Source organism: Chelonia mydas, chromosome 10 (genome assembly GCF_015237465.2).
Source record: "Chelonia mydas isolate rCheMyd1 chromosome 10, rCheMyd1.pri.v2, whole genome shotgun sequence".
Taxonomy (NCBI): Eukaryota; Metazoa; Chordata; order Testudines; family Cheloniidae; genus Chelonia; species Chelonia mydas.
In genome coordinates this window covers 77,057,880-77,276,496 of record NC_051250.2, presented here as the reverse complement: position 1 = coordinate 77,276,496, position 218,617 = coordinate 77,057,880, and the positions used below count along the sequence as shown (strand labels likewise).

The 218,617-nt window shown below is 46.2% G+C and overlaps 1 protein-coding gene across 1 annotated transcript; it reads left to right on the top strand.

Annotated features, from left to right (window-relative positions):
• Positions 1 to 10,921: 10,921 nt before the first annotated feature.
• Positions 10,922 to 195,721, top strand: IGDCC3 (immunoglobulin superfamily DCC subclass member 3). The gene is made up of 14 exons (XM_007053528.4): positions 10,922 to 12,423; positions 29,179 to 29,484; positions 110,725 to 110,869; positions 116,101 to 116,231; positions 125,241 to 125,378; positions 134,126 to 134,284; positions 146,796 to 146,961; positions 170,004 to 170,251; positions 170,702 to 170,866; positions 185,273 to 185,461; positions 185,805 to 185,909; positions 190,339 to 190,477; positions 191,319 to 191,526; positions 192,071 to 195,721. The coding sequence occupies exons 1-14, from the start codon at positions 12,357 to 12,359 to the stop codon at positions 192,260 to 192,262; spliced, it is 2,358 nt and encodes a 785-aa protein (XP_007053590.3). The 5' UTR covers positions 10,922 to 12,356; the 3' UTR covers positions 192,263 to 195,721.
• Positions 195,722 to 218,617: the final 22,896 nt, after the last annotated feature.

The window sequence follows — 218,617 nt, the reverse complement described above, 5'->3', positions numbered from 1 at the left end:
TCGCCGTATCAGACCCCTGGGGTGAATGGGGATTGGGCCTGAGCCAAAGCCCTCTGAAGACAATATGGAAAATTTTTCTAAAGCACTGAAGTGACTTAGGGGCCTAAGTCTCATTGCAAGTCCATGGGATTTAGTCTCCTAAATGCCCAAGTCACTTTTTGAAAATGGGGCTTGGACTCCTAAATCACTTAGGCCCAGATCCTCTAAGGGAAATACATGAGAATTACACACCTAAATACCTTTGACAATCTGGGCATTAGGCACTTTTGAAACTTTTACCCTGATACTAGTTCCATTGACTTCAACAAACTTTGAAATTAGGCCCTGTAACCAGAGCTGACCATGGGCTTTTGGGGACCATTCTGATATATCGTCACTGTTTACTTACAGCAATAAAAAATAGAAAAATCCCACCCAGCCAAGCTATTTTGATCTCAGTCAGATCAGGTTGGTCGGTCTCCATGCACTTGCATGGTGGGGTTGGTGTAACTGCCTCTGATGACCATCGGCATTAAAGCATCATCTCTTTTCACTGAGAAGCTAATGCAAGGGAGCGAAGAGGGGACTACAATGTAGAGGCCAGAAGGATATTTCTTTGGATTGCCTAGTTCATCTCATTTGCATGGGATGTACAGTCATGCTCCTCTATTTTCTCTAAGGCATCATTAGTGCTGACGCCACACACTCATTTTCACTGAGAGCAAAACGGCCGGGTCATTGGCACAGTTGTTTTCAATTAATTGAGGATATATCGCTCCGCCTCAGCTCAGCAACCTAACTGCCATGTGGAATCACCCGGCTTATGCACAGCAAGGCACAATGGCACCAGCCACCATTCATTTATGTCTGTAATGAAATGGCATAGGCTGGTCCTTAACAGCCACTATTAGGGCCGTAAACAAAGGATTTCTATTAGAGAAAGCGATTTCCAGTGAAGAGCCCCACCGGGCCCTCCCTGTGCCTCAGAGACCTCAGGAGCAGTCATCTGACTGCATTGCCATGCAGGAGTGTCTTTGAGCTCCATTCCTGAATATGGGCTCCATAAAGTTTTAGGGCTAGTGTCTTCTAATCCTCTGGGGGCCTTTGTGCCTGTAATTCCTGTGGTAACGAGGGCAGTTGTCAAGACAAAGGGAAACAAGGAACGGGAAGGGCTGTGGTTGTAGTCCCCCTCTGGAATCTGTTCCATTTCCCCTGGCTGAGCTAGTGCAGGGCTTGGGAGACCCCTGGCCACCACTGATTTAAGGACATATTCCTCAGGCAGGACAGAACAGCTGACAACCCACCTCCATCGTTGTGCTCGAAGTGCCTCTTCCTGTCAGATGTGCAATTCGCTCATCGCACACTGCACTGACTGAAAGGAAACCCTCTGCCGCACAAGGGAAAGCAAGTGAGTGGGCTAGATCCCCAGTGTCTATAGACTTGGCTCTTTGACTGGGAGAGAGCAAGGCCCATTGGCACCAGCAGGGGAGCTAACTAAGGTCCTGCTCTTCAGAAAGATTCTGGAGATGGAAGCTAATCCCTTTGGCAGAGATGCCATTAAATGGCCGGGTTAAATGTTCTAGCACTGAGTCCGGGGGAGGTGACAGAGAGCTGCAGCCTGAGGGAAGACGCAGACTCCCCCTCATAGCTCTGTCAAGGGGGGGGATGTCCTCCTTAGAACAAGTCATGTTTCTGTTCCCAGACTTCCTTACCTCAGTCCCTGCTGGCCTCCTCTGTCCACAGCTGACTTGAGGATCCTCCCTGAGACAGGGGTCCTCTCTGCTGAGGGGGATCTGTGGGAAGAAGCAATGCAGCATCTGGCAGCATTACTCTTCTGCCTCACCCCCCCATGCAGTCCTGGGGCAGGAGGATTTCCCCCAACCCAGTAACACAGCTCCTTTGCCCACATACCTACTGCCATTCAGGGATCCCCAGACCTGTGGAGAGCCCTTGGCAGGCGTGGGAGCATGCTGCCGTGGAGGTACAGCAGACAAATATTACTCCCTTTTAAACAAAAATACCTAGCACTGTTCATCCACAGATCTCAAAGGGCTTTACAAAGTAGGTCCAGAATCATTATCCCAGAGGGGAAAACTGAGGCACGGGAAGAGAAGTGACTTGTCCAAGGTGACCCAGAAAAAGCAGTAGCAGAGTCAGGACCAGACCTCAGGTTGCGTGTGTCCCGGCCTGCTGCTCTGTCCACTCCAGCAGCAATAGAAATCTTTTGCTGAAATCCTGCAACCAGCGAAGATTACCAGCTATTCTCTGGTATTCCAGCCCGTGCTGATTCCAGGCAGAACGAAGGGGATAGCAAATTGTGCTGCCTTTTTCCAGAAAGGGGAGGGTGTCAGGTCAATTCTCATCTCTCAGAACTGGGGCTCTTAAACTTAGTTAAAATCCTGACCAATAAAATGAGACTCTCTTTGAGACGTTCCATAAAATGGCAAACCCACTCCAGGCTGAAAGCCCAGAAAACTCCAGCTGATTTACACCGGTCTTGATGAGTGCAGAATATGGCTCCATGATCATAAAATGGCTGGTGCAAAAACAATGTACATGTATATACCTAGCTGCTCAGGAGATGCTGATGTTTAGGTAGCCCTGTAACTTTGCATAGCACTTGACAAAGAGAAGAAGAACAAGTCCTTGCCCTGAACTTTTTTATTATGTCAACTGTGGCCCAGATCATCCCCCAGAACAGTAGAAACTGAGTTTCAGGGGCTGATTCTCAACTCACTAGTGTAAATCAGGAGTAACTCCGTTCAATGGAGCTACTGTGGTATAAAACCAGTGTATGTGAAGGAGACTCATGCCCTCAAAGTCTCTGTTCTCATAGTCCATTGTGACAAAGTTCCTCCTCTGCCTCGGTGGGTCCTGTACTTATTGGCGGATTTGCTCGCCTCAGAGATTCACAGCAGCCCTCAGTTTGGCCACTCTTGCTAGTGGCTCAAACCTGCTGTCCATTCAGCTAACCTCATCACTGGCCAGCATGGGGGAAACAGAGAACAATCCCCGCAGTCTCAGTGTCACACCTAGTGGGTCGGGGATAGGGCAGATTCTTTTCCAATTTAGACCTTCCCTTCTGGTGTTTCTCACAGACCTGGTCAACTCCTCCTGTGTCCAGTCAGGAGTTGGGGGGGGGGGGGGGAGAGAACCTGGGCCCACCCTCTACACCGGCGTCCAGCCCAGGGCCCTGTGGATAGCAGCTGTCCACAATGTTCCCTGTATCAGCTGCGTGATGGCTACAACTTCGTGGGCTACTTTCTCATGGCCTTTCCCCAGCACCTTCTTTATCCTCACTGCAGGATCTTCCTCCTGAAGCCTGATCACGCTTAACCACTTCACCCCATCAGCAGCATACCTTCTCACTCCTGGCACGCCCCCCTGCTAACCGATGGGAAGTCCTTTTTAAACCAGGTGTCCTGATTTGCCTGCCTGCCATAATTGAATCTAGAAAGTTCTTAATTGGCTCCAGGTGTCTTGATTAGCTTGCTTGTCTTAATTGCTTCTGGCAGGTTCCTAATTGCTCTAGGGCAGCCCCTTCTCTGGTCACTCAGGGAACAGGAAGCTGTTCATTCAGTGGCCAATATATTTGCCTTCTACCAGACTCCTGTATCCTACTTGTCTGGGTCTGTCACGCCGTGGAAGATCTGGTTGGTGGGAGGCATGGGGGATCTCTACCCCTAAAATACTCAGGGGCAATGGACTTGAGCAGGGCTGGCTCTAAGGGCTGGAGAACAAGGTGATTGCTCTAGGCACCAAATTCCACTCAGCAACACCACTCAGCTCTTTTGGTTTATTCTCTTCTCCCAAGTCCTGGTCCACTGGGGGTGGGGTAGGGAGGCCTGAGAGCTGAAAAAGATTTTCCCCCTAGTCAGCAAAATGGCTAGGGCCACTCCTGGACTTGATGCATCTTGTAGAAAGAGGAAGTGTTGCCAGCTCCCAAGATTTCATCATGGCTCTTGTGCTATCTGGTGTTTGCCTGAAAGCTCCAGCTCCCAGGGTCATGTGAGTATGTGCCACTCTCTGCTTCTGTTTTTGAAAAGTAAGTGTGTAGCCCTTGTGGTTGCAGAAAAAAGCTTGAAAAAGTGAATTGTAAAGGCTCAGAAACCAGAAGGCGAATAAAGAGCCCAACATTTATTAAGTCTTAAAATTAGGGCTGTTGAGGGATTAAAAAAATTAATTGTGCTGTTAAAGAATAATAGAATAGCATTCATTTAAATATTTTTGAATGTTTTCTACATTTTCAAATATATCAACTTCAATTACAACACAGACTACAAAGTGTACAGTCCTCACTTTATATTTATTGATTACAAATATTTTCACTGTAAAAAATGAGATAGTATTTTTCAATTCACCCAATACAAGTACTGTAGTGCAGGCTCTTTATCATGAAAGTTGAACTTACAAATGTAGAATTATGTACAAAAATAACTGCATTCAAAAATACAACAATGTAAAACTTTAGAGCCTACAAGCCCAATCAGTCCTACTTCTTGTTCTGCAAATGTGAACAAACTTGTTTGTCTGAGCAATTGGCAGAAGATAATGCTGCCTGCTTCTTATTTACAATGTCACCTGAAAGTGAGACGAGGCGTTTGCATGGCACTGTTGTAGCCAGCGTTGCAAGGTATTTACATGACTGATGTGCTAAGGATTCATATGTCCCTTGATGCTTCAACCACCATTCCATAAGACATGTGCCCATGCTGATGACGGGTTCTACTCGATAACAATCCAAAGCAGTGTGGACCGACGCATGTTCATTTTCATCATCTGAGTCAGATGTCACCAGAAGAAGGTTGATTTTCTTTTTTTGGTGGTTTGGGTTCTGTAGTTTCCACATCGGAGCGTTGCTCTTTTTTTAAGACTTCTGAAAGCATGCTCCACACCTCATCCCTCTCAGATTTTGGAAGGCACTTCAGATTCTTAAACCTTCGGTCGAGTGCTGTAGCTATCTTTAGAAATTTCACACTGGCACCGTCTTTGCATTTTGTCAAATTTGCAGTGAAAGTGTTCTTAAAATGAACATGCTGGGTCATCATCTGAGACTGCTATAATATGAAATATATGGCAGAATGCGGGTAAAACAGAGCAGAGGACATACAATTCTCCCCCAAGGAGTTCAGTCACAAATTTAATTATGCATTTTTTTTTTTTTAAGGAGTGTCATCAGCATGGAAACATGTCCTCCGGAATGGTGGCCGAAGCATGAAGAGGGATATGAATCTTTAGCGCATCTGGCACGTAAATGTCTTGTGACACCAGCTACAACAGTGCCATACGAATGCCTGTTTTCACTTTCAGGTGACTTTGTAATTAAGAAGTGGGCAGCATTATCTCACGTAAATGTAAACTAACTTGTTTCTCTTAGCAATTGGCTGAACAAGAAGTAGGACTGATTGGACTTGTAGGCGCTAAAGTTTTACACTGTTTTGTTTTTGAGTGCAGTTATGTAACAAACCCCTACATTTGTAAGATGCACTTTCATGATAAGAGATTGCACTACAGTAGTTGTATGAGGTGAACTGAAAAATACTATTCATTTTTACAGTGCAAATATTTATAATAAAAATAATATAAAGTGAGCACTGTGCACTTTGTATTCTGTGTTGTAATTGAAATCGCTATATTTGAAAATGTAGAAAAACATCCAAAAATATTTAATTTGGTATTCTATTGTTTAACAGTGCGATTAATCGCAATTCCTTTTTTTACATTTGTTTACATTTACATACAAAATTAATCATGATTCATTTTTTTAAATCGTGATTAAATTTTTTGAGTTAATCGCATGAATTAACTGCAATTAATTGACAGCCCTACTTAAAATCTCATGATTTGTAAGCCAATCTCATGATTTGGGGCAGAAGGGGCTGACTCAGGATTTCTGAATGAGTGGAGTTTGCAAAACCAGACAGGTGATTAGTGTCAGTTTATGAAATCCTAGCTGAAATCAGTGAGACAGACCTTTGACTCCAGATCTAGGGCTCCTAGCCTGGATCTGTCAAGGACCCACAACGTTTAGCTGAGTCTCATTCTCTGTCCTTTCCAATTCTGGGTCCTGGGAACCGGGCCCAGGACCACCACGCCAAGCCCAGTTGAGAAGGGATTTAGAATAGGTGAATATGCATGAGCAGTGATTTAAGAAAAGCTCTTTAGAAAGTTCCAAGTTTGATTTACTTTTTTTTTTTTTTTTAAACCCAGCCTGTAGTTTAATGTTTCTGAAGCCTGGTCTTCTGCCCTGGGAAATTCTGAGAGTCCAGAATAGCTGTTAGCATTACGGGAATGCTTGCTATGGGCCCTGGCCTCATTAAGAAGAGCAAGCGAGAGGCCTAAGAATGAGCAGCTAAGAATTTGGGCTGAAAGGTCAGGGACCGCTCAGAAATAACTGAGAGGTAGGCAGGGTCTGTTCAGTCAAGAGAAAATAACCTCCTCTGCAATATCCACACGGGATCTCGGTATTTCTCTTACAACTCAATCCTCTGCTAAGTTCACCTGAAAACAAATCTCGAACACACAGCTGGTGGGCAAAGTAGTAATGTCGTCTCTGCTTCCTAGCAGACTGGAATGTATGTGTACAGTTATGTAACATCCAGGCAGTAATGGGTTGGCTGTTTATTAAAAAGTATTTTAACTGGAAAGCCCACTGAGCAGATCAGGTTACTAAATCCACCTCCTCCTTTCTGTATCGGTCTGGTTTTACAAGATGACTGCCCATCGCAGTGTCTTCTGCACCAGGGATCCAGTGGTTGATTTGCAAAAGGCACAGAGGGTACGAGTGGGAATCAAAGCTGTGTGGGGGAGAAGGCTGTCAGGATAACTGCTCCCTCCCCCACACCCCAAAATGGTGTTTCTAGTACCAGTGTAGTTCGGTGCATTCCAAAGGGGAAAAGTGTGCTCTTCGGGTCTCTCTCTCCCAATGGTAAGCCACCCCTAGAAGGGACAGGCTAGCAGGCTGCAGTGGTGGTGGGGAACATCATCTGGATGCGGGAGGGGGGATTTTTCTCCCCTCACTCTTCTTCCATCCATTCAAACTTCCTCCACCCCCATTTTTCAGCTGCTGTGGAGATGGGGGCCGGAGCAGTGGCCAAGCAAAGTACTTCTGTATGTACCATCCATGGGTGGATCTCAAAGCACTTTACAACCATTAATACAACTAACTTGATATGTTTTTAATGAGATTACAAGTTTGGTTGATATAGGTAATAGTGTTGATGTAATAGGCAGACTTTTGTAAGGTGTTTGACTTGATACCGGAGGACACTTTGATTAAACAACAAGAATGATAGAAAAGTAACATAGCACACATGAACTGGATTAAAAGCTGACTAACTGATAGGTTCCACAGTGTCACTGTAAATGGGGAATCGTCACTGAATTAGGTGGGCGTCTGTTCTTGGCCCTACACTACTTACCATTTTTATTAGTAACCTGAAAGAAAACAAAATCATCGCTGATCAAATTTGCAGATAACCCAAAAATTGGGGGAGTGGTAAATAATGAGACCAGGCCACTAATACAGAGCCATCTTGATTGCTTGGTAAACAAGGTGCAAGCAAACAATATGCTTTAATACAGCTAAATATAGAGGTATACGTCTAGGAATAACGAATGTCGGCCATATTTACGGGATGGGGGCTCTCTCCTGGGAAGCAGTGACTCTCAGAAAGATTAGGGGGTCATGGCGGATAATCAGCTAAACATGAACTCCCAGTGTGACACTCTGGCCCAAAGCGCTAATGTTATCCTGGGATGCATAAAGAGGGGAATCTCAAGAAGGAGTAGAGAGGTTATTTGACCTCTGTGTTGGGCAGTGGGGTGACTGCTGCTGGAATACTGTGTCCAGTTCTAGTGCCCACAATTCAAGAAGGAAGTTGAAAAAATTGGAGAGGAATTGGAGAAGAGAAGATTAAAGGGTAACTAAAACTCTGTGATAGTGATAGACTCAAAGAGCTCAATCTATTTAACTTAACAAAGAGAAGGGAAATGGGTGACTTGATTACAGTCTGCAAATACCTAGGTGGGGAACAAGTATTTAATAATGGGCTTTTCACTCTAGCAGAGAAAGGTACAAAATGATCCAGTGGCTGAAAGCTGAAGCTAGACAAAATCAGACTGGAAATAATGTGCACATTTTTTAACAGTGAGAGTAATTAACCACTGGAACAATTTACCGAGGTCATGGTAGAGTCTCCATCACTGACATTTTTCAGATCAAGCTTAGATGTTTCTCTAAAAGCTCTGTGCTAGGAATTATTTTGGGAAGTTCTATGGCCTGTGTTATGTAGGAGGCCAGAAGAGATGATCAACAATGGTCCCTTCTGGCTTTGGCTCCATGAATGAATTCGGACTTGCACCTGGAGAGTAGGGAAATATTCTCATCCCCACTTCACACACGGGGAAAATGAGGCTCTGGGCACATTAACACGACTTGTACAAGACCACAGAATGAGTCTGTGGTATAATTTGGGAATAGGACCCAGCATTCCTCCTTTAGGCACCTTGTTCTGCACTGGGTTTTAAACTGAATTAGGGAACTATGGTTAACCATGGGCCAGCTAGACTTATGCATAATATAGTTTGACCTGCCAGTATGGCTGGATTAATCACCTGAGGACCATATTTCAGAGGATGTACACCCACACTGGTCAGCCAAACTGTGTTCGAAGTCAGTGGATTTGGATTCATGTTTGAAGTGAGCTCACCACTGCCCCCTAACGCAGGTAAAGGCCGGGGTAAACAGGGCCTAGACCATGCAAACTTTTGCATTCATTTGACCGGGGTTTTTTTTGTTGACATTCACGTACCGTTATCTGTCTTTACCATCATCTGTTACAAAAGACGTACTGTGCTGTATTTAGTCTGCAATCTGCATGCACCTCTGTCAAAAACATGGGCTACTTACTGCCTGACCAAAGAATTCACTTTGGTCTCAAAACAAAGTCTGCAAACGGAGTCCCTAATAGTACTGCTTGGAAAAACAAAGTGAACATTTCATCAACTTTTTTTTTTTTAATGTCAAAAAATCTCTGGTTCTCTGCAAGGTGAGAATGAGCTCATTGTACTGCAAGATCCAGCTTATTGCCCTCCCAGTTACTCAGCAATCACTGTCGAACCCCCAAAACTGAGCTCAGAAACCAGAGCCCCAAGAAATGGCCTTATACCATCACAGACATGGAAGACTGGAAGGGACTGAAATAGGTCTTCTAGTCCAGTCCCCTGCACTTACTTTTACTCCGGCAGGACGAAGTAATAACTCGACCAGTCCTAGTTATGTTCAGCCTTGAGGGGTTAGACAATTATCTCAAGGCCAGGGGCCACAGTCAATACTTTAACCGCTTCCCTTGCCCCAGGCACACAGGTGTTGGAAGTAGGGGTGCTGCTGCACCTCCTGGCTTGAAGTAGCAATCACAACCCAAATACGTGGCTTCTGCCTCCAGCACCCCCACGGTAAAAATTGTTCCAGCACCAGTGCTCAGGCAGAGCCGGTCGAACACCTCTCCTGCTGTCCCCAGGGCTCCCAGCTCCTAATAGGGAAGAAGGAACGGAGCAGCAGCTTCTCCTCCCTCCCCTGCGAAGCAGCAGGTGCCAGCTGGGGAGCAGTTGTGAAACTGCAGCAGGGGAGGGCCAGAAAAGCTACTCCTAGAAGGCTGTTTTTAGCTTACTAGTGCTAAGGGTGATGTGGGAAGAAGCCAGACCACCATACGGGACCATTTCGTAAATTCATCCCTGGTATAATTCCATGGAAATCAATGGACACTGGGCTAAACAATAATTGCTTTTGTCCTGTTATTACACATGCTTGGTCTCAGTCTTAATGGCAGCCTGGTTTCTAGTAGGCATTCTTCACTCTCGAGAGACCATGGATGCGCCCCTGAGAAGTAAAGAATTTACTCAGTTGGTTTTTATGGCAGCCGGGACTGTGGCTGAAGACACCCACTCGAGAGACCATCGCTGCAGCAATAGATGGGGTGTTGCGCTGGGAGTCAGGAGCCCTGGGTTTTATTCCTGCCCCTGTTGCTGACCTGCTGGGTGAGCTTGTACAAGGTGACGTCACTTCAGTGCCCTGGTTTCCCCAACTGTAAAATGAGGATCATGATACCGACCTCCTTTGTTACGTGCTTTTTGAGACCCATGGATGAAGAGCACTGTGCAAGAGCTACGTGTTATAATGATTGGTTTCCCCTCTAACCCTTCAACTCTCTTGAAGTATAAGCTGTTTGGGGGCAGGGAGTGTCTCCCACTATGTTTGTAAAACACCTAGCACCATGATCTTAGTTGGGGCCTATAAGAGCTGTACTCTAATACAAATAGATAGAAATACAGTTTGTGTATAAGCCTCCCGCTCTCTCTGCTCCTGTGTGTGCACTGAGAAAAGTTAGTCGTGCGCGCGCGCTCTCTCTCTCTCTCTTTTTTTTTTTTGGTTAGAATTTCATTGCTGTGGATTTAAGCTACCTTAATACTTCCTAACTTCAGCTGGAAATGTTTCACTGATACTTTTGGAACTTCCCTTTGTACATCTTGTACAAAAGGGACCAACATTACTCCTTTTCTAGTCCTGACCATGTTGTCTGTGCACGTTCCTGATTGTTGGCACAATGAATTAAATTCAGGCGAACAAGATTCAAGATGTTCCCATATTTAAAACACCCCCCCCCCCAAGACAACAAGTCAGTTAAAAAAAAAAAAAAGCCATTTCCTTCAAAACCTGACCACAAAGGATTATTAAGTAGAATAACTTTGCCCTGAAGAGTTATGTTTAACTCTGCAAGACAAATGGTCCCTTTCTTAAAGTGTAAAATAATTTGTTAGCTCTTAATTTGATCTTCTAGAATTAGCATGTAAAGCAATTTTCTCTTTTCTGTCAGTGCAATAAATCAATCCTTTATAGACAGAAATGTTGTTTATATCCTCTAAAGGGGGGGGGAAGGGGAGGGACAGCACATGGAAGTTAGAGTTCTTCTCTATGGCTTTGTTTTAGACAGTAGAAATCTATCTTCAGCATCTTGCATACTGTTGCTCTTTCTCTTACATGCAGTGGGTAAATGCATAACATACTTCCTTTGTAATTCCTCTCTCTTTGAATTGCCTGATTTAGGGAGCAGAGCTCTATTTTAACACCCATTTGCTTACATGGTAGAACTTTGCTTTAATTAATTTCCAGGGGACTAAACTCATCCCTGTTCTATCAATGCACTGACTCCAGTCACGATACACTAGGAATAAATTTAGTCCAATATATCTTGTTTTTATGGGGGGGAGGGGTATTTGAATTTCTTTAACTTCTAACTGTCCAAATCCCCTTCATCTGACCCAACGGTAGATAAGTTTTACCATATTAAATGGGAGAACTTTTCTTGCTCTTTGCATCAGAGTGGGCCAAATTCCTCCTTCTGAGTCACACCAGCATCAATCCGGAGCAATTCAACTATGCAAGGAAACCCAGTGCAACTCTACTTTGCAGAACCGCTGTTCTATCAAAGCTGCCTCCCTGGGATGCTTTTGCAGAGTGAAATAAATGAAGCACATGCTTTGCATTTGCACAAGCCCCAAACAATTGGTGGAGGGTGCCCTTTCATTGAGCTAATCCAGAGTAAAAATAAAAACGGGCAGCGGTATTTGTAGCTGGGCCAAAGGAAAAGGTTCCCATACAACTTTCTTTCTTTCTTTTTTTTTTTTGGGTGCCCTTTAATTTTATTTTTTTTGGTAACTACAGTGCGAACATGACCATCACATTTTCTTGAGACTCCCTTTGCTGCCTTTTCCTTTATGCTTTGCAAAATGAGCCCGGCTCCCCTGAATCTCAGGAAAGAAAGCAGCTATTCGCCGGTTTATAAAAGAAAGTGCATGAGCCTTTTGATGTTCTCCTGGAATATCCAGGCTCCAGTTCAAAGCCTGGTGGGGCAAGGGGGGGATCCGTTTGCTTTGCCTTGAAATGTCCAGTCGCATAAAGCGCCAGTTGGATCTTTTGTTCCCCAGAAGGGGCCTCCAGGAGAGAGAGGAGTGAGTGTGCACGGGGGGAAGAGAGGGATCGCTGGCCCCGGTGCAGGGGAGGCAGTAATGTTCATGCCTGTGTGTTTGCAAAGAGCAAAGGGAGATGCTGACAGATCCCTGATAGATGTGCAAGATGGCGCAAGCCCATTCCAGCCTCTCCAGCCACCAATTGTCTTAGGCAGCGCTCGCACCATGAGGATCTAGGTTGGCTTCCAACCACCCCCCCTTTTTTTCCATTTCGGTGCTTTGGAGATATTTTGGGGGGCCCTGAAACCCGCTTTTGAGGGGGCTGATTCTCCCCCCCCACACCCCTCCAGCTGGATTTCCCCCCCGGATCGCAGAGGAGGAGAGACACCAGCCACACCAAAAGTGGATCCATGGCTTCCCCCGGCTCTCCTCTGCCGGCCGGCGTGTTCGGGTTCCTGCTGCTCGCCTTCGCGGGAGGTAAGCGGGGATCCCTCTCCTGCCTGCCCGGGGGGTGGGGTGGGGTGGGGGGAGAGACCCTCGCTGGGGGGTGACCCCCCGCACCCCATTCCATCTCCCCCGGCTTCGACCTGTCTCCGCCGGCTCGGAGCGTGTTGCTGAGCCGCTTTCCAGAAGGGGCAGGAGCCCCTCTGTGGCTGGGGCATTTATTTGCACCCGGACACTGGGTGCCTGAATTTCTACCTGGCTCTAAAGGGGGGGATGTCGGGAGGGGTGGGGGGCACCAGCGCTGATCCAGCCACACGCTCCCCGCCTGTGTTTTGATTTTCCTGGCTGCTTTGCTGGGAGCACATGGGTCTGTCAACAAGCTCCTTTCCCAGCAGGGAAATTTGCCAAGCAGCCGTGAATACTACAGTATCGCTGCAAACGGGTCGCGCTCTCTCTGCACCCCCCCACCCTCTCTCTGTGGCCAGGCAGCACTTGCTGGCTCGGTTGCTATTTTTTCTCCACTTTGGCAGTTCATTATTAGAGGCAGACTCGCTCTTTTCGGGGCTCCAGCCAGCAGCTCGAGAGTCACAGCAGTTGCATGGGGAGCTGAATTCCTGAAGCTCAGTGAGGCTCATCCTTGCACTGAAATGCCCTTCTGATTTCATTTGGGTCTGAGTCATCCTGAAACCGGGCCAGAGGTCTGTAAGCGATATTCTGAAGCACCGAGTAAACTTTTTTTCAACACACACACACGCACGCACAGAGGCAATTTATATTCTGCATGAGCATCCCCATGTTTGCAAAATTCGACAGGATTTCCCCTACCAAGCGGGCTCTTATGGGGGGGTATGCTGGAAAACTGCAAGCTAAGCCATTTAAAATGTTCTCTGGCCAGGTTTTTGAAGTTTAAATCTTGATTGGTGTCAGTGGGGAAGATTGTGTGTAGCTGTGTAGATTGGAAAGAAGGGGGGGGGTATACAATTAAATAATGGGGGATTCCCCCTCCCCCACAGATGTTCCTATAGAATTTTCTGATGGCCTGTCAAATTATAAACCCGCTTAATTGGAAATGTTCCAACTATTTCAGAAATGCTTTATGTTTAATTGGAAGAAAGAAAAGAACCCCCCTGCATATAGATTCAGAATAGACCCCATGGCATTCGTCATCACTGATAGGAATTAACGTTGGTGTTACTGAGTGATGTGTGATTGCAGTGGTGTTTGCACCATTACTATTTAGAATTCACACCTGGAAGAATATACACACACTGGGGTGTGTGTGTGTGGGATGAATCCTACCATAAAATGCACAATCCTTGTCAGTGCAAATGATAGCTAACAGGGTAGAAGTTATAGTGAAAGTTACAAGAGAAACAGCAAACTATTTTAAACCTACAAGTGTTATGCTTTCATGTAATGCTTGGCTTCGGTTCACACAAATGCCAACACAACCCGTAACACCCCCATAGGTGTAAGGCTGAACTACAAAACCATCAAAGGGATTTTCCCCTGGACCTATCACAAACCCTGCTGATAAATTGTAACATTTTCTCCCCTAGTCTGGGTGCCCTTAAAATACAAAATCAATGTAAAAACAGAACCAAGAAAGGCAAGTGATCTTCTTTGGCAAAGGTGGAAAAATTCATGTGGGAAAAGGATTTTCTCTCTTTCCCCCTCCCCGGTTCGTGGAGGAACCTGAACGAAATACGGTACAAGTTGTTTGAGAAACAGCTTAGCCTTCTCAGAACAGGAGAATAGTGTTACACTTAATCTGGGTGTATGAAAAATGATTAGGAAACCAGGGTGCTGGGTTATTACAGTAATAAACCTGCTGTACGGTTCTTAGCAGCCCGTGGTGGAAGAAGTGTGTGTAGCTCTTGAAAAATATAAAAACAGTGATGAATTGAACAGTAATGAGACAGGTCTCCTTATTACAATCAGCCTGGTATGATTTCTGGATAGATAATAGTGCAATTAAGGTGATTGAAATAATGCTTGGGGTGTTTTTACCTCTTTTTTTTTTCCTTGCAAGTTATTGAAAATTTAACCTTCAAAAATCAAGCTCATTATTAGTTTATTGTCTACTGATCTCTTAGATTGCATCATGTTTTCGTTTGTATTGCAGTGTGTAGTTGTTTTGGTGACTTTGTGGTATGCTTTCCTGGTCCTTCTTAGGAACATTTGGCTGCGGTTTAAAAGGTGGTTGTTGTTTTTTCCTTCTTATTCTAGGATTTTTTTCTCCCTCAATAGGCTTAACACTGTAGAAACAGTGAGTGTAAGTTTCTGTGGCCCGCTGAATTTAATAAAACGTTCTATGTGTATGTCAATCAGTAACTCAATAGAAACCTTTTCCACTGTGAGGGAGACTGTGACTCATCGGTTCTGCATAGAGGAGGTAGTGTGTCATGTTGGGCTTTCTTTTTCTCAGGATGCTCTCTCTTTTCATTACATAATGCTTGAGTTCCATCCTCCGTGTTTTTCAAACTTTCCAAAATTAGTGCAGGCTGCCTCTTAAATAAACCAAGTGAAAGCTGAACCGGCTGGGGGCTCAGTTCATGGGATCTGGGTTCAGCTTCAAGACAGTATTTCCTCTTTTTTTTAATTTCCTGGAGTTCTTTGTTCTGGGTGATGGACAGCTTTTGTCTGTCATTGCTGAGCCCTACATTCAAAGAAAGGCACAGGATATGAGATGCACCCAGGTTCTGCTTAGTAACAGCCTTGGAATTAAATGTTGTCATTTATATTTAAGTAGGCTTAACTTTTAAATTATTGAAGCTATAAGCTTTCGCTAATTCCTATTCTACATGGCTTTTGGGTTTTTTTTAATGTGAAAAGGGATTGCTTTCTCCTAAATTGGCATAAGACCCTGTCTTTTCTCTTAAAATACATACAGGGTATCTGGTATCATTTCCCTAATAAAACTCAAAGACAATATATGAAATTCAAACCTGCATTCAGTCTTTGTTTCGTTCAGGGAGTTCAGCTTGAGAATGTGTTTAAGTACTAAGAGCTGATCAGTTTTCATTTACAATCAAAATCTCATGGTTAATAAAATGACAGCAAGGGTTGTCTAGCAATAACAAAGTTACATGTAAAACCCGAGAGTGCTGAAAAGAGAGTGTAGAGTATGCCTGCATCTCCATATTGTGTAACTATACAATAATTGTTATTGTAATAACATCATGGCTGAGATCCCATGGTATCAGGGTGCCTATTATTATTTAATATTTATATTTCAATGGCACCTAATGGCTAATGCAGATAGTGCCCCGTTGTATTAGGTGCTGTACAAACATATAGTCAGTCCCCGACCCAAGTAGCTAGATGAGGCTCTGCATAATGGTAATACAGATAGAAATTTTATACATCTGTCTAATCTTTTCTTCCTGGTCTTTATTACATATCAGCCTGGCGTCCTCCTACACCCAAAACTCCCTGTGAAGTCCATTGGGAGTTCAGAGCATGTAAAGAATACAGATTTGGGCCCAGGGTCTATATTACAATCCTGACTCCTCGCCCGCCCCCCCTCCATTTCTACACCAGTGTGACTCCACTGGTGTCATTTACATGGCATATGTGAGAGCAGAATCGGGCTCCCAGCAGTAACTTCTGTCAAACGGTAGAGAAGGCGTTTTTATGGTATACATACGAATGAGGAACTGTCTTTTTTCCTTTGCACTGACTTTACTTTTCTGATTTCCTTCTTTGTGCCTGGAATTTCTCTCTCTCTTCTCTTCCTCTTGGAGCATGCTGAGTGCAGAGCACGGACCCCATGCAGCACCAGCCCCTTCACAGCTATGCTCCGCAGATACTTTAGAAGCAGTTCCATCGAGTGTGTGCTCCTTTATCCCACCCCCCCCCGTGCGTTCGCTTCCCCACTGCCTAAAAGTAACTCCTTTGTCTGAAGAGTTGAGATCAAGAGAGCCTGGCTTTATCACCATGGTGCAGCATTGACATTCAGAGGCTGGCTCCTACTCCCATTGAAGTCAATGGGAACTTTCTTATTGACTTCAACGGGAGCAGGATCGGGCCCGAGCCGTGCGGTTTCTGTGTGAGGAGCAGCGTGTCAGTATAGCTCCATGCTGAGCTTCTGGCTTTTTCCTGTTGAAAGCAGAGAGCTAATTCTGCATTGATTAGAGAGCATGCCATGCATTTCATTTTGCAGATTGTAACAGCCTCAGAACATGAGCGGCTTTCTGGTTTTTTGACCCATAATATCACCCTTTTATTTGATCTAACCGGACAAGCCAGGCAAACCTTTTTCAGATTAAGAATTTTAATTTAAATTCGCCTATATCCAAATGCGGTGGGAGGGGAAATAGTCAATTCAGAATTACTTTGGAATCACCAACTTATTTGAACTTTACTGGAGCTTGTCGTTTTACAGAGTTTGGAAACTAATAAATTACAGAGCAGAGCTCATGAAAACCTACCCAGTCACTTTATCCAAAAGAATATGAACATTTTGGTTTTTCAAGGAAATAAAAATAATTGTTGACACATGTTTAGGAGTCACTGGCAAGCGTATAAACCCAATGTTTAAGGGGCAGACATGTCAATAATTGCACTTTAAAAGAAGAGCGAGGCAAGCAGGCTGACATATTGGGAAAAGCACATAGCTACTAATCTGGTGTTGCTATTATATCAGATGTCACTGTCCCACCGCAGCCTGCACTTGAGTGGAGCCTAGACACTTAACAGTCCAGACCTGCTGCTGCTGCTTTAGTAATTTAAAACCGGAGTTTCATAGCCGAGGAAAGGATTCGTTTCATTTTTGCTCCTTGTTTTGATGAAGCTAATCGTAAAACAAAAGTTGGGATTTTTTTTTTTCTTTCTTGGGCAGAAGCTGGGATTGGACGATAAGGGATGGATCGCTGGATAATTGCCCTGTTCTGCTCTTTTCCTCTGAAGCATCTGGCACTGGGCACTGTCGGAAGACAGGATACTGGGTTAGATGGACCATTGGTCTGACCCAGTATGGCAGCTCTTTTGTAAACCGATGCTTTTGCCGAAAGAATCTTTGCAGCTCAGACCCATGCAATGAGTATGAAGGGGAAGAGGTGCTGATATTTCATTTGAAAACAGCTTTGATGTGCGGCCCATGCAACTGATACCCCCTGGAGGTGGAGCCAGTACTGATCAGCTAGCCTTTGGTACTTCGTTATATCTCCATCAGATTGATGGCCATGTTTGCCTCTGTTCATTTTCAGTAGGGTGTGGAATGAGAAGTGATAAGGCAAAGGGAATTGAAGGGGATGGAAAGAGCTAGTGCGGTATCTCTCTTCTTTAAATCCCCTGGGAATTAATAAAACACCCCAAAGATTAAATTAAGGATACGTTGGGGATATTTTTCCCCAAAGGAACCTGCTATGTCTGTCGTAGGGTCATCTTCCAGTCCAGGACTGTCAAGTCCTCATGGCTTGGGGAGACTCTGAGTGTGGGCTGTAGACCTGTGATGCTAGAGAGAGAACTGCAGGGTCTCCAGGTGTCCTGCAGTCTCAAGACAGAATCCCCTTCACTGCTCTCTTTCTTATCATCCACATGAGGTGCATGGCATTGCTGCCATCAATTCGGAGCGAGAGCTCTCAAGGACGGTTTCCCTGCCATCATTCTCCTTGTGAAGCACCAGGCACCCTGGGATGCCAGATAGGGATGGTGTGGCTAGTCCTCCCTTGGAAGTCTTGCAGGGTCCACGTTGTGAAGGATCCAGAAGGAAATGGGGAGCTCTTTGGATCCCAGTGCTGTCTCCGGGCATTAGTTTTGATACCTACAGGTGGCAGTTCTCCCCACAGACAACAGGGCTTGAACCAGCGCCCCTGGAAGTCAGTGAGGAAGGTTCCCATTCACTTTCTGAAAGGTCAGTGGGGCCCAGACACAGGGTTACAATGAGTGTCATATTTGGGGGCAGGAAAGAGTTCCTGACCTGTCACATGGGGCTATCGACATAGTCGTATTTGGAGGGTGAGGAGCAATTGCACTTTGCTCCCCGAGGGACAGAGGAGAGGACCAAGGTGGGGTTGCAGGAGAGAAAGAATGATAAAGAGGGAAAATGCCAGATGTTAAAAAAATGAGGGAGAAGGTCAAGTTAGAGAAGAAAACGGTCTTGAAGGAAGAGTGGGGACCAGGGGCAGAAGAAAAAAAAATGATAAAAAGAACAGACCTTATGCTCTATGAAATATTTTGGATTGATTGGTTCCGTGGTGGTGGTTGTTTCTAGCTGTAGCGAAGAGAGATAGGGAAATATCCCTTTAAATAGTTTGCGGGCCCTCTAATGTCACTACTCACTGTGCTCGGTGGTTTAGAAGCTGCCAGAGCATCAGTGTGCATGTAGCTAGGCCTGATGTGTTTGGGTGTATTTAGAACAGGTGATTGTCTGGGACCCCGCTGTGCCTGGGTGGCTTCTTCATATAACTTGTTGTATGAAGAGCAAAAGACACAGCCATTGGTGACAAGGCTTGGGTCACAACAGCGTCTGTGCTTTCTGCTGGAGCTGCATGAAACAGAGCATGTTCCCACCTTTGGAAGAGGATGGGTGATAATCTCTACCCCTGCCCACTCTGCTTTGGATGCTACAAGTAACCCATGTTTTCCGAGAGGTTGATTGGCATGGGCATGTTGACAAGGACGTTGGGTGTTTTTGCCCTGCTTTGATACACATAAAGTGAATCAGCCGTTGGGAAGTGGTACGTGTATCCCATGTGGTTGACTTCCCATAACTGCAGTGGGATCTTGATGATCTGTGTCTGAAATAGTTACACAAAGGTTATATAGATCAAAGTTTTGTGGGCAAGATCCTTGCATGTGGCCAAATTGCACAGAGCACAAGTCAGGGTGTGTATATGCTCCCTTAATCCTGCTGCTGCTCTGTGCCTGGCTCTTCCTCCTGTACTGGTAGAGCAGAACAAAGGCTGCTCTAACTTGCTCCAAGCCGCAATAACATGCAGAAGGGGGCCCACTAACTTACCATGTGACCTTGAGCAATCATTTCATCTCTCTGTGCCGTCTTGTCTATTATAGTTCTTTGTGGCAGGGACTGTATCTTACTATGTGTGTACAGCACCCAGCGAAATGGAGCTGTGGTCTCATTTGAGGTCTCTAAGATCGACTGTAATCTAAATAATAGTAATGCATCCTATACTCCTGGGTGACTGTCTACTCTATGAACACCTTATTGCTGACTAATTCCACTCAATAGCTCAATCTGGAAGAGGTCTTTCCCCTTTCCGGGTATTCCCAAATAGACTGGGAATTGAATTTGGGCCTCCTGAGTCTTAGACTGGTGCCCCACCCTGGACCATCCTTCCAGCCGAGAGGCCCGCTGGCTACAGCTTTGTTTAAAGATGGTCACAACCAACATGTTTTGGGTCTCACTCTGGAGCAGGCCATAGAGTTTGGAATTTTTCTCACCCTTGTTGTCACTGTCTTCAGAGTTCTAACCCCTGGGAATTGTCTGCTCTGGTTTATAACATCGGGGGGCATTTTGCTGAATGGGAGACTGGTTCTTCACTTCATACTTGCTCCTTACTCAGGCAAAGTGTTCATCAGCTGATGGGAGGAGAGGCAATTGTGCTGGGGCCCCAAAGCATCTGCAGCTGGGGTGAAGTGGGAGCCAGTCGGTGAACATGATGTAGTGGGCCCAAAAGTCCTCTCTGTGCCTGCAATCCCTGGGTGAAGAGGGCTGGGCTGGGCCCTAGGTCAGATGTCCCAGAGGTGCTGCGTTATCCTTGGCTAAGTCCTTGTGCTCTCCCACGAATGATGGACGTGTTTTATGTGCGCTGATGGAAAATTGCTTTATATAACCTCCCATCGAAATGGAAAGGGGATAAAAAATTCGGTGCTAGTAAACTTTACTAGGGACCATTATAGTCTGTTCTCTTCTTTAAATGTAAATTTTCTGAATGCCCTAAAGAGCCAGTTTGCACTATACTACAGAGTAGGGCTCTACTAGTCAGTGACTTGGTCATCTTCAGGAAGATTTAAAGGGACACTGTCCAGATTTTTAGGTTCCCAATTTCGTCAGCCTTGAAACAGTTGTCATCTGCTAGAGAACCTCCTTCAGATCCTAACTCTCTAATAAGACTATAAGAATGGCCATACTGGGTCAGACCAATAGTCCATGTAATGCAGTACCCCGTCTCCCGAAAGTGGCCAATGCCAGATGCTTGAGAGGTAGTGAACAGAACAGAGGAATTTATTGAGTGATCCTTCCCCTGTCGTCTGTCCCAGCATCTGGTAGGCAGAGGCTCAGGGATACCCAGAGCATGGGGTTGAATCTTTGCCCATCGTGGCTAATAGCCACTGATGGACCTATCCCCCATGAACTTATCTAATTCCTTTTTGAACCCAGTTATAGTTTTGGCTGTCACAACATCGCCTGGCAATGAGCACCATAGGTTGACGTATTTCCTTTTGTTAGTTTTAAACCTTCTGCCTATTAAATTCATTGGGTGACCCCTGGTTCTTGTGTTATGTGAAGGGGTAAATAACACTTCCTTATTCACTTTCTCCACACCAGTCATGATTTTATAGACCTCGATCATATCCCCCCTTAGTCATCTTTTTTCCAAGATGAACAGTCCCAGTCTCTTTACTCTCTCCTCGTATGGAAGCTGTTCCGTACCTTTAATTATTTTTGTTGCCCTTCTCTGTATCTTGTGCAATATTAATATAGCTTTTTTGAGATGGGGTGACCAGAACTGCATGCCGTATTCAAAGTTTGGGCCTACCATCGCTTTATGTAGTGGCATTATGATACTTTCTGTCTTATTAGCTATCCCTTCTTTATGGTTCCTAACATTCTGTTCGCTTTCTTGACTGCCGCTGCACATTGAGTGGATGTTTTCAGAGATTTACTACAGTGACCCCAAGATCTCTTTCTTAGAATGGTAACCGCTGATTTTGACTCATCATTTTGTATGTCTAGTTGGGATTACGTTTTCCAGCGTTCATTACTTTGCATTTATCAACACTGAATTTCATCTGCCATTTTGTTGCCCAGTCACCCGGTTTTGTGAGATTCCCCTTGTAACTCTTTGCAGTCTGCTTTGAACTTAACTATCTTGAGTAATTTTGTATCATCTGCAAACTTTGCAATGTCATTGTTTACCCCTTTTTCCAGATCATTTATGAATATGTTGAACCGCACTGGGCCCAGTACAGACCCCTGGGGGACCCTGCTATTTACCACTCTCCACTGTGAAAACTAACCATTTATTCCTGCCCTGTCTTTTAACCAGTTACTGATCCATGAGAGGACCTACCGTCTTATCCCATGACTTCTTAGTTTGCTTAAGAGCCTTTGGTGAGGGACTTTCTCAAAGGCTTTTTGAAAATCCAAGTACACTGTATCCAATGGGTCATCCTTGTCTACGTGTTTCTTTGACACCCCCATTTTATTAAAACATAGCCCCGTGATACTGAGAAATTTAGAAAGCAAAACAGTAGCCACTTTTTATAGGACCTGACCAAAAAACAGTTGGTTTGTGCTCCTCTTTCTGCTGGCTCTGCAGTTAACTATCAGAAGCTCTGATCCTGCTCCCACACGTCCATAGGCATTTACCTTTACTAACCACGATAGTTCTGTGGGTAAGGCACCTTGGGCCGAACTCTTCATTGCATTTCTCCAGGTTTATGCTCATGTGGCCCCATTGACAGTGGAATAATGCAGAGGACAGTCAGGCCCCTTTTATTCAATAGGCTACACGAGGCTGGATTTGGTAGTCTGACAAGTTCATGTTGTGTCACTGACATTGAATTTAAACCGTCCAGAGAATTGGACGGGAAATTCTCCCTGTGAAGGGGCATCTCCATTAGCCTAAAGCTGGCAAAGACTGCATAGCCATGTCATATACCAGCTGCTGCTCCTCCCCCAACATATGGAGACAAAGGGCTGGGTGAGGACAGGAGTGGGCATGGTGGAACTGAACTGGACTGGGACCCATTTTAATTCCTAGCTCCTTCACTGACTTCCTGTGTGACTTTAGTAAGTCATTTAATTTCTCAGTGCCTTGATTCCTTCACCTGTGGATTGGAAATAATCATAGTACTAGTTTTGTCTGCTTAAACTGTAGGCTCTTTGAGGCAGGGATGATCTCTCTTTCCGTGTGTTTGTACAGCGCCTAGCACAACGGGGCCCTGATCTGAGTTGGGGCCTCTACAAGTTACACTATTACAGATCATAACAATAATTACTCTTGTAAAATAAGACTTTTTAATTTCACCTTTTTTGAAAGCACGGGGGGGGGGGGGAGGGGAAACGGTTCCCAAATGGAAAAGGACAGAATCAGGGGAAGAAAAATTTCTTTTCAAGCTTCTAAAGGGAATCACAATGAATGCTGAGTTTTAAAAAAATTAAAATTATAAAAACAAACAAACTTGGAAGTGTCTTTTAAGCTTTTAATTCATTCAAAGTTCCTTCTCACTCAGCACTAGGTAAATCTCATAGTTCCAAAGTGCTAATTGGCTTCTCTGTGTGATCAATATGAGGAGATATTTTGCGTTCAGTAACCCTATACGTTGACACGTATATTGTTCGGAAAGATGTTAAATATTTCTTAAAGGGGGAGTTGTAGGATGAGGCCTCCAGTCATTTTCTTTTTCCTTTTGTGTCAGTGCTAATAATACTCACCCTCCCTCCCTTTAAGAGAAGGTACAGCAATTTCCCCTCACAAATTCCAAAGCATAGGCAGCTGGAGTTAAGACAATCATTTGTTTAATTGGCTGAACAATGCCCGGTTACTCTGTGTCATCAGTCAAGCTGGCTGCTGAGTAGAGTTTTAGAAACAGTTTGCATCTTTTCAGGCAGCGAATATAACACACACTGACTCAGAGTCTATTTTCATAAATCCCTCCTTCCAGGGACTTTGCATGGGATGATGTTAGGTTTGATATACAGCCAAGATGTGGACAGGCATATCAGGGAATTAGACTTTTCTAATGAATGCACATGGCCTGAGTAATTACCCCCCACCCCAATTAATTACAAAGTTGAATGGTTTACATTTGATTAGAAAATGGAGTTTATTTCCACTTTGCTTCAAACTGGTGGCTTCCTGATAAATTTACTCTGCTATTTATGAGACAAGAGTTTACATTTGTTTGGTCCTTATCCATCTAATCTATCTATCTAATCTATCCATCCTCTCCTACATCTAGGTTGACCTCTAAAGTAAACATTCCTTTGTCTAAAAGGAGGCTGCTTGTCCCACAGGGGGAATTCTTGTGCTAACGTCATCATTCCTTTTACTGTAATCTTGACTGTCATGGAGAAAGCCTGGGCTCAGAGTTTGGAATCTGCCTTTTAAGATCCGGAATCTGATAAGGAAAATCTTTGCTTCACTTGAATTTCCCAATATGTGTAAAGTCAAATGGACTTTGAAAATCTCCCACAGGGTCCAAAGGCATGGTGCCCAACTCCTTTTGAAAATCAACTCCCATTGGAGCCTTTGAAAAATCTTACCCAAAGAGAGCATTTCTGGGCCAAAAGGATTTTAGCTCAGGCAGTTCCTGGATCTGATAGTGCCACCCTTTCCCATGTTGAGTAAGGATGGGACAGCTTGGAGAGTAAAGTAATACTGAGGGTGAGTATGGGAAGCACAACCTGGCCCTGTGTGAGCAGAGGAAGTGATACAGGATCTCAGGCCTTCGGTTTAATTCAGTCCTTAGCGAGGCAAAACTTCCAGGATGAATGCCCTGTCCTATACCCCTGTCTCACCTGATTGGCTCTTTCTCACGTGGAGAATCCCATTGATTTCATGAACAAGGATGTGCAGAACTGGGCCTCATTCAGTGGGAGTTTTGTCTGGGTAAAACCTGTGGCCAGATTCTGCCACATTTGATTCAGTAGTACCTTGCTCCATGGATACTCAGTGTCTTACTTCCTAAGTGGTGCTTTCGAACGGTGCACTGGGTGTCCCTTCAGGGACAAATGGGGTGGAGACGCCTTCCTCCTGACATTCCTGAATATGGGCACACAGGAATCTGGCTGTATATCTTAGTTACTTATATGGCCCCATTACTTGGTTTCTGAGCACCTCCTAAACGTCTTAATATATTTATCACCCCTGGGAGGCAGGGCAGGGCTGTTATCCCCATTTCGCAGAGGGGAACTGGGGCCCAGATTTTTAAAGGTGTTTAGGTCCCTAAAAACACACACAGTGGGATTTTCTGAAGTGTCTAAGCACTTAAGAGCTTCTGAATATTCCACTGGTCACCCCTCTGCATCTTTAGGCACCTCACCTCAATACCTGGCCCTAAGTGACTTGTCCAGGGTCACGCTGCTGGAAGTCTGTGGCAGAGCAAGGAATTGAACCTAATTTTCCTAAGTCCTTAGGCTAGGGCCCTAACCACAACACCAGCCTTCCTGTAAGCAGAGAGGTGTGTGCCCGGTACTCCACATGCCCACAGAATAAGCTGGTGGGAAATGGGCAAGGCCAGCCCCAAGGTGCCAGCAAGCATAGCTAAGCCAGAAGAGGGCTGGGAAGGGGTGATTTGCTGCTGATCTAGGCTAGGAGGAAGCTAGCCCTCTGGAGGAAGAGGGAATCGGGGTAGGATTCCAGCCCCAGAGAGGGGTCTGTGAGTTGCAATGCAAGTCCCCCAAAAGGCACAATCCAGCTCCTCACTTCAAAAAAAACCCACCCCCAGGTTCGGCGATCGCTGAGTATCTTTCAAGCCTTCCACGAACCAGCACGGGCCTGAGAGCAACAGATTTTTTAAAATGATGAGCTACAGCCCTTTCCCCGTTCAAGCCGCACGCACAGTCAGGATCAAGGCAGAATGTTTACCGAGGTAAACATGATTATCCCCAATCAGAGGCCCTAATGATGGTTATTATAATGACAGCAATTGTGGGGAAAGGGTGTGTAATTACGTTGATTCTTCTCTTTATTGTACATATAATAATAAGCAATTTCATGCAACAGACGAGGGGGAAGATGGGGCATTTATTTCATTAGGCTCTTCAATGATTGGGTGTTGGGCCAAATCCTGAAGTCTTTACTCAGTCTTTACTCAGGCAAAATTCCCACTGAACTCAGTGGGAGTTGAATGAGTAAGAATCTTGTTCCTATTACAGAAGGGTCCAGAGGCCTCAGCAGAGAATGGGGCCCTGTTGTGTTAGATGCTATTTAGACTCTGGCCCATGCTGCAGAAAAATGCTGAGTGTTCGTCTAATTCCTTAATTTGGGGGGAAATGTAACTGACGGATTCTGCCGGCTGCACTTTGAGCCGCTGAGAGAGCCACAGGGCTGTCTCTTAAAAAGGAGCTGGAGGGTCTGGTTGATCACCGAGGTGTGTGAGGCTATCCTGACATTCTAAGACATGTAACAAAGGGTTCGTAACCTGGTGGGAGAGCATGTTTATTTTAGGGGGCTGCTGCTAAATGGAGGCTGTCCATTTCGTGTGCACATGCCTACCTCTCCAGCAGCACCTTTGACATGCCATGCGTTACCCTGCCTCCTTTGCTGGCTCTGTCCCTGTGCCTCTTCTCAGGTTACACTCAGTATCTACCCCCAGTAATCCAATTTAAGCGGCTGTATATAAGTAACTGATAGGAACTAAAGGAAAAAAAAATAGAGGAAAAGTACCCTAGCTCACAAAGCAGAAGAGAAGGTAATTTTGTTTAAAAATAACCTTGTATCACTTTCCCATATTTATTTTTAGCTAGCACGAAAGATATGCATAAAAAGCCCCTCAACACATTTGATGTCATCTGTGTCTACAGCACCTAGCAGAATAGGATCTGGTTCTTGGATGAGGTCCTGTAGGCCCTACTGTCATATAAATGATAAATGATGATAAGTTGTGGCTCGGGGTCACCAGGTAAAACGTCTCTATAAAGGTCCCAATTCTGCAAACCTGTGCGCAGAATTCATCCCACTGGAGCCAGTGGGAGAGAGGCAGAACTACTTAGATAAGAGCTCCCAGGGCCAAACCCACAAAGCCCCGTGGGTCAGAATGGATTCTCTAGCACTAGTAGATTCCACCTGGTGGAACTCTGTCTGGACACATGCACATGCCAGGATTCCATTAACTTCACTAACCCATTCCAAGGCAAAATTTTAATTTACGACACCAACAGCGCTTTGGGACAAGGAACTTGTTGATCTCTCAACCACATCGGCAATTTTAGAATCGTCTGATGCCACAGTGTCAAACTTCCTTCTGACCCAGGGAATGATCCCTATTCCAACAGTTTCCTCTGGTGTAGCTGACGTATCGCTTGCTGGAGTGTTCAAAGTTGGTTTGGCTAATTGCCTGTTTAGTCCCCTGGGGTTTGTTTATGAAGTGTGGTAGGTTCTATAGTAATCGTTAGAGAAGGAGAAGACATAAGGTAACTGGAAAGTTACCAAGGTAGTTGCCCAGATTGCCACTATGGTATCTATGAGCATGGCAGTAGGATCTTGTCTGCATCCAGGGAATTTGCAGCAGTGTAACTATTATCAGCAGAGTCCCTGGAGACTAAACACCGCTCTCCACCCTACAAGTGGACTTTCCAGGGCAGGGTTGAAACATATTGGCAGGAGAACATGAAAGGAACTTTAACCGCTACTACCCTAGCCCCTTTTTCTCCTCCTCCCTTCAAATCAGTGGGAGAGTTTTGCTGTTGATTTCAGTGGATGCAGGATTGAGCCCATTGTGTGCTTGGCTGACTCTTCCTGTTGAGGAGGTTGCTGATTAAATGATGGCTACCCCATTAAATTAAACTGGAACTTTCATGTGCTCCTAGGACGTAAAGAGGTGAAGAGATACGGATACGTACTATGGAGAATGGCATCATTACTGCGGTTTTACTTGGTTACACTAGTTCTTACAACATGGTCTCTTCTTCCCTTTTGCTAGAGAACTGCAAGAAGAGCTGAAGGGAGTGACGTACCAAAGAAACGTTAGCTAGATTTGGTCTAATTTTCAGTGTATTTTGTCATCTTATATGTAGTGTGAGACTGAATGGAAATATCCTCCAGACAGGACCATTTAAAACCATGACAAGCCCCCTGTCGACATCAGAGGGAGTAAGATGAGACTCAAGGTGCATAGAAAGTAAATTTGGTACTGTTGTTTCTGGAATATGTAGCAGAGAACTTTTCCACTGAGTATCAGCATGATCTGGCACTCATACCCATTCCGCAAATTGGTGGGTTCCAGGTACATTGCACATGCAGCCTGCAGCAAGTAGCATTTTTTTCAGAGAACTGTAGAAATTGCAGATGGAAGAGGCATGTTTGACGATCTGATCCCTTCCTGGAACTGCAGGATTGTGTTCAACTGCATTTCTATTTGATTTAGTTGGGGTACGTCCTGCAGCAGGGGGTTGGTCTAGATGCCTCCTGTGGTCTCTTCCAACCCTAATCTTCTATTATTCTCTGATCTCCTCATGTTTGAAAGCAGCATCTGATGAATGCCCCACATGATGAGGCTTCCAACACAACCCTTGGGAGACTTGTAAAACACAATTGTTGGGAAGACTTTCCTGTTGTTCAGCTTAATTTTCCTTTTCTCAGTGTCCTGACAGTACCTCTAATGATCCTTCCTCTTAACCACCCTAGTAAAGTCTCCATCCATGGTGTTTACACCCTTCAAATATTTATATTAGGACAGCTGTCCTTTGGTCCCCTTTTACATTTCAGGTGTGCATGTAAACACTTACTCTGAACTATTCTTAAAAGTGCTGGCCTATTTTCACCTTTCCTTCAAGTCTGTAATCACGACTGCGTTGCAAATTATAGTCTAAAAAGGTGTGCTGGACTAAATGAAGCACAAAATACAAAGGACATAGTGTTTAGACATTCTGTTGGGAAAAGGAGAAAATTAGTATGTATCTTTGTGGTGTGAAGCGTGGATTTGCTTAGTGTTAGAAATTCTACGTTAACCCATGTTCTAAAGACGTCAGTTAGTGTAATGGGCTTGCAGGAGATGTTTTGTGTTTCTGCTCCATAAGATTGTGAGTTAATATTACTGTGCCAACTTTACTGTTCATTAAGAATGTAATAATGGCATCATGTGACTGCTACTACATAAGATGTGCTAGGTGGTAAAAGTAAAGAGCCGCCCAGCTCTGCCGATTAAGGGGCTTCCCTCAGAAGGCACCACTAGCTTCCTGGAAACAATAAGTTGCAAGGAAAGTGCAACTCGAGGGTCGTGACTCCCGAGGGGGTGTCATAAGTCAGGGGGCCGTGGCCACCATCCCTTTCTGTTTGCTTAGAGGAGTGGCTTAAGCTTTTTTTCCTGTTGTCACCTAGGGTCATGAGGTGGAGAATGGCTGTTCTAAAGTAACAGATGCGCATTGTTTGAGCGAATCCTTCTTTTATAGACATTGCCCCACCAGTCAGGGCTAAGGTAATAGTCTCGAAGTGGGTATAATATGGCTGAGATTTCCTAAGCCACCTCAAGGGTTTGGATGCCCAGTTCCCATTCATTTCAGTCCCTTAAGGCATCTCTGAACAGCACTGCCTGCAGCTGCTCCTTATTGTATTTCCCTAGCCAGCTCCAGGAGGATTCAAAATGAAACACAGACTCTGAGCTGCTTGTTGGAATGTGCGTGCTCTTCCCAGGTGCTCCTCAGGGCACCAGGAGGAACTAACTATTCCTTGCTGGAGCGGTCCCTTTCCAGTCTTCTTGACCAAGCAGCTTCTGCCCGTTTCTTGGGAAAGGTCCTTACGGCCCAGACACAGCAACCTGTTGTTTCTGGACGGGTTTCGTAAATCCCTGGTCTTAGTCAGAGCCTTAACTCTGGATGCTTCTTGTGGATTAAGTAACTGACTTGGTTTGTTCCCTTTTCCCCCCATCTTCTAGATTTTGGTCATTCCACCGAGCTGGCCTTCGCCGTGGAGCCCAGTGATGACATAGCCGTGCAGGAGCGGCCGCTGGTGCTGTACTGCCAGGTGGAGGGAATCCCGCCCATCACCATTACGTGGCGGAAGAACGGGGCGATGGTCATGGACAATGAGAACACCTTCGTGCTGGCCAATGGATCGCTGTACGTCTCCCGCTTCCAGAAAGTCAGGGGGGATGGGTCGTCTGATGAAGGCGAATACGACTGCATGGCTCAAAACCGCTTTGGGCTGGTGGTCAGCCGCAAGGCGAAGATTCAAGCAGCTAGTAAGTACTCGCCCTATCCAGGCCTCCAAATGCCAGCCAAGGGTGGTCTTGTTCTGGAAGTAGAAATGTTCATTCCCTGGTAGCGTTAAAGGATGCATTGTAGTTGCATTGGCTGGCTGGAGGTAGAGCAGTAAGTCTACAAGGATCTAAATGATCTGAACGCCAAGGGGGCATCACAACTTGGCTGTAGATCTGAGATGCACAGGTACATGCGCTCCCATTCTGTCCCAGAGCTAATGGGTTTTTGGGAGCCCAGCTGCCACTTACGTTTTCTGCCTGCCTGCCCTCCCTGTATCTGGTGCACAGAGATGCGGCTTGGGCGTGCTTTCAGAACGGGTGCAGGAGCGTCCGTGCTCCTCTTTCTATAGATCTGACACGCAGGGCTGGAAGGGTGAAAGTTCATATATGGACGGGATTGCTAAACAGTAAGAACCAAGCCATTGGCAGGCTTCTGTCTGGAAACCTGAATGCGGGGTGGAGGAGAGGATTAAAAGAATGAGAGAAAAAGACGAGTGGGGAGCAGATGTGGGCTATCGCTGTGATCTAATCTTTGGAATAATTGTACTCCTGTAAAAGGAGAGCTAATCAGCCCTTGCTTAAGGAGGAGAAAAATAAAGAGACCTCATGGTAGTAAATCCCCTGTCCCAAAGGAGTGTGTTGCAGTCAGTCACACAGCGAATACTCCATCACTCATGTCTCTTCTGTTCTGTGTTTTGAATTCTCTTTGCCTCTCCCCGCTGCTAGGTACCATTCAAAAGGCATCACTTTTCCAACAGTAGGCAAAGACCTTTTGAAGGTCACCATTTCTTTGTTATTTAAGGCAGGCAGTATGGAGGCAGCAAGGCTTATTTACTCCGTGGCATTGCGTTGCCTTCGGGGGCGAGGCTAACAGCACAAGACAGATTGTCTGTTGTAGGAGCCTGTAGGGGGGAAAAAAATGAAAATGTCAAAGAGTGAATGAAATTTAAAAAAAAGAAAGAAAGGGAACAAAATACTGAGTGGAACACGATTGTGATTCCGTGGCCTGCCTGTGACTGCAGTCTGCTGCTCTCTTATTTATCCCATTGTATTTGGAAATGCTGTTCCTGAAGTTAATTCTTTCTTGAGTGGCATATGCTCTGCTGGTGTTTTCCTAAATGCAGCCCGCTTGGGTTTTTGATTGCTGGTTTGGTCATGAGTCTGAGGGTTGTCCAGATAGCAGCAGCAGCTAACGACCCCCTGAGTGGTGGTTTCTGTCTATGTGCCTTCCACAGAGGGTCTGTCCTTTTGCCAGTAGGCTATCTGCAGGCTGCCTGAGGTCCAATAGGGTGTCCTTTCTGCATTCAACCAGATCTGGTGGTTATATCTAGGCGTGTACTTTATGTACAGTTCGAGTAAGGAGATACCCCATTCCCACCTTGGCTATCACCAGGCTGAGGTCCTTCATGTAAAAATTCTGGGCCAACATTATGAAAAGACCCCAACTCCTTTAAGAGAACATGATTTGCTCGCTCTAGGAGTGGTCCCATAAAAACGCTTCCATTGCCTTTGTAATTTATTTTGAGACCATCTGATGGAAGGGGCAAAAAAGCCCAGGCAATATCCTCCGTCAGGGTGTGGAACTTCCCTGGTTATACTTATTGCCACTGAAACCACTTAAAATCCTTCCCTTCCTGCTGTGGGGCTTTGGATCGCTGACTGTCCTTAAAGGGAACGTCCTGCCATCAACCGTTCCTGAGTGTATGGAGAGGCCATCAGCCAACCTCGCCGTTTAGTGGTGTGAGTAATGACAGTATCGAGGAGGCAAAGGGTCTGGATCTGTGCCAGGCAAGTAGCCAGATCTGTAACATGTCAGTCTCCTGAGGACAAGCCTCAGAGCGTTTTTGGTGACCAGTTTTGTCACTTCTGAGCTGGGAGATGGCTGACACAGGAGTATAATTTCCGACTTCCTGGCCCTGTAAGTGGGAGATGTAAGAGCCAGAGGAGTTACCTTTGGGATAGCTGATGGTCAATAAACAGTGCTCTCTAGGCTACGGTGTCAATATATATGTGAAGAGCTGTGTGTTCCTCAATAGCATTTCCTTTGGTAACTAGATTTTAGCTTAAATCACAATGAAAGAGAATCACGCTGAAAATATTCTGGACCATATTCTGGCTTCGGGCTTGGAGCTATCATAATTTCTTCCCATGCTCCATTAACCCTGTACAGAGTATACTGTCTTCTCCCCACCCCGTGCAGTGAGATCCCACCAGGAATGGGAGTCATCTGCAGGGCATCGTGGTGCATGGAGCTGAGCACGTGTACTTGGGCCAGTGTAACCCACTGTTCAGCGTGTGTTGCCGATCCATAGAAAATATGAATCCGCCGCAAGTGCCAGCTAGAAACTTAATTCAGTGGCTTATTCGTTAGGTCCCAGATTCAGTCTCCTCTGACGCTCAAGATGACGGCTGTCCTCCCTGGCCCCAAAGCTTCACCACCCATCTTGCTTCTTCATTAGAATGCAGAATGGCACCTCAGTCGACTGGGTATCAAAAAAGAACAGTTTCTATTTTTTTCAGCATTTTTATTAGGGTTTTCTTTTTTTTATTGGACCGAAACCGGTGAAATTGGCATGAATTCATGAAACAGTCCGGTGTCCCCGAATCTGCCTCTTTTGCTGAAAAAAGGTTTAGGTTGGAAATTTTGTTCCCCAGCTGTATTTAGAAGCAATGTTCCAAACAGGTGGAAATTGGTTTGTCGTCTCTTGCACTGGACTTCCACGCTGCCAGGGCCACCGGTTATTTATTCTTTGTCCCATGGTAGCACCTACCGGTCCCAGTCATGGATCAGGGCTCCATTGTGCTTGGCGCTGTACAAACACATACCAAAAAGATGGTCCTTGCCTTGAGGCGCCCACCTTGTGCATTAAGCACAGAAATTCCAGTTGCATTAACTGGTAACGAGCGCTTATAATCTTGGGTGCATTTTGCTTTAAGGAAGAAAATATGAAAGAGTTAAAAATGTCTGTGGGCTAAATCCTGGTCCCCCTGCAGATACGCCCTTCGTTCTGTACTGGCAGCTGGGCAGAAAAGTGAAGGAAAAATAAAAAAAAAAAATCATGAAAGTTTATCAAGGCTGCGCTACTGAGAAGTAAAAGGAATCTGACAAAGCAGAGCCCACAGAGAGCTCTGCTATACATTTCACTCTGTTCAAAGGGATGACGGTTGTCTCATATCATCATGACAGACTCTGGCTTTGTATTGTCGCTTGGCTTATAGTCTTCTTGGCTCTGTGGCGCTTCCATGTTTGCATTCAGGAAGTGTTGTTGGATATCGCCTTTTTTTTATGTTTCAAGTTTACTTCAACACATTGATATTGGGTAAAATTTAACTGGAAAACCAGGCTGATCACAGATGTACATATAATACAGGGTCCTCATGGTATGAATGCTCAGATTCGAACTCCTCATAGATTATTGGCATTGAAATGAAAGGTTATGCCATATATCTCAGGGAAGGTAAATTGCCTGAGCTTTTCAATAAAGTCTTGGATTTGGCAGTATTTAGACATCTCAGTGATGCAATGATTTGGGAAATTTTAATATAGAGAAACATGGTCTGAGCATAGAAATGGAGGCCAGACATTCCTGAGTCAACCAAGACTCCAAATCCCGGCACTGATTTTTCCTGCAGCCTTGGGCAAGTCATGTCATTTCTCTGTCTCAGTTTCCCCATCTGTAAAATGGGGCTAAACTGCACTTTTTGACCTCCTAGGGGCAGGGTTATCAAATTTAATTAGTTAAATGCTATATAATTGCTATGTATTCTCATGAATAAAACCTAGGCTTCATAAGGGTACCTCTGTTGCTATACAGTAGTATTGCAGGGATGGAAATTGGCTTGTTCTGTTATGTGGATTTTCAGAACATGTGCTAATAGTATTTTCATACAGTAATTAATCGTACAGTAGTAATTAAACCGAACAAAGACCTTTGATATTTGTTCCTGCATCTAGCAGACTTCTTTGCCTGTCCTTGATCAGAACTTTCCAGTTGTTTGTTGTTTGTTTGTCCAACCCCAGTGTGTGGGTTTGAAAGGTCGCAGCATACGGCATGCTCTTTTATAATCTGATTATGTTATTGAATACAGCTATTTTTTTCAAAAGATAACAGAACAGTTTCATAATTTATCTTCTCATAACTCTTAGCTTTCTTACTTAAAATCAGTTTCATGTATCCACGTTCTCCTAAGGGAAGGATCAGGGAGGATGTGTGAATGTATCTGTGTAGGTCTGGCTCTGGCTTGCAGAGATTCATGGGCAGGGAGGAAAAAGAGGGATCCTTTTTTAGCAGGACAGCATTAAAGATCTTTAGTTTGCCCCCGGAAAAGCTGATTAGAGGCACTTTGATCAGGCATTTTATTGCTCATTTCACACTAGCTCTCTTTTTCTCTCCAGGCCTGCAGATGTTGTGTTTAACTATAATAGCATCATTCAGTGGGCAGGCCACAGGTCTGGGCATCAGGAGACTCAGAGATCAGTTCCTGGTTCTGATGCTGAACTCCTGGGTAATTTTGAGCAAGTCACTTCCCTTCTCTGTGCCTCGGTTTCCCCATCTGTAAAATGGGGATGATAATTCTGACCTCCTTGGTAAAGCTTTTTGAGCTCTATGGATGGAAATGCTATATAATCACTAGGTATTAATAATGAAAAGGTGTAATGCTTTGTTTTGTTTTTGTTTTACATTCTCCTTTTGCTGGATAAAACAGATGCAAAGGGCTTGATTGTGTCTGTAGGCACAGCCCTGAGCAAGACCATAAACTGTAGCATATCAACACTACCCTCTCAGAGGCACAAATTCCTCCCTGCTTCCTTCTCCTTCCAGTGGAATAGCACTTTCTGTTGGCTTCTACCACTGGCATGCAGGCATAGGGATTGGTGGAGCTCAGGCTCCGTCCACTCTCTGTCTACTCCCACCTACCTGCTCAAGTGAGGGAAGATAAATGGATCTAAGATCTGGAACGGATGAAGGAATGGGTTAGGAGCCCGTACGGTCTTGTAATTCAGGTCTCACAGCCTAGTCCCAAATAAACACAGGATGAGTTTAACATGGAAGAACTGAGTGATATTTCCATTCCATGGGGACTATGCCATGCACGCTGGTGTTATACCACTCTCCAGGCCTCCTTCAGGAGAAGAGAACTACAGAATGTAAAGCAGCTAGGCTCCTTACCATCACCGCCTTTTGTTTATCTAGGGCTTATCTGGAAGCCATGTGTCGTCTTGCAGAATTTGCAGCCTTTCCACCTGCACTATAATTTGATGGAGCTGCCTTGCATCATCATAAATCACAGCCTGGCCCATGGAATAGGACCCATTGATTATATCACTCAATAACAAGCAATTATCGCTAATTGGAAACCACTGTCCTAGTGGATGCTGGGTCAGCTGCTGCACACATCTGGCCTGATGCTGGCAAGTTGCATGGTTTGATCTGATTGTATTAAAAAAGTCAGTCTCATTGCTTGATGCCAAATGGGTTTCCTGAAGCCAGGCGAGATGTTTTGGCCTGATGCTTTGATGTAGGTTGGCACCCCACAATGGCTCTGCAGAGGGCTGTACCTGCCAGGCAAGAGTTCCCCGATCACCTCTTGTCCAGAGAGACCTCAGTTACCAGCACGGTAGGCCTCCAGCTCATTTACCTTATTTCAACAGATCCCCAGCCACTTGCTTCCGTCCCACTGTGCCTGTGTGTACTTAGCACTTCCCCTGTTGGCAGGAGGGGAGTGCTGATATTCCCTGCAAAGCAGATGTGACTTCTGTCCTCTGCATCGATCCTTTGGAGACGGACATTACAGACAACAGCACCAACTTCTCTAGTGAACCCCGAGGCCAACACCCCTTCCCCGCTAACCGCTAGCCTCCGTGACCTAAAGGGTGAGGGTCTCAAGGTCACTTGCAAAAAACCCTACTGTTCCCACATGCCTTGGAGTCCTTTTGCCTTTTAAGCTATTTGCCTGGCAAAGAAGGTTGTGTGCTTTTTTTTTTTTCTTTAAAAGCAGCAAAGATCTTCCCATCATTTCAACTCCTCTGTATAGAAGACATTCAGTATGTTTAAACTGCAGCCTCCTTTGAGCTGTGGGATGGTAGGAAGAGCAGGCTGAGCCTAAATAATGGGAGAATTGATAGGAGGGAAGAGGCAAGAAGGAAGTCTAAAAGGATTAAGCAGAGACAAAGAGGGCTGATTATTTTATGGGTCACAATACAAGGCATTAGAGTGAGATCACAAAGGGATGTAATTACAAAAGAAGGCCATATTGGAAGGATCAGACCAGGATTATAGTGGGAAATACATTTACACCGTTTTGTTCCACTCATTATGAAGTTAGCATTTTAAATTAAGGTTGAAATAAGGTGGCCCCAGTGTTGTCACAAATATATTTCCTGGGCAGTGCCACCGTTTGGATTTGGATGCAGATTGCAAACCACCCTTCAGAACTTCATAATCAAACCTTAGACCCACCTACCTGGTTTGTTTTTCTCTCTTGTCGAGAAGACGGAGAGCCCTTTGGGTGGAAAGTTGAGATCGGGTCACCACATTTCCAAAATTAAAAACTTGGGGTTCTTTTGTGGTGACACTTTTTAGGGTCATGAAATATTTGCACAAGACAAAAATGCACTTAAATATATATACGCCGGTGTTGCTACAGCCAACATCTGGCTCAAGAGTGACATGGGCAGATTACTTCTGGTGGAGGTCTTTTTCCATAGTAGGTAGGCCTCCAGCTTCCAATGACTTCAGTGGGCGTTAGGTACCTAATATCTTTGTGGGTCTGGGTCTGAATGAGCTTTGATCGGAGACGTTGAATAGTATCACTCTGAGCAAAAGAACTGCTTTGGTAATGTCTGTGTGCTCCTCCGACTATTCTCCTCAGTCCAAATATTGTGCAGCATGCTGAACCCTCATTCAGCTGGACTGGATTGTTCTTGGTAAACCCTGAGCGGATTCTACTTGCTGGAGCAATATGTCTTGGGGGCGGGGGGAAACAACAAACAACATTTTAGTTATAAAATCAACCAAATGGTTTGATTGGCTGAAATGAAAAAACAAGGACACTTCAGGGGTCCTGTAAAGTTCTTGTGAACCAGCAAAACCACATGAAAGAAACACAATTGTCCAAGGAAAACTGGGACAGGTGGCTTGGATTTTTAGTAGATTTGCAGATTTAAGAGTTAGCCACCCGTTTCCCATTGAATTTCAGAGTCTGCCTAAGTTGCCTTTGAAAGCTTGAAATTTGGTGCTTGTTTCACCTTTCTTGTAAAGGATGCTGGTTTGTAGCAGCGTGAGGTTCATTTAAATGTAATCTCACTCTTCTCTGTAATGGTTGTAATGTAGCCAGGACAAGCTGTAACTGCAGCAATGGTTTCTCGCTTCTAGGAGCATTTGCTCTTCGGGCAGTAATGGCACTTAGTCGTTTGAAAGAAGGCTCCAGGGAAATATATCAGAGGAGTTTCATTAATGGTCGGACTGTTGAGTTATTTGTCTCATTTAACCTTTGTAGCAAAGCTGAGGAAGTTTGGACATCTCTAAGGTCAGCAGGACCTAGATAACTGATTTTTAGACATAACCAGAGCAATTTGAAGGTGGCTTTAAAAAAAAAAAAAAAAGGTCTACATCCACAACCGGTGTAAACTGGGGTCTCCACGGAAGTCAGTGGAGCAATGCCGATTTACATCAGCTGCTGATCAAGCTCTTGGTGTTTCGGTTTTGTTTACTTGTGCTTTAAAAATCTCTGTTCTGTCCCTGCGTTATTTGGTAGTTTGTTTGCCAAGATGATAGCCACTGTACTTGGCAAGAGTGGGACACTGAAGTTCTTTCCGATGACTGCAGGGATTCTATTGTCGGAGCCAGTAAATTTTCATTTTCATCTACTGGGACGGTGGTTCTCAACCTTTCCAGGCTACTGTACCCCTTTCCGGTGTCTGATTTGTCTTGCGTACCCCAAGTTTCACCTCACTTGCAAACTGCTTGCTTACAAAATCAGACCTAAAAATACAAATGTGTCACAGCTCACTGTTATTGAAAAATTGGTGATGGTCTCATTTTTACCATATAATTATAAAATAAATCGATTGGAATATAAATATTGTGCTTACTTTTCAGTGTGATACTTCAACCTGTTTTTCACTTGAGCCTTGTCTGAAGCCTGGGCCCTAGGCAGCGGGGCTGAAGCATGTAACTTAGCTTCGCAGGGCTCCCTGTGGCATGGGTCCCTGGGCAATTGCCCTGCTTGCCAGCCCTGCACTTGCAATATCCCTAAACCCCTTCTGTGACCCCTGCCACCCCCGGGGGGCTGCAACCCTTCGGTTGAGAAACAATCTAGATCTAGATGAGTTGAGTACCCCCCAGTAGACCTCTACGCCCCTTGAGGAGTATGCATACCACTGAACTGGGAGACTGGATGCCATTTTCTAAGACATCAAGTTGCCTGAAACTGTTTAATAGCAGATCAAGTCATCAGTAGTGACTAGAGAAGGGTTCAAAACCAAAATGTCTGAACTGCAAGGATGTTTAGACCCATGACAGACCCCCTCAGTCAGTCATGGTCCTGGATCTGAACTGGGTCTGGGAAAGCTCTGATTCCACTCTGTGTCCATCTCTAGGCTTTATGCCTTGGGCCCATCTCTAGGAATAAGGGAGTATGACTGAGTTCCACGTGCTTGGCCTGGTATAAATCCAGTAAGAAAAAGAAAAGTTTAAATGGGGACAGAAGACCAGATCCCCTCAATACAAAGCTCTTTTAATAGGGGAAAGGCACCCAGGGAAGCCGTAGTGTAGACTTCTCCATCATCCTGGGGACTGGGATTTCTGGATGCAGCCTTGGAGCGCAGGTTGATTGCCTGAGTTGCAGACGTTTGTTATGTCTTATTTTGACAGCTTGAAATCTTCACTACTGAAGTGGCAGGAAACACAGTGAATGCAGGCTGCTTTATCTTGAGCCAACATGGGGAACACAAGTAGCTGTGACCTAATGTCCAGGAATCCAAACAATGCCTCTAACTTCTATCCTAATTTGGAACCTTAGAGTTTGGAATCAACATTTATTGCCAGGAATCTCCCAGATTGCAAACCTCAAGTGCTCTGAGAACCTGTACAGAAGGTGTTACAAAAGAGCAAAGAATTAGGTCACATGATTCACTGGGAATTTATTTTGGCTTGGATCTAGAGGTGCCCTTAAATCTTAGGCTTTGCAAGCCTATCAGCATGCAAATAGTATCCAAAGCCAAAGAAGAGAGGTGGCTACAATGACCAGGTGAGAGAGATGCTTCGGTTTTTTCTGCCACCATTTATTGGAAAGACAGTGAGTAGGAATTGACTTTCTGGAGCCATTCGGCCCAGGAAATCCATACTGTTGGTCTGATGGGTAACTAGTGATTCTTTGTAACTTAAAAGATTCCTGTGCCTGGCTTGATACGTTGTATTTTGCTAATCCTGGGTTTGACCCTGTGGTTACTGATAATGGCCAGGAAAAGGAAACGAAATAAAAGATGTCTGAAAAGATGTTTAATCTCTGAAATCCAGCAGGGTGGTGGATTCTGCACTTTAACCTGCTGTCTGCAGTTACAGCTCCCTCCCGGGGCGTGACAGCCCTGGGATAGGGTTTTAAACCCTTTTCTGTTATGTGCAAAATATGTCAACAGCTCCTAAGTGACTTAGGCACCCATGAGACTTCGGCTGCTAAGTCTCTTAGGTGCTTCGGAAAAATGGACCCATAATGATACTACTTTGCACTCTGAAATCAGTGGCAGTCGTTCCACTGATTGCAGTGAGAATTGGCTAAAGGGTTTAGAGTTCCACAGTACTTTAATCTTCATGTGCCCCTGTGAGAGGAGCAAGCCCTATGCTCCCTGTTTTTCAGGTGGGCAAGCTCGGGCACAGAGAGGTTAAAACAGCTTTCCGAGGGATAGCAGGGGGCTGGGAATAGAACCCAGGACCACTGGCCCCTCTGTGCTCCAGGGCAAGAGAATGCAGAAAGGCTGCAGAATGATACAGTGAGCGAGGAGGCAGAGAACTCACATGCTGGCTGAAGATAAGCAACGGGTTTCATTAGGAGAGAGTGTGCTGCCAGATTGGTGAGACGTGCGGTGAGCACAGGTGCTAGCCTGCGCTGGAATGGGGATGTGGCCTTAAAGGTCAACACGGGGAAGGGACTGTTGCATGATCCCTTTTCTTCCATTGTATACCGACATCTCCAGGTCGGTCCCCTTTCTGAGCATGGGATGTGCTCACGCTCCCTCCAGGTATGGCACATGGTTTTCCAGCAGGTTCCTGCTTTAAACCCAATTTTACAGTTGGGTTGACTGAGGCAAAAGGAGGTCAAACGATTCGCCGGAGGTCACTCCATAAGTGGCTCGGATTAAATCTGAACCCAGGACTCTCCCGGTTCCCAGCCTTGGCTGTGACTGCCAGACCAGATGGCCTCCTGAATGCAATTTAAAGATCCTCAGCCTTTTCTCTCCCTCATTGTTCTCTATTGTGGGTTTTTGAATGCCGGACGTTGAAAGTGAGAGTCGGTTGGGATTTGCTGAGTCTGAGTGACTGTTTAATGACGTGGGCTCTCAGGAGAGGGTTTAAAGCTGCCTTGCTGTGTGTTTCAGTCTGTAAAAAGGTTTGAAATCTCTTTGCTCTCCATCACTTTGAGCAGTTTTCTAAGCATAAAGCTGCCTTTCTCTCTCCAAACCAGCAGCAGGTGAAAATGGATCTCTCGTACATTTCATCTGCGCTGCTGTTGTTCCCTGCATCAGCCCTCTGCCAAGCTGGGATGGGTGGAGAGGTAAAGACAGGGCTGAAGTCTACGTGAAGGAAACTTTTTGGCCCAAATCCTATGGATGGCCTGGCTGGGTGATGTTTGCCCCTGCCCTCTCCCATCTCTGGTGGTGCAGTGAATGGACATGTCATGCTCCTATGGCTTTCACACCCTGGTTGCTTGTGTGGGGTTTCAGTGCAGAAAGCTGCTGAATGAACCCGTGACTTGCTCTGGAAGTGAAGCCCATTTCTCCTGGGAACACAATGCACAGAGTGGCTGGCTCCTTCCCCCAAGCCACCCTCCAATGCACGTGGAAGGGATGCTGGTAGCTACTTGGTGTGGGACGGTCTCTTCAGTCCACATGACCCCATGGTGTCCCATTTCTGTGATGTTTTGTGTGTCTTCCTTGATCCCCTGTGTACCATGCAGTGGCTGGGGGTGTTGATGGCGTAGGGGCCATGGAAACAGAAAGGGGAACTGATGCATACATTTAAACACACAAGGGAGAATGAGGAGTTTGATGACTGTGAACTCTTACGATATTGCCACCTCCCCATGTCCTGGCTTCATCTCCCCTGACCCTCTTTTCACATCAGATCCACAGATGCAAAATCTGCATGGGCTGGAGCTCCGCAAGTTACTTGCTGGGTGAGCTTGGAAAAGTCACGTGACCGTTCTGTGCCTCAGTTTCCCCACCTATAAAATAGTCAGCGGGGAGGGGGGAAACTAACACGTTGACCATTTCTGTAAATCATTTTGAGATGCTTAGGGGAAAGGTACCGTATACGGGCAAAGTCTAGAGGGGACAGTTACCTCAGCCACTCTGTGCTCCAGGAATAAGCAATATTTGGCTATAATTTCCATCCCCGTCACTTGGACAACATGGAAGAGGACATGTCTGTACACAGGTGCTCGTGTTCCTTGGAGAGCCAGGGAAATTCCTTTCCTAGGGCTGGACAGCTCCTCTCTGCAAGCCACCCTCTCCTCCTCCTCCTGTCGCTTTCTGCACCTTAGGAACAGCAGTGGCTCACATGCCTGAATAAGCTGGCACCTCTGGAGCATTCCTTGATTAATGGCGTTTCTTTGTCCATCCTAAGAGGCCCCCATTATGTCCCTTTGATGCTGCATTTTGCACTTACCACTGTCACCAAGCTCAATGACTAATTTTCACAGGTCACGGCAGAGGGACAATGGATCAGGCAAAGTTGGGAAGAAACAAATGAAATTTTGCAGCAACTGAGAGCACTAATTAAGAGCAGGGATCAATTTTGGCACACAAAGGAGATAGTTTTAGGCGGATGGTGTGTAAATGAGTAGCAGTGCTTGCAATAAAAAAGACGTGTGTGTGTGTGTGTGTGTGTGTGTGTGTGTTGTGTGTGTGTGTGCGTATGGGCTTCACCTGCAGTCTTGTTCTCAGTTGCATTTGATCATGGCCCATGCTTCTGTGCTTATTCATTGTGGAAGAACAAAATGTTTTCCTACCTAGCGTGTCTTCGAAGGTCAGGCATTAATGCTGAGAAAAGACTTATTAGATCTACTCCATTACCAGGTCAGTGCAGCATTGTACCCTGTGAGATATATTGTCCTGTTTAGCATTAAAAATGTCAAGCCACCAGGCTCATATTCCACATGATCATTGATTATGGTTCATGTAAAAACATTTCCACAGCACGGTAAACTTACACGGTGCTTTGCAAACACAGAATCAGGTACAGTCCCTGCCCCAAAGACCTTGCAACCTAAGAGGCCAGTCTCTGATGCCCTTCCTGAGTGTGAGTATTGCCTCTTTCCACCAGTAGTCTCATTGATTGCAGTGAGACCATTCGCAGAGCAGAGTAGTACTCCAAGGGAGTGAGGATGGCAAAATCTGGCCCTAAGGCAGACGAAAACAACAACAGACCATAACAGTGCTGGGAAGCACCAGTGAGCAGAGGTGAGTGAAGGGAAAGGGGAAAGGGAGGGTTTCTGGAGGGTTTGGTAGGAGGGAGATCTTGCCAGATGTTGCAGGCACAACAGGATAGAAGGCAAGAAGCCAGGAATGTGTAAAAGTTAGGAAGGAAGCAGTAAGGAGAGAGGATTGGGGTTCACACGAGTCCTTCTCTGCAGGTGAAATAACCCATTCACAGAAAGATCCTACTTCTATTCAGGTTTCAGAGTAACAGCCGTGTTAGTCTGTATTCGTAAAAAGAAAAGGAGTACTTGTGGCACCTTAGAGACTAACCAGTTTATTTGAGCATGAGCTTTCGTGAGCTACAGCTCACGAAAGCTCATGCTCAAATAAACTGGTTAGTCTCTAAGTGTAGCTCACGAAAGCTCATGCTCAAATAAACTGGTTAGTCTCTAAGGTGCCACAAGTACTCCTTTTCTTTTTACTTCTATTCAGTGGGAGTTGGGTCAGGTCCTAAATATGGATCGGAGGCTTTGTTTAAACACCCAAGTCAGAATGGTCTAAATAAAATCTGTTTAAAAACCATACTGTGTAAGGGGACTGGTCTTGAGGACTGGGACTGTTTCACTGTGTTTGTCAGCTCCTAGCTCCATGGGATCCAAGTCTCCGTTGGGGTCCCTAGGCACCACCATCATACAAATAATTATCATTAATGACGAGATACTAGAATGTGAAGGTGAAAGCTTTTCTTCAAACGTAATCTGCACTCACAGCAACAGAAAACTATTGCCCCAGTAAGATATATTGGGCCAGATCCTAACCTGGCTTGGACTGCACCGAAAACAAAAGAAGGCCAATATTTTCAAAAGCGGTCTCTGATTTTGGACTGCCTTGATTCTCTGGCGCCAACCGAAGACCACAGCTCCTCTTGGCTTCAGGTGGGGTCCTGCGTGCTCCGCTCTCCTGAACACAGGTTGCACAGGGGCTCAGTGCAGGCACCCGCAAGGAGAGAGGCCCCCAAATCGGGGCCCACTTTTGAAAATGTTGACCTCCAGCTACAATTCCCTGACAGTAAAGGAGCTGCGTGGGAGGCCGGTCAGAGCCCAACTTGCCTGCTTAGGCATTCTTATGAAGGTTTCTCTTGAATGCCTGGCCATCGGCTGAAGTTTAGGTTTCAGGATCGATGCTAGCTCCTAGCTCCACTCGTTTATTTCGTTTTCCACCGCCTTCCCTTGCCCTGTTAGCGTCAATCGAGACGGCGGCGCTGGTGTTGAGCTCTCCTCAGTTTCGCTGTCCCATGATGCTCAGCTCTGAAGGAAAGTCCTGTCCCTTTGTTCCCTCCCGTTTGGCGGTTCCCTCCTAAACGAGAATGCTTGCTGAGGCGTTTTGTTTGGCCAGAGCAGCGGAGTCCATCCAACTCACCATGGTTTCCCATGGAAATGTATGAAGGGGGTGGGAGGGAAAGACCTGATTGTGTCTTTCATTTACGATCCTAATGCACTGAGAGAGGGGGAGGGGAGAAGGGAAGGGCCCCCAAAGGGGTCAAATCTGTCTCTTGATCAAAAAAAAAAAAAAGAGAATTTCTTTTAAGTGAGCCTGGTTTGAAGCTAATGAGAGTTGGGGAAGTTTAATGAGTGTTGGGAAGAATCTCTCTAGCTTCTAGTGCTGGGTTAGACAGGCTCTCGCAGGTTTGGGGGATTCTGAGTGTTAATATGAGGAGGGAATGCTTGGATTTGGGGGTGCGGGGGGGGCTTTTTCTCTTCCTTTCTCCTGCTAGGGTTGTACAGTTCCACTTTGGCTGTACTCTTGACTTCCCCAGGGAATCTTCTGCAGCCAGTTTTCCCTTCACGTTTTGTAGTCCAGTGTGTTTGCACATTTTCCTTGTGGTGAGCTAAGCAAAACAGTGGTCAGGGGCTTCTTATGCCATAGGCCCCAGTCGTGAGGTGAGCTCCCTGCGGGCCAAGCCCTGAACTCGTGAGTAGCTCCAGGCCGGTGCAGGGAACTTGCTGCAGGATCGGGGCCATCATCTGCAAAGGCGAAAATGTTTGAAAGCTGAAAATCAAATGGAGGCTGCAGCTCTCTCATGAAATAAAACCCAAAGGCTCATTCCTGCCTGTGAGGAGAGGGGGCGGATTGTGAGGTGATATCACACATAAAGGACACAGCAGGGAGCAAAGAAATTCATGGAACTCCTGAGGTTGTGCCCAGGATTATGGGCCAAAGCAACACATCACAGCCTTTTCGATGCATGAACAAGGTCAAATTTGAACTAGAATTATCTCCTGGGGAGGAAACAATTGCCCTCTCTGTGCTAACAAACTATAGCTGGAAGTGGCACTGCCGGAATTCCCAAACAGCGGGATTTGCAGGTGCACAAGCACCTGGTAAAATCAGGCTACTCTTCGTTCGTGTCCTAAGTCCTCGGTGGACTTTGGAACCTGCTTTTAAGGATTCAGCTCTGAAAATTTTGGCTGGGCTTTTCCTTGAGGCCTCAGGCACTCAGGAGCCCCGGGTTTAATTCCTGGCTGTGCCACAGATTGTCTGTGTTGTCTTGAGCCAATTGCTTCATCTCCTTGTGTTTCAGTGCCCTAGCTGGACAATGAGAATAACAGTGCTCTTTTCTCCCAGCCTTTGTTTGGTCTATTGGAATGCAATTTTTGCAGGGCAGGCCCTTTCTCTTCCTATGTGTCTGTACAGTGCCTAGCACCGTGGTCTTGGTGGGGACCTCTAGGCATTATTGTAGTGTGTGTGTGTGTGTGTATTTATAGATATGTTGAGTCACAACTGTAGAGAATATGCACAGGCCATTCATGTTGTAAAATATCTGGTTAGCGTAGGTGTGGAGCAACTCAATGATTCATGGAGCTGTGGGCTGTAGGGGGAACGTGGTATCTTTCCTTTGTTTCATAGCTTCCATTCCCAGAGAAGCCTGCTTAAATTTTCTTTCATTAACTAAATTCACCCAAGACTGAGGGTACCTTCTTCTTCCAAAGAGCCTTTCCTATGTGTGAGGATGTTTGGGTGACTCACCAGTTTTAATTAGCTCTCCTGACCGAAGCATGGGTCCCCTCTTCGTTTGCATGGCGACTAGAATTACAATGAAGATTATCCAAACTGTATGGGTAACATCCAACTGGTGAGTGACAGACATCCATCCATACTAATTTTTCCATTTCAGCAGGAGCCATTTGGGAAGGAAGCTGGCTCATTATTTGGAAATTTTTTGCTGACACACACATTCAAACATTGGTTTGGAGTTTCACAGAGGCACTGAAATTCGGCCGTTCTATGAGGAGTGAGCACAGACTATTATTATTTTTTTTTTTCTAATTTCAGTTCTGGATTTCCTCATGTTAAAATCTATAGTGATCTAGAATTTAGACACATTCTAAACCTTTTGTGGGCAGAGAGGTGATTAATTGGTGAATGGATGGAAGATGCCACGTCTCTTAGCTATCCTGTTCAGAGAAGGAAGGGAGCATCGGGAGTCATTAAATTGAGAGCGAGGGTAAAATTGTCCTGGGGTTTGCATTCCAAACACTATTCACAGCAGGATATTGGGTTTTTAATGTCCTAGGAGGTAAACTTTTTTTGCTGTGATTTTTCCTCTACTTTAAAATATGCTGGTCTGAAGTTTATGGAACTCTTGCCACAAAACATTTGCAATCCTTTTGGATTATTCAAGGTACAAAACTAAGTATATAATCTATGATCAATAAACTCTATGGCTGAATTTGGGAGAGGAAATAAAGAGAGGGCAATATTCTGCATTCCAGAGATGAAAAAGTTATAGAATCTCTCCACAAAAAGGAGCAGAGGAGCCTTTAGGTTCTGAGACTGTGTTTTCCTGCACAATGATTCCGATCGCCCTGCATCTGTCACAATTAGTTAGTCATTGTTTGAAAATTCAGAACGAAGCAAATGAAAGGAACTCCCGTGGCTTGAAGAAAGCGTATTCTCTTCTGATGGCCCCGGTGAATGTTTGCGCCAATTCTACCTCTAGGTTTTGTTGTCCTGCTGCTGACACTGCTAGGGAAGGAAAATGATGCCGATTGCTCTTGCTCGTCCTTTGTGGCAGCTCCACTCATGTGGCAAGAGATTTGGAGGGACGGGGGTTAAGTTTTGTTTTTTTCCCCCTTGGTTGCCTAAAAGTCAGATTTAAAATGGAGGAAGAGAAACTGTTTGTTCTAAGGTAAAAGTTTAGGCCATGATCCAGCAAAGAGTTACTATCCCACATCCTATAGTGCCATGTAGGAGTAAAGAGACCCTTGTGTGTGCATGCCCATAATAAATGCGGATATGAACCAGCTCCTGTTCTACAGCCAAGGAGCACACAGCTCCAGGGAAGAGGGAAGAGACTTGCATGGTTGTTGTAAAGCTCACCTTGGCTCCACCTAGATCCTGACGTCATGGCATGTAGGGCCAGTCCCCTGGCACTAGGTGAGAGCTGCTGTAATTTATGGTAGCTGCTAATGAGGCCCCATGGGGATGAATTGGTAACTGGGGATCAGTTCAGTAGAACAGGTCTCCCTGCCATGACACCTTTCCTTCAGCCACATCCCCTGCCCCAGTGATAGGGCAGATTGGGGGGTGGTTTAGGAACCTCAGTGCTGGCTCTCTGCTATTGGAGGGCCCAGGGTCCACAGGTCGCGCAGTGCAAAGTGGCCCACAATATACGGCTATAGAAATTAGGATGCATTTATTAGCATTATTCTTCCTCTCCTCTTCCCTCTGGGCTAAAACAAGGCATTTGCATGGGTTTCACAGTGGCAGGGCTGTAACCACTCTTTTGTTCTTGAATAAAGGCTCAGCCAGCAGAAGGTCTTTTGTCACTGGAGTGAGGCTGTTTTGTTGTCCAGAACTATTTGAGTGAGACGTGGAGTTTCTAGCAGAGTGAGCACAGGAGCTGAGCTCTGTAGTGTGAGTGTCTTGGGTTATGGCCTGCTGCTGCTGCAGTCGGCCTTTGCACGGTGTTTTTTGTAAATCATAAGTAATTGGCAACATTCTAACACATCCGATAGCTGAATGGGATACTGGATGTGCGTAAGGAACCAAATGATATAATTTGGTGTCTCGTGCTAGGTTGTGTAGAGGGTGAATCATTTATAGCAAAATTCATGAATTATTTCTGTGGGGTGCGTCCCTAACTTCTTCCACGCTAAACAGAAACCAAAACATTTCATCTTGTAACTGGATGATGGACCCATTGGTGCAACTTCATTTTGGTGAAAGAGAAATGGCCGAGGAGCTGCTCTGGACAAGCAGACAGAGCTCTGTGCTGTTGTTCACCCCAGTTGAAGCTTCACGGTGCATACTTGAACTCCCACCATAGCAACAAGTTCATCTGTAGGCCAGTATAATGGTCAAGTACAACATGGGGCTATAGCATAACAATGTACCCAGGAGACCGTCCAGACTGTGACTTCCCAGGGAAGAAAGGTCACTTTCTCCAGGAAGGCATGAGGGAGGGGTTCTGAATGACAACGAGAGACTTAGAAGAAAGAGTATGGCTCACCGGAGAAAGGGCCTGGCTATGTGATGTATGGAAATTCACCGTGGCATGAACGCGACAGGCTTCTGGAATTGTGTGGCACTTTAAGACCAGTCTCCATAATCAGCAGAGGGGAACTCTGCAGGAATAACAAAATGTACCGAGGGAGAGTGCGGGCTCTGCATTTCACACCCACAGAATGCACCACTGGCTGCAGAATTCTAAGCGCTCTGGTTTCCCACACGCACAAGGCCAGGGAGTCACTTGCTGGCTAGTAAATGTAACCCTTTCAGTGCACTTAATTGTGCAGCGTCAGTGTGGTGAATATGGACGGCTACTGCTGTCTAGTAGAGATAGTAGCTAGAACAGGAGACTGGGAGCGAGGACCTCCTGGGTTTTTATTCCTAGCTTCATCCCTTGCTTATTAGGAGGCCTTTTGGGTGTGCCCCTCATCATGTCTCTGATCCATCTGTAAAATTCAACTATTGTGAGGTGTAGGAAAGGTGCTATTTAAATGCAAGGTCATAATAACTATTACTGTTGTCACTTAAAAACACCAGTCAGAGAAGCCGTCACTGCACCAAAACAATTTTGTGGTGAAAAATACAGATTCAGTGACCCGGAAACAGTTTGTGCATTTGTGTCAATTTTGCCGAATGGTTTCCATTTGAAATTATTTTTTTTAAAAAAAATCTAAACATTGTTTTGATGTTTTTGAAATAAAATATTGAGTTTTTTTATTTGAAACAACTTTCACTTTGGAATTTCTTTTAGCTTTATTTTTTATTTTTTTTTTAAAATGCTCAAGAATGAGACAATTTGTTGTACCTGAAATTAATTTTTCTTTACTTTTTTGATAAACTGAAAGTTTGGAAAAATTTCCATTTTTTGGTTCAACCTGCAGTGAATTTAAAATTTTTTTTTTGAATTGTTGAGAAACTGAAAAAATCTGTTATAGGCCCTCTACTGAGGATGTTGGGATTTTATACCAAAGGTCCGTTTATACTGCGTGCCAGCGTCAGGCATCAGTGCTCCAAGTGTGGCTAAACCAGTCACATGCCACTGGCAGAAGGATGCAATTGGTGCCGATCAAAGTGAGCAGATGATAAGCGTTGGAAAACAGAAGAACGGGGATTGTAGTTCTCTTCACCTCTCTCCACTTTAAGATTTCAAATTTCTATGGTGAGAGACACATGAGGTGGAATATTTCTATAGAGCCACTTTCTGTCCTCTAGAGGATGAGGAGTAGGGCAAATGGAAGTAGGAATAAATTGTATTGCCAATTTTGTGTTAAAAAATCCCACTAAATTCCTGAAATTGGTTTAAAATTCAATTTAAAAGATTAAAAAAAAATATGGTTCTGTTTGTTTCTGTGCCTTTAAGATATACTCAGTTCTTGCTTTCAAGCTTTTCTCCATGATCATGTGGGCTAGAAACTTACTACTTTTAATATAATGAAAGCTGAGATTATGTGATCGCAGGACTCCAGGAGCTGGGGCTTTCGGAAAAACACCACATAACATAATAAAATCACGAAAGCTGTCAAAATAGAATAAGATGATCAGCTTCTTGTGATGCAAATAGACACCAATTTGGGTTTGTCAGTGTCGTATGGTAAAAACTGGTTTATGTTTTAGGAACCTTTAAATAAATACAAATCTACTTGGAGATGCTTTGATTGTGGTGAGCTTCTCATTATCTCTCTGATACTATGCAAAAAAGGAAACTGCTGTGTCTTTTGTATTTTTCTATTTAATGCCATATAAATATAATTGCTTCAATGAACTGTCTTTACCCTCTTGAGGGAAGTTGTAGTCTAGGAAGAAGCCCTTAGACGTGAATGGATGACTTTGTAATTGCCATAGTTTCTGAAACACATAAGGGGGAACTACTGCTAATCACTTATGGCATGTTATGGAAGCAGCATAATAGAAGTCCCATTCAAGATTCAGAAGAGCTAATATTATTGTGTATCTTGCAGGGTGAAACTCTAGCAAAGCATCTCCAGGGCTGGAGGTTTCCTTACTAATTAGATCTTGGGTTTGTGGTGGGGTTTTTTCCCCCCCGTCCGCTGATGATACTTTAATTCTGTACAATTCTCTTCGAAATTATCATTTGGTTAAAGAGCTTAACAAGTAGCATCCAATAGGAACATAGGAATTAGATAAGAAATAAAATCCCACTTGTCTGGTCTTTTGTCTCTGACAGCTCCAGATGCTTCAGAGGAAGGTACAGGATCACTGCAGTGGGCAGTTCTCAGATAGCCTGTCCCTTGGGAAAGTTTCCTCCTGACTCCCAATAATTAGAGGTTCACCGATGTCCTGAAGCATGGGAGTTTCTACCCCTTCCATAACTTTTAGTTTATTTCTGACTATTATAACTCTGGATATTCCTGTTAGCCCAGTATTGACAGCCCCAAGCATCCAAAATCATTAGATTGGCATAAATATAATGAAATTTTAAAATTAATGTGGGGTTCTTTTTAGTTATCTTCAGGATTTTGAGACTTTAGGGTCACGTTTTCAAATTGCCCTCCACAACCATGAGGGCTGGGAACTTAATTTTTTTAGTGAAAGCTGAGATTTTCATTTAATCCCAGGAGCTTGGGCTTTAAGAAAAATACCAGATACTGCAAGGGTCACAATTAAATCATGAGATTAAGCAACACAGGAATATCCGTATAAATAGCCAATCCCTTTTGAACCCTCTTCAGCTCTTGGCCGCAGTGATACTTTGTGGTAATGAGCTCCATAGGCTCCAAATGCCACAACTTACTGTAAAATGGTTGCTGGGTTGTGGACTCTTACTGGAGAATGCTGTTGTGGATTTTGCAGCATTGCAAGGTGATGTTACATTCACTGCCTTGTCAGAACCACAAGAGACAATGGCGATCTGCTTGTAATCTAAATTCCAAGCCAAATTCCCTTTGTAATAGAGTGATCGTGATAGGGTTAACTGGGTATTCAGCTATGCTCCATCCCTCCCTTCTTGTTTAGTCAGTGAAAGTCCCGTTCTCCTAATTGTGATGCAGTTAAATAAAGCAGCAAGTTCCCAGCCTGCAGTCCTGTTAGTAGACTTAACGTTGGTTGCACTGAGCAGTCCCTTTACAAATTCTTCCTACAGGAGCTCCTTCATTTTTTAAAGCGAGGGGTCCAAAGTGAATGCCTCTGCTGCTTGCCACTGCAGCTGTCTGACACAGGCAGAGAGACCTGTTGCATCCGATGAAGTCGGCTGTAACTCACGGAAGCTTATGCTCAAATAAATTGGTTAGTCTCTAAGGTGCCACAAGTCCTCCTTTTCTTTTTGCGAATACAGACTAACACGGCTGCTACTCTGAAACCTGTTCACCCAATAGGTTCCGAGGCCAAATATGTTAATAGCTGTTACAAAAAGGACGGTGATCAGTGGTTCACCATGTCCGTAGAAGATAGGACTAGAAGCAATGGGCTTAATCTGCAGCAAGGGAGATTTAGGTTAGATATTGGGAAAAACTTTGGAACTCTAGGGATAGTTAAACACTGGAACAGGCTTCCAAGGGAGGTTGTGGAATCCCCATCACTGGATGTTTTAAAGAACAGGTTGGACAAACACCTGTCGGGGTGATCTAGGTGCTCTTGGTCCTGTCTCAGCACAGAGGGTTGGACATGATTTCTTGAGGCCACTTCCAGCCCCATCTGAGGATCTGGCCCTGAATGTTTCTACCTGCACTCCAACCAATAATGATCATTTCCCTGTATCTACGTGAGACTTTATTGTCTCCATCTGTCGTAATTCACCTTGTTTGCACAATCTACTGCGTGCATCACCTTGCTTCTGGAAAGTCTCTGCTTTTCATTAACAACTCGGAATACACAGAATTGTCCATGTTCTGAGCTGCCTGTCTCTATTTCTGGGCTTCGCTGTCGCTGATTTTTGTTTTGTAGTGGTGTCAGTTTACCCTCTTGTGGTTTGCAGGAGACTTTGTTGCTCGATGCTGCACTGCACTTGCAGGCTAATCGTAAATGCGCACACAGCATCATAAAGGTAGAACCATAAACTGGATTAATGTTCATTGATCTTTTTGAGGGATTGAGGAGAAGGAGGGAGAGGTTTGAAGTCCAGCTAGAGTTAAGTCCCTGAATGTTTCCAGGTTGTCTCAGCAGCGGGTTAGCACTTACCTTACAACTCCTCCCTGCAGCCTAATTGTTCTTTAAACAAATTGTCCGCCTTCCATATCAGGGATGAAGGAAAAACATACAAGGAGAAAGAAAGTCAATTAGCCCTTCATTGCCCATTGAACTCGCCCACAGATTTCTCCCCAGGGTGCGCCTAGGCACTAATACTTTGGGCCGGATTCTTCATTGCGCCTCTGTGCTACTCCAGCAGCAGGAGATCTTTCCCGGAAGAACTTCCCTGACATAGAGGGGCTTCCCAGCCCGTGTTGCTGGTTGGAATGGTTCCATGCTGGCTCACCATGCAGCCCGTGGCTTAGCAGGTGTGTCGGTGAGGGAGTGGGCTGGGCTGGAGTGCTGATGCACTCTGGCTGTCCTTGGAGGTTCAAGGCTCCAGGGGGAGCAGGAGTGTCCTCAGCACTATTTAGAGAAGCCCTGAGGCTGGGTTTGGAATAGGGGAGGCTTCCCACCACTCCGACATTACGTGCATTTCCGCCAGAACCGAGAGTTGTGCCCTTTCTCCTTGTTCCATTCCATCTGCCCCCATGTACTACTTACATCAGATCGGATTGGTGGGCACCTCTGATGGCGGGCAGTTCGTTTTCATGCCCTCAAGCTGAGCGCACTGAGCCGGATCCCCTTCATTTTCTTCCTTCCCAGCTGCCTCTGAGAGCTCCCCTGATAACATCCAGGTCCTTTCGTCCACAACAATACCCAGAGTACTTGGCTCTCTTCACGCTGAGAAGTTAGGAACCTCTTGCAGCTCACCTGTGTCACGAACAACTGCCGTCCTCTTCCAGCTGCTGGCACGCTTCTCTCGTCGCTGCACACACACTTCCGTTTTGTCTTCTTGACAGACAGTCACTCCTTTCACACGCTTGCTCCCTGCACGTTCTCCCCCCCCCCCCCCCTTTGACTTTAGCATTATGTCTGGTCTTGGGATAGTGGCGGTGTCTCGTTCTATTGATAAAATATTACCAGCGCTCTCTTCAAATGACGTCTGCTTCTCACTTCATTGCTTTTGGGAGAACCCCCATAGAGTTGGCGCTGATGTTTTTAATCCCCATCTCTGATAAACCCAACAAAGATTAGCTACCATTAAATCCCATGAAGGCTGCCAGTACCCGTCCTTTTCAGAACCTCATTTCACATGGTAGCTGGGTTTCTGCAGAGTAGATGTTTTGGATATTGCCATATTTTGTACTGCTATTGTTAAGTGTCCTAGAGAATCAGATATTCTACTTTACTATCGTGGTATAAAGAGGCCTTACAAGGAGGGGATTAGACTGAGTTTAATGTTGGTGGGCTGGAAGAGTTGAAGTTATCCCTTACCTGTGTGCTAGGTAAGTAACCTCTCCATTTTGCAGATGGAGAGGTTGAAGAACAGAGAGATTAAGGGCTGGGGTAAACCAGAGGGATTCCACTAGGTAAAAACATTTTAAGGGTCTATGTCCCACTGACTTTGAGTGGGATTTAGGGTTCTGAATCACTGGTCTGCTTTTGGAAACTTTACCCATTGATTTCAGTGGAGCTATGTCCATTTATGCCAGCACATGGTCTAGACCTAAGTGACTGTGGCCAAGATAGTACAGCAAGTCTGTGGCCAAGCCAGGAATAGAAGTCAAATTTCCTGCCATCCAGTCCTCTGCTTTTCCCATTAGCAGATTCTGCCTCCGTGTTAGTGTCGCCTGACCATTCTTCAAGGAAAGCCTTGTCCGCGAGGTTTTCCTGATACCACTTTCCAGTTCTCTCTGATTGTCCTTGGGTGTTTGCTCGTGATCTGTGAGCGTATCAGAGCAGCTCTTCTACTGAGTGCCTGCTGGGTTTTCCTGCTTAGCCTGGTGCTTCAACTTAATGCCACCGACAAATGGGTGTGCTACCTTTCTCGCTGTAGACGAGGCTAGACCATTTTCACCTCTGCCAGGAAAGGCAGCTCTGAGGACTAGGGCACTAGGCTGTTGCTTGGGACATTGGGGTCCATTCCTGGCTCCGCCAAAGGCTTCTTGTGTGAACTTGGGCAAGTCAACGATGCTGTGCCTTATAGCCCATCTGTACAATGGGATAATAGGTCCCTTTCCCCACCCATTTTTTGTCTGTTTAGTGTGTAAGCTTTTCAGAACATGGATTGTCTTTTACCATGTGTATGGATAGCACCTAGCCCGATGGAGCCTTGATCTCAGCTGGGGCATCTGGGTTCCACGAGAGCACAAATCACAATCATGTGCGGAACATTGGGTTCTTGCTGCTGTGGCTTCATCTGACATGGTTAGGTGCAGGGGGTAAATCTTGGTCTTAGTTTGGAATTTATTTTCGCTGATTAGCTTTCATTGTCTCCGGAAGTTTGATTATATTTTTTTTATCCAAGAAGGTTTTGCATTAAAAAAAGAAAAAGAAAAAAGAAAGCCAAGAGCGTCATACAAACCCTGACAAATGACGTATTGTCCCCAACTAATAATGTGTAATTTTTCACAAGGGAATGTAATCTCTACCCATTGTAATTTCTTCTCCTAGCCTGGCTTACTGTTAATAGGATGAATAGTTACATGAAAACTCCATGTATGGCCAACTCCGGCTTTTGTAACAAATTGCTCCCAAAAAAACTGGGGAATGAAGAGTAAGGAGTGGATGAAAATCCTGACATAAAGTGACTTTTTCTGTACTGGGAATGGTTGGCTGGCAGCCAATGACAATAATGGCCCGGCGTGCCAGAATTAACAGACAAATAACACTTTCCCACTCCAGCGTAATTATGAGACGCTCTCTTAGCAGCACTCCTTCCTGTCACTCATTCTCCTGTGTCCAAAGGAGCTGTCAAGGGGGGAAATGTCTGAGTGTTGTGATGGGGCACTATGAAAACATGAGTGACAGGCGGGCATTTTGACAGCTTGACTTCAGGTACTTACCGCAAATGTAAATACATTCATTTGAATCCAATTGAGACAAAAACAGGCCTTTTAATAGAAAATAAATGGAGGACAGCTTAATGGTGACATTTTTGGGGTTTTTTTTTTATGGGTTTTGCCCAGACTCGCAGAGTATTGTGGAGGGTGAAGTGGTTCCCAGTCCTCAGCTGCTTGAAGCACATATTTTTCCATCAAATTGCTTCCTGCTCCCCCCAGTTCTAATGCTAATCCTTCTCTGAATGGCGAAACAAGGAGTTCATTCAATGCACATTAAAGCAGCTGATAAAACCCATCCCTAGCGATATCAAGCAGCCAAGAGTCTTTAAGCAGCCAGGAGTCTTTAAGCAGCCAAGAGTCTATCTTACCCAGTTCCTTTTGCCCTTTGGAGAGGTGCGACTCTGCAGGAGCAAAGGTGATAGAATCAGGCCCTTTCTAATTAATATATCTCACAAGGTCTTAATATGCGCGGGGTATTATTCCTGTTGTTATCATGTAGAAAGACTATACCCAGACTTAAACCAACCGGGTTATAAAATGCAAACATAGAGCGCAGTGCACGCTTTTCAGGGATATAAAACTATACATCACATAAGGTGATTGTCAAAAGGGTGAGGCCATTCTCCACCCTCCACAGAGCAGACAGAGGCCATATCTACACTAGCACTTATGTTGGGAAAACTTTTGTTGCTCAGGGGGTGAAAAAACATCCCTCTAAATGACATAAGTTTTGCCAGCATAAGCGCTCATATGCACGGGGTTGGGGGGGGGGGAATGCTCTCCTGCTGATATAGCTACCACCGCTTGTGTCACGGAGTCACCGGGCTTTGCTGTGGAACTAGTCCATGTGAAGACAGCCAGGACTCTGGGGGAGCCTCCTCTCTCTGAGCAGACTGTCTCCAGGGCAAGAAGCTCACACAGCTTTGACCTTCCTGGGTCTGACCTTGGCGCATTCAGCATCCCCTTCTGACACCTTGTGCTTCCCACAGCGAGTCCGCACAGGACTTGGCTCTTGGGGAAGCCAGTGGGCCTGCACCCCAATGCTGCAGTCAGACGTGACTCTCAGCCAGCCAGTAAAACAGAAGGTTTATTAGATGACAGGAACATGGTCTAAAACAGAGTTTGTAGGTACAGAGAACAGGACCCCTCAGTCAGGTCCATCGTGGGGGGCAGGGAGGCCAGAGCCCCATCTGGGCCTCCCTCCATTTCCCCAGCCAGCTCCAAACTGAAACTCTCCTGCCCCTCCTCTGGCCTTTGTCTCTCTCCCGGACCAGGAGGCCACCTGATCTCTTTGTTCTCCAACACCTTCAACTCGCACCTTGCAGGGGAGGGGCCCAGGCTATCCGTTGCCAGGAGACAGAGTGTCGGCCATTCTCTGTGCAGACACCGTCACACTGGCCCTCTAGGGCTCTGTGACAATCACACATCCTTATCCCATCACCTAGATACTTAAGAAATGCCTTGGGGGAAACTGAGGCACCCACACAGTGTTCAGAGAAAACATTAAGAACATTCCCACTTTGTCACAGCTTGTTGAGCTGGTTTTATTATGTCAACGGCAGAGCTCTCGCCTGTCAACATAGAGCGGCTGCACACACGCCAAATCACTACAGCTGTGCTGCTGTAAGCTTGTAAGTGTAGACATTCTGTGAGTCTGCGCCAGTGTCTTAGCTCACCCCCTGCTGGGGTTTGGCTGGAGGGGTAACTTGAACAGCTTTTTCTGCTGATTCGTTGTTCCTAGGGTGTCTCTCTGTGATCTCCTCTGTCTTAGTTCTCTGTAGCTCAAAGAGCTGCTTTTTAAATCCTGCTTTGAGGTAACTGGACCCACGTCTTGGTAGGACTCGGCAGTACCTAGCCTAGGGTGGCTTGACAAAAGACAACGCCTGGATTACTTTCCTCCAGATACTCTTCTGTGCTGTGTAGGTTCTTGTACCATGCTCATCGTCGTAGTCTGAGCACCTTCCGGTTTTGCGTTAGGTTTTGTTCTCTCATGGGGGAGAAGTGTATGCAGCTGAACGCATGGGCAGCGGGTATCGCAGGCCAGGGGGAGGCTGAGCCTCCCCAAACAGCTCAGGCATGGCCCTGCCCCCAGTCCACCCTGAAGCCCCCTCCTGTTTCCCTCTCTTCCCCTGTGGCCCGGGCTGGGTGGGGAGGTCTGGAGTCTGGGACTTGGGGCGGCTGGGTCTGGTACTCGGGCCGCCTGGCACTGGGGTCATGCTGCCTGGTGCTCTGGAGCTGGGGGCACCCGCCCAGCACTGTGGGGCTGGGGGCACCCACCCGGCGCTCCAGGGCTGGGAGCACTGTGGCTGGGCATGCCCACCCAGCACTCTGGCACTCGGGGTGCTCGGGCTGCCCGGGGTTAGGCAGCAGCTGCGGTGGGGAGCTCCGGGCACCAGCAGGGGAGGGGAGGTGGCGAGAGGGGCAGGGATGAGGTGGGGCTGGGATCTAGCCTCCCCCAGTGGGCGGTTAATGCGCTGCCCATGACTGAATGTCTTGTTTTGGTAGAGTTGTAAATATTGCTCTGTATTCGTTAGGGAAGGCAGGTCACAGAAATGCGCCTTGTGTTGGAGCGGAAGATGGTGGAGAGGTTTGAGATGCTCCTTAATTCCTGGGGGAGACCATTCCCCAGTCTTGGACCAGCCCTCCCCAAGAACATTCTATCTCCCACCCAGAATGGGCTTTACCCTTATTGCAGAGAGTTCCATGGTGCCGGAGGTGTGATGCTATCGACCCCGGTGAGCCTTTCCCTCTGCAATAGGTACGGTATGGGCGATCTTCAAGTAGTACGTCACCCAACTGTAATTCAGCACAGGTAAGTAGGGTAGGCTGGGAATATTCATTTTCTTTACGGGCTTGGCTCAGCACCCACTGAAGTAAAAATGGCAGCCCTTCCATTGACTTCCGTGGGTGCTGAATCAGGCCGCAATGGTGTCAGAGTCCTGGGAACACCATTGAGTGCAAATGGATTGCAGCCATGTTGGCTTGTGGCTTGTCATCTGCCACCTACCATACTGAGACGCATGGCACAGAAAGTCATGGCCCTAGTGTCAAAATGCTGCACTGCCCCTTGATTGTAAGTCTGAGTCTCATTAACCTGAAATCCGCTTTACACTGGCCTCGTAGTGCAAGAGACCCTGAAGACGGATGTAAGTAGCTGAATGGCACCTCACAGTGAGCGTATAGGGGTGTTAGGGTATGGGGGATTTAGGCCAAAGATCTCGATAGACACGAAGGCTTGCTGTTCCACCTCTCCTCCTGCAAGGGGCTTCCTGCTCTGCAGGGTGACCTCCATTGCATAACGCTGAATTCCTGCAAGACGTGTGGGGTATTGAGGCTCCACGACTGTAGCTCCGATGACCTACATGCAGTTTATGATGGCAACACTCATGAACCGGAGATGAGACATGGGGGGCTTATTTCACTTCTTCCTTAGACCTCACCACTGAGCTGTGGGGAATCTGCTGTTTCAGCAACAGATCTTGTATCTGCCATGCATAGGTGATCTCCATTATTATGTCTGGTGAAGAAATGGGTGGATTGGACAGATAGGGCTCATTAGGTTTCTGTTGTGCAAGGCATTGTACAAATATGTAACAAAATGGTCCCTGACTCAGGGAGCTTGGTATCTGAATTCCTCAGCGTTCTGGAGTGTGTGGCTCTGGGAGTTCGAATTGGACCTGATTCTGCTGTACATAGAGGCTCCTAGATGAGCATAGGTTGAACACTGACCGTATCTGGCAGGAGAACAGACAGGTAAAGCTCACTCAAAGCCAGATCCTCCCTAAAACTGCATGGCAGAGCAGGACATGAGCTCCAGTAGTTCTTGGTGCAGGCACATGCAAATCAGTTAGCAGGACTGGTCCTTAATTTGCAAGCTCGCTGGCAAATCAGTTAGCAGGACTGGTCCTTAATTTGCAAGCTCACTGGAGCAGGGAACTATTTTCTGGGAAGCACCCAAGCATGCGGGGGAGTGCTACAACGTATGACATAACGGCAGTGTCCCAGAATGATGTAGGGCACGCAAAGGTCTGAACGAAGTTTAGCTGGAAGACATTTTCTGTGCGGTCACTTCCCCAGGCCTAGTTAGATGGGACTCAGACCCATCGTGTAAATAGATGCTGTTTCACCCCACTTTTATTCTAGTTTAGCTGTTCTACTCAGTGTTAAAGGGGAAACAGGGAAGCTCAGTTTAATGGGGCAGCTCTTTCAAATACAGCCTAATGTAGTGATGCCGAATAATAACAGAAACTTTACTGTAACAGTGTAAAAATCTGTTCTGAATTGAGTTTGATGGGCTGCGTCAGATCCACCCGGAGGTTGCCACTCCCTGATAATCATGTTAAGCCCTGATTATTTTTTAAAATTTGTAAGCAGATTTGGATAAACCGTTTCCTCTGCCCCCCCTCCCTCCCCCCCGCCAAACTTGAAGTATCTTTCCTGCTTTCATACAAGCCTCTTCAAAACCTTTCTCTACTCCTTGATTAGTATGGTATGCAATGCATGTCAGGAAAATCCCTGGCAATAACAAACAGAGCACCCTATTCAAATAAACCAGCTGGGATATCTCATTTACCCTCCAGCTTCATCCGAGATCCTCTAGCTAATGGGAGCGTGTCCATGTTTAACAGAGTAAGGAGTACAACTAGACTTTACAGTATTCCATTGCCAGGGGGCTTTGCCCATAACTAGAGCAAATGGGAGACTCCTTGTTTGAAGTTAGTGAATCTCAAAGGGTTTCAGTTGATTGAATACACAATAAGGCATATAGGGTCTGATTCTGCTTTCATGTGCGCTGGTGCAAATTAGGAGTCACTCCGTAGACTTCAGTGGAGAGACCTACAATTTGTATTGGTGCAAGTGAATGGAGAATCAAGCCCCTGATTCCTGTTGAGGAATTAGGTTGCTTCCTTATTACATTGGAGGTCCATGAACTACCTTTGGGTACATAGAGGAAGGCAACAGTTAAGCAGCCATTTATCTGTTATTTTTACAGTGGGAGAAGTAGGAAAGATACTGTAGGAGTTGGACCTCCCCTGAGTGAGAGGGGATGGGAAGATAATTGGGATGGATAAGACGCACGTGAGGGCTTTTTCAACATATTTGATGCATGTCAGGGAGACGAGCACATTTAGGAGACACAAGCTTTTCAGATCACTGAAGTTTGGTTATATGCGGTTTAGCTACACGTTCTCTTAAAGTCACTATCATAGAGTCATAGAATTTAAGGCAAGAAGAGATCAGTAGATCATTTCCCTTGCCTGTCTCACGCGGGAGGTCATCCAGCATCCTCATGCCGTCACTAACGTATCAACGCCAGGACTGGCTCTAGGCACCAGCAAAGCAAGCTGGTGATGAGCTTATGTGGCCATAAGTGCTTGAGGTGGCATTCCGGCCACCTTTTTTTTTTTTTTTTCGCTTGGGCAGTTGCACTCTTGGCGCTTGGGGTGGCAAAAAACCTAGCGCTGGCCCTGATCAACCATAGAATTTTTAGACCACACTCACAAGACTGTAGTGCCTGCGGATATGTCTGACTAGCCAAATGCTTGTGATAGGGCAAATGATTTTGATAATGAGGCATTTGGGTGGCATCACTGCAGGAGCAGGTGGCCAACCTTTTGCTGGCGGAGAGGAGAGGCACTGGGCAGTTGTGTCTTTGGCACGGCTCGGTGAGCTTTGTTGCATATCTGTTTTTGAGCCATCCAGCGGTGGTAAAACTGAGGGTCACTTTGGGACAACAGTCAAGACCTTGAGCCAAGTGTACTTATCAGATGCACCTTTAAAATATTGATTCTGTCTACACTCCGGGCTCTCACCTTGCACTTAATCAGTTCCCTGGTTTCTTCAACGTAATGCTGGGCTGTCTCCAGTGTAGTCTTCCTGTACATAGATCGTGCAACCCACCAGGTAGCCAATGCCATATCAACTTTAACAAAAGTAAAGCTGCATCTGTTTGCTCATCTGTGGTGTCATGCTATGTGCACAAGCCCGTTTTTCAACCCTTTCTCCTGCCTATTGAATGCAGAGAATAATACCAAACTGGCATAGCTCTAGCTGAGTCACTGGCAAAGCCCTGTGCAGTGATTAGCTAGGCAATCCTCACAACATCTCTGGGAGGCAGGTAAATATCACCCCCATTTTATAGATGGGGACGCTGCGATGCAGAGTTTAAGTAACTTACCCAAGGTGACATGGTTAAACAGGGACAGAGCCAAGATTAGCATCTCAGAGTTCTTGGCTTGTAGTACCTTGTTCCGGTTCCCTGTTTCTTGTCTCTGCGTAAGAATTCCTACCCTCTTTCTAGGTCTGATTCATTGTTGCCCTGCCCCTTATGGATTCACATCAGAAGCAAGTACAAAATATTCTGGTCTGGTTGCATTTTACACCCACTGTGTAGGGTGCAAATCAATGGAGAATTAGGCCACTGGTACGTAAGGGCCATAAGTATCTTGCTGAAGACGAAAAACTTAGCGTTCATAAGTGTCTTTGTCCGAAGGCGATGACTTTGCTGGCTGTATAAGTGCTGTGTTTGGCAAAGGAGGGGCCGGGTGCAGGGTTTTCACCTTGTTTAGATTGTATCGCACCATTACTGTGGGGGTGCTGTTTGGGAGCCAAGCGCTACAGACATAAGGGGCAAATCCATGCTTGGTGTCAACTCTAGGCATGAATCTGACCCCAAACGTCTCTCACATGGCGTTGGTGCTGTGTTGTTGCTAACCCCCTGTAAGTACTGTGCACTTCTACTCACTCTGGTTAAGGAGGCAGAATCAGGCCTTTTGTAAGAGGCAAACGGTGCTGTAAATATTTCATGCTGTCAGAAGTTGAAGTATTATGGAGACAAATAGCCCATAAGGTCAGCTGTAAATAAACCTCTCTTTGCTTTTACTTGGGTTGCACTTGGTTAAGTTCATGTTGTCCTGTGGCTGTAAGTAATTCCCTCTTCCCTTGCCAGTGAGGTGACTGGCTGGTTCCCCCCCGAACAAGCAGAATACGGTGGGGTTAGAATAAAAATCTTCAACCAGGCCGTCCCAAACTCTTCCCTCTCCACCTGGATTTTGACACCGATTCTGGACTCTGGCTCAGCTAAATGAAAGGCTTGGAACTGTTGCCAAGTGAGGGGACAAATTAACTCCAGATGGGGCTTGGTGGGGGCAGCTATTTGCTGAACTGCTCTTTCAGGAAATAGCGAGTGGGGCAGCTAAGAGCCAGGCAATTATTTTTCATCCAGCCGGGCGTTGTCACTGTGCATGCAGAGAGATTTTTTTCCCTTTTTTATTACAAAGCGTGAGACGTCATTGTTCCCACCACCTGAGGCATGCAAAATCCGCTTTGCTCTTCTGGATGAAGGGTGCAATTGTCGCCAGGGCTGCTTGGTAAGACCTGAGCAAAAGACCAGGCGAAAATGCTTTTGGCCTGTCGGGCAGAGGGAGAAATCGTCCTCTCTTTGGCTTAGATGCTCCCCTCTGCCTCTTGGCACAGAGAAATGGGGCCAAGGACTGCGTGGCCGACAACTGAGGAATATGTGACATCTGTGGTGCAGGCTCCTCCCCTTTCCTCTCCCGGCCGCAGACTGCGTATGAGAACCATGTACATTTGGGGCAGGGCCGTAAGGAGGTGTAGGGGTAAAGCCAGCCCATTATCTGTGTCTCATTGATATTCTGGGGGACTAATGCACGTTCACAGTAAGTTTCTTCCTCTTCGGTTGTGTCTGTGGAAGGGCACGATTTGGTCCTGTCTCCTGGGCCTCTGCCACCATTTCAAACATACCGCTCCTAGCACTTGCTGCAATCAAACTTCCTATTAGTGGGTTGACACAGGCCACCGTAAACATAACCCCCCTGAGATCTCTCACTCACGCTTCGGAGAGAAACACCCAACCGCTAGATCAAATTTACCTCCACGCTTGAGCCTTTGTGACATGTGATGAAAGCTTGGGCATCGAGTTTGAAGGAAGAGACTAGAGCCTGGGAGGATTCTGTAGGTGGAAACTCTGCGCATTGCTAATATTATCAGGGCATGTTCTCTCTGAGTCTACAGCTCTCACCCACCCCGCCCCTTTACAGTCTGTCTTTTTGACTTTCTCACACACAAGCGCATCTCTCCATCCTCAAACTAGCTCTCCGGCCATGCATTTCTAGTGCCCCCAGGATTACAGATTTGCAAACCCCACAGCCATTGTTATCTCTGTCTTCCCCTCCTCCCCCTCCCTTTTCAAAGCTCCAATTTGCTGCAAAGGCATTTTTGAAGCAGATGTCCGACATGAGCCTTTCCCAAGTTCTCACCCCACTAGAGACATTCTCAAGAGGAACATGCTTCAGTTCTAGAATGTAGGTGAGCCTTTCCCGGTCGTCAGCCCCAAAGCCAAGCTGGGAATTCGAAGGCTTGAGCGAAGCAACTGCACGAAGCTGATTACATTCCCATCTCATTGTACAAGGCGGGCATTTGCAATTTTAAGCAGAGAGGGGAAGAGAATAATAATACACCCCCCCCCCCCCCGAAGAACCAAGCAAATGAATTCCGTTTCGGTCCGGATGTTTCCAGACCACCCTGCCCTGCACAAACAAATGAGTTAGATGGTCCGAAATTCCATCCCTGCCTTTCAGGGCTTGTCGGGGGAATTCCTGAGTAATGGAGGTTGTACTAGGTCATGGGGGCAGCGGGAGTGAATCCTCAAAGTTTTGCTCTGGCGCTAAGTCTCCTTTTTAGGCATGTAGGAGAGGGTTTTTTTTACATCTCCCCCTCCCCAAAACCTGGGAACAATACCTTGGTGTCGGGGGCCCAGGCTGGTTCTGTGCAAAGCCCTGCAGCGTTATCTGGAAGGGGAAAGAACTGACGGGAAAAAACCATGCTTCTTCTTGTGGACACTTAGTGGAATCAATGTGCATTCAATTAACCCCGTAAACCATGCAGGCTCTTTAGAAGGTCCAGGAAAAGAGGCTTTCAGGCATTGTGCGGAGAAAGTTTTTTTTTTTTTTTTAAAAAGCCATCGTAATGATTCCTGTTTGAATAAAGCCCTCTGGGTGCTGAGCCGCACGACGGGGAATGGAGGGGAACTTTTCTGAAAGCTGAGTTCAGGTGAAATCTAACGGGCCTGATCCCGAACTCCTTACAGTCACTGCAACTGTATGGTGCAGCGGAAAATTAAAATCAAAGTCACACTGGGCCTGAGCCTGAAATCCTGACTGTGTTTGTACTCAGGCCAAGCTCCCCTAGGCATCTCTGAATAAAAACTCTGAATAAAATAAGGACCCAGGGATGCTGAAACAATTTGTATAGCGAGGTGCTGAGAGCCACTGAACCAAACTGGAAGCCCTCTATCTGATGGATACCACTTCAAGCCAGGGGGTGCGACAGCATCCCCAGCACCTCTAGTTCCAGCACCCTTCTAAGGATCTTCTTGAAAGTGAAGGGAATTTTGCCTGCTTAAGGAGTTCAGGTTCGGGCCCTAGATTATAGTAGCGAAGATGGGGTGGGACTGCAACTGTACGGTGCAGCGGAAAATTAAAGTCAAAGTCACTGCATCAGAAGGACCTGCAGAGAAGCTAACGAGGGGGGCTTGCAAACTGAGTTGCCGTCTCACCCTTAGAGATGGTGCCTCCAGGTCTGGTGAGTGAGACAATTTTGTGACAGGTGTGAATGTTTGCAGTGCATAGGACACTGGGAGTCGAGAGGCTGTGTTCTCTTCCTTGTGTTTTTGGGGTCTGTGCCTCAGTTTTCCCATCTGTAAAATGGAGGTAATGACACTTTTTGAGATCTGTGGATAAAAAGTGCTAAGTGCTGACGGTTCTGTGGACAAACAGAGGACCTAATTCCCCAGGTCTGTCTGGCAACATTCATGAACACTAAATTCATGCAAAAAGAAAAGGAGTACTTATGCTTATGCTCAGAAAAATTTGTTAGCCTCTAAGGTGCCACAAGTACTCCTTTTCTTTTTGCGAATACAGACTAACACGGCTGCTACTCTGAAACCATAAATTCATGCAGCAGTTTTAAAAATAAAATTATTCCAAGCGCTTTGTGTGTGTTCCGCCGATCCTTGCAGAACTGTTCAGGCGGATATGAAAACAGGTGTGGAGGGGTTTGGTTAGGAAGCTAGAAAATATCGATTACTGGCAAAAATAAAAACCACCATCAATGCAACTCAGCCCTAAGTAGCCCCAGTAGAATCTCTGCAATACAGTTGAACAAAGACTTTAAAACAGCCAAATCCCTTTCATTGCATGCAGATGATGTTCACCTGGAGAAATCCAGCCATTTGTGGATATTAAACTAGACACTGTAATAAGTTCAATATGTATTTCAATTTACTTTGCTGCAAATAGATTTAATTTACCAACTGCAGGGTTTTAGATGGAATCGCCTGTACTTCTGTCATTTTATGCTATTTGCCAAATGCATTATACATAAAGTTGTAAATGAACAGACCAGTGTGTGATTTGTTGTACAGATGACATGGATGTGCAAGTAAATTAACGATGAAGTCTTAGCAGCACATAGTTTAATTATATTTGCAGATGAATTAAGCAGTGCCCTCTTCCTTTCTTACTGTGATATATGGTTAAAAGTATATTTTCACCCAGGGCGTTGGAAGTAATCTGCACCATTCTCTATGGAAGGTTCATTACGCTTGGTGAATGGCTGCAATTTGAGTTCATGACACAGATGCTGCCTAGACACCCATACGTCTTTATTATTGTATTATTAATAATAATTGTAATTTATTATTTTATGTTATTGCCTATTTGCGCTGTGCTAGCGTCTGAGGGCCCCAACCAAAGATCAGGCTCCTCTTGTGCAAGATGCTGTGCAAACAAGTCGTGAAAACCAGCCCCTGTGTCAGAGAGCTTACAACCTAGGGCCCCAATCCTGCAATTGGCAGAGCCCAGGCAGGCTGTGGAATCCATGCAGAGCCGGAGGGATTCATGTAGTCTCGGGTGTATACCCACACGCTGCCTAGGTTGATGACAGGAAGTGAGAGGTGACTGGCACGGAAAAATGGGCAGGAGGTGGGGAGAAGGAGAAGAGGTGGTTGGGAGGATGTGGGGTGATCCTGTTAACTCACAAGTTTAGCCGGCTGAGGCCAGTCCGTGGTTGCATGGGAGACCCACCCCCACCGAAGAGAAAATGAGGGCTGGCTGCTCCAGGAAGTGGTGCTGGTGATTCTATTCTGAGGCTCTGGAAGGCATCGCTACTCAGGACCGCATGCAAGCACGTGCTTAACTCCCACTGAGGACAAGCTAAGCATGTTGCAGAAGAGGACTAGAGTTAAGGAAGTGCTTAAGTGCTTTCTGAGTCAGGGTCCAAATCCGTGCAGAAGCAATGACCCAGTGTAGAGGGCAGTGTCATAACAATCATTATTGCTGTCTTATTTCACTCTTTTTTGTGTCCTAAGTTCTCCACCATAACCATAAAATCTTCTCTGCCAGTGTGCGTTAACTACAATGTGTCTGATTAAACACAGCAAAGCGTTAGCAAAGGAAACACTGATGTTGTTGTGACTGCTAACAACGTTTTGCTACGCTGATACTGTGAGGGGCTCTGTCGTCTTCCCTGGGCTCCGGTAATAGCGCCTTTAAAGCTGCCACTTCTCGCGAGGCGCTGGTGGGATTCACGAGCACGGCTTTGTCCCTGGTGGGCGTGTGCAGATGTAAAAGGATCGGGATGCTTTGGTGGGAAAAGGAAGTGCTGGTGTGAGACCGAGTTCCAACCCTGGAAATCGACATGTCCGCCAATAAAATACCCCTTTGCCAGCTCAGAGAGCAGGCAGGTCTCACCAGCTGGGAGGCCACATTGCATGAGTCTGAGAGTGCATGAGATTAGACTTTGTGGGGCTTTTCTGGGGGCTGGATTGGGTCCTAGGTTGAAAAATGTCAGTGTGCTAGTATCTCCACCTTTGTGCCCAGCGCTAGCCTCTGCCAGCGGGCCAGCCCCTGCCCTGCTCAGTGCCAAGGGGACAGCGGGGGTGCTTGCTCCACATTCTCCATAGCATTGTGGGGGGTGGCTCACCCCAGAGCCTACTCCGCTGCTCCTTTGAGCAGGCTGCTGCACCCGCTTGGGAGCCAGGATGCACCAGCCAGCGAGAGGGTCTGTACTTAGACGTAGTGATTAGCCTTGGATAGTATGTTGCAGGCTTCATAGCTTCTAAGCTTTAAAAGTAGCTCCTAAGTCAATTTCAGTGTTGTTTGCTTTCTGGGAGTATGAACTTCATTCATGTGTAATAGACCTGCTTGTCCATATAAGTTAAAAGTTATCACATTTGAAGTAAATCATGGACCAAATCCTCAGCTGGTATTAATTGGCATAGTCCCTTTCAGTGGCACTGTGCTGATTTACACCAGCTGCGAAATTGTCAAAATATAAGTAAATTGGGTGAAATTCTGGCTCCATTCAAGTCCAATGGGAGTTTTGCCATTGGCTTCAATAGAGGTAGTATTTCACCCACTGTGATGTGGAAAATAGGAGTTAGAGCTAGAGAAAGGTGCAAGCTACACCAGATCCAAAGACTGCAGCTGTGGATCTGGATTTGAATCCAAATTTGTGCCCATTAGAGAAAAAGAAGTCGGGGTGAAATCTAGCTCTGATAAGTTTTTCTAAGGGGAAAATGATCTATTTCCCCTGATAATACTTGCCTAAACACTGCTTGGTTGCTGGTAGCTTCCCATCAGTCTTTGGTTTTTCTTTTTGAATAAACGTTAGTTTCTTTAGGCCAGTGGCTTTAATGGTTTCCTTTGAGTCCATACACACATTCGAACAACGCTGTTTCTCCTTGACATTTGATGTGGAAGTGGGAATGTGTATATCAGCATTGCTACTTCACAGTACCCTTCAGGCACGGAAACTGGGAGCTTGGATAAACTGGAGATTAAAATGAAGCAGAATTACACAATAAAAATCCACATTTTTCAGGTGTGCCAGGAACAAATTGGAGAGGCCATTCCTGCTAATGGGAAATTCAGTGTGTTATCTGAAGAGCCATTTAATTAACGAACAAGAAACCTGTTTACTATGAAAACAAGTCGCAGCTTCACTAATGGGCCTTTCAGTTTCTTATGCTGAGTGTATGTCTCTTAAAGGATAAAAGCACCAGCAACTCGGAATCCAATCTTAACCCACCAGCCAGATTGGGGAGGCAAAGAAGTCAAGAGCCATTTATCTTTTATTAAGAATATGAAACCAGCCTTTCTTTTATTTAAACAGCCAGTTTATTTTCTCTCTTAGAGGTTAACAGTGCTAAATGACCTTATTCACAAATTACAGTGTGAACAGAACAATTAGCTCGCCCTAGTCAATCCACCTACCATTACCGAAACTGCAAACAAACACACCACATATATGAGTAGAATCAATCTTAGTTGCAAGCATATGCAACTCCCAGGCACTTAACAACATATTTTTTAAAAGCCTCTTGCTTTCTCCTCACTCTCCTTCTTGCTCTCACTTCCAACGTACTGTGTATATCTCCATAGTGGGTTCCCCTACTGCTCATCCCAGTTGCTGATTAGTTATAATTCTAATCGATGGATTGTTTTAGCAGGTGTGGTTTTGATGGGTGTCTCCCCCCGCCCCGCCATAACAATCAGAACTTTTTTAGCCAGTTCAGTTTTTCATCGCAGCTATTTTGTGTGTGTTTAAACAAGAAAAGTGTAATCCGTTGTAAGCTGAAAATGGGCGACGCTGTTCCTTTAACTGTGCAGAGGGCATAGCTGTTTTTACTTAAAGCTCTTGGAGCAAATTGTCTCACCACATCAGGGCCTCATTTTCATCATGTCTATCTCCCCCTCCCCCCTTGAGTCCTAAAAGTCAAAGGCCAGTGGGGGGAGGGGGGAGGAGAGACAGAAGGCAATGACCTCTGAATAAGTAGTGGAGCAGATGGCCACGCCCCTTCCTCTGAGCTTTTCTCTCATTGCCCCGGGGCACAGATCCGTGACCTTCGCTTTAACTGAATGCCTGGACTGTGGGACTAGGACTTTGGCGTGCTCTTTAATAGGCATCCATTATCCCTCTTTTGCCAAAAGCAAGGAAAACTAGGTTTGTTTAGATTTGAATTTTAAGTAAAACTGTTTGGATTGGTCACCCTCTCCCCTAGGTGCCCTAAGTTAAATTGTTGCTCTCAGTGGAAGATGCACTCATGGACAGGTTTGAAGGCTTTTAGTTTTATTTAAATGCCTGCTGCTATGCAAAAATCTGCACACACACACACACACACACACACACACGTGCGCACATGGGCACACACACACACAGACACACACAGAGAGCACGTGAAGCTCTGGTGCTCCAAGTCAGAAACTCCCAGTGCGCTGGGTGCACAAGCCACATTTCCTTTTGCTGATATCTGTTTTGTACAGAGTCGGGATGAAAACTCAGGAGTTCATTTGATGGCACTGCCTTTCCCATCACACAGCTAAAGGAGAATCTCTGTCCATTAACACTGGGAGCACTAGGGTTCAGAATCTCTTCAAAGGTTCCAGACAGTAGAGCAGGGGTTCGCAACCTTTTTCTTTCTGAGGCCCCCCCACCATGCTATAAAAATTCCACGGCCCACTTGTGCCACAGCTGGTTTCCTGCCTATCCAGTAGATTAAAAGCCAGGGCTGGTGCTAGGGGGTACCAAGCAGGGCAATTGCCCAGGGCCCCACGCCACAGGGGGCCCTGAGAAGCTAAGTTGCTCGGGCTTTGGCTTTCAACCCTGCTGGTTTATTTTGGCGGACCCCCTGAAACCTGCTCATGGCCCCCCCAGGGGCCCCGGACCCCTAGCTGAGAACCGCTGCACTAGAGGGTGACATAATCACTAATATTTCAGCAATTCTGATTCCAGACAACAGGGGTCAGTGGTGACATCAGCTCATCGGCTAAGCTAGGACATTGTAATGTAGTAGAACTAAATGATACCAAGCAGAGGGCCAGATCCCATTCTAATTGAATTAAATGGAAAATCTCCCAGGAGCAGGGGTGGGCCAAACATATATTTGTAAGTGGGTCTTTTAATCAGCTGTTCTGATACCATTGTCAGATATTGTTACTGCTGCACTTCTCCACACTATTTCTCTTTTATTTCCTTTGCTACTTTAAGTTTGAGTTATTGGAGCAGAGGGACATTATGTGGAGTTTATGGTTGAAGAGACTAGTTTCCTCACCAACATTGGTGCAAGAAGGATGTAATAATAAACAACAATAATGGCTGAAGTGTCTTGTAAAATAAGAGAGATCCCTTTGTGGAGCAGATATATGCTTCTGCGCAAATTAGAAGGAACTGCTTTTCTCATTAGTATTTCCAGGAAGTTCCTCTGATATTTCTGCGGATGTCATTGAAACCCCAGTTGTTGTTGTTGTTAGGGGAGCCCAAGTTCATGTGAAAGCAATTTGCTTGATAGCTGCAGCCTTCCTCATGAATTTCCTTAAGGGAGGCTAGAAATATGCAGAAGAAGAATGCAGCAGAGAACATGGAATTTGATTTTTGCATGAATGATCAGTGACGAGCTTAACCCTTTGAACATGGATAGTTTCCAGGGTCTGTCAGCCAAATGGATACTTAGATACATTAATGCTTGCAGTCTCCAAAGGGTTAAGCACCTGAAAGTTATTCCAATAACTTCCCTTTACTACAAACTAGGCTTATATAAGGACGTAGGTAGGTTAGCGGGCAAAGGGACAAATTCAGCACTGATGTAAGTGAGTACAACTTCATGGGACGTCAATGAGAGTTGCATGCCCTTATGCTCGGGCTAAATTTAATCCAAAGACTTTAGAATGTTGATTTTTTTAAATTATGTTTTTTAGACACAGAACCCTGTTTTGTGACATCTGCCATGGTTTACAATTGCACCTACGATAGAAGGCTAAAAAACCACTGAAGAGAGGGCAGTGGATGCTAGTGCGATGGTACCCTAGGTTTTGATTGCTCATAGCTCATGTTCCTGTTTTCAATTAAATTAGAAAGTATTTGTGGATGAAGTGACCCATTAGTTGGGTAATAACACTGCCTTATCATGCCTGCTTATCAGTATTAGTTATGCACTATAAAACCCATACCAAAACCCTTGGGGGAATCAATTAAATTGAAACGGGCCGCTTTGTGTATGTGTGTGATAGAACCATTGTTACACGTGAATCACACTTTGTACACCACACTGTTCCTGATAACTATTCGAGTCTTCCTAGCTGTGTGCCAATCCTGCCTTTAAGCATTCTGCATCACAGATTTCCCTTGCCTCTGCCATGTTCCACACAGAACAGAAAGAAGCAGGCCATAAATTTGCTGATTATGTGCATTTAGGCAGACTAACTCCCTTAATGGCCTTTATGATGGTTGTGGCAGCCAGTGATGGAGTTTTGCATCCACCGCGCCTAACAGGAAAAGCTTGCTTGTTCATGCTATACATTGCATTAAATAAATTGGAGCCTACTGTGACTGATTGCGGATATTAAGCTTCAGTGGGATAGATTAGGAAGGCCCTCTCTTGCCACTCTGACTTCATGGGAGGGTGAGTGTTGGATTTAAGGGGTTTATACTTTTTTAGGGAGGGGATGTATAAGAACGAAAAAAAGCTAGAAAAAGTCGCATCTAAGTTCCTGTCCCAAACTAGAACAGTGTAGTGTGTAAGTTGCTAGGGCTTGATTCTGTAAGGCCCTGAGGCCCATGGTCCTCAAAGGTGTAGTGAGGTGCCTAACTCCCACTGAAGTCAGTGGGAGTTAGGTGCATAAATACCTTTGAGGATCGGGGCCTCAGTGCCTCATGCACTGGCTTCAGTTGGAAGAAGCAACTTGTAGCGCAAGACCCTTATTTCTAGCCAGGTATTACTTGCTAACTGTATTCCCATTTCTGTTGTTCATCTCCGGAGTGATCTGTGGCGTAAATAAATGAAGAGAACAAACCCCATTTTTATTTTTGACTTTCTAAAAGCCACCTTCTGCTCCCAATGAAGTCAAGGGCAGTTTTGTTATCGAGTTTAATGTCCGGTATAAAAAAGGAGACACAGAGATTGACCTACCAAATGTATCAAATAGAGAACTACACATTAAATGAGACAGATTGTTGAAATTCACTGTCCATTTGAACCAGTAATGAAACCTGATAACGTATTTAGACTCCCCTTCTTCAGAGAGATCTAATGGCTGATCAGCTGGAAAGAACTGGATTTCTGGAGAACATCCTGCCACCCCCGTCAGTTTCAGTTAGTCTGTTACGGTTGTATTTGGCATGAAGCAGGAGCATGAATATCTCTTTCCTTGATCTCCTAGGACCAGACTGAAAAAGGAAGTGGTGACTTGCAACAAAAAAACTATAATCAGCAAATCTCGGGCCACAAAGTGACAGATCACACTTCAGTGTTGCGGTGAGGAGAGGGTGAAAGAGAAAACACACCCCCAGTGAGATGAAGGGGGAATAAGAACAATGTAATTCAAACAAATCCGCTCTTTAGAAGGCCACAACTCTGCTATTTTTGAAGGGATGCCTTGGAGTCACATCACATTTCCAAGAGGTTGCATTTTCCTCTTGAAGAAAACCTCACAGCAATGGTTTGGATCTTAAATTCTGAGTGCTCTGCTTTGAATTTGAGAAGCTGCAACACCTTAAGGTCAGGCCAGGGGGCCCCTGCTAGTTGGCAAAGGGGGAATATGGGTGGAGGGAGCAGGATGTCATTTTGTCATTAGTTGGGCTTCAAAGCAATTCAGGCATTAGGATGGAAGCGGAGTCGGGGGTTGATTGAAGGCTGTGACCCAATTAGAACAGACTCTACATATACACACCGCTGGATTTATTCACCTGGCACATAGCTGCTGTTTCAAGGAAAAAGCAAAATAAAAGCAGAGAGAGAGAGAGAGAGAGAGGCAGGCCATGGTGCAGAAAACTACATGGGCTGATTTATTTCTTCCAGCAGCCTGTTTAACTGTCCTGAATGGAATGCAATGCATAGACCAAAAATGATACCAACACTCACTTTTAGTACTTGAGAGTAGTACAACACAGTGAATGGGCGGGGGCGAGGGGCTAGAACACTGCCCATTAGGAAGGAGGTGCTGTTTAAAGTGCAGGTCCCCTCCCAGGAGTGACAGCCTCTCAGTGACTTCACAGCAAATCGGCATTGCAGTGATACACAGCTCTGCCGGCCCTGGGAGCTTAGCTGGGAGCTGAGCTGGGCATGCTGTAGCTCATGCACTACAGAATGGCCAACCTCAAGCCTTCAAAAATCATGCGTCAGGCCCCCCCAAAGTCATGAGACTGGCTGAAAAACCTACGAAGTTTTCAAAAACACAGTGAGTTGTTTGGGTTCTCTTGATTTTGCTGTCTGGTTTCTGAGCCTTTAGGGGGCGCTGGGGCTGTGGTTCCAAGCTTGCCACTGCTGGGCTTGAGACGTAGGGAGGTTGAGATACTCGTGCAGTCTCTTGGTTCTAGCAGCTGGGGTGTTAAGAAAACACCCCATATAGAGAGATTATAGAGTTGGCAACAACCTTGCCTCCCGATCCAGAGTTGGTCCCGGCCCAGCCGGGAGTAGGATTGCCAGTGTTGGTTGGACGTATTCTGGAGGTTTCAGCACAACATACTCTTTCATTAAAGATTACTCTTTAATTCCTGGATACTCCAGGACCATCCTGGAGAATTGGCAACCCTAGCCAGGAGGCTTCTGTGTTAGCTGCTCTCAGAGGTGCTCCTGCCTAAGATCCTGAAGCCCCTGGTTGGTACAGCTGAGGAGACCTTCTAGGCTGTTTTTCCATGGGGTTTCTATGGTGAGGTGATTGGAGGATTCCAACTATAGACTTACAGCATAGGCCAGTCATAGTCTCCCAATCCATCCATGACCACAGACTTGGGGCCGTGGCTAGAACCACACTGGTCTACCCCATCAACACTGCTCTAGCCTTCACCCCCGGGCCACCGGGGCCTGGGAGCAGCAGTAGAATCAGGGCCAGAGCCACCCAGCCAGGGAGCAAGGGAAAGGAGTAGTCGGAGCTAGGCACCCAGCTATGGGCTGCCAGAGCATCCTTCACCTGATTGCAGTAAGCAGCCAGATCTCCCAGGGCAACCAGGACAGAGCTTCAAGGAGCCACCAGAGATATCTGGACACCAGCCCAGGTAAAATGTCAGAGCCAGCCAGGAGCATAGTGATTCCTATGTTTCTAAAGCTTATTCCATGCTACAGCCTCGTCAGGCTCTGGTAATTAGGATGTTCATTTATGTAGATAAGATAATACATATTAGTCAAATATGTAAATTAGGACATTAAGTCATTTTCATGCAACCTCATGATTTCTGAACCTTCAGCCACAACTCACAGATTCTGCAGCAGACACTTAGTTAATCATTCTGTTGATGCACAAGGCAGACTAGAATCCAGATTGCTCTCCCATAGCTGGTTCGGCTCTGCTGCGTGAACGGCAGCAAAAAGGAGCAGGAATTTGTTTTGGTTAGTACAGGTAAGGCGGTCTGACACTGAATATACCCATGGCAGATTGTGGGGATAAGACAACGCCATTATTACACAGACACTCTTCTGACCCTAACCACATGTTAAGTCATGTGATAAACCGTGTATCTGCCTTTCCTCAGAATTGCATCCATTACATGCAGGGCAAGTAGCACACATGTATCGGATGGCGAACAATAACTCAGATAAACGAGAGGCCCTGCCTCAGAGAGCTGACTCTGTAAGTGTCTGCTTGTGTACAATGCATTGCAGAGCAACAAGAGAATGGAAGCACAGAGTCGCGAGCCTAGCGATCCTGAGATGAGTAGGCCTTGGTCAGAGGGACTGCTTGTAGGAGTGAGTGTCTTATCTGGCCATAAGCACCAGGGTGTGACTTCATCTGAAGCTCATATGGGGTCACTCGCTGATGGCTGACACATTGGAAGGCAGAACGACTCTAGGGTTGTCAACCCTCCAGGATGGTCCTGGAGTTTCCAGGAAGCAAAGCTGAATCTTTAATTAGAGATTATGTCACGTGATGATAACCTCCAGGAATATGTCCAACCAAAACTGGCAACCCTACCGTGGAGTGAAACCCTGCCTCTCCCAGCACAGCTGCACAGGAGTGAATGCAGTGCCGTGTGACAGTGTGGGGTGATCGGGAGGGTAAAGGGCACCACCAAGAGTACTTGTGGGAAGACTCCACAGGGCAGTGTGGTGCCGCAGCTCTCTGCATCGGTGTGGAAGGGCGAGGCTGGGAGCAAGGTGAGGGCTGGACAGGGGAAAGGCAAAGGCATTGCGAGTGCATCTGTGAATATTAGAGCTGGGTGGACACTTCGTGCGTGGGCTTTGCTAGTGGCTATAGAGCATCAGCTGTGGGAAGAATGGGGAAGAAATCCCCGCTGCAGGGACTTCTTTGGCCAGCTGTGATGCCTATGGCTTGGTACAGATGGCCAGGAATGATCCCAGTGACTTCAAAGGGGGCTTGTGCGTGATCCAAGACTACAGGGCTAGCTAGCTAGTACAGAGGCAATGCTGTATCCCTACAGGAGGTCTGCAGTAAAGGGGGCAGAACCATCCTCAGGAAAAGCCAGGGGAGTGCCTGCAGACATGCTAATGATGGTAGAGGACCCAGGTAACTGGCCAACAAATGGTCTTTTTCCTTTGGATTCATTCAGGGTTGTGGGCGTCCAAGTGCTAGCCCCCACCGTGGCTGCAGCTTCCGGGACATCAGTTACTACCAAAAGGAAAATGCATAAAGATCTGTAACCCTTTGCCTGCAAGTAGCTTAACAATACCTCTGAGCATTACCCCAAATGTATATAATAAGTCTGGACTAATAAAGTAACGAATTTATGAGCTTTTTAAAGATTTTACTAGATAAATAGAGGCGCTAATAACATGATTCTATTTCTTAATATAAGCAATGTATTTACTGGGACCTCTTAAAAACCGTGTCCTAATGTTAAAGCTGGAATTGTAGCCTATGATTTGTATTTCTGCTGCTGGAAGCTCTGGCTTTCATGATCTGTGTAAGCTGCAAATCCAATTATATAATAGATGCGAGAGAAGGGATGTAATGTTTCATATCTAATTGTTCTAACATGCAAATTCTTTCTAAAGCTGGCACATATTAAGATAAAAGGAAGTGGTGGATGCATTCGGTGTCCGTGCACTGTGTAAGTGGAGCCGCGCACATTGCACAGCCTTGGGTACATCAGCCTATCATTTTGACGGGGTTTATTGCACGGCAAGATGCTTGAAAGAACCTCCCGGAACCCCAAATCCCAAACTGAGGCTGCGGCTACACTACAGCTTATGCTGGCATAATTTATGTCGCTCAGGGGTGTGAATAAGCCACCCCCTGAGCGACGTAAGTTACACTGACCCAAGCGCTGGTGTGGACAGCGCTGTTGCTGGGCAAGCTTCTCCTGCCGACAGAGCTCCCGCCACTCACTGGGGGTGGATTAATTAAGCTGACGGGAGAGCTCTCTCCCATCGGTTTAGAGCGTCTGCATTAGCAACGCTACAGTGGTGCAGCTACATTGATGCAGCTGCATGGCTGTAAGCTCTGCAGTGTAGCCAGAGCCTGAGAAATCTAGTTGCTGAATGAATTGAGTGCCGGTGAAAAGTGCCAGATCGACTGCTCTGGAGGGCCAAGCCTTTCTACTGACATAGCAGAATATGCCACAGATCCAAACTTCCCAGCTCACCCCTATCTCTATAATGGATTGAGCCCAAAGCCAGGATCTGAACATCCCAGAAGTTTGGATACAGACGTGAATGGTTTCAGAGTAGCAGCCGTGTTAGTCTGTATTCGCAAAAAGAAAAGGAGTACTTGTGGCACCTTAGAGACTAATCAAGCTTGGGCCCATCTCTGGCAAAAAATATCTAAACTCAAACCAAGTGATCTCACAAAACTGGCTGATAGTGCAACAAAATGGCAGACGAAATTCAATGTTGATAAATGCAAAGTAATGCACATTGGAAAACATAATCCCAACTTTACATATAAAATGATGGGATCTAAATTAGCTGTTACCACTCAAGAAAGAGATTTTGGAGTCATTGTGGATAGTTCTCTGAAATCATCCACTCAATGTGCAGCAGCAATCAAAAAAGCTAACAGAGGCTGAGAATCATTAAAAAAGGAATAGATAATAAGACAGAAAATATCATATTGCCTCTATATAAATCCATGATACGTCCACATCTTGAATACTACGTGCAGATGTGGTCGCCCCATCTCAAAAAAGATATATAGGAATTGGAAAAGGTTCAGAAAAGGGCAACAAAAATGATCAGGAGTATGGAACAGCTTCCCTATGAAGAGAGATTAATAAGTTTGAGAATTTTCAGTTTGGAAAAGAGATGACTAAGAGGGGATATGATAGAGGTCTATAAAATCATGACTGTTGTGGAGAAAGTAAATAAGGAAGCATTATTTACTCCTCATAACAGAAGAACTAGGGGTCACCATATGAAATTAATAGGCAGCAGGCTTAAAATGAAGAAAAGGAAGTATTTCTTCAGACAGCGCACAGTCAACCTGTGGAACTCTTTGCCAGAGGATGTTGTGAAGGCCAAGATTATAACAGGGTTCAAAAAAGAACTAGATAAATTTGTGGCGGATAGGTCCATCAAATGGCTGTTAGCCATGATGGGCAAGGAGGTGTCCCTAGCCTCTGTTTGTCAGAAGTTTGGAATGAGCAACAGGGAATGGATCACTTGATGATTACCTGTTCTGTTCATTCCCTCTGGGGCACCTGGCATTGGCCACTGTTGGAAGGCAGGATACTGGGCTAAATGGGCCTTTGGTCTGACCTAGAGTGGCCGTTCTTATGTTCTTAAGTGAAATGAGTGTATGTGCTGAATTCTTAATATGCACAGTTTAAATGTCACATAGGTCAGACCTTCCAGAAATTATATCACTGTACAGTTTTGTATCCTAGTTTCCCGTGTCCTACTGTTGATCAGACATTGAGAAAACAGGCCATAATGTTATGAATTTCTTGCATCTATCACTTTAATATCTATGAATCTATGAATTGCCAAGTTGCAGCTCGACTGCTCTATTATATTATTTACCTCCATCCTTCTAAGCACTTAGAAAGAATATCGTGGCACAGTGGGGCAGGGCCTGCACCTTCTTGTCCATCTGGAAAGTGCCTAGCACTGGTTAGCTGAGAGATTCCCCTGCTCTCCCCTCACCACAGCTGTGATCAGCTGAGGCCCTCAAGCAAACAGTTGCTGGGTTTAAACAGGAAGGGCTGGTAGCAGGACATTGCCAATCATCTCGGGAACTTGTCTCTCTCTTGATCTTACGTAACCCAAGTAAGCTGATCTTTGCTGTAAGGACTGTCTGTTTCCCCTGGCATTGGGAAGGGGGATATATGTGGATTTAGGTTTGTGGTTGTTGATGGTCCTGTTATAGATAGTACCAGTAACGTAGGGGAAGGAAGAGTTCATAATCATGTATTTGTTTATTTTGCCATGTATGTAACTAGTATACACTCCTAGAGGAGCTGATTAGGTACATTTAAAGTGATCAAGATAAGCAGAGGGACAATCTAATCCTGGCTAAGCATGTCCAGCTCCATTGAAGTCCATGTTCAGCCAGCGTTGAATCTGGCCTATAAGTGTGATTTGCAGGGGAACGCTGGACACATTTAAAAGATCAAAGAATTCCATAGCTTCTGCCTACCCCAACAGCCATTCACTCGCTGCTCCTCCTCTTGCTCTGTGTGTTGATCTCTGTCCCTTTATTTTACTGCTGTGGCATCAATGGCACCAGCCAGTGAATGGTTCTGATTTCAGCATTGGGTTCTTTTGATGAAGATTCCCACTAGTTATCTCGAAGCTAATGGGCTCTGTGATCTGGATGTGAATGGGTCCCATTCAGCTTTGTTTTATTCATCATCAGCAAAGCATGAAATTACAGTGGAAATGCTAATAGATTTCCTAACAACTTCATATCTACTTGTGTGAAATGGTTATCTGCTGACTAATTAGTAACTTAATTGTTTAATATTTTATTGAGGTCAGGTTTTTTTTTTGCATTTCTAAACAAGACTCCATTTTAACGACTGAACTGCAGGACTTCTTTTTGTTGGGCTGATAGAAAGAGGAAGAGAAGCCAGGAAGAGCAGTGGCATCTCCAGAAGAAATGATCCCAACCAGGCTTGTGTGAGCCAAGTGCCACACCAAGATCTCAGGGGTATGAGTGGTCAAGGCCAGCTGAAAAATGTGTTTACAATCGCGTGCTTAATTTGCACTGGCATTTACAGTGCTGGTGTATGCAAATCAGGTCTTTAGGTCTGTCGACAAATCGAGCGCACACATTGAAGCATATAATTGGCTGTTTGCGTATGCAAATCGTAGCAACTGAGTGTGTAAATTAAGCATTCGACTATGCACTTCTGAGCATTGGACGATGAGGCCTGTAAGCCTGTTATGTGTATTAATCTAATACCAGGGTGATACTGGATCTTTAAGAGGGAAGAGACCCAGTCTACCAATGATTGGTCAGTTGATCCCCCCAGTTAGACTTAAAAGAGGGCATCTGGGCTGGCTAAAGGTCCCTGCATGAAGATGGGAAGGGGCAGGTCAGAGCTGCCTGGGAACGGAAGTGAGACAGAAGGAGCAGCAGAGTTTCCCAAGGGAAAGAGCTACAGAAAACAGCAGCTCTGAGCGGCTGGTGATGAGGTCTGACCATTGAAAGGCTGGCTCAAGCTGGGGAGCCCTGGCCAACTGCAGGAAGACTTGTGCAGAGGCCTCTAGGAATGAGGGGAAGAACCAGCATGGTCAGTGGCCCAGAAGCAAGTGATTGATTCTGAAGGGTGGAGGACATTAGCCAAGATGGTCAGGGACGCAGCCTGGTGCTCTGGGTGTCCCTAAACTTCTGACTGCCAGAAGCTGGGACTGGATGACGGGATGGATTACTCAATAATTGCCTTGTTCTGTTCACTCCCTCTCAAGCATCTGGCACTAGCCATTGTCAGAAGACAGGGTACTGGGCTAGATGGACCATTGGTCTGATGCAGTATGGCCGTTCTAATGTTCTCGAGGAGTAGGGGGAGGTTTCACAGCTGGGGAAGCTGCGGAGCATAACGCGGAAGACCTTCGTGGGGGGCTGTGGGAGGAGCACAGGAACAAGGGATTGGTCCTGGAGGGACGTTCCCCTGAGCGGGGGTGAGACTGACCGGTGAGGAGGCCTGGGAGAGTAAAATGCTTCAGGGAGGCTGGAGAGTGGGGCCCTGGAACAGGGGCTAAAGGAACCGGGACAGAGTGGTCAGTAACTCTCGCTTGCCTTGTTTTGCTTTGGGGATTTCAGAGGAGCTGTTTCTGCTGCGAGGGATCCATGGACTGTGACACTGTACATTCATAAAAGCATTTGAATTTGCCGTTCAGAGAGAGACAATGTTCATTTGTACAGCTGGAAGAAAGGGGACACTGAGGCAGGCACGCCTGCCTTAGAAGGTGCTGTGGGTGGGGCTGCCCTCTGACACTTTTCATTAATATTAAGCAACATAGGCAATGATTGAAGATGGAGGGAACTGGGCTGGGCTGGCTAAAGGGCTACAGCTGGAGACTGTTCTACTTTGAGCCAGCTGGCAAAATCTCTGAGGGGCCATTACTGTAGCTGAGGATCTCTGGTGCACATGGACACCTCATGCACACTCCATTTCCCTACTTCTGTCCCTTACTCTGGCCTCAGGTAGGGACTGGTTCTCCCAGGGCTGGCTACGATGGAAGCCCGAGGGGGGATAATCTAACCCCTGTTGTCAGGTTCACCGGCTGATTTGAAAGATGCAATTTGAACTGAAACGGGCCCAGGCAGTAATGTTCCAATCCAGATCTAGCGGTCCAGGAGTGTTTTGGAACTGGAGTTGCACTCCAGGCCTGTCCCTAGCTGTCAGGCCGAGCGCTGGTGGTGTGTTGGGATTTATTTATTTATTTTTGTGACCGTTAAATGGCTAGTTTTCTCATCTCGACAGAACTGCTTACAAACTGCAGCCGTGCTAATTAAAACCATTCCTGACATAAAAAGCATCCTGCCGAAAGAAAGGAAAGACCTCTCCTTCCTGGAATTTATGATTGAACATGCGCTTAACTCTGCCTTCCTTTGCTGTGGCATGAAACTCTTTTCCCCTGCATTGATTTATGTGATTTGGGGCGGGGAGGGGTGCGGGGGGGCACGGGGTTGGTTTTGAATGGACTGCAGTTGCAACCCATTTCCTGCCCTCCTTTTTGCTTGCTTGCTTCCTCCTAGTTTGGTTGGTTGGTTCAGCTTCTCCAGTGGTGCCCTGGCAATATTTGTTTGGCTCTTCATTCTCTCTTGCCTGTTTCCCCAAAGCATCTGTGTCTTTGTTCCCCTTAATGTTGCTTCCCTGGGAATCAGCTGTCTTAGATGTTGTCATACCCTGTTCTTTCTCTGTTAGTATCCCTTAAAAGCAACAGACATGTCATGGTGTCAGCATTGTAGTGACACTTTTATAAGCCACTGGTCTTGCTCGTTCATGGAACACGAGTGTAACTCCATTGAGTTACTCCCAGTTTGCACTGATGTATGTGAGAGGATAGCGAGGCCTAGAGAGTTTGGCCGTTGTGTAGAAGACTGCCGTGTGTTTTAGAAAGGAGGCAATGTTGAACACGACTGCAGACAGTTTTGTTCTTCCCTTGGCTTTCCAGAAATACAGTTTGGGACCAGATTTACATTGCTGTTGTCTGTCTGGCTGATCTGTTGCACTGAAAACCACTGTTTTGGGTTCATTACCTTTGATCTAACTAATCAGTATTTCTAAAGCAAACATCACCTTACTATTTAAGCACTGGCATATAAGCCTTTGTCTACACTTGCAAATTTTGGTATGGCTACGCTAGCAAATCCTTCCTGGTGGAGACGCAGTTATACTGGCAGAAAAGTGCTTTTGCTGGCATTGCTTATTTTGGTTCAGCAAGAGAAATAACCTATACCAGGAGAAGCATTTTTATGCCACTATGCTAGGGATTTTGCTGGCATAGATATATCATAAAAAATCACTCCCCTAACTGACACAGTAAAACTTTTAATTGCAAACCCAGCCTTACTCTCTGTGATACCTGTGTCTAACATCTGGGCATGCAGTGTCTTTACAGAGGATGGTATAGCTAGACCATTTACTACCCACAGGCTCAGTCTTTAGTACTTAGGCAGACAGCACTCCCATGGGTTGAAATTAATCACAGAGACTGCAGGATGGGGCAGAGGACCCCATGCTGTCATGTATTACAGACTGTTTCAAAACGGAAGCTACAGAGCAAACCAGTGATCACATAAAAAACATTTTAGAAAAATAATGGACAAAATGCCTTTTGGATCTTGTCAATGATACTTTTGACTCACCCCATGTCAGATGAAACCTTTTAAAGTTTGCATTTGATTGGCGGTAACCATCTCTCTGCATCGGACTAAATGCGAGAGTAAAAAAGCAAGCGGTTGCAAAGTATGTTTTCAACCTGCAGCTGAGCATGACTCGGACATTTCAGGATAGTGCTGCCTGATTTGCCCTGCCCGTGGACACACATGGATTCATTTTCTTCCTGTTTATCCCAGGATTCTTGTTAGGCTAAGTCCTGCAGCTGGGGGATCCTCTAGGAAGGGGCTGTAAAAGTTTTATTAGTGAAACGGAAAAATGTTTGTAGTCCTATTGTTCCTTGTGAAATAAAAGCAGAAAGGGTAGATAATGGCATGCCTCTTTACTGGACTGAGCAATCAGCCATAAAGCCGGCGTGCATTTGAAGCTGGACCACGGTGCCGCTCGCTAAAGTGGAGTCAGCAGTACCCCGCTGTTTGATTGGAGCCTATGGGTCTAACTAAGGATTAAAGGGAGACTCTCCAGGACTGTCCATGGACTCTTGTTTCAGCTGGTTAGAGATGGGAAGGCACCAAGGGAACAACCTACCACTCAGTGATCCCAGAGCTGGTTCCACATTGGCCCCAGACTCCAGGTATATTCCAGCAACCTGGGAGCTTTTCTAAACTCATCTGGATGGCAGTGCCCCCCCCCCCCCCAAGGTGCTGTCTGAAAGCTGGGAGTTGCTGGAGCGCAGTGCACTTTGGCTATGCCCGTTTCCCAGCATGCCCCCTACACCAGGTGTTGCTATAGGTGTGGCCCAGAAGCTGGCTCTATGCCTGCTAGGGAATCTGTGGGTAAGGAGATTTGACCTGTCTGCAGCCTTGCCAGAGCAACGCGAAGGGGCCAGAGTGGGCCAGAGAATCTCTCCCTCTGTTTCTGTTATCTATCCTGTGCGCTCTCCAGTCACCTCCTCCTCTAGCAGTTCCTTGCATCAAGGCTCTAGAGAATTTAATTATTAAAACATAAACCTTTCTTAGTTGAACGAATATTAATGCAGTGTGCGACCTGCCTGCCAGGTGTACGTGAAGCTGTCCATTTCTCGGAATTACTGGGTTGAAACCAATGACTGTGAATGACCTATAACAATCCCTTTAAAAATATAGAGTCCACAGTGAAGATATTTCATTTTAAAGTGTTTGCTCACGTCAGACATTAGTGCTGCTTTACTTCCATCTGGCAGCTACAGCCGGCGGTGAAGTTTTATCAGACGTTAAAGACGTTTGAATTTTCTCCTGGGCTAGACTGTTAAATCAACCCATTTTCCACCATTTTTTTGTGTGTGTCTTGTGCTGTTTTTTTCCTGGCAGCTGTGGGTTTGATTCCATTTCTCTGTTAAGTTTTCTGTCAGCCCTATCTGTAACCATCTCGTGTTTTATTGCGCATGAATGAACGGTGATGGCTTTCAGATGACAGATATTGTCATCTGAAGAAGCTTGTTTAATACAAATTTCTGCTTAGCTTCTGTCCCTGCAGTGTTTTACAGGTAGCACGAGATTATTTCAACTAGCCTGAATCTGTAGCCAAACTTATCCTCTAGGAACAACCACCCTTTTTCCCCTTCAGGGGCAGTTTGTAGCGTCTGTGGGTATCCTTTCAAAGACTGCTCGTCATCTGTGAGAATTGTGGAAGCCCTATTCAATGGAGTTACACCACTCTCACTGGGCCTGAGTGTAGCCTCTAGTTTACACATGACAGTACACTCCCAAGGGTGTGCACCATGGGCATTTCACCCTCTTCCACCGCTGATAGCAGCGCGATCTCGATGTGTGAGGTAATAATGCCACCCGCTTGGTTTGTGGATCTCTGTGCACTAGGCGTCATGCACATGCATTTTGAAATGAAACATTTCATCTGTGGCATTAATTTTGTTATTGCCTCATGGTATTTGCTCCTGGTATTTCTCCACTCTGGAAAGTAGAGCGTATGTCATACTTTTCAGGAATGCACTATGTGATATTATAATAACGTAACATTTAAATTCGGGGTCAAAATCTGGTCTCAGTGTCAATCTGGATTAATGACGCTGAAAGTCAGTGCAGATCGCTACGGCCCAGATTGGTGTTGGGTTCTCCCCAGTACATGCACAGAGGGATCTGGAAAAAAGAAAAGGAGGACTTGTAGCACCTTAGAGACTAACAAATTTATTTGAGCAAAAGCTTTTGTGAGCTACGTTTCACTTCATCGGATGCATTTAGTGGAATCAGAGGGATCTGGGGTAGTTCTGGGGTTCATGCAGAGGGAGAGGGTGGATTCGGGGGGGGCGGGGCGGGGAAAGAAGTAGGCAGGCAACAGGTGGGGCTGGAGTGGGTGCATGTTGTTCCCTGATGACCCTGGATGGAATCCCTGGGAAAGATAACACAGCCTAGGACTGTATTTCTTTCTCATGCAGCCCAAATCTGGAGTTCTAGAGCAGCTCCATCCAGGGGCGGCCCTGGTAGCAGCATTGCCAGGAAGCCAGTGGCTACAGTGTGAAGGCACAGGGTTTTTGTGCAGATGGCCCTGGCTTCTCATGGACCTTTGCGGATCCACCAGGTTTGGGGACATGGCCCATGGCCGATTCCATGGGCCGGGGAAGGAGGGGGTGAAGCAAACTTCACCTCCCATGAAACAGTATGGAAGCTGCTCCATGGGAGTGGGTAATCTGGCCCTGAAGGTGTAGATTTGGAGTAACCTCATTGAAGTTACTGGTCTGGAGTTGTCGTTGTGTCACTGAGATGAGAATTTCACCCATGGTCTCATCAACAGAGTGTGCAAGCACGAGCGTAGCAATCAAACACAGATCATTCCATGCCTTACGTAGCTGATTCTGTTAGTGAATGACTGGAGACCCGCCTCGTTCCAGACGGCGTCGCTGCGTGTGTCGCTGCTCAGTGTGAAGACAGAGAGAGAGCGCCAGCAGAGAGCTTGCTGAAATGCCGCCTAAGTGAAAAAAAAAGATGTTCGCAAGGCCCAAGGTTTGTCATCTCTGTTTGCCAGGATCTCCTGAATTTCTCTAACAAGGTGATTATGCTGGTTCATGGCTCTTACCAACAGTTATCCATGTGGTTATCCTTCTGCATTTGCGATAAATCCGTGCTCAGTTGTAACAGTGACAGGCAGGCATGAGAAACACAAGCTGGCTCGATAGGGGGCCTGCTGCTGTGGGAGCGGAGCAGGAGTAAAGGCAGCCAGAATGTACGTAGCGGTGGCTGGAGGGAGACTTCTGAATGCAGGTAGTATGGGGCTAACTTTTCTCCATGCGTGGCATGTCCTTTAATTAACTGGCAGCAGGTGAGAGCCATGTGGCCAGCACGCCCTGCTTTTTGTAGTTGTGAAGCTCCTTTGATCCTTCTCCTGTGCACCTCTTGGCCTGCCTCTCTGGATTAACCCCACTGCCTCTGATCCTTTCTGCTAGTGTGGCATGTATGTGGGCTTTTTACAGCTTTCTGAAGCTGGTTAGGGCATAAAAATCCGACCCTAATGATGGCTCACGTTGCGCCCTCCGGTGGAAGAGGCAAACTCTGAGACCTCCCCCATGCAGAGCTGAATTCCTCCCTCGTGGTGAGGTCTGACCCCCGACTAGAAGAAACAGCCAACATCCCTTCAAAATACATAGATCTCCAAGATCTCTGGGGATTACTTTGAGACACGGGACCGTGGGCAAGGAGGCCACGGGTCTCTGCATTGGCTCCGGAGCCCACTGATACGTCCCTGATAGCTCTGAGTTGTGCTGATTGGGCTTCTCCTGGCTGCAGCAGGGCCTGCTCCCCCTGCCTCCAAATGATAGGAGTTAATACAGCTGCGGGCTCTGCCTCTCTCTCACACCCGCCCATCTGGCATCAGGCAGCAGAGTGGAGATTGCACACCAGCAAGTTACCATGGTTCACACGCCTTCCCCCCAGCCTCTCTCCTTCCTCCTATGTCACAGGAGGATCTGGGGAGAGTTTTCCCCTTAGATAGAATAGCCATAAGCCATGAATGTCTCTCATGAATTGAAACCCAAACTGAAGCAGCCTTATTCTCTAACACCTGGCCAGAGAGACTGACTGATTAGAGCAGGTCCCAAGTGAATGTTGTCTTCAGCTGCAGGACTCCCTTCCCTGGCAGCGCCTTCTCTCTGACACCTGTTCCCCCCTGCGCTTCTGGGTGTTGCCCCACCAACCAGGCAGGATCCTCTCTTCTACGGAGGACCTAACCCTAAGCCACTAACGCTCAGTTCCAAGGCCCTTAACCTGTTGGCTCCAGCATGGTCCTGGGCTGCCTCACTCCTGCTGGGCTTGATTCACTTCTCACATCGCTTATACCAGCTTAACGCCATTGGCTGGACTGCGGTTACTACCTTGGTGAGTTCAGAATCAGGCCCAATGTCTTCCATGAGAGCGGAGGGGCGCCCAGCACCTTCTGGGAGGTGCTGATACCAGGCAGGATCAAGTGTTACCCCAAGACCTCTTGTTATGACTTCGTTGTTTGCTAAGGGCCAGATGCTGTCACCTCTGTTCACAGTGAGTAGTACATTGCCCCATGAGGAAATCAGTGGGATTGCTCCCATGAGTCCTTAGCGTGGGTAAGGGGGCCACAGTGCAGCCCACTGAAATCAGTGGGACTGCTTGCAGAGTAAGGGCTACAGAATCTGGGCCTGAGATACTAATATTGGAATCTGTGCCCCGTATATAGTCATTTCCTAGCAGAGCCATTGTAATTCAGCATTCGAGAAGCATTATTTAATGGGTCTGGTTTCTAAGCACAGTGTATGAGCACAGCAGTATTAATCTGGGTTGTCCCTGCTGCGGCGGCAGAATTTGCATGTGGGCATCTTGAAGCAGACAGTATCGTATGTCTTTCAGTGTCACACTGACCATTTGTTGAAAGGCGGTGCATTTCCAGAGCCCCTGGAGTACCATACATCATGCAAATGTGCAACGGAGACTTTCTCTTGCCTTTTAATAGATTGCCCGGCTATGACTCTGGGCTGAAATGCAGCTAGTGCTGTTCTGCAAATATCACACTCCTCTCCCGTCTTCTTCCTGTTGGTCAGACCCACTGGTCAAGCCGTATGCCAGCAATTGTCTCCCAAGCAGCCACGCATCTGCATTAATTTATACGGTTTAATGTGGCCAGCTCGTCTTAGCTTGATTTCCCCAGCGGTTCTCTGAGTCAGCTGGATGGCTGGGGCCTCAGTTTAGCGGTCCAGCCCCATGCCAGATGGTGGGTTATGGTTTGTGAAGGCCACCAAACTGACAAGCCCATTGTGCTTTATTACAAAAGAGAGGCTGGCTGTTTTTTCTTCTGCCTTCATTTTCATTCAGCGCTGTCACTATAATGGATAGTTCTTGGGGCTTTACCTATTTTTTTATTTTTTTAGTTAATTGTTAGCAGGGTGTAAATTTTTGCCTTACATTTTTGACGTGGATGCCTGTGTCATTTTCTACCTAAATACCCTGTAGGCTCTGTTTCCCCTGTCTTTTCTACAAAGCACGAACACCCAGAAGAGCACACACACACAAGCAGTCTTGCCCACAGACACGCATACGCAAGAATTCTATTTGCAGTCAATTTAGTCACATAAAAAAGTTATTAAGGTATCCTAGTTGGTCTCCTAGGGAGCCATTATGTGCAACAAGGTTTCCTTAAGATAGACTTAATCAGCATGCTGGATATTTTGGGTGTCCAGATGGTTTTGCAGGGTACTAATAGCCAGTGTTTTCATTACATGTCGATTGCTGACTTTGCATCGCCTTTGTTCGAACCATCGTTAGGCCCGTAGTGGGGGCTGAGTGTTTGTTTCCATAAAGATGTGACTCTCTGAAGAGAAGACCAACTCCGCAAGTATAATGTAACGAGGGCCGAGCTATTAGCTTCTGAGATTCCCTGAAGATCAGGCATGAAGGAAGCTGATGATGACAAGCTCCGATTGACAAATCTGGCAGCAGAAACGGTGACACAGATCAAATTCAGAGCTCTCAGTCATTTCAAAAAAAGAAATGTTTTGCAATCGGCCAGTCTGGAGAAATGTGAATTCCTTTGGGGTGTTGGTCATACTTTAATGATTGCTCTCTCTCTCTTTCGTAACCCCCGCCCTGAGCAGCGTTTCTGCTGGTGCAAAGGGCGCCTGGACAAGGCAGATAGATGGGAGTGTACCACTTTGGGACTGTTTTGGCATTCCTGCTCTTAAGTGCTTGGAAAGTGCTGGTTACAGTTTGAACAAAACTATGGCTCATCTCAGCCTTACTGTACCAAGTGAAGATCTTAATTTATTTGACGCGTCTTCAGGTGGGATCCCTGGGCTATAGTGAGCCGGTGGTGGAGAGATATGCTGTCCCCGGAGCAAGTCAGGGGAGGAATTGTCAATAAATCTCAATTATTTCCTTTCCTGATTCCCCCTTTGGTCCTATGGGGAGGAATCTGCAAGTATTCCCCTCCTCTCTGTCCCCCTCCCCCGCCCCCCCCCCCCCCCGCCAAGTTCAACCAAGCTGGCTGGTCCATTGTGGCTGCAGAGTTCCAGCTTCTCTCCCCTCTGCAGGGGTGGGGTGTGTATGCTGCATGGAGCCTTTGTTGTCAACCTCCTGCCTGTGCAGATATGTAGGGGGACCCCTCAGTGGTGTGGGGAGCATTTACTTTCCTTTATGGCCTCATGAAGCTGTGTCAGGTGGGTCTGCAGTGTGGCCCAAAGTTTTTAACTGATTATTCTGGTCATGATGTTGTTGTGACCTGAGGAAGAGCTCTGTGTAAGCTCGAAAGCTTGTCTCTCTCACCAACAGAAGTTGGGCCAATAAAAGATGTTACTTCGCCCACCTTGTCTCTCTGGTATTCTGGTAACAGTCAGTTTCTAATGACAGTGAAGGTCATATTTAGTGCTTCTCTGGGACTTTTCACCTTGAGAGCGCTTGGCCAACGTCAATTAAAATGAATCCTCCCGACAACGTTGTGAGGCTAGTTAGGTAAATATTATTAATCCTGTTTCCTAGATGGGGAAAATTGGAGGTCACAGAGTGACTGAGTCAGGATTCAAGCTCAGGACTCCAGATTCCTAGGCCACTAGACTTCTCTCCTATGAGTTCTCACGGCAAAAAAACCTTGGGAGGCTTTCGGAGTCAGTAGACAACATGGACACGCATGTAGCTGCTTCATCTGAATCTTAGCTGGGTAACTGCAGGTTCTGTTTGGCTCCCCCGTCACTAAAACCCACCTTTGAAGTCCCCGAGTGATTTTGAATTCGGTTTGTATGAGTGCTCTTGCAATGTCAAAAATGTGCTTGTGCTCTGTTCCCCAGCTACCATTCTGTTGTTTTTTTTAATATGTTTAATTCTCTAAGGGTTTGATCCTGAGAGCCTGCAGTTCCCTTTACTTCAATGGGAGCTGCAGGTGCTGAGTGCCTCTCAGAATTAAGCCCTAAGGGGCTTTGATCATTTTCCAAGATACACTCCTGTCTCTTGTTAACCATGATATCTGCATTTGATCCACTATGCAGGGTGTTTACAGGTGTGTGTAAGGCGTGGTAAAGAGAGCGTGTGGTAGGCACGTAAATGTTTTTAGTTAAATAGCAGCTGCCGTGATCAGCTTCTGTGCTTCACTGCTGGCATGCAGAAGGGCTTCTTGCAGAAAAGATGCTACTGGCCTATGTGACTTTTCAACTATATGGTGCAACTGATTGCGGATGGATGACAGCATTCTGGCCAGCTCTCTGTATTTTTGCTTGTTGAAATTTTGTGATAAAATGTTGGCAAATTACACAGCCGCAAAAATGCTGACACCCTCTCCTGTCACTGGGGAATCGAGAGAATGCCTCTTTTTTTGATCAGGGGCTGTGCCCTTACCATTGAATGCTTTGGAAGTTAGCCTCTGCTTCTTAAGGCTCAGCTGCCCTTCCCTCATTACTGGGGCCTTCTATGATATCATGTGCCCAGTTCTTCAAACAGTGCCGCAGGTCTTCAGGAAAAGAGAGAAGACACGGTCTTCGGTTACTGGTGCTCCTCATCTTAAAAGAGAGAGAGAGAGAGCAAAAGAAGGCTTTAAAAATGTTGTGAGACGTCCTTTAAATATCCCGGAGGAGCCGCTGCTAAGGGCGCACGTGACGTATATTTGTTTTGGTTTTCAGTTCCCCTTTAACATCCCCGGTAAATCCCTAATTCTGACAAGCAACAGACACATTTTCAAAGCACCTTGTTTGACTGTGACAGAGAGCGGAAACCAGTGAAAACACACTTGAGACCCATGTACATTCTAGATATAGATTAGGTGTCAGCTGATCACCAATACTGATAATGTTGTCTTTGTGTTGCATATGAGCCCTGTTGTTTAGGTTGTATGCTGCTGTTGTAAACCTTATTGCATATCTAAAACACATATGGAACCACTCTGTAGGTGGCAGTGATAAATTGCAGAAGCATGTGATAGAAAGGTGCCCGATAAATTCATTTAACTAATCTTTCTGATCTCATCTCTCCCACTTTACATGATAGTCTTGTATATTTCGGTATCTATACAGACCTCTGAAGTAGCATTCTCTTTATGGCCGTATGTACAAACTGCCTGCCATGGCAGTTAAGCACATTCAAGTAAAAAGTGGAAGACTCAGATGTAGTGCACATAAGGAGTAGAAATACTGCCACCGTGAGCTGCAGCCATTCCTCTTCCACCTCTTATTTTCAGACAAGCCTTTATTTTTTCTCCCTTCAAAGGAAGCAGGTGCAATTTGGTAGACTGATGGTTGGGCTTGGGGCTGCCTGTTTGGATCTGTCCCACTGGTGTGTGACACCATTGTGAGTTTGATAGGCAAAGCTTTCCCTGTTCCTAGTAACCAGAAGCCAGTTCTTCTCTGGGCAGTTCTGGCTTCTGGAAAGCATTCACCTTCCTTCTGTGATGTTAGTGATAAGGAGGCAGATAAGGGCCTATGTTATAAACCCTCTCAAAAAAACCCCTCCTCTTCCTCCATATTAGTAGCCTCCACATTTTCTCTATCTTTAACAGTTGTCCTGGGTCCTAACTTGTGTTTTTCTTATTTAGTTTGGAGGCTTCCAGGGTCGGGTCTAACTCTTGCTTTTAAAGTACTGTGTAGTTTATGGTGCGTTATTAATAATTTCTGCACTGCATGTATATTGTGAGCGGAGAAAGAGCAGAAGAGCTCCATTGAAGCATGAAAATTATGGAACTTAGGACCAATTCCAGAAATAAGAACTCAGGTAAAACGCTCGTTATATGCAATGGCTACTTCATTCCTGGTGCTAGGCCTTTCCATATGTTACTGTTGTTACAGTAGAATCTCAGAGTTACGAACCCCTCGGGAATGGAGGTTGTTCCTAACTCTGAAATGTTCGTAACTCTGAACAAAACATTATGGTGGTTCTTCCAAAAGTTTACAAGTGAGCATTGACTTAATACAACTTTGAAACTTTACTATGCAGAAGAAAAATGCTTTTAACCCTCTTAATTTAAATGAAACAAGCACAGTTTCCTTACTTTGTCAATCTTTTTTTTTAAACTTTCCCTTTTTTTTTTTTTTAGTAGTTTACGTTCAACACAGCACTGTACTGTATTTGGTTGGGTTTTTTTGGTCTCTGCTGCTGCTTGATTGCCAGCTTCCAGTTCCAAATGAGGTGTGTGGTTGACTGGTCCATTCGTAACTCTGGTGTTTGTAACTCTGAGATTCTACTGTATTTAGTATTTGTATTACTGCTAGTCATGGCGCAGGACCCCATTGTGCTAGGCGCTGTACAAACATAGGACAAAAAGACGGTCCCTGCCCCAAGGAACTTGCAATCTAAGTATGAGACAAGAGACCACAGATGGCTACAGACAGATGGGGAAGTGCAAGTAAACAATAAGACGGCATCGGTCAGCATGACAGGTAGTGATCTCTGCACACGACCAGCCGAACCATTGTCAAGTTTTTTGCAGGCACGACGGCAGTGGAGAGTTTTGAGCGGGGATTTGAAAGCAGATAACGACATTGCTTTGCAGCTGTTTCTGGGGGACGCCTCCCAGGCAAGTGGGAGAAAGCACCCAGGTGTGCGTGCGAAAATGTAATGAGTGGGCAGTGGAGGCTGGCATCAGGGCTGAGCGGAGGTCAGCCTCAACAGCTCGATAGTGAATGAGAGGCGACAGGTGGGGTGAAGATTACCGTGAAGGGCCTTGAAAGCGAGTACAAGCAGCTTCTGTTTGGTGCAACAGAGACCTATGGTGAAATGGAAGTCACTGCCTCGGGGCTTTAACGAGCATCAGCCCTATGTTGTCGAATGGTTACTTACCAAGGAGTTTGGTGAGGGAGTGGATGGTGAGATGCCTGTGTTCACTGGCCAAACCCCTAATCCAGCAATGCTAGCAGAAGGGCAAGGAAGGGGTTAACACCAGAAGACACCGCCGCAGAAACCCAATCCACCTCTCCTGGTGCTTTACAGGGAGAAATCCAGGAAAACATCAAACCACACAGACTGCACAGCAGAGATGATATGCTTGAGCGGTGAACTTTCTCTTTGAGGCGGCAAGAGCTTGGCTAGCAGCCAGCAGCAGCAGAATAAGCGGAAAGGGGAACTTCCACAGATAAGCTATTTTCAGCCAACAGGGCTTCTCTCTGCGAAGAAACAGAATAAAGTGTGAGGCCTACGTATGTGTCATGTGTCCCACTTCTGTGGAGTTTGGCCTGTGTTCTGAAGAATGGCCGTAATTCAACTTGAATTCCGCTGGATCTGTGCCAGCAAAATAGGAAGCCGTTTCTAGTGCCAGAGGAGTGAAGGAGAATGTGTGTGTGTGTGTAACATAGCCTCGTAGAAGAAATGACAGCTAAGGGCTTCACTGTGTCTAGGGGGAAAATGAAACCTGGGGGTTGGGGGTGAGGAGTTGCTGCGCTTATTCAGTGTCGCAGTGGTTCATCCCAGCCTTCCCTTCCCTAGCATGATATTTTCACCTCAGATCTGAGTTAATTAGCCTCAGCACATGGTGGTGCAGATCACTCCAGGTGCTGTGAGCACCTAGGAGTTGAGAGCGCTTGGCATCTGGTAGAATCAGACCCAGAATGGACATGTGAGAGGTGTTCAATGGTACAGTAAACAAGGAGTGTTAGACCAGTGAGTTCTTATCCCCATTCTGCCACTGACTTGCTCTGTGACCGTGGTCAAGTTCTTTAGTTTCTCTGCCTCACTTTCCCCTTGTGTGCAATGGACATAATACTTCCGTACCTCACGGGTTGTGTGAGGAGGTCCACATGGCTGGTGTGATGTGAGTATGGCACAGATTTATTAATATTTATTTATATTCATTTATGTCTTTTGCTAAAGTATAAATGATTGTCACCTTTCTTTCATTATTTAATAACAAAAGCTACAACTAAAATCACAGGGCAACTAAAGAGGTGCTGAGCATCTGATGAGCAACTGCAAATCCCAAGACAATCAAGATATCTGCAAGCTGTAGAAAGAGGGAGTGGCAGATCATGTAGCAATCCCAGCCAGACGTTACCAATGGAAACCTGGAGTTTCTCTCTAGCTGAGTTTGAAAGAGACAGGTACTTGGGTACCATGTAATGGGCCTGGCATAAGAACCTGATCTGAGTGGAGTCAGTAGAAATTGCCTGATCTCTTCTGGCTCCCAGTGTAGAATTATCCTCACCAGGTCCCTTCCCAGTTCTTTTCATCATAGAAATGCTTCACTACTGGATCCCTATCCAGTGGTTTGTTGCCTTGCTCCTCTTTGTTCGAATCTGTGAAACAGAGAAGTAAGCAAATGTCTCACCTGTTTCTAAAAGTCCAGCAGCTCAAGGATTTTGAAAGAGTGGGTCAGCAAAGCAAAACCGCATTAGCACAGCGAGAGAAAGATGGTGTGGCATTCAAAGTCTCCTTGGCCAGGATTTGGAACTGGTTGTGTTGCTGAAGGACGAAGTTTAGACTGACATGAAAGAGCAAACGGAGTAATGGACTGGCCTCTCTCACCAGTGACCCTACAGGAAAGGAAGGAGTGACAAGACATTCAATGTGTACACCATAGACTTATCTGTGGGCCAAAATGTATTCTTCTCAGGACAGGACAAGTAGGCCACCGCTTAAATTGTCCAGAGGCCCCTGGAATCAAGTCTTGTAGGTGAAGCTGTTTCCTTTGGAAAGATGGGAGTTCTCCCTTCTTCTGACCTCTAACTGGATTACATGCATTAATGAGGTTTTCCCAAGCATGGCACAGCTGCCTCTTGTTCTTTCCCCTCTCTGTGATATCACTGCAAGGCCTGTAATTCTATAGCATAGCAGAAAATGCACGTCATGGAGACATTGAGTATTGCAGCTGGGAGTCTATCTACCCTGCAATCTCTCTTCTCCAACCTGGACAATGCAAAGGGACGGTCTCGAGGTACGAGAGAGTAAATATTTCCCAGTGATGTTGTGTCTCACTGATACCCATGTAAGTAAGGCCTGAAAATGTATCCTTGTGCCTGGTTCTTGCCAGGGTCTCTTGAGAGCCTCACTCAGCTGTATGTGCTGCCATATCTTGGATCGACAGTTTAATGAAAAGATAAAGGGCCTGACCTTGGAAGCTCTTATTTGTGTGAACATTCCTTCACGACTGAGGATAGTGTTGCACCAGTGACTTCAATGAAACTGCTTGCATGAGTCAGGGTTACTGGATTGGGCTCCAACTTTATTAGTTCTAAACCAGATCTTGAATTCGTTAGTCCTTACTCAGGCGAAACTCCCACCGAGTAAAGACTTGGGCTGCGATTGTCAGGTATTGTAATAGAAAGGGAAATGAAAGAGTGAATTAACTGCATTGATGCGGTAGCCCTGATAAAAGTGGCATGCTGCCCCAGTGTTCTATAAATCACAGGTTCCATTCGGAAAGGAGTTTTCTGAGATAATTAATGAGCCAGTATAAAGATATTAAATGTAGAATGTGCTGTGATAGAATGGCTTGTCATTCACTGAGCCATCTTCCCTCATGTGAATAACCACAAGGGAACAAAGGCCAGCCTCCGTATAGACTAAAGTGCACTATCTCTGATAGCTGGGAATGAAGTAATTCTCTGAAAATAACAAAGGCACAGTGAAATACATTAGTAAGCTAATTACAAGAGAGCTGTTGAAAACAGAAAATTTCAAGCTATTATTGAAATGATTGCTAGCGGAGAAACGGGTATCGACAACAACAAAAATTAAAAAATGCATCTCATTTAAAATTCATTAGCCTTTGTAAATCAGGAGAGTTCCCTCCTCTCAAAGTGGGCCTGATGGCATTTCAGTGGGCATTGCTAATGAATGGCTTCCTTTTCCTTTGCCTTTCCTTTCATTTGCTTCCCTTCAGAATTCTGTAATAGCATGTCACCTTCCCAGAGGCCAAAACTAAACAGGTACATAGTCCAAATCTTCCAAACAAAAAGGCAAACAAATGCATCAAATTGTATTCAAAAGGAAAATCGTTACGCTTCCTGCAACATACGGTGAGCCAGCTCCCACTGAAATCTCTGCGAGTGTTCCCATTGACTTCAGTGGGGGCAGGATGGAGCTCTGTGTTCTTTTGTTAGTGCTGGTTGGTGCTAAGATAGTTCACCCCACCTGGAAATGGTCAACATACAATCTTACTGGTCCTACAGCTTCGATATCAGGATAGATTGGACCCAACAAGTGGTGGCTAAGTGCAGAAAATGGATGTTAGGGTACTTCCCATGATACCATCAGTCAGCATTTGACGGTGGAGGTGATATCATCTTTATTGAACAACAAATCAAAACAGTAACTCAGTAATTTGTTTTAATTGCCTGTGTCAGGGGTAGGGAAAAAAATCTAAATAAGGAGAACGGTCTGCTGGCAACATGCTGGATTGTTTGGTTTGCACCTTACGATCCACCAATTTCTGGAGGTTTATCAGACATCTTCTTCTTTGTTTTTTCATTATCACCGGGATCTGTCGGAATTACTTGCACGTGATGATTCACGATCTCTGTCTGCACCTGCAGCACGAGGTCAGGTGCTGTACATTGGAGGGATGTTCTCCCGTCAGGGTAGGTGTCTGGTTCAAACCAAATTGCACTCTTTCAGAGCTTGGCGACACGCTCTGCTCCGGGGGGATGCAATGTCATCGAACGCATGATGGATTTAAATTGTGTGAGTAGACCTGTAAATCATCACCTGTCTGCTCAGGCACATCACAGGAAGCAGCCCACCCGCCCATGCACTAAAGTATCAGGCAGGGAACAGTATCTGGGCCTGATCCTGAGAAGCTGCTGAGTGCCTGAAATTCCCTTGGGGACACCTCCTGTGATCCTTCATCCCTGCTGCTATTGAGGGCGACGATAGTTTGCCTGAGTAAGGGCCTCAGGATCTTGCCCACTGCCTTGTGGTGCTCAACACCTCTCAGGATTGGGTCCTGCGGGCGCGTGCCTTCAGATGAACTGACCATGGGGATGGGGAAGGCTAGAAGGAGCCACTTGGTACAACAACGAGCTGCAGCGGCAGGGAGCAGAGGTTCCTTGCTGCCACGAGGCTGCGCTGCCGGTGTGACGGGTGTTGTGGTTCGCTGTTCACGTCTCCGGAGTCCATGGGAGATAAAAGCCAGCTCTGGCTCCGTCGTCCACAAGTCCCAGGCTTAATCCTTCGGGAGCGGGGGGAGTCCTTTTGCCAAGCACAACCGCCCGGCATGGGCGTCGCTTCCACTGTGATAGCCTCCTTCAAACTCGCGCCTCCGGAATGGCTCTCTGCAGGACTGCCGGAGCGTCCCCCCGCGAACCAGCGCCGCCTAGCCAGGGCCGTCGCTTTGTAATGATGACAAATAACCTCCGAGTGAACTCCGTAAGCCACATGTGCAGCCCTCCCAGGCAAATTAAGAGTTGTTTATGACATTTAATACTCCCTTTTCCCCCGCAGCGGCAGGGCGGGGGGAGCCCGGCTTTTGTTTCACAAATGGTTGCCTCAGGATACACTAAAAGCTGTCTCCGAGTCAGAGAACCATTTCTTCCTGAAAAATGACTGCAAGCCAGCGTGCTGATAAAGGCCTCTCCCCGCGATGCCGCCTTTCTGACAGAAACCTCTGCTCTCCCCTTAACCAGTAGGAGAGTGCTAAAAGGGCGGTTTGTGAGTAGATTTCACGGGAACATGTGTTGCATGGAAGAGTGCGCCGGAAAACTAAAGTTCCACTGTCCTCTGTTTTGCAGCTCCGCCTAGCAGGTGACTGGCCAGAAAGTGCTGCATGCTACGTGCCGGTGCTATAAAAAGGATGGGAGTGGCCAAAAGAGTTACCCGGTGCTCCATTAATTGGTACCATGTATCTTTAGAAGCTAGTTAAAACATGCAAAGCAGCGTGACCTAGAGGATAGAGCCATGGACTGTGACTCGGGGGATGCAAATTCTATTCCCAGCTTTGCCTTTAGCCTGGGTGACCCTGAGTGAGTCACTTCTCTCTCTCTGCCCAGTTTCCCTTATCTGTAAAATGGGGCTTATGATACTGACCTCGCTTTTAAAGTGCTTGGAGATCTCTGGCTGGAAAAACTCCTTGTCAGAGCTAGGGATTATATCTGGCAGCCTTCTCACTTTTTTATTAATTCTCTGCCTAGAAGTTGGGTTGAATTTACAGGGAAAAAGCATCCGTAAGATCACAAGAAACGAGTATCTGAGGGGAATCATGGGATTATTGCGTTCTGGCCTTTAACAGTTGTAGGGTGTATTTCGGTGTGAACCAGCCCCTTTTGATGTTCAATCACTGTCCCTTTCCATGCATGGCTCACAGATCGTTTCTGTCCCAGCGAAGATCTCAGATTCACAGGAGAGTGTTCCTGCATCAAAAATTAATGGTGTGGTAGTTATTTTCCAATAAGTGAACTATAATCAATGCCATAAATCTACTTGGTATTCTTTAAGACTGTCAGAATGGCTTGGATATGTGTGTTTGTGAGAGAGAGACAGACCATGCATGTGTGTATTGAAAAGAAGCCCATCAACATCTGAATTGTTGAGCTGTAGGAGATGATGCATGTACCTGTAAGTCACTTTCATGACTCAATACACTGAGCTAAATTCTGCCCTAGACAGCTCCATGGTAGTGCCTTGAAGCTGGTTGGAAGGAGAGCAGTCCCTTTACAGGGCCACAGAGTGCCTTTAAGCCCATGGAGGACCAAGCAGCGTAAGGCGGAACTGAGCCGCAGCAGGAGGACGTGAAGGCCTTCTAGTTGCCTCAGCACCAGTTCCTCCAGGGACTCCCATGGAATGTGTGCTGGTGAGGGGGTCCCACCACTAGGTGCTTCCCCTCCCGGTGTCAGCTCTGCTCCACTGGCCCATGCAGGGGTTGGGGAAGCCAGCGTGTCATCTTCACTCCTAGTCACGACCTTCTGGGCTGGCTTGTGTTGGTGGGCGCAACACACCGGCACAGGACTGGCATTCCCCACTGCCATTGTGGTTGCCCTCTTGCACCATCTGCCTTTCGCCTCGTTCACCTGCTTGGGACCATCCACCATCTGGCTTGGATGGACCTTGCTGGGACTCTGCGGTTTTATTGCACATCCTTCCTTTGCAACATGTGTGTGGCAGAGTCATGTTAGTGGGTACCCACTGTGGTAAATTGCCAGCACTACTTCGATGGGTCTCGCGCTTTCTCTTCTTGGGGAGGGTTCAGGCACCGTTTCTTGACCCTAAGCTTGGGTATTAACTGCCCAACTAGTGTTCTAGAGGAGGGGAGTGGAGAGGGAGGGACCCGGGCCCGCCCTCTACTCTGGGTCCCAGTCCAGGGGCCCTAGGGATAGCGGTAAACCGCTTGAACCATCGGTTCCTTCCCCTGGGCTACTTCCCTCTCCTGCTCTTCAGCTTGGGGGGCTTCCTGCCCTCCCTCTGCACAAACCAGGTGTCCCTTTACCTCGGGTCTTGGTCTTCTTAGCCCACCGCAGCACTTCTCCAAACTCTCCTCTGCTTCCCTCCAAACTGCTCTCTGCTCCAACACCAATCCACTCTGCTTCAGCTCCTTCCCTTGTCTGATTGAAGCAGGAGGGTTTTATCAGGTGACTGGCTTCAGGTGCTCTAACTGGCTTCAGGTGCTTTAATTAATCTATAGCAAACTTTCTTCCCTCTCCAAGGAATAAGGCTCCCTTCTAACACTCTGCTGCTGCTGCCCTCTGGCCATGCTGTATCACACTACCTATTGGGGATATTTAGCACCGATGCACAGAAATTATCCCCCTTATGGTTCGGCATCTTTCCACCCTTTTGGTGAAGCAACAAAACAAACAGTAACTAATTTCTGTGCTTTAAGAAGATGTTACCAGGCTGTAGATCTTAGTCTGGCCTTAGGAGAGCAGCAGGATTGCCAGTTTTCCCAGGAAAACGAAAGCAGGAAAGGGGGAGAGAGGAATGTTTAGTCCCGGGGCCCGATCCTACCTGCCTTACTCAGGAAACATTCCCATCAGAGTCCGGTCCAGAGGGGACTCGCTTTTCTTTGACCTGACAACGCAGCTTTACGTGGCTGAATTGTGCTGTGTCTGGTTTGGCGTTTTTGTCTATGTGAAGATCTGAGATTGGATCCCACATCACAGCTTTTAAAACCTGGATTTATAAAAGACTTACCTGCCGTCTTAGATCTTTTAAATCCCACCTGTCCTCCGGGGGAATGCCACTCAATAATGCCAAGTGCCTGTGAGCCAGGGAGCATCGGTCTGCAGGGCAGGGCATTATCGAAGTTTTCAGGACCGTTTTTTAAAACAAAAGATGTTGTGTGCTTTACAGTCCAGACACTAGGCAATATTGTATCCCTTGGAAAGAGCAACCAAAGTTGTCTGATGCCATTGCGGGGATGCCAGTTCTATGGCAGGTTCCTCTGCTGGAGACCTACGGGATCAGGCCTGTTACGCTCCTCAATACCCCCTGGATTTTCCATTGAGACACTGACTAATGTCTCTTCTCAGGGTTGGAGAGCCCCGGGGCAGCATGGGGGCCAGGCCAGAGAACAGGAGCTCCACTGAAGCTGGATCTGTGGGTGTTCCTCCATCTGGCTGTTCTGTGTTGGGAGGGGAACTCTGCACCCCCCAAGGAAGGACAAGTAGGAAACATCAAGTTGAGTGTCCTGTGCCCTGCATGGGAAAAACCCACCTAGCGCAGAACAGGGCCCCCCAAGGGTGCCCTGTGAGGACCTTTCAGGTGCTCTCACTCCCTGTGAGAGCACCATGTCCCGCTTTGGAGCCAGCTTAGCTTAGCTTTAACTATCAGTTGTGATGATCCCAGGCCAGGAGGCAGAAAAGTCTGGCATTGTTCCTGTCTCCTGATCTGCCTGGTGCTGGGCTGTCTGCTCAACAACTCAGAGAGCACTGGGTCAGCTGAATGAAGATGGAGAACCTTTCTCCCCCCAGCTTGTGCAGGGACAAGCCACAACCCAGGTAGGCAATGTGCTAGCCAGAGGGTAAGACCATGACTATGGCTCCTCCCCTGTGTAACAGCCTCCGACACTGGGTCGGTGCAGGGCGAGTGTGGTGCACACCCCCTGGGAAAGTGGAAGGGCCTTGTGCTAATGTGTGTTTCCCTGGAGCCCTTAGAAGAATTCTAGCTGAAGTCCCTAAAATTTCCAAGGCCTCCCCCACTACATGTCCCTCCTCCCCCACGCCAATGCAGCCCCTACCTTCCAACCAGTCTGGACTGAAAGGGGGAAGCGTGCAGATTGCCTGTTTTTTGGCACATGGCCATGTAAATTGTAATGTAAAAAGCCAATAACGCTTGACACAAATGAAGTGATTTCATCTTGCTGTGAGTATGGGATGCTGGGGTTTTTTTTAGTATCTGCTGCTTATTTTCTCCTGTAGACAGCTGCTCCGTCACGAGATGGGTTATTAGAATGCGATGCAGTGCACCAGCGCTATTCAAACTCAATCAGCAGCTCCTATCTTCAGGCGGTTTAGAACTGAGCAGCAAGAATAAATAAATAAATTAATGGAATAAAAATCCCCAGCCCGCTCCAGGTGGAAACTTGGCATGTTGGCCTGAGAACTGCTTTTGATCTGACTTTTATTCGGAACCGTATTTGGATGAAATCATCTCACCCAACTTTGGTCAGAAAGAATCAGTTCTGATGATTTTTAAAGTTGCGGGAGAGTGAAGAAATGAGAGGGAGAAATCTTGTGCTCTGGGAGACTTTGGCAACACAAAAAAACCCTCCAGAGAGCCTGATTCTGCCATTCCTCCTCCTACTGCCTTGCTCTGGGAGTAGTTCCATTTGTTCCACTATGGAGCTGAAAAATGGTTTGGATGACAGCAGAAAACGTGTGGCTAATTGGAGTCTTTATTTGGTTCAAGGTGTGGACAATAGACACAGAACTGTTGAAAATCCGCATAGCAAGTTACAAGCTTTGGGCCTGATCCTGTGTGTGTTTTACTCGATTAGTCCTGTTGAACTCAACAGGACTGCTCTGAGGAATGAAGATGGCTAATGTGAGTGTAGGATGGAGTCCCATGCCCTTTCAGAAACCCCCACTATGGTTGGGAAGTGCGGTACATAGCAAAAATGTTTTTTTTCCCTATCTTCTGGTGGCTGCTTGTTTGCATTGCGTTCATCCAAAATGTCTTCCTCCATTCTAACGCTGTTGAGTCTCACGGTCCATTTGGTTTTCAGATCTGAGACCCAACGTGCACAATGGAGATTTGGGATTTTAAACCCTCTTATTAGAGGGAAGAGCTGAAGGGGATTTTCTTCTGTGGCGAGTGAGGCACTGCTGCTCTCTAATAGGTCCCTCCCTCTTTAAAGCTGGGAGAGAGGTGATTTTTCATTTCCCTCAGCTGTGAGTGACGGCCCCCACTTCTGATACTCCTGGAGAATTAAATAGATAAATGGGCGGCGCTGTTGTTCACGCTTCACTATGCACAAAGCCACATGCATTCAAAACAGGGCTCCGTAGCCGTTCAGCCACGGCCTCACACAATAGCATCATTAGACACGGAGAGTGAGCTTCCAGTCAGGGTGAGGTTGCTGTGCAGCTGTGAATAGCCACTGGGCTCTTGTGTGAGGTGTTTTTTTTTTTTTATGCATCTTTTTAAAAAGAATGTAAAAAGAAGATACAGTGTCTTTTCTTAAAGACTCGTAAAACCGTTCTGTTCTGAAAGCAGGCGTCATTGAGAGGAGAGGAGAAACCCAATGGAATTTGCTTATTCTCTCTCCACAACCCCTTTTAATGTCCAGGCTCCTTTCAGACAGGCCGATTCTCAGTTCCCAGAGTGTGAAGGGTAGCAAATAAAATGACCTTGTCCAAGATAAGAATTTCTCTTTGCAGATAAGGCAGACTCCGTATTTATTAAGCCTTAACCTGCCAGCTCCTTTGAAAATATTCAGCTAGTTTGCTAGGTTAATGGTGCCAGGTCTCTTAAAGCGGCAGGGAATGAAGAGGGACATAATTCTTGTGTTTGCTATGGGAACTTGGCTATTGGGGGGAGTTTGGAGATGGGTGAGGGGTGATGCGGACTGCCAGCATTTAACGAGCCTAATGGACCCCGAAGATTGTTTCTCTCGTGCCTTTCAGCATGAGGTTGTAACACTTCAGATACACATTTAATTGGCACATTGTTTAATTACTCCATGGAAAAGGTCCCTTTGACTTCTGTTGGCTGGATTCCTTCAAGGGCGGCCAGTGATCAGGCTCTGATCTTTCTGCTGCCTTAGTATTACAGAGGCTTCCCTATGCCCTTATATATGGGAAGCAGAATGGAAGGTGATTAATATATGCTTCCACCCAGAAATGTGATTCTCACCATGTTCATTGTGTCTCAGGCATTTCCAAGATTTGCTCAGCGTGCAAATAAAAAGATGTTTGTTCCAACTGCTGTCCTCATGGACTTACCCAGGACTTAGGGGTCTCTCCCTGTTACATGTCATCCCCAGTTATACAGGTTCTGCGGGCCACAGCTATGCCTGGGCAATCCCATTAGCCTTTAGAGAGGAGTAATCAGAAGGCAGTGGGTTGTATTGGTGTCTGTGAGGGCCTGCTTTGGCCAGCAGAGCTTCTGTTACTGGTGATGATGTACAAGATGGAAATAACACAGCTTGGCTCTCAGGGCTCAGGCTGGGTTTGTGGGGACGAGCTGTTAGGGAAAAGGCCTTTTTAGTAGTAAACTAGCAGCAGTGAGAAAATCAGAGACACATGATAAAGGCCATTCCCCTCACACAGTGACATTTTTACAACATTACCTTTCAGGGAAGAACCACTCTTTAAGGGAACCAGTTCTGCCACTGCTTTGCTTTGTGACTTGGGGCAAATCACTTTCCCCTGTGCCTTAGTCTTCTCATCTGTAAAATGGGGTTAGTGGTATACACACTCCTTTATAAAGGACTTTGAGGGCTTTGGATGAAAAGCTGCATATAAAAACTAAGTATCACGACTCTTCCTCCTTTTACACTCTCATTTTCACCTGTGATTTGCAATTTCTAGAGGGTCTGAGGTGTTAGTGGGTAGAAACATGGAGCACTACTATCCAAGTGACTGCCCTTTTCGCGTGTCATTTTGCACACGGTTGAACTTCCATGGCTTTTGAGGGTGCTTAGCACCTTGCAGGACGTGTTCTTAAGGCTGCGTTGGATCACTGCATTGTATCGCAAGCAACTTGGGTGTGTTGTTTTCTGGAGTAATTTAAAAAATGGAAAAGCAACTTGATTACAAAAGTAGCAGGGCTTCCCGCTCTCCAAACACCATGCTTTGTATTGAACCTTCAGAGTTCTTTTCCCCTGTGCCTGCAGTTGATAATAATGTTTGCGTTTTAATGATTCTAACAGGCATGGGATTTGCTTTGACATCCCGAGTTAATGTTTTCTTTTTCTACATCAGATCTAGGTCAATCTCTTGCTTAGCACTAATGCTCTACTGAACAAAAAAGGATTGGCCACTAATGGTTTCAATTTAGTTTTTCATAAGTAAAGAAAATTTCATTCAATACCTATTTTCATTTTTATTACATCAGACTTTCTGTGGCATCTGTTAGTCTGGAGAGTGTATTTGCTCTTCGATTATGGAAGACCCAGCAAACTTGTTTGCCGTAATAAATCCTCCGTGAATATGGATGAGGTCAAGATCTGCTTCTTACCTGTGAGATGCTGCAGGTTTAGTGCAGTGTCTTGAGGACTTTTCCTCCGGGAATCTCATAGCAATGGAATTCTGAATTTGGAAGCTCCTTAGTGTGCTGTACAGTGATACCTCACCCACCGTGTGCCAGCCGCTGGAGTGGAATGTGGCAGTCAATGCATTCAAGCAACACTGCACGACAGTTTTAGGAAGAAGCGAAGGATAATTTCTCCGGTTGAAAGTACGGTTAGGCATAATGTAAATATCCACACTGGGACGTGTCCAGGACCCAGGAACTAGAATACTTCTCCTGTTATGAAAAATCCCATAGGCTCTACAATAACAAAAAATGGCTAGAGTCTTGGATTTCTAGCTCATTCAAAAGATGGGGGTCTCCTGCAGCAGGTCCCCCCGGCATTACCATTGGCTCAATACTGAATTAGAAGGAACAGTATCACCTAACAGAATCACCAGCCCTGAGTCTCGCAGCTTCTGGGGCACAGGTGCTGACTTTTGTTTTTGCTGGTGGGTGTTCCTCTCCGCCCGCTCCCTCCCTGTGCGAGCGGTGGGGCGGGCCTTGGGGGAAGAGGCTGGGTGGGGTTGGGGCCTCGGGCGGAGCATGGGTGGGGCCACAGGGCGGAGTGGGGGTGGGGCCTTGGAGGGAAGAGGCTGAATGGGGCCTTGAGATGGAGCGGCAGGTGGGGAAGAGGCCGAGCAGGGGATGGGGCCCACAAAAGATTAATTTGGCCCTGCGGGTGCTGAGCACCCCCTGTTCTTTTCGGTGGGTGCTTGAGCCCTGGAGCACCCATGGAGTTGGCACCTATGGTCTGGGGCTTCTTCTGGAGTTCCCACATCCAACCAAACACTTTATAACTTACGAGATCAGCCCAGCTACTGCCTGAAGTCTGTGAGTGCTGCTCATGCAGCCCCCAGCCCATGGGTGCAGCACCTCCTCTGCTTGGCTGTCTGTGCTCTGCCAAAGGGCGGGAGTGCCAGTTCAAGATAGCACTGGGCCCAGTCGAACGGGAGCAGCTCTGAGACTTTTCACGCCGTAGTCATGTTCTGGAGATAACAATACCACCAGCATCACTCTTGGCTCTCTACGCCTGTGGTGGTCTTATGACAGGGGTGGGCAAACTTTTTGGCCCGAGGGCCACATTGGGGTTGCAAAACTGCAGGGAGGGCCGGGTAGGGAAGGCTGTGCCTCCCCAAACAGCCTGGCCCCGCCCCCTATCCGCCCCCCTCCAACTTCCCACCCCCTGACTGCCCCCCATCTGAATTCCCTGTCCATCCAGCCCCCCCCTGCTCCTTGTCCCCTGACTGCCCGCTCTCGGGATCCCCTGCCCCTATCCAACCCCCTCTGCTCCCTGTCCCCTGACTTCCCCGACCCATATCCACACCTCCGCCCCCTGACAGGCCTCCCGGGACTCCCATGCCTTTCCAACCCCCCCCGTTCCCCATCCCCTGACGGCCCCCCCCACAACCTCCGCCCCATCCAACCACCCCCTGACAGGGCCCCCGGGACTCCCACACCTACCCAACCACCCCCTGCTCCCTGTCCCATGACTGCCCCCCAGCATCCCTTGCCCTGGCCCCCTTACCATGCTGCTCAGAGTGGCATGTCTGGCAGCCGTGCCACCCAGCCAGAGCCAGACACGCTGCCACGCTGCCCTGTGGGGGCGCGCAGCCCCACTGCCCAGAGCGTTGCCCAGAGTGCTGCCCGCTCAGTGGTGTGGCTGCAGGGAGAGGGGACAGTGCGGGAGGGGCCAGGGGCTAGCGTGCCTGGCAGGGAGCTCAAGGGCCGGGCAGGATGGTCCCGTGGGCCAGATGTGGCCCGCGGGCTGTAGTTTGCCCACCTCTGTGTTATGAAATACTTCCCTTGGAGGGGAGGATACCACATTTGCCTGTACGCAGGCTCAGAATAATGTTCACTCTAGCCAAGGCCCCAGCAGCTGCGGGCATTTTTAACCATCACATCGTCCGTAATTGCATTTAGCAGAGTTAGGTGACACAATGGTCAACATGTTGGCGCCTTGCCTACTCCCATTGTTCCTACCACAGACGGAACTGAACCAGCAGAAAGTTTTAAGGGGGGAAAGATCAGTTCAGATCCCCTCTAACAGCAGGTCAACAGAACCAGCCAGCAATTTCCACTCACCCACTACTACTCAGCTGCTGCAGTGGTGGTTTCATTGGGGACAACTGGATGGATTAAGTTAAATGACCAAGATAGATGGATTAGATAGTGCCTCCCTATCCAGGAGACTGAGAGTGCAAATGAATATTATAGTGCCATGCAATTATTTTAAAAAAAAATTATGTAAATGTGCATGCAAATTAGATGCAGCCGTCAGGCTCTTGGCAAGTGGCCGATGCCAACCGGCAAGGTGTGGTTAGCACTGTTCCCAACGTATGTTTAGACAATTAAGTGTCCCTGATAACAGGAATCCTAGTGTTTCCTGGTGAAAGGCAGGAGAGTCAGAGAAGCAAGCGCTCAGCGGTGTGGGTTTGTTGTGCAGTCAGGTGAGAAGTATGTAGGATTGTATGGTACAGATTTATCTCCCTGGAATGGTGCCCCATAAAGCCGTCCATTTCCCACCCCTTTCTCCTTTACACACCGATGTGATTTATTTCCAGGTTGGGAACCACATCCAGGTGCTCACTTGCTGTTAACTTTGTGGCAGTTTATATGAGCTCCAGCAAAGCCTTTGTCTTTGTAACTGTAAAGAAAGTTTCAAACCTGCTTTAAAAAATAGCATTTTGTAGGTCAGTGCATTAATTTTTAATGCAGATTGTGAAAACCAGCTGCCTTGGCAGGGGTCGTGGTGTTTCCTAGGCATTTAACATAAACCTGTGCTTCAAAGCCACATTACAGGGTCACTGAAGAGTAATATTTTACTTACCGTCCTCATAACTGAATTATTTATAACCTCACATGTTTTATTCATGATAAATATTAATACCAGTGTCTTTAAGAGGAGAGGTTATCACTGCAATTTTACCTGTACGAAATGCGATTGAAATAAAGGAATGGAAATGCGTTCTTTACCGAGGGCTATTTTCATTCATACTCCCCTCCTCAAATTAACCCCTTCAGCGGCTGTTAAGTTTCAATATTGTTTATTGCTAGAGAACACCGTGTTCGTTTTTCCAGCCTGTAGTTTCTGCATCCTTACAGCGAGTCATAATGCAGGGCATCTGCGTTGCTGGCGTTTTTGTTTTCTTGTTTAACTTTGTGCAGTTCAGTGAGTTCATGGACCCCGGGTGATTAGCCAGCTGATACCAATTATAGCGTGATCATCCAGTCAGTCACTGTGCCTGGTTATCAGTTATTGGGCGCCTCTATACTATTGACAGGTGGTGACTTACCAAGACTGTACCCCCTTTTGGGGATGGGAACTCTCTTTTCACTATGTTTGTACAGCACATAAAAAAATGGATGCCTAATCCTTGATTAGGGGCTACCATAATACAAGTACTTCTAATACATCATCATTAGTTTATTGGGCATGCCACATTCTTTCTCCTAGTGCAGGATTTCCTTCCATCGCATTATATTCGATGAGAGCTTTATTCATGGCAATAAGAATCAGTTTAACAGTATGAAAATAAATAAGGCATTAACTTTACAAGGCAAAAATGGGGCATGCTCCAGCTCCCACTGACGTGGATCAAGCCCTTCATGCGGTGAATATGTTGGGACAAACCCAGAGAATCCATAGAGGATTGAATAGTAATTTGCACTGGATGGACACAATAACGTACCTCATCCTGGCCCTGAGCCCAAACCCATTGAAATGGAAAGTGTCCCAGTGATTTCAGTGGACGTTGGACCAGGTCTCCTTCTGGAACTCTTCCCTCTGCTGGTGAGCACTGACTGACATCAATGGTCCCATTTGAAGTCAATGGGATAGCTCATGCAGTGCTTGCCAGTGTAACTCAGGGGCCCACAATCAGGCATGTTGCCCTTTTGAGAAAAAGGGATAAGGGATCATTCTTCACCTTCAAAAGTTAAATCAGAAATAGGTTTGGTCAGTTTTATTGAAGGCATCAGGACACTCCCTAGAAATGCTCCCTGTAGGGAAAACACAAGATGTTTCTGTATGCCTGTGTGTGCAGTTTCCAGGTTAGTATGTTTCCCATTAGATTTCCCATTGACTAGGCGGGATTTGATCCGGTCGTGCAATATGTCTAGTGTGCTGAGGGTGCATGGCAGGTTGGGTGTTACTGCTGTCTACACAAGACCATATGGCAAGGGGAATTCACAAGCACTTGAAACAAAATGGATATTAATGAAATACTTAGAACCAAAGAGCAGGGTCCAGGGGAAACGTTCCCAATCCTCCAACCACCCTGTGCTGGGGCTTTCTACCAAGCGCTATTCAATCAGCTTAACAAATCCGTATTTAGCATGTTGAACTTGAGACTGATGATTTGGGGAGCAGAGGGGTTTAAAGCAGCACATATTTAATGTATTGCTAATAGCCGTCTCCCATCTGCCCAAGCCCAACTGGAATCAGCAGGTGAGCGACCCTGACACATACGTAGCTTGTTCCTTAGCAGATGCACATTGATTACCCTTGACACATGTAAAAGGAGGTGGGCTTTTCTGTGCAGGAGAGGGGTATTTTTAGGGATGGGAAAGCAGAGCTAGGGGATACGTGATTTTCTTGGAGTTTATATTATATGGTAACTTGAGGGATCCTCCTGTGTATATGGTACTAAAAATGAATCATGAGCTAAATAGAGGCTCTGAGGTGTTTATTAGCCCAGGTTATATTTATTACGCAGTCAAAAGTTAGCACCTTCCAATTAATTAATAGTAATAATTATTGCATTCTGGTGATCATGATTTATGTAATGCTAACGGCATGCCAGACACTTTACCCACAAATGATTATTACTCTTATTGTACTGCAAAGGCTGGTCTTTCTTCTTCTTCCCTGATGCTTTGAGAGTTATCCTTTGCTGACAGCTGGTTGACATGAGAAGCCCAGGCGACCCCAAGTGTCGTGGGCATGCAGGGCCCAATCCTACAAAGTCCTGAGCACTTTGTGGGACTCACTACAGGCCCACTGGTTGAGGAGGATGCTTGTTGCAGATGCTCATCACCTCCCAGGCTCAGGGCCTGTAGTAACTAAGTTTAACAGTAGAGGAATGTGCATGTTATGTGGTTGTGCAGAACTGAGGTAGAGGTGTGAGTCAGTAGTTTATACCCATGCTTTTCTCCTTAATGTAACGGAGGGCAACCTATATCCTAATGAGAGTCGTGACCAGGAAATAACAATCCATGGGCTGTTGTCTTAAAGTTGTCTTCTGTTGAAGGATATCCCCAATCCTATCATGGTTGTGTGCGACTCCTTGATAAGCATGGCCATCTTTAAGCAGTTCCTGGCCTTTCCTATTCTCCTCCAGAGTGTGATGCCACATTAGCACAGGGGGGAATCTGTTTTTTTCCCAAATTACTGCAAAACCCCACTGCATCATGCTAACAGTTTGGGAGAGCTAAAATAAGGACTGATCTGAACATTTGCCAAAAGGATCCCTCAGGACAATGTTCCCTTTCTATTGTTTTTCTTTGACTGGAATGAATGACGGACAAAGCTCAGACTTGTGTCGTGGTGGCTATCATGCCGGAGGCTGATCACCAGTGCAGCTCCATCAATGGTTCCAGTGGTGGGAACACTAATGTAGATCATAATAGAAAGCCCTAGACCCTTCCTCTCCAGATTCCCAGCCAGGACTTCCCTCCTTGGTTTTATAGTGAGCCCAGTGCATGCTGGATCAGGGGTTTAGGGGATGCTGTGTGAATTCTTGTGTGAATGATAGCACTCCTAGTTCTGTACTTAACTAGTGAGTTCCAGTGTCTTGCTCTGGGCAGCTTAGAATTTGACCTGTTGTCTCTTTGTATTCACTAAGTCACCAATTCTCCTTTCTGAATAGGTTGTTGCCTGTACAATACTGAACTGGTCCCTCTGCTGCTATTAGGGTGATGGAGAAAATATGCACTAAAATTGGCACCGGCATCATCTGTGATGCTGGACGGTGTTTGCCAACCTCTGTTGCTATCAGTTCCGATCCTGTCATTCTAACAGCTCTGACTTTATAGGGGTTGTTCCCTTTCCTTTTGTGATGCTGGAAGGCAGAACCTTGAAATGATAGGAGGCCACCTGGAGTATGTGCCAAGCAAAAAAATCGGCTGCCATAAAATGGTTGCCAGCCTGTTCCTTGCACTCTTTCAGTAGAGAAATGAAAATAAAGTTAATGGGGAAGTTAAGTCAAACACACAGACAGGACGTTTGTGGTGGACATGGTAGAAGGGCACTGACAGCACTGGAATGAAAAGCGCAGAGACAAGACCTTTTCTGCTCTGCAGCCGAATCCAACGCCTACTAAAGGTGATGACAAAGACAGCCAATGAGTGACACTGCAGTGTTGGAGCATCCTACTGGCCCCTGCTGTGATGGTGGTCACTTCTACACATGATTGCAGCGCACGTAAATCGTGTAATTGCAAGCCTCCCATCCCGCTTTCTTTGCCCAGGTGCAGGGTTAGCATGTGCAAATGCCTGGTGTGCAAACATCATTTCTGCACACCAAGGCACGGGTCCAGATTCAGATATGACCCTACAAGCCACTTTTGTTTCCTGTTTCTTGGCAGGTGAAGTGGTGGATATTTCTGCCAGGCTGGGTCATTGTGACCTCTGCTGACAGTGCGCCCTCTCAGCGCTGAGCTGTTGTGATCTCATTTCATGTCTTTGTTTCTCCTCTTCCCTCCTCCAGCTATGTCGGACTTCCATGTTCACCCTCAGAACGCAGTCGTGGAAGAAGGAGGTGTCGCAAGATTCCAGTGCCAGATCCATGGTTTACCAGAGCCCGTAATCTTGTGGCAAAAGAATCAAGTCCCCATCAACACGGACAATGATAGGTAAGAGACATAGAGGTAACTTATTACTGACCCATACCCACATGTTGGAAATAGCAGGCCAGAGGCTCTCTTGCAGGTAGAGGGAGATGCAAATGCACTATCTGGGCCCACTGAACATCAGAGCAGGGTTCATGTGAGGGAAAGCTCTTCTTTTGTGTTTCTGCCTTGGAAAGGCATTTAAATCTATGCCATGAGTTCCATCCTCCCGGCCCGGGGTGCTGGAACAATTTGTATAGTGGGGGTGCTGAGAGCCACTGAACTAAACTGTGCACCCTGTGTATGGTGGAAAGCACTTCAAGCCAGGAGGTGCGGCACCTCTAGTTCCAGCACCTATGCTTCTGGCTAGGGGATGTGCCAAAATAATGCTTCCTAAGGCTATCCCGGGGGCTGGGAACATACTGTCCTGGCCACCCAGTATAGCCATAATCACTTTCTGTAGGGCCTCCTCCTGAGCCAGTGTGGCAGTGACTGTCCTTTTTTTGTCTCAGACTGGAGAGGCTTTTTAATCAGATTGCCATGTACAATATCTATCTCTGCACTTTGCTCCCACTGCAGGTTGATTCTCCTGAGCTAGGAGCCCTCCACAGGGGACAGCTCACAGAAGGTAGCGCTCACCAGCATGACAAAGCGATGTACAATATGATCCTTTTATGTTCTGAAGGTTTAAAATACAATCTAATCACTAGCCTTACCTTCCCAAGTGAGCTACATTGTAATACCCCGGCCTCGGCAACGAGACCAAAAGAAGGGTGCCAGCAGAAGATCTTTTTAGCTTTTTCCCATTCAGTCCTCCTTAAAAAAAACAAAATCACTTTCCCCTTCTTGCCCCCCCCCCCCGAAAACTTGAATGGCATGTCCTTGCTTCCTTTGTTTGACAGCCTTCCCCCTTTGTTTAGGAAGCCCCGCTAAGCCTGGTTTGATCTTCTGAGTGTGGGCGTGGAATGAAGGGACAGGTGGCAGGCCACCCTAGTCTTTGGGAAGAGTTTCAGCACGTAACAGGAAATGCTTGATGTGCTGGCTCCAGTCTGTGATAGTCACAGCTGCAGCCAAAGCACCACAAAGCAAGTCTTCCCGGAGCCAATCCATCACGGCACACCTTGATCGTGACTTGATGTCTGCACACTGGGGAGAGATGAAACCAGGAAGCTGTAAATATTTTTCTGAAAGTCCCCTGTTTTTAAACGTCAGCTCAGCATCAGAATGTGGCTTGGTTCCTTTGGAGCTAAAACAAAACACACGCGAACCAGAACAATACTTGACCTTTTCAGCTGTACTGTGAATTTATAGAAGCACCCAAGAGACCGACCACAGAGTTTAAAATTGCAACGGTCTGATTTTCCTGGTATTTTCCATCTACCCTTTTGTAGCCTACTAGCATTATATCTACACTGCAATAAAAGACCCTGGGCATGGCTGGGTCAGCTGACTTGGGCTCGCAGGGTTTGAGCTTCAGGGCTATAAATCTGCAGTGTAGACGTTTGGACACGGGATGGAGGGGGAGCCTGGGGCTTGAGCCGGTGTCTGAATGTCTATACTGCTATTTTTACCCCACAACCCAATCCTGAGTCAGCTGACCTGGGCTCTGAGACTTTGAGCCGCAGGGTTTTTGTGGCAGTATAGACATACCCTAGGCTTTATTCTTCTACCTAACGCACTTTGAATAGTCCTTACTCATTTGAGTAGCTCCATAAGAGTGCTTGCTAGCAGGACGCATGACACAGTGGGACTGTTTAAGGTAAGTACTACTCAATGTGAGTAAGGGCCGCAGAATTGGGCCTTAACATTTTTTGTGCTCATTAAAATGAGACTGTTAGAACTGGCTAGAGTAGGCCATGCCATGGGCAGATTTGTGAGCAAGTTCCTCTTGTATCTGTTGCAGAGATGCACAGGGTTGGAACTGCAGTGTCAGAATAGACTACCAGATACGTCCACATCACCAGACTGCTAACACTGGCCATGCATCTGGTAGTGATTTGAGTGAGATCACCACACCTCACTTCAGCTGAGGCTCAAAAGGAACAGCCACAGAATCCAGGGCTCTGATAACCAAACCCGTTTGCCCGACCTGCCCTCTACTTTTCCTTGGGTGAAGGAGGAATATTCAGATGCTTACAAAGGAGCTAGTTTAGGCTCTTTCTACCTGTGCTGGACATCCTGATTTTGAACGGATTCTGCTTCTTTTAGGATGAAGGTTGCTGTCATAAATATAAAGGGAAGGCTAACCACCTTTAAATCCCTCCTGGCCAGAGGAAAAAACCCTTTAACCTGTAAAGGGTTAAGAAGCTAAAGATAACCTCGCTGGCACCTGACCAAAATGACCAATGAGGTGACAAGATACTTTCAAAGCTGGAGAGGGGAGGAAAACAAAGGGTTCTCTCTGTCTGTGTGTTGCTTTTGCCGGGACCAGAGCAGGAATGCAGGTCAGAACTCCTGTAAAGGGCTAATAAGCAATCTAGTTAGATGTGCGTTAGATTCTATTTTGTTTAAATGGCTGATAAAATAAGTTGTGCTGAATGGAATGTATATTCCTGTTTTTGTGTCTTTTTGTAACTTAAGGTTTTGCCTAGAGGGATTCTTTGTGTTTTGAATCTGATTACCCTGTAAGGTATTTACCATCCTGATTTTACAGAGGTGATACTTTTACTTTTTCTTCAATTAAAATTCTTCTTTTAAGAACCTGATTGCTTTTTCATTATTCTTAAGATCCGAGGGTTTGGGTCTGTGTTCACCTATGCAAATTGGTGAGGATTTTTATCAAGCCTTCCCCAGGAAAGGGGGTGTAGGGCTTGGGGGGATTTTGGGGGGAAAGACGTTTCCACGCGGGCTCTTTCCCTGTTATATATTTGTTAGATGCTTGGTGGTGGCAGCAATAAAGTCCAAGGGCAAAAGGTAAAATAGTTTGTACCTTGGGGAAGTTTTAACCTAAGCTGGTAAAAATAAGCTTAGGGGTTTTTTCATGCAGGTCCCCACATCTGTAGCCTAGAGTTCAGAGTGGGGAAGGAACCTTGACAGTTGCCAAGAAGGTTTTTAACATTAGTTCAGTCCATAAATCGTGACATTTGTAATCTCTGACACCAATGGGATTTGGTGAAGAGAGTTGCTTCCTTTGTAGCTGAGTTGAAATTCTACATTAATCATGGTTGGTACAATTCTGTGTATAAATTGCATATAAATTTGTATGCTGAGTGTTACACTTCGAGGCTTTGAAGACGGAATAATAGCTTTGGAATTGAATCTTCTAATGTGGTAGGCAGATTGTTAACAAAAATGAAGGCTTCTGGTGGTATAATTCATCCAAAATAAAGGACATTTGAAAGTCCCAGAGAGATTGCAATCAACTGCAGTACGTCCAAAACTGATTGCTGTCATGCTGTCTCAGAGATTCAGCCGAGCTTTTGGAACCCACAGTGAGAGCCGGTTAGAGACACTTAACCATATGCTGATCTAGAAAAGATAGTCTCAATCTTCCAGACAGAAATAATCATTAACTCATCAAAATGTAATGACCTACTACCAGCTAATTTAATGACATAGTTGTTTAAAAAAATGCCAGACAACTTATAATAAATATATATCTTTGAAACCCACAAACACACTCATTTAAGGTAATACAGAACTGACTCGCAAAGGCCAGAAAATTCAGACTTCCTAAAACTTACAAACTCTGTGTGTACCTCAGCCCATTGCCATCATAGATAGCATTACGGCATGCAAGGAAGCATGTTATTTAGAGACTTCTGCAACATCAAGTTTCATCCTTTGGGTTAAGGAGAGAAAAGTATTTTAGCCTTAACTTTGAATTCCCTGGCTTTTATTGGTTTGTCAGATCACTAATGCTTTTCAGTCTAGGTTGTTTTAGTTGTTTTTTTTTAATTGTTCTATTGACATGTGGTATGAGAAGGTCCGAGGTTCATTCACACCCATATCATGAGGATCCACAAGACAGAGATTGTTTTATTGGCAGCTTCCATAGTAACAGACACATGGCAGAAGTTCTGGTGTTTTTGGCCAATGAATGTGGTCAACCGCCCAACACGTTCTAGATCATGAGACCAGGGGAGGGGGTGGACAAAAATCACCATTCGTGTAACCTGGTCCAGCTCCAGGAGGCCAAACTGAGCCATCTTGCATCACGTGGAACGATGCTAGTGGGAAATTAGCGCTGAGGTCTGGTGGCGGTATTCTTTTGTCTTTTAACCAGTGAAATCTGAATAATCACGTTTTTGTCTGTGATGAGGCAGGGCTTCTCCCCAGCTTCCAAATGACTCTCTGCCATGCCCAAAGTTTCTTTGAAGCAGTTTTATTCCCAAACTGAAACCAACAAATAAAACTAGTTTCATAACTCACGTTTTGCATCTCAGGCTTTCACTGCCTCCCCTCCCGGGGGGTGTCTGGCAGTCCTGCTTCCTGCAGCTTCCTGCCTCTCTCTCACCTGCTGACTCTCAGCCAGTTCCTTCTCACAGCCAGCCCTTCACTGGAACTTCCTTTAGAGCCCCAGGGGCAGCCCACCCCCTTAATTGGCCCAGCTGGGAGCACCTGTTCTGGCACAGGCAAGCTGGACTTACTTCAGTTACAGGGGCCAGCTGCCCTAGGACCTGGTCCAATTTTGGTAACATGAAAACTACTGTTAACAAAGTCAAGAAAACGATGCAGTGCTCAGTGGGGACGATTTCTCAAAATCGTTCACATCTCGCTAGTTCCCTCTATGCAAACATTCTGCTTTGCTGGTGACTCTTATATCTCGTATAGCAAGATGATGGTACCTGTCCCGGGTACCAGGGACGCCACCTTTGACGTGGAGCGTTCCAGTGGAACATGAGAGGAAAGCTCCTGCTAACGGGACGGTGTCAAGATTAAAAAAATCAGACCAGCCTCAACCTATTCAGTGTTTTATACACCTTCCTTACGAGAGTTACTACTGTTAAACACGTAGGAAGGGAGAATGTCTCTTCAAAGTGGAGGATAAATTCCGTGCATTATGAGACCGGAGATTAACACTGAAAGGTTTTTTTAAAATATAGGCCCCGATCCTTAGGTCTGGTTGAGCTTGCTTGGTGCTGTACCGGGTTGTGCAGCACCCGTATGTACCCCTAAACATTGGGGCTAGTGGATGCCAGCATGGTGCCGACTGGCCTAGGTTAGTGCAGCCTCACCTGGGACGTGCAGTTCTGCTCCTCAATCATGTTGCATTCTGCAATTGTTTTTTCGTTTGTTCTTTTCGTGTCCTCTAGGTACACGCTGCTTCCCAAAGGAGTTTTGCAGATTACCGGACTCAGAGCCGAAGACAGTGGGATTTTTCACTGTGTGGCTACCAACATTGCTAATGTGAAATTCAGCCGGGAGGCCAGACTCACTGTGTCAGGTTAGTAACAGTAAACGTGGTCTTTCACTCTTTCGCCTTCTATCTGTTGTTCTGAACCAGCTCAGTGTAACAGAACTTTTGTGATAACAGTATTGAAAAGCTTTCTTCTGTCCACAAACAGTACATTCATCGTTCCTGCTTGTTGTTAGTTTCTGCCAGATTGGTCCATTTGATAGCAAATAAACCTGTCTCTTTGCCTTTTAATTAGTGCCAACTGTTGGGAAGGCGGAGGAGGGAGGAAGAGGAAAACATGAGTTGTAGAAGGAAGGAAGGGAGAATACATTCTTTCTGAAATGTGAAAGATTCCCCATTTCCTTACAAACTTGGTCTACTCTGGAAGTAACTGCAACACGCGGCGTGATCAGTTATTTATCCAACAGGGAAATACATTCTAGTGTTACATTACATCCTGAGGAGTACTGACATTTCCAAAAAAGAGAGAAAAAAAAAAAAAAGAAAGCAAACAATTCTCAGAGCATTAAGGTGAGGTTTTATTTGGTTTTACCTGACAGAGGTGAAATCTGGCCCTACTGAAATCACTGGGACCAGGTTTTCACTCCTGATAGTACGGAAAACTTTAAGGGGAAATATAATGGCATATGAACTGTTTTCCAGAAAGTGAGTGTTATTTGCCCATACAGTTTTGGCACACTGCCACCTGTGCAAACAAACGATACCATAAGAAACACACAACTGCTTTCCTGCACAAATGGAGTATGCATGAGCTTTGCATGTGCAAATTCCTTCATTTTGTGATAGTGCACAAAAATGAAGCGTGCAGGTGATGTCCACGCACGCAGTGGAGGATGGATTGAATTACCTTTGAAAATATGGCCCACAATGTTTCCATAACTTCATTAGAGTCCAGCTTGTCTTGTCTGTCGTGTTTTGTGGGCCATCCTTTATTAGACTACCCTTCTAGCACACAAGTAACAATCTAGAAGCCTCTATGAACAGTTGGCTCATCAACAATTTCTGCCAGGCCAGTCAACCTAACATCAGTAGTGTAGCCTTCTCCTTAACATTTGATCCGATGTTGTTTGGCCACTCCTTTAATTTTAAGCAGTGTTAGTCTACAAAATCTACTTCAGTGTTTCAATCACCCTCCCTAGTGTGATGAAAAGAAAATATGAAGTCAAATCATGCACCCATAACCCAGCAAGCAGCCAACAGTAGATGACAACTTAGAACTTTGTGCAGGAGAAGGCACTTTCTGTCCTCAGCTTCCTTTTAGAAAACATAGGTGGTTTGCTTCTTGGTGGTTTCAAAGTGTCAGAGGTTCTTAGTTTCTGTTGGTTTCATTCTTCCTGAATGGCCACTTCTGGGCAAATAACCCAGCAGTCTGGATTTCTTCTTGGAGATATAGAAACCTAATTTACATGTAAATTTCAGATAAGGAATTATACTGCAGAATGGGAGCCGATTTTCAAAAAATGCATATGTGAAATTGTGCATGGAAAATAGGTGTTCCAAAGAGAAAATCATGCATGCAGATGGTCAGTCAGACACACGACTCCAGCTGGAATTTAATTAACCATTTTTTGAAGATACACAAGCAGGAATAGAATCCAGCTTCCTCTGCTGTACCTGTACAGGTCTGTAGAGCTGACAGGTGAAATAAGGCATAAAACATATAATGGTCAGTTGAGCAAGCCAATCTGACCCCGATTATACCCAAGGAGCAGATCCATTGAGCAAGAATTTGGACATAGTCACTTTTGAGTGTAGAAAAGCACTCTGAACAAACCAATCCTGGAATTTTTGGAGCTTCATATGTCGCTTAATGTGATACAGCGGGGCAGGACTTTAGCCTTTGTAGACAAGCACCACATCTCATTACCAGGAGTCATGATCCTGTTGTCTCATACAGCTATGCCCACTGAGGCCCAGGACCTGCTGTCACCAAGCCTGCTGTAATCCTCGGACATGGCTCTGTGGCCAGTGACGTCATAGAGCTTGGGCTGTTCCTTTCCTGAATGCAAGATTAGTCTCTTGGCAGCATGTAAGAAAACAGCCTTTGGGAAATGGGGAGAGGCTGGGGCAGAGAGATGTTGCACATCAAATCTGATGGGAGAAGAAAACGGCTTAACTGCTTCTGAAAGACCTGGTAGCATTCGAGGCCTGTTACAGATCTGCTTGCTTGATGTATGTGAACAGTAGCTGCAAGGAGGGGAAAACGAACAATAAATTATCAGCGGGCTGAAGTTCTGTTTAACAATTTACTGCTCTGAGTTATTATTTCACTCAGGGAGTAAAGTGCTAGCTGCTTTCATCTGACCATCTCTCACTCTGAATGGATGTTCCCCTGGTTTCCTTTATGTGCAGCGTTTGTGGTGTTTGTTTTCCTTAAAGAAACAAGTCCCATGATGAATAAGTCAACACTGTGCAGACTACACTGATAGTGCTCTTTCACTAGTGGAAGTTACACCATTATCATCAGCGTGAGCACTACATAGATAGCATTTCAACATGGTTTCACCAGTAGAGGCCTTGCATCAGCATAAGCGCATGGGAGTTGCACTGCCGTAATAGAACTCAAAATCACCTCGCAAACCTTTGCATCTTCTTGCCCTTGGATGTGATGGTGGCAGGGGATAAGAATTACACCGATTCGTGTTCTGCCCATCACCTCCATAGTTGGAGCTGTGAATCTGTCATTTGTCCACCTGCAAAGAAACGGACCCAAGCCAGTTTTTTATTGGAGCCTTGGAACTTGGTTTCAGAACGAAGACTTTGCTAGTGGACCAGAGGAGATACGAGATGAAGATGGTTTCTGACTGCAGCACCAGAACAGGATGGACTGTCAGTGTTTCGCACGGAGATGTTGGTAAAAGAGAGACACCTGATGAGCAGGTTGCTGGTTCAAGAAGATTCATTCTTTGCTGATGTTTCCCTGTTTCCTGGGAGCGTGGTGGTACCTCTCTGATAGAACTGCTTGCAGGATGCTTTCTGATCAGTTTTGTTGTCCTTGCAAATGCTTGCACATGAGACGGTTGTACAATAGGATGGACAACCTGCCTGCACCCCAACCAACCAGTTGGCACTGCTCGCCTCACTCTTAGACAGGATTGCGGTGATGGAACTGGAAGAACTGGAGGATAGAACCACTGGGGTTGTGGACTCTAAAGCACGCTGTCAGTCTCGTAGCTGTCTTCCCTCTCCTCTTCTGCAGCCCTGGGGGTGGCCCCATGGCAGCACGATGCATAGATGTTTCTTCCATCCAATTGATTGGTTATTTTCAAGTGCCTTCTTAGAGCAGACGTTCCCATGTGGCTTCCCTGCCTCTCTTTACTGACACCTTTCCTACGCAAGCGCACAACGATGGCATTTCTTTCTCTAACAGAGTGCTTGTCCTTACTGATGGTGCCTGGGACCTTTTACCAGCCTGAACATCCTTCTCTTCGATGCTGCTGCCGCTGGGACTGAGTTCAGAGGTGGGGACTTTGTGCCTCAACCTCAGCCAGTTTCGTTTAGGAATTGCAGCTTTTCCCTTTCACTCCCCTGCGGTGTTTTGAAATGCATTAGGCTCTGCTGCTAGCTCACTCGCCTGGAGCTCTCGACCAAGAATCGCTCCTTCATTCCTGCCCCCTGGATCAAACGAATTTCCTGTGTGGTGCGGAGAACCTCCTGACGGATCGTTTGCCGAGATCAGCCACTCTGCATGGAAGGCTGGTGTTTTACGGTTCCAGCCACAGTCAACATAGGCCCTGCTCTGCGGCCCCCTGCTCTCTGCTTGCCCCTGTGCCAGCCCCATGGGAGGTAGTGCTGGTACACTGCGCTCCGGTTACTTCTGAATTGGAGGCGATGAAACCGTAAGTGGCTCCCATCTGGCTTTGGCAGCCAAAGGAGCACGGTGCAGAGCACGCGGGCTGTGTTGTTACGTGATGTTAAGGGGCATTCTGCCCACATACCACAGGCCCCGTCAGGGTGCAGAGTGGAGTGGTGGCAGTAATATGTAGCGTGCCCGCTGTTGTACCTGTACGCTAATGGATATGCAGGCCAGCCCCCAGCCTGCCTGGCCAGGTCCCCGCTGGGGCTCTGATGTAGCGCTGGAGATGCTAGCATGTTGCCACTTGTGAACAGAGAACAGCATGCTTCCTGGCCCCCGTGTCAGAGGCATGGGGAAGAAAATAGGCTTATTTGCATTTTGTATTTCCTGAGGCATGACAAGGCAAATGAGGTGGACTTCATCCCGTGTTCCAGCAACACAGAGGAATGAGGTTGCACTGCCCTTATTTTATTATGTCACATATAGTGGTCCGTGTCCCGTGTGCACCCCCCCCTGCTCCCAGCTCTGCTTTATTTACTCCAAGTTTCCGCCAAGAAAACATCCCTGGATCTTACACCTTACTGGGCTGTTCATTCCTATTCTCATGGTGAAGACAGACACCCCTGTCATTCGATGGACATTTACATCCAGACTGGATAAAGCAGGAGGGAAGACACCATCAGGAACAATCCTGCCTATGAAGAGGGAGGGATAAGATGATGTATGAGGAAAACCACTTTGCATTGGGATAGAGGGGCTGGTGCAGATAAGAACTGACACACACCAGGGCTCATCACTTAAGCTGAGCCCCAAATGGATCCTTCTGGGGTTCAAAAGAGTTTGGACAGCTTTTAAAACAGTTCTGTTTCATTTTGGCTGCTGACCCTGCCCTTCCATTTCTGGTTCTGGACAGTACTGTAGGAATCTTGGGAAAGTGCTTTATTTCAGCCTTGGCCAGAAGCGAGAAGTACCAGGAATCTTGGGAGGGAACCTGTTCTTGTGAGATGTCTGACCCAGTGCTGCAAATCCAGGAGGGTGCATGATTTGCATAAGGTACAGTGAAGTATTTGAGTTGGTCTTGGGGTTAAAATATGGCATGGGGGGCCAGGAGAACTGTGTTCCTAGCCCAGATTGGACCAAGATTTTAAAAAATGGGAACTGGAAGTTAGGTTCTCAAGGTAATATTTAGGCATTTTAATAAGTGGTGAGCATCCATGGACTTCAGTGAGAGATGCTGCATGTTTTTAGTGCTTTTGAAAACCAGGACTTTTTATTTAGGGAGCCTAAGTAAGAACTGAGGGGTGCAGTTTTCAAAAGCATGTTCATCCTACCTAGCTCTTAGACAGAGCTTTGCATCAATAGATCTTAAAGTGCTTTACAAAGAAGATCAGTATCCTTATCCCTATTTGACAAGTGGGGAAACTGAGGCACGGGGAGGAAAATGACTTGCCCGAGGTCACCCAGCAAAGTGGCAGCAGAGCTGGGAATAGAACCATGGTCTCCTGAATCCCACTTCAGAGCACTAGGTCACACTGCCTTCTCTCTTCCTATGGAAGTCGACAATAAAGCTTCCATTGACTTCAGTGGGAGCTGAGTGAGGCCAGTGCTGAGTGCTTTGGATTAGGAGCCGAGCCTGGTGTTGTGATGCTGCGGAGATAGTTGGAAAGGTGTTGATATCCCTCGATAGAAAGTCTCGTTTTTCAAATCTGCTAAAGTTCGCCAGTTGTTAAATGTAATTAAGTGCTCTGATTCTCTTCAGAGATCGGTATTGCACAGGGTAGGGTGAACTGTACTTAGCAAGAAGCCAACTTTTAAGCCACACAAACACAAAGCGATTTGGATCTTACCTCTTTAAAAACAACCCATCCTGCAGCTTTATCACCCCCTGTACAGCAGCCATATACATGCTTAACAAATGAGCCATTCATTTGTGGTTGCTTCAGTACCATTGTAATATCCCCTGACTTCAGCCCCCGCTGCAGTGTGAAGCTAAAAAGTGCAAGAGGAAATGAAATCTAGGAGGAAAGCTTTTGCAAAGAATTTCCAATGCAGCATTTCTGTTTGAATGATCTTTGCAGTCAGAAGAAGCTCCATGTACGAGAGCCAGTAGTGGAGAGATCTGAAAGCAGAATACTCAATATTAGTCACAAATCAGACCCAAATGAGCCTGGGCTGACTTAATTATACCCTTCACCTCTTCCTACCCCCACTGCTGCCCTCCAACTCCTAAGGATCGAAATTGATGGACATATTTGTCCATGCAGGTGTACAGAATATTCTTGCCACTGGCAATGGATTGTTGAAATTCCTTAAACACTGCTTGACCCCAGTGTTTGTGGAGTATAACCTAAGCCCATGGAAGTGGGACTGCACCAGATATGGACTTTGGTCACTCTAAAAAGCAATCGTCGAGCGATAACACTAAGCCTGTGGGTTGTCATGGCTTTGGGCTGATTTTGCCTTTCTGGAATTGGGCCCAGTTTTTAGTAATGGCAAACTTTTATTGTATGTAAGAAAGGATTGTATCGTATTGATTCCCACTGGGGTGCAATTTGTCTGACAGGTTGTGGGTTTAGTGCACACGGTATTATTTTGCTGTATCGCATTATGGGTCGTGCCCAGAGGCTTCAGCCAAGATCAGGGCCACATTGTACTGTATGCTGCATGGCCACATACCCAGCAACAGCGCTTGCCTTGAAGAGCTTGCAGTCCAACAAAGGAAGTATTGTTATTTCCATTTTACAGAGGAGGAACTGAGACACAGAGAGGTTAAATGATTTACCCAACTACACACAGGGAGCAAAACCAGGAGTTGAGCTCAGCTCCTTACATCCACACACGGATTGGCTGATATGTTACTTCAAACCCCCTGTGCAGACCAGACAGTCTCCTGGGGTGAGACGGCTCTCGCAGATGTTCAGCTTGCACTCTGTGTGGCTCTGTGGAAAGCTGCAGTGTGGGGAGTGCTGAGAAGCAGAAGTTTTGGGTTGGAAGGCATCACTATTTTTGTTGCCTCTTCATGCATTCTTAGCTTCAAAGAATGGTACTGGGCATTCAGCAGCGTTGCCACTCTCCAGCATTTCCAGGGTGACAGCAGAGACGCCTCGGTTTCTGACGCCTTAAGTGTACATCAGCTCTGCCTTATCTCCCGACCTCCTGGAAGATGATGAAAGGCGCAGAAATCAGTCAAATAACAGTGCAGAGGAACACACCTCCTCCAAATCATATTTCAAATCTGTAGGAAGCATGAAAGGAAGGGTTGGTCTTATGAATACGGCACTGGGCTCTCACAAGATTTGGATTCAGGTCCCCGCTCCGCAATGTGCTTCTTATGCAAGTCACCCAATGTCTGTGGGCCCCCGTTGCCTATCTGTAAAATGGAAATAATACTTCCTCTATTTGTCTTGTCAGCTTAGACGATGAGTTCTTCGTCCGAGGAGTACGTGCATCATCTAGCACAGAGGTCTCAAAGTCCTGGCCCGCAGGCCATCTGTGGCCCGAGAACCTCCCCACTGCGGCACGCCGAAACGTTAAAAAAAGGAAAGGAGTACTTGTGGCACCTTAGAGACTAACCAATTTATTTGAGCATAAGCTTTCGTGAGCTACAGCTCACTTCATCGGATGAAGTGAGCTGTAGCTCACGAAAGCTTATGCTCAAATAAATTGGTTAGTCTCTAAGGTGCCACAAGTACTCCTTTTCTTTTTGCGAATACAGACTAACACGGCTGTTACGCTGAAACCTTTGAAAAAAGGTTATTTCATCCGGCCCTCATGGCTACCGGCTGAGGGAGGGGGATGGGAGGGGAGCGGGCAGGAGAGATTCACATGCCCCTCTCCCCAGAGGAGAGACCCGTGCAGCCACGCTGCTGGCTCTGTCTGCTGCAGGCACCGCCCCCCCCCCCCCAGCTCCCATTGGTTGGGTCGCCGGGCAGAGTCAGCCGGGGTGGCACACGGCCAAGGGAGCGAGGTGACATTATTGGCCCTCTGGGAGGATTTGAGGACTGGCACTGGCCCTAAGGTAAATTGAGTTTGAGATCCCTGACCTAGCACAATCAAGTGCCAGTCTAGGTGCAAGTGTGATCAAGTGAATAATAATGGTACTGTAGCGCTGCCCAGGAGATCTGTAACCTGTCATACAAAAAGCATCAGCGTGAATCAATATGGTCCACCCCTTTACTGCAAACCAGAAAGGTTTTCCGATAAATGTTAGCTGTTTGGCCTGAAGTCAGAGGTGACGTCAATTGTTGTGGAAGGAGCACCGCGTGGAACCCCCTGTAGTATTTCCTTGGGGAAATGTCCCTTTAAAAAGATCCCCAGAAGGAGAGATTTAGAAGCAGCCCCTGTGAGCAACACCAGGGGTCAGAGGCAGCAGCCTAGTTGAGTTTGAGGCCAAAGCACATGGCCATAGCAGCAATAAGAGATGGCTCCTTTACAGGCAGATATCAGCTGTTCTGGATGCTGTGAGCTACGTCATGAAGTGGGGGAGGGCCTAGCACGTTATGGGCTCCCACAGTCTAAAGTCCGTGGGTGTAACTTACACACCAAGGGGGCAGTGAGAGGTGAAGCAGGAAAAATAATTTATGTGAGGGCATACGAAGGTGAATAGTAAAGCAGCCCCTTCCCTATTGGGTCTCACATCTCCTTACACTTTCCTCATAGCTGCTATCCTTCCTCTAAGCCACTTCCCCTTTCCACCCACGTCACATACATACATCAGTTTACACCCACCTATTGGTGTGTACTTTCACCAGCGTTTTTGTCACCTCTAAATCTGGTCTGTTCCTTTTAATGCTGCTTTTCAACAGAGATGGCATTCAGTCCATGCCATTACAGATGACTTGGGCACCGTGTGCATTTCAGTTAAAAACTTGGCCGATCCATTGCCAGTCAATGCTGTTTTCTTATACTTTGCATATGTGTACAGTATGTGAATTGGATTGACAGAATGTGCTTGTGGATTGGTCATTGCTGTCAAGAGTGTTATCATGGAAACGTCAATATGCATATTTGAGGCACACTTCAACATACACCTGTTATATAGGCAACGTCCTTGTTTGGTGTGACTAGTTAGTGAATGCATATAATGAAATCATTCATTCTGGGTTACATGGGTCACATTCTGTTCCATCATGTAGATGAACTGAGCCCTCCTGGGTTATCATTGTACTCTATAGTGTTATATCTTGCAGTTAAGCACGAGGCCTAGTAGGTCTCAGTTAACAGTGAGTATTTCTTTGCAGGCTCCCATTCTACAGTTTACAAGGATCCCATGATTCTTGTCGGCCCAGAAAACCTCACCCTGACTGTGCACCAGACAGCTATCCTGGAATGCATTGCAACTGGAAATCCCAGGCCCATTGTGTCCTGGAGTCGACTAGGTAAGCAATTGAGTGGCAGGAATTTAGCTTGGCACTGTTGATTGTCCTCACACAGGAAATAATTACGTGCCATTGATTATTTATTGCACAGGACAATTCAGCCTTCTCTTTACTGTTCAGGTTAATTGTAGACTCAGAACCCCTTTTATCTTTCTGTCTATGGTTTGTACTGCCTTCCGAGTTCCTATTTCAACTTGTTATTGAGGTGGGTTGGTTAAAGCTGTAGACGTTTTATGAAAGGTGATAATTTTATCTTTCCAAAAAGTGACAGCGTTTTCTTTAGTTGCATCAAAAGCATCAACATTGGCTCCAGAGAAGTGACTTCATTCGCAAACATGTCTTCCATGTAAAACAGACTTGAGAGAAACTGTCTGTCTATTGAGTGATTTAAAATAAAACCAGGGAATGGGAGTGGTTAATAGTTGCACACATGAAGCTCTGAAGAATAGATACTCAGTGGTGAAGTCAAGAGTATTTGTTAATCAGCATGAAAAACTGAGCCACTGTCAAGTTCGATCGCACGAGTGGAGTAGTGCGGTGTTGTTTGCAATCAAAAAAAGAATTTTATGTTAAGCTCTGCCTGCTTGACGTTAGCCCAGAGAAATGCATACAGTGGAAGGGTGCTTTCACATTTAACTGCCAAGCAGAAATCTTTCCCGAATAAATAGCTGATGGCCTTTGTGTTGCACTCTGGTACCTGAAAATACATGTGTATGTGAACCGAACCAAGTGAATGTTTCCAGACCTTTGAGCTGTTCCTCCTCGGAGAAGCACATTGCAACCATTTCATTCTCACAAGATCTTTCCACCAGGATATTATATGTTCCCCAAAGTGGCTATGCAGGGTAATGGGCTACGTTTTTGGGAATGAAACACACTCTGGGTAGCTATGCTCACCCTAGACTTCAGCCGCGCTCCTTGCTTTTTATTCATGAATCTCTGGTTCTCAGAATTTGATTAATGGTTGTTAGCTTCCCAGTCTAGAGCCTTCAGGGAAACAGCAAGAATACATTTATGTAGTGGTAATCCAGAAAGATTTTTTTCACACTGCCTTTTCCATTCAGATTCTATGGACTGTTAATACCACCTACCCAAGACTGTCGCTAACTGACCTTTTCCCCCTGAGCAATAATCATCATACTGATGCTGTTTTAAAAACCTGCTGGATATGCTATGCCACGGTGTTGCAATGTTCTTTTGGGCACAAAGCCGCTCTACCCTGACTCTCAACTATAATAAACTACTTTATAATTGCCCTAATTATATCAGCTCATTGGCTTGTTCAAAACACTTGTCTCCATAGAATGGGGCAGTAATGAAGATATAATAGCATCAAGCCATATTACCCCATATAGATTCAGTCCAACACTACTATCTATCAAAAAAGACCCCAACTTCTCTGTCGTGGCATTTGATGTAGAGCTACCGAGTCAAAAGAAAACCTCGCTATTTTTATTTCCACGTTAGTGTGAACGCTTTCCTCCCAAAGAAACACATTCTTTTGTCTATTTCTACAATGATGTGAAAGGTTGCTTATGAGTTAATGGATCTAGGGATCCTTTAGGCTCTTTTTTGAATTATTTCAATAATGTGAAAGTATCAGACATAGTCTTTGGTGTTCTTGTGTCCTCACAATCAGAAGGAGGGGAAAGGAGACAACACAACTTTGAAAGGACTCCCAAGTAGGACAAAACCAGTTGAGGGAAGCCGTGGGGGTTGACATCAAAGGAGAGGTATTTTCATGCCTGATTGAGTTTATACATGTGTAGCTTCCTCATGTATGAAGTTTACCTGTCTGAGGCACCTCCTACAATGCTAGTTCATGAAGAGTAATTGCAGGGGGGCTCCTCTTAAATAACTGTTGAAGCAATACAGCTTGGAGAAAAAAACTTTCCACACGGAACCATAAACTATAAAATATATGGCAGTGGAGTCTTAAAGGTAGGCGGCCAACTTAGATTAGGCTCAGTTTCAGTTTTATTTAAATAAAAACGAATATAAATGAATAAATTGTGCACCATTTTTTTAAAAATCAGAAAAAGTCCCCATTGAAGTAGTTCACCTTTGCAGGATTTTGCCATTTCATGGGGGTCCTTTGTACCCCTCAGTTTTTATTTTGCTTGCCATTTCAATGAAATGGCAATTGTTTTATTCAGAAATGAGCGCAAATGTGAATTTTTGCATTGTTTTGTGTGTAAAAGCTGTCTTCTCTTAAACAAATGGACCCACTTTTTGCTCTGACTTTGCCAAAAACCTGGCTGATTTTCAGTGGGAAATGGACCCAGTTTTGTTTGGGGGAAAAAAATCATTCAAATCATGGGTCAATTTTTGAATGATATGCAATAAACATTTACTTTTATTTCCTTGTGAATATTTTGTATCCCTCTACCACAAAGTTCTTGTGTCTCCCACTGCATGAAATGCTTTGCAAAGTGAAATGTTCATTAGAGGATTTGTTCCAAGAGAAGTGTAAAATCGTTAAGGTTTTGGTTTGTTCAAGAAAGATAAGATTTGTCCTTTCACAACTACACACTCGAACCTGATCCCATAGGCTTACAAAAATGAATCTCCAGGGAACTTATTGCAAAGCCAGCAGAATGAATAATGATTTTTAATGTATTACATATCAGCTTATCCTTTAACTGACAAGCTGCTGATCTGGCCTCCATCAAAGGTACTGAGACAAAATAACACGCTATTTAGAGAGATCTACAAAAGTGAGACAAGGAAGAAAGGGCAGTGATTATCTGATAGCGTTATACAGAACTTGTCAGAAAGGGTTACACAATGGGAAGGAAATTACTAAAGAGGGAGCCATTCAACACATAAACCATACAACAGTTGTAGGAGCCAATTAATTGGTAACTTATTGGACACAGAAGCTTGCAATAGATGGCTGACTGGTTGACAGGAGCACCATTCCCTGAAGTGTTTAGAAATAATAGAGTAAATTTCACCACTTCACACACTGAATAGTCAACTGTTGCAATGTATTCTAAATATGCTAATACATGGTGCCCAATGTCTGATGGAGTAGAAGACCCATGTGTCTAAAACGTAGAAGGCTGCTATGCCAGGATACAAAGAATTCACAAAAGACCTAAATGGTCAACATTAGAAAGTTGTTACTTTCTTTCTACTTGCTACTTATAAAAGAAAGGCATCCGCGTTGTTGCATATTCATATCGCCTGGCACGTTTTAACGAATTTCTGTAATTGGTGCTGATGTGCCAGTCATTTGCTTAGTAGACAGAACAATGGAATCCATTACAGTAAAAAAGCATCCCAGATACCTTTGAAAATTAAATAACTTCTACCCCAAATTGAAGGGATCTTTCCTCCAGATTTCACTCTAATGGGAAATTTTAAAACTTTATTTGTGCACTGAAGGAGGTTCTTTGAGGGTGTCTCCTATTTGGAGTATAGCCAGCTTCAGTGTGAGCAGTGTTTATTAATTAGTAATCCAGCTGCTCTTCACTACCAGCCGAAACCCCCACCTTAAAAACAACATGCGTTTTAAGGCCCTATCAGTATTCCACCCTGCTGTTTGCTAGTTGGTTCATAGTGTTGTTTTGTCACAATCGCATCAGTATAAAGTGAAATGGAAATGACCTAATTCTGAAGTCTCCAAGTAGGCACACAGACTTAGGGCTCAGTTCCTCCTGTAGCCCCCGGGGAAGCCATGTGACACTGGGACTCATAATGGGGTTTCATCTCCTGCTCAATCAGACAGCCTACTGGATGTCAAACGATGATCCATGAACCACCTGTTCTAGTGGTTCATTGGTAGTTCTTTGATTCACTAGTCAGCATTTCTGAGAGACTGTAGTCTAGCAGACAGTGAATGTCACAGGGTAGGAAGATGTAGGAGGTCCACAAGATGGTTTTTGTCTCACAAAGTCTTCCATAGAATTAAAACATTTGAAAGCCGCTGGCATGGCTGCTTTCAGAGGATGCAAAATGTCCTGCTTATTGTTGGGGTCGACTTTCTGGAAGGGACTGCTGCATGTAAATTTACTGGGCTCCTTGGGCCCCCATGAAAAGGAATGCTATTTCCAAACGCTGATCCTGAAAGGGTAAGGGAGGTGCTCGGTACCTTGCAGAAGGCACACAGTACCCTGTAGATTCGCATCCTGTCCCGGGCAGGCAGTCTGGGGATCTGAGCCCCTGTCTCCATTTGAGTTTGGCTGATTGATTCCAAACTTCTGTAGTGTGTGTGGTGTGGTAAGTTACTGATGTTTGAGCCATTCCACCATCCGAGAAGAAACTGCAGTCTAGTCACAGAGTTCGGGTGAGAGCAGGGGGCTGCCTGCATGAGGAATACCACCTTCTCCTCCCTGTGCTCTGGGAAAGGGTGTCTCAACTCTTCTGAGCTGGCATTGCAATGGGAAGCTATTACAGCACAACCATCGGTCTGCATGGTTGGGGAGTTCTCACTCTCGTTTTGATGCATTGCGTCTTGTCCTGTGCCAAGAGTGTGAGCTCTTCAGGGCATCTTTTCATTACCTGTTTGTATAGTGCCAGTGGGGCCCTAGTCCATAGATAGGCTTCCTAGGCATTATCACAAGCCAAGTAATGGTACGTTTGTGTTCTGTTTGGGTTCGGGTTTGCCAGACTGGTTAGACTTGCAAGGCTGACTTCTTTGGAGATTGTCTAGTCCCCATTGTTTTAAAGGGTGGATAGCTCTGCAGCAAGCTTCGGCAAACAGGATACAGTGAACAAGCCTGTCCGGATTGGCTCTCTGCTGCTCGCTGATTCAAAATAAGTTAAAGGTCACATCAAACATTTCACTCCTGTGAGCCCCTGTAGGTTAGAGAGCCAAGCAGCAGCGTTTAGAGCAAGTTAGCTGGGGCAGGATGTCTTTCCTCTTTGTGATATAGCCTAATGCAGGGGTTTTCAACTTTTTTTTCATTTGCAGACCCCTCAAAATTTCAAATGGAGGAGGGGACCGCTTTGGAAATTGTAGACATAGTCTGCAGACTCCCCGAGGTCCATGGACCCCCCAGTTGAAAACCACTGCTCTACTGAAAGAGGGGGGCTGGGTGATTAAATTCAGGGACGCAGGTTTCCTGGGTTCTGTTCCTAGCCCTGTCACTAACTCGCTGAGACTGTAGGCAAACCTCTGTGTGGGGTTTCCCTGTCTGCACAATGGGTTTGAGAATATGTGTCAACCACGCCAGGGGGTTGCGAGGTGCAGTTCATGTGTGTGGAGCCCCCTGTGCTCCTCAGGGGAAAGGAGCCGTACTTGTGCCAAGGGTTATCTTTGTGCTCTCTCTGTGACTGTGAGATGGGGCTTGATGATAACACTGAGGGCTAGATCCGCGAGCGCCTAACTCCAGGAGAGGGTTCATGGCTGTGAATCCTGAGTTGGGGGAAGCACCACACTCTGGCCCAGCTGGGGACCTAAGTCCCTTGGAGGGGTGGGGCTTGGGCCACACCCCACCCCTTGACATTTCTTACACTACATCACTCAGGGCTGTGAAAAATTTTATACCGTAATTAGGTCGACCTAACCCCCACTGTAGATGCAGCTAAGTCTCCTTCCATCGACTTAGCTACTCCCTCTTGAGGGGATGGGTTTACTACAGAGATCATAGAATCATAGAATATCAGAATTGGAAGGGACCTCAGGAGGTCATCTAGTCCAACCCCCTGCTCAAACCAGGACCAATCCCCAACTAAATCAGGAACCCTTCCATTTCTGTAGTGTCTACACTACAGAGTGTCGCCGTAGACAGACCCTGAGAGAGTAAGTGTGAATTGAGCCAGCAAATGCAACCTTTTATGATTATTAGAGTTGGCAAAACTTGCCTGACTTGAATGGTGGATGCAGTGTAGTTGTAGCCGTGTCAGTACCTGGATACTAGAGGGACAAGGTGGGTGAGGTAGTATCTGTTATTGGATCAACTTCTGTTGGTGAGAGAGAGAGAGCGAGAGAAGCTTTTGAGCCACACAGAGCTCTTCAGTACCTTTCCCAGAGCTGAAGAAGAGCTCTGTGTGGCTCGAAAGCAGGTCTCTCTCACCAGCAGAAGTTGGTCCCATAACAGGTATACCTCACCCACCTTATCTCTTGAATGGTGAATACGAGCTGGGAGAACTTTATTTTATTTTTTTTGTTTAGAAAAGAGATAAATTTAGCTGGCAGGAGAAATTTCCTCAAACTCTGACACCTCTAATTAATCGATGGCCTCTGTAGAGACAAATGGAAACATATAGACACTGATATTTCGACTGCGCGGCATATCTGACGCAGCCTGGGTCTTTTATGTAGCACATGGTAAATAGCGTAATAACCCAGGCTGGCATTCAAATCATATTTCTGTGTTATTTCTTAACTCGTGTATACAATCATACAGCCTACCTGCCAGGTACAGCCTGCTCACATATTTCACCTGTCCTACTTCCTCAGGAGAGAGATTTGATTTTTACACCTATTGTAAATATGGGCTTCAAAAAGGTCTAATTTAAAGAGGAAATCAAGTTCAATTTGAATTTAATTCAGACCTTCTTTACAGTTTGGTTTACATGATGTTATTCAAAAGGAACCGACCCTTCTTATTGCTCATTAAACACTGGACAGGTCATGCTTTACTGTCCTTTTTTATGGCTGAGCAATTTCCTGCTGCGGCACATCGGCCAGCTATACAATTATTTAATGACATTGTTTTTCTCCATCTGAAAGACCTGAGCCCCTTTCACTGTAACGTAAATAATGAAGTGTCCAGGGTCTGCCTGCCTGATGGAACAGTGAAACCTCTGAGTTAAACATTTCCTGTAAAACATTGCAAAGATCATGGGCAGAATATGCTTCTGCAACTTTCAGGGCATGTCCCCTGCTTTGTGTCTTTCAATCCATAGTACCTTTTCCCACCGCTCTCTGTCAAGGTGCTGTCTGAAATTAGACTATTTATTTCTGCTGGTCTGATGGGTGAACACATACTGCAGGATCTGCTGATTTATTTATTTTTTTTAAAATACCTGGTTTTTTGTCTAGTGTCATCTCTTAGTGCTCCTGTTCTTGAGGACTTAAGCTGTCTTGGTGGTTTGGCTCCTGTGATAAATGGTTTTGCTTTCGGTGTAAACAAAATAGTTCCTGGAGTGAGGAAGAAATTGCGTGCCTAAACTTAAGTAGAAACAAACAGAAGAAATTGGTAGATGCCCAGTATATCACAGATGGCTTGCAAAGTGGCTTTTGGGTTGGGTGATAGTTATTTGTCCCTTTCTGCTGGAAGAATGACTATACTGTAATTGACCAGTGTAGCCATTTCGTTGGTTTTATGTAAGGCTGTGGCTGGCTCTGGATTCTTCACAGGCAGGATAAAACCCCCATAAAAGCTCTTCGTTATGCACTACTGTTCTACAGAAGGAATTTTCTTCCTGACCCCAGCTGCTAATCAGTGTATTGCCTGAAGCATGAAGACCAATAGCAAAGATAAAAATTATAAGGTGTCTCAGCTGCTTGACTGCGGTGACCCAGCCACATCTGGAATGTCAACAACTTCATTTCCACACCGATTGGCCCATAAATTTCCCATTGTTGGATTACAGTAGATATTGACACTGGAATGACTGTCTGTTCCACAGAGCCGTGAATGTTTGCAAGCAGTACCGTTCACGGTCCCTTTGGTAGAAGGCTCCTTGTGATTAAGACAACTTGGTAGTTATGCATCTGACTGGAGTAAAGCCAACCCTAGAATCAGAGGGCCAAATCAATGGCAATTGCAGGTGCACAGCATCTTGGGATTGAGCAATAGAAACGGAAAATTACTGTCTCATCTAGCTGATCCCGTGCCAGTGAATGACTGTTCCCTACAGAATGTTTAAAGTCTTTATTGGATTTCCACTACTTCCCTGGGGAGACTATGCCGCAGTCTAATATAATCAGTGGCAGGAATTTTTAATAGTGAGCCTAAATTTTCCTTTTTTCTTAAAAAGAAAAGGAATACTTGTGGCACCTTAGAGACGAACAAATTTATTAGAGCATAAGCTTTCGTGGGCTACAGCATGCATAGATTGGAACATATAGTAAGAAGATGCATCCGATGAAGTGAGCTGTAGCTCACGAAAGCTTATGCTCAAATAAATTTGTTCGTCTCTAAGGTGCCACAAGTCCTCCTGTTCTTTTTGCGGATACAGACTAACACAGCTGCTACTCTGGAACCTTTTTTCTTAATATCTCAATACACCTTTAAAGCACAACACGCAAAGTGTTTTGCTACCGAAAGGAACAAATATTTGAAGAGGGTGTGTTGTGTTCAGGTGCTAGGAACCCCAAGGCTGGGCCTTTATTTTTTGGTTCTGTAGGGCTTTTAACTTTCTTTCTAAACACAAATGCAAGAAGGAAACAGGATTTCAGTTTCACATCTGATGAAAGGGCAGCTCCTCCAGCAATAACCACCCGGCTCTCCACTCAAACTCCCTGGAACGAGCTAGTGCTGATTTAGAGCTGTGTTTGTCAGGCGCGGAGTCTTAAAACACCAGCCAATGGAACAATAAAATGCAATGGCCTGATACTAATGAAACATGTTGTAATTGGGAGCAAAGGCTTAGTTGGGGCTCTTGGACTGGCTTTTTCCACATGTCACATGCATAGTTTGAGTTGCACTGTGGAGGGCTGGAGCTAAAACTCACTGAAGTCAATGGAAGGACTCCCCTTGATTGGGACTCAGGACTAACTCCCCTCGCTGTGGGCTAGAGAGTTCAGCTTAAAGGTACACTAAGTAATTTTGTCTCGTTTCCTCTTCCAGATGGCCGTCCCATTGGCGTAGAAGGAATTCAGGTGCTGGGGACAGGAAACCTAATGATTTCTGACCTCACTGTGCAGCATTCTGGGATATACGTGTGTGCTGCTAACAAACCCGGCACTAGAGTGCGGAGAACTGCCCAGGGAAGGCTAGTCGTACAAGGTAAGATAACCAGGGTACTATTGGATAATTACACCCATTTAGCTATTTTCTCCACCTCTTCCTAGCCCTGTGTAAAGATCTGGCCCTTAACAGGTGCTGGTTCAGTTTTTCCTAGATGTTCTTTGCATTGCATGTTCATGAAGAGAGGAAAGTTTTTATTTTAAAAGTACAATCCTCCCCAGTCCCTTAGGTAGGTACTCGGATGGCTAGCCTGGGCCGCTGCCCCTGCTGCTGCGGCCAGTGCCATTTTTAGGTGCTACCTCGAGCAAAGCTAGTACATGTCTGTCTGCCTGAGCTGAGAATGATCATGGGACACAAAGCCTTTCCTTTCGAAATCCCTCGTTCGTTTGTATCCAGCCCAGGTCAGTAGAGAACAGAAGTCATTAACGTCCAATGGTTCTTCTGTTGCCTCTGTGAAACAGGTTGAAATGCCCCCATCCAGTTCTTGTGGTCACAAAACTCACCTGTCATTAGTTAGCACCCTTCTTAAAGGATTAGCAGGGAGCCTAAAGGCTGAATGGGCCTGGAGATTGATTTACTTTCTCCCCTCTACCACTGGTCCCCCCAGGGCAAGGTTGAGGCCCACTGATAGGGTGTCATGGAGGAAGCTTGTAGTGATGCTGTGTCATACCTGTTCTCTGCAGATAACAGAGTTTACCAGGTTATCTTTCGCCAGCATGACTTATATTTTGTACAGTTAAGACATTTAAAACTCTGGTTTTGGACGGTCAGTGGGCAGAGGACCCACCATGGTGGACTCCGGCAACAGATGATGAGTCTGAGCCACCCACTAAAGATTCAGAGTTGAACCCTCTTAAAAAAGTCACCTGTGACATTCCCTGTATTGTCAGTGCCAGGGAAATGCAGGTTCCACCATTGGCCCACAGCAATAGTCCTGACAGGGCCACTTCTCATGGGCCTTCCAGCTAGCAGCCAGAACCAGGCGCTCCAAACCTCACCGAGCCACCAGTCTCCCTGGCGAAAGGAGCCAGGCCAGTGTTTAGAAAGGCAACACAGCTGGCAGCGTGGAGCTGAATGGTGATAATCCTCCCCTGATTACAGGCACTCACCTCCTCCTCAGGCTGGTCCATTTACAGCATCTCACCCTCTCATCAGTTCACTCATTAACTGTTGACTGATGATATCCTGAATCTCAAATTATGCGTCTCTTGCCGGAGTGGGTTAATTGAACCTTTCATGCTAGTGACAGGGAAAGTGCTCTCCTTCCCCGGTGATGCTCACCTGTCAGTTACCGAGAATCACATGCTGGGTTCACAGTTGTATCTCTTGCTACCACTGCGGACGTGATATCAGCTCTAAAACTCCTGATCACTCAATACATGCATTCCTTCCCGTGCTGATCTATGGAGAAGACTCAGGTCACATGGTACTGGCCTCCTTTTTGTTCCCAGCTGCTAAATCGCACTAAAAGAAGCTGAAAGTATGTGAAATCCCCTCCCTATAAGCAATTGCTGCAATTGCCACCGGGACATTATACCATTGCCAGCGGGGATGGAAGGGGGTCACACGGCGATCTCCCTATTAAGTTGTGGCCCACACAGTGGAAAAGTTTGGGAACCCTGGCGTTCAGCATTTACTTCTGTAGCACAACATAACTGAGAGCGGCTGTAAGGTCAGGTTTCTTTGTGTGACGCGTTTCCTCCGCTTGCAGACTCCGAGATAGACACAAGGGATGCTCTCCATTCATCTTGAAAGTTAAAGGTGCTGAATAAAAGCACCGCTAATAATTCATAGCAGGAGTCAGGCAGATTCAGGTTTTGGAGCAGTAAATCAGCAACCGCCTGGAATGCAGCCAGGTGCAGCTACAGCGTCTAAAGCCCCAGGATTGGGATGGTGCGGGGGAGTGGAAGAAAAGCCATTGAAAAGTACTTTGCGTCTGGTAGGAGATCTTTCCCAAGAGTATGCATGTGGTAAAGGCTATTGAACCACACGTGGTTGGGGAGCAGACAAGGGAAGTTTAAAAAAAATGGAGCTAGTTTAAAAGTCTTCCATGAAAGTTGCAAAATTAAAAGCTTTCCATTCTGCTGACGGCTTCCTCTTTAGCGACAACATGGTAAGGAAAAGGAATAAGGAAACTGTTACATGGCCAAACTGATTACAAAGAGGCCGGGTTTAAAATCACATCTGTGAAGACATGGGATCAGATTCTGATTTCAGATATGCTACTGTAAATCCAGACTTACTCTACTGACTTCCATTGGGGTTATTCTGGAGTTACACTGGTGTAACTGAGAGGAGGATCGGTTCCTAGGTGTCACAGCCATTCGGGACAGCCTCCTTGTCATGGAGCAAATGCTTTTCCATTAAGAACTAGAAGATCAAAAGGGTCTATGAATATGAGGAGCTGGCGACTGCTTCTCTGTGCAGACACAGCGGGGCTGTCCTGCTCTGACTGTTGCTAGCTGAGTTGTATCTGGAAGCTGATTGGAATTCAGAGGTACAGCAAGGGTCATCCGATTGAGTGTGTAGTCTCTTTCCAAGGGCCGCATCCTTCCCCTGTGGAAGCCAATGGCAAAACTTCCATTGGCAACAGAGTTGTGCCCTCGGTGTGGTCAACTACGCTCGCTGCCAGCAGCTTCTGCTTTATCTGAACTCTGTATTGTCTGAGTTTTCCCACTCAGAGCTTCAAGTGATTGTTTCAGAGGGGTGGCCGTGTTAGTCTGTATCAGCAAAAACAACAAGGAGTCCTTGTGGGACCTTCGAGACTAACAAATTTATTTGAGCATAAGAAACTGCCGAGAGTGAACTATAGAGACTGCAGGGTTTAGCTTTATCAAGGTATCAAAGGTGTAAATTACACAGTTTAAGGGGGAAAACCAATAACAACGAAACAAGAGTCTGAATGATTTGGGAGGAGCTCTGCAGAAGTGCTGGGCTTCCAAAACAATGCCCAAGTCCCCACAGCACGATCTCCAAAGTGCTAATAAATAATACTTTCATTCCTGTTCCGTGAGGCTCTCACCATGCTTTCCAGGCATAAATCAGTTAACCTTTGCAATACCCTGTGAAGAAGGCATTCTTGTCCACATTTTATAGGTGGGGAAACTGAGACAAAAAGAGGTTAATGTGATTTGCCTAGTGTTGCACAATAAGTCAGTGGAAAAGTTTGGAAGAGAACCCAGGAGTCCTGACTCCCATTACTCAGCTTCAGTCACTAAGTAATGCTGCGTCCCAAAGATCTTAATGAAAATCTTGGCTATAGGTTGGGCTGAGATCTTTACATTTGATGTCTTCACTCTCTATTTGAACACTTATTCTATTTCAGTGATAATTATCTTTCTCATTACAATCTCCCTTTTAGATCGGCTAATACCATCTTATTATCCTCCTGGGACTTCTCCTGCCTTCAAAGGTTAGGGTCTCAGTCTCTCTCACTCTCTCTCTCACTGGCCTCGCCTATCCATTTAGAGTTCTTTGATCTCCTTTGTTAAGTCCCTACACAGAAAAGTTTCCGTTTTCTTCTGGGATCCTAACACAGACTTTTGAATATCACGTTGTGCCATGTTACAAGTGAAAGTCTTGTGAGAGGCTGTTTTAAGAGCGGACTGTGTCTAAATACAAAATGGAAGCTATTTGTGTGGGATGGATGGGGGAAGCAGAGGGGTCAGTGGCAGTAAAGAAACTAAATCAAAGCCCTCTCTTTCTCTATCTCCTGTACGATTTATTGTGCTTTATTATGTGTTTGGTGTCATAACAAACTGATGGGCTCTGAATGGCCAGATGGTCACCAGTGTTCTCCACTCCACGCTTCATTGCCTCCTGAAAGCTATGGAGAAAAATGAGATCCCATCTCACAAACGACTGTCCATCTTGAGAACACATTTTAGAAGGCTCTTTCGGACAATCACTGCCTCATATCTCTGTTCTCTGCTTTCAGAAATGGGTTTTGTTCTTTTGTAGAGTGGATTCTGCAGCTCATACTCTCATGTGAGCTGTTCTGTTGATTTCGTTAGCATGGGATGGAGGATCAGGCTCCAGGTTAGAATTAATTCACAGATGTGCTGCAGTTACTGTGTTACGTGTTGGAACTCTTGGCATTTACATTGCTACAGTTGTTTGCCCTAGCTAAGGAGCTCTTAGCATTTACACCATTTACACTAAATTTATGCCATAAAAATGTGTTCAAGATCTCACCATGAAAAGATTCATATTGACTTCACCAGCTGTTGGATCAGCTCCATTGAGAAAGGGACATTTGCAAATTTCAGATCAGGGTTTGACTTTTGAAACTCCCCAAAGTTGGAGATACTCTGCCCTCTTTTTCCTCTCCAGTGTTCCTCGGACACGTGCTGTGTCAGTATCCATACAGACTCTCAGCCTCGGTGCTCAGTGGAAGCAGAATTTTACTTTGGATTATTAGCCGATCTCTCGTAAAAGTCGTGTGTCATGTTTTGACCAATGATGGTGCCGTTTCCCCACAGTTCTCCCTCAAGTGGACTTCAGAAGTTCAGCCTCTGTTCCGATATTAAAACTCTGGGCCCAATTTTCAAATTTTTGCCCCTTAGTGAGAAGTCCACAGCCTGCATTACGGATGCTCAGGTCAGTACGAAGGTACATAAAATGGGCACGCATGGTGCTACTGTAGATCCATAATTCAAAGCCTGCCTAGGAAAGTAGGCTATTATAGCTGTTAACCATCTTTTGGCTGTTTGGCAACCTGCATGAAATGAATTTGGGGGGGTCAGTCCAAGTTTCCAGTAGTATGGAATCATAGAAGTGGAGGGCTGGAAGGGACCTCAAGAGATGATCTAGCCCAGAAGTTCTCAACCAGGGGTCCAGGGCCCCCTGGGGGCCCGAAAGCAGGTTTCAGAGGGGCCGCCAAGCAGGGCCAGCACTCGCTGGGGCCCACGGTAGAAAGCCAAAGCCCCACCGAAAGGGGCTTAAGCCCAGGGCCCTGATCCCCGCCACCCGGGGCTGAAGCCGAAGCCTGAGCAATGTAGCTTCCCAGGAGCCGCGGTGGTGTGGGGCCCCGGGCAACTGCCCTGCTTGCTAACCCCTAACACCGGCCCTGGCTTTTATATGCAGAAAACCAGTTGTTGTGGCACAGGTGGGTGGTGGAGTTTTTATAGCATGTTGGGGGGCCTCAGAAAGAAAAAGGTTAAGAACCCCTGAGCTAGTCCATCCCTCCACTATGAGGCAGGACCAAGTATACCTAGACCGTCTCTGACCGGTTTGACCACAGTTGTGACTAATTGACTCCCTGTTGGCCATCTCAGCCGAGAGATCAAGGCCTGAACGGGCCCTGGGGACTGAACTTCCCTGTCCCAGCTAGATGCAGTCCCTCCATTTAGGCATGTAGATAATGGCAGTGTAGGGAAACTTGCCCTGTCACTGCATATGGTGCACGGCACCTCTTGTGTTGCTAAGGGGGTGGATTATCGGAGCGGCTGCACATCTCCAGCTCCCATTGGCTTCAGCTGGAGTTGAGGGTGCTCCGCACCTGAGAAAGTCAGGCCGAGACGACTTCACACTCCAGGACACTCAAAATACTTAGGAACAAATAACAATAATGGCCGTTTCATGCTTAGCTTGGTGTGAGTAGCTGCTGCTGAGACAGGACGTTCCCCTGGGGATCGATACGGCGTGCCATAGATCTTCATCACATCACGATGCAGCATAGCTAGGCCCAGCCAAACTGATTAGTGCATTTATTTAAACATTTCTGAAGATGGTATTAAGCTTTATTGCTTTTTGATACATATGTCACGCCTTTAAATAGTCATTAAAACCGTATGATCTCTTCCCTGCCTCTGATTATGTCCTGGATAATCAAGCTTTCTATCCGCTCACTGCACTTCAGACAAACAAGAGCTGAGATGTGCCCGGGCCTCCTCACCATGAGTTTGACGTTACCACCTTAAATATAGCTGTGGATCTGGGTGAAATGGGTTTCTGGTTCTCTCCCCGCTACGGCCTTTTGTTGTGTTAAGGTGGAGGGAATGGAGGTATTTGGGCGAGTGAACCTCCTCTCAGGTGAAGTAAGCATCCACAAGACGATCCATCCATGATGAATGACAAAGGGGGATGGATAGCCTGGAACAGAAAGACGCTGGTGTGGGTAGGGTAAGGAGAGTGGGAATATGCAGGGTGTTTCAAACTGTCCACCTTCTTCTCCTAAACCCAGCAAAGAAAGAAAAATATTCAGCCGATGCTTATTGGCAACACGTTAACTATTGGGAAGGGGAAGGGCCAAGTGACCTTCCAGAGAAACCAGGCCTCTTCCTAATCTGTGGATGGGACAAAACAATCGTATCTGTTTTCTTAAGTGTTTGGAGCTCCCCCATTGGGAATTCCCAGTCTGTTAAGCACTGAATTCTGCTACGCCCTAAACCAAAAAAAGGCAACAATTCCTTTCTTCCTCCTTCATTTGCACTTGCCCAACCCCTGACATAGGCTGGTCCAACCCACGAAAGCGTATCAGCAGCCCTGCTGCTTGAAAAACACAGGGTTATGGTATTAACAATTTACTGCAGGAACATCTCAACTTTTTCCCCACCAGACCCTCCACCTGGGCCTTTGTCCCCCTCCTGTGTGAACAGTTTTGCCTGCTTTCTGTAGCTCTAGTTTGGGCGAATACAGAGGTACTGCGTGTGTGTGTCTGATAGTGCTTGCCTCAAAACGTTCCTCTGATCACGTTAGTTAGCTATACAGGCTGTATCATTTTAGGCATAGTTTAGCAGAGCTACTATATCTGGTGTTGCACGCAGTGGCCTGAATTCTGGTCTGCCCTGTGTGGGAGAGGAGGCCCAGGGAGCTCTGATGCACCTGTCTGGGGCCTGGGCAGAGTGCTGCTTTGCCCACTCCTCGCCACCATGCCCAGCATCTTTCTCAGGGCCCAAGGGGGCTTGGCCAGGCCAAATCTTCCTGTCCCATCCCTGATCCCACTGCTGCTAGTGACAGGCAGTAACTGGGGAGCTCACGTATCGCCTTTTAAAGGCAGCAGTAGGTGCTGCTGCTAAAGGCGTTCACCCAGCTCCCCCTGCGACATTCTGCCTGGTCTGGCCTATGCAGGCGAAAAGTTCCAGGCTAGCTCCACGCAGCGCCACACCCCTTCCCTTCCCAGTGCAAGAGCCAGAATTCGGCCGTATGCTGTTCAACAGCAACCAGGAGGTTGCAATAGGAGCTTTGCGATGCCAGCCGGAAAGGACTGTTTCACGGGGAGCAGGGGCGGTGGAGAGGCAGGAGTCGGTCCCAGAGGTGCACTCAGGCAGAGGCAATGGGAAGAGAAGGGGGCAGGGGGCTGCCAATGTTGGGTCCATCCTGTTCCTTCTCTGGAGATTTTAAGCAAGTGAAACCTGGAGTCTGGCGCTAGATCTGGTTTCGTTTAGTGAAACAGCAGAGCAGAGCGGGGCCACGCTGAATCCAAGGGGATGGGTTTTTGAATGGTAAATAGCGTCCCTGGCTCAGTGCCAGTGGACACAGCTGTACGTTTGGTTACCCTGGAGTAAAATACGGCAGTGTCCCAATTACTCCCTCTTGACACCAGCTAATGAGAGAGAATGAGAAGAGAGAGTGACTCCAGAAGTGTTCTGCTGGATGGCTTCTTCCCTGGTTAAAAGATGTTTTCCCTTGAACAACTAGCGGGTTGAGGTTTTCGGGGGGTAAAGGCAACCAGCCAAGTGGCAGGAGTTTAATGAAACAGTACGAATGGAGTTGGAAGATGTCTGTGTCCTCATTCAGTGCCTTTGAGCGCACCTGCAGCATTGAGGGCAAAATGATCTGCAGGCTTCCGACGAAAGCGGGCGGGCATCGAACTGCTTGCAGAATAATTGTGCTTGCAAAATTCCACCAGCCCAAAGGGGAGGGAAGGTTAAGTCACTGCTTGAAAATTAGGTCCCCACCGTGTCACGCTCTCACTGTACACCACTTAAGCAATACAAAGCGATCATTTGCTGCAGGGAACAGGGTTTCCCCCCCCCTTTCTGTTTGTCATTCTTCTACCAAAATCATCCTCCATTTTAATTTAATTTAAAAATTAACTTTGTCTAGGAGGTGAAAAAGTTGGGTTGGGGGGAGAGAAAACCCATTGATTGGAATCCAGGGAAGTTTCAGGTTTTAGGAATACGTGTCCAGTAGGTTTCTAAGATTAGGTTCATTATTAGTCTCTGGCTCCTGAAAAACTAGCCTGACAATGAACTCCGTCAGTGGAACATCCCCCTACTGTTCGCGTAAGTCAAGTTGACAATGCTCCACTTCTCTTTGATTATTAAAAATGAAAGAGCGGGGCTCTTGTGAGGAATATTTAGTTGGATGATTTAGTTGGGGTTGGTCCTGCTTTGAGCAGGGGGTTGGACTAGATGACCTCCTGAGGTCCTTTCCAGCCCTGATATTTTATGATTCTCTTCGGTGGGTTTTTTTTATATTGCCGCTCTCAGGGTTTGCCATCTTTATGACATTGCTCTTCAGTGTCGATGCCTTTAGCTTTGCTTTGGCCGTGGAGCCATAGTCAGGATGCCATTTTCTCGTACAGCTTTGATTGTGAAAGGAGTGGGGGTTGGCTTTTTAAAAAATCCCCTGCAGAGTCTATACCAGATGTCAAATACACACACAAGGGTGGCAGTGTGGCTCTCTCCTTGGTCATGCTAGTGTAACTCGGAAGTAGCTCCAGTGGAGAAAATGGAGCTGTCTGGGTGTATAGGATTTACTTGGTGGGAGAGGAGAGTTGGACCCAGCCTTTGGACTTTTCCTCCCGTGAGGGGACACTTATGCAACCTTCATGAGACTGATCGTTCTTGCAAGGGAACAAACCACCAATGTTTTCATCTCACGAACAGTCTCGTTATGTGTATTGTGGTCACTGCTGGCTCTCGGGAGGCACCATGTTAACATACCCACCTTGTTGGTGCCAGTCTCTGTTAGCAGAATTATTTTCCTTCTCTCTTTCCCTCCTTTTGCATGGAGGCCTCAAGCCGATTTGTAAAATGAGGCGGAAGTCATTTCACTCCTACATTTGCATGGAAATATGGCATTTGAACAAATTATTTCCCAGACAGGAATGCAGCGTGCTCCTCCTGCCTCTGTCTAAATAACTGGCAAACGTCTATTTGAAACAAGACTTTTAACAGGCTGCTCCGGAATCAGATTTCCCAAGGTTGGAGAGTTCTTGGTCTCCTGCAGTGATGTCACCTGCACGGGGATACTTCAGAGGTGTCATGGAGCCATTTCACCTCAGGCTGCACTCTAATTAGCGTACTGCTAGTTAAGCAGGGAAGGACTGCTAGTTAAGCAGGGAAGTTTTCCATCTGAGTCAGTAAAGAACAAACCGCCCAGCATCTGTGTAGCCAATCTGCTTTCTATAATAGCGACCATCCCCTTAGAATTTGAGCAACTCCCAAAGAATAACAGCCAAACGGTGTTACAGGGAGGGGTCCCTCTATCTGAATTTGATTTGAAGTGGGAACGGGTGGGGAGAAAATCACAAAAGACCAGTGGCTTAACTTTCGTCCCTGCATCCTACCAGGCAGATGGGTGAAATGAACCCCGTGGGATGTGATTTTTTCAGCCAGGCTGCAATCCAGTCTTTGATTTTGTGGTGACAAAGTTTTGTGCATACATATATGTGTATACACACAATTGGAGGCATGCACTGCAAATCAGGCCCTGTAAGTATATAATGTGCAACCCTGCAAGGTGCTTCGAGGCTTGCAGAGGGTGCTATAGAAGCCAGGTAATAGCAATGATCAGAATTAGTCATTATTATTATTATTATTCACATTGTTCTTACCAGACCACTGCACTGGACCAACCACCAAAGCCAATAGAAATCCAAGATCGTCCCATGATTACAGTCCTCTTCAGAGAGAGAGGCTTTTTGTTCAGGCAGGATAAAGTTCACTCCTCTGCAGAGGGTCAGCACTACAGCGGTGCAAAACATAAGGCTTCTGTGCAAGTAATGAGGGCTGGTCTGCACTTGAAAGTTAATTCAGATTAAGAAAGGGTGTGAATTTAAAGATCAGTAGCTATTCCAGAATAACCCCAAGACCATAGTGGATCGTGGACCTTGGGCTGTCTCTGAATTTCACCCTGGCTGCCACATCTTAGGGAAGCCTGTTTGTTTCCTAGATTTCTGGAAGTCCGGCGATGTAAGTGTGGCAAGGAAGGGATATGTGCATCTTTCATGGCCGTGTCTGCTAATCTTCTGCTTGGAAAATGCCTGCCCGTGCAGTGAGCCTCCCTCACTAAATAACCTTGCTTTTGTCAAAAATATTTAATGTCAGCAAGCCACTTTGTGCCTTTGGGCTATAAATTCATTAGACCTGTGGCTGTTGTTTGTTTGTCTTCCTAGGAACTGCTGGAGATTGCAATTGGATTCGGGTCTTAGAAGCAGCAATATGGAGTGTATTATAGCTTTGCCCTTTGAAGCGTAACTGCTTGTATAAACTCAGCTACTCAGGCATGCATTTCAAGCGCCGCTTTCTGGATCCCAGTATATTGCTCTATTCTGATAAATGATTTTAAGCCTCAGATGAGCTGCTTGGAGGGGGCAGAAATCATTTCCTGTTAAAATCCGGTGAAAAGTCAGAAACATTTGTGACTATTGTGAACTGAGTAGCAATCAGAGATGTTCTGGCTTCTGCCTCCAGGAGTTCTGGGTCCCAGGCTGAAGACTTGGGCATACAGGGCCTGCTCTGATCTGTAACTGGTCTATGAACCTGCAGCAAATGGGAATCTGGTGAGGAGAGAATGGCCAGCCAAACTTTTGATACGTTACTATTGTAAAACCATGCTGTATGTAGCTGCCAAAACATCTGTAGCTCGCTAAGAGAGCATCGTCTAGCGGAGAGTGTCAGGTGTCTGGATTTCCACTGCAGACGTGCCCCTGACTCTGGGCAAGTCACATCACCTCTCTGTGTGTCAGTTTCCTCATCTGTGAAATGGGAAGAATGATACTCCCCCCTCCTATATAAAGTGCTTTGGGCTCTCTGGGTGACGACCACTGTATATGAGCACATGTTCGTCTCTGGCTGGCTGTGTATAGGGTAAAGAAATGATTTCTCTTATTCATCTGTCTTGTTTCCTTGTGGTTCCCTTGTCTGTCTGTCTTGATTCACCTGTTGGCTCTTCTTTTATAAATAGATGGGAAGTTCTTTGAAGCTAGGAACAGCTTTTTGTTCTATGAATGTATAACCCCTAGCACAGTGGGGCTGTGGTCCATGACTGGTGTTCTTACGCGTTACTGCAGTACAAAATAATCATATTTGGAATGGTATTGCCGGAAACTCTCATAACTATTTGTCTCTTTGAATGAAGCAATGCTGATCGCTAACAAACTCCATATTGCTCCACAGCCAGGCAGATGGAAATGAATGTGGCTCATTTGAACTCCATTTGCACATATACTAGAAAACTCTGCAGCATACTCCAATTTCCAGAGTGATTTGTATAGCTGAAGAGCTTGAGCTCCCGTTTAGAGAGAGAATTGTTGTAATATGTTGCATTTGAGCATCGGAAAGCTCTTTGCTAACATTAAGTAGACCTTGTGCCGTCGCTCTGAGTTCGGTGGCATGGTATTTGTTGTGAAGGTGGGTAAACGGAGTCTCAGAGACGACTTGCCCAAAGATACATTTCAAGTCAGTGCTGGGAATAGAAGCCAGGAATCCTGACTCCATGCCCAGCACTCTAACCACGGGACTTCCCGTAGAGTGCAAAGCTATGGTATAATTTGCCATTCCTGGCTGTGTGTGGGCTGGGGCGTGGAAGGATGTGAAAGTGGCACTAGAATGATACACACTATGTTTGGGGGCTCACACTTTCAAACGGGCCTGCAGAGCTGCTGATCTGGCACCTTTCACCAGAGCTCATTTCATGCAACGTACACAATCAATCACAAGGAGAAAGAAGGAATGAATCCAACGCTCCCCAGCACATGATATTAAAAAAACATATTAAGGGAGGTGATTCTGGTTTTTGTATTTCATGCCTGTGTTTGAATTCATTCAGATCAACAAAGTTCCAGCAGGTCCTTTCTAATGTGCAGGATTCATTTTTAAAGAGCCTTCATCACATGGGCCTTGTACCAGCATATCACTGGCCCAGAGCCATGGTAAGCAGCCAGCGCTTTGTGGTTCAGGGTAGCCTAATATAATAACACGCCTCTGTGTAAACAAACAAGCATCCAGGCCCCTTAAAGAGCAGGAAGGGGACCTTGTGTTTTTAAATGACTAGCCCACCTGGCATCAGTAGCTCATCCAATTACTGAAAATCCCCTCTCCCCAATTAACCAGCCCAGCTCTATTCTTTAGTTGGTTACAGTCCTGGTTACAGATGGGCAAGCACAATCTATAGTTATCTGTAGACCACACACGCCTGTCAGACCTGCCGAGCTACCTCTGGATCTGATAAACTGCCGTGGTTTTCTGTTGTCAGCCTTCGCCACGCTCACAAAATTGACTCAGGTTATTTTACACCAAGTGATTAGAACGGGCTTGGTGCCAGGGCAACATTGGCTCCTGGCAGTGTTCCTCATGCTTCACTTTCCTTCCCTTCACAGCCCCTGCTGAGTTTGTGCAACACCCTCAGTCGATTTCCAGACCTGTAGGGACGACTGCGATCTTCACCTGCCTGGCCCAGGGAGAGCCTCCCCCTCAGATCACCTGGCTGAAGAACGGGCAGATCCTAGAACCGACTGATCACATCAAACTGAAGAATAACAACAGGTAAATCAGCTGGCAACAGATTTCAGCCTCATTGAGTTGGGTGGAGGGATGACAAAAAGGTCAGTGCTGACATGAAACGTACCGCCAGGGTCTGATATTGCACTGGTGTAAATCAGGAGTAACGCTACTGGATTTAATAAATTACACTGGTGTAAATTGGAGCAGAATTCTTATGTGTCGGGAATTTCCCCAATCCCTAAATAATCATTTTTGGAAGTGTGCTGTCCACGCAGACATTTATTTAGATACAGACCCAGGATCGATACGGGCAGCAGAGCAAATTAATTTCACCCATGCATTACCTTTTGAATAGAAGATAGTTGAGGCTAATTTGTTATGAAAGCATAATCCCTTCATTTTTGACTGGGGTTGTTGAAGTCTCCTTAAGTAACAGTGACTGACAAGCCTTTGCAGTGACGCTACTTTTTGGGAGAGATGCTGACAAACTCTATCCTGTGCATTGTCGTATCTGTGTCTTAAACGCCCCATGTTCTGCTGGACAATAGTTAAATGAGCAATCCCAAGACACTTCCATTCCTGTTCTTTGATTGCTTTTGGAGAGTGAAAGCGCTAGCTCGGAGTGAGGATAGAGCAGAAGAGACTGGTCACTTTCTTATGTGTTCCCCGAACAAGGGGACACTTGTAATGAAAGACTCTCTGACCTGCCTTACAAGAGGAAGCTGAACTGAGGGCCATTATTAGTAACAACCAGGGCTCCAATGGTCAGGGAACAGGAAGAAACACACACTTCTTCCTTTATTAAAACAGAGCAACTAATTATATAGCTAAAGGAGACCAGAAAGATGGTCTTGTAGTTAAACATTGACGTAGACCCAGGAGATCTAGGGTTCAGTTCCCGTCTTTGCTGCTGACTCCTTGTGGGAAGTCACTCAATCTCCCTAAGCCTTAGTTCCCCATCTGTAAAAAAGGCATAATGGTATTTTTCAGCTTCCACTCTTTGTCTGGCAAGCTCTTCAGAGTAGGGACTTTCTCAGTTTAAATGTCTGCACAGCTCATAGCATAATAGGGCCCTCTTTAAAAGTGGTGGTGTTTTTTTTATGGAACTTGCATCAGGGGGTTCCCAGGTTTGCTGCATCTCCGTGATTCCTACCCCATGTTTGCTCAGTTCACAAATAAAAAATGTTTTTACTAACCAGCCCTGTAAACTCAGTCAAGATCTGAGAGCCAAGTTGGGTTCTCAGCTCGCGTGTAATTACCATAATCACGAGGCTGTAGGCCAACTGCTGCCCTCGGAGACCTCTGTGCAACTCCCTTTTTCTCAGATTCTGGCTTCAACTACACTGGTGTGGTTTTCTTGCCTTCAGGGAGGCGGCATGGGTGTAACTGAGGAAATAATTTAAAGGCAGTGAAGTTGCAAAGGTGGGCCTGCAGTTTGAATGCAGGCTGTGATACAGCAAAACACGGGACCATGTGCTTTAGCATCCAACGCGTGGGCTTAAAGTCGAGCATGTGCTTAAGTGCTTCTTTTGGATCAGGACCTTTGTTTAAAATCACACTGATGAGCCTGAAAAAACGCTACCCCCATCTCTCTGCTGGTTCTGCAGAGAAAAAGGCTGTCACTGAAGTAAGCAGAGATTACTCTGAATACACATTGGGAGCAGCAGCAGCTCTGAAGAGCTCTGAGCAACTCAAAAGCTTGTCTCTTTCACCAGCAGAAGTTGGTGCAATAAGAGATATTTTCACACGGTCAGTTCCCAGAATAGAACCACAGTTTAGTCTGTACCTTTTGACCCCTGGTATGCTCAAATGCTCATGGAGGCACCCCTGTTGGAGATCATATTGGCTCGGTAGCAGATTTTCTCTAAATTTAGACCTTTTATCTCACCGGGGAACAGTGTTTTCCGCAAGGACTCAATAACTGCATTTCCATGCTAAAATACAGTCATTTTTGCGTTGCAGAAATAATATGGTGGGATGCACTTAGTGTGAAAATTACAAGTTGACAGAACAGTTTCTATGGAAATAACTTGGAACAACATAACTATGAAATTACAGTAGCTGTGCCATACAGCTAAATTACCAGCAGAGCTTTATGGTCCCAGGTGGGATATAACTGTTACCTGTATTACCTGTATGCAGGAATCCAATGAACACAACATGGGTTGAGAAAAGCCTCTTCCTTCAGTCTTTGTCCATCAGCGAAATGTTATGGTGGCATTAGCTTCTGCTTCCGGGGAGAACCATGTTTTTGGTTTTTAAAGCTTTATCATAGGCGGCAGGAATAACAGGCCAGGGGAGATGATTGATGAACCTGGGAAGCTGAGTAGCGGATCCCGCCTCCTCAGCCGCCCCAGAACCTGCGTGGCGCATATAAAAAGCTCAGGTTCTTCTGGAAGAGCTTTTGCTTTTCCCACTAGGCAGCTCGGGGTCTTAGGAGGGGAGGCACGGCACATTTCCCATTCAGCGGCTTGGGCCAGCTCGGGGCAGCTGGGGCTGGCCCAAGGCTCCTCCGGCTGCGGTGTGTGTGTGTGGAGTTTGGGGCTCCAACTGTGGAGGGCGGGGGAGGGCTCCGGGAGCAGGGGGGCCTTGGAGCTCTGGTAGGCAGGGGAGCAGGGCCTCATGCGGAAAGGGCAGGGCCAGGGGGCTAGCCTCCCTGAAGCGGGGATCCACCCACCACCCATGAGCTTTATAATAACGAGGCTTTTTAGCATTAGGTTTCTGATTGTTTTGAAGCTTTGTGAAATGATCGCGGGATGTGAGTTGGAATAAAGGTAGTGAGATATTATCCACCCTAAGTGGAGTTTTCATCCCAGTCAGGTGTCTTTATAAAACTCCAGGCCCCACAGTGCCTTTGTGCACATATGCACATTCCATGAGTTGTATTGCAGTGCTGGCTGAGATCAGGGCCCCGTCGTGCCTGGTGCTATTGAGGTACATAACAAGAGACAGTCCCTGCCCTGGAAAGCTTCCAATCTAAATAGACAAGGAGTGGGAGAAAGGAAAGCACTCTTAATCCCATTTTACAGATCACTGTACTGAGGCACAGAGATCCATAGATTCCAAGGCCAGAAGGGACCATTGTCTGACCTCTTGTAGAACACAGGCCATAGAATTTCCCCAAAATAAGTCCTAGAGCAGATCTTTTAGAAAAACATCCAGTCTCGATTTAAAAAAATGTCGGTGATGGAGGAATTAAATTGTTCCAAGGATTAATTATTCTCATCATTAAAAATTTACACCTTATTTCCATTCGGAATTTTTTCTAGTTTTAGCTTCCAGCCACTGGATCATGTTAGACCTTTCTCTGCTAGATGGAAGAGCCCATTATCAAATATTTGTTCCTCATATAAATACTTACAGACTTTGATCAGGTCACCCCTTAACCTGCCTAGTAGGCAGCAGATTTAATATAAACAAAAGAAAGTATTTTTTCACACAATGCACAGTCAACCTGTGGAACTCCCTGCCAGAGGATGCTGTGAAGGCCAAGACTATAACAGGGTTCAAAAAAGAACTAGATATGTTCATGGAAGATAGATCCATCAATGGCTATTAGCCAGGATGGGCAGGAATGGAGTCCCTAGCCTCTGTTTGCCAGAAGCTGGGAATGGGCAACAGGGGATGGATCACTTGATGATTACCTGTTCTGTTCATTCCTTCTGGGGCACCCGGCATTGGCCACTGTTGGAAGACAGGATACCAGGCTAGATGGACCTTTGGTCTGACCCAGTATGGCCATTCTTATGTTCTTATGTTGTTTGTTCTCTTTGTTAAGCTAAATAGATTTAGCTTCTTGAGTCTGTCACTACGAGGCAGGGTTTCTAATCCTGAAGTCATTCTGGTGGCTCTTCTCTGAACTCTCTGCAATCTACCAACATCCTTCTTGAACGGTGGGCACCAGAACTGCACACAGCATTCCAGCAGCAGTTGCGCCAGTGCCAAATATGCAGGTAAAATAACCTCTCTGCTCCTCCTTGAGATTCCCCTGTTCATGCCTCCCGGGATCGCAGTAGCTCTTTTAGCCACAGCACTGCACTGACAGCTCATGGTCTGCGATTATCCACCGTGACGCCTCTTTCTTTTCCAGAGAAACCAAGGTTCTGTCTACACTGCAGCTAGAGATGCACCTGCAGCATGTGTGGACACAACTAAGCTAGCTTTGATCTAGCGGGATTGAATAACCGCAGCAGTGAAGCCTGATCAGCATGGGCTGTAGAGGACGAGCCCACTCGGGACTCTGAGTAGGCTCTCAGGCAACTAGCCTGTCTGCCGCAGCTTCACTGCTGTTGTTAATCAAGATATTTAGACTAGGGGTTCTCAAACTTCATTGCAACGCGACCCCCTTCTGACAACAAAAATTACTACACGACCCCAGGACGGGGGACCGAAGACTGAGCCCACCCTAGGCCCACCACCCCAGGGTGGGAGGGGCCAAAGCCCAAGCCGCTCCGCCCCAGGGCTTCAGCCCCAGGCAAAGGGCCTGTAACCTGAGCCCCGCCACCCAGGAAGACCTCAGGCTTTGGTTTTTGGCCCAGGCAGTGGGGATCAGGCTTTGGCCCTGGGCCCCAGCAAGTTTAAGCCTGCCCTCGCGACCCCATTAAAATGGGGTCGTGACCCACTTCGGGGCTCCGACTCACAGTCTGAGAACCGCTGATCTAGACCACCTCGGATTGCCGTGTAGACATACCTTAAGGGTTTTGCCTAAGAGAATCTGTGACAGAATCTGGCACTGAATCCAGTTCTTTTTCGTGTCCTAGTCCAGTGCCATACCCACGAGACCATCCTTCCTCTCGATCTGAGGAAGGTGGTAAGTACCCAAAGCTTGGAGATACTCAAACCTTTGGAGACACCCACATCTTTTGGAGTCAGTTTGGCCTACCTGGGCTTGCAACCCTGGGAGATGGAAGGGACGGGACGCACCTGAGGGAGTTTCCAAAGCCACTGATCTGAGAAGTGCAGTTGCAAGTGGGTTTACAGGATGGCTGATTGCTGTGGGAGAGGATGAACTGGAGAAAAGAAGTCAATGGTTTGTTTTCCTGCAAGGACCCTTTCCAGTGTGCCCTTTCCTTTCATTCTTGGGCGCATGACTAAGTACTGTAACCTGCTTAATTCCAGGCAAAGTCCATTTGCGATTAGGCCTTTGGATTTATCAATCACTTGCACTCAGAAAATATTTGTCCATGTAATAATGGATCTAGAATCTAATGGTAATGAAGCTGCTAAACTCCACTCTAAGCTTTTTAATTAGATTACCCGGTTTCCTGGAAAATTCATTTGGATTAAAACTCTGCTTAATATGGCTGTAAAGGTCTGAATGCCCCCAAAGGGGTTTTTTGAAAAAGAATAAATCATCCAAAGTCATATTGTGCACTAATTGATTTCCAAATGTACCATATGAACAACCCTGCTCCTGAAAACAACACAGCTAGAAGTGACGGATAAATATGTCAAGTGCCAGAAGCAGATCGGAAGAGGGGCTCCGTCAGAGGAATGACATCGGGTCAGCGCGTGCATTCTCCCCTCACCCTTCTGACAGACCACCTCCACTGGAGAGGTTGTGCTTGTAGACTGCTGCATAACAAAGTTAAAGCACAGCAGCCGGGAAAAGTTCCCAGTCAAACCCCTTGGTCCTGCATCAGGCTCTAAGAAAGGGTCACCCATTGACAGACTAGGATTTAGAAATAGCCAAAAACTGGGGTGTTTTGATCCCCCTCCTTCAGTTCCTACCTCCAAAATGTCCTGTTAGATTTTGGTTTTACAAACCTAAAACCAAAATGAGTTCTGCTCCTGGTCCCATTTATCTGAGCCCCCCTTTCACTCTCATCTCATGGGCTGAGGAAGGATCAGTTTGTCTAAATGGATCCTGTCTTGGCCCATCTCTGCTTGGGTAGGTATTTTAAAGAAACCTAGGCTCAGGGATTTCCCCTCTTTGAACTATTGTTACAGATCTCTGACCACCTACGCGAGGACTTCATGGTTGTCACTAGCATGGCATGGAAGGTGGGGAATAATTTCTGTGACTATATCTTCCAGTTCGAAAGAACATTTCAGTTTGTCTGTGTTTCTGGCCCTGCTGTCCTCTCCTTCTGCAAGCATTTCAGTGCCTGAAGCTAATCAGAGCTTGTATTCATTAAGAGCAACTGTTTCATTCCAGTGGCTTAATATTTGCCAAAAGCAAATGTCAATTGATAGGTTTGGTCCTAAATTACTATTATTATTTATTATTAATAATAATAATGTATTATCTATTTCTTGTACTGTGGTAGCGCATCAGGACACTAATCATTGACCGAGACCTTGCTTTGCTAGGCGTTGATCACACAAGTAACAAAAAGCAGGTCCCTGCCCCCAAAGAGCTTACAATGTAAATATAAGGCAAGAGACAACAGGTGGATGTGACAGCCAGATGGGGGAACACAAGGAAACGATTGATACTGGTCAGCATGGAAGTAGATTTCACAGCACACCAGCTGCCTAGCCAGGGTAAAGATCTTGTAGACACAAAGGCAGAGGAATCTTAAGGAAGACAATGAGGTGGTTTTGCAGATGTTTCCTGGGAGCTCCTCTCGTGTGTAAGGGCCTTGCACTTCTGACTGTGTTGGCTAGTTACATAGGTCTGGTATTATTCTGCTCCCTGATTGGTTCACTTGCATAACTACCAACACAGCACACGTTGTCCATATTACAGTCAAAGAGAAAACTCATAAAACTGGTTCGGTGGGATTTGTCCATGAGAATTGGCTTTAGGATCCGGGCCATGCAGAGGAAAGATGCTGATCGTGTTCATGCATGTAAATAAATCCAGAGTAATTCACTGGCAGTCATTAATTGCACCAGTGATTCCCTGGTACTCATCGTACTGGATTTCTGAGATGCCATAATGATGATTGCAGGATAAATGCCCAGACAGATAGAAGTGGGACTTACACACGCTGCTTGGGTGACTGTTACACAGTCATTCTAAGAGCATGAGACAGAGTAAACAGAGACTCTTCGAGAGGGTAGCTGTTGCATTGTTCTTTCCACACGGTTGGGTTTAGTTCACTTTGTGCAATAATTGATCTGTGCCCCCCGACAATACGGAGCCTAGAAAATAAAGAATGCATGGCCCAGTCCCCAGCATGCAAAGGAAGAACTGGAATGGGGCTGGGTGTGAGAGCCTCTGGTCTCTGCTCTGCCTGCTTCCCCATCCTAGACATTTTCTGACAGCCCTCTCAAAGGTGTAGTCCTTCCACGAGTGGTTCGGATCCAAGCCAACCCTGGTAAGGTAGAATGCCTGGTGTGAAGTCCCTGGCCGCAGTATCAACCCCGCCTGTTAAACCATTCCTCCTGCTTCCTTGTGGCTACCAGCTGCCCTGTGTATTTTGCACATGTTCAGTAGATTGCCCCCACTCAGGCCCCTGAGGTACCCTTTAGAGGAACCGTGTTCAGATCTGTCAGGAACGCAGCTGAGCACAGCAGGGAAGATTTAGGCTGCATGTGGAAATGAGGCATGTAATCCCAAAAGAGCAGAGCTGTGTGTGTCCAAGGTCACAAAGCACTTATAGCTTCCTTAAGACAGTGTCTCAGGGCAAAAAGAAGATGCAGGCATAGACTAGCCTAGGATCCTGTACCCACCCTGGGAGGGCAGTAAGAGAGACCACCCAGCTCCTGGAGTCATGTGATTACATGAACATCTTGCCTCTGGTTTTTAAGAAGTGTGTTTCTAGCCCTAGAGGCTTGTGAAGAAAAGCTGGAAAATGTGGACCACAAAGACTTAAAAAACAATAGCAAATAAAATAACCCCAAATTTGTTGTTTTTAAAATCTCGTGATGGGGTGGTGGGGGGGAGGGGATTCATGGTTCTTGAATGCTGGGGGGTAACCATGCTGGATTTTCCTTGTCTTGTGGGTGAAGTGCAGGACAAGGAGTCAAGAGATCAAAGTTCTAGGCCCAGCCATTCCACAGGATTACTGTGTGCACCCAGGTTGTGCACTAGAAATGTACAGATAATGTGGCAAGTCATTTGAATGCTGTGCCTCGGTTTCCCCTTCTCTAGAATAGGGATGATAATATTTCGCCAGGGTGTTATGATTAATTAATGTGTGTGAAATGCTCCGACACCCTCAGGCAGAAGGAGCTGCTGTATAAAGGTACAAAGTAGTATTGTCTGGGGTAGACATTTGTTGAAGGAAATATTCCCCCCCTTATTTCCCTTCTCCTTTTTGGATTCTTACAACCTCCCATGGAGAGTCATTTAAAGACCTAATCTTGCTCCCATGGAGGTCAATTGCAAAACTTCTGTTCACTCCAGTGGGACAGAGGCAGGCCCCATATCAGTGCCAGAAAGGGAGGCTGGCGTTCTTTAGTGACCCGTCCTGTGTTCCAGTCCGGTAGAAGCCATCTATAGGAAGTTCTATTCTGAAGACTTTGCAAAGGGCTTCATGCAGTTGAGAAGAGGCCCGTTAGCCTCTGGAAGTCTCGGTTGCCCTGCGTCATGCCCCGTATGGGCTGCTTCTGCACAAGGAAAGCAAACCACAGGCCAGAGAAACTTCTGAACCTAGCACAGAGGATAATGCACTTCAGTTAAGAAGCATTGTATTTACATTGGCTTTGACTCACTTTCCTGAGATCATGCTTTAAAAATATTGCCTGATATACTGGAATTACTGAACTTTCCTGATAATTATATCTGATTATTCAAATTATAGGCTGGGGAAAGAGGCGGGTGTTCAGACCCTATCTCCTCTTGAGAGTATTTCTCTGCCCATTTGATCCTTCAGGGGAAAAAGGGAATCAGTTTTAGGCTTATTGTATTCTCTGTTCTCCCTCCCATTTCTCTCCCTCCGTTCCCACCCACCCCAGCCCACCCCGCTTCCCAACCAAACAAGGGAAAACCAGCCTGGAGCTCTTCCTGACACGTGCCAGTCCCAGCCCAGATTGATCTCCTAAGACAGGAGTAAATAGGAGTTCAGGGCCACATTGTTTTGTGGTCTGAATGTAAAACAAAGAAAGGCCGCTTCAAAGGTGTTTGAGGGTTTTTTTCCTGGTACAGAAGGACACACCTTTGACTTTGGGGCCATTTCCTCTTACGGCTTCCCACGCCAAAATCCTATTGAAATCAATCAGAATTTTGAGTAAGAATTGATGGCAGGAGATAGAGCTTGGTCATACAGAATTGTCCAGATGGAATAACTGGACTAAACTCTGCCTTATGGAGGATCCCAGGATGAGGCCTGGGTCCTTTTGGAGGGATGTATGCATGTGTCCTTAGGTACCAGGTGGTGGCTAAAATAATTGGAAGAGAAGGAAGAACTATTAGGGGACATGTGGCTTTAAAATATGTAATTGGTGCCCAGGATAAGACCATCAACAATTTTCCCAACAAGAGAATTTGACTCTCTTCTTGAAAATTGTTCGAGTCTCATTTTCAACCCGTGATATCAGAGTTCAGGATGTTGGAGAAACACCGAATTTGTAGCTGGGTTTTGGATGGATGAAAAATTCTATCCTGTGGGGTTGGTGGAAATGATTGCTCTTTATGACTGAAACCTCAGCAGATTGTGACTCATTATATCCCTCGGACCTGTGCCTTACTGAGCCAGTTATTTTAGTGATCTTCATGCATGGTATGGGGCTATGGACACACTGATTCACTTGCCAAGCAATTTATAGTCTTTTTACATAGTCAAATGACCTTTGCAAGCTAAGTCCAAGAAATACCCTTTCCATTCCCCCATCTGTAAAATGTGAATTCTAATTATTTTATGCTCTGAAGAGCTCTTAGTACATTTAAGATTGTCCAATGCGATGCCCTCTCCAAAGGAGGTGGTTCTGTTTTGAAAATGCCAGCTGTGTGGGAACAAAATATCTGATCAATGTTTAGCAAAAATCAGAGGCAATTCTGGATCACGGATAATTGTTAATGAAAAATGCATAAAGGCCCAGGCCTAGGGAATTGTGGGATTTTCCATCAAAAGCTGTGAATAAAAATCACTTTCCCTAAGAAGTAAGACTCTTGCTATGTGATCCCTTTCTCAGACCATGGAGCCCATGTTTGTTGGAATGATTGTATATTTGACCAGCTCACTGGAATTTTTTTCATCTGACAAACATAGGGCTCAATTCTGCTCTTGGAGCCGCACAGTAGATTGCAGCTCTGATTTGCTCACCCTGCATGTGCAGATTCCAGTACGGGATACAGAACAGGTAGAGCGGAATCTGCATACATAGTGCCAGATCCTCAGCTGGCATATATCGGTGCAGCTTCATTGACTTCAGTGGAGATATGCCCCTTTGCACTAGCTGAGGATCTGTCCCACTCTGCCCTGATCTGAGAGTACACATTCACCTACAAAATTATTTCAAAAAAAGAAAAGGAGGGCTTGTGGTACCTTAGAGACTAACAAATTTATTTGAGCATAAGCTTTCGTGAGCTACAGCATCCGATGAAGTGAGCTGTAGCTCACGAAAGCTTATGCTCAAGTAAATTTGTTAGTCTCTAAGGTGCCACAAGTCCTCCTTTTCTTTTTGCGAATACAGACTAACACGGCTGCTACTCTGAAACCAGAATTATTTTAATTGATCGTGATCAACAGTACATAATTGTGCAGTTTACAAAACAAAAGTGCGACTGCTCCTTAAATAGTTCCAAACCCACAGGCTGGAATGGTTTCCCCAAAGGTGGAAGGGGAAGTATAATGCGTTGCTGACAAATTCCGACACTTGTAGTCAATGCAATCTGCAAGAAAAAGTATCGCCGCCATGGCGAACGGGTGGTTCTTTTGGACGGTAGAGGTGAGCTCGCGTACTTTTCAAAATCATGCATTTGAGGTTGGTAGATTGAAATATACCAGGAGAGGATGAGGCATGAAATAATAACAAAATTGCCACTATGAAAGGTTTATTGCGTTTCATCATTTGACCCAATAAGTGTTCAGTAGGTTCCAGGGGGTCATTTTCAGGCTAGAAATAAATCACATTCAGGGGTTTATGTAGCTAGGCTACATTGCCATAACAGCAAGTAACAAAGGCCAACATCTGCAGAGAAGGCAGGCTCTAAACATTGATTTTTCAAGAAGATTTTATTTACAAAATGGTAATTAAGGGATTTCAATTATTCCACTGAAAAAGGGCATCAGTACAACCCAGGGCTCAGGTGGCTTTTGCTTTCACAGTGACCTTAGCTTATGAACTGTCCCCCTTTAAACTCTGTTACCTTCTTGTGTTGAGCTCCTGTTGTCAATATCCCTTGAATGACTTACTACATGCGTGGTGTGTGTTAAACCCTCATCGGAGAAAATTATACATTGTAAATACATGTAGAGAAAGTTTTGTTCCTTCTCTTGGTGCTGAATTCCAGTGCATCCACCGGATTTCATTCTAATAGATGTCAGTCCCCATCCACCTGCTATTGTATACGCTGCATTGTCAGCTTTTGGATATCAAATGCAAGCAAGCTACCTATTGCTATGGCTGAGTAGAATAACTGCCCCTTGCAGGGGAGTGAAATAGTTCAGTGGCTTGTTATGAAAACAAAGAGGGGTTCATGGTCCCAGCAAGATCCTGCTGACATGACTGAACTGTGTGCGCACATTTGGGGAACAATCAGGCCCCTGTGTTTCAAGTCTTGAGGGCAGTTGGAGAACTTCACTGATCACAGGTCGAGGGAGCTGCACGCTAAAGTCTGTTAGTTCGCAGAAGCATGAAAAATAAGGAAGAACAAGAAGGTGGAGGGAGGGTCTAGATGTTAAGCGGCTGCTCCTCACTTAAAGATCATTTATGGGTTTGATTTTGTTTTGAAGGAATATGTAAAACCTGCTCTGCAGCCCAATTGCCTCTGCAGCATGGGACGTAGAATCCCTCCAACAGAGCACAAAGCCAGCAGTGGGGCATCATCATAACTCAGGCTCCTCTGCCGTGAGCAGGGATCATGCATTAGGGTCAGGCAGTCATATCCCACAAGATGGATTTGCAGCAATTACAGGGCAGCTGACATTGATGGACCTTGGTCTTTCCCATCTCATGTGTCTCGATGATTATTTTGCTGCTGCTGTGATTTTTCTCAGTGGTCCGTTCCATCTAGCTGGCGTATTAATAACTTGCTGATTCAGTGTTATAACTCACTCTTGTGTTGGTTATGTATGGAAAACAATACATTTGTAGAGGGGTCCCTTGTACAGCTCTGCGTGTTCTCCCGTTCCTCCTTTTATATCTTAACCCAGCCCCCAACACACACCCAAACAGACATAAGAACTGCCATACTGTTCTGGGTCAGACCATGGTCCATCTTGCCCAGTGTCCCGTCTCCAACAGTTACCTGTACCAGAGGTTCGGGAGAATGTACGGAACCCACCTTCTGGAAGTCACAGGTTTAGGGTTTCCCCGGCATGGAGTTGCGTCCCTGACTATCTTGGCTAATAGCCATTGATGGACTTATCCTCCATGAGCTTTTCCACTTCTTTTTTTAATCCAGTTATACTTTTGGTCATCACAACATCCCATGGCAATGAGTTCCACAGGCTAGCTGTGCGGTGTGTGAAAAAGTGCTTCCTCTTGTTTGTATAAAACCTGCTGTCATCAAACTATGTAATCCAGAAAAACCTGTCATTGGCCATTGTCTGCTGTTTAAAGCAGGGAACCAGGAATCAGGAAGCCACTGTGTTGTCAGCTTCTCTGCTGGCATAAGAAGACACAAGACCACAGAAGTGAATGGAATTGTACCTTCTGACATCAGCAGTGAACCTGGCTGCTGAGTTCTGTTCCCAGCTCTGACACTGACCTTGGACAAGTCATTTAAACTCTCTGTGACACACGTTCCCTATCTGTAAAATGAAGATAATCGTGCTACTCACCTCTGTAAATTGCTTTGAGATTAGTGCCAAGTATTGTTAGAGATGGATCTTAATTGCAACAGTGGCTCAAAGTGAAACTCCTTCAGACATTGGGAAAGCTCCTATCCCTACCCAAACTTTGGAGCTCAGGCCCTTCTCTTTAAGAGGGACCAACTGAAACCAATGATCCAAGAGCCCTTGAACTCTGGGAAGTTTGGATTTGGGTTGGGATTTAGATCTGAACCTGCAGCTTGGACACTTGTAATTATTATTATTATTATTTATATCTATATCCACAACGGTAAAATCCTAAAGAACCCAAAGGGCAGTTTGTGTACCATGAGTGTGTGCACGTTACATACTTGTGAGTACTTTACATGCACATGCAACTGTGTGTATGCTTGTGAGAGAAAATACATTCAAAGTGAAGGTTAGACTGCTGGTGTGCTGAGACCACTGCCAGTCCTGCTGACCTGGATTGTCTCATTGGTTCCTTGTAGTCCCATGCATCCATCTGTTGTTTCTCGTCTTATACTGCAGGCCCTTTGGGGCAGGGATTGTCTCTTTGTTCTGTTTGTATAGCGCCTAACACAACGGGGTCCTGGTCCATCATAATACAAATAAAAAATCATAATAATAATGAAATGGGCATGGATTGAAACTATATCACTTTTTAAGGCCTTGACTGTGGCTTCTGGAGTATGTGGGATGCAGCTTGCTGTCTCCTCCGTGGCCAACCAGTTCTGCTGCCTTGGGGCTAGGATATGGTGGAGCTGAAGCCCTGTCTCCTCGGCATGTTGTGCACCCCCTAAGGAGTAGGGAGGAGCAGTCCCTGTTTTCACTTGAAATAGACTGGAATTCTGCCTAACTCTTATGTGGGCAACCTGGGAACGGGGAATTTCCTTGCTCCCTCACCCCATATGACGGTCAGGCAGAATCTGAACCTATATCAGTAAGACATTCAGATACCCCGTTGATGAGCACAGGACAGCTAGATAGGAAGCCTCTCTATCTAGATATAGAGCCTCTCTACCTGCCCATTTTTAATGCATTGATCCCTGTGCTGTCTGGGCACCACTTTTGTCCTCCATCTTACTCCATCTTACTCATTTCTCCAAAACTCCTGTTCCAGGAGTTTTGGAGAAATTGTGGTAGGTCTGAGCCAGGCTCCAATTGCAGGATTTAAACCAGCTCCTGGCCAACCAGAAAGAGGGTTACATCGTGTTCTACTAAATATAAATCCATAGAGCTTAAAGCCAGAAGAGACCATTCTGGTTATCTAGTTTGAGTTCCTGCACAACACAGGCCAAAGTCTTTCACCTAGTGGTTCCTGCATGAAGTCCATCGTGTCTGGTTGAGCTAGAGCACATTGTTTAGAAAGACATCTAACTCTGAGGTAACGATTTCAAGTGATGGAGAATTCGCCTCGTCCCCAGTTCTTTCATTAATTACCCTCACTCTTAAAAATGGGCACCTTATTTCCGGTCTGAATTTGTCTAGCTTCCAAATGTGGGACACCTTTGGAACAACGTCACCACGCACCACTCCAGGCAAAAGCTTCTTTCTAACCATGCTGGCAAGTGGCTTAGAGACAGTTATTCATCTGTACAGTTGTCTCCAAGATAGACCATCACAAATACAGTCATGCTGGCCATAGCATGTGGTCGGAAACTTTTTGAATGGGCGATTGCCATGCATCTGAATGCTGACTGGTACATTCCTGCCACCAACAAAACTGAAAAGGCTCCCACAACTAGTCACTCTAATCTCTGCGTTAGTTACATCGCATTTTCTCCTGATCAGGAGCGAACCTCTTTTTGTATGTGTGCACATGCTGATACCTTTCCAAGTAGGCCCCTCTTTTTCTTTGTGCCGCTGAAGCAGTGAAGAGGTTTCCTTCACTTTGGAAAGCTGAGCTCTGGTCACTGGCCTAGACCTCTGACCCGAGTGAGATCAGTCATCTTGATTGCCTGTGAACCAAGAGACAGCTTGTGAATATGCTGCTTTTGAATGGCTGAGGCCTCCTGTTCCTCTCCACCCCCACTTCAGATCGGCGTGGTGTGAATTGACAACAACGCAGCTCCCCACTTTTATCAATGCCTGTCAGTGCATTGTGCAAAAATTTGATTGAGCTCTCAGCTCACTGAGCATCTTTAGTGGCCAGCAGAAAGCGTTCTGGCATCTCATATCGTCTGATGCGTTAATGTTGCCATCAGTCTGGCAGGAGCGGAAAAGTTTTCAAAGAGCAGATGTCCCGACGTGACAGATTTTCTGTTCACAGGGAGAAATAAAGGGCACTTGCATATTTCAGGCATTTCGAGCCAGAACCACTCTGCTGCTGTGTGAAGGGGAGGGGAATGTCACATAGCAACTAGACATTTTGCTTTTGTTTAAGCTTCTTAATAAAAAAACAACAACAAACCTTTGGGAAACAGGGCCAGATTCTGCCCCAAATGACACCTGCTGCAGCCTCACTGATTTTGATGGGGATTCACAATGGGCAAAAGCAGGCAGAATTGGTCCCATAAATATTTAAGAGGCAAACTGGAGCTTACCAGTGGCCTCTTCAAGGAGCAGAGCCTCATATTTGATGAATTATCATTTGACTTGCTGCTAATAAGCCCCTTAGAAGTTAGGCATGATAGAGATTACCATGGTGTAGGCAGGGCGCTGGAACAATTTGTATAGTGGGGGTGCTGAGAGCCACTGAACCAAATTGTAAACCCTGTGTATGATGGAAACCACTTCAAGCCAGGGGGTGCTGCTGTACCCCCAGCACCCCTAGTTCCAGCACCTATGGTAGGTGCTTCCACCGAGGATATACAGGGTCTTGACAGTCCATTTGTGATATCTGCAGGTCAGGTTGTGTTTTTTTTTTTTTCTATGTGAGTGTGTGTGCGTGAGAGAGAGAGCGAACCTTATTTTGAGGTTACTAGTTCCTTATATAATTGTACCTTATGGAAGTCCAGCGTTTTTTCCTAGGATAAGCACTCTGCCTGCTTCTCTGCCCTCAATTTCTACACCTCATTAAGGTTTTTAGATGTTGCTGAAAATGTAATAATTGTATCGACCCACTGTCTGTGACCTAGTTCAAAGTAACACAACATCTGTGGCCTCTGTCGATCATATTTAATGGCTCTCTTTGACCCTAATCATCTACCACTCACAAACTCGCACTTATAAACCTCCAGGAAAGAAAAGTTTTAAAAAGTCTCTAAGACAGAGGTTTTAGCTGCATGCTGTTTTCAGTGTGCACAGAATCTTATTTCTTCAGACATGACAGTCTGCTCTAGGAATGTTAGCTGCTGGTGTAAAATCTCACAAGCTACAACTCAGTTAGGAAGTTTAGTTATTTCATATGGCAGAACACAGTGATATCAGGGTCCTATTGGTAAGGCATATGGTGCCTGTGAAATATCACAGGGTATGCCTACCCAGATCCTGATCACTTAGCATCCCCAGGGACCTCTTGGACTGGAAGTTCTAGCATCTGGATAACATGGTTTGGTTTAAAATGGCAGCTAATCACCTCACACTTTGCCCTCTGAAATGCTCTCTGAAAATACAAGAGAAAGGGTCAGGTATACAGCGGCTATCTCACAGCAATTGTGTTTCCTGCCCTTTTACTCTGCTAGCATTCCGCTAAAATAATGTGCCAGCAGACGTGTTGAGACAAGCCTCTTTCTAATATTGAAACAGCCAGAGGCAGATCCAGTTTTAATGAAGATAATATAATTTCATCTTGACTGACAACATGACGCTGGCTGGAGAGTAGGCTGTTTTCCATTGGGGGAAGGGAGATCTGGGTCAAATTCAAGGCGCTGGTCCTATTCTTTAAGGTCCTTCATGGGCAAGTTCTTGGCTACCTCAGAGAGTTTCTTTCCATTCATGACTTACAGGACAGCTGCACTTACCAAGAATGTTGATGCTGTTCGTGCCTGGGATGAGACTTTTGGTAGGCGGTAGTAGGGGTGCAGGCAGAGAATTCTGTGGGTCTCTCTGCTGGAGATGATCCCAAGTCCTGCTCTGTGGCTGTGCAAAGGCCATCTTCTTATGCAAAAGCCTTCCTGCAATGACAGGAGTCAAAGAACAAATAAATACAGAAAACACCTCCAGGGAAGAGTACCTAAATCTAGCCATGATGAACAGGATCCATTATGTGATTCAGATGTGTTGTGATTCTTATTCCTGTATGCTGCATCTAGGTACTAGAGAGATGGGTACATTGTAAAAAACGTAGAGAGAGACAGTTCATGAACACTGAGGTAAATCAAATAACCCCTCCAAGCCAGCATTGAGGAGTGTTGGCAGACCATTCTTGGGCAAGCCTGCCACAGCTCGAGCTGTACCTGTCTGTGGCTAGAGGCAGACCTCAGCCCCGCACTTTTCACCAGCGCTAACGATAAAAGAAACAAATGTTTTTAATTTCAAATTCAACCTGTGATTTGTATTGCTGTACTCTTCAGATTCCACTTTGAGAACTGCTATTGCTCAGCTTTTATTATATTGCTGTTCTTCTGTGACACATTCGAGACCACCAGCATTTGACTTCGGCAGTAAAGTATTTCACCGGTAAAGAACAATAAGCCGCCTGCTCTAATCTACACAGCCTGTTTAGCATTACGACAGGCGGCCACAGACGGGACTTGAATTGGATGCAGTGCTCTGATCCCTTAGGCAGAATAGGCCCTCTTATGAAGGGTTGTAACTATGATCTTGGCTTGAGGTTCATCTGACTTTTTGGGGGCACTGCATTCTTGGTAGAGTGTGCATCCGAGGCTGTGGAATCTCCCACCACCAGAGATCAGCAAGATTACCAAGCCCTACCATTTCTAGGTTATGATGCCCAAACCCTCTTTCCCCCAATAATGCAGCTGCAGAAAGACCAAATCACATTCTTTTGGAAGACAACCCCCGAGTGTGGGTCCACTCAGGGCAGCAGAGGAGTTGAGGGAGAGGTGGGGAGTTTTGATCTCTTTTGCTGACAGTGTTGGTGTGACTCGTTTAGGTATCTGACATCTAGATACTGCTGGGATTGGTGAATTAGATATGAGTTGGAGGCTCTTTCACATGCCATCTGGTGCCAAGGCATAAATTAGAAACTGGCTGATTGCAAACCCTGGGATTAGATCAGCATCTTCCCCTCTGGTGTCATGCGATTTCCTCAGCACATTGCAACAGAGAGTTGGGTTTTTGTTTTCAGAAGGCTGTACACATGTCGGAGAGCAGGGCACGAGGTACAGGTCTGGTTAAATAGGGGCCAGTTCGTAATGTTTTCAAAGGCTCCCCACTACAGGAAAATCTCAGGGAAGACATCCAAACCACGGACCATCTAGAGCAGTGGTTCTCAAACTAGGGCCACCGCTTGTTCAGGGAAAGTCCCTGGTGGGCCTGGCCAGTTTACCTGCTGCGTCCACAGGTTCAGCCGATCGCTGCTCCCACTGGCCGCAGTTTGCCGTTCCAGGAAGCGGTGGCCCTCGTTTGAGAACCACTGATCTAGTGAACCACTGCCCTCTAAGAGCCTTCTCTGGTGGGGCAGCTTTGATTCATTCCATGTCACTGGAAGCCACAGAGTGGACGGCAGACTTGGACGTTGACCCTGAGTGCTGTTTTGCAAGTGGCCATATGAAAAAAGAAGGCTATAGAGTCTGCTCCATCGATCTGAGCAGCCAGCCCAAGAATGAAACGAAAGGACAGTGAGGTGTGAACAGAGCCCGGGCACTGCTCCCGCCCCAACCCTGACTTCCCACTGCCCTCCACTGTCTCTCTTCCTACATTTAAAATGTATATTAAACCCAGCTATAAGTCAGTGGAAGCTAAATGCTTCCCATTGTTTCTGTGTCGCTGTGTCTGCAATCGGGAGGTTCCGCGCTCCCCTCTGCTTCAGAGCCAGCCTGGATAAGGCTGTTCCTAGGTACACAGATGCCCAGCGAATTCATAAGAATAATCCCAATATTGATGCTGCAGACGGAAGCAGCATTCGTGCTCCTTTCTCACGTCTTCTGTTTTATGCAAAGCTGCGAATACAGCTTTTGAATTGCATAATCCCGCCTTTGCACCATCTGTCCTTGTGGAAATCATCTCTTGTTGACACAGTAGAGCTACAGGTTGGGCCTTCTTTCCCCCCTTTCCTTTTTCATTTAATCAGCTCTATTGAGCCTCTGGCTACGAAGGGAGTTTACGGTTTGATTCGCTGAAATCACCATATCAGCTGAAACCGTCCTATTTCGTATTCCATTTACAATGTTTCCAAGGAAACAAAGGCCTAGGACATAAATAGATGGCTGTTAAACATTTGCTCATGTGCGCCAGTCCTGATGATTTGCAGGGCAGAAATATGAATGTTAAATCAACAGCAATAATTAATTTTAGTACGGGAAGACCAATATTTTGTTACAATTAAAAGAATCATTCATTATGATATACAATCAGACAATGTTGGGTTATTTGTAATTTACATTTTCTACTTACGGTTTTTCACTGACATAAACAATGCGCCTGATTCTGACCTTACTTAAAGTCATGTAATTTCATTGACTTCAGCAGAGTTACTCCAGATTTTCGCCAGCGTAACTGAGACCAGACTCATCCACACTGTTTCTTTATCTCTAACGTTCACCCTCATGTAATAAAATGTTTTTTTTTAATGCCATGATCTGGTAGTAAATGTGGATTTGGTTAGATTTGGAGCATTTCTTACATACCAAAGGGTCTGTGTGTGTGTGTGTGTGTGTGTTTGTTTCTGCTTGAGGAATCATTTATTGCATGCTGACTTTGACATATACTGTACAAATGTCACTGAAACCCTGAGACATTATGATCCAATGAAAGTTACTGCTAAGTTACAAGTGAGCCAACGCAAAACCATTCAAAACCTGTCAAATGTACTGAACAGAACTCAGGAAATCATCATGAGAACAACCAGGCAAATAAGCATAAATACAGTGCAACAGGTATGTGGCCACCACAATGTATAACTATATCATGTGATACAGTGGTAAGCAGAGTTTACATACAATAATGAATGAAAAATGTCCTGTGTGAAAATATACACCCAGCAGGATTTTGTCAGGTGATGAGAAACATCCAATAGAACATGGTAAGTTAAAATGCCAGTTCAAGGGTTAGTAAAAATATTTCCAACATTGTCCAGTCCTGGCTGATGTAAATGTACCGGTAACTTCCCAACATCAGCTAGGGATGGGGCTCAGGCACTGGGTTTAGCACCATGTCTGAGCTTTCCCAGAGTGGGTGGCTGGATCTGTGCATTTGGTTAGGGCTCATCTTCATCAGAGACTTATGTAAGTTACATCAATGGTTTAGAATTTGCCCTTGAATGTGAGATAGAAATGGTGTGAAGATGCCATACACTCTACCTCTCCCACCATATTGAAATGATTTCATAAACATGTTCTTCTCCCTTTCACGCCTTCCCAGTCAAGGCCCCATGCTGTGGGAACCTTCCTCCCCCACAGAGAGGAGGCTGGGATGGGACACTCTTCCAGATCCCTTCTGTACTTTTTTAGCTGGCCAGAGGACTTTGCTGGAGTCATTTACCCACCGGGGACCGAGTGCCTGACTCACTCCCCGGGCCCCTAGTCAATTCCTTTTGCACTTGAACTCAGATCTCCATGTTAGTGCCTGACATCAGCCATGAAGATAACTTGTGGATGCTGTTCAGAGAGGTTTGGCTCTATTACGAGCCTCTGGTGGTCAGTATTTACAGTGGCTAGTGTGACCGATTGATAAAGTGGGGGCCAGTCAGTGAGATTTCTAAGTGGATGGATATTCCCTTTAACTCTGCTTACATTCCTCCACACACACAGGGCTGTGTTCTCTCATTGATGAGTTCAAGTAACTCCATTTAAGGCTAATGGAAGGTAACCTTATATATATAAGTATTTTAGTATTCTAGCTGTGGTCCAAAACACTTCAATTTACAGCAGAAATTACAATTCAACCACAATTTACAGCAGTGATTTGTACTAGTACCGTCTCTTATTTTTTAAAATAAGTGTTCCAGTATTTGCTCCCATGCAACATATTCTCAAGCTGAGCTTAGCAGGAATTTACATCTTCAGAGCAGGCTGAAAAAAGCATCAGCTTCCCTCTTTTTTACACAATAGTAACTGGGCTAACGCAGTTATAAATATATTTTGTTTGGCACCTTCTTGAGCTACTGCATCAAGGTTGTTAGAAGCAACTCCAGTTTATTCGAACTTCAGAGGCTGCCTGCCAGTTCCTATTAGGTAGCAGAAAGAACATTGTAAGAGTACAGTGACCCAGGGTCTTTGAAGGCTGATGTATTGGATATTTACTTTTAATTTCTTTTTTTTGTTCCAAACTTGATTTTTGAGGAAATATGTAAGAGCTTAAAAGACCAGAGCATGCATTGTCTGCCTCCCTTTGAGAGCTGAAAGTTACTAAAATGCTGTTTTGAACAGTAAATAGCAAAATAGGCAGGTTGCTAGTAACAAGTGTGTCTTCTTTTCTTTTCTTTTTTTCTTTCTGAAATTGATAGTTGCTGGCTCTGTTTGTCTGAATCTGGGCAGCTGTTCCACCCCATTGGATATGAAATTGTCTCAGTTATAAATGGCCCTTGTCATAAAACCGTGCAGTTCTTGAAGCAACAATTCACTTCAACTACCTGAGGTGTAAATGGAATCTAATTCTTCTTATTACCACCTATCCAACGAACAACCATCCTGTCACGCTGGCAGGATTGGGGCACTAGCGTCAATGAACAGAGCCACCACCTTTTTAGAGATTTGGAGCATGACCGGGTTTTTTCCCCCTGCTGAAATGGTTGTGACTGAAAGCCCCTAAACCAAGAAGCAGCCCCCCTGCCCCTATCCCTGCAGTATGTTTGAAGAGCAGTTCCAATGATTGCAGTATGAAATCGGTGCTTTCAAACACCAGCATCAGAAATGCACATGGAGGTTTTGTGAAAACCGGAGAACAGGCTCGCAGGCTTTGGATTTCGGTTTGAAATGATCAGGCTTTTCAGCACACAAAGGCAAAGGATGAAGCTACAGCCCCGCAGGATAAGTGGGCTAATCCTAATGTTACCCTAAGACTGCAATAATGTGCTATAATACAATTACAACATCACCAGAGGGCTTTCTGACTGGGGTTGATTAGACTTGGCTTAAATTTCACGGGCTTTGCCTTTGCCAGCTCATTGTTGGTAGCTATTTCGATAATCCTTCCTAGCCAAGTTAACACCATGTGAATAGACACAGGGACCAAGCAGGTGTAGGGCCCAACTCTGCAAGGCACCAAGCACCTTTAACAGCTGAAGTTGGCACCAGCTGAGCTCAGCACCTGTCTAGAGGCTCTTACCTTCTTGCAGAATCGGGCTCTTTAGTGGGACTAAAATCTTACCGAAAGTAGGGCTCAGAATTCACACTTTCCCTGTGCTGCCTTGCATACTCACTCTACTGAACTCGGATTGCTTCCCTCCCTCATGACCATTTGTGATCATGAAGCACCATTCTCATCTCTAGGCTGAAATAGCAAATGACTGGCAAATATCTCAGGTGTAAAGAATTGTGCTGAAAGCAACTCAGCTGAGCTTGGGGGGCCAGGGCAGACTAAGATTCCACTGAGAAAAGGCAGGTTCTAAGCAAGAAGATGAATATGAATCAGATTTGAGAATGCCACCTTCCTACCCTTCCTTGATACTTGCCTGCTTATACAGCCGAGGATTGCATTCTCCTGTTCTGCCCCACAGCATTGCACTGGGAACCCATGTTCCATGACCCCTAAGTCATTCTCACAGTCACGGCTCAGTGTAGGACACAGTTGCCCATCCTGTAACTGCGACCTACATTGTTAGTGTCTCATTCTTTCTCCACAGCCTGGGGCAGCAGCCCCTCGGGGTGTGCCTCTTCCCTTCTGACTTTAATTAGAGGCGACCACAATCTCTTTAATTCAAGACACAAATATGCCGCCTGGTTACAAAATCAGGATAATGTCTTCTCCTTTTCCTCTTCCTCCTCCCTGGGCTTTTCCTTTTCATGGAATCATCAACTTGCAGATGCAGGGTTGGGAGCCTATTTATAGCTCCTGTTTGGCTCAGCAAGCAATGCCAAATGGGATTTATTTCAACGGTCCCACAGTCAGCCTCAGCTGTTTGTGACATCTTTTCAGACCCGGCCGGATGGACCTCGCTGTGGCGGGCAGGTGGGATTTTGAAGGGGCCAAATATTTCTGGGAAAGCGCTCGGCTCAGAACAGCTTGTTTTGTTTTGTCGGCCTGTATTTTTAGCACACTCACAATCTACGGGATCAGTCAGGAGGATGAAGCTATCTACCAGTGCATCGCTGAGAACAGCGCCGGCTCCACCCAAGCCAGCGCGCGCCTGACGGTGCTGTGGGCAGATGGGTTGCCTGGTCCCCCGCAGAATGTGAAAGCTGAGACCGTCTCCGCAACCACCGTCCAGGTATCCTGGAGCGAACCTCTGCAGAACACCAAGGAGATCATCGGTTACGTGCTGCACATAAGGAAAGCTGCAGGTATGGGACAAAAACCTGATGCTCCTTCTCCTAGGTACTTGAATATTATGGTGATGAGGGGCATGTAAATGACTAGATAGAGAGATGATCAGGTTATCTCATCCCTGTCATCTGCATCTCCCTGAGGATTAGTCTTTGTATGCAGGTCAGCGAATAGGAGATAAGAGTAAGCAGAATATGAGAAAAGTTATACCAAACCTTCCATATAGCCTAATAGTTAAATATAAGGAACCGAGTGCTGGTATTTCCTCTGAGAGGGAAGGGAAAGTGAAGCTATATGGGCCCAGTCCAACTCCCATGGTGAGCAGAATCAGGCCCAGGCAAATGCAGTTCCTTGTTTTGATGCAAAACTACGACTTAGTAAACTGTTGCTGCAGCATTTGTCTGTCCGATCATTCCCTCTTAGGCAAAGCTAATGTCTCTCTGCTTTCCCTTTCTTGTGCATTTCAGACCCCGTGGAGATGGAATACCAGGAGGCTGTTAGCAAAAGCACCTTCCAGCAGCTAGTGACGGATTTAGAGCCCTCGACCAGTTATAGCTTCTATATAAAGGCTTATACCTCCCGGGGTGCCAGCAAAGCCTCTGAAGTCATGGTGGTGAGCACGCTGGGAGAAGGTAAGGAGACCTAAAGCTTGAGAGATCTGATGCTGGGAAACCTGCGGATAGCAACGCCATTTATCGGGCTGATAAATGTACTTGAATATTTTAGATCATGTCTTCTTATTGTTCCCCCTTTTCCCTGCTCTGTATTGTGCCATAGGATGTTACATAGAATTCAGCTGTCGTCTTATGACAAGGAGCTAATGGAGTTCCTTATCCTGGCAGTATTGGACTGGCAAGTCAAAAACAGCTTATGCTCTGTCTGATCTCCGACGCTACACAGCCTAACATTGTGTAATTGGAAGTTGTTGGGGGTTCTTTTTTTTTTTAAATGTAGCCTTTCCTGTGTTGGTTGTGTGCCCGGTTGCAGGTGAAAGGCTCTTTATTGTTTATAATGTACCAAAGGAGAGTCTTTTGCAGCAAGTGGGGTATGTTTGTGGATTTTCTCTCCCCATCTAAATACACTACAGAGACCTCTGCAATGTTTTGTGCTGTGCAATGCCAGTGGCTTCCTCACACGGCCCTTTTGTTCCCATTTCTCCTTCCCCGGGGTCCTTCTCTGGAAAATGAGTGAGTTCTTTTGATCACCTCAGTGGGGCCTGACTTCATGCTGCCTCATGCCTAGATTTCCGCCCCACCCCCACCCCAAATTCTGTGTGCAGGTCTTGCAGGATCAGGCCCTAGCGATGAAGGAAGTAAAGGCTGTTCGCCAGGTGGTGCTCTGGGTCTCAGTTTGGAGTCATTGGGCCAGATTTTCAGCTGGTGTGAGCTGGGGTAGCTGCTTTGAGGGGGAAGATGAGGTAGAATAAAACCAGCACACCTGCATAGAGGGGATCCACAGGTGATATAGAGCGATTGGAGCTGCTCCTGTGCCACTCACTTCCTGGTTCCTGGCTCAGGGGGAGAGGCTGGGGAAAAGGTTGTGGCAAGGGTAGCCCTACGCTGGCAGCCAGCTACATGAGAGTAGCGCTCTCAGGCTCTGGATGCCCCATTGAAGCCAATGGGAGTTGAATGCCAGCCCGTCTCAGGATCAGGCCAACGCTGCGTTGTAACCTTAAACCACTTGTTTTAAACAAAGACTAAAGTCCAGGTCCTCCAAGGTATTCAGGTGCTGAACTCCCATTGAGGCTCTGGGCCTAAACCCCTACGCATGAAACAAAGGTCTCCGTGTCCCCAGGAGCCAAAATACTGTAGTAATGTGAGCACAAGGTCTGGTGTCTGCAGCCGTTCCTGAAGAACCCGGTATGTGTACTTTCTTTGGATGACTGTGGTTCTCCTGAGGGCAGCTGATTAACAGCCCAGCACAGCGAATCCTTGCTTTTCCCACCGAACAAGAAGCTTCCCTCCCAGCCACAAAGCCCTGACCTGGAGCGACCTCATCTTTCAGTTCGACCTCTGGGGCCTATTCGTACCTTGGCCTCTCTGTGGAGGTTGCCAGTTAGTGTCCCCAGTGTGCAAATGCTCTTTGTGATGGGAGACACTTGTCCACAGGAAACTGGACAGAAATCACCCAGCCCTGTTTAATAGGCCACAGTCGTGAGATGCGATAGCTTTCAGTCACTGGCCGTGTGCAGGAGGGTGCAGTGTTTTCTGAAGGGGCAGATCTCTGAGCATTTTAGGCAGTGGATGCCCATGGTTTATCTCAACGGCCTCTTCTTTTGTGTGAGACAAATGCATAGGAGGGGTGTGTTTTCCCTCAAGAAAGCACTCTGATAATGAATTTGAAATTGAAATATCAATGATATGAGGAGAAAGGGCCTATTTCAGATATAGTTGAAATAGGGCCATTGACTTCAAGTTGGTGAATCAGATCTCAACTTGGCTTTCAGTGGATGTGAACATTTGCTGTAGTATTTAAGTAAAAGGGCTAATAAATCCTTGCAATGGAGCGGGCTGGGCAGTTACCCTTCAAGGTTATTCACTCAGCATTCTGAAGTAAACCAGTCATCCTTTTAGCTTGGCTTTCCTTTCAACGTAGAGAGAGGGGGTGTAAACTTTAAAATCCTTGACCCAAAGCTCTGAGTTCAGTAGCAGTAGCCAGCAGCCACGCATGCCTCATAAAACTTGGTGTTTTTTGGACAAGGTTGGGGCAGGCTGGGTAGGGCTTTTTGACATTATTCCCTTAAATCAGCACATGCACGTTTACGTATTTTGTATCAGGGTAATAAATTTCCAGGCTCTTTGAAGCTTGAAGGCATCCTTGTACAGCCCTAATGTCTTTAAAAACAACATCGCCCCATGTAACAAAGATTAACCACTAAGCTGCAATTTGTAATGGACAAATAAGCCTTGCTAAATACCCCATTCTCCCTCCACTGAGCTTAATTCACTTCTTTTTTTCCCCGATTGCTGCTGTTTAAAGGGGCTCTTGTCATCTAGTTCATCTGTAAAATGTTGTTCTAAAAGACTCTCCTAAGACAGAAATGTTTTTGTGACTTATTTTAAGTTCAGTGACACCAGGTTTGTTTTGTTTTGGGGAGGAATGACGACAAGGAGAGACTTAGGGTATGTCTACACTGCGATAAAAAACGCGTGGCAACGAATCTCGGCGCCTGAGTCAGCTGACTCATGGCCATGCTGCGGTTTTTTTACTGAGGGTAGTGTAGACATACCTTTCAAACGCCAGATTCTGAGTTGCTCTGTTCCTGCGCTTGGTGGAGAAACAGAGGGGTGGGGCAGAGGTGGCTTTAAGCCACCTTTGCTGTCTCCAAATTCTAGGACAGCTGAGGCCTGCTCTACTTTCCACTCTGCTTCCCATAGCCCTCTCAGGACAGCCAGTTACGTCTCCCTGACTGAGGATCGGACCTGGTTTTAACACCACCTAGAGCTGCTGCTGCTTTAAGTTTCCGCACTGACATAGGGTCTTTACTGGACTTTACACCAGTGGAAAATTGGCATTGTGGAGCTCCCGCCTGCCACACCCAGCTGTTTTCTGTTCAAGGATAAAATATTCTATCTAGCAGGCTGAAAGGAGCTGCAAGAACAGAATCTGTGGCATCCCAGTTCCATAAAACGTAGAGCACTAGACTTGGATGTTCACTGAAAATAAGACTGATGCCAAGTTTATGTACAGTGGAACATGTTCATAGGAGTGCTTAAGTGGCTGTTTTGGTGAAATCTTATTGGTGGGAGAGGACCTATGCTGTACAGGACTGTAAGTATCTGCAGAAGAAATGAGTGTGTTTGTCTATTAAAACTGACTAAAATTACTGTGACAGGAAAAATATGTTGTTTCCCCTCCATACAATATTCCATGTGCAATGTCTTATCTGATGCTGTCAAGTTTCCCCCAGGATGGCTCTGTCATCCTGACTCAGGGACAGAGGAACAGTGATACTTAGTGTCTCTGCCACTAGGAGACGTATTAGATGTGCTCAGAATCCTCTGTTTTGGCATGTCTGTTGCCCGTTCCTCACAAAGCCGCAGCTTGCCAAGCTTTATATCTTAAACAAGATAACAAGATGAATTTTGCCCTGGCTTACACTGCATACAACCCCATTGCAAACTATAGGGTCCAGTGCATCAGGGCAAAACGTATCCCAATAACTTCTGTATAGATGTGGCCATTGCAGTTCCTAGCCACAAGGTGAATGTCAGCACAATACAGAATTATTATCTGGTAGAGATTTTTCCAGGGTGTAATATGGTGAAGAAATTCAGTTCCTTAAGAACAAGGCTACATAAGAGTATGGGGCTCTCTGCTTCTTGATGCAAAATGTGCTGAGACAATTTGCCTGAACACCAAACAGAGAGACACTACTTGCAGTGTAGAAGTGAGCTTTGCTTCACCTGGAGGTTATGGGTTAGGCCCCTGAAGAAGCCAGCCTGAGCTTTCTGGGAGTAAGATGAGTTGGATTTGGCCCTTAATTTGTAGACAAGAAAAGATCCCATAACAGGCGTTTTAGTGGCTGGCCCGAGACTGGGGATGTGGCTGCTGGGCACTGACTTGGACTTATTTCAGATTTCGATGCCCGTAAATGCACATCTAACACACAAATGCTGGCAAATAGCAACAAGCCACATATAGTTGCCTCCTTCAAACCGTTCCTCCAAACTCCTCTCATATTTTCTATCACTACTCTCAACTCTGATGCTTTCCGCTTCTTTCTTTGCACCTGGTCATATTAAAAAATGAAAAAGAAGAAGAAGAAAATACCAAGGAGGGAAACCAAATAAATGATCTGCATCCTTGGTAAATATCTGGCATTAGAGAAATCTTCCTCTCTGTTTTCCGTTGTTCATGCTTCAGCCCTGTCTACACCACACCTGGTTCTCATTTCTTTTCATGTCTCTCTTGTTTGAATTCTAAGCTCTTCAGGGCAGGGACCTGATGTAAAGCTCTAGGCATAGTAGTAACACCATATTCAATAATGTGTTGAGAAGTGGACAAACGATCATGCGATGGAGAGAGGGGTCTGATAACAAGACTCTTAGAGCTCTTCAGTCCAGTCCTGAGCTCCCGTAAGCCAGTTTTACATCTGCGTGACTCCACTTATTTTGGTGGAGTTACTCCAAATATGCACTAGCATAAGTGAGATGAGGATTGGTTGGGCCCGTTGTCCCAGGCAGTCTACAGGCAGGTGCAGGAAGACAGAAATGCATTGGGCCATCTTCGGAAGGTTTTCTTCATAGTCTAGAATCCTGTTTTTTTCTTTAATGAAAATTTAAATTGCACCGGAACTGAAAGAGCCAGCACAGAAGCTGTTAGTTGTATTGTGAGGTACCATCTCAATCCAGTCACTGGAGGGAATGATTGACAGGCAGAGGGGGAAGAGATGGGTTAGATACTGTAGGTACTTCAGTATAATATGAATTGGAAAGATGACACAACACAAGCCTAGAAAGAGCAGAATAGGCTAGGCCCTACTCTGAGACACACTGTTGTAAATTCAGAACAACTCCATTGATTTCAGTGTATTCACTCTGAATTTATGCGAGTGTAGATGAGATCAGAATCTGTTCCAATAGTTGGGATTGCTGCTCAGCCTTCCGGTAGTGAGATAAAGATGTGACATATTACAGATGGGGAGAAACAGGTGCACGCCTTAGACGCAAACAATGTGACTTTTAAAATCTCAAACTATATGTGCATCATAACAGCGTGTAAGCAGCACGCACTCCTATTCTTGTCTTTTAATGCTTTTTAGGGTTTTCTCCAGGACTTTTTGACATTTCTCTAGGATGAAGACTGTTCCTTTAGTCATCTTCGGCTAAAGAGGATGCCAAGAAGAAAGTTGAAATGACCTGGGGAAAACTCCAAACAGCACTGAAGAGGAAAACAAGTATTCCATCCCTTAGTAAATTTGGGAGACTCCTTACATATATTAGATATATTTTACCTGTTATATATACTTCTGTGAAACACATATAATTGTGTGTGTACACATGTGTATATATATACACATACCTCTATACTGCCATGCTGTATACACTTATTTGTGTAATGAAATTATAAAGAGCACATGCATTCTACAAGTGCATACATAAAATGAATACTATATATTCCAAGTTTAAATGAATACTATATATTCCAAGTTTTAATGAATACTATATATTTCAAGTTTTGAAGGAGAGAAGTTCTTGTGGTTTTTATTAAATGTAAGGCTCTTATACCGTAAAATAAAACCAACTCTTCACAAATTGGGGTGGCCAATGTTAATGTTTCTTTGTCCAATGGATAATAAAGGTATTTCTCCCCCCATTACCACATTTTCATTTATGATTCAGGTAATGAGGATCTAACAAAGTGCAGATTTTCAGCCAGCCTATCATTGAGCATATACCCACTTCTGCATGCACAACCAATGCACACTCATTTTTGCACGGATCCTGCATGTTTGTGTGCAGATTGGATTGTTGGGCACCCACTGGAATCTAAACATGGCTGCTTGTATGCACAGATTTGGCAGATGCCTATGTCTGTGGTGCAATCAGTTGCATGCTCAACGTTGGAGTCCAGAGGGGTAAACGTTGCCCCCCCTGCCCCCCCGAGTGTGCCCACTGCTCTTCTGTGGATACATGGCAGCTGATTTCGTTGTGTCTCTGTCTCTTCAGCATACAGAGTCTCAGTAGAAAGACACATGCCTCAACGAACAGATCAGAAAAGGCAGTTTTTGTGCGCACCCCGGTGAGGCATACACTGTAAATGCTGTGTAATAACCTTGAGAGATGGCGAGAGAGAACCCGTGTACTGTAATATTACAATATTCAGAGGCTCACGGACTTTGCCCAGCTGAAGGCTGCTGTGGCAAAATTCCAGGAACTTGAGAATTACATCAAAATTGCATACACCTGAGCAAATGAAAAGACTCTATGGATGCACCTCTGTGCACTGCGTGCCAGCGAAAATGATCAGGCCCTTTTTAAAAAAGGCGTGGCCAGCAGCATGACAAGCACTGTGGATAAAAACGTTTATCATGAAATGCCAAATCCTACATTCCCTAAACTTTAGAGAAATCGGGATCGAACTCCAGATCCAGACTTTGCAGCTGGCCCTTATGCCTATAATGGTCTAAATGACAGACCTCCCCGAGCTTCCTCAGCTTTCAGAGTTCATATTCTCAGGCCAGATACCGGGCAGTGGCCGAGCTGAGCCTAACATAGCTTAGGGCTGTGCTATTTGTACACTTGTTGTCAGTGGTCCTCAGAGCCATTCCAGTAGGCAAGTATTTCCAGCGTGCAGGGTTGTACTGGACATGCCCCCTTGGTCCTGGGGGAGGGGAGAGATGTAGAAGCAGCTGTGGCCACCCTGCATTACTAGTGGAGCCCTCTATGCAAGGTAGATCCTCCAGTGGCCAGACCACGGCTGAGTCCATGCAAAGCAGCTGCAATAGGGTGACCAGATGTCCCGTTTTTAAAGGGACAGTCCCATTTTTGGGGATTTTTTCTTATATAGGTGCCTATTATCCCCCACCCCCTGTCCCGTTTTTTCATAGTTGCTGTCTGGTAACCCTAAGCCGCAATGAGGCTGAAATTCTGTACCCTAGTGTCCTTAGCTGTTAAGCTCTTTCAATACATCCTGTGCCTGACCAAGGTTTCTTAGTCTCGAAGGTGATTTCTGCAACACATATCCCTTGAGTGTTGTAGGGCAATTTAGAGACGTCCAGGCAGTCCCCCCCCCCTTCCCCATCATTTCAGCTTTGTTCAGGTGGCACAAGGCCAAGCACCCTGTGCTGCCATGTGAGATCTGTTTACTTAAGGATATGCTCAAATTTTCAATTCCTGGGGCTACCAAATGCTGAGCTCATCACACAAAAGTGCTGCGTTCTTTCTCCCTAGCGGAGAGAACATTGTATGCGCCCATGTATAGCCCAGCCCTAGCTTAGGGATTGACTCCAGGACGGTTGCCTGAATTGAATAGTATTGTGCAGCACAGTCATGGTGTAGCCGTAGATCCATTCACTGGATTTATGCTGTGCAAGCGCCTCCTTCATGATTCTTATGAAGGTCAGTTTTTATCTCCAGAATGATATTGTCATCTCATGGAATGGCATGTTTTATCCCCATTGTCACGTCGAATGGGTATGGGGAGAGAAGCATAATGTAGTACACCTTCTTACGTCCTCCTGTGAGCTGCACGGCTGCCTTCTGGGTCCTCCCCATGTTAGTTAAACCAGCGTAGACTCCTTTATGCGCCATTCAATTCGGTGTTCCAAATTCAGAGGTGGTGTGTAAGATACATTTTGGTAAGCGAGTGTGAGTCTAAATCTAACTAAGTAACTCCTGGTCTCTAACTCCTGGTCCCATATGTTATAACAGGGACAAAATACCATTGCTAGAATGTCACATGGTGAAATGAACCTCTTTGAGATGTCACCATGGGCAGATGCTGGCCATGTGAGGACATGAGACCAATAAATAAGGGCCACGCTTCAACGGGTGAGATCCATCACCTCCATCTCCTCTAGGGATTCCGTTTACAAGGCTATTTTCCATTTTAGGGTAGGGCCTGGAGTTCCACCCCCTAGGCTGAGTCAAATGGCCGGCCTCAAAGAGGGGACCCCAGACCACCCCACAGTTTTGTCCTGGAGGGATCAGGAGGGAAGGAGTATTATAGGAAAAATTACATTATTGGATTTAAAAAAAAATTTTATATCTACATCTTGGATGAAATGGCATGTTCCAGTACAAGTTTAGTTCTGATCCATAAACAGACTCCATTGGTGTGTGTACACATACGAAGCCATGGTGTAAACAGATTTCCATTTCAATAACTTACACATCTGGATACTATCCTGGTAAGAAGCAAACTTTGATATAATTGGTTGTTTTCTGATAACAGACGTTAAACCAGAATATGTTTATACAAATGAATGTGGAAGCCTGCTTTCTTAGCGTTTTCTACTGCATGTACATGGGGATGTTCTCCTAATGTAGGTCAATGGGAAAACTCCAACTCATTGTTCCCTTCTATTGACTTACATGCAAGTCATTAGGAAAATTCATTGACTTGCCCTGACATTGCATCCCAATGGGAATCAATGGAGATGGAATACCTTTTTGGAAGACGTATTACTGTGATTGCACAGAAGTGTCTCAAACAACAGATTAGTTTTTGTTTTTCCACAACAACTGTACTTCTTTGAGAAAAAAATGTCTAAAATGTCTGGGGAAATTTCAGATCCTTCCGATGTGCTGTTTTGACCATAATCTCATAAAATAGTAAAAAAACTGGGAAAGTAGCTTATTTGTTGTTGTCAAGCTTCAAACTGGCACAATTACATTTTATCAACATCTGGAAACAAACTTACCTTTTCTGTAATACCATGATAAGATGCCACTCAGTTCAATTAAAAACTGACACATTTAAAATCAATTATTATTATTATTATTATTATTCAAGTATACAATTACTTTGTGGAACTCTGTGCCAAAAAATATTGTCAAGACAAATATCTCAGAAAGCGTCGATAAAAGGTAGGCTTAAGATAGCTGAGGTAATGTCTTTATTGGAGCAACTTCTATTGGTGGAAAGTACAAGCTTTCGAGCTACACCCACATCGTTGTTATTGGGGCATTTGATGCATTGGATGAGGTACGCCACGTGTTGTGACAAGCATAGGGAGGACCCATGAACCTTGAAAGGTGTATGTTGTGAGGGGTATTGATCTTTGTAGTAGTGGAGATGCATCTGCACGTTTTGCACCTATTGTTCTAGCAGGGCCTAGTGCAGCTTTGAGTTGGTGTGTCCTGATCTGTGGGAATTTCGCTTCTGATGATGAACTCGGCAAGTTTAGCAGGTTATCTGAAGGCCAGAAGTGGGGGTTCAGGAAAGATTTCTTTCAGGATATGGTCTCCCTCACATATGTGTTGTAGCTGTTTGATGATACCTTATATGGGTTCCAGTGGCTGGTGGTAGGTAACAACCAGGGGTGTGCTGAAAGTGGGTTTTTTTTTTCCTGTATTGAAGCAGGTTCTCATGGGATATTTGAGTGGCCCTTGCCATGATGTAATCTACTTCTCTGGTGGTGTAATCTACTTCTTCTTCTTTGTTTAGTGAAGGCAGGCTTATTTGTGTTTAGGTGTATAGTCCGGACTTTCTCTTTGGAGCAAGTTATGTGGTATCTGAGTGTCTGGCTGTAGATAACAGATTTTTGTATTGTGTCTGAGGTGGTTGCTGGCTCTGTGGAGGTAAGGTGGGTTTCTTGTATATAGTCATTTGTGGGGTTCCATTGTTTAAGCTAATCGTGGAGTCCAGGAAGTTGATGCTGGTATGGAAGTGTTCTAGAGCAGTGGTTTTCAACCTGTGGTCCACAGACCCCTGGGGGTCCTCAGGCTATGTATTAAGATTTCCAAATGGGTCCGACCTCCATTTGTAATTTTTTAGGGATCTGCAAATGAAAAAAGGTTGAAAACTACTGTTGTAGAGAAAGTTTGATGGATGGGTGATGGCTGTTGAAGTTGTGGTGGAAATCTATGAGGGAGTTTAGGTCTTCATAGATTCATAGATACTAAGGTCAGAAGGGACCATTATGATCATCTAGTCTGACCTCCTGCACAACGGAGGCCACAGAATTTCACCCATCCATTCCTGCGAAAAACCTCTCACCTATGTCTGAGCTATTGAAGTCCTCAAATCGTGGTTTAAAGACTTCAAGGAGCAGAGAATCCTCCAGCAAGTGACCCGTGCCCCATGCTACAGAGGAAGGCGAAAAACCTCCAGGGCCTCTTCCAATCTGCCCTGAAGGAAAATTCCTTCCCGACCCCAAATATGGCGATCAGCTAAACCCTGAGCATATGGGCAAGATTCACCAGCCAGATACTACAGAAAATTCTTTCCTGAGTAACTCAGATCCTCTTCTGTCCGAGGAGGAAAATATTGGTTAGTCTCTAAGGTGCCACAAGTACTCCTTTTCTTTTTGCGAATACAGACTAACACGCTGTTACTCTGAAACCTGTCTCAGGTATATCGTCGGCCTTGTGGTGCATTTTGCCAGAAATTCTTCCTCAAGGTGTCCCATGAAGAGGTTGGCGTATTGGGGAACAATCCCAGTATTCGTGGCTGTCCTCATGGTTTGGACAATGTGTTTGCTGTTAAAAGTGAAGTTGTTATGGGTGAAGATGAGTTTGGATTTCTGAGGGTTGTGCATTATCTTGTATGTGTTTGAGGCAGGCAGCCACGCCATTGCGGTGAGGGATGTTGGCGTACAGGGAGGTGACATCTGTGGTGGTAAGGATGGTGTTTGATGGAGGTTGTTAAAGTTGCAGAGTTTCTTGAGGAAGACTGTAGTGTCTTGGAGGGAGCTGCCCTTTTGTGTGGTGAGTGGTTTAAGGATGTTTTCTATGAGTCCTGATTAGGGATGTAAATATCATTTAAAAAGTTAATAGTTTAAACAATTAAAAATATTTAGTTTAAATGGTTAAATGATTAAAGGGCTGGGGCTGCTGGGGCCACTCCAGCCGGGGCTGCTCCGGCCGGGCAGCGCGGGATGGCTGGGGCCAGTGGGTGGCTTGGGGTGGCTGGGGCCAGTGGGCCAGCCAGTACAGGGTGGCTGGGGCCAGGTGGCCAGGCGGCCCAGGGGTTAACAGTTAAGGTGGGTTAACTGGTATGACTAATGCTTACCGGTTAACATTTTACGTTGCTAGTCCTGATATTCCTTCAGTAAAAGTGCCCTGGCTATATATGATGGGCCTGCTTAGGTTCCCTTGTTCGTGTATCTTGGGAAGCATCTAGAAAGTCCCTTGAGTGGGTTCATGGGGGATGAGGTCGTAAGGTTTTTCTTCAAGTTGCTTTGGGAAGGATTTGACAGTATCTTTAAATTCCTGGGTGAATTGTGTTAGGAGGTCTTCTATGAGTTCTTTACAGTAGGTGGTGTCAGAGAGTTGTCTGCTGTCCTCGTTGACATAGTCATCACGATAAATGACTATGGTGGTGTCCCCTTTGTCTTCAGGTTTGATCACTATTTGGTCGATGGATTTCAGAGACTATCTGCTTTCCTCTTGGTGGTGGATATGTTTGTTGAGGATTTCACAGTGAATTCTTTTCCTGAAGTAATCAATGAAATGATCCAGTGTGTGGTTTTGTCCTCTGGCAGCATGTGCAGACCAATGATTCTTTTTTCTTATGATTGTCATTGGGATTGTGGTGCTTGTGGGTGGTGTCATCTTTGTTGTGAAAGATGACACCACATCTTGATTGAGGTGGAATAGGTGGAAGAAACCACCTCCAACATGCCTTACCCTTCTGATTTACAGTCTATCCCAACTTGTCTTTAGCTCAGACACTCTACTTCCTTCCCCAAGTCTGTGTAGCTCAAAAGCCTGTACCTTCCACCAGCAGAAATTGGTCCAATAAAAGATAGTACCTCCCCTGTCTTGTCTCTCTCATATTCTGGGACCAACATGGCTACACCAGCACTGCAATAAATGGTTAGACATTTCTGAGAAAAAGAATAGTGACTGTAATTACAGCAGTGAGGATACAACCACAGGACCCCCCCAATCCCTATTCTTTTGAGTGCAGACTGCTAACCAAGTGGACTCAGATACTAATTTCACCCCTGTTAGGTACTTTATGGAAGATTAACACCTTTTTCAGAGGTATCTGATATTGGCTACTATTGGACACAAGATACTGCTAGAGATGGACTGTTGTCCTGTTGCAGTTTGGCAATTCCAGTGTTCCTGTTGACCAGGGTTAACTGAGATCAGATTTATTCCCAAATTGTTATAGGGCTAGATTCTCTCCTGCACCAAGGGCAGGGGCAATAAGGAGCTCGATCCAGCTCTTTGATTCTTGGAGCAAGCCCCGGCCAAGTGACTTCAAGCTACACAACTGGTTTAGAGTCCTTAAGGGACCCTAAAACCATCCAGGATTGCCATGGTGTGGCAGATCTCTGTCACTCCTCCTGCCTGACCTCAAAACACCTCCTCCCTCCCCTGCCATGCCCTCTACACCAGGTGTTAGGGGCCCAGAGCTGGCACATTGGTACCAGCAGGGAGCACACCTCTTTGGCAAGGAAATTCTCTGTGGGCCAGTTGTGGTCAGTTTGCACTTAGTGAATGGTGCAAAAGGGCCAGACACTGATTAGAGCATTTGCTCTATAGAGTTTTGTGGTAGTCAGCGAAAGTGTTTATGACTGAACAACACCTGGGACGCCTAAAGAATGTTGTACACGAGGTGTGGGAAGAAAAGGAGCACAGAGAGGAAGGGGAAAAAATTCTGCCAAAAACCTCAGTCCAAACTGTTTCTCGTATTATGTGTTGGGCAGGCACCCATGTGAGCCTACGTTTTCTATCCCTAAAACGCAGCCTGAGGTTTCCATCACCACCTTGTTTTTTGAACTGAATCAGCTGTGAAAAAACCCCATGTTTAAATTACAGGGCAACTTGAACTGGGTTTGCAGACCCACAAATCACTGGGGAGCTTCTCAGGCCGTCAAGCTAGGTGTGGTTGGCTCACTCTTGGTACATGGTTTCGCTCTGGTTATCTTTGTGTTAAAACACTACCTTGGATATGTGCAAGGAAGAAGCAAATATGGGAAAACTCTCTGTGCAATTCACCACTCCAGACGCCGGGAAGAACTTTGAGAATGGGACCTGGGAGGGCATATAGCTAGCACTAAGCCTGCTCAGTGTTCGGACTTTAAATCTTTCTTTACCTCTGTGACATAAATCTACACGTGGCCTGTGTAAAACAGGAAGAGATGCAATACCCCCAGGGGCGCTGGATGGACCATGCTCATCAGCAGCCCTTGCTACACCCTGTCAGGGCCAGCCATGCAGTGGTGCCCAGTGCATACATTGGAGGACAGCCCCACTCCAACTAGCTACATCCCCATGTCTCCTGACACTAGCAGCTCCTCCCCTTGTCTCAAGGGCCTGAGCCCAAAATCCATTGATGTCAATGGAAAGACTCCTATTGACTTCATTGGGCTTTGGATCAGGCCCTGGGGGGGCGTAGGCATCAGCATTATGGGTAAGTGGGGATAACAAAGTAAGAAAGGGGAGTCCTGCATCTCCCCCGCCCCCAACCTTACGCATCCTTGAGATCTGGTAAGTACATCCCTTTACAAAAAGATTATGATGAAACTGGTTGCAAGGTAGCAGCAACATAGAGAAACTTACTGCCTTGATTGAAACTGCTTTGTTTTCACTCTGATCCCTGATTCTTTCCCTTCTTTATTAACCTCTCTGTGTAATGGCCCCTGAAACACACTGCAGAGCCGAGCCCAGACTAGCAATCGCTGCTGGAACAGCAACTGCAAGTCAGTGCAGGAAGCCTGAGAGCTCAGCCGGTTGCAGCATATTTCACGTATTGCTTTAAGACTAAAAAGGAGTGGAGGACTTGTGGCACCTTAGAGACTAACAAATTTATTAGAGCATAAGCTTTCGTGAGCTACAGCTCACTTCATCGGATGCTTATGCTCTAATAAATTTGTTAGTCTCTAGGGTGCCACAAGTACTCCTTTTCTTTTTACGGATACAGACTGACACGGCTGCTACTCTGAAACCTGCTTTAAGACTGATGTCTCAAACTCCATCCTTCTGGTTTCTCCCTCCCTCAGGGATTAATCACTCTAAAAGGCTACCATTGCCCTCGGGGGAGGAGAGGGGAATCTGGAAATGCACTTCCGATGCTCCTGCATTCCTGACCTGACCCGATGGGGCCGAGAATCAAATTGCAACAGACTCTACAAAGTAGCCTCCTAGCTTGTTGAACTGCCATGCTGAGAACAGGAAACGGTTTGAAACTCACACAACTTCTTGAAGGAATTCAGGACTATAAAAGCAGGATCTAACCTCAGCTAATCTTCTCGATCAAATGAATCTTTCTATCACACCCCCTGACTCAACAGCTAACATGAAATACTAGCAGGGATTTCATTATTTTTCTGTGCACGGCCGATTATGTTTAGGCTACGACGAGCACAAGCATGACCCAAGTCGTGAAAAACCTCTCTCCCTCTCTCTCTGTTTCAGTCCCAGCAATGCCGTCCCTCTTTATTAAAGTTCTTAACAGCACCACCATCCAAGCGGTGTGGGAACCCTCCGTCAAACTGGGCCAGCAGGAAGGGTTCAAACTGTACTACCGTAAAGTTCACCTAGCCCACTTTACTGGCCCTATGCTCCTGCCCAGCAACGTTACATCTTATAACATTACTCACTTGGGTAAGTACTGAGGAGGGCTTTAGCCGCATTACGTGCCTTTGCTGAGCAAGAAAATTCCCCTTTATGTTGTTGTCATTATAGCAGAATGTCTAGAGTAATGTACGACAGCTAGGGAACATATATCATGAGTGCCTAGCAAGGTTTGTTTTCCACTCCTCCCTTCGGCCCTCAGCCTGCCCCACTGATTTAAATGAGAGCAGGTTCGGGTCCTTATACTTACAGTGACTGGCTTTTGCAATGCATGTAAAATGTCTCTGTTTTCGTGACAAGTGCAGGCTCAGCAAGATTAGTGTACTGAAGCTCTTTAACCTGAAATGCCCTCCTCGTCTCTTTTCTAAAATAGACCCATCAGTGGTATATGAAGTAAAACTCCTGGCATATAACCAGCACGGGGATGGAAATTCTACTGTCCGCTTTGTATCCCTTCGAGAAACAGTTGAAAGAACAGGTAAGAGGCCAAAGCAGGCCAACTTGCGTACGTGATGTGAACCGTCACAGGATAGGAGTGATCTAGCCAGAGACAGGGAAGGTCTTACTAACATGCAGGTAATTTAATAGTGCATCCAACACTGTGTGTTGCTACTTCTGAACCGTCACCTTTAAGAAGCACTTTTTATTTTCTGCCCAGCAAATAAATTTGAAGCTAGGTTGCATGGAGAAGCAGTGCCTTCTGGTGGCTAATATGGTTAATTCCAGTTGCTTAATCTTTATACATATTCATCACCCCTTCTTTCTTTCTAAAGGAAGCAACTGGAAATAATATGGGCATGAACTGCCAACTCTGTAGCACACTCCAGACCACCAATTACCGATCATTAGTGTTGCTAGGAAGGAAAACGTTCTGGATCTGGCAGCTCAGTTCCGTCTAATCTCTAGTTACAGAAAACAAAGCAAAATGTGCACACTTTCCGGTACTCCTGTAACTAAATAGTAATGTTTGTCTTCTAAATTCAGGTTGTACGGGCCCCAAATGGAGAATGTGGCATGCTGTTTGGTGGACAGGTTAGAGAGTGCACACAGCTAGCTCTCTCTCTCTTTCACAAGCAACAGCGTGCATGGACAGCATGTTGTTATTTATTTAAGTGGGGGGAGGGATAGCTCGGTGGTTTGAGCATTGGCCTCTAAACCCAGGGTTGTGAGTTCAATCCTTGAGGGGGCCTTTTAGGGATCTGGGGCAAAAATTGGGGATTGGTCCTGTTTTGAGTAGGGGGTTGGACTTGATGACTTCCTGAGGCCCCTTCCAACCCTGATATTCTATTATTTGTATTATTGCAACACCTAAGAGCCCCTCTTATGGACCAGGATCCCGTTGTGATAGGTGCTGTACAAACACAGAATCAAAAGATGGTCCCTTCCCCAAAGGCCATATGTTTTTATCACCAATATTGCATTAGAAGTCTTAGGGTTAAATCCTGGGAGTTCATTCTGTATATTTGCAGTTCCAGCTGACTTCAGTGGGAACCCAGAACATATATCCGAGGTCAGAATCTGGCTCTTAATAGACTCAGAGCCAAATTCTATCCTTAGTTACATTTAGATAAGTTTGCAGTCTCTTCATTGTACTCAGGGGAGCAAGTCAGGTTTTAGTGCTCGGACTGAACCAGAACTGGGTGTAGTCACCAGTGTGTTGGGTGCATTAGACAGATTAGATGAGATTGTGTTGATTATAGTAGTTTAAGGAGTCCATTGTTGTCCTGCTTTTCTACATCTCCACAAACTTATTGCAGAGTGAGTGAGAATAGCAGATAAAGAATCATTGTTTCTGGAGTGGTTGGTTGGTTGTTAACAATCTGGGACACTTTTGTCTGTGACAGTCTCTCTCTGTCAACAAACCAAACAAACAAACAAGGAAATTCCTGTAAACAAGAAAATGAGGAAGAGCCTGTCTGAAACTGACAGAAGAACGGAGGCTCCGATTTGTAAAGGTATTTAGACATTGTTCTACTTAGCGCTGCAAGACCTGAGTGATTTAGATGCTAAGTCCCATTTTCAAAAGTGATTTAGGAGCCTACGTCTCATCGGAAGTCAAAATCACTGTCTAAATTGCCTAGTCCTTCCAGTGCTGAGTGAAGAAATGCCTAAATCCCTTTACAAATCTGGGCCTGAACTGAAGTCCAGATTTGACCCGTCCTTTGCTCCTCTTGCTGGTACACAGGAATGGACGTGAATAGAGTTTTGGTTATGATCAGCTGTATTATCATTTTCACATTGGAGGCTGTCTTGGCTTTGGAAGCAGATTCCTCCCTGGTCTAACATGGTTTTGCCATCTCTCACTACTTACTAGGATTCTGTTCCCACTGCAGGGAATTGGTCTCAGAACAGCTGGTGGGTTTGCCTTTGCTTTGTGAGCTGCAGTGATGAGTTAAGGATGCGTTTGCTGTCATGATTCTACTCTCCTGGCTCTTCCGCACCTAGACTAGACTCCTCTCTGGGCCCAGTGTCCAGAGGCGCTATTTGCAGCTTCCATTGATTTCAGTTGGAGTGGTGGGCAAGAGCGCCTCTGAAAATCAGGCTTCAAATAATTTTAACCTAGTTCTTTGGAGGGCATCCGTGTTTGGTAGGAAGAGAGAAAGAGACTGAGTGTGTCAGTGCTATAGTTACCTGGAGGCAAGAGGATTCACCTCTTGGGGGAATCTTTAATTGCTCACACCTTTTGTGTTCTTGTATGTGTTGAAAAATACCCTGGTGCTTTGGGAGTCATTTTAACCAGACTTCCAATGGGAATACCTTCAAAACATAGATTGTTATTCATACTGTACCATTAACGTAGTAAACATGAATCTCTGCTGGAAGTACAGATAAATCCATCAGCTCCATTCTAATACTTAGCCTTTGTTTTGAGGGATACCGCTGAATAAGATATTATAAACTGCTCTGGCTGTATGCATCCAGTGAAGTGAGCTGTAGCTCACGAAAGCTTATGCTCAAATAAATTGGTTAGTCTCTAAGGTGCCACAAGTCCTCCTTTTCTTTTTCCTCCAGTGTAATTCACATCATACCTCTGACACAGAGAAAATGCAAAGTTTACAGATCCCCAGGCAGGAAGGCAAAATAATTGTATGTTATCCTTTCGCTTTTCATCTGAACACAGCATTAGAGATCAGAGATGCAGGCTCGACTTTTAAAGGAAATTGCTTGTCTCAGGAGACTAGGCTGAAAGCTTTTGTTACCGTGTAGCAGAACTGCCGGATTGCAGCAAAATCTTAGGAATTAGTTCAGTTGAAAGTCCCTGCTAGCCCCTCCAGCACAAAGGGAAAGGGGGAGACGCGGGCCCGTAAATAGCTAGCTGCGATACAGCGGGTGTATTTGGGGAGAGCGCTTCGCTGTCATGGAAAGCTGTTGCGGAGCTGTTGTGTTTTCCTCAGCTAGCTTTAGCCTGTAGTTACATCGGCTCAGACAGTACCCTCGGATGTTATTCCAATGGCAGTTCTAGGTACAGATCACGGAGAGGGGATAACATCCGTCTGTAAGAGTGTTCAGCTGGCAGCCTGCTGCAGCCATCGACCTGCAGTCTGAGTAAAACAAATGTTACGCTTGGCAGCCTGATCCCATTTCGTTCATTAAATGACAGTGTCCAAAGCTTTGGCCAGTGCTAGCCCTGGCTGTTACCGTGGATATCGGTTGATTGATCTGGGGACGTTACCATGAAAGACTGTCAGCAACAGCTGGCACAGATGAGCCACAGCCCTGCCTCCACGCCCCTCACCCGGCGCTGGATAAATACCTTCTGGCTAAGGGCCCAACAGAAGAGAGCCCCACGGTGAACGAGCACATCTTACGCCAAGTCCTAAAGAGCCACCAGACGGGCTGTGGGGAGCCGGGTCCAGGGCAAAGAGCCTGCACCGGCAGGGTCCTGCTGGTCACAGCCTGGAATCCAGCTCTGAGGGCAGCCAGCAGAGCTCCCCCACTGTGGCCACTGCCGTAACGGGATGTTAAGGAGAGCAAGGGAGTCGCTTTGCCAGCAAAGCTGTGGGGAGGCACCCCCTCAGTACAGTGAGGCCCCTCCTGCCCCCCAAACATTCCTTCCCTCCCTGCCCCTTGCAAACCTCCCTCTCCCCCACGCATCCCTCCTCCACAACGCCCTCCCCTCTCCCAAACTCTCCTCCACTCCTCCCACCTCCTAACAAACACCCCCCACCCTTCCCCTCCCTCAAACACCCCCTTCCCCTGCCTCAAACACCCCACCCACCAAACACCCCCCTCCTCCCCTCCAACACCCCTACCCAAGCCTTCCCTTCCCCCAACACTCCTCAGCCCTCCCCTCTCCCACCCAACCCTTGTCCTCCCCTCCAGGCCACTGCTTCTAGAGCTTCTTCCCCTGAAGCACCTTCCACATCTGTTTTCCCCACCCCGGCTCCCCTCTCCCATATCTGAACCTCCTTCGGGGCGGGGGAGGGGGCAAGGAGGAGCTGCTGCTGGACTGGGATCAGTCTCTTCCCTGGAGCTGGCTCAGCCCCCCACCGTCCCCAGCTGGGCTCCCCCTGCTCTGCCTTCTCAGCCTGGGGGGCCATGGGGAGGGAGCTGTGCCAGGTCCTGATAGCAGGGGGGACAGAGCCAGCCCCCTCGTCACAGGAGGCTGTGACGGCAGCTGCCTCCTCCCTGCCCTACCAGGCCCCTTCTCCGCTGACTGGCAGAGAGTGGGGTGGAGTGCTCTGCCCTCCCCTCCCCCGATGGGGGCTTAAACCTCCAGGCTGAAAGCTGGGGAGATGTCTCCTCCTTCCTTCTACAACTATTAGCCTCTGAGCTACTCAAGAACATGGCCTGATGCTGGGCTTCCCACCCCAGCTCATGCTGCGGCGCTCATGTGTCTAGGATCGGAAGCACTAGGCGGCTAAAACCCCAGGGACTAACTCCCTTTTCACTGCTTCTCCTCACAGTGTTGAATCCCCCGTGTGACTGCATGAAAGATGAGCAAAATAATAAGACCTCCACCACGGGGATCATCATTGGGATCCACATTGGAGTCACGTGCATTATATTCTGTGTCCTGTTCCTCATGTTTGGCTACAGAGGAAGGTACGGTTCTCTCCCCACACGGGCCGAGTGACGCTCATACTCTGTCTACTTGTATTGTGCCGTTTGCTTTGCCCCGGTGGTTCTCAAGCTGTTTGAAGTGTTCTCAGACTCAACCGCATTGCAGTAGCACGAATGTCTCATGGGCCACCTCCCGTTTGTGAGTCCACCGGCCAGGCCGTGGTCCCACTTGTGATTGCAGGGTCCACTTCTCCTTCCACTGGTGATTGTGCCCCTCCACGTGGGATTGTATAACGCTGTCGCTGGTACAGTAATCGCTTGCCTAGGCTCTGATCAAAGACCAGTTAAGTCAATAGGAGTCTTTTTATTGGCTCCAAAGGGTCTTGGTTTAGACCTGAAGTGCACAGGAGTTGCGGGCGCTCACTTGATCGTAAGCAGAGCTGTGCGGCCACATCCAGCAAGAGGCCTTTGATGTCAGGCCAGCACCTCGCCCCTACAAAACGTATTAAAAGACAGTTGCACTAAATACCCGACCTGGGGCAACAGCTAGGGGGCACACAGGGTGGACACATCCGCAGGGAGATCTGCTTTGAAAGCTGTGTCAGAGAAATGGGTTATAAGGAGGAGCGAGAGAACATGGCGCACCGATAAGTGTGGAGGGGGTTTCGGGTGTCTGGGGAAGGAGAGGCGGAGACAAAGACTAGAGCTGTGACTCTGTTGGCTGGCTTGTCTTGAGTCTAGCTCCTGTTTTGGGAGGCTATGTATGAGCAGAGAATTGGCTGTAAGATGTGAACGGCGAGGTGTGCCCAGGCTCACATAAAGGGGCTGCATGCAATGCTGGGAGGTGCTGCACTTTCAGTTTCCTCCCCCCTCGGTTTTCCAGACTGCTGATGTGTAAAAACGTCCAGGAACAGCTGTCAACCCCCCAGATCCCGAGGAGTCAGAGGAATGCCACAGGCCTGGTTCTGAACGGAGCTGCTCGGAGGGAGAGGGACGACCTGGACATGAATGGGAAGCCACTGGAGATGAACGAGCTGGAAAGGTTGTTTCTAGCATTGCCTTCCCAGGATCAACAGGATAAGGGAATAATGGTAAGGGTCCTGCCTTGACATTAATCGTGGGATTTACAGACACTCTCTCCTTTCAAACACACTCCTCTTCCCTTGATGTTTGGAGAGATATATACGCTTAATTCCCTTCCATCCACTGAAAATATAGATCCGCTAAGCACTAATGTTTAATCCATTCCACACTGGGAGTGTCTTTGTTCCCCAGTAGTGGCTAGTTCATATAAGAGGTTAAGAGTCTACTACAGCTGCTAGCTAGAGGAATTATTATTTTATCACAAGTGACAGAGGCTCCTGCGTTTAGTGCTGACAGTCTCAAGTTTGAACCCCATTGTCAGCCCAAAGGGGGTTGGTTACGAATGTACAACTTCATAGTGGTCGCCACAAACAGTCCTTATTCCTGGCACATGGGGTAGAATTAAACTGTAGATGTTAAGGACGTCTATGTAAGATGTGCATATTCGTTCCTGGATGAACCATGTCATTTCTAAGAAGCCCAGCATCTTGGTAGTGATAGCCAAATGCAACAATTATTGTCTTTGTAATGGCATGTTTTTTCTCCTCTCAGCCAGATCACGTCCCACCTGACTCACATGATGAGACTCAGATATCTACACTTCCACTGGATGAATTCAGCATTATAGAAGAACAGCTCGATCCCCAAGCCAAAAGTCTGGCTCCTGATGATCAGGGTGGACCACTACACAACTTTAGCCAGGAAGTCCCAGCTTTGAAACATAGTCCCACCAATGAAGGATAATTGCCAAGTCTTTAAGCCTCTTGTAGGACTCACCAAGAACCATTTCCATGTCTGGTGATGTCTTTACAATGATTCGTCAATCTCAGGTCAATTTAAGATTTCTACAGTCTGATTTTTGTTTTTGTTTTTGCTTTATTATTTCTTTTATATTGATATACAGCTTTTTTGAAGCTCTATGAAGTTTATCTTCCTGACCTGTCTCAGGCCTCTCTGTGCATTTCTTCCTACAATTGCATTATCAAGACTGGTCATAATTGTTTTTCCCATGGCTGCTAGGTAACAGACTTTACCAATTCTCCAGTCTCCATCAATGATGGAATATGGCGGAGCCTTGTTCCCTTGGCATCCCAGCCCATGTTCCCCATTAGCGGCTTTAGGACTACTTTGTGATCTACTTTTTATTTCACGATGACTGGATTAAGATGAATCCTTCTAACTTGACTCCAAAAATTCAGGCCGGGAAAGGCCACCTCTCCATGGATTTGATGGTTTTGTACACTTTCTCTATTTCTCAGGATGCTTTTTTGATGATTGAATATAAATAAGAAAAAAAAATGAGGCCTGCATGAGGGCTACTGAAAGACTTGGACAAACATCCCGAGTAGACTCAGAACCTACCTCAACCGGAATGAATGTCTTCGGGGAAGCAGCAAATATCTGTGTCTTCCTTTGTTTTCAAAACAAGTTGGTCTGCATAAGCTTGGTACTACCTCAGAAGTCATGCTCCATATCTGCCATGGTGTTGTCCTTTTTTTGTGTCGTCGTCATTCTGATGTAAAGCACTTCCAAACCTTGAAAGCAATGTTCTACCTCAAGTTTTATATAGAAGTTCTTTCGTTTGTGTCGTCAGACCTGCTCCTCCTCCATCTGACTGTTCTGCTCTGCTCCAATGAAACCTGTTCAAAGACAAACGAAAGGGCAGTGTGTTTGCGTTAAGTCCCGATTGTGGTGACATTTCGTTAGTGTTAAAAGCTTTACATTTAGCCAAGTCATAGTGCTTGTGTTCGGTTTTGTGTGTTGGAGTTTTATATGATTGTTCTACTTTAATGACTGTTAGAGCTATAGCAGGTATACCACCACCAGTAACCTAAAGAGAGTCTTCGCCTGCCACATTAGGGCCAAACTGGACCCTGCAGTACAGGTGAGCTGTTCCCAATTGCTCCTTCAAACCAGTGAACCCCCCCGTTTTCTAAGGATTGTGGGCTTGATCCTACAAGAAAGTAAGCAGTCTGGTTTTGATCCAACTACGTCAATGCGTAGTCAAGAACTAAGCATGCGTCTTTTGCTGAATCAGGATCAGAGTGCTCAGCTCCAGGCAGGATCAGCCCCCAGGGAATAACCAGTTTGTCTAATCAGAGTTCCAGTCTGACAGATTATGGGACATCAGCCAGATAGGTTAGAACTACAGCACCTACCCTTATGCACGTTCCCATCTTTACTCAGAACCCTCAGGCTCTACCATTGGCTACGTGGAATAACACGCTCCCAGCTGAGATAATGGCACTTGTTGGATACTGGAGACACTTGGCCTTTCAACCTCATTCCTCACACATCCAAGGAGGTGCCTGATTGTCACTGACACATCCTCTGTCATGTGTTAAATGCCTCAGGGAAGTGCTTTGTGAAAGAAAAGCATATTCTGGCTCCTTCCCCCCCCCCCCCCTTTTTTGGCTAAATACATATTTCTAAAAGATGCATTTTCTTCATTAGCTTTATTTCTTTTCAGCCATGGTGTATTACATCTTACTTTTAAAAGAAAAACCCGCTAAAACTGGAGACTTCTGAATACTTAGTATTTAAAAGCACATCAGAATGTTCAAAGGTACAGCTGGATGAGCTGCCTAATATGCCACCTTTCTGAGTGGAAAGAGTGCCTGGTGTGGTGGAGGGCCACCAGACTATTTCATTGACACCTCACTGGGAAGAACATTGGTTGTTTTGAAAGGAAAGGGGGAAATTTTTTATTACTATAGGAAAAAAAAAATGGAAAAAATACAGTAAGAGGCAACATGTGTATATATATTTAAAGCAGAGAGGACAAAATCTGAGATCCTTTACTCAGTCTTTAGTCAGTCAGACTCCCATTAGCTTCAGTGAGAGCTGTGTCTGAGAAAGGCCATATTCTGAAGGTCTAAACAAGTGACTAAGGCCTTGTCTACCCTACAGGGGAAATTCGATCTAAGCTATGCAATTTGAGTTACGTGAATAGCGTAACTCAAATCAACCTAGCTTATATCTGTTGACTGTGGGGTCCACACTACGCGATGTCGACGGGAGACATTCTCCCGTCGACTCCCCCTACTCTTCTCGATCCGGTGGAGTACAGGAGTCGACGGGAAAGCGATCGGCGGTCGATTTAGCGGGTCTTCACTAGACCCGCTTAATCGACCGCCGATGCATCGATCGCCACTTGTCGATCCCCCGGTCAATGTAGACAAGCCCTAAATGTCTGATTCTGCCCTGAACTAGGCTAGTTTAATCCCAATGGGTCAAAGCCAGACTTGGCACCATTGACTTCAACTCAGTTGTCCTCACTTGCGCTGAGGCTGAATTGGCTCATTATCATTAGTGGGGACGCACTCAGCTAACGGAGAGTACAGGCTGGCGCATGCACCTCAGTGCCTGCACCTCACCATTCCGCCTACGCTCTTTCACCGTTAGATGGTCATCACATTCTCTGCTGTTCAGCTGATGGGATCCCAGGAGGAAGAGACCTGTGACTGGGTGCACATGTTAATATATACTTGAGTTGCTGCCCAACAGCAAGTTTGTGTGCACCGTAGTCTGGAAACACACTTTTCTTTATCATGAAAAACCTCTTTGCCCTTGTCTGATGCGCAACTCGTAAAGCAAGAAGCCTTTTAAAAACTGCTTCTTTTCACCAGGAAAGGGAAGGCCCGCACTGTTCAAAGGCAGTTGTTGGGTGCGTCCACGCTGGATGTAGTATTAAAAAAGGCTTAAGGGAATGGTCATAAGGAGAGCCTCCAGCAGGGATGGATGTATCACTTGGACGTGCAGCGGCTTTTTAATAGGAGGTTAGGAAATTAATACTATTTCATCAAGGCATTAAAGAACCAAGAGAGCAATTGGGGACAATTATGGTTGTCTCTCAAGCAGCTCAAAAGACTGCACTGGGCTGTGTTTTGAGCAGCTTTCCAGCCAGTGGAGCTCCATTAGAGTTTCACAAGATGGAAATGAGGCCAGAGTCTGGCCCAGAGTTAGCAATGTAGGGACCCACTTATTTCAGTCTTTTTTTTTTTTTTAGATTGCCTTAAAGTATCAAATTCTACATTAATTACGCTTTATTATGAAATAGAAGGTATCAGCACTCCAGGCCATTAAAGATTCTATTTTCTTAGCCACATGCTGTTTTGAATGGTAAAGACCTAATTCAATTTGGAAGGGTGGGAAAAAGAGACAGTTCTAAGGGCTTGTCTACATTACCAGCTGGATCGACGGGCAGCGATCGATCCAGCGGGGGTCGATTTATCGCATCTAGTCTAGACGCGATAAATCGACCGCCGAGCGCTCTCCCGTCAACTCCGGTACTCCACCAGGTAAGTAGATCTAAGTACGTCGACTTCAACTATGTTATTCACGTAGCTGAAGTTGTGTAACTTAGATCGATCCTCCCCTCCCCCCCAGTGTAGACCAGGCCTAAGTGTCCACAGCCGCAGTTTGCACAGTGCCGCAGAACTAGTTGTCAGTGTCCCCACCTGCTCCAAAATTGGTCATACCAGTTTATACGGCACCAGCATGTATAGTGACAGGATCACCGTGCTCTTAACGTGGCATTGTGACAACAGGCATGGAGAAATTCCTCCTGCCAGCTTATCTTTAGGCTATTGTTGGTGGTATCTGTTGTAGACCTCATGTCCGAAGCCCTTAGAATGTAGTGTGGTCAATCGGTGCATGTTGCTGGTGACCTACCTCAGTGCAAGTGGTCAAGCAGTCTGGTGGCATTGAAACATCTGTATGGCGATGCTGAAGAAAACCCAATCCACAACTCTAAACATCCAGGCCAGCCGTTTCACAGGCATGTGTTTTTAAGAAGTTTATTTGTAAAGTATTTTTATACACGGTGTTGAATCAAAGGTGACAATTTCACTTTTCTTTGAAAGTGGAAAGGAATCAGGAAAGGAAACTCGTTTAAGTAAAGAATCAATTGTCTTGCCTTTTTTTAAAAAAAAAATGAAAAACAGTTCTGCAGCTTCAGTACCTGTGGAATAGATCAGTATGTATCAGAAACATGTTTATCAGCCCCTCTTAACTAACTGTACCCTTTGGCATTTGAGTACTAAAAGAATTGTCAGAATATATATAGCACAGCGAGCAAAAAATATATAACTCCCATTTCCTTTGTGCTGAAATAGATTTACTCCTCATGAAGTTAGATCTGAGGGGGGCAGCTTCCCTGAGGGTCCGATTGACCAGTATGCCATAAGCAGATGCAATGCCATTGACCTCAATTAGGTTGAGCAACATGCGCCGGTGGCGAATATGAGTCAGTGTTTATAAGTGTCCTGGCCCTTTAAAATTCTTCTTCTCCTACATGATGTCTTTTGGTTTTGTTATGTTTTGTTTTTTGCAGGATTGGAGGGGTTTTAAAGGGCCAGATCTGTATGTGAACAAACCCACAAATGCTCTCCCCCTATATGACCTCAGAGAGGTTGCTGCTCATGCTTTTACAGTATGCTGGGGGAGGTTTTTTTCCCCCTCTCCCTCCAAATTTCTTAAGCAGATGGCAAGTGAGAGTGTAACAGCTTTAAGCCAGAGCACCTATGCTTTCAGGCCCTGTGGTTTCTGAATTTAGGTTATTATTGATCAGCTGGGGATGTCTAGCTACAGAAGAAGAGTTTGCCTTGTAGGAGCCAGTTTATGCCAGTGTTTGGAAAGGCAAAGTGATGGGGAATGGAGGTGCAGGGTGACCCGAGAGTGGTGGGAATGTTGGAGCCTTATTAAAGGAGTACGGTCAGTGTGTATGGCGAAAACCCAAGGAAAGGGTTAATGTTAGTGATTTGAAGGGCTTGATAAATGTGTCTCTTTTATTTCAATCAAAACAGGAATCAGCGTCTAAGATTTGAAGTACCTGTTAGAGAAAGCTCAAACTGCAAGGTCTGGATTTCAAACACTTCAAAGCTTGATCTCCAGATCTGGGCATTTTGGTTAAGGCCCGTCTCTAACACTTACAGCACTCACCGGACATGTCACGAAGCAGAGCCCCCATGCCACATGCACAGCATCAGTATTACTTAGTTTACAATTTACTACCAGAAGGAAGGAAAAAAGAAAACGATGATGTATTTCCTCGTACATTGAGTTACAACCTGGTATCAAAGAGAACCCAGACCCCCTCATTTGAACTCTTGTTTTTATTGTCTGTGTGTGTAATGAAGTTCAGATTGAATAAAATACTGTTGCCAAAGTGAACACATAATTTAGACTAGCTTTCAGCTCAAAATACCTGGGGCTGTGAACCTGTTATTAGTTTAATATCACATTATTGTGATAATGTAATAGTAACACATATTTGTCACTCCTTCCTTTTATGAAAGGGAAATGCTGTGCCATTTGATTAGTTGAAATACAGTAGTATGTCAAAAATAGGTTTTTTTTCCTAAGATGCAGAAATGTAATGGCTTGAACTGATGTTGATTATCTATTGGTTTAAGACAGTAAAAGATATATGTGAACCTTTAAAGATTATTTTTAGATATTTAGATTTTCCTCTCTTTGAGGTTTCTTTTAAGCTCTTGTAAATCCATAGCATTGCAAAATATCCATAGACGTTTGTGATGGGCAAACCTCAAAAGGTTTGAAGGTCCATTCTGGAGAACCACCACGGAGATGTTATCCTACCTGAATTATCTAAGCCTCCTGAGTCTGCAAAACTGGACAGGAAACCTTGCAACAACAGGCATTGTCTTGTGTGTTTTTGAGTACATGATCATCCAGCTTCTGGTCAGATGGGAAATAACACAAGTAGCTGCTATCTTTTTGGCTCTTGGATGCCTCCATTTTTGATTCCAGACTGAACAGAGTAGCACAGACCTGTGCAAAAAATAAATACAAATTTATACAAATACAAATACGGCTGGCCCATGTCAGCTGTCTTGGGCTCGTAGGACTTGTGCTACGGGGCTATAATATTGCAGTGTAGATGTTTGGGCTCAGGCTGGGTTTGAGCCCAGAGGGTCCTGGAGCCTGGGCTCCAGCCCTGAACCTGAATGTCTGTAGTGCAATTTGATAGTCCTACAGCCCAAGCCCCACGAGCGCAAGTCAGCCGACACAGGCTAGCCACGGGAGTTTTATTGCAGGGTGCACATACCCTTAGTAACACCAGTATAAATCTGGAGTATCTTCACTATGAAGCTCCTCCTGCTTTACACTGCTGTAACTGACCGCAGAATCTTGTCCTGTATATTTATCTAAGGAAAGCGTTCCGTTACTTCAAATAAACTGACTTTGTTTACCATCATTTTCCTGGCTGCAGTAAGATGAAGCTGTGGCAAGGAAGTATCCTGGTTTTGATAACCCTAGTGAGCACGACCTATTCTTGGAGATCTGTTCCCAAGTTTACCAGAGATGGCTGCTACCTCAGGGAAAATATCTGCATTTTATGTTTAATTCAACAGGGAAGAATTTTATGCTGTGACAGGGTATTTTCATACTGTTGGATTCAGGTATTTATTTGTGAAATGTATCTTTTTTTTCTTTGTCCTTGTTTCATAAAGATGCTGGAATTTAGTAAGTGTTAAAACCAGACTGGAATTTTTAAAACTTCCACCTAGGATTAAAGAGAACAAGGATGTTACATTGAAGTCAGCAATTAGAAAAGAAACAATACATGAAGTGCTATCACCTTAGGATCCAATCCAAAGCCTATTTAAATCAACGGAAGGACTTCCTTGACTTCCATGGGTGGTGGGTCTGGCGTATGGTACAAAACACACAATGCATTATGAATCTGCAACAACCTCGCTATGTTTCCCGACACATTTCTCTATACTAACATAATTATACTGTGCAGTGAGTTGAGGACAAAAGTCTCTAAAGCGTTGCAGAGCCCCTACTTTGGGGAATGAATATGGATGGTTTTTTTATGTGTTGGAAGCGTATGATGGTCTTTAAGAAAAAAGCAAAGCATACTATAAAATACATTTCCAAATTCTGAGCTTCATCCTTTATTCCAGACTTCTTAGCCTATATTCAAAGCTGGGTTCTTCTCTCCTCACAAGCTCTATGTCTGGTTCCTTCGTAATGCTCATGTTTTCAATGTGAATGTAAATAGTCATGAGTGCTTAGCGTACACCCTCCTTGAAATAATTTTTCACCCCACGATTTCCCATTGCCTCTTGAATATGACTCCATCATCCATTTGGTGATGACCTGTGTCCTTTCACCCTGTATGTCCATCCTGTCCCCTTCCATTCATCCCGCTCCATCCCACCCCACACACATTGTCAGTCAAAGCAAATAAAGTCTTTGCAAAGGAAGACCATTATTACCAGGAATGTCTTCTCCCATGATTTGCCTTCAAATATCTTGTCACACAGAGATCACAGCTAGGAAGATTTCAAATCCTGGAAAGACTCAGAACCGCTGTCATTTTTTTAAATTGCGGTCTTTACATTTTCTGCCATGTGTACTGTATGTAGGTGTCCCATTGCGTAGTGTTATGTGAGTCTCATCATGAGCGTTGCCCTTACTGTGTATATACTGTAGAAAGGAAGGGGGGGGGAGGAAGTAATCCACAGACGAGAAAATGCTGAAGGAGCTTTGACCCTGGATTGTCTCAGTTGTACAGAGCGAGTTGGCATCTCTGTTCTACATGGCCTGCTGCTCCTTTGCCGTGGGTTACCTAAAACATTGTCGGTGTTAATGTTTCATGGTTGGATGGAAAAATGTAACGGCTGGGACAGAGCTTTGGTTTATTTTTTACAAATTCTGTAGAGACAAGAGTATTTAAGCTCAGAGAAGCCCAAAGTTTGAGATACTTACAGGAAGTGTGATATTTGTGCATAGACAGACGTCTCCAGAAACAGAGCTGGGAGACGCTACTGCAGAGTTTGCTTTATACAGAAACTCACTGAGCCAGATTCCAATCTCATCCTCACGGGGGTAAACCCGGAGGAAGTCTGCTGCTATCAGTGGAGGTGAAAATCGGGCCTGGGTCTTTGAATGGCAGTCATGTTTGAGTGAGCTGTCGTCATCAGCAGGCGTCATTAGTTGATTAAAAGCAAGTGAGATTCTGAAAAGAACAGCAAAAAAGAAATAAAATTAAAAAAACCCTTTACAAACAAGTGGTAAAAGGCACGGGGGCGGAGGGGAGAGACCCCTGTGGAGATCATCTGTGCAAACAGTATTTGCAAATGTATCCCTCCCAACAAAGATACATTAAAGGCAGACTAAAGATCTTATCTAGTACCTTGACGCCTGTTAATTTATCCCTGCCCCGCCCCCCAAATTTAAAAAGAGAAAACCTGGATTTGTGCCAACTAGAATGGGTGATCTCACTGAATTCCAGACAGTGCGTTTGAACTCTGGCAGTGATTATGTGTGAAGTACGGTAGCATCTTCAAGGGAAAACTCTGCTATTTCAGGGCCACATTCGCCTCTCAGTTACAACAGTATCAATCCGCCATGACTCTGTAAATCAATGGAATTACTCCGGATTTATGCCAGTGTAAGTGAGAGCAGGATTTGGCCCTGGACATTTTATAAGGAGAAGGGACTTGGGGCCCAATCCAGAGCCCACTGAAGTCAGTGGAAAGACTCATATTGACTTCACTAGGTTTTGGATCCGGTTCTTTCTTACAAAGCGAAGAGGGAGTTTATTTTGATGGTATTTGCAGCATTATTGTAAACTTGTAATATCTTTACATTTGTAATAAAGTAATAATAACTATAATAAAACTCTTTGTCCCAGTCCTCTTCAGGAATAAACTGTTAAGGAAAAATAGAAACCCAAAATGCAAAGCACTTTTCTACTGTTTATTTTTTACCTTTCTTACTTTTATCTGTCTTGATATTTGAAATCCCACTGATCCTATGATTGTTAGTCCTTGTATAAAAGAAAAAAAGAAAGAAAAAAATAGATTTTTTTTTTTGTAGTTTGCTCTGTTTAGATTTTAGCCTGTGGCTACTTGTATAAGAAAAATAAAACTAGAATAAACTAGATCCAGTGATTCATGAGTGTTGCTTTGTTATTCTTAAATCGAATGCAGAATTAATGAATTGTGTGTGTGGATTTGGGTTTTCAAGTGTATAAACGCAACATTCTCTTGTGGACTAAAGTTGTGGAGGGTTATTATAGATTCATAGATTATAAAGTCAGAAGGGACTGTTGTGAAAATCTTTTCTGACCTGCTGTATAACACAGGCCAAAGGACTTTGCTGAATTCATTCTTGTTTGAACTAGGGCAGATCTTTTAAAAAAAAATCCCATCTTGATTTTAAAAATTGCTAGTGATAGAGAATCCACCACAACCCTTGGCAAATTATTCCAGTGGTTAATTACCCTCACTGTTAAAAACAGACATCTTATTTCTAGCCCCCAACCTGAAGCAAATACTCACCAGCAACTACACACCACACCACAGAACCACTAACCCAGGAACCAATCCCTGAAACAAACCTCGTTGCCTACTCTGTCCCCATAGCTACTCTAGCGACGCCATCAGAGGACCCAGCCACATGAGCCACACCATCAGGGACTCATTCACCTGCACATCCACCAATGTGATATATGCCCTCATATGCCAGCAATGTCCCTCTGCCATGTACATTGGCCAAACCGGACAGTCTCTACGTAAAAGAATACGTGGACACAAATGAGACATCAGGAATGGTAACATCCAAAAGCAGTTAGGAGAACACTTCAATCTCCTTGGACATTCCATAACAGATTTAAAAGAAGCCATACTTCAACAAAAAACCCTTCAAAAACAGACTTCAAAGAGAAACTGCAGAACTAAAATTCATTTGCAAATTTAACACCATTAATTGGGGTCTTGAATAGGGACTGGGAGTGGCTGGCTCACTACAAAAGCAACTTTCCCTCCCTTGGTATTGACACTCCCTCATCAATTATTGGGAGTGGACTACATCCGCCCTGATTGAATTGGCCCTGTCCACACTGGTTCTCCACTTGTAAGGTAACTCCCTTCTCTTCAAGTATAATAATGCCTGCATCTGTAATTTTCACTCCATGCATCTGAAGAAGTGGGTTTTTTACCCACGAAAGCTTATGCCCAAATAAGACTGTTTGTCTTTAAGTTGCCACCGGACTCCTCATTGTTTTTATTTCTAGCCTGAATTTGTCTAGCTTCAACTTCCAGCTATTGGATCATGTATTAGCTTTGTCCATCAGATTGAAGAGCTCTTTGTTTGTTCCCCATTTAGGTACTTACAGACTTTGATCAAGTTCACCGCTTAACCTTCCAGGGAGAAATTGGTTGAAAATCTGAGGGTTAAAGGCAATTTGGGTGAAAGTGATAATGAAATGATAGATTTTGTGATTCTAAGCAAAGGAAAGAGTGAGAAGGGCTGACTAAGGACAACGGACTTCTAAAAAGCAGATTTTAACAAATGGGGAGACCTGCATAGGTAAGGTCCCATCGAAAGAAAAGCTAAGGGAGAAAGGAGTTTAGGAGAGCTGTCAATTTCTCAAAGAGACAATATTAAAAATGCAACAGCAACCTACCCCAATGCAAAGAGAAGATAGGAAGACTAGCAAGAGGCGTTCTTTAATGACCTGAAAATCAAAAAGGAATCCTACAAAAAGTGAAAGCATGAACAGATTGCTCGAGTGGAATACAAATAATAGTCCAAGCATATAAGGACAAAACCAGAAAGGCTGAGGCACAAAATAAGTTACACCGAGCAAGGGAAATAAAAGGCAATAAGAAGAGGTTCTAGAAATCCATGAGGAGCAAGAGAAAGACAAAGGAAAGTGCAGGTCCTCAGTGGGGAAGGAGAGCTAAAGACATGACATCAAGAAGGTTGATGTGTTTAATGCCTATTTTGCTTCAGTCTTTACTAAAAAGGTAAATTGTGACGATACTTACTGTTAATATTAAAAAACAACAAGGGGGAAGGAATGCACGCCAATTCTGGCTCTTCTCTGAACCCTCTCCGATTTTTTCAACATCCTTCTTGAATTGTGGACACCAGAACTGGACACAGGATTCCAGCAGCAGTCGCACCAACGCTAAATACAGAAGTAAAATGAATGATATTCCCGACTTATACATCCCAGGTTGTGTCAGCCTTTTGGTCACAGCACCTCACTGAGCACTCATGTTCAACTAATTAGCCACAAATTCTTTTCAGAGTCACTGCTTCCCGGGAGAGGGTCACCCAGTAAGTATGGCCTTTATTCTTTATTCCTATAACTTTACATTTGGCCATATTAAAACATATGTTGTTGGCTTGTGCCTAGATTATCAAGTGAACCACATTACACTGTAACAGTGACCTGTCCTCATCATTACCTACCACTACTCCAATCTTTGAGTCGTCTGCAGACTTTATCAGAGATGTTTTCTTCAGGTTATTGATACAAATGTTAAAAGAACTGATCTCTACAGGACCCCCACTCGACACACACCCACTTGATGATGATTTACATTTTGGGATCTGTCAGCCAGTTTTTAAGCCATTTATTATGGGCTGTGTTGATTTTGCATCATTCTAGTTTCTTAATCAAAATGTGATGTGTTAACAAGTTAAGTATAAATATCAACACTATTACCTTTATCAACCATCTGTGTAATCAATCGCTTTAAAAAAAATCAAGTTAGTTTGACAGGATCTATTTTCCATAAGCCAGAGGTTCCCAAACTGGCGGGTGTTCCCCCTTAGGGAGGACACGCAGAAGCATTCGGGGGGGCGTGGTGGGTTCAGGCCAGCCCCCGGTGGGGTGGGGCAGGGAGGGAGTGCCACTCAGCCCCCAGCTTTGCTCTGGCCCCAGCCCTGCGCCTGGCCCCGTCCCCAGCTCCAGCTGCTGGCTGCCGGCCCCTGGCTGCAGCTCTGTTCCCGGCCTGGGGCCAAGGCTGGGGGAAAGAGCCACACCCGGCTGCGGACCCGGTTACTAGCCCCCACCACTGCCTGGCTGCGAGTCTACTCCCACCCCTCCCCTCCGCCTTGGCTCCTTTCCCCGCCACAGCCTCGGCCCACTTACCCCTGTCCATGTCCCCTGCCCCCCCGCCCCCCGGGAGCCATGGCCCCACTCTCAGCCCCAGCTCTGGGGGAGGGGTTAGCGGGGGGGGCACAACTCTCAAATTTTGGGGACCACTGCCATAAGCCCATGTTGTTTTGCATTAATTATATTCTCCTCCTTACATGCTTTATTAATGAAGTCTTCTATCGCCTCTTCCATTATTTTGCTCAGGAGCAAATAACCTGGGACCTCTGCCAGCTCTTCTAAAATTCTTGGATGCAAGTGATCCAGAGTTATTAAACTGGGTTCCGCCCAGCGTAGCAAGGCTTGGAAAAAGAAATTCTACACCGTGACTGTTCTGATTTTTTTTTTTCACTTTTGTTTTACGCGTTGCTCACACATCTTGGGCCATCTGAAGCTGGTGTAAATTGGAGCCATATCAGCGAAGGATCTGGGCCCTTTGTCTCTTTAATCACCGTTAGTAATCATGTATCTTGTGAAAGTAACATCCTTTATTCTCCCTCTCACTTGCACCTGGCTCCTGGGGTAGCACCACTGACTTTAAGGCTGATATGCCTGATTTACACCAATGTTAAATGAGAGTAGGATCAAGCCCATAAGCTAAAACCCAGGATCTAGAATTTTAGCTCCCAAATCCCAGCTAGCTGCACGCCATCCCCCAGACTTGACCCTATAAAAACACCTGCGCTCCCCTGTGGCACTCGGCCTTCGGGAAGTGTAGCCCATGGTCCTTTGTGTTGCAGTCAGCTGACCCGCTCGGTGAGGCTTTCCCAGAGACTTGTGCAAGAACTTGCCTGTCCCACTGGGCACGCAGGGGGCATGGTGGGACGGCACCAGTGGACGAGTGGCACATCTGTTGTTAAGCCTGCAAAGAGGGTGGGTTACCAGCCCTAGTGAAAGCAGCCCCCAAGCTAGAGCCTAGATCCAGCTAGAGCCAGAGAGCCTGGGTGAAATGCATTAAACTTAAGGCCAGAGGGAACCGTTTAGATCAACTAGTCTGACCCCGCCCTGGCTACCCCAGACCATTACATTTCAGCCGGTTACCCCAAGCGTGAAGTCAACGGGGCTTACGCACACGTGTAAGTGCTCTCCTGACTCACGGCCAACGACAGGACAAGGTAGCTGGAGTAGCTGGAGCACTGCTCTGCTCGGGAATGACGGTTCCTATCGGTCCACCGCTGCAGCTGGCTGTGGGGTAGCACTGGGACTACGGCTCCTTGTGCGGGGCAGCCTTTCGGCCTCGTGAAAGCATCCACGTCTGCCCAGGCAGCTCCAATTGCAGAATCACACTTTAGGGTGGCCTTGCTAGACCAGGCCAAGACACTGGCCTTGTGCCCGGGTCATCTGCCGCTTTGCTTGAGTGGACGTACTTTAAAGATTCCCCTCGCTGCCCCGAGGAAGAAAGGTATCACTGCTCCTCTGCATGCAAAGAAAAACTAGGGCCGTGCTGCTCCGAGGCGCCAGAAAGCACCAATTGTAAACACAAAGTTGTGAAGATAAATGTATCTGAGAGTCAAAAATCACTGCAGTCATTGTCTTGTGGATAGTTTTACAGTCACCTGGCGGGGCCCATCATAAAGAATGAAGCTTTAGCAAAGGGCTGGGAGCAGAAATACGGCCAGCAAACGCACGAAAGGCCTAAAGGCAGCGCGGCGCCAAACAGAGGGGGGTGTCTATAAATTGCTTTAGAAGGTTTTATAGCTGGGGTCATAAGAAGACATGACAACTTACTCTGGCTGGGGTGGGGCCGAACGGCGGTCCTGCAGACTGAGCCGACAGCGGCTCATGGCTCTGTCATGCTTAGCCAGAGTCAGGCCAGGCGGGATTTTGGGTGCTGGGCCTTAGCCCGCTTCCTACAAAGTGCCCATTGGTGCCAGGCTCAGAAGCATCGCTCAGGAGATTAAAGGGCGTGGGTGCAACCCGTGTGCCCAGGTCTCTGGACCCCCTAATGTTCAGGGCGGGTGTCGAACCAGGGCTCTGGCGTGGCCCATTAGAAATACAAGTGCCATTTGGGACACGTCGGTCCAGATTTCTAGCCATCGTAAGTGCTTATCTGGCCCACAGTGCTGCAGCACCGGCCCCCCCGTTAATGCTTTTCTCCCCACTCCCTGGTGAACTAGGGCAATGCTGTTATCCCCATTTGCTAGCTGGGGGAACTGAGGGACAGAGAGACCCGGGGACTCGCCCACACAGTCCAGATGGGAGGCTGCCCCTGCCCTAGCTCCTGCGATGACTGGGCTGGGGGCGGGGCCGGGGGGAGTAGCCAACGGGTGATGCCGTTAACCTTATGGCTGCAAGGTGGGCTAGTGCCAGCGGCCAGCTGAGCATCTACAGCACAAGGAGACAGCGTCACTCTCCTCCTGGAGCACCTGGGCAGGGTCGGCCTTTGGCACCCCAGGTACCCTCATGGGCACTTTGCCTCTCGTTGCCCCTGAGCCCCGAGGACTCCCCGGGCTCCCCCTCTTCATCCCCAACCCCTGCACTGTGCCCCCTTTGCCCCAATCCCTGTGCCCCCTAGCCCCTGCCCCCTCCTCCATCCCAACCCTTGCACTGTGCCCCCCACACCCTAATCCCTGCAGCTCCCTCCAACGCTGGCACCCCCTCTGCCACGAACTCCTGCACTGTGCACCCCAACCCCTGGAGCTCCCTCCTGCACCCCTAACTCCTGCATTGTGCTCCCCCATGCCCTTAACCCCTGCATGCCCCCCATGCCCCTAATCCCTGCACCCTGCATGCCTCTAACCCCTGCACTGTACCCCCCCACACCCCAGCCCCTGCAGCTCCCTCCTGCACCCCTAATTCCTGTACCATGCCCCCCTGTCCCTAACCCCTGTGTGCCCCCCTTACCCCAATCTCTGCACTGTGCTCCCAATACCCCTAACTCCTGCAACCCCCTCCTGCGACCACGTGGGGAAATTGACCTGGCTGCCCACTCCTCCCTGCCCCCGCCTTGAGAGCTGCTCCTACATGCGCCCCCTAGGGAGCTCTGAGCGTGGGGAGTGAGGGGCTCCCTGCGTCCAGGTCACTTTCCCCATCTGTGTATCGCCGCTCACCTGTGCCGCCACTGGGCGGGAGCAGGGCGAAATCTGGGTGCGCCCCCATGAGGTGCTCCCCTGTCAGCTGGGCGCAGTTTCGGATTCTACACTGGCAGCTCACACCCCTGTGCCGCCCCATGGCGCCCCCTATTGACGGCGCCCTGGGCAGTCACCCGGGTGGCCCACCCCTAAGGCCGGCCATGCCCCCTGGGCACGAGTGTAGCTGGTGGACAAAGGCGCTCGGGCGGGACGAAGCACAGAGGGGCTTTTCTGCCGCGTCCAACAGTTGCCCCGGCCCTTGGAGGTGCTCCAGAGCCCCTCCGGGGCGGGCGAAGGCATGGCCAGGCAGTCCCGCCATTGGCATGAGGCTATGGCGAACGTACGCACCGGCTGCTGAAGTACCGGAACAAGGATGGCACGATCCACCCCCCTAAATCCCTGCCTTGGCGCAGGAAAGAATCCCCCACCCCCCACCCCCCCAATCCCCCAAGACTGACTAAGTGATGAGCCCCAAGTCACACGGGCAGTTTGGGGACGAGGCAGGCATTGAACCTAGTTGTCCAGACCCCCCCCCCCCAATGCCTCGATTGGCCCAGTGACATGTCGCTCTTCTCTCTTGCCAGGGCCGCTTGGGCCCTGACGCCGTCAGCTTTGTCAGCATCGTTTGGGCCCTGCTGCGTGGTCTGCAGGCGCAGCAGTCCCAGCAGGGGTTGAAGGCTGCAGGGGCTCCTCCCCTGGCGCTGAGCGCAAGAACAGAGCAGAGGCCCTGCCCTCGTGACCGGGTTGAACCGACAGCCTGGCTCAACCCAGCCGGTTGCTTGATACACGCAGCGAATTATGGTGACACTGCCCGTTCTACGTAGCACACACCTAGGGGTGGGACTCAAAAAATTGACAGCAACAAAGCCTGTGCAAGCTGTTGCTGGCTCATGGAACAACCCTAGGAATTTGAGGAGGGGGGTGTCAAATCCTGCCCCCCCCCACACTCTGGTCAGGCTCTGAGCCAAGACCATGGGCGTGGTCCCTGAGTGAGGCGGAAGGCTACACAGCTGGCCTGCAGCCTTGCAGGAGTGCAGTGTGGACGGTATTTTTTAACCAGCAACCTGGGTGCAGCCGGGCAGAGGCACAGTGGGAGGCGTTGTGTTGTGTTGCCCGGGGGTGGGGGGGCTGGAAATGCAGCGGAATTAAATGGTCTGAGTCTGCGCAGAATCACCCCCCCCAAGAGACAGAAGCGCAACCCAGCCCGAGGAAGTGGCAACATCGGCTTTGTCTCATCTTTACACCTCTGCGTGCTGGGCTGCTCCGGGGCGTGAGCCCAGCCCAGAATCCCTGTCGTGCCATGGCCGCTCGGCTGCCCCATGCCAGCCTCCAGTGGCAGGGCTCCAGGTTGTGCAGGGAGAACGCTGGCCAGCTAGTTTCAGTGCATTAATGGCTCCTCGGCACCTCTGAAGGGAGGGGGACAGGGCCTGTCTCCCAATGACCAGCGACAGGTGGGTCCCAGGGCCAGCCAGAGGCCATCAGGCCACAGAACGATGGAGGGGAAGAGGGGGCTATTATAGAAACCAATTTATAGCCATCTGCTTATTGACTGGTGATTCAGTGACGAGGAGTCAATTTGGGTACTGCAGTCAGATGCTCACTGCTCATCGACATGAACCGTCAGACCTTGTGCCTCAGGGGAGCTGAAGGAAATCAATTTCCATTGCCAACAAATGGACCCAACGGTCACTAAACACCACCGGTTGGGCTGGGCACTTCAGAGCCGGCGTTCTCACCGCACGCTGGCTCACTTCCACCTGTCACAGTGTCCCCACCCCTTGGTGAGTGAGTGGATGAAGCTCGCTTGGTAGCATTTTACCCATGCGTCAATGACAACACAAGGTAAAAGGCCGGGGAGAATCAAGCCTTGAAAGCTGACCTTGTTGAGAGAACGCAGCAGGGAACTGACGATGGAGCTGAAATGCCAGCCTCACTCTGCGGCCCGTTCGTTATGTCAACGCATCCGGCTGGTTTCCAAAGAAAGGCTAACCCAGGTGATGAAGGGACCCAGCTACCACCAAGAGCCGTCCTTAGAAACACATGGCGCTGTCTCAAAGGCAGCACAAAGCCCAGTGTCCTGTTCGGCCTGCCCCTTCTGCGCCTGGCTCACCCGGCTTGCTGCCCTTGTGACATCACCTCCCGCCTTCCCGAGCCCCGTTTTAAAGGGGTCTGCGAGGCCCTGGCCAGGTGGTTTAGCAATGTCTCCTGTAAGAACTCATGCGCTCCGAGCGGGGCACTTGCTCATTTGCCTGCCAAGCGGTACCTGGGGTGGAGGCGGTGTTGTGCCAAGTGAGCGCTCCGGCATGCTTTGGGAGCGCTGCACTCCTGGCACGGTGGGCAGGAGCCGTCCTTGGCAGCCGGGTGCCAGAGTTCCAGGGCAAAGCTCGGGCCTATGGAGCCTACATTCGTCCACCCCAATGCTGAAACAAACCAAGCCCGCAACACCAACAGGCAGGATTTTTAAAAGTAGCAAGGTGCCAGCCTGGCGGAGTGCCACTCCGCCGAGGGGAGTGTGAATCTGGGTGCCACACCGTGGAGAATTAGCACTACCTGGCATGCTGAGGTAAGACCCATTCTGCTGGCTTGGAGTAAGAATTTAGCATTAAATACCCCTCCACATGTCACGTTGGTTACCTGTGGTGGCAAAGAACAATGCATATTGGGCTCTTTAAATCCCCTGCAGGGAGGGGACAACCCTGCTTCTTCACTGCTCCTTTCAGCTCTCCTTGTTGTTTGAAAGTGAGCGAGCGAGAGAGAGAGAGAGAGCGAGAGAGCGCGAGAGCATGCTACACTGACGATAGAGATGGGGCCAAACCAATATCCCAGCACCAAACAAGCCTGAAATTTGGGGTGTTTAAAATCCAGGTCCAAGTTTTGCAATCTGACCCCCCCCCCCCCCCAGCTCCTTCCAAAGGCCCCCACGCGGTTGTCGGAGAGCACCGAAGCCACATAAAAAAATTGGGGAAACAACAGGAAAGAACAAGGCTACATCTTTGAACCATCAGCTCAAAGCTTTTTCGCGTCCATATGGTGGGGGTAGTGTGGGAACCAGCTACAGGGCCAGCACCAGCTGGCTTTTGACTATTGCAAAGTACGCTGACTTGACAAGTTCAAAGGGATTTGGCTAAGGGTTCAGAGTTCAAATAAGAACACTTTCAAGTCGTCCCTTCCTAGGACTTTTACTGCTTCCAGATTGAGCAGGACTCCATGTGGCTAATTCATCTGATTCTTAGAGCTAAGTTTCCAGTGTGGTATGCCGGGAATTAGCCTGGCAGCCCTGTGATTGCTCATGGGAAAGCCCCAGCTAATACCCTGTGCACGTCACTTAAAATGTCGCCCACAAAGCCCGCTGGGGCTTCAGGGCACTTACTGTAAAAAAGGGGGTTGTAAATTATCGGAGAGCACCACAAACGGACACAGCTCCTTCCTGCCGAGCCAGCAGGAGGCGCTGCCTGCCGGAGACACCGACATGATGGAGGCATTTAGGGGAGTGGGGCATTTCATACCTTTTTGGGCCCCATTCTGCCTCTGGGAGCAGGGCACTTCAGTGAGCAAGGCTGGCAAAACCCAGCCTCATTACTTACGCTAGAGCTCGACTCTGAAAAACATCCATGTGCTGTACAGTCAACTGCTTTGGCGGCGGGAGGGGGTCTGTTCCCCCCATGCGGTCAGATTTACATCCCCTCGCTCTGGGGACAAAAATCAGCTCTTTTATCCCTGGCTGAGCACACCGGCTGCAGGCGCGGAAGCTGGGACACTGTCAGCGGGATGATTAACTGAGTGCCAATGGCAGGGTCGTATCCTGCCCTCAGTTACACCCATTTTCATGGTGGCATCGAGGACTGCAGCCCTGACTCTGCTTTACACCAATGGTTTCAGTTGAGTTACTCCTGATTTACACTGGTGGAAGAGGAGAGTCAGGCTCAGAACCCAGAAAAATGTAGTCCCGGGACTTCAGAAAGGATGCTGATAAATGAGAGAGGGGTCAGGAAAGAGCCACAAGAATGATTGTTTAGAAAACATGCCTTATAGGTGTAGCCCCAAAGAGCTCGATCTATTTGGCTTAACAAAGAGGATGTTAAGGGGTCACTCAGTTACAGTCTCTATATAACGACATGGGGAACAACTGTTTAATAATGTGTGTCACACTGTCGGAGTGGCTCACGAGCGAGAATACCAACCTAACGGCAGACGGTTAAGAAGCAGGGCACAAACGCCTGTCTGGTTGTGAGGTCTAGAACAGAGGTGTCCAATAGAAATTCAATGCTAGCCACACTTGTGGTTTTGAATTTTTCTTATTAGCCACATTATAAAAAAGCCACATTAAGCCACATTAATAAAAAAGCCACATGCATTAGCCACAATCCAATAGCCTATTAGCCATATGTGGCTAGTGATGAACGTATTGGACACTGCTGGTCTAGAATTAGATTTCACCAACCAAGTAACACGTGTAAACTCCTAAGGCACTATACAGCCTTAAAATGGAGAAACAGACAAGCACCTTGGGCATTCCGATCTATGCAGCCCCCAAGCAAGCTTGACTCCGTGATAGATGGTCACTTTACACCAGAGATCACAAAATATTCAGGTTACTTCCAGTCCGAAGGACACATCACTTATCCCAGGTCAATTTGCACCATAGATCTCCCACCAAAGACAACACTTATAGCCAATCCTGTAATAAACTCACTAAAGATTTATTAACGTGGAAAAAGAAATGAGTTATTTACAAGGTAAAAACAGATAAAGACACACACACAACTGAGTTGCAGTCTTAAGTTTCAGATGGTGATAGCGCGACTGAAATATCCCAGCTCTGTAGGTCCATTAGGTTAGTCCTGGTGACCTCTTGCTTTTGTTTAGGAATCTTTGCTCCTTAGAGTCCAAACGGCATAAAGAGATCCTAATCCCTTCTGCTCTGAGATTTTTATCCCCATTCTCCCTAGGGACCAAGCTTCCGCACATGACCTCTTCCTTGATGGGTAGGGGAAGCCGTCAAGAAAGTCTTTGTTCCACTATGGCCCATTTGGATTCAGTCGTCCTTCCTGATGGGCAGGAGAGAACACCGGTTTTCAGGATCCAGCATTTTGCATTGGGTGAAGTTTTTCTGGTTTGGTGAGTTACAGAGTTTCAGAACAAACATTTTACAGTTCTAGAGCAAACACCTAAGTATGACCTTATAGTGGGGGATACAAATATTATATGCAGGATTAATACATGCAGCATCCGACAAGCATTCCATAAAGTCTAAACACATTCTTATAACACTAATATCTATACCAACCCACAGGCCAGCCAGACCAGTTTCCAGCCATGCATTTGCCAGTGTTCGGTAAGGCCCGGGGCCTTGGCATGAGCTGGCACCTGCTCTGCCAGCATCCTGATAAGCAAAGAGATAACATGATCTAATGGCTGGAAGTTGAAACTAGAGAAATTCAGCAAGAAAATAAGGTATGAATTTTTAACAGTGAGAGTAATTAACCATTGGAACAACTTAGCAAGGGTCATGGTGGATTCTCCATCACTGACCATTTGTAAATCTGGATCGGATGTTTTTCTAAACAATCTGCTCTAGGAATTATTTCAGGGAGGTTCTTTGGCCCGTGCTATACAGGAGGTCAGACTAGAAGATTACAGTGGTTCTGTCTGGCCTTGGAATCTATGAACCTACGATAATGGATCCTATGTGTAAAGACCTTAGTTCTCCATCTCCCAGTGGACAAAAAATTAATACAATCCCCATTGGAAACAAAAGGCTGTTAAGTAAAAAAAAAAAGACTTAACTTTGTTACCAGCACAAAATTCTCTGTTACTCACACACTCTAGGGCACCCACCTGTTCTTAGGGCTCAGGTGTAACCCCGTTTAGGCACCCCTCACCCTCCTGCTTCTATCAGCTCAGGCGTAACCTTACCCTCTGCAGGTTTGCAGGGTCTTTTACCAGTGAAAGAGCCTTACACAGTAACATCCTACGGAACCTCTATTTAGTAGCAATCACCAAAACCAGACTGCACACGCTACACAAACAATGCTCACCACGCCCGATAAGACAGATGAACTTTTCCCTGCTGGCCAGTCAGGATCAGGTCCATCTGGGGGACTCCAGTTTCTGCATGGTGTCATTGGCAAAGTGTTGAGGTCTGGCAGCTCTGATCTTTGGTGGTGTCCTGGAGTTGGTTCCCAAATAACTTCCTTTTGGACCCCAGTTTATATAGTGAAACTTGAGTCCTGCTTAGCTGTACCTTAACCAAGCATTATACTAGAATTTTACTAACCAATCCTGATATATCACAACAAAATTCTCTAACCAATCCTACCCCACCACCTTAATCAATTTACACCTAGCAAAATTAATTATGTAACAGACAGAAACAATCAAAGAACCAGACAGAGATCAGACAAACAATAGAGAAGTGGGGACCATAATGACAAAACAATAAAGAAATGAGGATTTCACAACCACAACTACTGAGAAGTGATTGCTTGCCAGACAGGATGCCATCAAACTAAGTTTTCTTTAACCATCTGAAGATCTGTTTCTTTATCTGGTGACAGTGGGGGCCATTAGGACCGGGATTCCTTCTTATCAGCCTGCCATTACATTGTTTTAATGTAATTTACATGGAATGTGGGGATGTGACTTCCTGCTTCTCAGCTAATGGCGCTGCTTGGCTGCTCTTTTAATCTGGCTACAGACGAAGGTCTTAGGCTTTAGGCCTCACAATATGGCTGCAGACAGAGGCTTTATCCTTACAACTTGAAGGAAGCTCAGCAGCTGTATGAATACATTCCCCTTACACCGCTCGGGTCATGGGTGCCATGCACTCTGGTGAGCTCATGCTGGGCCGATACGATGCACTGGAACATTTGGCCAAGGTTGAGTGTAGTGCCAAGAGCAATCAGGGAATGTCAAGTTTTGCAAATGATTTTAACGATGTTAAAAATGGCGAGCGAAGACTTACCAATTAAGCAAAGTGTTTTAGGGCCTGTCGATTAGTTCCAGATGCTGCACAGCAGAAGCTCTCAAGCAGCGTGAAGGAAACTTTTTTGCATCTCTTGCTGTGCAAAGAAGGGAAGATGGTGTAGCCAAATCAGTGATGTCAGTACACACACAGGGCCAGATGCTCAGATGACAGAAACTGGGTGAGAGTCTTGCCCACTCTATATAACAACAGCGAGTGGCTCAGGCATTTGGTCAGATCTCCCATGGGTATAACTCAGTGGAGCTCTATTAAAGTCAATGGAGCCATGCTGACTTATACTAGCTGAAGATCTGGTTCCTTGTCCCTCCCCCCTCCACTCCATCTGTGTCTCTGGCACTGGCCTCCTGTCTGTATCTCTGGACAATCAGACAGTTGCAAGGGCTGGTTTTGCTGCAACTCACACACCTGGAATACGTCTGAGGCTGAAATCCCCCATGGTCCACAATGATTCTTATTCATGGCCCAGTCCAGCAATGCACATAAACACATGCTTAACTTTAAGCAAACACCTAGGTCCTGTTGGCATCAATGACACTAGTCCTGTGTTAAAGTCAAGCACGTGGCTAAGTGCTTTGCAGCGTGTTCAGCTTCAAGCCCTTTCTCACCAGCTTTTTTCTAGTGGTTCTGCTCTTCAAAGGCAGCCCCTTTTAACATGTTAATAAAATGGATGCTAAGGTTAAGGCAAAATTTGCCCACAGGTTTTGGAGTGCGTGAGAGACCACACTGTTCCTCTGTCAGTGGAACAGGAACTAACCGTATTGCAAACTGCTCCCACACGTTGCCTTTTTAATAAGGGCTCTGGGCATCAGTGGCCCTTAAAGGATGCTGCAGAAGAGAAAAAGGAGGGGAACGTGGCTCCATAGTCAGGAGATGGGGCCTCTAACACTTGCTCAGCACAGTCACGTAGAGCGAAGTTTTCAAAAGTGTCCACAAATATTAGTTGTCTCAATTTGTGGGCGCTTGGCTTGAGACCTGAGTTCCAGAGAGATGAGCAGGGTCCAGGGTGGGTGAGTGAATTGCACCGTGCTACTGACTTGCTGACGGATCCTCAGATTAACTCTCTGGTGGCTTCTCATTTGTACACACCCGGTTTCTCCCAGCTTTCTAAAAGGAAGCGAACGCTCACAAATGGGCTCTGCGGCATTAACTCACTGCCCTGTTTTTCTTACTGTTTTAGGATAAAAAAACCCACCTTCATGGCCAGCCTCTACCCAAACCCTATTCGGCTTGTGTAAACTTTGCTGTTACTAAAAGAGCATTCGGTAATGCTTGCCATCAGCAGGTTCAGCACTGTTGTCGTCCAACTGCTACAATCAATTCAGGAGGCCTCAAAAAATTCATGATCGCTTTGAATCTACATGAACTTTTGTTTTCCCTGTCTAAGGAATGAGCTCTCCTTCGTTACTTAATTATGCCAGGGAGTTGTCATGGAAACAATAAATTCATATTTAGTCACATTCCAATACCACTCTTTAAATGGTCAACTGGCATTTATTTAAAGGTCAATGACATTCTGGAGATGAACATGGTGCTTTGGTGTATGTGCAATTGAAAGGCACCTGCAGCTCCAATGGGAATATCATGCTCAGGATCTGCTCCATTGTGCTGGTGCTGGGCACACCAAAAGGTTGTAGTGTGTGTGCTTGGAAGCCCTGGCAAAGGGCGAGAATAAATATAATCTCTTCCCCACCCTGGACAGGGATGGCTCCAGAGTATAGGCCTTGCTCTCTCCTAGCACTGCCATATGCATGCCTGACACATGACACGACAGACTGTAGGCAGGGCCAGCAGCCCCAGCGAAAGGAATGGGAGTGGGGGCCCCCTGCATCCTCTCCCAAGCCACCCTCTGCCCAGCAACCTTCAGGGGAACGGGGGCAAAGGGATCCAGAATTCGGACCAGGGACTCTGGCTGCCATGTGGTCCTTCCAGCGCCCTCTCCCCACCCCCCCAGCACCATGGGCACAATCTGGGCCAGACTCTGATTCCGAGGCCAGAAGGGACCATTGAGATCATCTAGGCTGATGTTCCATAAAGCACAGGCCAGAGAACCTCCCCCCAAATAATTCCTCGAGCAGATTTTAGAAAAACGCCTAATCTCGATTGAACATTGTCAACGATGGAGACACCATTACGATGAATGGCTCAGTGGTTAGTTACCTTTACTGTGAAGAATATACACCTCTCGCCAGGCTGAACCATTAACGTGCTCGGCCGTGCCAGGCTGATTAGCTTTTGAAACCTGTGCATTTTCCTGGGTGTATGCTACACGCCACCCAGCTTGCCGAGGGGAGAGGCCGGGCACACAGAACCTCAGCCAGTCACCCTTTCTCTGAGTCATTCTGCTGGATTCCATGGCATGACTTAGGGCTCTTCATGGGAGTTAAGGCCACTAGCCTGAATCAGGGTTACAGGCTCAAGCCTTCGCTACGGTGACTACAAGGAGCAGCAGCAAAATGATCACGACTAGCAACACGAGAGCACATTTTGGCCACATGCAGCACCTGCCCTGTCTTTTGGCCTTTTGAGTCACGTGATGTGCTCGTCACTGGTTAGGAGTAATCACAATTAGAGCTTGTCACAGTTTGAGGACATTTTTCATTGACATTTCGAATTTTATTGGGGGGGAAAAAAACCAGACTGGACTTTCCACAAACCATTCACGAAAAATTCTGGCGAAAAATGACACAGAAATTCTGACTCTCAATGGAAAAAAAGGGATGGATTTTATGTGTGTGTGTGAGAAATGTTCCAGTTTTCTAAATGTACTGGGAGTAAATGGGGAAAAATCTCTGGCCTGTGATATACAGGAGATCAGATGAGGTGAGCTAATGGTCCCTTCTATCTAGGAATTGTTTGACTAGCTCTGAAAATACTTTGCACTTCTCCAGTACCTTCCATGTAAGGCTTCAGTGTAGACACTCACTACAGTGATGGGAAGGGTTCTCCTCGTTGTAGTTAGTCCACCTCCCTCAGAGGCAGTAGCTAGGTCAACGGAAGAATTCTTCTGTGGACCTAGCAGTGTCCATACCAGGGGTTACATCGGCTTAACTACTTCACTCATGGGGGTGGATTTTTCACACCACTGAGCAACGTAGCTGGGTTGACCTAACTTTTTAGTGTAGACCTGGCCTTTGTCTTCACTGCTTAACAAGCTGGGTCTTTACTGCGAGATAACAAATGTATGATAGTTCTCCCTGCAAGTGCAGACGGGGCTTACTCCAAGGTAGTTAACCAAGGTCAACACTATACCCCTGCCTGGGGTTGATCTTGCCGTAAAGTGCCTTGTGGGTACTGGTTTTACAGCAGCATAGCTGACAAGCATTAGTTGGTTATCCCACAGCAGACACATGCTTTCCCCCCCCAGTGAAGACACGCCCTAGTCCCAGTAAGCCCCTTCCCTTTGCACCCACTGCCTCCCCTCCCACTATGGGATGTTTCATCCCCCACCAGCTCTCCAAATACCTCTCCATAAAAATGTTTGCATGGATAGAACCGCAGTTCGCAGTGCTGATACCTTGTTCCATGCTCAGCAGCTCTTATGGTGTGTGGCAAAAGATTCCCTCATGGTACAAAGAGGCTGCTTTTTCCAGACAAGTCAGAGGCAAACAAACCCCAGCCCATGATGGGGCTTGAATTGTAATTCAATTATTTCCCACTGCCCCGCCCCACCCGCACTCGCAGATCTGTCCACTGTGTAATTTGTGCTACTCTTTCAACACAGAACACATTTCCTTGGAATCCATCCAGCTAAGTATAGAGTAATAAGATTTCCCCTGCCCCCTTTTTTCTTAATCCACTATCTGAATGGCTTTCTATGTTAGTAGTAATATGCTTTTAATGAGAGACAGAAGGTACTCGGCAATAAAAACCTAAACTGGGAATGCTTGAGTAAACCACGTATCCCAAGAGGTCACACTGGTATTACTGCTTTACTTGAGCTGATGGAATCAAGGCTTTAAGCATCCTACCCATAATAGAAACATTTTCAGCCCAATGGACCCCCTAAAAGCCTGTCTAAATGAGATGAGGATTTTCTAGGCTGGCACTAGCTCATAACGTACGGAGCCTGCCAGTCTCATTAAACTCCATAAGACTATACGGGATGTGTTCTT

Coding starts and splice junctions, on each gene's coding strand:
- IGDCC3 (XM_007053528.4), top strand. CDS start 12,357: ATGGCTTCCCCCGGCTCTCCTCTGCCGGCCGGCGTGTTCGGGTTCCTG. Junction 116,232..125,240: donor GGCCAGACTCACTGTGTCAG/GTTAGTAACAGT, acceptor ATTTCTTTGCAG/GCTCCCATTCTACAGTTTAC. Junction 125,379..134,125: donor TGTGTCCTGGAGTCGACTAG/GTAAGCAATTGA, acceptor TTCCTCTTCCAG/ATGGCCGTCCCATTGGCGTA.